The sequence below is a fragment of the Cynocephalus volans genome, chromosome 14 (assembly GCF_027409185.1).
Source record: "Cynocephalus volans isolate mCynVol1 chromosome 14, mCynVol1.pri, whole genome shotgun sequence".
NCBI lineage: Eukaryota > Metazoa > Chordata > Mammalia > Dermoptera > Cynocephalidae > Cynocephalus > Cynocephalus volans.
This window is the reverse complement of record NC_084473.1, coordinates 7,876,251-8,164,608: the sequence shown is the minus strand read 5'-3', so window position 1 is coordinate 8,164,608 and position 288,358 is coordinate 7,876,251.

Below are 288,358 nucleotides of genomic sequence, written 5' to 3'. Positions count from 1 at the left end.
TTGTGTGCCTGGCACCCCAGCAGAGCAAAAACACTTAAAGACAGGAATTGTGTTTTTTCAGCACAGTACACCTGATGTCAGGGGGTGGTGCCCACCTGGTCTGTGTTTCATGCCTGGAGAGTGTGCAGGTGTGAGCTGGGCAGAGCCCCTAGCATGGCAGGGCAGGGGTAGTGGACAGCAGTGGGCAGCCTGTCCTCCCATCTTGCCATGGCAAGGAGGTTTGGGAGTCCTCTGGGATGTGGAGGCTGCAGAAGGAGATCAACTAGAGCCGGCAGGGCCAGGTTGGATTCATGGATCATTCCCCGCTGGAGGGTTGGAGGGCGGCTCCCAGGCTCTATCCAGGGTGCAGGAGGGAGCCACCGAAGCCAGCGGCTAAGCCAGCGTGCACCCCCTTTCCTGTCTGCCCTGCTTCCCGTGCAGATCTCGGAGCATCTAGAGGAGCATGAAGAGGGGGAGAGACAGAAGAGACCACACTCCCCTTCCTCTGAGACTCGGGGAGGGGAGAAGCTCCCTGAACTGGAAGGTTCCATTTAGACAGTACTAGTCTTTTAGAATAGCTGACTGTGACTCTTAATTATCTAAAATAATTATATGTAATTGAGATCTAGCAGAGGCTGGAGAAAGAAATCAAGCTTTTTATATTTGTTTCCTCACTGAGTTTAGCCCACTTAATAAACTGGATGCACATTCATCCTTACGACACTGAGAAACTATTGTACTTAAGATACTGGCCTGAGAAGGTAGGTCCTGTGGATAAAAAGATTAAAATGATCTCTAACCTTCAGGGTCTCAGTCTAACAGTGGGGTGTGGGGATGTGAAAACTAAACACAGCTCAGTGTGACGAGGGCTGAAATAAAGAGACCAGCACATTAAAAATTACTACTGAGAAAGATGCAGGTTCTGCTCCAGGTGGCTCTTAGTTATGATCTGTGCCCTGCGAGCCCATGCTGTGGCTGTCGCCTGGTACCTGTAATGTGAGATGCCTGATTAGAGGATACTGCAGGGTGAGGGGTGGATGCTTTTGAGAACAATGAGGTGGGCGCAGAAGACCACATAGGAGGTCCCTAAATGTGGGCAGGATGATGTGTAGGAACCAAAGGAAAAGACATGAATTCATTCTGGTAGAATTGCTCGCTGAGAGCATCATTCTTATGACTATCAAACTAATTCTCAAAGTCAGCCTGGGTCAGAGAGTGCCCAGTGGGGTGTGTGCAGTTTAAACAGTTTAACTGAGCATGCCCCAAGATATCCTGTAATAGTTCAATGCCTTGGTTTGTGGTCCCTGTTTCCTACTTCACAACCAGGTCCAGCTCAGGGCATGATGCAGAGAACATCTGTAATGTCCAGAGAGCGTCTGCATAGTGATTGATCTCTGTCTTAGTGGCCCCAAGTGGAACACTTTTCAGATGAATGTCCCGACCTCAGGGCAGGTGTATGGAAGGCAGAGGAGGAGTTATCTCTACTGTGGTTCAGGCCCCAGGGAGGGTGAAAACGCGGAGGTGGGTGAGAGTGGGGAAAGAAGGTGACAAACAGCTTCCCAGAGTTGGCAGCACAGACGGCCCCACTCACAACTTGTGAAATGGAAGCTCGGGAATGCTTTCAGCAACCAGGAACATCTTATCTGCAGCAAGGACGAGAAATTCACTTCTAACAAAGCTTGGCATAGAAAGGGCTCTTATCTCAGAGTCCAGAATGAGGATATTTGTAACAGTGCCTGCTTCTTTCTCAAACCCTATTAGCACCAGGTAATAGGTTTCCCCAGCGGTTTTTAGCATTTGCTCAGCTGCAGAGAGCTACTGAAAAAGAAAGTTTCTTTGGAAACAAGGTAGATTTATACTGAGAAACATTATTGATTCAGGTATTTCTGAACAGTTGCCTGAAAAGAGTTTCTGCAGACTGAGTCAGATTCTTCCTGTTACTTTCATTATGAAGATGCTGGCAGTGGTCTTCTGGACAAGGTTTCAGGCAGCCCCACAGAAAAACTGTGTGTGTGTGTGCTTCTTTGCATGTGGATCTCTTTATGATTTGGAGCTTTACTGCAAGAGTTTGAAACCTGGGGGATTCATGAGTAAGCTTGCGGGATCCGTGAGGTCCATAAATTTGTATATAAGACATCTGTGCTTTTTTCTTTTTCCTAGAGAAAAGGGCCATGGATTTAATTAATAACACAGAAAACATACAGAGCACTTCCACCCACATTGTTGGAGGAAAGGTCTGTGAGGTGAGTGACAGCTGTGCTTGCTGTGGGGCTGGAACAAACAGCCAGTGCAAAGGCCCTGGGGTAGGTGTGCTCCTGAGATGCTCGGAAGTAGCCTGCAGGGCAGGAGGGCCGCAGGCCACGAGGGCAGAGAACTTGGGTGTGACTGACTGGGGCAGGTGTTAGAGCACCCAATTGGCCATCCTAAGGATTTCGGCTTCTGCACTTGAGTGAGATGGAAAGCCAAGGGAAGCTTTTGAGCCACAGAGACGTGATTGGCTTTTCATTCCCAAAGAATTCCACTGTCTGCCTGTTGAGGCAATTGTAATAATGGGGATAAGAATCGATGGGATTTAAATCAGAGTAGGAGCGTGGAGGATTCCTGATGCTACGCAGCCATCTTCTATGCATGTTTCCTAGGATTGTTGATGGATTGTTTGTGAGAGTCATAGAAAGAAAGGAATGAAGGATGACACTCAATCCTCTTTTATTTAGAAATCCTGGAGTCCCAGCTGCCTTTGCAGTGGCTGCTGTTGAGCAGTGGTGGACCTGCTGGCTCATGTCCCATAAGGAGCTGTCCCAGGCAGAGGAACGACTCAGGGCCCTGGTGATCACCCCTGGAGAGGCCTAGGGCCCACTTAGGGGAAGTTCCATACCCATCGATCCATCCTGATGCTCTCATCAGGTCATGATGGACTCCATCAGAGAGGTCAGCACCCAGCTCGCCTTTTCACTACGGGCAGGACCAGAGGAGGCACAGCGAAGACCAATGCCCAAGAGCTTGAGGAGCAAGAACAGTGGAACGGTGCCGTGCCGGGCCATGCGGACACCTTCCCTTCACCTTGCAGACCCACTGTGCCTCCTCCTGAGTTCCACATTGTGCCCTGGGACACCACCCATATCGACTACGTTGGGGGTTCAGGCTTCAGATTGAACTTGGGTACTGAGGGGCTCCAGATGAGAGTGGGGCATATTACTTCTGTCTGTGGCCTTCGCCCCTAAGGCAGCTGCTCCTGCCCCTCACCCTTTTGGGCTGGAAATATCAACAATCCTGGGATGTGACCAGACTTGGGAAAGTGAACTCTTCTCATGGTTGCCTTAGACTTTGCCTGCTTCTTTATAAAAGTCCCTTTACTGAATTGTATTCTAAAATGATCTAACTTGGGTATGCCTTCTACTTCTTGCAGGAGCCTTGACTGATAAAACAGCATGCTTTTTGGATCTTCACAGGGAGTTAAGAACTACAGACTTGGGGTTATAATTTTAAAGATTATTTTTAATTAACTTTATTAAAGTATAATTTATATGCAATAAAATTCACTAATTTTAAGTGTACAATTTGAGTAGTTTTGACACATGGAAATAGTCATGTAACCAACAGCACAGTGGAGATACAGAACATTAGTATCAAAATGTTCTACAATTTTCCTCACGCCCAGTCACTGTCAAATCCCTCACTGCACTGCCCGGCCCCTGGCGACCGCTGCTCTGGTTTCTGAGGTTTAGTCACTGTTTCCACTATGGCTAGCATGTCCTCTGCATGATGTCTCAGCCTAATGGAAGTGATTAAGCATAAAATCTTTTAAACAGAAAGACCTTGCGCACTGCAGAAGAGCTTGGAAGACTTTAACTTACTCCGAAGCCAGGCTCTGTGAACAATACGGGTGTTGACAGTCCCTGAAAGGCCAGCAGGTAGGAAGCGAGTAAGGACAAAAGATCAGCATTGCCCAGAAAACAGGCCTTCCCCTGAGATGGAGAGTTGAGACGAGTCATAGAAGGGTTGGTCCCTGACAGCTAAGAATGTTAGAGTGGCTCTGGAGTGAAACAGTTGCCAAGTTCAGATCCTCACTCTCCCCCTGACAAGCCTACTTACTACTTCCTCTATATAGACCACTATCTTTTAACTGTAAAACAGGGAAAATCACACTTAGCTTGTGCATTATTGTGAAAATTAAAGTGAACGAGTGTAGGCGATCAATCCAGACCAGGATAAAAATATATCCATACAGTAGATATAATAGGTAAAGCACATAGACCTACAATAAATTATTATTGTTATTATTATAATACTTATTGCTATATATATTCTTGGAAAATTTTTACCAGTCTATAAGATTTGTAAGACTTTTATGGTGCTTGATATTCATCTTAGTTTTTATTTATCGGCCTAGTGAAGATTTTGCTTGTTTTAGTGTAAAATATCCTGGTTCTCATTTCTAGGAGTTTCAAAAAGATTGACAAAATTTTGAAGTTTGCTATTGAGATTTCTGGCATAAAATGCTGGTTCTGCTCCTCCCTGGCTGTGACTTGGGATGAAGTATCCTCCCTGTTCTCTGCTCCCTGCTCCTCTGTTCCTTTCTCCTTAAAATGATTGGGTTGGGCTGAGTGATTTCTACTGTTGCTGCCAGTTCTAAAGTATTATGACTCTTGTATTTAAAACAGCAATACATGGTATCTAAGCAAAAATGCTCTGGGTGACTCCAAACCTGATTTGGATGGAACACTCAAAGTGCCTTACTGAACCTCCTTTACTGCTGTCAGTTGACTTTTCCTGCTGAATCTAAGCAGAAAGAGTGAAGGAGAAGTTCAGTTGGATAGTAATACGTCACCGTGTAATTTACAAGCTGAGAACACCAGGATCAAATTTGAAGATACTGGAAGGCATTCACTTGTCTTCCCAAATAAAGAGAGAGCAAACCTGGAATTTCTCATCAGCAATTTTCTCCTTTAATAACACTATTAAACAAAGTACTTATTGATGCCAACTATAAACGGTCAGCGCCCCATAGATATTAGCCAGACCCTAACCAAGGAATGCTTTTCTGTAACTTTACACATGGAAAGTTAATGACAATATAGGAGCACTACAGGGCTACTTGAATGCTAAATTAGGACATAAAATATAGGTTTGGGAAGTAATGAGGGGCTCCATTCCCTCGAAAGGTCTCCCAGGTCCCCCAAGAAAAGATGCTTTGATATTTTTTCTATTCGTACTAAGAAGCTTGTTTTAGTGTAGCCAGCTTCTCTTCTAGGTTTTTTTTCTTATTAGCTATTCCAATTATCATAATAACTCTTGAGTTAGGTACTATTATCCTTATTTTACACACGAGGACACTGAGGCTCTGTACCTTGGACAATGTCGCAGTGTAGAAAGTGAGTTGGGATTTGGGCTCAGGTCTCTCAGATGCCCACATCAAGGCATGCTCTTTCTCTTAGACCATAAAAAGCCTCTGTTGATCTTACTTATTCAGCCAGTGAGCCAGAAACATCAGTGCTAGTATCAGAGCAATGTATTTTTGCTCAGCGATTGTTAAAAGGCAAAGAGGTTGGAGAGCCAAGAAAAGAAACAGACGGTTTTAGCTGGGAAGAGCTCCGGAGCCTAACAAGGGCTTTGAGAGGAGCGCAGTGAAGACCGGCCAGGCATTCCTGATGGTTTAATTACATGTCTACGATATGTAGAAGAAGGTGTAGAGACCACACAATAGATGTCACCATTCCTACAGCTCCCTAGCAGCCCAAGCCAGAGCACCTCTGGTCTTTTTTTACCTTCCTCTTTTCAAGGGGGTTTGCATTACGAAGCCCCAAAATATAGTCATAGTTGACAGCAGCCTGCTCCATAGGTGGAATAAGGGAGATTTTAGGGTGTCTAAGACAGAAAGCCAGAACCCTTTTGGGTAGATTGATACACACATATATTAAAGAGTTTTACAGAAATGGTTGTGTTTAATCAATATTGGTGTGCTAGTTAGTGCTTGACAACTGGTTCTCATGGGAGATGATGGGGGGAACCCTGATTTTGTAGCATTTGCTGATTTCTTTGCTATACATATTCTGCCTTGGCTGATTTCAAGCCACCAAGGTGATGTCACTGAACTGACACTTGGGAAGACGTGCTCACACCATTATACAGTATTGACACTGCACAGATAGAATGGAAATAAAGAGCTTCAAAAGTGTAGAGGATAGTCTGCACACAGGGCACCTAAGCAGAAGAGCCTGCAGCTTTCTACGAAGTGGTTCTCAGTGTGGGATTCTGGGGCAGCAGCAGCAGCAGCACCTGGGAGCTTGTGGGACATGCGAATTCTCAGGTGCATCCTGACTACTGAATCCAAAACTTAGGGGGTGGGACCCAAAATAAGCCCTCCATGTATGGTGAGGCACACTAAAGTTGAAGCTCAGATGAGTCTGAGGAACAGTATTTTAAGAAATAGTGTGGTGTAGTAGAAAGCGAAATTAATGCTTGAGGCATTTGGTTCAACAGTATCATGTATGCAAAAAAGGTGGAAAAAAGGCAAAAATACATTGCTTCTCCATGGCTCCCAAATCCCCCTGGAATCAGAGCTGTGGAACAGCATCTTGATTACCAACTATAAGTGGAAAAGATGATTTCCTATTTTTGATTATACATATTAGCAATGGACAGACAGACTCATTTTATCAAAAAACATACAAGCATTACTCGTAAGTCTATATACCTCCGTTTCATCAGAATCTGAATCCAGCACTGTCTTCTGAGATAGCCACTGCTACCTACTACTGCACGTCCTGGCTCACCACGTTCTCTGTGTGTAAGCACCTCCAAATAAATATGATAATATGATGTTGTTTTACAATAAATGGCATTGTCCTCTCCCTATATTTTTGCATTTTTATTTTTGACTTTCAGTAATACATATACATTCATGTCAATCTGTATGTATGGAAATGTCATTAATTAGACATTTCTTCATTGTTGGACATCGTGGCACGGACTGCTGAGAGTTCACCAAAATCCAGCTTCCTTTGGTGCTGGGCATATTTCTCAGCGTGCTCTGCTGTCGGATGGGGATGACTGAGCTCCAGCCAATCCAGTGTAAGGAGAACTTAGGGACGCTGCTTCCAGCCCAGCTTCTGTAAACACCCCTGTGTTTTGTTCCTTGGTCTTTTCTCTAACTCAGCTAGACATAGACTCTGAGAAAATGCCACACATTTGCAGAGCCATAAAGTAAAAGGAGCCAAACAATAAAAGCAGGAGAACCAACCCACTGACCAAACTTCTATCAGGACAGTCACTGAGTAAGAAATGAACTATCTCTTGAAACATTACCAATCTGGTTTTATTTATTGTAGTAGTCAGTCTATTCTAGCAAAGGCTGGTACTTGGATTGTTTATAACTCTTCACCCAACAAATCATGCTGCAAAGACAGCCTCATGCATCTTGCAGGGCCTATGCTGTGAGAAGATACTCAGAATTGTGACTGCTATGCCACAGGATATGAACACTTAAAATGTTAATACAAAAGTTCTCTAAAGACCAGTTTACAGTCCCACCTGTCCTGCCTGAGAGCAACAGCTTTTTCTCATTCTAGTCAACATTCAACATTACCAACCTTTTGAAATTGCCAATCCTGTGGATCTAAAATTTTCTCTGTTGTATAAGATGAATTTTCTCTTTGCTTCTGGGATCGATATTTTTTCCACACTTTTGCTATCCATTTGTCTCCCTCTCTCCCTTCCTTCTTTCCTTTCTTCCTTACTTTATGGACAATTGCCTGTTTATATCTTTTGCCTGTTTTTTAGTTGAGTCTTTTATGTTTTTCTTATCGGTTTTTAGGATCTCTTTTTATTTTCTCTTCTACTTTCTCCCTTGTACTTAAATATTCCATGACATCTTGGGTCATATAAGAATTTTACCTTTTAGTATAGACAATTGATCACCCATCACTCTGTGGACATTGTCTTTTTGTTTTAATTATGAATTCCTTTCCTAGGCTAACATAATAAACACATTTTTATATCTGTGTAATACTTTAATAGTTCTTATTTATTTGTTTAATTTTTTACATAATTTTTTTGTGAATGATATGAGGTAAGAATATGACTCAAATTTTTTTCTGCCTTAATAATGACCCTTTTAAAATATCATTTATAGACTAGCTCCTATTTTCCCCATAGATTATCACATTAAACCTATGGAATGTTCTGGACTCTGTCTTGGCCATTGACCTATTTTTCTATTCCTGTGTTATTGCCATAATCTTTTAAATACTATGGAAAAAATCTTTCAACATGATTTTGTTAAAATATTTTTGAAACTAACAAATTATAACCGACAAACAAAATTATATTCATTTTATTTTCTCTATGCAATGTATAAAAATAAAAACCTTTAACTCTTATTACTTCACTGACAAAAGTAGTTCCAGTAATTCAATCTTTTTTTTAAAAAAAAGAATATTTCAAAGAAATCATTGATGTTTGATCTCCATTTGTTTACTCCCATATGCAACAGCAGGATAATGAAACTGTGTGCAAGGAAATCACTCCCACCCCTCTCAGAACTCAAGGCACCTGAAGTCTTCAGAATGGGTCCTGGGAGCATGAGCAAGACTCAAAATAGAATTCACGCAACTATACATGCTTTCCTGAATGAATAAATCCTGAAATTTTCTTCCTTATTTTTATCTTTAATCGATGATCGGCTTTAATCAGCTGCATTAGTTAATATCACTTTCTTTGAGCTTAAAAAGGATAAGGCAAGTGTGTGTATGTGCACAACACACAAGCATTTTGACTAGATCAATACACATTACTTATGTCCTTAAATCAACACCACCTGAACTTTAGTACATTCTTTTTTAGGTGGAAAAAAGGAAAATACAAGGACCAATTATCAGGACATGCTGATGGTCTACTTCAGGGACCCTAAAGACATGGCATATGCTAAAACGGTATTAAACAGAAGAATTTCAGTGTACATAAGATGACCATATTTTCCAGTCTGCCTGGGAGGGTTCCTGTTTCTATCTGTTGTCCTAGTATTGGGATTTAAAGTGGCTCTACATTCTCCAAAGAGTTCTGTTTTGGGATAATAAATCATGTGGTCACCCCGTACATGAGGTTAGTAAACATGTTTGTGCCCAGCCAGCCATTATGGCTCCTCTGGGGCGAGGGAGTAGAGCCTCTCTCTTATATTCAGAGGTATTTGAGGATTTACTGGTGAGAGCTGGACACGTGCTCAGGGAAAATGTAGATACTGAGAAGGCAAATCAGTCACTCCTGAGATGTGTGAGTCTAAAGGGGATGCCTGGGAGGAATGGAATTATTGGGTTGTAGATATTTGCCTTCGGGGACCCTGCATTTGTGCTGGGTTTGCAGACAGCCACATGGCATGAAGACTTTACAGTAGAGGGGCTGGGGCTTTGACATGACAGGCAGTTGCAGTGAAATGGGAAAAGCAGCAAATTTCAGGCCTAGATCTGTTGCTTGATAGCTATGTGACTTTAGGGACACCACGATATCTTTCTGGGCCTCTTTAAGGTGGGAAGGATAATACCCAGTGCATTCTTTAGGGTTCTCCAGTTTCTCTGATCAAAACCAATAGGATATACATATTCATGAAAAAAAATATAATTAAAAGATAATACGAATCTTTCCATGAGCCTTTTGGAGCACCCTCTTATGTATATGTAATTGGCTCATGCAATTGGAAGCTGGAGACCCAGGAAAGTCAATGGTATAGTTCCCATTTGACTGCAATGGCCTGAGAACCAGAGAGCCTTCTGATGATGGTATGAGTTCTAGTCCCAAGGCTGGCAGGTTTGCTATCCAAGAAGAGCTAATTTTCCAATTAGAGTCTGAAGGCAGGCAAAGACCTATGTCCTAGCTCACGCAGTCAGGCAGAGGGAGTTCCCTCTTTCCCAGCCTTTTTGTTCTATTCAGGTTTTCAATTAATTGGATGAAACTCAGCCACATTAGGGAGGGCAATCTTTTTTATCCAGTCTACCAATTCAAATGTTAACCTTACATAGAAACACCCTCACAGACATACCCAGAATAATATTTGACCACATGTCTGGGCACCCCATGGCCCAGTCAAGTTGTCACATAAAATCAACCATTGCACCCACCTCACAGGATTGCGTGGAAATTAAAAGATAGTAGATACACACAAAATGTATTTACTTAAACTATATATGAAGGAAAGGGATAAAATATCCATACACTAGTGGTAATGCCATGACCTAGAGCTTCAAAGCATGTTGCAGAAGTTGGTGTAAGGCTCTAGCAGTTTCAGCTGCATCTCATTAAGTGTGGTCTCTCTGTATGTGCCTGTGAGGGAGAGAGGGATGTTTGTTACTATGTCTAGTTGCTTTGGAGGAAATGGATTAGAACACTCAGGTTTGACTTTTATTATTTTTATTTCTAAACAACACTTGCTGTCATCTAATTCAATTCCTACTGTCCCAGATTGACAAATTCAACAGGACTTGGACAGAACTTCCCTTTTTGGTGACTGGAGAGAGCTGGAACCTGGATGCACAGAGGGCTCCCCACACAGGGAAGTCTGAGCTGTGTAAGTGCTTGTCCTTGAGGGTGATTCAGAGGCCCTCCTGCCAGATAATAACAGAAGTGCCACTTGTGGCTCAAAGAATACCGCTGTAATTAAAAAGAAACAAAGAATGATAGGTATAATCAGGTCCTGGGACTGTATGCCATTCCATGCCTGCCAGCACGTATCTGCTCATCGGGTACAATGAACGGCAATTATCTTCTCTAAGCAATGAAAGCCCGCGTGACGATTGTCAGTGACAGTGGCATCCCACTGGCCCTCGATTTGAAGGAGCTTTCTATTGGTAATCACGTCAAGTGCCCTCCCTGGTCAAACTCTGGTTACATAGGTGTCAGGGCCCCTTTTGAATCCCCTACCCCAATAGCAGTGAGGGCTCATGAAAGCCACAGCTTGGTGAGAAGATGAGGACGTGGGGTTCCAGCCTCAGCTCTTCCCAAACTACCCAGCTGTGCATTTGATCTTGCACAAAACAATGGCAAATTTAATGACCAGCTAAGGCTTTAACTCCCCAAACCTAATGAAACTGCAATAGCCAAAAAGAGGTTTCTACTTTCTTTTTCAGTAGAGTAAGCTCAAGACAACCTTGCCCCTTTCCCTAAGCTCACTCCTGTCAATGGAATTGGTTTCTCACCTCTCCAATGATGCAGAAAGGCCAATTTAAGGAAGAGCAAGACAGCAAGAAAGATGCAAAAGAGTCTTTATGAATGGCAATTTTAAACCATTGAAGGTACTATTCTTTACCTAAAGATGGGACTCACAGAATGTTCTTAAACTTGATGAGTTTCTATCTTCTCTTCTCTCTGATGATGAGTGAGGGAGCAGGTCCAGAGAGAAGCTTTTTCTCTAGATTACAGCTCTGCAAACTGAGTTCTGGGATGGGCATAGGTCTGCACTTAGGGTAGGAACTCCTGGGCCTGACTCTTGTTTAAACCAGTGTATTTTACAAATATTATGATTTTTTTTGTGTGTGTGGCATAATATGAAAACTATTACAAACATTTTAAAACTATTATAAAACTACTTAAAACTATTATAAAACATTTTTGTTCTTTGCCATCCTCTTTATCTCAGCTGCCAGATCCAGGATCAGTCAAGATGCTTCTATCCTCACTATGTCAGAAGGCCTCTCCTATATGGGCAGTACTGACCAAACCTTTGTGAGTTGATGGCACTTTGATACTGATGCTGTATGTTTGTGAAGTGGGTCAGAATGAGATGCTCCTTAAGTCTACTCATGGAACCCACTCTAAATTTAGCTGACCAGTTCCTCCTGTTTTATTTCCCATCTCAGTTTATGCTCAGCTATTGTCCATCCAAGTTCACAGGTAGGGACATATAAGGTCTACCTGATTTGTTTGACGATGTTGTTCAAAAAGATATGTCGGGCCGAGCCCGTGGCGCACTCGGTAGAGTGCCGCGCTGGGAGCGCAGCGTCGCTCCCGCCGCGGGTTCGGATCCTGTATAGGAATGACCTAGTGCACTCACTGGCTGAGTGCCGGTCACGAAAAAAAAAAAAAAAAACGACAAAAAAAAAAAAAAAAAAAAAAAAGATATGTCAACCCTGAAATTTGCAGCCACACTAGAAATGTGACAAAACAAATACTTTACCAGTAGCACATCTCAAAAATGAAACATTCTCTAGCCTTTTCCACAAGCAAATTAGAGACCAAATGTATCCGTTTCTTTTATCCCATTATCAGAGACATTAGCCTGAGAGATGCACTGAAGCATCTCCTGTTTGCCTTATGTCTTTAGTACCAGTTGGAAGAGCATCTCTGAGTGCCTGGTTTGAAGCTGGTTTACTTCTAGAAATTGCAGTCAGGCTCCTCCTCCTCTGACACTGATGCAGGGCTGCCAGAACATCCCATAGAGTCAATAGGACACAAGTTATTCAGATTCTCTCTTTTGAGAAATTAAAGCATCTACAACTACACAGCTCACTGCCTGCATTAGCATGACTTTATTCTTTGTCTGTCTCTATTTACATAATGTTTCTGTTCCGGTAAATCCTTGCTCATTAGGATGAAATTGCAAAAATCTTTATGGGAACTTCCCTAAAATCTATGTATCTGGGCAATAGACGACCCAACTAGTCTTTATTATCCTCTTCTCGAGCAATAGATTGTTTAACTGGTCTCCACAAACAACTTATTTCTTGACAAACAACTGCATACTCTTTAAGGCTTCCTTCAAATTCTCCGCTTTCTGGGTCCACCAGTGCTAAACTATAAGGCATGAACTTCACCTAATTCCAGTTAAATAACCCCCACAACATAAAAGACCACCTTAAAACAGAAATCCCACACCAGGCAAAACCTTAGCTCTCCTTGTGGATACTGGTAAGACGCCACAATGGTCTAGTAGGTCCCCTTGCTGCAGTAAGTAATAAACTCAGCTATACTTTAGCAAAAGGTTATCTTGGTGGTCTTGTGGGGGAGGTGAGTAGTTAACAGTTATTATCCACAAAACGTGGAAATATAAACAGATGTCATTTTCATATGTTATCTCTATAGTATTTTCCAATCTATATTTTTTAGTGGAAACATAACTGATTATATGTATTTGTGGGGTACACAGTTGGATATCAATACATGTATACAATATGTGATGGTCAAATCAGGATAATTAGTACATGCATCACTACAAAAGGTAATCATTCTTTGTGACCCTTAACCAATTTCTTGCTATGATTCCTCCCCCTCCCCCTGTAACCACAGTTCTGTTCTCTCCTTTTGAAAGTTCAACATATTATTGTTATTGTTGTTTCTTTCTTTTTTACTTATTATTTATTTATTAGCTCCCAATCATGAATGAGGACATGCAGTATTGCAGTATTTCTCTTTCTGTGCTTGGCTTAGTTCATGTAACATAATTTCCCTCAAGCTCATCCATGTTGCTGTGAATTTCATTCTTTCTTATGGCAGAGCAGTATTCCATTATGTATAAACACCACATTTTCCTTATCCAGTCATTCATCAATGGACATTTAGGTTGGTGCTAGCCCTTGGCTACTGTAGATAGAGCTGTGATAAACACGGGAGTGTGGGCATCCCTTTGACATGATGATTTCTTTTCCTTTGGGTATATACCCAGCAGTGGGATTTCTGGATCATATGGCAGTCCTATCTGTAGTTGTTTGAGGAAACTCAACACTGTTTTCCATATGGCTGTACTAATTTACAGTCCCACCAACAAGAGTAGGAGCGTTCCCCTTTCCTCACATCCTCTCCAGAATTTGTTATTCTTGTCTTTTTGATACTGGCCAGTCTAACTGGAGTGAGATAATATCTCAATGGGGTTTTGATTTGCTTTTTCCTGATGCTTAGTGATGTTGAGCAGTTTTTCATTGTCTGTTGGCCATTTGTATATCTTCCTTTGAAAATGCCTATTCCGCTCTTTTGCCATTTTTTAATTGGGTTACTTGTTTTTTTACTGTAAAGTTGTTTGAGTTCCTTGTATATCCTGGATATTAATCTTTTGTTAGATGCATAGTTTGCAAATACTTTCTCCCATTCTGTTGGTTGTCTTTTCACTCTGTTGATTGTTTCCTTTGTTGTGCAGAAGCTTTTTAGTTTGATATAATCCCGTTTTTTTTCTTTTACTGCCTGTGCTTTTGGGGTTTTATTAAGTCTTTGCCCGATCCTACATCCTGAAGTGTTTCCTCTGTGTTTTCTTCTTGGAGTTTTATAGTTTCAGGTCTTATATCTAAGTCTTTAATCCATTTTGAGTTGATTTTAGTATGTGGTGAGAGATATAAGTCTAGTTTCATTCTTCTACACATGGATGTCTAGTTTTCCCAGCACCATTTATTGAAGAGTCCATTCCCCAATGTATGTTCTTGGTGCCTTTGTCAAAGATAAGTTGACTGTAAGTATGTGGACTGATTTCTGGGTTCTCTATTCTATCCATACTTCCTATAGATTCAATGCAATCCCCATCAAAATTCCAATGATATTCATCAAGAAATAGAAAAAACAAACAAAGAAAAAAAAATCCTGCATTCATATGGAACAACAAAAGACCCGAGATAGCCAAAGCAAACCTGAGCAAAAATAAAATAAAATAAAATAAAATAAAATAAAATAAAATAAAATAAAATAAAATAAAATAAAATAGCCAAAGGCATTACATTACCTGATTTCAAATTATACTACAAAGCTATAGTTACCAAAACAGCATGGTACTCACATAAAAATAGACACACACATCAATGGAGCAGTTTATACTCTAAACAACAATTTCCTGATATAATAATATTTCTCAGATAGACATGAAATTCCTACAGCACAATACATAGAATCGTCTTTGGGTTTTTGGTTAACAATTCAGACTTCTGGACCCACCTAAATAGATTCTGACTCATTATGTGTGGGAAGAGAGTCAAGAATTTCCAATTCTAGCTATGCAGGTAACTGCTGCAGATGGTCATCAGACAATAATGAAGAAACAATAACCTAGACCCATGTGGCTCTTCTGGCCACAGACTATAGCAGACATTTAATATTATCTGATGTCTTAGTTTGGGTGACTATAACAAAGTACCATAGACTGGGTGGCTTATAAACAACAGATATTTATTTCCCACAATTCTGGAGGCTACAAAGTGTCAGATCAGAGTGTCATCATGGTTGGGCTCTGGTGAGGACCCTCTTCTGGGTTGCAGATGGCCAACTTACTGTTTCTTCACATGACAGAGGGCAAGGGAGCCCTCTGCAGCCCCTTTTACAAAGGCACTAATTCCATTCAGAAGGGCTCCACCCTAATGACCTAATTATATCCCAAATGCCCCACCTCCTGATACCATCACATTGGAAGTTAGAATTTTAACATATGAATTTGAGGGGGACACAAACATTCAGTCCATTGCATCTGGGGGAGAAAATAATAGAAATATATTGCTCTTGTTTTAGCAAAATAAAATGCCAGTCAATCCCTGATGGACACAAATAGATTAAGACTTATGAACTTCAACTCAACTGAAAAAAATAATTTCCAATCCAATGGTTAATTGGAAAATTATGCATCCCATTTTCTGTGTGTGGGGAGTATGGGTTGGGGGCTGGAAAATTGCCTATAAAAATGATTTCCTCTTTAAGTGACATCTAAACTTTTTTAAAAGCATAATTAACAAGAGTGCTATGATGGCACAAATATGTAGGTATTTCAAAAAGTTTATGGAAAAATGGAATTACTATACTCAAGGGAAATGAAACCAATCCATCAAAGAGACACCTGCACTCCCATGTTCATAGCAGAACTATTCACAATAGCCAAGAGATAGAATCAACCTAAATGCTCATCAAGGGATAAATGGATAAAAAAATATTGTGGTATGTGTGCACAACGGAATACTATTCAGCTATAAAAAAAATGAAATCCTGTTATTTGCAGCAACTTGGATGGAGCTGGAGATAATCATGTTAAATGAAGTAAGCCAGCAGCACAGTGAGACAAACAGCACGTGATTGCACTCATATGTGAAATCTAAATAAAAGGCCAGGAGGGGAGGAGGTGACGGGGAGAGGGGAAGTGGCGGATTAATGGGTACAGAGCTATGCTGTCCACCCTAAGTCAATCAATGTACAGTGTATGTATGTATTGAAACAACATACTGTACCCACAAATACATACAAATAAAAGTTAAAATAAAATTAAGTAGAAGATATAACAAATCCTTCTGTGAACCTTTTGAAGTACCTCATACTTCCCAGGTATTTTCTTCTCCAATTATTTAAAGACTTTACATTTCTTGCTCAGTGTACTCAGTGACCCTAACATTCCCGATACTCCCATGCTGAATTACCTCTAGTCTCTCACAATGGACACTGCTCCCCTTTCTGCTGCACTTTCAGTGAATGACATTTGTGGTTTTGATCCTGCACAGCACAGTCTCCTGATCTTTCTGTTTTCTTCATTCTGCAAAAGAACACAAGTTTCCATGGGTCCCTTCTGTCCTGACTCATGGACAGGCTTTCTCCTGCTGAGCCCCGACTCCCGCCATGGTCTGCCTCCTTTTCCCTGCTTGTCCGCATTGGTTCTGGGTGGAGCATTCCCCACCACATTTTGAGGTCATTATTTTTCTTCTCATCCTCAGGTCTGTGTGATGCACAGACGAGTTTATTATTCAGCCTTGGGCTTTTATCCACACATGCATGAGAGGCATTCATTTGCTCTTCTAACACTCTCCTCTATTTCTGTCATAGAAGACCCTCTGGAGTCACTGTTCTGAGTCTGCCCACAGCACTCTATCCAGACAAAGCTTGCCCCCTGTGCCTCCTTTGGCAGGTGACTGTGCAGGGAGTTTTACTAATGTGTCAGGGAGACATCTCACCAGACTTTGTTCTGAGTCCTGTGTCATGGATCTGTTTGAGCCATCCCGTGTCCCCTCACAGCCCATGTCACCACTGGGAAGCTCCCTGGTGGATGCCTGAAGTGGTCTTTGCTAACCCTGGGGCTTTTCCTCTCAACCCTACCACTGCTTTAAAGGCCATTTCATGTAGTTTTCACCCATAGTAATCAAGTAGAGTAATCCAGAGCCACTTGCCAGTATAGTAGGCAGTTCTCATATCAAAGCCACAAGTCACACACAATGAAGCTCAGCTTGAGCTGAGGTGATATTTTATTTGACATTTGGAGTATGGAACTAGCTATATATTTATTTATTCTTTTGTTATTTTGAACAGTCTGTGTTTCCCACCTGTGCCTTCGCAGTAAGATAAATTTTAACTGTATACCGTAACTGTATGTCAGATGGTTTTCCAGGTCCTTGGGAATTCCATCTTTCACCTCTGTGAATAGGTTCCATTCCTCTACTGGAGGTATATTTCTTTGACTTAAAACACAAATACTAATTGTTAAGATAAAGTCAGCCTTTTAGTTTACTTTTATAGGTCAGCTTCCACAGCAGCCGACCTTGACATGAGGAGCTTGTGCAAGGAATTTAATTAAGAATGCATTCTCAGGGGACATCTGTAACAAATCGGGGAGGAGGGAACCTGGGACCAAAGTCTGGATCCTCTCATCCAGTGACGCTCATTTCTCCTGACAGGGACAGTTTAATCACCCCAACCCAGGGTACATCTTATGTGGTCTGCTTGAACCATGACCTTTAATAATAAAAGCCAATTTTACATTCTGCTGAGGAAAAGCACTTTAGCATATATTGCCTGAAGTTACAGAGGATCCTATAGGAATAGCCTAGTGTGGAGTATTCTTTTTTCATTATTTCACTCTCCTCCCACAAACATGGTCATTATGTGTCCTTGAAAAGGTGCATATGGGTGCTGAAAATATATTTTCCTCTGAAATCCCTGAAATTGTAGAAATTTTATAAAGCCTATAACTACTGATTGGTTGTAAACCACCAACTGCACTTCCTGTAATCTAGTAGAATCTTTCATCTGCAATTTTTCTGTATCCTTACTAGAAAACTTTTGAAGTCTTCTAAAAAATATTTTATTCTTATTTACAATCTATTTTTCTGATTGAAAAAAACTATTAAACAAAGCAATCCAGTTAAGTTTTCCTATATTTTGACACCATTCTTTTTGCTAAGCACAGTATTTATATTTATAATTTGCAGACTGATTTAACAGTTAAATATCTTGTCTTAAAGCCTCTTCCTAATTAGGTTAGCATAACTGCAATAGCTGATATGATTTTGGGTTTGTTTATGTGGATCTTATCATAATTTCCCTTTGATACATTTTGAAATTCTGCCGGCATTTCTTCTGAGGCAGAAGACATCTTAACGCTTGGCCCCTGCCATTCAAAATTTCATCATCTTATTTTATTTATTTTTTCCTCAGATTTCAAAGGATGCTAACACATTTTCTATAAAATTCAGAATTTGAAAATAATGTCTATTCTTATTTTTTCTCTACAAACTATCTTTTATTATTGTCAGATAGAATGAAAACAAAACAAAATTAAACAGAATAATGTATAAAAGATCTTTAAGTGTCAGTTGGTAATTTAAAAAAAAAAACTAGGAAGTACCTGAAGGATCGACTTGTTTCACCGTGAATACTTCAGTGCATCATGTGGTAGATGCCCTTCCAAGTTAAGTTTCTGCGTCAGTGATTTGATGAGTAGTCTAGTGGTCTCTAAATTTCATTCTACCATGTGTTTTTCCAGGACCTATTTTAGATATCACACCAAAATGCCTACCAACTCCCTCCCACCTCCCCCTGCTCCTTGAAATCTTATTTCAAGCATTTTATAACGTGTGTGCAGAGTTGTACTTGATATGGCTCAGTGACACCAAGTTAAAAAAAAAAAAAACCTCTGATATTTCTTTTAAAAATTAGGTGATATGGGAGTATAATTAATTCATTTCATAATGAATTCATTTATTAATATTTATTAAGTTCTTATAATGGTCTAGTCACTGTGTTCGGTTTGAGTTTAATGGGGTCCAAAACCAGATACATTTCCCACCCTCGTGGAACTCCAGCAAAGTGAAAGATATTAATTAATATTCTTATTTACAGATGTGTAATCATACAAATAAAACTATACTAATTCATGATGAGCATATAAAACAGACAATCTTATCAGGGAATGATATTCACAGGAATTTTGCTTAAGCTGATTTTTAGGTGACACCTAAGAAAAGCATAATGGGACCATGTAGGTATCATTCCAAACAGAGAGAGTAGCCTGTCCAATAACCAGGGTAGAAAGAAACACAGCTTTTCAAGGAACTGAGCACAAAGAACAAGGGAAAACGTAAGAGATGAATAGACAGAAGCCAGACAGTGGAAGTTCTCCTAGGGTCATCTTTTAGCAATGTTAGACTTCATTCTAAGAGTGATGCTTTATTATTAAATAAGTGTTTAAAATGCATATTTCACACGAGCTCTAGTTTGGATAATTAAATGGAAAAGTCCAGAATAGATTCAGGGAATCTAGTTATAAGGCTGTTGCAGTGACTGAGATATGATATAGCTTAGACTGGGGTTTTGTAGAGGGCATGGAAGGTTATAGATGGAACTGAGAAATGGTTCAGGGGTAACTTGACAGACCTTTCTGAAGAGTTATGTATGGGGGAGAGAGAAAAATCAAAGGTGCCCTCTAAATGTCTACACTCGCAGCATTTCAAGATTGGGAACATTAAAAATATAAAATTTTGAGGAAAATGATAATTTTGGTTTCCAAGTTGAATTTTTGACTCTTTTGAGACATCCAAGTGAGCATACTAGGAAATAGTTGGATCTAAGGTGTGAAGTTAGAAATTAGATCTTGCCTAGAAATATAAAATCAGAAGTAATTTGCATCCATATGGTGTGACTAGGTGGTAACTGAAATCCTGAGAGTAGATGGGATTATGTAAGAAGAAAGGAGCCTAAGCAGAAAAGAACACCCAAGACTGAGCTTAAAGAAACACTGATATTTAAATGGCAGAGAGGGAAGAATGAACGTGCAAGCTGATAAGGAGAAAAAGACAACTTATATAAAAATGAGCAATAGACACGGATGGCATTTTATAGAAAAGGGAAAATCAATAGCCAATAAAGGAATAAAACTACACCCAATATTATGAGTAATCAAGGAAATACAAAGTAAAGCCACAATGAGATAATTGTAGGAGGTAAATTAAAAAGTAATATGACCAAGTGCTGGCAAGGATGTGGAGCAATGCGGATTCTAAACACTGCTGGTGAAGGTAGAAAACACATACAAGAGCACTGAGAAACAGTTTGGCACTGTCTAGTAAATTTGAAAATGCACATGCCCTACAGCTCAGCAATTCCACTTCCTGGTATCTCCCCAGTGCACATCACTATGCATGGGTGAGAATGTCCAGCATTGTTTCTAATGGCAAAAAATTGGAAGCCACACCAAGGTCAAATGACAGAACAGCAGGGAAATATAATCATTACATATCTATTTAGCATGTGTCCACAGAATGAAAGACTTTGTTGTGAAAATGAATTACATGGCCAAATCACACATATGCAGTGTTGCATGTAAACATAAGACACAGAAGAAGACATACTGTGTGATAACCATTCATGTAGAATTCTAAAACACAGCACTAGGGAAAAAATAAGATTAGATTGAATGCCAGAGAATAATAATTAAAAATTCAGAGTGATAGTTATTTTTAGTTCTGAGCTAGAGGTATTGGACTGGGAATGATCACAGAGGGGCCTTCAAAGCTTGGGTGAAAGTTCCTGTGCTGTGCTGGGTGACAGATTTATTATTTTTTACATCTATGTAAAAATTTTATATTCTTTATATGTGTGGTATGCACATAATAAAATTCTTTAAAAAATGGAATTAAGAAGCAAATCATAAAAAAGTAACAAGGAAATACATTTAGAAGGTTGTATGCTTTGGGATGATGACATGTTCTGAGGAGTGGCTGTGGAAGAGGGTGGCAGGTGAGCATTGCTGGTGCTACAAATATCAAGTGTCCAACAGGTCCACATGTTTGGGTGGCCAACAAGGGGATACAGAAATCAACCAGGACAATCATAGGAGCCTACGTGGAAGGGGAGAATGGGGCAGAGGCCAGAATCTTCTGGGGAGAAGAGGAATTGACCGAAACATCAGCTGAGTATGCATCAGTGACCAGAGGGGTAAGGAATGGTGTAGGTAAATGTCATCTGCCTCCAAGGGGGTCATCTTTTAATTTTTATCTTTTCATTTTCTCAACAGAAGAGTAAGGGAGTTATAATCTGAAAGCAGCAATGGATAGCCAGGGTGGGAAAAGGCTGAAGAAGAAGCAGTTGCCTCTGAGAAAATCCACGAGGTGGACAGAAGTCCTGAGGATGGCCGAGGAGAAAGAGCAGCTGCTCCATAGGACCGGATGGAAGAGCTGGAGCTGCCGGGACAGAGTTGGCCAAGAAAGCACCGCACATTAAGGAACTGATCCCATGTGGTTTCCTCTGCCTGCAGGGCTTACACACTGGACACTGCCGGCCAGAACCCTGGGGAGAGCCTTTTCTCACTGCTGCCACTCCTTCCACTTCTAGCCAAGGGTCCTCAAGCTGTGAGGGAAAGGGACTGGAACAGGGTCCAGTGGCTGGGTAGCACCAACCCTGATCCCCCGCGGCTCCTCCCATAGGTGACATTGCCCCCTGGCCCCTCCCAGGCAAGCCTTGGGACCTCTTATCAAAACCCAGAGTAGTCCTCTTCTACACGTATGTTCTAGTTTGTATAGAGATGACACTAACCATGTTTATACAACCTACTAATTATACCCAGTGGATGGCAAGAGCTTCGTGGTGAGTGGCTCATGCACTTTAATTCTAATTATTCCCCACGATTTTTCTGTACAGTAGTTAGTTCTCAGACTGATGATGAGACGCCTGTTCAGTGCAGATGGGAAATGCTTGATATGCTAATCGAGTTCTGGATTGTTAGTGAAAATTATTAAATGGAGATGTTACTGACGCCTCTGGTGGAATTAAGGAGGTGACAAGGTAAAAGGCCTCAGATGAATGGGACTGTGATGATAGGGTGGCTCCAAGTTCAAAAGAAGGAATAGAGAGCTCATTCATTACACATTCTAATTTAAAGGGTAACAGATTTTATAGTAAATTTTTGTAGGAGAAATGGAGTAAATGATAGGAGAATGGCACTTCTTCTTATTTACTAATTCTAAATTAGTTAATTACATTAAACATAGTATTTTAACAAGAAAAGGTTTAGGAAATGTCGACAAGAATAAAAGTTAGAACAATAAATTCAAGGGAAACTCTAATGAATAATCCATGTATTTAGTCAGCAACCCTGAGCAAGAGAAGAAAAACATGAATCAGACATAAAAGGGACTCTGTAACTACATGCTCAGAGGAAAATAAACTGATTATAAGAAATAACCATAGCTCTTGGCCAATATTTCTGAAAAGTTAGATTATGATTATTTTTCTAGGAAAATATTCCTTACCTTTAAGAAGGTGAACAATCTGAATATGCCAATAAACATGAAAGGAATAAGAAAAAAATTCAAAGAATTAGCTTTAATAAATGTCCTAAAACAAGACAATACTAAAATTATGTTTTTTTAAGCATTCATGTTTTAGATAAATCCCATGTTCTATAACATGCTCTACAGAATATGGGGGGTGGGGGCAGAGATGAAGAAATCTGGTTTTATTTTATTGTAAAGGCAGCATAACGCTAACATTAAAATCTGAAAAATAAATTACAGAAAAATTATAGATCAGTTTAACTTATTGAGATGCTAATAATGTCAATAGGTGCTAAAATACTTGCTACAACCTCACTTCTGTTCAAAAATGTAGTAGTTAAGTGGTAACCCCCCAAAAGATATGTCCACATCCTATTCCTTGAAACTTGTGAATGTGACCTTATTTGGAAAAAAGATCTTTGTAAGATGTAATCAAATTAAGGACCTCAGGATGAGATTATCTGGACTACTTGAGTAGGCCCTAAGTCCAATGACAAGTGTCCTTATAAGAGACCCCCAGGCTCAAGAGCAGGAAGCAACATGACCACAGAGGTGGACACTGGGGTAACACAGCCACAAGCCAAACATGGCTGGAGCCGCAGGATGCTGGAAGAGGCAGAGGAAGAGGGTCTCCCTCACTCGAGAGGATCTAAACTGACACCTTGATTTTGGGCTACTGGCCTCCAGGTTATAAAAGAATACATTTCTGTTGTTTTAAGCCATCTGTTTACAGTAAATTTTTACATCAGCCTCAGGAAACTAATAAAAAAACCCCTCTTACTAAAGTATTAATAGATGTATACTTATTTATTATAATAAAGAGTATTACCTGTCAATATTGAACATTCTAAGTGCTCAGAAAATGACTGCTCATTAACCTGGATAGCACATGGGTCTGATTGTGGAATCTCCTGGGCCACTCATGAGCCTATGCCATTGAACAAGTTCATTATTAAGTAAACATTAATTAAGCACATGATAAATAGTACTATTACATACACACTGACACACACACACAGACAGGGTACCTGGGCCATGCTGCTTGGCATCTGGGAGCTTCTTATTTCTTTAAATTATTCAGTAATACAAACACTATTGTAACAAAATAGTGCTAACTGGCCAACAAGAAAAGTTTAAACCAAAGTTTTTTTTTTTTTTTTTCTTTTATATGATTTAAAGAGAAATACTCGGATACTTCATAAAGTTCATGGAAAAGTAGAATTCAAAGATAATATGAATCTTTTAATGAACTTTTTGAAAACCCTTCATAATATCTATGGAAAAAGAGTTATGATTACAAAACAGCTAAACTCCAAAAAAAAAAAAAAAAAAAAAACTATAATAATAAAAAAGCATAAGGACCTTTTGTACTAACTATGAATGGAAACGTATTTCCCCAAATATTGTATTTAAAAGCTATGAAAACCCAGAGTGAAGGGACAGGGCTCGCCCCCAGATGCTCCCTGTCGATGTGGTCTACATATGACTTGGTGACACACAGGAGAATGAGTTTTAGAATTCTTGGTGGGTGGATCTGAGAGGTGCTGTCCTTAGCTTGTCTGTTTTACATGAAGAGTTGCTGGAAATGGGTCAGAGCATGCATGTCTGAGTTGGTGAAAGTCCTGGGTTCTGGCACCCAGAGTGGAAGCCCCCCTCTATAATGTGGGAACCAGGTGCCCCCAAAAGTGGGGCTGACAGACATCTTTCCCCTGTTCCCAAACAGGTCTCTCACAGACAGTGAAATAGATGTCCCATTGACCTGTGTGAGGGTGCTCTGGAAAATGGCCTTTTTCCATTTCCCTGCCTCTCCCACAGCTATCCCAAGGTCAGAAACAAGTTCAGTGACAGGTGAAAGTACCTCTGACTTTGAGCAGAAGATCTAGTCCATGTGACCTAGTCTGAGAAGCTGGTTCTTTAGGCTGAGGAGAAGGGATGGGGACTGTCTTAGTCCATTGTGTGATGCTAAAACAGAATACCTTAGACTAGATAATTTATAAAGAACAGGAATTTATTTTCTCATAGTTCCAGAGGCTGGGAAGTCCAAGAGTTTTTTTTTTAAGGCTCCGGCAGGTTCAGTTGCCTGGTGAGGTCTGATCTCTGCTTCCAAGATGGCACCTTGTTTCCGTGTCCTCCAGAAGGGACTAAGGCTGTGTCCTCACATGGCAGAAGGTGGAAGGACAAGTGAGCCAGACCCTGGAGCCTCTTTTATAAGGGTCCTAAACCCATTCTCAAGGAAGGAGCTCTTGCAGCCTAACTGCCTCTTAAAAGCACCTCCCAATACCACCACACTGGCCATTAAGTTTCAACACCTGAATTTTGGGGGGGGGGGACACATTCAAACCATGGCAGGGACTGACCCTTTTGTTCTCCTGCCTGTTACTGAAATGATGCCGCTGCCCTGCCTCAAGCCTTTCTGTACTTATTAGATTTAAGGGTGGTTAGCAAGAGATAAATGGCTGTGGAAGTTAAGGAAAAAAAGTAGTCTGATAAAAAGAATCCCCATTGAATTCAATTTGTGCTTTTTAATTGGAGGAAATTCATGGAGTCCCAGTTAGCATGACGTTTTTTTGGTCATGTATAGGTCTGTGTTTTCTAGAAAGTTAACTTAATTTGATTGATAAAATCATGACATGTCCATCTTTGTACTTCCTATTCAGCTATTCATAAGTACAGTCTTTTTTTTTAATGCATTAGGCAATATGCCAGGAACATGAAAATACCAGTACACAGTCCAAGTGAGGAGACAGACACTGGCAACTGACACGTCTTTCTATGTATGAAAAACTATGCTCCTGCATTGCTCTGTTTCCCTGTTAAGATTAGATAAGTGGAGATTGTCACAAAAAATGCAGGGGACACAAAGGTTACTTTCAGCATGTGGCTTGATTGTGAATAGCCTCCCTACAGAGGAATAAGTATGCACAGACAAAGGTGATATTTTAAATCATGTCCACCAGACTTTCCAGTTTGTAAAGCTGTTCGAGGTGTGCCATCTCACATGTTTGAGCTAAGTGCTAGCTGCCTCTGCTTTACTCTGTGGGGTTCTCCTTCCAGATCCTGGTGTCTGGGAGAAGCCCTGTCATGGTCGTTATCACATTCAGAACCTTCCCCATCTACAGGAACAAGTTGAGGGTAAGGAAGGTGCTGTGTTTTACCATCTTTGTACCATCAGGGGCACAGATGGATAAGTGGTATTTTGGCATTAATTTGCAAAGCTAGAGGCCCCAGCTCCTAGCTGCAAAGAACTTTTGCTTCCTTGAGTGGTTTCCATAGCAGTGTATTTCTCCTAGCAGTGTACACTCTGGGAGAGCGAGAACAAGGAATTCGGGAGATGGCACTCTTTGTTTCATCTCATAGAACCTTTCGACAGTAGGTGTGTGCTCTTTGCTACATCTGAGGGTCATGATATTTCTATATCAACTCGAGAGCTTCATTTAAAATGCTGCCAAAAATAACATCTTTTTCAACATTGGACGTCTTGAAAAAGAATAGACAGCTATTATAAAACTTTTAACCCATTGTTTCTAAAATTTCAAATGATAAAATACTCCTTGTGAGTAAATTTATTGATGACTTTTTGCCAAGAATACAAAGACTTGAATTTTCCCCTGGATAAAGGGTTTTGATTACCCAGTGGAAAGACGTGCGTGCTCCTTTTTTCATTCAACAAGCACTTACCAAGCACAAGCTACGTGTCAGTGCTGTGCTCACCACTGGAGATACACAGCCCTAAGACACTGTCCTCAAAGACACTGACCAGCAAGAGGGGTGGCATGAGGTTTTTAAAAAAGGATGAAGGCAACATGGGAGTTCTTTGATTAGGCCTGACTGGTACCTGTGGAATACTGAGAGGGAGCTCAGAGGTCGGGGGGACTCACACCTCGGTCTGAGTGGAGAATCCAATAGAAAAGAGACAAGCATGTATTAGATTTGTAATATAAGCCAGGGACCGCACTGTGCTGGCTGGATAATCTGCATAGCCTAACACCTTGCAAGTATGCTTGTGCGTATAGCCTTTAATAATTCAGCAATTCTGGGAGGTAGTTAGCATTACTTTCATTTTACAATTTTATGTTAGGTATATTTTGCCACAATAAAAAAATTAAAAAAAAAATCTCAGGGCGTGATTACCTTTCCAAATTTTCCCCTTATCCTTCCCATTCCAAAACCAAAGAATTCCAAAGCCAACAAATTCCTCTACCCGCTCTCTCCTAAAAAATATACAGTGTTAAGACTGTGTATTTTAAAAATTTGTATTTAAACATGTAAGTGTTAATATATGACACTGTATTTTTTTAGGTACTTTTTTCAGGTGGAGAACAGGCTGCCTGTAAAGGTTTCTGAAAGGGAAAATCAAATAATTACCATCACGAAAATACATACTCTTTTCCCCCACTGGGACCATCTGACAGATTTGAGAAAGGAATACAGCTGTAATATTTTATTGATTTTTGTCATCCTTCAGTCATTCAATAAATATTTGAAGCATCTACCATGTGCCAAACACTATTCTAGTTTTCATGGAGTTTATATTTTAATTAGAGGAAGCCAATGATTAATGTGCAGAGAAGCAAATAAATAATGCAGTGTTAGCTAGTAATAAGTGCTACGAAGAAACAAGAACAGTGTGATGAGCTATAGAGAGATTGCCCCGTGAGGTAAGATAGGGATAAAGGTTGTCCGACAGTGGCATTTGAGCTGAAATTAGTGGAACCAGCAAGTGCAAAGTCTCTGAGGAAAGAACGAGCCTCCTGCGGTCACCAGACAGAAGGAGGTTCAGAGAGAGAAGGGCACGTGGGAGTTTGCTGTGTGCACTGTTAGGGTTAAGACATTGCAGTTCAGAATCTCCATTCCCAGGCCCCAGAAGAGGTAGTTTTCCGATCTACAAGGTAGAGGCTGACCTTGCATTGGTGCTCTACCATACATAGCAGTTTCTTGTCTCCAGTGGCTTATTCAAGTAGCCTTATCTCCTGCTAATTGCCATTTCACCTTAGAAACTAAATGAGTGGGTGTGCATGGAATTACCATTTAGGAAAGAGAACAATAAATAAATAGAATCAATAAAGACCCATATTCCTGAGCATATGCACAGAATTGAAACTGAACTGAGTTTAAAACTCAGTATAGCTCACTGCTCAAATAAAATTCTGTTACGTAGCCTAACTTATTATTAGAAATTTTAAATATAATTGTTCATGCATGTATACTTCTTAGGGCACATGTGCATTTACAGTACTACTAGAATAGAATTTAGAGAATTTACAAGTATAAATCCCATCCAATAATCTTCCTTACTAATAAGGGAGCTGGGGTTTGGGTTAGATGCCTGTACCTTGCATTCCTGAAGCATCTTACTTCCTTCACTGAAGAATTGCCATAGTGCATTGTAATTTCAGGAGGGAGGGATCATGTCTATTTCACCTATTGCTGTACTATGAGTGCCTGTCACTGTTGTCACTGTTACGATACAAAGTAGGTGTTTATTTTAATTAATGTGATCACTTAGTCTATATTGCCCTTGAGATGACCTGGAGATCATTCCCACTTATGACACGTTAATGTTGCATACATCAAAATGTTTTAATGTATGAATAGATTGAATCAGAGCAGTTAATGTGTAGTTCATTTCTTTAGGATTTGAAACACATAGCCCTATAAAGACAAAGGTGAACTATGCATGTATAATGACTCCAGCAACTGAGTACTTAATTTTAATTGAAATAGACTACTGTGGGGCTGCCTGAGGACCACATTTATAAAAACAGAAAGAGAGAAAAGAACACACTGGGTTTTTGTGGGTATAACCTGTTTCTTAGCATAAAAGAGCGCCAATTCTTTGACCTCCTTGTGTCCCATGTCCCTACCTGGGGTAAGCCTCAGAATCCACTGATCTCTGTGCCATAACAGGAAAGGCTTATGGAAAAGTCATTCAGCGACCTCGTAACATGCTGGTGGAGACGGGGTGGGAAGGATGGAAATAGAGTTGGAGAGAAGAAAGACTGAGCCTCTCCCGTGAGCCTTGGTCCTTGGTTTAGGACAAATTTTTCAAACATAAAGAGTGTTTATAAGTGGATGATCGTTTGGCCAATGTTATGGACTGAATGGTGTCCCCCCGAAATTCATATGTTGAAGCCCTAACCCCTAATGTGGCTCTATTTGGAGACAGGGCCTTTAAGGAGGTAATTAAGGTTAAGTGAGTTCATATGGGTGGGCCCTAATCAGATAGTTCCAGTGTCATTACAAGAACAGTAAGAGACACAGGAGTGCGCTCACATCCTCTCTCTCCTTCTCTGCCTCTCTATTTGTCTCCGTTCATCATGTCAGGACACAGTGAGACGGCAGCTATCTGCAAGCCAGGATCAGATCCTTCACCAGAATAAACCCTGAAAGAACCTTGATCTTGGACTTCTGGCCTCCAGAACTGTGAGAAATAAACGTCTGTTGTTGAAGCCACGCAGGCTGTGGTGCTTTAATATGGCAGCCCTAGCTGACCAATACATCCAGTATCTATTTTCAAGAATAAAAGCATATAACATGAGTTTATATTTGTATAGTACTTTATGATATGCAAGGTATTTTCATTTACCTTATATAATTTTTCCAAAAACCATGCAAAATGGGAATAATTTACAGATGCAACATTGGCATAAATCACTAGAGCTGAGAGAGTTCACTTACCTTATCCAAGCCAAACATAAACCCAGAGTTTTAAAATACTAATTCATTCATTAAAAAAAATTACTACTACCAAAATAGAATGCATTTACTCCCATGTTTCCTTTGTCAAAGTGAGGAAAAATTGTAATTGCTCAGTCTGCCTTTTTACCTTTTTAAAATTTTTATTACTTTTTAAAATTATCATATAACTACATTAACCTGATCCTGCTTCAGATGCTAGAAAGCAATCTCTATCTCTCTGTCTTAGGGGAAGATTACTGCTAAATAAATCATTTACTTAAGCACATTTCTGGGGAGTATTCGCACACATGTCTTCCAGAAAACTTTCTCTTTAATAATTTGCAAGGTGACTTTTCCAAGTTACTCAAAAGAACTCAATTCAGCAAGCATATCCCGAGTCACAGGCAAACCCATGAAATGAGATGTAGTTATGTCCGAGTCAGGGGAATAGGGCCAAAGCCTCCTTCTCTGCTGTATGGCAAAATACTGCCCACTTATGTTCAACTGGGAAACACCCGGTCCTTTTCAGAAGTCCAAGGACACCTCTGTGTGTGTGTCTCTGTGTGTGTGTGTGTGTGTGTGTGTGTGTCTGTGTGTGTGTGTGTGTGTGTGTGTACAATTGAATGCTGACTCATCTGCCGTCTCTCACCAACTCTACGACAGCCTCAGAGTGGTCCCCCTTCCTTCCCTCTTGTCCCTTTACCATTTATGCATCAGTCAGCAGCCAGGGCATTTCTTCAGTCATGTCCCCCTTCTTTGTCCAGTGTCCTCTGATGGCTGTCCTCTGGGATGAGAATAACACTCTGTCTCGTGGTCTGGAGCCTCTTCTAACCCGCTTGTCTTACGCTCTCTTCTCCCCCTGCTCTTTCTGTCGCCCCGGGTACCATCCCACACACCTGGGTCACCTTTGCCTCAGGCTGGGCTGGGGAAGCCTCTTTCCCCACACTCTGTGGGGCTGTGCTGTCCACATCCATGGGGCCTCCACCCACACACCTCGTCCTGGGAGAGGCTGGCCTGCCCAGCTCGGGGTGCTGTCCCCTCTGCACCATCTCGTCCCTCCTCCCGCTCCCCACATCAGTGTCCCTGGCTGCAGCTGCTGTCTCACTCCTTTGCTTGCCTGCCTTTGTTTGCCCTCCTTATGCTGGACTGAGGAGTTTTCTAGACCAAGGACCTGCTCTGTGTTTTCTGTGCTCAATCCGCAGCATCTATTCACAGTCTGCAACCTTGAGCAGGTGCTCAGTAAAAACTGTGAATGATCTCTGTCAATTTTTGCTTAGTGGAAAATCAGATACAATTCAGAATACTTTCACTTAGTTTAGCATTAATTATTAAAAACTTAAAAGTATTTCAATTCATTTTATTAATTTAAGGCGCACACACACACACACACACACACACACACATAGATGAAGGATAAGTAGCTGTTGAGAGAGACTGAATTTGGCAGGTGTGGGTGGGGTGGGTTCATACAGGCAGTGCAGGCTTGTGAGGGAGACAGGGAGGATGTGGGCTCAGTGTGACTTTAGCAAGAGACGTTAGGTCTTTTTGCCCTATCCAAGAAGGGAGGCAGGACCTCAGGCTTCAAGTTTCCTTTTTCAGCTACCTTGAACACAACAGTTCTCTGATGTGCACTGAATTCCCTCTCACCTTCCAGTGAGGAAAGCTGCCCGAGTCCCTCTCAGCAACGTGGCACCGTGGTTGAAGAGCAGGATTATTTGACCATGTGCTCGTGGAGCAGCTGGCTGGTCCCAGGGCTGCCATCCTATGCTCTCAGGGCAATAGCACAGAGTGAGGCAAACCTGCCCAAGAAGGCCGCACCCTGGTTCCTTCTTGGTTCTGAAGCAGGTGGTGGGCGGGGAGTGGGGGGTGAAGCCAGAGACACAGGCTGGGCAGGCTCAGGGACAGCCTGAAAACCTGTCAGAGCCACCAGTTCACTCCCCTGGACATGCGCAGAGCCCTTCAGAGAGCGGAGGATGGAACAAGGTGATTAAAGGAGAGACGGGAGTAGAAAATGCAGCAGGCACCTGCTCCACTCCCAGCTGCTGTGGCCACTGAGGTAGGATGCAATTTACACAAACCACACTCACTGGGCACAAAACCGGACTCCTGTTTGTTTTCCCTCTGGAGGTCCTTGCTAGGCACCCTGGCCTGACAGCCAGAATCCCCTGAGGGATCCTAAGCTTGCCGCCTCTCTTGCCCCTCACAGGTAATTAGTCCATAGGTCCTATAGGAAGAACATGGATTTTGGTCAATCTGTAGCTAAATGTCTGAGAAAACACTGAAGCCCTCTGACCATCAGTCTGAATATCTGTAAAACCTACATAATGCAGGCAGAACTAAGATAGGAGCCAAAGGCATAAAGAGAAAAGATCTGAAAGAATTGAAGGAACTCACTAAACTTGGTGACCAATTAGACGGGGGTGAAAGGCTGAATGAAGGAGGAATTGTTCGAGAATCCTGGTAGTGAGGGACGAGAGAAGACTCAGTGTACCTACGTGAGTTTGAGGAGCCTCTGCACCCTGAGGAGGTGGGACCCAATGGGAAGTTTGGTACATTGATCGAGAGTTCAGAAATGATCTGGACTCTGTGTAGATTTTAGAGACCACAGCAAATCCACTTTACCTGAAAGTATAAAGGGGAAAAGAGAGAGCTATCTCCCACTCACCTAGAGACAGTGTGGGCTGGGGACGAGCACTCACCTCTGTACTCCACAGTTGATGTGACTGCCTCCCACACCAATGTCTTGACAGCTGGGAGTGGATTTATGTTGAATTGCCTACATCCCACATAAAGGTTTTTTCAATAATCTGTTGAGTTCATGCATTCATTTATGGAATAAAATATTTATTGCATGCCTATGATGTGCTAGATGCTGATCCCATCTCTGGAGATATAACAGTGAAATTACATTTTAGAGAGAGAAAAAACTAATATCTGAGTGAATGAATGAATTGAATGAATCCTGCATGGAGTTTGGAATGAGTTGATTAAATAAAGTAATTCCACTTCAATAAGACTGACCCATGCTGCTGCCGAATCACAGGCAAAAAGCTGTTGACCAGTAACTACATGTTAATGTTTCCCTCGAAAGTAATACTGCCATAGGTTAAGAATAAATTCCAGGTCACATGTGCAGCACAGTCAAAAAAGTGAGCAAGTTCATAAACTGCATTTGGATGTATTCTCTTATGGCTACATCTGGACGTTCCTGCTGAAGTCTGTGATGATTGTGCAGGCTTTCTGGAGGAAAACACAACCTGGGTCCAGCCTTTGTTTTCTCTTTCTGCAAGAGCCTTTCAATCTTTGCTCTATTGTTTTCCTTCATAATCTCCTTATTTTCAACCCCTCAGCTCAGTGTGCAGATGTGGTTGGAATCTGCTCTGTCTTGGACTGTCGTTGATAGACCGTGACAGCCAAGGACACCAGCTGGAAGTTTTCAAGGGTGTCTGGTTGGTGGGTGTTAATACTAATGTGAGGCCAAAACAGGATAGAAGCCAAGCTACGGATGGTCAATACACATTGCTGATGTCACCCCATGAGCAGCAGAGTAAATCAGCAGGATCTGAAAGGCCTGAGAAGGGTCATGAAAGCAGTTCAGGCAAATGTCCCTGTCAGGGTGTAGTGCTCCTGAGAGAGGCTTAGCACTCTGATGGAAATTTCCCATTGCCATCTCCCCTTTATTCTTCATGCAGGTATCTGGGCTCTGCTCACTTGGCTCCCATTTATCAAATGTCCTCCCCCATGAAAGACCCTCTGCCCAGATATATGGGTTGTTTGTTGTCTTGGAACAGGTCTGCCTTCATCACAGGGCTTGGGGTCTGCTGGCTGGAGTTGGTCTCCATTAAGATGGAGCTCATCCTGGGATTTACAGTCCCAGAGGATCAAGATTCCAGAAGTAGAGCTCAGGACTGCACCTGCTTGCTGACACCAAACTCCAAGCGTTGGAAACGGTCCCCAATGCCCCTCACCTCCCCCATGCTGCCTTCCATAAATACAGGCCCGTGTGACAAGTCATCCAGGCAGTTCCCTCAACTGGTCCTGAGCACGTTTATTACCAACTGGTAGCAACCCTTGGAGAACACAGTCACGCACAGGGTCTCCATTCTAAAAAGCACCTCTGAGCTGTGTGTGTATGTGCACACGTGTGTATGTGCGTGTGCATGTGTGTGTGTTAGTGTTGTTGTCTTAACCACCCAAACATTTTAAGGTATCCTCCCTAGAATTAATGTTTAAATATTAAGGAAAATTATTTTTATGCAGTGCTGATATTTCATTCTTCCAAATGCATTTTTATGCTGTCTAGATTTAATCTTCTTTAATAGGAAATTATTTGAATTGATTTTATAATTAATGTGAAATAAAGGGCCATGACTAAGTATGAAAGCACAATGATTGTGGTCTGGTCTTTTTTTTTTAATTCAAAATATTTTAGCATTTACTTGTACATATGTGTGGGGTGCCATGTGTTGTTTCAGTACACGCATGTACATACACTGTGCAATGCTTCATTAGGGGAGACAGCCACCGTTTCTCCTCCTTTCCCAGCCCCCTGCCTCTGCTAACCTTTACTCTACTCCCTACTTCTATGAGAGCTTTCTTTTTAGATTCCACATAGGAGTGAGATCGTGCAGTATTCGTCTTTTTGTTCTTGACTTACTTCATTTAACATGATGGTTTTCAGTTCCACTCATGTTGCTGCAAATGATGAGATATTGTTTCTTTTTATAGCTGAGTAGTATTCTGTTGTGTACAGAAAAAAACTGTGGACCACAGTTTTTTTATCCATTCATTCATTGATGGGCATGTATACTGATTCCATCTCTTGGCTATTTTGAATAGTGTTGCAATGAATGTGGGAGTGCAGGTATCTTTCTGATATATTGATTTTATTTCCTTTGGGTATATACTCTGTCGTGGGATAGCTGGGTCATAAGGTAGATCAATTTTTAGTTCTCTGAGGAAGCTCCATACTGTTTCCCACAATGGCTGTGTTAATTTACATCCTCACCAGCAATGCAGGAGGGGTCCCTTTTCTCCACATCCTTGCCAGCATTTATTATTTTTTGTCTTGCTGATAATAGCCATTCTAATTGGAGTGAGATGATATCTCATGGTGGTTTTAATTTGCATTTCCCTGATGATTGGTCTTAACAAATTTTTTAAGGATTGACTGTATGGTCTTGAGAGAGTCACAAAATTGCTGAGCCTTAAAAAAGCACTGCTTAAAAAATAGCAAAATCCCCACTCAAATGGTACAGATGTTTTACAAAGTAAATTAGATAAATAATTATAAAATTATTTAGTAACTCTATTAGACTATCTAAAAGTAAGGAAGTTATGGTGCAGTTAGCATCCTCTTTATGATTGCCTTTAATATACTGGACCATTTAGTTGCCTTCCTGTAAATTTCCATAAGGATAGAGGTCATATTTGAATGCCTGTGTTGTATACAGTTGTATTAAAACATTTAGCACACTGTATGGCCCACTGAAGACAATAAATATTAGATACTGAATAAATAAATCCTGTAGATGAAAGTTTTCCAAGGAAAAGGTAATAAGCCACTAGTGGATCATAAACTGAATTTAATGGGCCATGCAAGCATTAAAGAAAATGAGCAGAACAGAATGAAAAGAGAAACATTAGTGCAGTATACTGGTAAAGTTGAGAATTATTTTGTTGTCATTATTTGTTATAAATGTGTATGTGTATTCTCATATGTATGAATCCTAAGGTATGATGCGTTTATACTTCTTATGTGGAGACATGGTCAAAAAGTTAAAAGAAAATATTTTGCTAGAGAAGAGGGATTCAGATTTTTAAATCTCTGGAGCATTACGCAATAGAAGATATGAGTGAAGAAAATTCTGTGTCAAAGTATGTAAGAAACTTCCTGGATGAACATAGGAACGTATCAGCATTTTTCTTTTATTATCTTGAAAACCATACAAAAGCAGCAGGGAGGATGTTAAAAACGTGCAACCTCCATTTTCGGTGGAACTTGGTAGCACATATAAATCCACAGATCTGTAAATATGTGTTTACAGATAAAGTCTGCCAGCAAACCCCATGATCACACTCAGACTCTGGTGTGAGGAAGGGAAGAGGGGAAGCTCAGAGGCAGAGAGACACAGCAGGTGACCTCAGGACAGCACAGCAAAATGCACATCCTGAAGGCAAGGGGTCACCCCAACAGGAAAGCACTTTGTAGCCTGTGTGGCAATGACAGGTTTGGAAACTGGGAACGGCAGGGACGGTGGAAGAGTTGTTTCCGAACCTTGTTGACACCAGGGAGGAGAGAAGGCAAAGATACAGCATGACTCACATGTGACAGCTTAGGAGTACCTAGCCTTTCTTCTCTAAACCCTGCACAATTACTTTCCTGAAATGAAAGGAGGCTTGAATCTATGAGTTGAAAATCTCCACCCTGCTCTGGGGAAATTAATATGAAATGGTCTACTTTGAGACATACACTTAATGAAGTTAACAGTTTAAGTGATAAAAAAAGACTTTTTCAGGCATCCAGTCAAAACATCTCAACTAGGGTGGGGGAAAAAAAAACTGGTCTCCAGTTTCCACCCCCAACCCCATCAACCTCAGAGGAAAGTGAAGGAAGACCCACAGGATTCCTAAGGAAACTGGGGGTGGGGGGGGTGGGGGGAGTGGCACTGATTTTAAGTCTAGCCAGTCTGTCTTTCAAATATTTAAACTATAGACAAACTTTGTGAAAAAAAAGAACATCAGGAATATTGCTATAATATTGCCAAGAACCCTCATAATAAAATTAATAGAGAGTAAACTTTAACCAAGAGATGAGTAGGGACACTATTGACTGATGGTGAGCATAAAATACATGTCACTGTAGATGTAAATGGAAACTCCTGTGGGTACTACAGGGAGAAGAAAAGTACAGAGGTCGGAGGTCATATGCACTTTAAGTAATAACAAAATTGGGAGAAAAAAAAGGAAAAGAAACTTGAAATAGAGAAAGTTTTTTGATTACCTCAGCTGTAATAGCTGACTACCAAAGCATATCATTTAAAGATGAAAATCAAATAACAAAAGTACTGTATATTTAACTGCAAAAAGATCAACATTCACGATAACCTTATGAACTAAAATTGGGGGATTGAACAGAGGAGGTGACTGGAAAGGCCTAACACAAGTTATTTTCAACTTTGCTTCTGAAAGTTTAACATTAAAGGTAAACATCTGAAGAAAAACATAAATTTTCTAAGTATTAGAAAAACTACAAAAATTAAAAAATGAACCCACAAAGGTGGACCACTCAGACATTTCAAACAAATCAGAATAGACAACGTAAAATCTGAGGGTCAGTCTTATGGGTCCCCATTGTCTGGGCTACAGTCCCCAGTGACTCAATCCCACATTCACCTAGGTGTTGAAGTGAAGGTACTTTGTAGATGTGATTGAAGTCCCTAATCAGTTGATGTAATCATAATCCTCCATCATCTGGGTAGGTCTGATTCAATCTGATGAAAGCACTCTAGACACCAGAGGGTCTTTTGACTTAGATGTGGTGGCCTTATTTTCAGAGCACACTCAAGTTGACTCCAGGACAGTGACCACAGCTTGACTGGCATTTCCTGTAGATCCAGCCTTGGGATGGGGCTAGCAGGTGCCTCTTCTCACCTCCTTTCTTCCCCTGCACCACTTCACAGAGGTGCCCGGGTGCTGAGCACGTGGTCCTGAGGGTCTTCTTCCCCAGGCCTGTGGCTGCAGTCTTGCGGGGGGGGGGGGGGAGAGGCAGAAATGTTGGGCTCCCCGTGCTGGCCACCCCTTGGCCACTGAATTGGGGACATGGAGCTGGTGACCCATGGCCCCCATGGCAGTCCTCTCCTCTCTCGCCTTTTTTGCTGTCCTCTTCTACTCTGATGCTGCCTTTACCTTCTCTTTGAAACTGTTGACCACAGTATCTCTCCCATTGGTCAAAGCCATCGAAATGCATCCTCTGTCCACTGACATCTGGGCTTACAAGTACACAGTCCCTTCTCACCACTTTCAGGAGGCCAGAACAGGTCTTCTGGAGAGAGGGATGGGGTGTTGGGGAGAGAACAGAGAGCAGAATAGGAGCTTACAGATGTGCTGTTCAGTACAGGCTCACAGAGATCCACGCCACACAGGTGTTCCAGCATGCCTGGGGCTAGACAATTCCCCCTCAAACTTTACCGCAAACCCATGGTCAGAGCCTCTGCTGTACCACGCTGCATCACCTCTGCTGTCACGGTACAGCCTGGAGGATCCTCGGCTCCCAGCCCTGCAGACCAACAGCCCTGCCTCCCATGCACACTGCCTGCTCCTGCACACGTGCTGCGCAGGCCCTGGGACCCCATGCTAGATAGGAATCCACACTCATGCCTCGTGGGATGGAAATATGAGGATGTGTGATTTTTATTTCTCTGGTAGGAATAGATCTTGTTTGAATAAAATGAAGGGTTTGAGTTAGATGGATGGTCTCTAAAGTTTTTTTTTTTTTTTTTTCCCCCTGACCGGCAAGGGGATCACAACCCTCGGCACACAGTGTGGTCTGCAGCACGCTCAGCCAGTGAGCGCACTGGCCATCCCTATATAGGATCCAAACCCGTGGCCTTGGCGCTACCAGCGCCACACTCTCCCAAGTGAGCCACGGGGCCGGCCCTCTAAAGTTCTTTTTAGTGTTCACTATTGAGTTCTAAAAATCTGTAACGCTATGATGCCAGTTCTGGACTTTACTTAGTGGTAAGTTGAGGCTGCTGAATTTAGATCATATTTTATTTAATGCATGATTTTGTGAGTCTAACCTGTCATATCTTTACGATGCTTCTAAAAAGATGGAATTACTATAGCCAAACTAGATACGCTTGATTAATAAAGCTTTGAAAATAATGTTAGTACTTTTTTCAGAATGCATTTTGCTTGAAAGAAAACAGAAATATTCGCATGAGAGTAAAATTGAATTGGGAAAAATCAATTTTTCTCTGGGCCATTTTGGAAGCCCATTGGTTAGGGCCTTTCAGTGAGTAAATTAGTTTAATATGTGTATAGACATAATTCTCTGAGTTGGGTGTTTGGTTGTTGTGGTCTAATTATAATAATTCCACAGGTTCAAATTCCCTTTTTTGCAAGTAAAACAATAAAATGGAACATATGTGAGTTTTTAAATAGGAATCTCCTGGACAAAAGAACAAGGCACCAAGTCTAGTTTTTGCTTTTTTTCCTGAGTGTTTTGGACTGTAAAACAAGAGCATCATCCAAAATCACATTAGTTGAAGCCTTGGATGGTTGGGGAGTGAAGGCCAGGAGAAATGTTCCAGTGAATTTTGCTCTCCTGAAGCTGTGGGATGACTCAGCCCTTCTGACTCATGTTCCACATTCTCGACTTACCCGGGGCCTTGGTGCCCTTCATTCTTGTTCCTATGCATCATAGGCTGGAAAGGTCGGGAGTGAACCAGGAAAAAAGAGACCATAGCAGCATTGGTGGTGAAGATTTTCCCAACCTCGAGGACACTCGAGAATAGAGTATTCATGGGTTTTTAAAATTTTTCTTGTGGCCTGCCTTTAGTCTGTTCAGGCAGCTATAACAAAATACTGTAAGCTGGGTGGCTTATGTATGACGGACATTTATTTCTCACAGTTCTGCAGGCTGGGAAGCCCAAGATCGGAGTGCCAGCATGGTTGGATTCTGGTGAGGGTCCTTTTCCAGATTGCAGATGGCCGACCTCTTATTGTGTCTTCACATGGACACAAAAAGGTGAGGGAGTTCTCTGGGGTCTCTGTTATAAGGACACTAATCCCAATCATGAGGACTGCACCCTCATGAACTAATTATTTCCCATAGGCCCCACTTCCTAATACCATCCCATTAGGATTAGGATTTCAACATATGAATTTTAGGTGGACACAAACATTCAGACCATAGGACAGCCCCACAAGAGTTTTGAGAGAAGAGCTGGGGGTGAGAAATGGTCAAGGAAGAGAAAGTGGTACAGAGGGGTGCCCTGAGGGCCTGGGATCCAGTGGTCGGACAGTGAGGGTGGGGAACTCAGGTGCTGTTAGTTCTGACCAGATCTGTCCTTACCAGAGATTCCTATGCTATTCTTCCATCTGCCCCAACACAGAAAGAAGATTGTCGCAAGGTGGGACAAACACTCAGCCGTATGTGCACAGGGCTGCTAACTTACAGTTGGGGAGTGACGCCCAGCTGTGCGATCCCCTCTCAGCTCCTGTCTGCTCACCTGCGCAGCCATCAGGGCCACATCTGATGCAACACTTTGTTCCTGCAATTTTTCATGAATTTCTCCAGGCAATTATATGCATCAAATATTGCCCAGTGGGTTCTACCCACCCCATTCTCCCAACAGGTCCAAGAACAGGTACAATTTACACAACCACAAAAATGTACTGCATATCTACTCGATGCCAGTCATTGTTCCAGGCACCAAGGACACAGTGATAAACAGGAGCAAAGTGCCTGCTTTTTCTAGCATCAGTCCTAGTAACAAAGGAGTTTGAGATAAACAAACAATGTGTATGTGATATCTCAGAGATTGATAAGTGCTGAGGACTAAAATAAGACAGAGGAAGGGTCAGAAAGTGATGGGGATGCTGTGTGATTAGTTGAGGTGATCACACTGTCTCTGATCAGGTGGTCTTTGAGGAGAGACCTTCAGGAAATAGAGAGCTGTGCAGATACATGCAGGGAGTGAATCCCAAGCAGAGCAAGTGGACAGCAACTACACACATGCCAGCTGGAGTTGCTGGGCAGGATAAAGAACCCAAGAGGACAAAGTGACCTAAGCATGGATAAAGGGAGATAGGAGAGCTAGTGGCTCCTGGTGCAAAGGTTGTTTGTGTGTGCAAAAATTAATTGAATTATAAAATGGTATTATGCAAGAATTATTAATAGCTATATTGATAAAATGTAGAAATTGATAATTACATTAATAAAACAATTATTATAAACTAACTTGGAGATAATATGAGATTAATAATTTTCCAAGTTATCACAAAAATGATCGAAGAAGAGAAAGAAAACTTAAACAGTACAATATTTATGGAGAAAATTAGAAATGACTCTACAAAATAGGGCTGCGTCAGTTATCAATTTCTTGTCTCTTGGATGCAAATGCGCCTTTCAGTCCATGCTCTGTGATAAATGATGGAATTTCTTTCAGTGTTTGTCCTTTAAAGTGAGCAGCGTGGGAAGCTTTCTCAGGATAGGATCCTGCAGGGGCAGTGCAGGGCAGAGGGGCTTCCCGTGATTTCCTGCATGGGCAGGGGCCTTGGCCGTGCAGGTGTGAGGATGCCAGGTTGGATCCTGCCCCAGCCTCCAGCCTTGGACATGTCCCTTGGTGCCCTCCCAGCCTTGGCAGCAATGACCGTTCATGGCCCTCTTGACAAGGAGACAAGAGCCCAGCATGACTCACTCACGCCAAAGGCCTCCTGCCTGGCACTGTCCAGACAACCTCTGCATGCAGCTGCCTGGGTCTGGAGGGTCACAGTGGTTCCATCTCAAGCACCTCCTCACTCCATGTTTCTCCCCTCCCCCTCCTGTCCCTGGACCCCTGGATGCCCAGTGCGCACACTTGCCACCTACAGCTGTGACCACCTGCTCCCCTCCTGCCTGCACTCGGAGGGCCGCCTCCAGCTTGCCCAGCAGCAGTACACCCGCTCCTGCTGCTAAACTCGTGAACTTCTCTGCCACACCGGGGGCTGAACTATATCTTCTCCAACAAGGTTTGAACCTTTCTAAAATTGTCATTTCTTGGATACCCTCCCTCAGTCTTAGGACATCAGAGAGATTTTCCTTACATTTTACATCAGTTACTCTTTTATCATAATGAATACTTCTTTATATTAAACTTCCTTGTTTAACCTGTTGTGTGGTTTCTGTCTTCTGATTGGATCCAGACTGCTATCAAGACCAAACCAGGTTTTTAAAATCCTTTAAGTTAGAGATGATTTCATTTTTATGTGAACTCTTTCTTAGACATGATTTCATTTTTATGCAAACTCTTTCCGCTTTTTTAAAAATGAAATCAGAATAAAAATGCAAAAAAAGAAACACCACACACACACACAAAACCAGAATATTTTTACTTCTAAATGTTAAAGCAAAGATATGAAATAAAAATAATAAAAGATGGCAGTATATTAAGAAAATAGCATTGGTAAGTGTGATGATCAGTTTTATACATCATCTTGTCTGAGCTACAGACCCCAGTTACTCAAACATTCATCAGGTATTTCTGTAAACGTATTTTACAGATGTGATGAAAGTCCACAATCAGTTGACATTTAGTAGGAAGATTATCTTCCATAGTCCGGCTGGTTCTGATTCAATCAGTTGAAAGGCCTGAAAAGCATAGCTGAGCCTTGCCTGAAGAAGAAATCTCTCCTCTGTAAGAGCTCCAGCTTTACAGTGAGCACTGGCCTGTAGTTCCTGCAGGTTCCTGCTTTATGGATTTCAGACCTGCCCAGCCAGCCCTCCAAAATCACATCAGCCACTTCCTAGCAATACAGTTCTTAATATCTGTCTGCTAATGGTTCTGCTTTTCTGATAGGAACTCTGACTGATAGGGTGAATGAATGAAACTCAATTCATTCTAGGTATGTAAAAAAGATGTTATGACCATGGGAAAATTGTCACAAAAACTGGATTGTTATCTCAGTTATTAGACCAAAATAAATGATTAATGGATTAAAAACTAAGTAAAAATACAACTGAAAGTAAGCATAGGTAAGTAAGAGTGGTAAAATCTTTCTAAGTGTGGTATAAAACTGAAAAGCCATAACGGAAAAGAATGTGAGACATCTGACCACACACAGATGGAAAAGAAATTCTAAATAGCAAAAAACTCATAAAATGCAGTTGAGCGTTAGAGACAAAAGCAGGATATATTTGCAAGAAGCTGACTTATTTCCCTCCTAGGTAAAGAACTAACACAGATCAAAGAGAAATAATGAAGCAACCCATTGAAAACAAAGAGGTGAAGTGGTAGTGCTCAGAACAGCATGTGCGGATGACCCAAGAGCAAATCATAAAGGAATTTCCTCAGTACTAATTTAAGAAATTAACAAAATTTTAGAAATCCTGACTATAAATGGCTTGCGTAAGATACCAAAGAAATAGAGATCCTCATGCGCTGTTGCTGGAGCATAACTTGTTAAAAACCTTTGAAGTGCAAACAATATCTATTAAAATTAGTTTAGCATGTACCTGCCATTTGAATCTGTAATTCTATTCCAGAAATTTACCCTAAGGAACAGTCATGCTCGTGCACAAAATCTGTGAAATCATATTCATTACGTGTTTATAAGAAGTGGAAAATTTGTAAACCAGTAAAACATATTGTTTTGTTTGCTTCTGATCCATAGAACGCCACAGGTCCATTCACGTAATAACTGCCTGCCGAGCTCACCCTCCTTCTGAGGCATACAGGTCCTCAAAGCCTTGTCCAAAAGCACCAGAAAAGAAGTGTCCAAAATTAAGGGGAATTTAATTTTGCTGGTTAGGTTTCTTTCTTTCTTTTCCGTCCTTTCTTCTCTTTTTCTTTCTTTTTAATTATCACGGGTTCAACAATTTTCTTATCTTGACCAGAGAATCCTACCCATTGAAAGTGAAATCTTCACGGACCTCCTTTCCGACTTCCTTCTCCAATCCTCTCTTTCCAAAATCTCTGTATCAAAGTCTGCCATTCTATTTCAGATCAAAACAAACAGTAAAGTCACCCCCACTTCCCACCCTCTCCCCCACCAGGTACTCCTATGACCCACCTCCCATTTTTCATCCAGCACTTGCTTCTTCCAGAGATTGTTGCTTCTGGGGATTGGTACATGGATGTCTCCCTTTCCAGGAACATGCAAGAGAGCATGGTGTGGTCAAGTATTAAAACCAACCCCCTTTAACAGGGAAGTGTCACACTTTTAACAAGTCAGCCACCTGGCACAATGAGAGCATCCTCCAAGACTGACCTGCGGATGTCATGGGCATTTCTAAGGTCCTGAAGCATCCCTCTCTTGGCTTATGGACCCTTCCACTTGGATAGCCTGGTTGTGCTATCCCTTACTGAGATAACTAGGGCTGAAACTTAACAGACCTTCTCTGGTAAGGACTTCTAGAAAACACTTTGTTCAAATTTTCCCCATGCCATTCCCATACCAGGTCATGGATTTGGGTGGGTGAGAAGGGGGATGGAAGGTCTGAGTGTCCTCACGTCATGTGTGTGTAACAGCAAAGGAGAACTGTGGGCTCCATTGTGAACTGGATTGTGTCCCTTCAAAGGTAAGTTTATTTTATGAATGAAATTGAAACATGGTCACACCCTGTTGTTCACATGCTGCCGGTGGCTGCTTGTTGGTGGCGGAATCGAGTAGTTGAGACAGAGACCACGTGGCCAGCAAAATACTTACTACTTGACTGTACTAGTCCATTTCTGTTGCGTATAACAAAATATCCAGAACTGGGTAATTTGTAAGAAAATTAAATTTACTGCTTACAGTCTCAGAGGCTGGGAAGCCCAAAGTCCAGGGAACACATCTGGTGAACTTCTTTGGTGGTGGCTTTAGAGCAATGCAGGGATCTCACATGGCAGAAAATGGTGGAGCAGAGACAGAGAGAGACTCTCATGTGCTCTTCTTTTAAAGCCCTCAGAACCACGCCCCTGATCACCATTTTTAATCCATTCACTATGACATGGTCATACAATCTAATCGCCTCTTCAAGGCCCCACCTTTCAATTACCATAATAGGATCTCCCATCCTTAACAGCCACAGTGGGAATTAAGCTTTTAATATATGAACTTTGGGGGACACAATCTGATCAATCCATAGAAAAAGTTTACCAACCCCTGTCCTAGGCCATAATAAGTATTCTTTACATTTTTAGACTAATGAAATAAATTGAAATCACTCCATCAGCTATTTCACAATGACTGTGAGGTGTGAGACAGCTTGCCTTCCCACAGCCCAGCGAGAAGAAAATGGCTTGAGCTTTTCATAGAACGTACAAGAGGGAAACTACGCTGTGATTAGGATAGATTTTCCAAGCTTTAGAAAAGCTTAGCTTTGTTTGAAAGAAAGAATTATTTGTGGTGGAAGAGAAGGCAGCCTGCCAAGGAAGAAGAGATTCCTCTTTTTTAAACAAAAGAGCTTCAAAGTGAAACCTGAGTCAGGCAAATGGTGCACATGTGCCCTCTCCAGCCTCGTCTGGAAGGCTCGCCAGTCTCGGGCATGCCAGGGAGGCCACTGCAGCAGAAACGGGAGGCCTGGATCCTAGCAGGCTTCCGCCGCTCCCCAGATGGGCAGACTTGACAAACTTTTGCCAATGTCTCCAGTCTCAGTCTCCTCATTTATAAAATAAGAGACTTAAATAAAGAGTTGCTAAACCATGACATGCACTAGAGTAACTGGGAAGCTCTTTAGAACCAGTGACCACAGGTCTGAGACGGGATCTAGGAGTCCAACTTTGCAGGCAGCAGGCCAGGCCATTGTTCATCTGTGGGCTGGCACCTGGGAGCCTCCAGGTTAGTCTCTAACAGTCCATCCCACTCATCAGCTCTTTAGGTGCAGAGTCCTTTCCTCCCCTCATGCACGCTTGACACCGCCAAACTCCTTTCCTACTGTCTTGCATCTATTTCTGGGAAACACACACACATACCATTAAGCTTCTTCTTTTCTGATGTCCTGGTTTCCATATCTGTGGGAGGAAAGTATGTGTTTTTAATTAAACTGGCCTTTCACGATCGAACTTGGCATTTTAGGAGACTTCTACCCCAAACTCATCTTGGTGGCCATGTTTTGCTCAAATCAGAAGCTTCCACATTTGTTTGTGGGGTGGGCCACTGTCCCTGCTGACACAGAACTTGGGATGGAGCCAAAGGTGGGTGGGAGCCACTAGGTTTCCTGTGCACCTGTGTTCAAACAACTTCCCAAAGCATCGGGTGTTTTCTTAAATCAGTGAGCAACGTGCGGTCTCAACTCAAACGCTTGGCATTTTCCATTAAAAAAAATTCTTGATGATTTAAGAACAAGGTGAATGATTTCTGTTCAAATTTGATATAACAAGGGGTTCAAAACAGTCTAGAAGTTTTCGTCGTTTTCTACCAGGTTGAAACAATTTGGCAATTGCCTGATTTTCAAATGGGATTAACTTGTATTCCTTTGAACAGATTGTCATGCATTTTGGTATGTAAGTAGAGGTTAGAGCCACATGTGATTACATGGGGTGAAGCTAGGAGTTAAGAACCACGTATAAAAAGAGGTTTAAACACCAGACGCGCGCTGCATCTGCTGCATGTAGCAAGAGGAGTCAGGAACGTGGAGAGATGAACTCATCCTGCAACAGCCCCTCACTCTTCCTCCTCCTCCTCTCTCTTGCCCTCCCCAACCCCATGTCTTTGTTTCTCTGAAGTGATTACCTTGAAAACACAAGCTGCAATTGTGTTAAGTTAGTTTGGTTTTCTTAGTAAGACAATTCCATAAATCAATTCTGTGCCAAAATGCTGTCTGAGTGTACACTCAGAAACTGACTCAATCCACTTTTTCTGGTACTTTAATACAGTTTAAAATAACCAATTATACTGAGCCTTCAACTCGAGAGTTACCCCCTGTGGTCTTTTGGGCAAAGGTAATCAGCTCTGTTCTGATGGGTCTCAATCAATATCCGGAGGCTCCCACCTGGCAGTGGAACCTGCTTTTCTGTTTTTCATTTTCACCTGTAACCTGGGGAGTCATGGCACCTGCTCCCAGCGCAGAAGGAAAGAACGTGGGATTATTTGCTTTGTGCAATGACCTACACTAGAGCCTGCAGGGCAGAAAGGAAAGGTGTGTTTTCTGCACTCAACTTTTCATGGGTTCATGGAGACAGAGAAATGCAGAGAAATAAGCAAAACACATAGGTATAAATGCTATGCTGTGTGGGACTTTTTGTAACATTCTTTTTTACCATTATGCAATGGAAGTGCCCTCCCCAAACAAGGAGTTGTGAAGACTGTGATACTGGTCAGCCCATTCCTACAGTCTGATCTTATGAACAAATAGGGAAGACAGTCACAGGACAGGCAGGGAGGGTGGCCCAGGGACACTGTGTTGGCAGACAGAGCACAGGAAGTGTGGGAGAAAGACAACAGGGGGTAAAAGCCTCTGCTCCAACACTGAACTGATCCTTCCTAGTGTCTCAGCCATGGCTCGCTCCACATACCACCTAACTGAAGTGTCGCCATGAGAATGAAATGAAATGACGCCAGTGAAGTGACAGCAAATCCTGGCTGTTCGGTAACCATTCTTCTTACTTTTCAAAATGAGGAGAAGGTTTCTTCATGAGCTGTCTCCATGTTTCTGCCTTTGTCAAAGTACCACGTTTAATGTAATGGTTAGAGTAACTGACAGGGTTCACATCCCAGCTCACCCATTATTAGTTGTGTTTGCAAACCTTCTGCGCCTCAGTTCCTACACACTTGTGCAGAACAGGAAGAATAACTGTGTCCCCCTCCTGGTGCACTTGTGAAGGTGAGTGGGTGCACATGCCTCAGGAGCGTCCCGCAGTGCCCAGCACATGACCTGTGCGAGTGTTTGCCTTTGTTACTACTATCCAGAGACACGTCTGTATGTTGCTGCCTCTTCCCCCAGCAGACGGCTCTCATTAGAGGCTGTGCTGTCTGTCTTGGGGTAGCATAGGGCCCACCCATACCTTAGAGTCTTCCCCCCACCATGGAGCCCAGTGGAATTCCGTGAAGACACTGTTCTGCTTGTCCTCAGTAGACACACGGAGCTCTTTCTGGCAGTGGGAGCAAAGGACACCCACTCCCCACATTTGGTCTCTGGTGTTGTGTGTAAGCCTAAGATGTATATTAAAATTAAAGAGCCCTTGGAGGCAGTTTGTCCACACCCCTCATTTTATAAGTAGAGTCCGAGACACTGAAACAGAGGAGTGATTTGTCTCTGGCCAGCCAATATCAGAACTAGGGCTGGAATCCAGGGCTCTCTTCCCCATCCCACTGCTCTTTCTAGAACATGTTCAGAGGCAGTGTAATGAATTCAAAGGTCATGAACTTAGAGTCAGAGGCTGCGTCCAAATCCTGGCTCTTTTGAAATCTTGTCTTCAAGTTACTTAAGCCTTCGTAACCTCATCATCCTTATCAAAAAAATGAAGATATTAACTCCTTTCTCAGAGAGTTGCTTTGAGGATTAAACAAGGTACTGCATGTAAAAGCACCTGGCTTGGGGCAGGTGCTTACTGAATGCTAGTTTCTTCCCTGTTGCAATGGAACTTGTGTATTTATTGAGGCTTGGAAATAGGAGAGAGACGCAGAATTAACAAAGACGTCTGTGGTGCGGCTGGCCCAGCGCCTGCGCTCCGAGGTGTGCACAGGTGAGTGCCTTTAGGCATCGACCTAGAGCACAAACTGAGCAGCAGAGCAAGAAAGCAATGAGATCTTTCTTTTCTGGGAACACAGACTCGCTGGCTAGGACGCTGTGGGCAAGGAAAGATAGGTTGTGAAACCCACAGGTGGCCTGGAGAATTTCAGTGACCCTAGTCAATGTCAAGGTTGTTTTCCTCTGGGCTGTACCCACTGCCAGCCTTGCAGGACCGCAGCCAAGTCAAACAGGGCTGCAGACACTCAGAGCTGCACTTGCTTCAGGCTCTCCCAGGGATGGCTTCATCTGTGGGTCGGATGTTCACCCATGTCACAGGGAGGGAGGTGGTGCACCTGTATGGCTATTAAGTGCCCACTGAGAAGCCAGCCCCTCTGTTCCCGAAAATGCTTCTGGGTTTGCATTTTCTTTAAAGCTCAGAGCACTCACCGAATGCCACTTGTCAAGCCCTCAGCCAAGCCTAAACATTTGCCTTGGCACCAGGCCATCCTAACACAAGGACTCAGCGCTGTCCCAGGCTGACGTGCTGTAAAAGAGCTACAAAAGTTGAAATTCACTGAGCTCATAAATATGCCAGGTAGACTGTTGAATCTGAAGATTAAATTCAGAGAGCGATTTGTTAGATCCATGCATAAGTCAATAAAAAGCAAACTCACTCCCCAGGCTTCTGGAAGCTCAGTGATACTTTAATAATAGCTTTCCTTTACTGAGTGCCTGTCAGGTGCCAGCTTGCTACTGTGCATGACTGCCAAACCCTAACTATGGCTGGTGGTTGATATGTCCATTTTGTAGGTGCATAAACTGAGGCTCCCAGATGATAGGTGATTTGGCACAAGATCACAGAGCTAACATATGATGGAGCCAGAATTTAAAGCAAGGTTGGTTTAATTAAAATTAAAATAAAAAAAAGCTGAAGTTGTTTTTATTATATCATGGTAGGAAATCAAGGTAAGTAAAAATAAATTAAATATCTCATGAAATAAGATGCTTAACAAAAATCCAGGTAAGTGCGGACTTCCCCTGTAGAATCTGCAGACAGATGACAGCTTTGAGCAGGACAGAAGACATGTTTCAGTGCATTTCCCTTGGCTCTTCCTCATGTTGCCTGTGTCCTAGCCACAGTGGGTAATTTTTCAATGTGCTTCCCAAGATTTTTCTCATTGGCATTGCTTCACAGTTCCTTATGCATGGAATGCTTTCCAGATTTCTTATTTTTAAAATCTTAAGCATCCTTACTTCCATCCACTGCCTTCAAGATAGACCTCTGACTCTTCTGAGTCCTTCAGAGAATAAAACATTTAGTTTTGTGGGTGATGGTTAAAATGCAGATTCCTGAGTCCTGCCTCTAGAGATTCTGATTCCCTAGGTCTGAAGTAGACCCTCAAAACATTTAATTTAATAAACATTTAGATGGTTCTGATGCACAAGACACATGCACCTTGCCTTGGAGAACACAGGACTAAATTTGTGGATTCTCTTCATTAGAACCTTTAATGTTCTTATCTGGACCATGGTTATTTCTGTACATTTGATTTTACCTCTGCAGGCTTCATGCAGGGACTGTGCCTAGTTGATTTTTCTATTCTAGTGTCAGACACTTAGGAGGGAATCCACAAATATTTATTGAACTGAACTTACTACCATGTTTTGAAACAGATAAATACTTGGGGAAAATTACTTTTATACCTTTCCCCCTTTTATCATGTAAAGAGTAAATTTGGTGAAGGATTGGCAGGAAATAAAGCCAGCCAATGTGGAGGGATGAGAATGCAGTCATACTGGAAAGAAGTGTCAGAGGGAGTATGTGGACCCCAGGCTGGACCTGTCTACAGAAAATTCAACTACCTCTCAGGAGCTGGCTAAGGTGATTGCAGCACAACCATGATATTTGGAAAGAAAGTGGAAGAGATTCTAGGACAGAGGTTTTAGTCCTGTCTTTCAATGCCAGCTGACTTTAGAAGATGTTCAGACTTGGATGGTTTGGGAACCACTCTGCATAGAGTTGGGAGACTGAATTGCATGAATTCCAAGAGTCCTTTGGACCCTAACTAGATGAGATAGAACCAGTTAGACCTCTGAATGTTTCTATGTCTACAGTTTGGGATAAATTAATGTATCTGCAGAAGGCTTCAAAAATAACAGCCCATGTTTGGCCCCAGATCAGAGCCTTCAAAAATCTATGTGCATTTAAATTCACTAAATTCAGAGTTCATGTGGGAATCAAAGACTTGGCCAAAGCAGGGCTTAGAAGACTCTAAAACATTGTAGAGTGTGTGGGCTTTAGAAAGGCAGACCTAAATATCAAGGACAGCCTCCTGTACTCTCATCCTCTTCACCTAGAGACTGGATCTATAGACCATGATTTTTTGTACATGCTACATGTATTGGTCCATTTTCTGTTGCTTATATCGGAATACATAAAGTGGGTAATTTATAAAGAAGTAAAATTTATTTCTTATAGTTTTAGAGGCTGGGAGGTCCAAAGTCCAGGGAAGACATCTGGTGAGGGCCTTCTTGGGCGTGGTGACTCTCTACAGTGACACAGGGTATCACATGGCAAATGGCTGAGCAAGAGAGAGCCAACCTGATGACTGGCTGTCCTTTTAAAGCCATCAAGATTATCCCCATTATCACCCATTAAACCATCAACTTATTACTCCATGGATGGATCAACCCATTCATGGGGGTACAGTCCTCACGGTCTAATCACCTCTTCAAGGGCCCACCTTCAATTACCAGAGTGGATTCCCCATTTTTGTAATACTGTTGCAGTGGGGATTAAGTTTCCAATACATGAACCTGCGGGGGACACATTTAACCCAGAGCACAATATCTATCGGTTGCATGATTATTCCTTTGCCATACTTTCTTCAGAACCAGAAAGCCTCTGTCCCTTTCCTGAAACAGCTACTTGGCTCTCTTCCCTCTCCTTCCATTCTCTCTCCTCTTTTAATCCTAGAATGATTGTTAGATTACAATCAGATAGGTAACTTTAAATCCTCTTTGTATTCCATAAAATTATTGCATAAGGAGGTTTGAGTGAGAATGTTTAGAATCAATTTGTAGTTAAGAAACCAAGACATAAAAGTCCGCTGGTGAGTGAACCATGAACATAATGTACAAAGCCAATGTGAAAGGGCTCATAAATGCTGCATTTTCTATTTCTTAAGCATTTAACAAGGTGGCCATTTTTTGTTGGACTACATTTGTTATCTCAGTGGACACCAGAGATCTCTGTAGCAGAACCGGGAAACACTCATTTGGACACTTAGGCATTTACAGCTCTCAAAAGTTAGCCTTTGAGTCTTCCAGAAATACGTGGTGATGCCACAACTCAATGAATCTTCAATCTTTTATTCATTAAACAAAAACAAACAAAACCCAGCACCTATTATGTGCCAGGAACTCTGAAAGGTGTGGAGATATGTGACCTTTATCTTTAAAGAATTCACAGTCTAGTAGGCAAAAACAAAATGAAAATGGACAATTTCAATAAAACCAGGCAATTGCTCCAAAGTGGGTGTAGATAAGGTCCAGGAGGCCTGGGAGAAAGACCCGCTGAGGTCCCATGGCCTGGCTGTGGGGAGCATGGATGCTGAGCACACGCCACCTGGACTGTGTCCCCACTCTTCTTTTCTCTCTTTGACCTTGACCTAGTTACTTAACTCTCTGTATGTGTTTCCTCATCTGAACATTGAGGTTAGCAATAGTGCATACCATATAAGGTTGTATGAGGATTACACGAGTTGACATTTGTGAAGTGCTCAGAGGAGTGCATGGCATATTTTAATTTCTTTCATTAGTGTATAATAATGCTTGGTTTTAGCATCAATGTCTATCAACAGCATCTCACACCTTTGCACTCGCTACTAAATCTTGACATCAAATGATCAAATACAGTCACGATCATTATGAAGATAATGCCTTATCTTTACAATTTCTCTTTTACTAATTCGTCAGTAATTTAATAAGCACCAATGTTTATCGGGTATCAGGCTTTACACTAAGAGAGAGGGGTATTCAGATCACTGGGGAGATTTCCCTTTTCAAAGCAAGCTTCAAGTTTAGTAGGAGGGATCAGCAGAGTACAACTGTATAATTTAATGTACAAGTATAATAGGGGAAGTTAGCATATGGAGTTATAAGAGCAGGGCTGGTCTTCCTGAGCCAGCTGAGGTACTCACAGGAAGTGTCCCAGGACAGGTCACACATGGGTAAAGTCTTAAAGAATCAATCAAAGCAAGTCAGACAAAGACGTGATAAGCAACATCATTTTGGCTAAGAAGACTACAAGAAATCTGGGCATGCCCCCAATTAAGATGTGGGGAAGGGAGTGGCAGGGTCTGAAAGATAAGTGGAATTCATATGGCAAAGGAGCTTCTGGTTGGCTTCTATCCTGTGGGCATGGGACACTGTTAAAACATTTTATTAGGGGTGGTTATTTGAATCTCTGGGAAGTAAAGTGGCTTTCCTAACAAGACAGCACAAGGGAGCCATAGCAGTGAGGACTGACACACCTCCCAGAACCACAAATGGCCTGGCCTGGAGCTCAAAACGGTGATCGACCTGTTTCTCAGTCACCTGCTCAGAGAAACCCCTGTGCTCACTCTCGACCTGCATCAGGCCATGGCTGTCACAGTGGATTGGCAGAGCTGAATGGGTTGACACTACTGCTGGACTTCCCTCTAAGGCCCTGGGGAAACTTACTTCAATCTTTGTATTTCCTAACTTTAGGGAAAAAACAAAAACAAACAAACAAACAAACAAACAAAAAACCCTCAGCTCATCTTGTTATGTTATGCACAGACCCTGTTAAAATGCTTAGAGCAAGTATGAGGACAGTAGATGCACCAGGCCTACTATACGGTGTGCAGGACCTCCCCAGCATAACTGAGCTTGGGTGGTTTCCAGCAATTATTTAAATTCTAGGTTAGAAATTATAAGTATCTTCAACACTGAAGATAACTTTGCAAAAACATTACATGCATGTTGATTAAAAAGAAAAATATTTAAAATATGATCAATCAGTAGTACTTTTGTCACTTTTGGGCAGATAAAAAAGTTCCCTGTATCATGTTCTTATGTTACAGGGGAAGGCTAATTATTTCCTGAAGATATCTGCTTATAGAAGTCAGCAGCAGACCCAGATCTCAAGTGTCAGGGGCTGTTTGTAGACCAGCTGGAACACAGCTCCCAGGATCACACTGTGCTGTTTTTTAGTTTCAGTCTCTGATGCACATGATCACTTAGGTTCTTAAAAGAACTTGGGAAATAGGCTGAGAATGTTATTCTAGTTCCTACTTTACAGATGAAGAAAGGGAAGGGGGACGTATTAATTCCCATACATTTCTATGGTATCAGTGGCAGTTGTATGTTTTAACTCCCAATAATTTCATCGCTGAACAATAAGAAGGCAGGTTCAGTGTCACAATCCTGTTCTGTTAGACATGGCTAAGTCTCACTCTGCACAACCACTGTCTGACATTGGCTGCATTATGATCTCTGGACCTTAGCTTTCTCATCTGTAAGATAGTAATAACTGCTTTGTAGGTCTATAGTAAAGTTAGAGGGGAAGTTGTGTACAATGTGCTTAACTAGCCTCTGAAGCACAAATTGTGAGTTATCCTAGATTTTTTTCAAGACACTAATGTCATTTCTCTTTCCTATCACAACTTCAAAGCATCTTCTATTTCAGGTCCACAAAAGTAACGTTTTTAACTTTTAAAATTTCTAACTTTCCTTGATTCAGTTGCAGAGGGAGCTTGCTAACCTCATTTGCACACACAAAAGTTGAACTGATTGGCCTGGTTCAACTCGACATCAGGACTCTGCGTGAGCGTACCAGCATCACTAATATATATATATTTTTTTTTTCAAGAGAAGGCAAAGGAAACTGACAACTCTGGCTCTTTCTTCACCAGACGAAGGCTTAAATATTCTTTTACTTATTTATTTATTTATTTATTTATTTTGAGAACAAAGTTGAGAGTTTAAGCTTGCTTTGATTTGATTTTGCCCCAAATTTGGGTTGTGCTCTAGTCACTGCCCCTGCCACCAAGATCTCACGTATCCTATACGTCCAAGAAAAACCTGATGAATCAGAAGGATGATCCTCTGCAAATCTGATCGTCATAGTATCTATGAAATATCTTCAATAATTCCCACTTAGAGAACAGAAACTAAAAGTCACTGGCTTAGAATTCATGATCTAACCTCTACTCACTCACCTGCTCATCTCACCTGCTGGCATTACACACAGGTGCTTTGTACTCTTCCAGTCTGGTGGTCTTTGCAACTCACTCACTTAACCTTCTGAAAGGACGGGTCGACACCAGTTGACGATCCACCAGAGAGAGCTCCTTTATTAGGCAGCACACACACATATATATAGGGCTTTAAGGGAAGGCTGATTGGCTTAAAATACAATCCCTACTTAGCATACTGCATGGGGCTTGGGGTGAGCTGATTGGTGTGCGATTTGCGCCAGCAGGAAGGAGAGTACGGAAGAGAAGGGCAACCAGCACCATGATGGGGTGTGGCCGAGAAGGACTTATGTGATCAGGGTGTGATCCCTTGGGGCATTTGGGTTCTTACACCTTCCCCCCACAGACAGGTTGTACATGCCACCTCTCTGCCTCAATGCACAGGTCTTTCTGCTTCCTTTACCTCCTTCTCCAGGAAAACGCCTGCTCATCTTCACATCTCGTGTCTGCGAGTCTCTCCTCGGTTTCTCAGGTGTACTTTTGCTTAACTTACTTCATGTTGTCACCACACCTTCTACGGCCTTGCTGAATGGACTAATTGTCGACACATCTCCCCCCACTCTGGAATAAGCTTGAGCAACTGTTTCATTCCTCGCTGCATTCTGAGGGCCCCGCACAGTGCGTCACACAGTGGGTGCCTGTTAAGCATTTGTTGTGTTACAACTTGGCTTCATTCTTGACCTGTAAGTGTACGAAAACATATTACTCTATATGTGTTTAGTGCCTGATATGTGCCATGTACTGTTCTAGATGCTTGGGATACACAAGTGAGCAAAAACAGGGAAGGAAGCCTGCCCTTGTGGAGCTTACATTCCAGCAGGATTGTAATTTGGCTCCTCCCACATCTCTTTCTGTCACAGCTCGAGCCGTGCTGAGCCATGCTCTTCTCATGCATTCTGTCACTCAAGTCATTTATTCATGTATCAAAAATTAATATGTCCTCACCATGAGTCAGCTTTCGTCATGAACGATTCCCATGCTCAACTTTAATTAAGCTTTCACAATTCTATAAGGCAGCCACAAGATTGTTCCTTTTCTACTTACAGAAAAACTGAAACTCAAAGAAGGTGACTGCTATACTAGGATTTTTTAGCTGTAGGCAATAAAAAACTGACTCAAATAGGATTAAACAACAAGGCAGTTTATGCTCTCACATAACTGCTTTCAGAGTTGAGGCAACTTCAGGGTTGGTTGTTTGTGTTTTCAGTGATTATAAATAAGGCTTGAGTTCTTTTTCCCACTCTCTCCTCTGCCACCATTTTGGCGACTTTGCCCTCCTCTCCTGCTCTTAAAATAGCTGCCAGGAACAGTCGGGGCTCTGATGCCTCGTCCACAGGCAGTGGGAGGGGGAGAGAGAGAGAGAGAGAGAGAGAGAGAGAGAGAGAGAGAGAGAGAGAGAGAGATACTGCAGCCTTTCCTGAGAAGCCTCTAGCAAACTTCTGCTCACAACTCATTACCTGAGTTTCGACATATGCCCATTAAGAACCAGTTCATTGGCAAAGGAGACGGAATGGCTCAGACTAATCGTCCCCACAACTTGATCTTAGCTCAGTGCTCCAACACACATTGCATCAGAGAAATACTAGGAGATGTTGGAGAGTCAACCATAGCCTCCACCACAGATAACAGCCAAGAGCAGTGAGAAAAGAATGCTAATCTATGTCTCAGGAGCACCATGGGTCAAAACTGGGGAAGTGGCTCTTGTCAAATCTAAGGTGAAAAGTAGTAAGACATGCAGAAAAAGAAATTTCAGAATCTGGAAAGAAAGAATGACGTGGAAGAATGTCAAGAGTTAGGACCTGCGGGAAGCTTGAGGGCCCAGAACTGCTGCTGTGAATGCAAAGGGGCATCTCAGACACCCAAGTGGCACAGGTTGGAATCGAGGCGGACTGCTGGCTGCAGTTCAACAAATATCCAGTTTTAATGTCCACGGAATTTTTAGGGGTGGAGCATAGTTTTTGGCTAGACTCACTTCATATATGACTCATAGGTATTTGGATGTAGAGACTAAATATTTTTCACTTTAAATATAGGATATATTAAAAAGTAGAAAGAAATATCATTTTGGATTTACTTTTTCTGATTCACAGGATTTTTTTCATTTTGATTCACAAGTTAGTATTTAAATTTTTCAAACTTTTTCATCCACTCTCTATGAAACAATAGATAAACTGGATACATTGGGAATGTAATAGGTAGAATAATTTTGGAAAACATTTTTGGAATATTGATAATTAGAGATGAACTTATGCAGCCCTATCACCAAACAAGTTCCTCCTTGGTATACACTAGGGTATCCCCAGCAGAAAGGAACGCATCTATTCCTCATAAGGCATGTGCAAAACGGTTCACAGAAGCATTCTAATAGGGCCACACTGGAAATGACACAAATGTCCAACTGGAACAGAAGTGATAGGAGATAGAACTTTCAGAATGATGGGTTAAGGAGCCCTAGAGAATTTCTTCCCAGCAAGGTAACAATTAACTGGTAAAATTATGTTTAAAAAATCACTTAAGGTCTCTGGAAATCTTCCTAAGCACATACAGCAGATGGAAAAAATTCACTCAAGAAAATCTATTAAATCTTTGTAAAATCAGCAAGTCTGTGGCATTTGAGCCACAACCTGTGCCATTAAGCACCCCTCCCCCAGCTCCATGCTGCAGAAGCTTCCCTTCGGTGTCAGCAGCATGAAGATGGGAGCTCCCTGTCCTGTAGTTCCTAGGGGCTGTGGTTTCACACCAGCAGGGGTGTGCAGCAGTGCTTCTCACCATCCCTCCCCAGCCTTGTGTTGCAGAAACACTATTCCAGGCAGGTGGGCCAGAGAGGACCTGTCTCTCTTCTTCCAGCCAGACCCCCTTCCTAGGGCAGAAGCTTTACTTTCTGAGTGAGGTAGATGAGAGTACTGGGGCTTCTACGTCCCCTGCCCTGGCTTGCTTATAGTGCAGAAATTCCACATCTGGAAGGGAAAGCCAAGAAAACCAGGAATGCCCCTTCCCCAGTGCCCATCGTAGAGAAACATGTCACTCCGGGAACCCCCCCGCCCCACCTAAGCTGGTGCAGTGGTGCAGGAGCTTTGTCTAAGGGAAAAGACAGGCCATAAGGATGAACAGCTCTACAGCGCTGGCTATGGGGACTGACCTGACTTGGAACAGGGTGGAAGAAATCCATGCCTAAGGGTGTTGTTGAAAAGAAAGGAGACTTTAGCGGAGAATAGTAAAGAGCAGGCTGGTAGCTGCAAGAAGCATGCAAGATGGCAGAGCAGCCAGACATTTAATAGAGAGAACCAGAGAGGGCGATGGCTAAGAAGAGCCCTCCTGGGATCCCTGGTGATCCAGGGGTCAGGAGAGTCATGAGCACGTGTTACACCGCATCCACTCAGGAGCAGCCAGAGCAGGAGGTGAGGGGATGTGAGTGCACTGAAGGCACATGGACCCATCAACACAGGGCAGATGCTTCACTGGCACAAGGGGCTTAAACACAACCTTGGATCAAACTCTGATGGAATTGTTCCATCCCAGGGGTTACTCCTAGAAAGTCAGGCTTACAAATAAAACCACCCTCAGCCCTGGCAGTGTGGAATTCTGTGTGTATGTCCAAGGCTGTACTCTCTCAGGAGTGTCATGGAGGGAACCTCCAAACTACTGTCCCTGGTTGGACATGAGGAAAAAATGTGTAAACTCCCTAAGCTGTGATAACAGCCTGAAAGCATATACTCATTCAATGATAATGGATAAAAATCTAAGTGGCTAAGGGAGCTTAAGCACAACCTTCTACCAGTAAGTAGTTTATGCTGGGCCAGGGGTGACTCCTAGAGAGCAAGGCTAAAAGATAAAAACATGGGAGAAAAATTCTGATCAGGGACAGGAGAAGCTGCACATTGAAAACGAAATAGATGTAATAGATTTGGTTTTAGCTAAGTCAATAAAGAAATACAAAAATGACCAAGCAAACAACTTACCACCACCACCACCCCTGGGAAGGGGAATTAATATCCAGAGTTGATACAATATATTATGTAAAATACCTGTTTGCCACAAAAATGACAACATGCAAATAAATAGAAATGTGTGACCCATACACAGGAAAACAAACAAATAAACAAAACCTAGCAGGTATTAAAAACTGCCCTTGGAGATGAACTTGGCAGAGAAAGACTTCAAAGCAGATGTTACAGATATGTTCAGAGAATTAAAGGAACTCAAGCTTTAAAAATTAAAGTATAATGACCTGTCTCATCAATAGAGAATATCAATAAAGGAATAGAAATTATAACAAGACCAAGAGTTGGAAAGTATAGTAACCTTAATAAAACAGTCACTAAACGAGGCTCAATGGTAGATTTGACCTGGCAGAAGTGGATCAGTGAACTTGAAGACAGGTTGACAGAGACGATGCAATCTGTAGAGCAGAGAGGAAAAAGAATGAAATGATCAAAGCCTCAGAGAAATGTGGTAAACCATGAAGTGCACCAACATACACATAATCAAAGTACCAAAAGGGAGGAGAGAGAGAAAGGAGTAGGAAAATATTCAAAGAAACTACTGCTGAAAACTTGCCATATTTATTGAAAAACATTCATCGACATACCCAAGAAGCTCAACAAAGTCCGAGTAGGATGGACAGAAACACAGACACATCAGAGTCAAGTGTGGAAAGACAAAGATAAAGTGAATTTTGAAATCAGCAAGATAAAATAACTCATAAAGTACAAGGGAATGTCAACAATATTGACAGCTGGTTTCTGATCAGAAACAATGGTGTCCAAGAGTCAGTGATGTAAAATAGCCAGAGTACTCAAAGCAAAAATCTGTCCTCCACGAATCTTTTATCCAGCCAAACTATCTTTCAAAATCAAAGGCAATATAAAGACATATCCAGACAAACAAAAACTGAGAGAATTTGTTGCTAGCATAACTGTCTTATAAGGAATATTAAAGGAAGCTCTTCATGTTGAAAGCAAATGACACCAGACAGTAATTCAAATTCTCATAAAATAACAAAGACCACCATTGAAGATAATTATGTTGGTAATTACAAAAGAAAGAATAACTGAATATTTCATCTCTTTTTTCTATTAGCTGACTTGAAAAGCAATTGCATAAAACAATATGTATACATTTGTGATATTGGGTCTATATATAAAAAAAAATGTATTTTTCTTGACAATAACAGCACAAATGAGGTGAGTGGGAATGAAGCTGTATTGGAGAAAGAAAGTAACACCTGATAGTCACTCAAAACTTCAGAAGGAGATGAAGAGAACCAGAAAGGGTAAATTAAAAAGTTAATATAACACACAATAAATATACACTTGCTCTGTTTTCTTCTCTCTCCTTCTTTTAAACATATACGATTATATAAGCAAAATATTATAATAATTTATTGTTGGTTCTGTTACATGCATAAACATAATATGTACAAAAATAGTAGCAGAAAGAAGGAAGTAGGGTGTGTGAAATGAAAGTAAGGTGTGTTAAATGAAGCAATATAGAAGTAAAATTTTTATATTTAACTCTGTTGTGAGTTGAATTGTGTTCCCAACAAGCATGTTTAAGTCCTAACAGCTGGTACCTGTGAATGTGACCTTATTTGGAACTAGAATCTTTGCAGATGTAGTCAAGGTAGATGAGGTCATACTGGATTAGGGTGGGCTCTAATGCAATGACTAGTGTCCTTATAAGAAGAAATGTCATTGGCACTATGATATGCAGAAGGAAGACAGCCACGTGAAGATGGGGCAGAGACTGAAGTTTTGCTGCCACAAGCCGAGGAACACTAAGAACTGCTAACAATCACTTAAGCTGGACTAATCAAGAAATAAATAGAGAAGACTTAAATTGCTTAATTAGGAACAAAATAAGTGACCTCCTTACTAACCTTACAAAATGAAAATGGACTGAGAAAATAGTATGAACAATTAATTCTTTCGTGACAAGTTAAGTAGCTTAGACGAAATGGAAAAAAATTTGAGAATGACAAAAAGAACACAAATATGACTCAAGAAGAAATAAAACATTTGAAGAGACTTAAAACAAAGAGATTGAATTAGTAAATTAAAAAAAAAAAATCCGCAAAGAAAAGCCCTGACCCAGATAGCTCCATGGCTGAATTCTACCAAATATTCAAAGGAAATGTAATACCGTTCCTTCACAAACTCTTCCAAAAAACAAAGAGGGAAGACTCAACTCATTCTACGAGGCAAATATTACCCTGTCGCCAAAACCAGACAAAGATATCACAAGGAAAGAAAATTACAGAACAATACCCCTTATGAACACAGATGCAAAAATGCTCAGCAAAATACTGGAAAACTGAATCAAGCAATATATACAAAAATACCCTACAGCACAATGTGGAGTTTATCCCAGGAATGCCAATTTGCTTGAACATCCAAAAATCAGTTAGTCTAAAACGCCATGTTAATAGAATAAAGTACAAAAGTTATACATTCATCTTAACAGATATAGAAAAAGCACTTAGCAATATACAAACATTTTATGATAAAAATGTTCAACAAAATAAAAATTGAAAGAAACATCTTCAACCTGACAAAGGACATCTATGCAAAATCCACAGCTAATGTCACACAAAATGGTAAAAGACTGACTGAATGCTTTCCCCTAAGATTTGGAATGAGACAGGAAAGTTTATTTTTTACCACTATTTCATATTATACTAGAGGTTCTAGACAGGACAATTAAGCAAGAAAAGCAAAAGCAAGAAAAAAAAAAAAAAGAAAAAAGAAAAAAGAAAAAACAATGTCATCCCGATTGGAAAGGAAGGAAGAAGTAAACTATTTCTATTCTCACATGAAATGATCTTATAAATAGAAAATCTTATGAAATCCACTAAAAATCTAATAAATCTAATAAATTTAGAATTTTTGAAGGATACAAGATCAATATATAAATCTCAATTGCATTTCTACACACTAGCAATGAACATTCTGAACATGAAATTAAAATAATACTATTTACAAAAGCGTTAAGAAGCATAGAATATCTAAGTACAAATTTAACAATAGAAGTGCAAATCTTCTGCACTACCACTATAAAACATTGATAAAAGAAATTAAAGATTTAATAAATGGAATATATTCCATATTTATGGGTCAGAAAATCAGAAAAATTAATATGACAAGCCTTCCAAATTGATCTACAGATTTAATTCATTACTGTCAGTACTTTTAATACTTTTCAAAATCCCAGCTGCCTTTTTTTTTTTTTTTTTTTTTTGCAAAAACTGACAAGCTTATCCTCAATTCATATGGAAAGGCACCAGACTCAGATTAACCAAAACAATCTTGAAAAAGAAGAGCAAACTTGGAGAACTCACAGCTACTGATTTCAAGACAAGCATACAATAATCAAGACAGTGTCATACTTCCATAAGGACAGACATATGATCAATAGAATAGAATTGAGAGTCAAGAAATAAACCCATAAATCTATAGTCAATTGATTTTCACAAGAGTTCCAAGACCATTTAGTGGAGAAAGAATATCTCCTCAGTAAATAGTATTTGGAAGACTTGATATCTACGTGCAAGAGAATGAACTTGGACTCTTACCTCACACCAAACCAATAAATAAATAAATAAATAAAAGATTAATGTAGAATTGATAATAAATGTAAGAGCTAAAACTATAAAATCCTTAGGAGAAAAATAGGACTAAAACTTAGTGACATTGCATTAGACAATGGTTTCTCAGATATAACACCAAAAGCATGACTGACCAAAAAGAAAATAGATAATTAGAATTTGTCAAAATTAAAACGTTTTGTTCTACAAATAATACATCAAGAAAGTGAGAAAACAACCTACAGAATGAGAGATAATATTTGAAGATCATATAATGGCTAAGGGACTTGAATCCAGAGTATGAAAAGAACTCTTCCAACTAATATTAAAAAGACAACCCAATTAAAAGTGGACAAAGGATTTTAATAGACATTTCTCCAAAGAGAATATACAAATGGTCAACATCGTTAGTTATTAGTTCTTAATCAAGCCCACAGTGAGACCATTTTACACCTACTAAAATGGCTATGCTTAAAAAGACAGATGAGCATGTGGAGAGATCAAAACTCTTCTGCATTGTTGTTGGGAATGTAAAATGGCTCAGCCACTTTGGAAAACAGTCGGCAATTCCTTAAAAAGTTTATCACAGTGTCCCAGCGATTCTACTTCTAGATGTATCCCTAAGAGAAATACAAACAAATATCCACACAAAAACTTTAAATGGGTTAATCTTATGGTATATGAATTATATCTCAATAATTGCTATATAAAAAGCTAGAACAGATTAATTGTGGTTCATTTGTACATTAAATATTATGCAGAAGTGAAAAGAAACACATTTATACATAAAACATGGATACATTTTACAAAAATAATGTTGAATAAAAGAAGCCCAAAACAAAAGAGTACATACTACATAATTCAACTGACATAAATACACTAATCTGTGCAGATAGAGTGGGGACAGTGGTTACTTTGGGGAGGAAGGGTGGGTGGGCACAGGCCAGGACAGGTCTTCTGACCTGCTGGTAATGTTCGATTTCTTGATCTGGGTGTTGGTTTCAAGTGTGAGTTCAGTTTGTGGAATTCATTAAGTGAGCCCCGCTGATTTTGTACACTTTTCTAAATGCATTTTATACTTCAATAAAATCGATTTTAAAACACTCTACATGTCATCTCATTTTATTGTGCACCCTTGTTCTGAGCTCTGGTGGAGAAGCAGCCAACTGCATAAGATTTTCAGTTTGGCAACATGCTTTCGTTGATTCAGCATTGTATTTAAGAACCACATGCAGAGCCTCTGAAAACGGCCCAGATTTCTGGATCAAGAAAGTGGACTGAACATTGTAACTACTTTTTTTTCCCCAAGTATCCATTGAATTGGCAGAAAATAGATAACTTCGCTTAAACATAAGTAAGGGAGCCAGCAGTGGACCAGATATTTTGAGAGATTTGGGAGATAGAACGCGGATTGGATTCAATTGGATCAATGGAAAAGCAGAAAGAATCAGAGACTTCATCCCACCACTAGAGTCTTTAAGAGTATCTATGCCCAACAGGTCCCCAGAAGGGCCTCAAATTTATAGTCACAGAAGACAGAGAGCAGAGTGATCCATGGGGCAGTCACTGGGGTGATCTAGGAAGGAATGAAGAACTATATTTGGAGCATCTGGGCTGGTCCAGTCCTGACTCTTCACTGCCCTCACATTCAATCACACAAGCTGGCGGCAGAGATTTTTCTCTACAATAGGCTGTCTTTAGGGAAGGAGCTTGTAGGACTGCAGGAAACCCAAGAGAAGTGGGAGCATTATCCAGCAGAGGTTGGGGACCTCGGCCCTCCCCAGCAGGTGCTGAGGGAATGAAAGGCGAGGCAGTTCCCGGAGGCAAAGCATACTACAGACTCTGTCCTTATCTTCACTGTAGGGCCTGCTCCCCAAACTGTGGACTTAGGAGCGGCGGCAGCACCTGGAGCTCTCAGGCCCCACCTGGACCTGCTGAATCAGTCTTCATGTTACCAGGAGCCCCAGGTGACTCATGTGTACATTAAACACGGAGCCACTTATTTACCAGTACTTTCTGATCTATTAAAACAGTGTCAATCACACACATTTCAGCACATTACTGTGTGTTTTTTTAGACTTTCAAGAGAAATGTCCCTCAAACCTGAGTGCTAAAAAATGAGTTAACTTACTGTATTAGTCAGGGTTCTCCAAAGAAACAGAACCAGTAGGAGGTATCTCTCTATTTCTCCAGCTAACTATCTATGTATCTATTGAATGAGACTGATTGACTGATTTTAAGGAGTTGGCTCACATGATTATAAGCATGGCAAGTCCCAAGGTCTCCCGAGTGAGGTGGCAAGCGGGAGACCCGGGAGAGCCAACACTGCAGTTCTAGTCTGACGGCCAGCGGGCTTGAGACCCAGGCAGAGCCAAGGTTCCAGTTTGAATTCGAAGGCACGAAAGCCGCTGACGCCCCAGTCTGACGGCAGGCAGGCAGGATCCCCCCTTACTCGGGAGAGCATCAGCACTTTGTGCTACTCAGGCATTTGGCTGATGGCATGAGGCCCACCCACGTAAGGGAGGGCCATCTGCTTTACTCCGTCTACTGACTTAAACCTTAATTTCATCCCCAAAACCCTCGCAGAAGCACCCAGAATAATGTTTGACCAAATGTCTCATCACACTGTGGCCTAGTCAGGTTGACACGTAAAATTAACCATTGCACTTACCAATTATTTAATTTCTTCAGGTTATATTTACTGAGCACCAACTATAAGTCAGGGACTTTGGAAAGTGTTTGGGAGTCAATGACAAACATAATAAATCCTCTTGGAGCTTACAGTCAATCCTGTTAATGATGTGACTCTCAGAACCGATTATATTTTCCTATTGCTTTGGTTATTAGGGGCTTAGACAGGGCATCAGAGGAAACTGCCAAGAAGTATGTAAAATCCCTCAGCATTAATTTTTCTTTACTATGATCATTTTTTCCACAACCTTACCCAACTGTTCTCCTTTATTTTCACCTCACTCTGATTTTTAATACTTATTTCTGGTAGTTCTATACATGTTTTTTAACTGCTTAAATTATTTTTAGAACAGTGCAGCCCAGTTGACTGCAGTCAGAGTGTTTGCAATACACCTGCTGTGACCGGTGGCATTCGAGGCACACATGCTGGCACACAAGCTGGCCCTGGGGGGAGGAGTATGGGCATGATGGCTGTGCGGGGACAAGAAGGCCTCTCTGCCCAGTCCCTGTCACTCCAAGCTCGTGGAGCTCTGTTATCTAGTTCTATTCCTGGGTGCCTGACAACTCTGCAGCATCCCGTTTTGTGTGGACCTCCAGTGTGACTGTATTTGGAGACAAGGTGTTTAAAGAAGTAATTAAGGTCAAATGAGATCATATGGGTGACCTAATTCAATATGAGGATGTCCTTATAAGAAGAGGGAGAGACACCAGGGGGTTTGCACGCAGAGCAAAGGCCACGTGAAGACAAGAACGTGGCCATTTGCAAACTGAGGAGAGAGGCCTCTGGAGAAACCCACCCTGTTGACACGTTAATCGTGACCTTCAGGCTCCAGAACTGTGAGGAATGAATTACTGTTGTTTAAACCATCAAGCCAATGGCACTTTGTTATTGGCAGCCCTCACAGACAGATAAACATATCTCTGACTTAAGCCAAGTGGACCCCTAACCTATCCCCTCTGCTCCCAGAACTCAGTCACTAATTCCTTGGTGTGGCTGAGTTTATCTGAATCCCCCCACCCCCACCCCTGAGGACTGCAGAGAACACTTCATGCATTTATCCGAGGGCAAGTTAGGAGGCTGCAGACAGAATCTCTCTTTCAGGGATGGCATTCGTTGTCCATTCTGTTTTTTTTCAGTCCCTTAGGACTTTTTATAGCCAGCAGCACACCCTGCCCAAAGACACCATGGCTTTCTGGTTCTCACATGTCTAAGCTTTGTCAGCCTGGGGGTGCACAGGCTTAGGAAGCAAGGGGCTCTGCAAAGCCTGCTCATCCATCCCACCAAGGCGTGTGCTGCCGGTGCGCTGGGCCGGGGGTGGGTCACTGTCCTCTCTCTGTTGGGTTCTGCCTGCTGCGACGTGTAGTGGAGGTGAGAGCTGGGACGGAATTCAACAAGATACTTCTGCCGCTTTCCTCCTGGACAGCCAGAAAGAATCTCTAGTTTGAGCTCTTTTATGCCTGGCTCTTTCTTCTTGTCAGCTTAGCTCGTTCCAAGGACTCTTCAAATCCCTACAGAAGTTGCCTTCAGGTGTCCGCGTCTGCAGCTCACGGGCTTCCTGGAGCAGGTCAGAGCCCACCAGCAAATGTGGCTCAGGCTCAAGTCATCCAGTTGATGCTTCTCCTACGAGCCCAGTCATCAGGGAGAAATAGGACAGCACCAAGAAGCCAGAGGAGGGACGAAAGGGGCCTTTCCCCCCAAAAGTACACTTATGTGAAGGCAGGGTCTCGGTCGAAAACAGGCAAAAGCAAATTTGGAGGGTTATCAATTGCTGTTAGTTGAAAGCTCCTTTTAGAAATTTGGCCATGGATGAAAATAAAACCAAGAGACAAACGTTGTGGCTTTAATAAAGATAAAACCTGTAAAATGTCAGCCTCTTTTTCAGACAGCCACTGACAGAATCAGCAACCACACAGACAGCACCAGTGTCTGTTAAATCTCTCGGCGTCTCACACTCTCACGCAGTACTTAGAGACAGATTCTTGTTTTGCATTAAAATAAATGCACCTACTATTGAGAGTTTTCTCAAAGAGAAAGGCCATGGGAGTGATATGTGGATAGCTGCCCAGACCCTGCAGTGTAAGATTGGTGCTGTGGAGAGAGGGGACAGACGTGGACTCCAGGTAGCTGTGTGACATTCACGAGTGACTTCATCTCACCCTCTGTTTTCCTGTGCGTGGAAGAAGACTGTGGTATTTATCCCCAGGTGTGTCATGAAGCGTAATGAGAATAGTGTGTAAAATGCCTAGCATAGGACTGGGAAATGTGAGGAAATGCCCAACACTCCCTTGTCCAGTTTCATGTCCTTTTCAGAGCCTGAAAGAGTCCTCATGCTGCTACGTGCCCCGCCTCATATTCCTCTTGAACATCCAAGTTTGCCTCAGCTGGACGTGGTGGCTGTAGCCTTCTGGGGAAACTGGAATAAAAGAGAGACTTCTAGCCTTACACAGTATGTAATTATCCCTAAAAATGAACCTTCCTGCCCGAAAAGAAGACATCCAGCCAGAGTCTTGTCCATTCTATGTTGAACACACGGAGACCTGGAGTGAACCACTTGGCTTAAGTCAGTCTCTTTGGAAGCATTATTTAATTTTAGGTTTTACATCACATGTATTTTTTTCTAATTATAAAAATAGGGACATTTTTAAGTTACAAATATACAAGGAACAAATAACCCCAGAGTTGAGGGACCTGAAGAAAACCGTCGGAGTCTTGTCGGTGCTGTTCTTTTTTGGGCCATTTTCACGCTAGCATTTGCGTCACTGAGATGAAATTCACAAGCACACACATACCGTGGACACGGCCCCGTCTTCCTTACCTTTCAAACTTTGCTCAGGGTAAAAGACAGCTCCCATCCCACCTTCCCTCCGAAGCGTTCCCTGAGAATGCTGTTAATTCTTTCTTCTCAACTCCTTCTCTTCTGTTTTTAAACATCTACTGCAGAAAGGCTCCCAGTTTTCTTTACAATTATTTCAATGCTGTCTCCTAAACTAGACTGTACATTCCATGAAAGTAAGGTTATATACTACCTGTCTTTGGACCTTTGTGGGACCTGGCAATGGCATTTCCCTGCAGTGAAAGCATAAAACATGGACGCCTGGCTCGCGCAACATGAAACTGGTAACATTAAGGCTGGGACTGAAAGCCTCGAGTGCGGGAGAGACAGCAGCTGTCCGAGCTTGTAGCTCCCATTATGGAAGTGCACTTGACTGGGTTTCTTCCAGACTTTCTCTCCTACACTTGCCACACTGAAAGCTGAATGTTTATTTTTCTAGTTGTTTGGTATCTGACTCTGCCACTGGATGGAATTTCCAGGAAGAGGTGCCCATGATAGTTCTGCTCACCTGAGCAGTGTGTCCCCAGCCCTTGTGTAAGGCCCGGCCTGGCACACACAAATACGGAACAGGACAGAGAAGCCAAGGCATGCCAGGACCCTAGAGAAGGGACCGGTCTTAAGGCAAGTCACATTGTTGAGAACTATTATGTGCATGAGTTTCCTAACCTTAGGTCACCTCTGTTATATCCCCCATTAGGTAAAACTTGTATGAAGGGTCAGGATCTCTAAATTTTCATCTCCTTTTCTAAGTAGGTGACTTTTCTAAGTAGGTGACTTTAGAATTCTATGACCAGTTTTTACCATCTCTAGAACACCTGCTCTCATATAACTACTGTGTGACTCTGTCCTTGTCTAATTGAGGTTTCAATTTCTCAGTTGGTAAAAGGAGCTGCACATCTTGAGTTGGTCTCTCAAATGCCTTCCGACTCTAACGTGCTCCTTTGCAAAAACACGGGGTGAAGTGTCAGGTTTCTCCCTCCCCCCTCCCCATGAGCATTGCTTATTTTTCTTGTGTGATTCCTCCTGAGGTATGGCCTGAGATTCTTCTCAATACAGCACCAGGACAGCCACTCCCGCAGAGCTGGCTGGGCTCATAAGCAGCCATCAGGGATGTTAGCATGCATGGTGAAGCTCTCTCAGGGTCACCTGCCATATGCCTCTGGTGACAGGGCTCACTCACTAGGATTCTAAATTCATTTTGCTTGGCTCAATCATCTGTATTTCTTTTGCTCTACACCAGTGGTTCTCAAACTTGCAGGTAGGTGTTTCAGAATCACAGGCGGCACTTGTTAAAACACAGCTTGCTGGGCCCCACACCCAGAGTTTCAAACTCAGAAGGGAACTTGCATTTCTAACAGATTCCCAGGTGATGTTGCTGTCGCTGTTCAGGGGACCCCCCTGTGAGAACTGCTGCTAAACTGTGACCCAGAGTGACGAGGAGAAGCACCTGGTGACATGGACCCAGTGCCAGAAGCCCTGCACCTGAAAGGACAGAAGGTGCAGACGCCGGAGGGCGAGACACTCACCAGTGCCAGGTGAAACCTCAGAGCCAGCGCGCCTCTGCCAACAGTTTAGGCTCTGAGTCAAAGTTCAGGCCGACCGTGGGAAACGTGGTTTTCAGCAGCATCTCTGAAACCAAAACTTCGCCCAACTTGAGGTGTCAAAAGCCTGCACCAAGTGCTGGTTCTGCCGACTTTCTTCTGCAGGAGCCTTGCTCCTCCATGTGTGAAAGTTTCAGCTGCTACAGTCCTTGGGGCTTGGCACGGAGGGACATTCCACAGTCATGCGATGACTGTGTTCTAGAGAGCTCCACAATGTGGCCTTTGTGTGCGTGGCTGCTTCCGCCATCAGAAGAATCTCCCTCCTGATGCCGTGGCATTCCTCTCTTCCCAGGCTCGGAGTCAGGGGTCCATCACAGCAGAACCTTAAACAATGCTGTGCCTCATGTACTCCACTTAGCCACATCTTGCTGAATCTATCACAAAATTTAAAAAAAAAAAAAAAGAATTCTGAGAACCATATTGCTGTCACAAAGCTCACAATTTTACTGTGTTGGAGGCTAAGAGAATCTTACAGAGATACATAGCCAGTTAATTATTTATAAAACAAGGACATGAATAATTGATGAAATAGATTGATTGCCATAGGAATGGACAGAAGATAGTAGAAGAAATATACAGAAGAGCTATAAAAATTGGGAAGAACTCAACAAGAACAGCAATCTAGGGCCAGTCGAGGGAGAAATTTATTTTTTGCAATTTAATAACTTTGAGGGCACTACTGGGCATGCTTGAGTGAGTATAATACCCTAACATCATGTAGGTGATCTTGAATTATAAAAGAAGGCTCAACTAGGTTTGCTCTTCTCAATTTAAGAAGGGAAAGATATGCAGACTCCGTGCAAATAAGATTTCTACAGAATTACAGAGGGAATACAGCTCAGTGGTCAAAAGCGCAGACTTGGGAGCCAGAGTGCCTGGATTTGAATACTGGTTCTTCTGTTTACTAGCTGAGCAATCTTAGATAATGTGCTGGAAATCTCTGAGCCTCAGTATCCTCATCAGTAAAATGGGAGCAATGATAGAACCTGCATCGTGCGGTTGCTGAGAAGATAAGGGTTTCAGTGTATGCAAAGTGCTCTGAATGGCACATAACACAGCAAGCATGTTGTTTATTGCACAGATATACACCATAATAGTTAAAGTACTTTATAGTGTTTATTAAATAAATCACCAAAATGGAATTTTAGATGGGTTGTGATTTTAACCATAAAATTCTGTTACAAAGAATAGAATTGTATGGAACCTCCTCATTCTCCCATACTGGTGGGTTATGAGATGTCCCAGCTGTCATCCTGTAAGTGGAGGGACAGTGCTTTGAGGTCGAAAGGGTTTATATCCAAATCCTGGCTGTGGCAGGTGCAGTTAGATGGTCTTGGGCAAGAACATCAAACTCTGTGAACTTCATTTTCTTCCTCTGTGAGATAAATGTTGATGGTTATTTAAAATACCTAATAAAAGTAAAAACATTCACCGGACCCTTGATAAGTGGCACTCATGTAACTGTAGGTGGCAGTGAATTATTATTTCAAACTGAGGAGAGCATGGCACAGTGACCCATGCTGAAAAACTGAGGCACGAACGGGCACAGGTGCAGGCTGGCACTCACCTGGGCTGCCTCTGCTCTCCCTGCCCCCTCCTGTGGCATGTGGATGCTGGCCACCTGGAAGGCAGCCTCTCAGCACCTTCCAGTCTGTTGTATGAAATCAGGTGCCAATAAAACTACCATGAGCAGTCACTGGGAGGCCTGAGCCCCGTTACTGTATTAACTGACCGTGAACTTGGACAAGACACTTTCCCTTTCTAGGTTCAGTGTTTCCGTCTGTAAAATAGTACGCCTGGGCCTGTCTAAGCTCCAAATTCATTAGAATCAATGCTGACATTTTGAAGGGTTTTGATGGCACCTCAGTTACTCCACTGTGAATTGCTTTCTTCGTTCTTACTTTGCTGTTCTGTTTGCTGGCCTGGTGGAACTTCCTCATGTCACCTCCTGTTTTCTAGCCTTTTTACTTATCTCTATAAGCCCTGACCATGGGAGGCGGGCACCTGGCACACCGTCCTCCATCCCTCAGTTTCCTGAATCCTTCCATCAAGGGGCAACTTAAAACCACAAATGACTGTAGACAACAAAGGAAAACTAGGATATGGCAAAAACAAATTTAACAAATATATTTCAAAAGGGAATGTGAAAACCACAGGGTAGATTAGAGAAATTTAGCCTTATTTAGCCTTATTTCCCGATTCTTCATACCTCACCTTCATCATCCATAAGATGCGGACAGGTAAGGGTGATCCAAGAGAAATTGTGTGCTCAGTGACGGTGCTCACTCCTGGATTCTGAGTCCAGTAACTGGCGCAATACACAGTTGACAGTTTTATTCTTTTCCCTGTATGTGTTTTCACTTTCTTAGTCAATGTCAACATAAACTATAAGACAAAGTGACCTTAGGAATACTGGGAAGGTGAATTGTTACTGTCATGTGGAGGGGCTGGGACTAAAGGAGGGGGTGCTTTAGCAAAACTATTAGCAACCTGTTCTCCCCCTTTGTGGGGGATCTGTGGGCACTGGTGTGGGAGAGGTGGGCTTGGATCCTGGCTCTGCCGCCTGTAAACTATGGAGCCTTGTACAGCTTTCCTGACCTTCCAGCTTCAGGCTCCCGTCTGAGGCTGAATGAAAGTACCTACCTGCAGGACTGGAGCGAAGCTCAAATGGGGTGAGGTCTGAGAGAAAGTTCGAGTTCCAGCAGGAGGCTGTTCACCTTCCCTTGCATGGCAAGTGAACAGGCCACCCTGAATGCTCGGGAGTAATGGTCATGTCTTCCACCAGGATATTAATGGAATACAGTGTTTCCCCCTACTTTTCAAAGTTTTTCTTTCCAATATTTTCAATACAGCACTGTGGAGAAAAACCATACATCCTTAGGGCAGTAATCATGGATTTTCACAGAGTTTTCCACAGCTCGTCTTTCTTTTTTTTTTTAACTTTAAAATTTTCTTGAAAATGCAACTGATTTAATTTTTCCTCACAAGTAAAATTCAAATACTTTCTAAATGCAAAAGGTTCACATATACTCCTGTTTATTTGGCAGATTCAGAGCCACTAATATTCAGGAGAAAGTACAATCTGAGGTTTTTATTTTTTGTCATCTAGTTAATTTTTTCTGCACAGCTTCACAATGGAAGTTTGGTCTATTTCTCCACCTTTGAGCAAGTAAAAACAATTGGCAGATGTGAAACTACGCCTCACCAGCATTGCAAAATTAACTTTTAATCTGTTTCTGCCCAAGCATCTTAGCTTTGGCCTTAAATGTTGACAGCACCACTGATGTTTTGCTTTTCAGGAAATTGATTTGAGATCTTGATATCTGTTGCGTAGTATATTTTGTTGGGTTATGTAGCTCTCTGCACGAGCCAACTAAAACAGTGATATGCACAATGGTCAAAACTCAGTCTTCCCCTTAGGTAGCCTTCCATCCGTCACTTGTTCAACCATTCATCCTTCCATGTAAGAAAGACATTGACTGAATACCTGCTGCATCTAGGACACACTGCTCAGCAGTGTGTTGGATGCAGAATTAATAGTAAATGTTGTACGGGGCTTATGCATAAGGTGCTATGAAAAAGCAGAGGAAATAATTCTAGAGACGTCGTGGCATTTCAGCTGGTCCCTGAGAATCTGTCTCTTAGTGATCCCTTCATATGGGCCTACTGTTTCGGAACAAACATTCCCAACCTGTAGAAGGGGCTGACTCTAGGTCCTTAGAATTAACTCTGGTAGGTTTTGCTGCCTTAACTCCCGTTGGTGGTTGAGCCCCGCATGACTGCAATGCAACACGGCCATTTTTTTCTGGCTTTGAGCTCAGCACTTCCTGAGCCCACTGTGATCAGCCCTGGTCCTCCAGGCCTGTGCAGTGTGAGTGGTAGGAGTGGGTGTGGGCATCCACGCCCCTGATCCCCACCTGTGGGCCAAGAAAGAGGTCAGGCAACTTGCCTATCCACACCTCAAGATTGTGCCACAGGTGTTGATGAGCATCTTATTTTCTGTCTGTTTCTCTCCCCCCAGCCCCAGCCAGAAGGGAGAGATTCATCTATCTGTGTCTGTCTATCTCCCATTTATCAACTTTAATCAACAAGGACTTAGGCACACACAGTGGGATGCACCTGTAAGACTGACTTTATACCCAGATGCTTTGTTTCTTCTTCCTGAATGTCCTTTTCTCCCGTCAGGGCAGCACGGCCCCAAAGTCAAGCAAGCCCCTGCAGGGCCCAGCTGGCGTGGAGAGTGGAGAGGGCAGTGACATTCTTCTGGTGGCTGAATCACAGGCTGAAGAGTCAAAGTCGAGAAGGATATTCACCTCCGACTTTCACACGGCTCCAGGAAAAGAACAGGCAGACAGACAGCCTCTCTGGTGGCCGCGTTGTGAGTGGAATCTAGCACAGGCTGCCTTTGACACTGGGGCCTGGGACTTTGAGGGCTGTCTGTTGGAGAGGATTTCTACATCAAGCCACTTGGTGTGTACACAAAATAAACACATGTATGTAAACTGGACGATTTCTGAACAGCATTCTATAAATAATAAAGTCCTTTCAACATTCACAGACTGCTGCGGGTTTATCAGCCATGCTCAGCCTGCCTGCGTCTGGACCTAATGTCTGGTCGCTGCAGGAGCACGTGGCATGGAGGCTGTGCTCAGGGTACTCTCAGCAGTTGACGCTGGTTCTCCAGGGAACCCTCACTCTCTCGTTGGGCACCCTGGTGGGTCTCTGTGCATTTGTGTGCGGTGTAGTATGTGTGTGCATGTGATGTGTATAAGTGCGTGCACGTGTGTAGCATGTAAATGTGTGTGTGGTGTGGGCGTGGTGCCTGTGTGTGGGTGTGTGGTGTGGGGACTGTGTGTACATGGTGTGGTGCATGTGTGTATATATGGTGTGTAGTCTGTGTGTATGTGTGATGTGTGGTGTGTGTGGTATGTGTTTATGTGTAGTGTGATGTGTGTGTTGTGTGTATATATGTGTGGTGTGTATGTATATGTCATGGTGTGTGTGTATGTGTGGTGTGTGTGTATTGTGGTATGGTGTGTGCACATCGTGTGTGTATGTGTGTTTATGTCCATGTGTATGTGGTATGGTGTGTGTGTGGTATGATATCAGGTGAGTGTGTGGTGTGTGTGTGTATGTGTGTAGTGTGTGTGTATATGGTATGGTGTATGTGTGTATTTGTGTGTTGCGTTGTGTAGTGTGTGTGTGTCATGTATATGTGTGTGTGCACGTGTATGTATGTGGTATGTGGTGTGATGTGTGTATATGTGTGGTGTGTGTGTATTTGTGTGTGGTGTGGTGTGTACACGTGTGTGTGTGGTGTGATGTGTGTGCGTATGTGATATGTGAATATGTGGTGTGATATGTGTATATGTGTGATGTGTGTGATATGGGGTGTGATGTGGAGGGGGGATGAGTGTGGCGGGAGAGGTGCTCATGGAAAGGTTTCATCACCTTGTTACAGTGTTTTAACCACTCCGAGTGGAATTCATTCATTCGCAAGTCCTATCAGTCAGGGCAGGGATGAGCTGTTCAGGGGAACCCAGGACACTGGTGGGGGCGGAAGGAGCCACCTGTCCAATCTCACACAGGCCTGAAATGAATCCTGGGAGGCATCGCAGTTCTTAACTGGAGGAAGCTGCCTGGGAGGGTCTGCATCGTCATCTGACATAGAGGTAGGTGGCCCTGTTCATGTCAGAGAGACGATCCTGCAGAGGCCAGATTGCTGGTCCATCCAGGCCCCAGAGCTGTAGTGGGGTGTGCTGCGCCTGGCTGCAAGGCTGTGCCCCAGGGATGAGCCCTCCCCACGTGCCCCCAGATGCCAGCCCTGCTGTGGCTGCCATCCCGAACCCCAGCTGCACACAGGGAGAAGCCTTATTTGGTAGCACCGCCGGGCTCTGCGGGCTTGGCGGTCCTCTTGTGGAGTCAGCCTGGGGGTCTGTGGTTCCTCAGCAGCGCGAGGCCTGTGCTTTTTCAGAGTAAACAAGCCCTCTGGACAACGTATCAGCCTGGCAAGTGACGGCTGCCAGACAGCAGCTGACACTGGCGAGGACTAATTTGGTAATGGGGAGCTCTGTATGGTGACATTTACTGGATCTTCTGGGGCAGCTGACACAGACCACACAGCCCCGGGGACCCGGGGAGGGGGGCTGGGTGTAGTTCACAGGGAGATGCTGCCCTTGGAAGCAGCAGCAGACGCCGAGGCTAAGGCCGAGGCCCTCTCCTGATCTCAGGGTGTCCGGGACATCTCCACCGTCTCTGCTCCCTACATTGTGATGCTCAGCCCTGCCTTCCGCTGGTCCAGGTCAGCACTCAGTGTGCTGCTGCTGCACACTTGCGAGGTTGCGGTATGTGCCTGGTGACACCTTGTCTGGAAAAACCTAATTACCCCTGAAGCCGACCAGGGAATTTCAGAAGCCTTTGGTCAAACAGAAACAGTTTCTGTCACCTTTGGTTAGATCAGGAGCTACTAAACAAATAATTCCACCATATAAAACTAAATTTAATTCCAGTGCCCTGTTATGAAGGAAGACCTTTGTTTCAGATATTTCTCTTTTAATTCAGGGTTATCGGAGTTTCTATAAATTGTGAGACAATAAATGGATTAGGTTTTGCGAGCCATTGGTTTCTGTTGCAATCATTCATCTTTGCTTGGTAGTGCAAAGGTGGCCAGAGCATGTGTGCACACTGGTGGGAGTGGCTCTGTTCCTTTAAGATGTCATTTACAAAATAGAGGCCCAGCTGGATTTGGCCTGCCAGTGTACCTTCCCAGCCCTGCTTTCATGGGTCACCATGTATTTAGTGAATGCCCCCACATTCTAAGCCCTGCAGATAAAATAATGATCTCGAAGACAGAATTGTTGCCACAGTAGAGCTTATATTTTATGGAGAAAAGAGGCCAACGCACGTAAACAGTACATGATGGGTCATGATATGTGCTGCACAAATTGAGCAGGGTAAGGGGCAGGGTTAGCACCTATTCGGGCTCTTTCTCTTTAAGCTCCAATTTTGCATTTAACCCTGTGAGGACAGGGACTCAGGGTATGTAATTTATTTTTGTGTCCCCAGAACCTCACATGGTATCTTTCCATCTTCATTTCTGAAGTTCTGGCTAATGCAATCAGATAAGAGAAAGAAACCAAGACATAAAAGTTAGAAAGCAGGCAATACTACTGATCTTTTGTGGATGGTATGATTATATTCCTGTATAAAAAAATACTATAAACAGTAAGAAAACTTAGTTAATAAAAGAGGGTATATAAAACTAAAATAAAATCTATGGCTTTGTATGTTAAATATATATATGCATATAGTAGAACGAAGAAAACACATTAATAACAACAATAACCAAACAAAATTCTTAGGAAGAAAGTTAAAGTATATGTGACCTATAAGAAAATTAAAAAATGCTCCTGAGATATGGAAAAATACAAATGGAAATGCATATTATATTTTTTGAGTAAGAAGGTTCATCATTATAAAAATGTCAATATTCCAAGGATAAATTATAGGTGTAATATAAATCCCATATATATGTGTGTCTGTGTATGGATATGTATACACACACACACACACACACACGCACGCACACGCACGCACATGCACACACACACGCACACACACACAAAGGGACTTTAAAAAGTTCATGGAAAGACTCGTATTATCTTTTAATTTTACCTTTCCGGGAACTTTTTGAATTACCCTCTTATATATATATATATATAATATATATATATATATATTTGGAAGATAAGTGATTCCACTTTGAAAAGGGCTCCTGTCTTACAATTTGCCTTTTAGAGCCACATGGAGATTCAGAGGTTTCAGAACAATGACTGGCCTTTATGACTCTGGCACACTATTTTTTTTTTTTTAACACAGAGCCTGCTTTCAGTCAGTACTTTTAACTTGACAAGAAATAGAGAAGAACAGAGAAGTTCCTAGCTCTGACTGTGACTAGATCAGGTTAGCTTTTTACTGTTTTTGTGAGAAAAGAATATAACCAATTTATCTATGAAAAGTGGTGTAAAAAATTCTAAATAAAACTTTATTACATTCATTCTGCATTGCATAAAAGTGATCAAATAAAGTGTACCTGAGTAATGCATTGATGGCTCAGTATCAAGATATCCATTAGCATGATACAACATAGTAATAATTTAAAGGAACAATCATTTAAATAGATGCATAAAACATTCAAGAAATTTAGTAAGCATTATTGATTTTTAAAATTCTTAAGAAATTAGAAGTAAAATGCAAATTCATTTACCAGAAAAGGTCACGTATCAAAAATTTACATTATGCTTAATGGTGAATTACGGAGTAATTTACATTAAATTTAGGAAGAGAGAAGATTTTTCATCATCACCAAATCTTATTCTTTAACATTTTCTTCAGGTACCAGAAAATGCATTACAATGACAACCACAAAAAGAAATAAGGAATATATAAATTGGCAAGATGCAACACAATTTTTACTTGTAAATAATAAAGTTGTCTATACAAAATTCACAATGATATATAAACATTTTGTAAGAATTAGTGACAGTTTAGCAAAGTTTCCAGATATATTAGTATATAAAAATTGATTTTTTATGCCAGCTAAAATAAATAATAAGGTGTTAAAAAACCACACTAATCAATATAGTGGTAAAACTATAAGATACACACGTATAATCTAACAAAACATCTTTATGGAAAAGTTTTTAATAAAATTATTAATTTAGAGACTTTCAGTTCTAGAACTGGCAGGCTAGGTGATTAAAACAGCTATCTTATAGAGGATGACAATAGCAAAAATTCTGTATCAAATATGAGAAAATTTTAAAATTAAAGAACTAATGACATACTGAAAAATAATTGAGCTAAAATCCAAGAGAAGGTGATAGCTTGAAAAGTTAAACCACAATTGAGTGTGCTTTTTCTTGAAGACATTTGGTAATCAAGAATAAACAGCAGAAAAACTGAGAATACAGGGTAAAAAAAAAAATGTAAAATCTCAGTGTCTGCCTTGTGCACACCCACTTGTTAAGCTGGTATCCGCAATGGCTACAAACACAAGCTAAACATAAATCTGAAGTTAATCAGTCCTCATATGCAGGTTCCGGCCTGGGTTCGCATCTCCTGGATCTCCCAGAAGATCTCTTGGATCTTCCTTGAATTTGGAATTAAAGTGATCCCAGAATGTTTCAATAATAGCCATAGGAAAGAAAAGGAAAACTTTCTGATAAGAAATATTCCATTTTCATTATGTCAAATTATTCCTAGGAATAATTTTAAATATCATGATTAGCATACAAAAATAAACAAGGTAAACAATATTTATTGTGGCTACACAATAAAACAAGTTATAACGCATGAGACTGAGAGAAAATAATAGACAAAAATACATTTATTCAGATACAGGAAATATACATAAACTCTAGAGTAGTTAAGCATACTACATTTAAAGGTCCTTGTCTAAGAGGGAGCAAACAAAATTATGAACACTGAAGTTTGTTAAGAGAACTTCTTGTAATTTCCAAATGTCCAAATTATTGAAGAGGCAAAAATTGGAATAATAAAAATTTTTCATTAAGCCAAACCTGACAAAATAAAATGGTTAATTTAATCCAAATATAATAGTAATTACATTCAAGCAAAAGGTACTAAATGTTTCAATGGAAAGACAAAGATGGTCTGAATGGATTAAAAAAAGAAAAGGAAAGAGGCATACCTCACACATTTTAGTGATTTATTGCTGAGTAAAATTATCCCAAAAGTGTGCCTTCAAACAACACACACTTATTACCTAATAGTTTCTGTGGACAAGGGATCCAGATGTGGCCTAGCTGGGTCCTTTGCTTCTCACAAGGCCACAATGAAGATAGTGGCAGGGGCCAAGGTCTGTCTCATCTGAAGGCTCGACTGAGGAAGGCTCTGATTCCAAGCTCACTGGTGGTGGTTGGTGGTATTCATTTCCTTCAGAGATGCTAACCTGATGGCCTCTGTTTCTTAATGGCTACCCTCAGCTTCTTGCCTTTCCATAGGAAAACTCAGAACATGGAAAATTGTTTCATCAGAGAAAACATGTGAGAAAAGCCAGGGAGAGAGTTTGAGTGAGGCAGGAGTTACATTCTTTTATAACCTTATATCAGAAGTGATATCCCATCACTTTCACTATATTTTATTTCCAGGAGGGACTTACTAGTCCAAACTCAAGGGTTGGAGATTACACAAGAGTACAAATTCCAGGAGGGGGCAATCTTGAAAAGATATCTAATAAAATAAGTATATTATCTATTGAAATTAAAAGGAACAACAACAACAAAAATTTAAATATCAGACCATATAAATTCTAAGGCAAGAAATATTGCAAAATAGAATGAGTGACTTTATAAAAGGACAAATAATAATGATAAAAGGATCAATTTAATAAGTGTATGTACCTAATAATAGGGTCCCAGATTATACAAAAACAAAATTTAATAAATTTACAAAAATAAGCAAATTTACAAACTCATTAGGTAATTTTAAACACACAATTTTTACAAATTGATTAAGTATGCAAAGAAAGAAGAGTGATAATATAATAGATTTAAATTACAAGATTAACAAATTTTTCTCAGTGTAAATATATAGAACACTACACCCAATAGATGTTGAATACATTTTTAAGTACACATGTCCATTTAGAAAATAAAATGGAACATATACTAGGGTAAATAACTAAAGCCTATTAGATCATGTTCTCTGATTCTCAGGTAATCTTGGTGGAAATTTATAATAAAAAAAGGAAACAGAAAATTACCATATTTTTGGAAATTAAGAAATACTCTTCTAAATTTTGAGTGAATTGAAGAAGAAATCTTAGTGAAAGCTAGAAAGTATTTTGAACTGAATAATGATAAAAATATTATGTACCAAAACTTGTGGATGCCAAGACTATTGAAGTGAAATTTATGTCCTTAAATTCAGGTAGTAGAAAAGAAGGAAGGCTGAATGTAAATCCCCACATACAAAATTAAAGAATTAACAATGAATGACCATAAAATTAATGATTATATAAATACAGACAAATTCCATACTTTATAATATTTCAAGTCAATTCATGATTAACATAAAAAAAAACTAGGAAAAGAGAAAAGAACTTCTTTAATCCAACAGAGGTGGTTTTGAAGACCCCTTTTAATTGATTGCTACATGTGGAAAAATCCAAGCCAATTTTGTTCTTTCTTATCTACATAAAGTCTGTAACAAAACTGAATAATTGGGGAATCTTAAAAGTTTCCTCTTTGAGATTTTGGATAATACAAGATTGGCCACTCTCTCAACTCCACATTGAAGATACTAGCCATCAAAGAAGTAACTTGCAAGACTTATAAAGGAAAAACTGTCATCATTTTCAAATGGTATGCATGTGGCTCTAGGAAAAAATTATAGAAATTATAATTAATAAGAAAGTTAAGCAAATTTGCTGAATATAAAATTAATACATAAAAATTAACTTGTTTTCTCTATAGCAGCAACAACCTGAGAGAATGAGATTTAACCAACAACATTTTCAATATTTACAGATGCAAGTAAGACAAGTATGGGGAAAATTACACGATTTTATTAACAGGTATTAAAGTAGACCTTATTAATGAATAGATGGACTATATTCATGGATGGGAAAACTGAATTTCTGTGTGTATGTGCCTCTGTGCATGTCTGTTCACTTGGCCAGCTGATTCTAAAACGTAGAGGCAAATATGGTTCTGAGCTTATTAGAGCTGTGAACCTATTGATCAACCATCCACACCATGCCAGCAGCCTCATGAAGAACAGAAGAAGCTACAAAGCAACTGAGAGTATTACAAAACTTCTTCAGTAAACATCATCAGGATTTTGAAGACCTTTAATTGTTTGCTATTTGTGGAAAAATCCAGTGTCAATACGGCAATTCTTTTCTTAGTTGGAAGTCATTTGAAATTTGGCAAGTAGAGGGTCTCATGGATGATCATTTCAAGTCCCTGAGTCACGTAAGAATCTGCATCCTGGGTAGACATGGCTGGCCAATGTTGCTCTTTCTGTTTTCTATCATGCATATGCAAAGTGAGAGTCTGAGGAAATATTTGCATTAGGTGCACACTGATTTCAGGACCTTGTTGTTTTTAGGATGGAAGATGATGTTTTTCGCTGATAGCTCAGCAATGGTCCAAAAGCATGGCTTTAATTATTTGCTCATTAAAGATCATTATTCCTTACAAGGTGGCCCGGCAATCAGGGGTGGAGAAAAGGGCACCTTTGTTGCTTTATGACAGCCAACAAGTGTAGGTGGAAGAATTATACACTGGAATCCCTAGCCCAGGCCTAAGTTCTGGAACTGCTTTGTCACCTCCTTCTCACCCCCATGTCTCATCCATCACCGAGCTCTGTTATGTCTAACCCCAATGTATGTCTCAAACCTGCTTCTGTCTCCCCATCCTCACAGCCTCCATGCAAGTCCATCATCATCAAATCCATCTACAGTTGCAAGGACCTCCTAAAACTCTTGTTTCTGCTGCCACTCTCCCATTTACCCATTTTCTAACCAGAATTCAAAGTCGTATTTGGGAAATTTAAATAAAATAATTTCCTGCTTATATCTCCTGAGTAAATCATCTTTCCACTTCCAATGAAACCCAAACTCATCAACAGCTAGGGCTACAAGGCTCCATATGATCTATCTACAGTCTATATCCCAAAAATCTACTCACACCCCTTTCCTTTTGGGTCATTATATTCCAACCATACCTATCTGTTTTTATTTCGTCAAACAATCAAACATCTCATCCCTTCAAAATCCAAATTAGCTTTTCCATTATTCTTTCTTATATGATTCTGTTATCTTTCTTTGCAGCACTTATCTCAACTTGTAGCTTCATATTTGTCTACTGTTATCTGAAATGTTTCTCTTCCCCAGAAGATTTAAAGCTCCTTGAGGGCAGAACCATAAAAATATTAATTTATTTTTGCTTACCACTGTATATCCCATATACCATTAAATAGTATGTAGTAAATAAATATTACTGGATAAATGAACTAATGAGAAAAATTATTTGTGTGATCATAAGCAATTCACTTACCTTCTCTGCTATCTAGCTTATTCAAATTTGTTTGACCATCACCTAGTTACTGAACAGTCATGAGGCACCAATAGATAGTTGAGAGAAAGACAATTGTATGACGGGATTTCATTTCACACCCATGATGTTTGAGGAATAAATTGTAGGGGGGCAGAGGAAGCAAGAACCTCAGGATGAATGTGGTACTAGTGGAAAATAGAGATGTCAATAGATATGGTACCTGCTTTTGTAATAGAATCAATTAAATTTGCTAGTAAATTGGATTAGGAGGTGAAGAAAAAGAAGTAATTAAAGATTCAGAATATTGACTTGAGCAACTGAGTGGTCATTTATTTTGACAAGAGCAACACGGGTGATAAACAGGTCAGAAGGGCATGTGGTATTTGCAATGCTTTTTAGACAATTCCGTGGATATGTCAAGTAAGGACTCTGGTTATCTTTGCATCTTCATTATCCTGGCAGGTGCACTTGGGTCCTGGGCCAGCTCTCCAACTTCATCTTCTAACACTCCGACCATCACGCTGGTCTCTTGTGTTCTTGAAAAAGAAAACAAAAATAAACAAGTTTATTCCCCCCTAAGGTGTCTTCTTATGCTTATCACTGGGCCGGCTCCTTCTTAACATTCAGTTCACAGCTTCACAGTCTTCTCCACAGAGCAGCCTTCCTGGACCACATCATCTCAAGTATTTAAAGCTTGTTGTCATCTCAGTGACAGCTCCCTGCTGTTTTCTTTCACTCTCCACCTGACATTCTCCCCATCAGATGTGTTCCTCATTTGCTCACTTGTTTATTGTCTGTGTTCACCCTTTAAAATATCTCCACGTGAGCACAAACTGTGCCTGTCGTAATGCTAGGTGATCAATAATACTTCAATATGGGAACAAACAAATGTGTGACCTGGGAACACCTGAGAAGGTGGCTGACCTTCCTGTGGGAACGAGGTAGGCTGTTCTCCCTGCAAGGAGACTGCAGAAACCAGTGCTGCCTGCTGACAGATGTAGGCGCAGCGAACCAGAGCGTCTCTGATTTATTTTGCAGCAGATGTTCTTTCTGTTTTCCGACCTCTGTCCTGGGGACAGCAATTTAGAAAATGAAAGGGTGGCAGCACATGATTATGCCACATACACTTATTTAATTGAAATGATCTCATTTTGTAATAGAGATTGCAACCGGGAGAGAGCCTTGAGTGGCAGCTGTTTCTGTCCTCCGAGGGCCCTTCACCTGGACTCTGGGCTCCATGGATAATTCTCTTTGTTAATCTCTCTTCTGGCTTCCTTGGCCTTTTCCCTTCTCAGTTTTTCCCCCTGTGCCTTTAAGACTGCCTGTCTTCCTCCCCCAGCAGTTATATTTTAATTATCCTTTTCTCATGGTATTCCATTTGTTTTACTTAAATAAATTTGTTCAAGGCTCTGATTTCAGGCATCTTGCTGGACAGCTCCAGGCTGTGCTCAGAATCTTCCCCTCCGTTGCTCATCTAAATTCTTTTTTAAATTTTTAAAATTTTTAATGGGCACACAATAGTTGTTTGTATTTATGGGTGTACAATGTGATATTTCAATACATATATACAATGTGTAATGATCAAATCGGGGTAATCAGCAAATCCATCACCTCGATCAGTTTTCATTTCTTCACGTTGAGAACATTCTAAACCCTGTCTTCTAGCTATTTGAAAATATAGGGTGAATTATTAACTATGGTCACCCTACAGTTCTATAGTACACTAAAATTTATTCCTCCTACCCAGCTGTCATTTTACATTTGTCAATCAACCGCTTCCTATTCCTCCTCCCCACTACCCTTTCTAGCCTCTGGTTACCACTAGTCTACTTTCTACTTCTATGAGATCAACTTGTTGGCTTTCACATACAGGTGAGAACATGCAGGATTTATCTTTCTGTGTCTGGCCTATGCCGTTTAACAGAATGTCCTCCAGGCTCGTCCATATTGCCACGAATAACAGGATTTCCTTCTTTTTATGGCTGAGTAGTACTCCATTATGTATATACACCACATTTTGTTTATCCATCCACCTGGTGATAGACACCTAGGTTGATTCCATATCTTGGCTATTGGCTCACCTAAATTCTGTAGCTCTGGAAGGTCACGTACTTGTACCGAAGTGCCTGTGCCCTGAGTGTGTTCTCAGCCTGGATACCACAGTAAATGACTTCATAAAATTAAAGATATTCTACATCCATTCCAGATTTTCCATTTTCTGAACCATTTGCTACTCTCCTATTATTTCTTATCCTTCCAAGCAAAGCATTCCTGGACTATCAGCTATCCAGAAAAATAAAAACTATTAACTTCCATAGTGATTGTGAATTTCAGTCACAAACACAGATGTTCAGATAATAAAAAATTTCAAATGTATTCAAAAATGTTCAAGCACATAGTTTTTAGAGTCAAGTAGCAGAGTCAAGTAATGTTTTTAACAAAAACAGCAGACTGTTCCACCTCTCTCACCTCTATTCCCACCTCAAAGAGGTGACACTTCCAACCCTTCTAGCTAATTTTTCCTGCAGCAATTACCCACATATTCCTATAAGGCATCCTTATGCTCCCATTTCTTGATTTTTTTCCATTTTAGATAGTATCTTATGACATTCTAACATGTAAGATAAAGAGTCAGCTTTCTCACAGCATTACTCCTAATGCAGACATGGGTGTGCACACCCTTGTAGACATGTCCTCTCCCCCTTTCCCCAAACAGTAATGATTTATGTGCATCATGATGACCATTTTCCTTCCCATAAAAAATTTTCCCTGAAATTAATACTTTGTCTCTTTGTATCTGTTTAGATTTTTAAGTAGTTGTAATTAATGCATCCTCTACCTCCCTAAACAGAAGGATAAATCTCCTCTTAACATACTGAATTTTCTTTTCTTGAAGACATCTATTGGGCGTCTTCTGTCTTCCTCCTCTAACGAGGTAGGCATGTGCATAGATGTTCCCATGGGAGTCTTCTTTGTAATCACCCCAGGAATTTGCTTATTCATGTTTTTTTGTCTTCTGGGTTAAATATTTCTTTCCTGGGATCTATTTTTTCCTCTTTCTTGGTTAATTCCTCATTTATTGGAGTTTTCTTCCAGCAAGGATTTCACCAGGAGTAAATTTATGAGAACTTGTTTATCCAAAGGTATTGTTCAACCCTTTCACTTAATTGGTGGTTTGAGTGTAAATAGGATTACAGATGAACAAAAAAACATTTTCCCCATAATAACTTTGAAGATCTTCCTCATTTCTATATAGCTTCTTCTGTTGCTATTTGAAAAGTCATGCTCTAATTAACTCTGAGTAGCAGTGTCTCAGAGCTTAGTGCTTTAAACACCAATTTATCCTCCCTTGTGATTCTCTGGGTTGGTTGAGGGTTGTCTTTCTGGACTCATGTGGGTTGTATCACATCATGTCATCCAGCTGGGGCATAACTGGGAACTGGGCTCAACAGGGCAACTGAGATTGCTGGATCTTTATCTCTCTTGGAGCTTTATTTTTAAGGGAACTTATATGGATTGGGCTTTCTTACATGGGGGCAGCAGTGACCCAGAAAGGCAAGACCCCAAATAAGACAATAACAGCTTATTAATCATTTGCTTACATTACATTTGTTGATGCTCCATTGTCCAGAACAAGTTCCATGGCCAAGCCAAGAGTCAGCTTGAGAGATGATTACACTCATACAAGGACATGGGTCCTGGGAGGTGGAATTGACCCAGCAACTTTAGTATTACAATCTATAACAGCCCATCCTCAGGTCCCAATGATACATACCCCTCCATGTGTAAAACACACTCATACCCTAACAAGACCCCTATAAACTCATCAAGTCACAGCATTGAGCTTGAAGTCTGTGATCTCATTATCTACATCAGGTCCAGATGTGGATCAGGCTCTGTGGATGCTTCTTTCTTTGATCCAAAAATGTGTGAATTAAACAAACAAAAACCAAACAAAAACCAAACAAAAAACAAGCAATAAATAAATAAATAAATAAAACCACACTATCTGCCTTCCAAACATCTACACTCTATGATGAGACAAGGAGGATAACTGCTATAGACACTCCTGTTAAAAAGGGGGAGAAATAAGAAAAACATAGAGGGCACTGATCCATAGCAATTCTGAAATCCCACTGATCACGTGTTGTCTGGGCCTGTGTCTGGGTGCAGGAAATCTTCCTTGATTAGATCCAATTTTGTCATCACAAGTAGTTGTCTATTCATGGTTTTTTATGGTTCTTGGTTCCACTCTCCGGGGTTCTTTCTTTCTAACATCTTTTTCTTCTCATAATAAATAGGCCATGTTTTTACCTGTGCAGCATTCTCAGCCTTTTTCTTGCCTGCAGAAAGTTGAGAATTCCATAGGCATCTTTTCTTCTTGAGTGATTCCTACCCCATTTAGTCCAAACTTGTACAACTACTTTAAACGCATTGGGAGCATTCTACAAATCTGATCACAATTCAGTCCATTTCCCAAAAGCCACACCCATGATTCTGATTGGGAGACCCGTGGGCCACATGTACAGCTACAGTGAGACAACATTTCAAAGATTATTAGAAGCGCTATTTTTATAGCTGAGGGAATCTACTAAGCTGGGGTCTTTGTGGGAGTCTTAATAAAGGGTCTTAGGAACACATACTTGATTTACTCTTTACTCTGAGACCATTTTTTAAATGTTGAGAGTCTTTTGCCAGCTGGAGATTCTGGAAATGTGAAACAGTTTTATTTTCTAACCCAGTAAGTCTGGATTGGAAATTCTTGGATACTGAATAGTTCTCTCTTTAGCTCATCTTTATCTTCCCATATCTTATCATACGGAGCTAACAGAAGCCAATTGGCACTTTCAATATTCTGCCTAAGAAATCTTATGTGCGTACATAGTTTAATTTAGTATGTTTTCTAATTTCCAGGTTAATGCAAATAGCAGTTTTGCCACTTGTTTTATTATTATAAAATGCAGATAATTGTCTTTTAAGCCTCTGGTGTGGGTTTTATCACTGCACTTCAGCCTCCACTGACAAGCTCCTCACTGCGCTGTCAGCCTCCACTGCTGCCCCTCCCAAAGCCAACACTACACATTTTAGGTCTTTGTTACAGCAGTGCCCTGTTTCCAGACCACTTTCTGTTTTAGTTGTCTATTGCAGCAAAACAAATCACCCTAAAATGTATGCAACTATGTAAAGCACTAAACAAATTTGAGAAATAATGTTATCATTATTATTTCAGAGAACATTCAATCTGCAGATACAAAAGCTGCTCTATTTTGTGTGACTGAGAGCCAAGAGAACGAACATCAAACTGTTAACATTGTTCACTGATTCGGGGAAATGTGATCTTGAAAGTGCAATTAGAAGCTTTCAGTGTCTTCTGTCTCAAACAAAAGGCATGCCGTAACAACTGAGAAAATGGTGTTTTATTTTAAGACGTGAGTTTAATTAGAGAGCTGATTGAAAATGCATTTACCTGGATCTTAGGACAGGTGAGTTGGTTTGCTTTTGCTCCTGTGAGTGGATTTTGGTAGCAAATATCAAGCAGGCATTTAGTAGACACGCTGGTTCCCAGTGTCATTTCTGACACCAAATTGTGTGACCTAGGGGGCCACCTCATGGCTTTAGCTCATGTTTTCATTTGTGACGTGGCAAGATGAGGCCATCTGCTCTTCCTCATCTCTCCTAACCTTAACAGTCACTGACAGAATAACTTCAGCCTTTAAACAAATCTCCTCCATCTGGAATTTGGACTTACCATCAAAAGAAGATGCAGCATCAGCATTTGGGAAAACTCCTGAGACAATTTTATAAAATATCTTGAGTTGTTTAGGTAAAACACCCTGACAATCCCAAGCTTTTACTTACTAATAAGTTTGATCCTAAGGTAAACTGATAGGGATAAATCACTTCCTTAAAATATGTTGATCACCCCTCAGAGATTAAAGTGATTCAGGTAATTAATCTAGCCTCAGTTTAATTGCATGAAAGAGTGAACTTTAAATTTGCTGGCTTAGTGCTGAAGAAAATGTTCACCTAATAAGCGTGGGTGCATTTTGCATAGGACAATCTGCATCTATGCCAATATCTATATCTAATTAAAAACTTTATTTTTATTCTGAGAAAATTTGTGCACAGACAATCTAGGAAACATGCATAAGAACATATTCTACAGGGATTAATTGAAAATTTCTCCCAAGACAAAGTAGAAAGCATCCTTTCTGCTTAAAAATGAATTTAATGTGCCAAACTGGCAGTGCAGTTTATTTCTGAATAGATTAGTTATTTACTAGATGATGATAGCTTATCAGACAGAAGACTGAAACTCAAAAATGGGAAGATTCAAACATCTCAAAGGCTTTATCAAATTTAGCATCAGTTTAAACAATAGATATAACAGATATAACAGCTGAGTTCTCTTTTGGGCTATACTTCTTGAAAAATGTATAATCTAGGTCAAGTAACTTATCTTTACAGGATACAAAAGGATAAAAAGAGACAATAAATATGAATATATTTTGCAAACTATAACTGCTATTAAAATTTGTAAGCTAATTTTCATTCATGGTGTTATAATGTATTTATTTTTATTGAAGATGTCTTTAATGGACAGACCAGAATGAATGTCAAGAGATTTTTTTATTCCATATACATGAGTAAGTTATTTTGAAAAATTGTTAGATAATAACATTATTTATTTTTTCACAATGTTAATTCTGGTCCATACTACCCAAAACAATGTACTGATTCCATGCAATCCCCATGAAAATACCATGACATTCTTCATAGAACTAGAAAAAACAATCCTAACATTCAGATGGAACAACAAGAGATCCCAAATAGTCAAAGCAATCCTGAGCAAACAACAACAGCAAAACAATAAAGCTGGAGACATAACACTACCTGACCTCAAATTATACAACAAAACTATAGTAAGCAAAACAGCATGGTACTGGCATAAAAACAGACACTTGGACCAATGGAACAGAATAGGCAACCCAGAAATCAACCCACAAACTTACAGACAATTGATCTTCAACAAAAGCACCAAGAACATGCATTGGGGAAAAAGACTGCCTCTTCAATAAATGGTTCTAGGAAAACTAGACATCCATATATAGAAGAATGAAACTAGTTCCATACCTCTTACCATATATATCAAATCAACTCAAAACAGATTAAAGACTTAAATATAAGACCTGAAATGATAAAACTCCTAAAAGAAAACATAGGGAGGATACTTCAGAAAGTAGCACTGGGTAAACAGTTTGTGAATATGATCCTGAAAGCATAGTCAACAAAAGGAAAAATAAACAAATGTGATTATATCAAACTAAAAAGCTTCTGCACAGCAAAAGAAACAATTAACAGAGCAATAAGACAACCTACAGAGTGGGAGAAAATATTTGCAAACTATGCATCTGATAAAGAGTTAATTTCCAGAATATTGGAGGAACTCAAAAAATTTAACAGTAAAAATAAATAAATAAATAAAATAAAAACAAATAACCCAATTAAAAAGTGGGCAAAGGCACTGAATAGGCATTTCTCAAAGGAAGACATATAAATGGCCAACAGACACAAGAAAAAATGCTCAGTTTCACTCAGCATCAGGGAAATGCAAATCAAAACCACTTTGAGATATCATCTTACCCCAGCTAGACTGGTTACTATCAAAAAGACAGGGAATGACAAATGCTCGTGAGGATGTGGAGAAAGGGGACCCCCCCCCCCCGTTGGTGGGACTGTAAATTGGTGAAACCATTATGGAGAACAGTATGGAGGTTCTTCAAACAACTATAGATAGAACTGCCATAGGATCCAGCAAACCCACTTATTGGTATATACCCAAAGGAATGGAAATCATCACATCAAAGAGATACCTGCACTCCCAAGCTTATTACAGCTCTATCTACAATACCCAAGAGTTGGAACTAATCTAAATGTCTATTATTGGATGACTGGAGAAGGAAGATGTGATATATATACACAATGGAATACTACTAAGCCATAAAAAATAACAAAATACTGCCACTCACAGCAACATGGATAAACTTAGAGAAAATCATATTAAGTGAAATAAGCCAGGCACAGAAAGAGAAATACCACATGTTCCCACTCATAAGTGGGAGCTCAAAAATAAATCAATGAAAGAAAGATACAACAATCACAACAATATGTTGAACTTTCAAAAGGAGAGATCAGAACAGAGGTTACGAGAGGTGGGGAGCAGGGGGAGTAAGGGATGAACTGGTAAAGGGCCACGAAAAATGATGACATTGTGTAATGTTGACTACAGAAATTATCCTGATTTGAACATCACATATTGCACACAGATATTGATATTCAGCTCTGTACCCCACAGATATGTACAATCAACTATGTCACAATAAAAAAAAGAAAAAAAAAGGGAAAACAACTAACATTGTTTGTTTAATTTATTCCTTACATATATAGTATATAATGTTATGTGTATTTCATTATATTATAGTAAAATATATAATAATGTATTCATACAATAGGTTATAGGAGGATACTTCAAAATGTTTGTGGTAAAATGGATTTAAAAGATAATATTATGTTTTCCATGAACCTTTTGAAGACCTCTCATATTAGTTAATGTATGATAAAAAACATTAATATAATATATGGTCCAATAATATAGAGATATATAGTATAAACACATATTGTTAGATTAATATAATATATACTATAGCATGTTATATATTATATATTACATGTGATATTTATGTCTATACAGAGAGATAATTATATCTTTTTAAAAATATGCTATATTTAAATATTCTGCTATTCAGTGAATAATTATCCTAAACTTGACTTTAAATGCAGTCATAGTTAATCTTCTCTAAGTACTCATACTTTCATTATTTTCATTGGTTTTTCACTTAATTGGTAAGCATTTCTATTACCTGCTCAATTAAATGTATTTCAAATTTTAAAAAGAATAAATGATGTATTCATACTTTTTATATGCAAATTATTATCAACATCTTTGACTATTTTTGGTGGGATAGATTTTTAGAAATTTCTGAAATTACTGGGCCAAAGTTATAAGCTTAATACCAATTGACAATTTATTTTAAGGAAAGTTTTTAAATTTGAACCAATTTTTGCTTTTACATGTGAAATAAAAGAATTATCTTCACAGGGCGTGTTCTCCAACATTGAGTAAGATGTTTCCAAAAATTCTTTTAATTTGTAATTCAAAAACAGTCTGTTATAACTTTATTTCACACAGATTTTATCATTATTGAGCTGCACTGTCCAAAGCAGAAGCCACTAGCCACATAATTTAAATTTAAATGAACTAAAGTTAAATACAATTAAAATCTGAGTTCCTCAGCTGACTGGCCACATCTCAAGTGCTCAATAGCCTCATGTGGCCAGTGGCCACGGAAATGAACAGCGCAGAATGGAACATTTCCATCCTTGCACACATTTCTGCTGCTACGAAGACTAGACTTAATTTTTGATGTGTTAATTAGGTAGTTATGATTAACCACTTGCAATTGCAAATGCAGACACACAACTCAAACCTGCTCAAAACATAAAAATAATTCATTGCTTCATTTTGCAGGGAGTTTGGGTGAATATGGCTCTTCAGGCATGTTTTAGTACGTGATTTTAAACAATCCTCTCTCTCTCTGCCCTGCAGACACTAGTAACCTCTTTTATCTGTCATCTTCTCATTGTCTCCCACAGTCTCCATTTGGTGGCAGAGATGACAGCTTGTGGTTTGCCTCATCCTCGTAGTCAATTCTCTCATTGAAGATTTGGTCTGAGTTATTTTATTCATGAAAATTAATCATGGAATAATTTTAAAAGGTTTATTATAAAAATTGTTTATAGCTCTCAATATCCCCACCCAGAATACAGTAACGCTCTGTGTATTCATCTTTACTTTATAGATCATATTTTTGCTTGTTTGTTTTTATGTATTTTCTATGTAAATATTGCAACATTTATACCTAGGGACTTCATATTTCTACTTCTTGATGTGGTTATTTTTCATTTTATTTTCTAAACGCTTATTGCTAATTTCTAAGAAAATAATGGAATTTTCTATATGTATGTTTTATAAGGATATTTTCCTTAACTAAGTTATTGAGTCTAACAGTTGATTCTCTTGGGCTATCTAAGGTATACTCTAAATATAATCTTTGGCTATTATCTAAGTATACTTTGATATATCTACATATTTTTAGAATATCTAAATATATATAAGTAAATATATTTATTTATCCTAAATAAATATATTGAGAATATCTAAATATTTTTAGTGTATCTTTGATAAATCTAAGTATAATCTTTGAATTATAAATGAACTGTTTTTCCTTTTTTATTTCAAATAGTTATAATTGTATTTGTTCTTGTCTCTTTTCTTCTTTCATTCACTAGAACATTCTAAGCCATTCTTAAAATTTTGATTTAAAACTTATTATTAGTACCGGTAGTTTTTTACTTAAAAAATTCACATTAAAACGATTTAATACAAATTTTAAATGAGTTCTCAAAATCTCTACTTGGTCATATATGAAACTATTTAAAACTGTTTAAGGTATTTTGAAAATAAACAGTTTTGTGAAAAATGTTTTAAATTACAAAGTAGAGCTTCTTTAGGAGGGGAAAATCTCCAACTTAAAAACATAAAGCAAAGCTATACTTCATAGAAAATGCAGATAGTGTTGGTTATCTGGTCAAAGACAACCAACCACTAAAAGGCTTTGGTGTCATTTTTTTTTTTTTTTTAATCTTCTTATTGCTAGATTTTCGCTTTTATTCCCTGTTGTTGGATGAGTAGCAGGAAGCAGGTAGAGTTGGCATGCCAGTATTTATTCAGCTGTGTCCTGCCCGGCCCCGGGTTGCTCCCACCTCCCAGCCATCTGGTGGGCGAGGGTTTTCCGGGCTCCTGCATGGGCAGTTGAAGACGTATATTGAGGGTTCTGCTGCCCCTTGGTACCTTCTCTCTGTTTCCCCCATTTCTTTTCATTCTGGTCCCCTAGGCTGTCTGTAGTGAGGAAGGGCCATGCAGATTCCTGGTGGACCTCACTCTGCATCCAGGTGTTGGTATCCGAGGTTCCACATCTTCATTCCTGTACAGAGGGGCTGGGATTCTGGCGTGGGTGTCTATAGTAAGAGCCACCACCCATGGCAGGACAGACGTCTCAGGGCTGGCCTTCAGGAGCTCTGGTTGATCTCTCACTTTTCTTTACACTTTCACACTGCTAGTTGTTTAGAGACACTTTCCTTACCACTGGAGAGCATCTGTAACAGCTAAAATCGCCTGCTTATGTACAGCTCACCCAGGGCCTGCTCCCGAGCCTGTGATACTAATGGCACGGACATGCTCTTCCAGCAAGCCCACAGCGGCTCCAGTGCTGTGTCATGATGCTTCTGGATTGCTTCGCAAACGTCCTCAAGTCAACTTTTCACTTTCAAGAAACCAAAACTTGGAATTCAGATGATATGTTCGTTGTTCAAAAATATAATACAGAATTGTGATTAGTACACACATATCAAAGATAAGACTTTAGACCTATAATGAATTAATGATGAACAAATGTAGTTTTGCATGTTTTAAAGTAACATAAAATGTTTAACTTAATAACATATTTTTAACTCCTAGCGTTAAATTTTTATTTTTATGCATCCTCACATCTTGATAGCAGTATTTTAAAAGTTTTATAAAATAAATTGGGTAGCAGTCCATGTGTCTGTGCTATGCATTTTATTAAATATTTTGGAATGAATCCTTTCTTCAATTTTTAGAAAGAAATAAATTCCATAGTATTATCCTTATTGGCATTGCACTCATTCTTGCTACTATTTTAACAACTTAAAAATATCCAAGAAATTATCCATTCTACAAGATTGTAAAAGTAATTGGCATTTATCCCTGCATCTGACAGAATTTCAGGTTTTATACTCTACTGTTCCTATTATTATAACAACTTTATGATTTCTAACACTTTTATTTTCTATGTCATAAGTTTTCTCTATTATTTTTATTATTTCAAAAGATCGATCCTTAAAATTTCTTATTCATGTAGTTATTGTCTATATTTTTATTATTTTTATTTGCTTTTAGTTCATTCTCACTGTTTTCCTTGGAGTTGCATTTATTTTTTAAATTTCTTCAAATCAATGTCTGGTTTATATCTGTTAGAGTATTTTAAAATATAAATTTAACTCCGAGTATAACTGGCAGTTGTAATAATTGGTGTTTTATTTTTCTTCAGCTTACACATTTGCACGCCTTTTGCTTTTATGATAGCCATGTTTTATAGGCTGCATGATGTGTTTCTCATCCTTGATTAGGTGAGCCACCTCTTTTGGGATTGTAGGTATCCCTGGGTTAATACACTGGGTGCTGTCAGCTTCTGTCTCTCGTATGTGATCTTTAGCTCACAGTGCATAGCGCTCCCTTAATTTATATCAGGTTAAAGGTATGCAACCTGATTTGAATATTATTTTGCGAGCTTGAGTTCAAATCTTTGATTAGTCAGCTTCTCTGAGTGCGGTAGAAAGTTAGAGGCAGTCTGCAATTCTTTTTTGGGTGGAGTTTTACAAGAAAATCAACACAAGGTGCACACCTTGCTCCATGAGCCCCTCCTGCCAATGCCTAATTTCCTAAAAAATAAAAAATCTTCTTAGAGAGCCAATGTCCAAAGACATAAGGCTGCTCTACTCGTGCCCTTTCCTTTTTGTCATTTTTTAGGCTGGGGGTCTCTGCATGTGAATGGAGGCAAGGGGCACGAGCAAGCCCATGACCGCAGGTTGCTCAGATAATACATCCCCTCAGTAAAAGGATCTGAGTCTGCATTCATTATTTGTTTTCATTTTCTTATTTTTGTTTGATTGGTCTTATCTTGGCTCATTTTACTGTCTTAGAAATCCTGAGATGTTTGAGAAGAGGCAGGCAATAGAAGAGTGCTCAAAATTCTTTTCCTACCATTTTTGGAGCCATCTGACTTATTTTGAGGAAATACGTACATGATAGAAAATGAGATCTTTAGTTCAAAAATATATTTCTTCAGTACCTAAATACAATGGAAGGTATATTAAGGGGAAATATTGCCCCTTCTTGAGTCTATTATCTGTCCTCCTCTTTAATGTACTGTGTTGGTAGATATACTTTAATGTATCTTTACGCGTATTTGAATGATATGGGAGGAACACCATTTGCCATGCTAAATAGAAGTCTTCTTTACTTCGTTGAGTAACATGAAAAACTGATAGAGACTTCTATTGATTTAAAGCACCTGTTTTGTCAGTTTGAGATTCATTTCAGTCTTGCAGGTAACTTCTGAGACCCGGATGGGAGAGCAAAGAAGAATAGAAAAGAAATCATAGCTTTTGAAGCACCTAAATTCAATGTATTTCAAAGTCCCAGAGCTACACTGGTAGTTTAATTTGATAGGCACAGATGGTGAAACTGGAGCAACCATGGCCTTAGGCTATGCTCCTAGATTTCATTTATTCAACAAATATTTATTGTGTGCCAGGCTGTGTACTCATCATTGAAGATGTAATGGAGGAAGAGACACGTGGCTCCTGTCCTGGTGGGGACTTTCCATGATGTATGAGACGGGCGTTTGGACAGATCTTCTCTGGATCTTAGGGGCATAGTGACCTCAGCTGGTATCTGGCTTACATTTGTCATATATATACATGAGTGTATCTCCTCCACTCTTCTGCAAGCTCCCTGAGTGCAGGGACCTGCTCTGACTTGCCAACGTCTTTACTTAAGTGCCACTCCAGTGTGGATGTTATACAGTAAGAGGATCAGGTTCCAGGTGATTGTTTTTGTTTACTTATTTTTGTTTGCTCATTTTATAGTCAGCTTAAATCCTGAGATTTCCTAAGAAGAGGCAGACAATAGAAGAGCGTTCTGCCTACCATTGTGGAAAGTGAGATAAATGAATGAACAAATGAATGAACAAAATGCCTTTTCCACTCAACTGGGAGTTTCAGAGAAATTGCATCTCATGTCTCTCAACATTCCTACTAAATAGGGAAAGTGTTGGTGTTTTGAGAGTTTAGGTATTAGACTAAATTGTTCTCTCTTAGTTATTTGTTTATTTTAGTTATCGTTGTTATTGTTTTAATGAACTCCACTTGTCTTTTTTACTTCCTTGTGTCTTCAGAAGTCAACATCTTTGTCTAGAAACGTGGATTGCTGTCTCTGATGCGGAAGGAAAAAACAGTCAACTTGACAATTATGATTTTGGGGGCAGACGAATGTGGGTCCAGCTCTAGCCCAACCCAGTATAATCATGGGCAAGTTCCTCAGCCACTCTGTGCCTCTTTAAAAGAAAGACGGTCATGCCGCACTGCAATTCTGTTGTAACAATTAGATTAGACAATATGTTTAAACCTTCTGCAAAATGTTCAATGCACAGTAGATGCTCAGTTCCTTTTGGTGCTAACGCTGCAGCCAGAAAGAAGAAACCTCCTTCCCGGTTCCACACACGTCTGACACGGCAAGTCCTTCTACTTGCATGGCCTTGTTGAAAATGCATTCTTTTCATTACTATTGCCATTTTGCTTATAGCCTGGTGAAAGCTACTTAAGATTACCCAGTTCTGATAGCATTCTTTACTCTGAGAGTATCATGGTTTCTCAAAACAGACAAAAGGTAAGATCAATGGTATAAAAATAATGGTTTTTTAAAAAAAATCTGGGCTCTTTCCAGATAAAAAAATATGTCTTCTCCACTGGAACTTTTATTTCTTTGTCTGATTTTCAGAATTGGGGAGGACACATGGAGAGAAAATAAAAAATGGAATGACATTATCATTCCATAATGTTTTTTAGAACTCACAGCTGGTTTAAAATATGTATCTTTATGACATTTAGGTTAAAATATAGGTAGGCATTAGATGCAATCCCAAGCATGGGGATTGTTGCCATCCTGGACTAGGGCAGAGCTGAGACATTCAGCCAACAGGTGAGTAACTGTGATTGTTGCAACAATCATCAGTCCCTCAGATGTGCGCACACTGAGAATGCCTGAGGTGCAATGCTATGGAAATACCAGGTCCTAGAGGAAGCCTAGTTGTGGGTCTCATATCACCAACCACAGGATGCAAAGCTGCATCTGTCTCTCAGATCTGGAAACCAAATCAAAGTTAAGGTGACACCACTGAGGTTGTGGGAAATACCATAGAGCCAGGTGATTGGCTGCAACCTGTAACAGAAAAGATGCATCAGAGATGCAGGTGAGAGGCCATTACTCATGACACCTGAGCCACAAGCAGGGCATGGAGAATTCTCAAGAAGAGACACTGTTATTTTCCTTGAGGCTGTCAGCATAGTTCAGAGGTGAGGTTCTATGCCAGTTAAAAAATTTTCTGGGAAACCTGCCCCTCAGTCCCTTGTCAGATCCCCCAACGTTTAGAGAGTAAGGCCTGTGAGCGATGAGCTCTGTTCTTGAGTACTCTTTGCTGTCCCTCTTGGCCTGACTCAGAGGTACTGTAGTGGATGTTAGTTTAAAAAGAGAGAGTTTGGATATACAAGGACACCTTTGGTGTTTCTATGATAGTTCTTGTTCACTCAGTAACCTGATCACAATCCTGCCCCATTAAGACTTTAACTGACTCTCCATTGCCCACGAGTGGTACCAACTTCTTTCCAGCTGATCTGTTCGGGCTCCTCCACAGGCTGGCATCTGGCACTCACAGCCTCCCCGCTCTCTGGGCCTTCTCTCAGTTTCTATTTCAGGATATGTGGAGCTACTTGCATGTCATGGGTCAAGCTGTTTTTCCACAAATCCCTATGCTTTTATTTGCAAAGAGACAAACTCCTGCTCATCATTTAAATCTTGATTCAGGAATCTCCCTCACTGTGCACGTGGAATGGATCCCTCCCTGTTACGTACTAAACGCTTTGCTTCCTGTCATAGTTTATGCATTTGCTTCTTGCATAGCCTGTGATTTATCTGAAAAAAGGGAATCAGCTCAACTGATGACACATCCCAAGGTCAGCACACAGGAGGCACTTATAAAAGTTTGTTGAATGGAGATAGAAATTTCCCCTCCAGTAAAATATGGTTTAGTCATTAACAAAGTTGGAGCTTCACACAAAACAATAATGAAGGAGGAAAATAGCAAAAGGACCAAGAAATACATATTTACAGCTGATTTAACCTGCTTACCATCAGATCCTTTATTCTAGGTTATCCAACACTGTGAACATCTTGTAAAGCAGCATCATTTCAAAAACCATTATTTCTTATATCCTCACATCCAAAATAGAGGCAGTAAAGTCAGCTGATCCAGGAAAGTATGAGACAGGCATCCCAAGGATGGCTGCAGCTGTCTCTGGTGAGGGAGGGTAACCAGGCTCTGGGCAGGGGCAGTGGAGGGTTGGAACCTATACCACAGTGGCTGTGACTCCATGTCCCATGGGCAGGGGACGAAGGAGTCTCTGGCTGCATTCCATCATGATAGATATGTAGGATGTGAGTGGCAGAACAGCCTGACAAAAGGCTGTTTCCTCCCATTCGGGTGCAAAGTTGAAGTCCATGCTCACGGATACATCCATCTGTCAGATATGCACCTTCACAGAAAGCCCAGGAACAGGTTTTACCTGGGCTTTACCAGACTGTTCCTAAACAAACACTGCATTGCTTGTTTTTTCTTCTTCAAATATAATAGTATCATCATTGTGTCCTTTGCATTGTTTCTAGTTCTTTCCCCCTCAGACAGTGACCTGAAAGGAAGTTCTCTACAGCCATAATTGCAGGTGCCATCTCCACCTGCTCCCTGAGGCCAAGGTTGCCAGGGTTGCTCCTTGCCCAGTTCTGGCAAAGTTTCCTTAACATTTATCAGCTATCAGTCATGTGTCAGGCATAAGACATACATGCTGTCTTGGATTTAATGTCCCTCAAAACTCAATCTCACTGTAGCTGTTGAGGGTGGGAAATCCCATTATGGTAATTCAAAGGTGGGGCCTTGAAGAGGTGATTATGTTGATGGTTTAATGGTGGTTGTGGGTGTGATACTGAGGGCTTTAAAAGGAGAGCACATGAAGAGCACTCTCTTTCTCTCTGCTCTGCCACTTTCTCCCATGTGAGACCCCTGCATTGCTGTAAAGCCACCACCAAAGAAGACCCTCACCAGATGTGTTCCCTGGACTTCAGACTTCACAGTCTCCAAAACTATAAGCAATAAATTCTGTTGTCTTACAAATTACCCAGTTCCAAGTATTTTGTTATAAGCAACAGAAATGGACTAATACAGATGCACATGCAACATCTTATTTAGTCCTTATTTAGTCAGAGGAATGGAAACGCAGCCGAGCTCACGAGCTGACTTGCAGGAGAGCGGAGAAGCCCGACCAGGTTCTGGGATCTGAAACCCATTCTCCTTATGCACTGCGCTCCACTGTTCCCTTTCTTCTGCTGCATTGATGCTGTCATGTTTCTTCTGCTCCTCAAGCTCCAATTCCTATATATGAAGGCCACCAAGGCAGGGCAGGTTCATGGTCATCTATAAAATGTCTTAGCAAAGACACAGCCCAAACCTCAAATACAGACAAAAGCCACTCTCAAAAATAGGTAATATCAGACAAACTTACAGACTGACCTCCTTAAAACCACGCTGTTATTTTTAACGCACGCATGTAATCACTTATACTTGCTTTTAACAAAGAAGTCTATTCTGCCTTTGCTTGTATGAAAGGAGTGCTCATTAAAATCAGGGGAAAAAATGACAATGCAGAGAAGTAGAAAAAAAGTCACCTACAGTAACTGAATCCAAAGATTCCTGCTGTTGAGCATGAATTGTCTGCTTGGCAGTCAGAGCAGGCTCAGATCCCTCTGTGTCAAGGTGCACACTACCTTGGTGGCACATGTTACTCCAGGGGCTCCAGTCTCTGAGGGCACTGTGTCTCTATCTCTTGTTGGCTGTTTAGAGGACTCAGTGTATATTATGTTACACATAATCTGAAAGATCACTGGTAGAATGCAGCTGACTCCTATGTCAATGACTAGAGGTGGGACTTCATATGGAAGATCTCTGAGAATAAGCAAAATAAATTTTATTTCTAAATGCCCACTCACTGCCAAGTCCTTTGACAAGGGTTTTTAAGTTCTGTGAGAACAAGTATTGGGTCTGTCCTGTTCACTGTTTCCCCTAGGCCTGGGACTGTTTCAAACACGATGTGGTATTTAAAAAGCATAATAATTTATTATATCTTAACAGCAAAACTGTAAGATAAGCATTTCTAGATGCGTTAAAGGATCTGAAAACTGAGCCTTAGAAAAGTTCAGGTAGCTACCCAAGGTGACAGTCACCCAAGGCACAGCTGTCACCGAAAGACTGATTCCATAGCCCATCTTTTTCGCACAATGCCATTCTGCCGTGTCCCTGACAGTGCATTCCACATGCTGGTGAGCAGCTCTACATACTCTGAATTCAGCCCTGGCAAAGAAAAAAAAAAATTCACAAAGGCCTCATTCTAGTCACATTGATTCATCCCTTTCTCATCTGGTGCCAACCTTCCTACACACTGGATTTCCTGGCCCAAGTGTTGTGTGTAGCCTAATCTCTTTCTTCTGGAATGTTCTAGATAGTATTCATTTTACTAAAAATAAGTAAAATATATAGAAAAATGAGAAAATAAAATAGAATAAGTAAAATATAAGTCATTTCTAATGTATCCATCTTGATCAAGCACTCAGTGCTTGTCTCCTGTCCCTCATAGAGACTCTAAGCCATATGAAGGAGTTTGAACTTGACCCTAAGGATAATGAGGAACCCCTCAGCAAATTTTAATAGGCAAGTGACTTAATTCTGTGGGTTAAATGTGTCCCCCAAAAGTTCATGTATTGGAAACTTGATCCCCACTGTAACAGTGTTAAGAGGGTGAGAAATCCCATTATGGTATATGAAAGGTGGGGCCTTTGAGAGGTGATAAGACTGTGAGGACTGTGCCCTGGTGAATGGATTGACCCATTCATGGAGTAATGGGAGTGATTCTGGTGGCTTCAAAAGGAGGGCAAGTGAGAAGGTTAGGTCTCCCTTGCTCCACCCATTCTCTCACCATGTGACATCCTGAATTCCTGTAGAAAGTCATCACCAAGAGGAAAGCCCTCACCAGATGTGTTTCCTGGACCCAGGACTTAGCAGTTTCTGAAATATAAGAAAAAGTTTCATTTCCTTATATATTACCCAGTTTCAAGTATTCTGTTATAAACAACAGAAATAGATTAAGGTACCCAATCATATTTGCTTTTTAGAATACCTATTTGTCAGAGATATGGAAAATGGATTGGAGAGAGGCAAGCCTGGAGTCATGGAAACTGGATAAAATAATATTTATTGCATAACTAAGTGAAAGGCTAAGCTGTTGTATGGTCAAGACTTTAACCTTCCTCAAAGAAAAGTCTGGCATTTGCCCTGAGCTCCTGGAAAGTAATCTCTAAGCCCTTGAAATGCCATGCTTGATAGGAGTGTTTTTGTTTGCCTGGGGGCCTTGGCTCACGCTTAGAGAGTACAGCAATGTGATTTAGGGTGGCAAATTTGGGTCATGAAGTATCAGCTTGACCGGAGGGTCTGGAGACTGAGATCGGCTACACAGGAGGCCAATCAGATCTACGTAACTGAGCCTGATAAACACTCTGGACACCAAAGCTTGGGTGAGTTTCCCTGATTGGGAAGGCTCTGCTCATATTATCACACATCTTGGCTGAGAAAGCAATGCTGCCCACAACTCCACCTGGAGAGGACGACTGTCAGCTCCATGTTGGGCACCCTGCTGGACTCTGTCCCACACAGTTATTCCCTTGTCTGGTTTTAATCTGCATCCTTTAGGTGGACTAAACAGTAACCATGTCTCTAACCACTTTCAGTGAGTTCTGTGAGTGCTTGTAGTGAATTGTCAAAACTGAGTGACCTTGGGAACCTCCAAACACAGCTGGTATCAGAAGGTAGGACAGACTTTGGGACTGTTCCCTGATTTTTCAGTTGGAGTCAGAAGTGAGGACAGTCGTGGGGCTGTTCCCTTAAACTTCACAGGTATCCAGACCAAGGGGATAGAAGTAGGAATGAAGAGGAGAGGAGGTAGCCAAGAGTTGTGCAGAAGATACTGCTGGCGAGGCTCGTGGACTGATGGGACGTGGTGAGGGGGAGGACGAAGGAATGCATCCAGGACAGCGTTCAGATTTCTTTTTCTTTTTTTTTTTTTTTTGTCTTTTTCGTGACCGGCACTCAGCCAGTGAGTGCACCGGCCATTCCTATATAGGATCCGAACCCTCAGCGGGAGCATCGCCGCGCTCCCCGCACCGCACTCTCCTGAGTGTGCCACAGGCTCGGCCCCAGCATTCAGATTTCTGACTTGGCCACTAGTTGAGTGGTTCGTGATACTCACCCAACTTGATTTTGTCTTCAAAGACATTTTATTCCTAATTCCTAGAACAGCCTGGGACATTTTAGATGCAAAACAAATGGAGAATGAAGAATAGTGTGAGCCAGTGGAGAAGATCTGACTAACTGATCAATCAGAATGGGAAATGATAGTTCACTGACAGGGAACCATTAGTTGGAAGGTTAAAAACCCTGGTTTTAAATCTTTCTAGCAAACCAGATTATAGATGCAATGATGCTTAGAATTAAAGGAATGCTGTTGTTGATTTGCCACATGCCTATACAAAGGGTTTAAGGCGGCTTCTAAATAAAGAAGTTAAACCTTCTGAAAGGTTAATTTTATCAAACTATGCTGGTGAATACTGTCACACTTCAGTTTTAGATTATCACTGTCCAAACAATAGACATCACTCCTCAGCTCTCTGAACATCTGGAGCCCTGCAAGGTGTCCCGAACGAACGTACCACTCATGAGATCTCCTTCCGTTATGCTGCATTCAGACCACTGACCACTTCTCATCCATTCTTTGGTCACCACAAAATAGAATTGATGTAAAACCAAAGTCTCAAGGCCAAGTCTAGATGCTGGTTGTCATAGACTTTCTGATGTATATTTTTCTCATTTTTATACTCTCTTCTTTTTAGTAGATTTGGAATACACAATCAATCTTTTAGAATCACCATTATCTCATTAGTATTCCATGTATACATAATTTTTAAGTTGAAAGCAATCAGAAAGCTGGATAAAATTTCCTTCCACTTGCACCAGGGAGGTCTTGATATTCACTGTGTAATTGAGAACAATAATAACAGAAACAGTGGTACACAGCCTGCCTACTTTCCTGCTTTTTAGGAACATTACATATAATAGCATATGCCAAAGTACCAAGCAAAGTATAAAATTCTGGCAGCCATATTTGCTTTTATTACTTGAATTCTTGGTAAATAAATAAAATCTATGTTTTGGTAATTGTTAAAATCCAATTTTGAGGGCCTTTCAGTTTACAGTATAACTTCTCAACTTTTATCCTACTTATTCATAACACAGTCTTGTGAGGTGGTTGTTTTAAAAATTCCCTGAAGATAAACTGAACTGCAAAGAGACCAAGTGACTTGGGTAAGGTGTCACAGCTACTAGATGACAGAGCTGGGAATTATAGACCCATTTACAATTACAACCTGTGCTACTTCCCTAAGCAACATTGCTTTCAATATGAGAGACATTCATAAAGCAGATAAATAGCATTTAGTTATTCTCTGACACACTAAAAGTAGCATGCTTCCTAGGAGTGGTAACTGTTAATATCATAGTAAGGTGCTAGTACTACAGTCACTGTATCTCATTTAATTCTCACCACAAACTTACAAGGCATGGACTATTACTATTTTTATTACAGAGGAGGGGCCTGGGCTAGTTTTTGCTATTTATTTTTTATCAAAACATAATTGATTGTGCATATCTGTGGGGTACAGTGTTGAATATCAGAGCCAGTTGTCCACGCTGTTCATGCACGTGTGACAAAAGGCTCAGGGATATGTGGGGGTGGGGGTGACGTGGGCATTTTATGCAGACTGCCTTGGTTTGGAATTCTGTCCCTAGTGCTTGTTAAGGCCACTTCCTTCATGCCTCTACACCTCAACTTTCTCGTCTGTAAAACTGGGGATAAATAACAGCTGTGCTACGTGTTGTCCCACGGATACAGCCTGCAGCACGTTTGCCGGCTCCTTTCACACTGAGCCCGCTGCACTGAGAGCTGCTGGAGGAAAAGAGCCTGGGAGCTCTGTCCTCTCTCCTTTCCCAGTGCACGGTGAATGATGGGCATTTAATATAAGCATGGTAGATGGAAATTTTCTATCTTCTTTGTCTTTTGGGGGCAAAAGCTCTAAAGATCAAATTGAATTTAGTGGTTAAAAAAAAGGAAGACAGGAAAACAATGACAAATGTTTGAATCTAAGCAAGAATAGCACACTTATTTCTGGCTTTGATATAAATGCTCCCCAAAGCCATGGTCGTTGTTACATCAAATTTAGAGATACAGAAGAACATTCATTGAACAAATAGTAAAACCCGTCTTCAGTGGGTTCATGACTGTTTATACCAATCTTCTTTAGTTAATGATGCTTTTCCTAAATTTTTATTTTCTATAGAGTCAAAGACAAAAAATATAAGAAATAAAAAGAAGTAAAGTTAATCACTTCTTTAGTAGTAAGTGGTATACTTAAATGGAGACTTAATGGGAGAAGCACTGGCCAAGGCAGCAAGCTTTTAAAGTAGATATTTCTGAGTAAATATAACTTATGATGACTGTTCCTTTCTTAATATAATTCAGTTTGTTGGCTAGACATTAGAAGAAGGTATCTGATGGTATGTATGCACAGTGGGTCTGTATTCTTGGTGGGGCCATGGATTGATATCAGGTGCATTTCCCTAAGACAACATGTCTTCTATTCTTTCTGGATCCTTATCAGCGGAGGCTCAGCTGTGGGGGCTGAGTCTGGGACAGCGACTGTTCCCTTCCTCTGGGCTCACTCACAGGTAAGCTGCTGTCATTAACTTCAATGGGAGCTGCCTGTGGTTCTGGGAGATTTAGCTTTTAAACAATTCCATTCTAGGAACCCAAGGAGATTTTATTTGCACTCCTGATTTGCAGTTTCCTGGATTCAGGCCACTAGGAGGTAAAGAGAGTAAGCCCAGCTAGATCGTCTAAAGGCATAAGGCAATACTGCCATTTCTGTGTGTGCCCTTGGGCAAGTCACACAATCTAAGCCTCAGTATTCTCATCTGAAAAATAGAAATAATATTGTCTACTGCTTAGGTTGTTATCAGGATCGCCACATCTAACATCTTGTCTGGCACATCAAAAGAGCTCAATAAATACTATCATTATCTTCATTGTGCAAATTAAAATGAGTTCAGAAAGGTAAAAAATATTGTGTTCCTTTCCCTTTAGCTTCCATGATCCTCCTAGACAAAGAGTAAAGTTGTGTTACTTTTCTGTCTTGGGAACCCATGGGACCACATTTTAATGGTAGGGAAACGGGAGATAAAGTCACCGTCAGCTTCATCAGAGCAAGCCTCCTCAGAGGCATCTACCGGTGATTACTCTTATTAGTTTTTAAAGTCTGTCTCAGTTATGAGCTTTGTACTTCTTCTATTTGTGCTACCCCACAGAACAGCTTCAAAGTCCTCTCTCAGCCTCATAGCACACGGTGCCTTTTGTTGGAAGATATTCCTCGTGTAGCAATTTCCGCACAGTGCACCAGAGACTTCAGATCTGGCTCTTTCCCTCTGCCAGCTGAGAGCATCAATGCATGCAGAAGACTAAGTTCCAGGTGACCCCCTGCAACAGACTGGGTTCCAGGGAAGCTGACTCTAAGACAAGAGTTTAGAGTGATGGATGTTTACCAAGGAGTGTATTGGGATCAACATGTGGAAGGGGAGGAAGGAAGCAGGAGGAGGCAGAGGGAGACCCAGTTTCAAGGCAGGCTCAAGACAGCCTCGCTTACTCATGAGCAGCTTGAGAGCTCAAACAGCCCTTCAGAAGAGTGTCTGAGCTGTGTTGAGATGGCCAGACTTTTATTCCTCTCCTCTGTCCCCAGCCCCTGCATGGATCCATCATGCATGTGGGTCTCCCCAGAAGAGTCCCAGGCCATCCCTGAAGGGGCTGTCCCCAATGCCCCCAGCCCCAGGGGCAGCTAGTCCTTCACTGAAGGACAACCTGAGCAGCACAAAACAATGTCTGTGTGCACTGCCCCCCCCCCCATTCTACATGAGTTAAACTTACACAGTCGCTTTCCAGCTGTCATGCTCAGCACTGTCAGAAAACATGCAGTGAGGATCATTCCCAGGTCTTTGGCTTTAGATGGCCTTGGGCTATGAGAGAAGAGACAGAGGTGGAGACAGAGGGAGGGAGGAAGATGTTAAAAGGGAACTAACATTTATTGAGCACCAAGTTGTGTAGCACATGGTAGGTGGTTTATATCCTCGATTTAATTTAATCTTCATTACCCCCCTTAGAAAGCAGAGTGTGGCTCATTTCCACTGCACAGGTGAAGAAGCCGGGGTCAGGCTTCATATCAACTCTCTTTTTCCATAAGACCCATGTTATATCTAGAGCTGCGAAACTCCAGTGACACAATAATGCGACCTCTCCCATCTGCTCCCCAGGGTCCTGCCCTCTAAACCACCAGGCTGGCTCCCAAGTGTGGGACATGACTTATTTTTTCTACCTTATTTCTCATTTCTTGCCTACAAACACGCTTCTGACCTGTGAAAAGTGCTCGCTACATATTTGTGCAATAAATATTACTGTGGTAGCTCCAGACTCAAAGCTGTACAGTCTTCACCTGCCATGTTTCCTCCCGGCCACGGTGCTAAACCCACCTGTACTAACCAAACTCCCCTGGTATAACAATGTTAAAAAAGGACTCATGGGGGATTGTGAGGGGACAGCCCAGATGGCTCCAGGATTTGAGACAATGTGTACCTAAAAGCACTTCACAAATACTATGTTTATATTAAATGGTAAATACTTAGATACATGTAATAATGGCTACCATTGTATACATGTTATCACGATCTACACAAATCACTCTAAGATGAAGATTTTCCCTCTTGTTTCAGGGACATAGAAAGATGAAGGAAGGTGTCAAAGGGCAACATGGTTAAGAAGTGGTAGAGCCAGGTTTCAAATCCGGCTCTTTTAGACTCAGCACCTTTGCTTTGATCTCTGCCAAGCCAGAATGCAAACACAAACTCTCACGTCCTGTCCTACCACCTTAGCTCTGAGACCAGCCTATGGGAGGGGATTCATGTGGAGTTAGATGTATATTCTATTTTATTCTTTCTTCTAGGTCAAATAAGAAAATGTGTTTGAAGTCACTTTGTAAGCTACAAGGTAGTCTATACATATGAACACATCCAATGCAATTCAAAAGCAGTGTGTGGTTCATATTAAATAGTTGACACATGTAGGATGGATGGGGGGTGTCTGTCTTGTATACATGCCTACTCATAAGTTATTAGTATACCCTCTCAACATTTCATACAAATAAACACAATTACACCCACTCATGCACACACGCGCACCCATGCTGCTCTCCACCTTGGAAATGCTTGTTCCAGAGGCTGAGGCAGAGGCTGGCGCTAGTCTCCCACTGTGTCTTAGGCCAGCCCTTGAACAGGTGTAAGCATGGGTGGGAATTTATCTTCTCACCAAGGAAGAAAATGACAAAATGAATAGAAAAACCACAAAAGCACCTATATTTGATCTTGGTTCAAAAAAAAAATGCAGATGGAAGAGGCAAAAAGTGAAGCAGTTTAAGGAACATTGGGAGAATGGAAAGGAATAAAGAAGAGAAAAAGTTACACAAATAACTTTGCAGTGCTCACCTCCTTGAACAAATGAGTCCAGCTGGTGCATGCTCATGTCCTCATCTTATGAACTCCCACACATCAGCAGAAATGAGCAGGAAGGTGTCAGAAGTCTGGTTTTGCAGATGATATTGTCAAATTACCTACAGCTTTGCTCAAACCAGGTCCAAAGGCTTTAACCACGTGGTTTGTTTGTTTGCACCTATTCCCTTAGTTGCTCTAAATTGCATGACTTAGTGTGTCATAGAAATTCTTTTGGTTTTTGTAGCTCCATTTCTGTGAGATGCATGATTAAAAATCCTATTTGCTTTTTGCTTGTCAAGCCTTAATAAGCTACCATGCTGGGCTTATGTGAGAGCTTTGGTAATCAGCCTGCTTTATGGGGAAGTCAGGGGTGGAAAGGGGACAGGAGGCTTCTCATGGCATGGATATATGAACACAGCTTTCTTAGGGTTTCCCTTAAATTCTGAAAGTGTCTCCTGTGTGCAAAATTTTGGTCACAATCTCTAATCAATTAGCTCACTAGCTCCCCCTCTTGAAACTTTCCTTCCAGATAAAAACTGCACAATGCTATAAAGTGATGGTTTAAAATCAGACTAATATTTGTCTATGGCAGTCCTTAGGAGTAATAGTGTCAGAAAAAACATGTGAGGCTGGCCATTTAGCTTAGTCATTTAGAGTGTAGTGCTGATAACATCAAGGTCCAGGGTTCAATCCCTGTACTGGCCAGCCACCAAAAAAAAAAAAAAAAAAAGAAAGAAAAAAGAAAAAAGAAAAAACAAGGAAAAGAAAAAAAAAAGTGAACGAGTTAAAATCTGTCTCAATGCAAAATCTGTAACCATGCCATTATTTTAATTAGGTTTATAGCTATCAAGTCTTCTTTTTTGCTTAAAGATATTTTGACATAGCCTAAAAAGGAAAGGAATCACAGACACTTACCCGTGGAATTAGCTGAAAGCTACTACTGGCTTAAAGAGTTAAGGAAGGAAAAATAGCAAAAATTATGTCACCAAAAAATAAGTTTGTGCTACTGTAAGAAACGTAGACTCTTAACAGAATGCTATGCCACCTCTATTATTTATTTTGTATTGTTATTAACTTATTTTTGTCCTGATCCAGCTATTTTCTCCCTTTGTCTTACATCAAAAGCAAGAAAAGTTTTACTCATCTCTAAAATTCAAGCAATGAATCTATGTGGTATACTATTTAAAATTCAGAGTAAGTAATGTTATGAGGTATAAACATTCCAGAGGATAAGAATAATAGCAAAAAGAGAAGTGAAATATAAACCAGGCTGAGACACTACAGCAAGGCCTTGTGATCAATCTCTTTAAGCCAGTTTTTCTCAACCTTGTCTGTGTATTTGAATCGTGCAAAGATCCTAAATCATCAGTGCTGTTTAGTTCTCACCCTGCAGGGATTCTGATTTCACTGGTGTGGGGTGTGACTGGTGTCAGGGGTTTTAAAAGTTCCACAAGTGATTCAAATATGTAGCCGCAGTTGAAAACCCCATTTGAGCTAATTTTACTGTACATGCGCTGCTGACAACAAAGGCTGTCATCAGGCTTCCCTTATTTGTTCTGGTCCTGTTTTGGCTCCAGTGCATCTTTTTGGACTCCAGAGTTTTACCTCCACAGGTAACTCTGATACCGCCTCTGGGACCACTAACCCCACGTCAGCACTTGGTCATGTTGGTGTTTTGACCCTTTGCTGGAGTATTAGCTTGCTAATTATTTTCCATAACAAAGTACCAAGACTGGGTGGCTGAAACTGTAGGAAATTATTTTCTCACAGTTTTGGAGGCTGGAAGTTCAAGATCCAGGTGCTGGCAGGCTGGTTTCTTCTGAAGCTTCTCTCCTTGGTTTGTAGGTGGCTTCTTCTCCCCCTGTTTTCACATGGTTGTCCGTCTGTGCCTGTCTGTGTCCCAGTCTCCTCTTCTTATAAGCAGACCAGTCATATTGAATTAGGGCCTGTGAAGGTTAATTCTAGGCGTCAAGTTGGCTAGATGAAGGGATGCTGAGAAACCTGGTAAAGCTATCTTTGTAGGTGTGTCCATGACGGTGTTTCCAGCAGAGATGAGTATGAGAGTCTGAGTGGACTGGGTGGGAAAGACGCATCCTCAATGAGGGTGGGAACCATCCAATCTGCTCGGGGTCTGGAGAGAATGACAGAGGAAAAAGGTGAATCTCTCACTCCGCTAGAGCTGGGATACACTCTTCTCTCCTGTCCATGGACATCAGAGCTCGAGACTCTTCAGCTTTTGGGCTCCAGGACTTAAACCAAGGACACCATCAGTTTCCCTGGTCTTGAGGCCTTTGGACTTGGACTGAGCCACGCTACTGGCATTCAATTTATAGACGGCCTATCGTGGGACTTTTCTTCATAGTTGTGCGAGCTAATTCCGCTAATAAATCCCTCTCATATAATTATAACAAATCCTATTGATTCTGTCTCTCTGGAGAACCTTGACTAATACAGAGCCCACCCTCATGACCTTAATTACCTCTTTACAGATGTTATCTCCAAACACAGTCATATTCTCAATTACTGGGAGCCAGAGCTTCACCATATGAATTTTGGGGGAACACAATTCAGCTCATAAGGGCTAGCCAAAAGGGTGTTTGCACTAGCAGCAGGCATGCTCACCTAGAACTATGACTGGAAAATAAAAGTCAGAGAAGCCAGAATGCAGAAACTATTTTGAATCATCCTTCTGAGCTTGCTTTATCAGTCAAGTTAGCAGTCAAGTTAGCAGCCACGTGGAAGTCCCTTCCCAGCCAACCGCCTCCCATGTGGCTACATCATGGGGCAGAATTAGCCTGAGGAATGGCCTGGAAAACTCACCTTTCACCTCAAGATTCTTCAAAATGACTGTGTGCCTTTATCCAGGGTTTTGGAAAGTGGGAAGCCCCAGCCCCACAGCCCCTGGCAGGGTGAGTAGGGGGCCCTGTTTCCTCAGCGCCCTAGCCCCTGACCCCCCAGTGGCCACGACAATGTTGTTTGCCATTAGAGGCCATGACACTGTTGTGAGCACGTGTTCGCTCTTCTCATTAATGGGAGAGCCGTTCTTCCTTCCAATCAGGCAATCTTTGGACTTTTAGTTTACTCTTGGTCTTCCTTCAGTTCGACTCTCAAAAACCCCTTTCTTTGGATTTATTCTCCTATTTCTATTCCCTGCACCCGAAGGTTGGATACACTTCCACTGTCATTTCTGTAAGGAAATGTTCAGGTAGATTCAATTCCTGGATTTTCAAACAAAACTTTTCTGTGTTCTCTGATTCTTTGCCCAGTCCCCCTTCGCCCCTTGCCAGGCTGGCTCAGGTACTGTGCCGTGTTCCAGTGTGTACTGAACCCCCTAATTAATCAGGGCTTCAGAATGTCTATGTTATTTCAAGTCCTCTTCTTTGACTTCATCTACACATTTAAAAATTGAACTTAGTATCAAGACGACAACAATAACAACAACAATAATAATAGTAATAATAATGCGTTATTTTGATCTCCTTGAGAACATAGACCATGTGTGTGTCAGGTTCCGACGTTTAGGAGATACACATTCAAAACCCAGTGAATTGAATTGAATCAGACTTAATTGAATTAAACTGATCGTTTGCTGTCGAAGCTGGACGGGACCCAAGCCTATTTATGTTTAGAGGTGAATAAAAGCCAGAGAAGAGAAGTGAGCGGTCTGAGGCTATAGAGTAAGTTAGGGTCAGAGCCAGGATTAGCGCTTCATTAATTAATATGTTACATGCTTCAAATTCATGAGCGCTTTGCTTTAGGAAGGTGGCAAAACTAGACAGTATTTCACTGTCTTGCATTTAGCATAACTCCATACAGTATGTAATTTAAAAAAAAAAAAGATTAGTGGTAAGGACGTTTGTTAGATCTTTTTAAACACTCATTATATTCAAAACACACAGCCCTTCAGAAGAGACCACGTGGCTCACAGGCTATGGGGAGAAGGTTTCCTGCAATGAAAGAGCTGGATTGAATTTGCGGGTGGCTGAACCCTCTCAACTCCTAACAGCCATCTGGATTGTCTGTGTGGAGGCCAGATTGCCTGTTATGTCCACCAAGCAAGTTGCTGTGTCCTGGAAGAACAAAATACAAAACAGCAACCAAAGAAACCTGTCATCTCCCTGCCTTCCTCTGTGCAAATCAGCTTTCTTCCAACTTCACTGGAGGCCCAGTTGCTGAGCTCATCTCTACAGATCTGGAGGGTGACAGCTGTCGGGGTTGGGGGGGCATTTGGACAAGAATCTGATGGGTGGGGAGAGGGTCCCACATGAGAAAGTCGCAAGGAGGCATTTTATCATGTTGTTTCCCTTGCAGTCGCCAGTAGTTTAAGAAAATAATACCTATTTATTAGTTGAATAACAATCCCCTTTTCCTCATTCACTTTGCTAAACAGAAGGTGGAGGTTGGGGTCTTCTGTCTGTAGAGTTCCATGCTCTGTAATTCCCTTTCCTTTGTTTCTAAGAATGAGCAAATCACTGAAAGGCTGAAAATCTCCCCTTAAAAAAATAAATAAATAAAAAGGAGAGCAGGTTTGATTTGGCATTTAATTAGGGCTTTTAGACTCTTTTGGATTAGGGGGTCTTCTGCTTAAAACATGGTTGTTCTGACTTTCCTTCCAAGTACCTTCTAAAGTTGCATTAGTTTTGCTATAAACTATTTTGCAACTCTGGCCTAGAGGAGCTGGAGTGTGCCTTTCTGGAACAGAGTTTTGATATCGGTGGATACAGCAGCACAATATTTTCCTGAGTAAAATGCCCACGATTTATCAAGTCAATTGTAGCAATTTTACATCACAGGCCTGTGAGTTTTATACCTATTCATAAAATATCTGACTCAAAAGCACACAGTGGAATACATTTTGCAAAATGCTGCAGAGGATAAGGATCCATCATATCATTTTATTTGCTGTAAAAACTTATTTGTTAATTTGTAATTGTAATAATGCATATTACGCTGATTACCACTCTGAGGGTGAGGAGACATATAATTAGATAATCAGATAAAATAACAATTGTAACTCCCAACTGCCTTTAGGATTTATCTTGAAATGTACTTGGCATTCCCAATACAGTGAGGGTATGCCGATTCATTGAAACAGGAAAATGTTTGTGGTTATTTCAGATAAAGTTTTCCCATGAGGATCAGAGTCTAACTTACTTATATAAGGAACCCATATTATTCTCCTTTCATAATCAAAGATTTCAAAGGTGTGCATAGGGTCTCTTTATAAAGAGAATTAAAATTAAGGCTTATTCCCAAAATATGTGCTAATTCCAAAACGTTGTGCATAAGAAGCATCATGCTAGATGGAGAGAAATGGAGGAATAAAAGCAGGAAGACACTGACTTTTACTGAGGCAACACTAAGTAGTGGTCACAGCACCAAGACACACACACACACACACACACACACACACACACACACACACACACACGTACACATTTACAAATGTAGATATATACATGGTAACAGTCACAATACCACTATACACTTATGCATTACATATGTAAATACACACATACATTTAACAAATCCAAGTTACACACATTTGCATACGTGTTTGCTTCCACTTTCACACATTAGCTAAAGGTTGTTCTCTCTGCCTGCAGTGGCTTTTCCATACACACAAACCTGCCCCCACCACTATCTTTTTTGGTTAATTTCTTTTCTGTCTTAAAAATATTTTCCGACTGGCACCTCTTCTAGGAAATTTTCCTGGCTGTGCTCTTCCGCCTCCATCTGATTGACAGCTCTTTCCTTGGGCTCAATTAATTCCCTGGGCATTCCTTTCTGACTTGTATTATGACATATCTGTGATCATACTTGGGTTAATGCACAAAGGCACATCTGCTGTGAGCCTCATTCTATTCGATCTGGTCTGAGCCTTCATCTGAACCTACCAGGAGGAAAGGGATTGGTCTCCATCATCAGGGCCCATCTTGGATCTCAGGGCTGCCCCAGAGTCTGAGATGTATGATGCTTGCAGAACTGAAATGGAGGAGGGGCCTCCAGCCTGCTGCTGCCTGTGGCCATTGCTTGTGTGCTCGGTGCCAAGGTCAAAGTAGTCCCTCAAAACCTGAAAGCTCTGTTTCCAGGTGGCATTTGGCATAGGGAGCATTTGGTAGGGCTCAGAAAGATGGTGCCTGGGGTCCAGGTGTTCTAGGTGCTGAATAGAGACCTAAAGACTGGGGTATCATGGGAAGCAAAAGCCAGATGGACAAGTTCAATGATCTGGAAAAGAAAAGGTATGTCTAGAGAGTGGGGATTTTCATTTGGCCAGAGATGCACAGTTGTGGGGGTTGAGGTTGGGGAAGTTGTGTAGGGCCAAATGGAAGCTGTGTCTTGAATAGGAAGCTCAGAGTCTTTTTTTTCTTTTTTGATGCCATATAGGATAGTTTTTTGAGAGTGTAATTTCTAGAACTATCTAGTGATGGGGAATTAAAACTTGCTTATTTACTAGCTGTGTGAACCTGGGACAAATTACTTAACCCTCACTTTCCTCATCTATAAAATGGGGCTAAATTATTACCTAGTAATGGGGCTGTTGTAAGGTTAAAATGGGTTAAACCATGCAAAGCATTTAGAACAGTGTCTGGGATTAGGAAATGCTACATAGGTATTTACCATTATCACTGTGCTTAATATCATTCATTATTGTTACATGCTTTTTAGTTCTGAAGGAAATTGGTAGCAAAGGAAGGTTAGGGAATATTGTGATGAAAATGTACAGTGCATATCTTAATGTATCTATGTATTTACTGTCTTATTAGATCCTCAGGATATGGATAATTTACATAAAAAAAACGGGGCAAGGTGCTAGATCTCCTTTATCCCAGATCCACACTTATTCTAGCAGAAGCACACAGTACACACTATGTCAAATCTTGGGTCTGGCCATGATAGAAGCAGACAGTTATTATGAAAAACAAATTGACACATTACTAGCATTCATTTGGATTAGTAATATGTATGCAAAATGTTGTAGTAGAATATTAAGGAGTAAATGTTATTATATAGTCTTAAGAAGCAAAAACAAAAAGATTACTTAGTATGTGGAAAGTCCAGTGATATTGTTGACTGTAGATTTTTACTGCTGAAATAATGCTAAGATACATATTTAATAAATACATAAAAAGAAAAAGTTGTGGTTTACTCTGATAAAATACAAACACATGACATAATTTCATTACTAGTTAAAAAGAGAGGAAGTGTACATTCATGACTGCTAACACCACAAAACACACAGCTAACAAATAACTAGGACGGCTATTGTAACAAGAGTCTTCCTGAGGATAAGCCTGTGGCTTCATTTTCATGAGCAGCAGGTTTTTGAGACAGTATTTGAAATCTAAAATGATGATGTATCAGGTATTTCAACACAGTTTTCTGTCGTTATCTGAAATGTCCTGGCAAAGAAGATATGCTTAAAGAGTCATGTTGATGAAATGGGTTAGCTTTTGAGAGAATTCTTACAACATTTTTCACATCCTATTTTAATATTTAGGAAGAAATTGTTCAAATCAGTCTCTTTTTAAGGAAAATATGTTGTTAAACTATGTTTTCTTTTAAATATTATATTACATTGAAATAATATTTAAAAACTATGGAAAAAAGTATAAAATTCAAGTGTATTTTTAAAAGGGGAGAACACAATCCCAGCATTCAACAAAACCACGTTCATTCTGGCATATTTTTTCCAGTCTTTTATATGAAGAAATAAATTTAGATTGCGATATTTATAGCTTGCATTCTATTTTTTAGCTTTTAATTTTGAAATAATTATGACACAATTTAAAATAATTTGAGATATCTGTAAAAATAGTACAGAGATCTCTTACACCCTTCTCCCAGCTCCTCTCCATGGAAGCATCTTACATGAACTGAGCACAATATCAAAATCAGGAAATTGGCATTTTTTGATGCCATCTAGGATAGTTTTTTGAAAGTGTAAGTTCTAGAGCTATCTAGTGATGGGGAATTAAAACTTGCTTATCTACTAGTTGTGTGAACCTGGGACAAATTACTTAACCCTCACTTTCCTCATCTATAAAATGGGGCTAAATTATTACCTAGTAATGGGGCTGTTGTAAGGTTAAAATGAGTTAAACCATGCAAAGCATTTAGAGCAGTGTCTGGGATTAGTAAATACTACATAGGTCTTTACTATTATCACTGTGCTTGAAATCATTCATTATTGCTACATGCTCATACCAGAATTTACAGGCACTTGTGTGTGTGCCTGTGTGTATCAGACGTGTTACTCTGCATTTTCTTTCTATGTGACTGTCTTTGGTGTTGCATGGGTCTACATACTATTCATAATTATCAAGGTTTTCAGTGTAAAAACTATATGATTACCTTACAGAAGAAAATAGGTCACATAAAAATAAAACAAACAAAAAACCCTTCAGCTATAATTTCAGTTTTCAGCAAATATTGTCATTAATATGATGAGTTTCCATCTGACTAAAGACAGAATTTTATTTATTATCATTATTAAAGTTGGGTCATTGACCTATACTTACTCGTTAACGATTGCTGCCCCAGTGGACAGTACACTCTATGGGAAGAGAGAATGTCTCTCTTTATTTGTCTCTTTGTCTTCATTCTATCTAATTATAATATTTTTTAGCTGGCACTTCATCTTGTATCCTTATTTTATTTATCCAATATTGAGTAGGTACTTGCTGAATTAAGTAATTATCAAGTAAACATCAAACATAGACCATAAAAATTTTAGCATGGCAAAAATTCCAGATTTATTATTTACTATGTGCAGGGTCAACAAGAAATAGCTTATTATCCTTGCAGGCAAACCTGAGGACTGAGGAAGAATACATTGTTTTGTCTGGTTACGAACATCCTATGCTCTGTTTGGATCACATCGGCATCTCAGCGGTGCCCAGTTTAAAGTCTGCTTACATTGAGATGAGACATTATCCTGGTACTTTTCAGAAGGACCTAGAAATGAATTCTTGCTTTTTGGCAGAGCATAGATTGGCCATTCATTGATACATTGATTCAGCATTTATGGAAGGCCTCGACAGGCTAAAAGACATGGATTTTACAACTGACTAGGAAAGAGAAGGGAAAATCCGTAATTAGAGTAAGAAGGATTCTTGCCAGGTAGAAGTAAATAGAAAACATCTCCAGAAGACTTCTGAAATTCTTCTCGGTACATTCATTTTGAAACGTGCCTTTATTAATTGACATGTAGGTGCCTGGTGCTTTGCTGAGGTCTGGAGAGATAACAGGCAGGAGGACAGGCACATGGAGGTTATGTATGGTGGGCGGGGTGTGTGTGTGAAGGGACAGAGAACTTGGCAATATCTTTCACAATTTTTCAGCAATGCCAGGGTGGAATTAGTGCAGGATGCCGTGGAGGGATCGTAGTGGATGACATCCTGCTTAGCAGAAGAACTTGAGGCTAAGGGTTGTTTTTAGGAAATTTTGATGGGGGAGTGTGTTGGATGATGATGTTGTAACCTGGATCTTCCAGGGAAAAGTGGCTTATTTTAACAGCAATTAGTGGACCATGAGGTCATGATGAAAGGGGCTACCAGAGGGTCGAGGGGAGGATACTCCATGCTCAGAAATATTTGAGGAAACTTGTTCTCACCTTCTGTCCCTTTCTTCTCCTAGGACCCAGATATCATACTGGTACAAGTTCAAGTCCATCGTAGGGTCAATAGTGTTTAGTAGATTGGCCTGAGAACCTAAGCATCATGTAGGATGTAGACTAGCCCCCGCTTCAAAGAAAATGTGTCCTAGATTTCAGTAGCCAAATTTCAATTTAAGTTTTGGAACACAGTTTGGAAAGAGACTCCTTACTGCTCTTGCAGATATGTGAGGCCATGCGTTGTTAGAACAGTCTGGGATGTCAGAACCATGAGTAACCCTGTGGTCACCTAGTCCCAAACCCTTAACTAAGAAGGAAAGGAACTAATGGGGTGGGTAAGTGACTTCCTGTAAGTTACACTGCTGGCTAATGAGCAGGGAACCTGGAGTTCCCTCAATGTCCTTCTCTTGTCTGTGGCACCTACTTAATTCACCTCGCTTCCTTTCTCTGCCTCTCCTACCGCCCCCGCCAACCTTACCTCCAGATCCCCCTGCACACTTGTTCCTGATTCAATAGAAGCAGCTCTCAGCTTTTCCTAGTTCTACTCATTTCTTATTTGAGATATTTTGACTTTAATGAGGATAAAGAGCCTGCAGGTTGGCTAAAGTGGAACTAAAATGCCAATAGGAGGCTTAGAGCTCATTCATTCCTAAGTCCGTCTCGGATCAGAGAGATTTTGAGGAGGAGAGTGAAGGGGCTTGTAGACGCATTACTTAGAAAAGCATTATGGTGCAGGATCTGTATCTGTGATAGATCCACAGTGCCTATAGGAATTACAGCAATTGGCATTACGATTTAGAAAAAGCAGCTTTGTACTTGACTGGAAATCTAAATGGTAATAGTAAGAAACAATTCTCCATTCAGCTATAAATAGAAATCCCAAATTTAACAAAATAAAAAATTTGCTTTTAGGAATTTTTGAAAAGTATGTTTTTCTAAGTAGTGAGTGATGTGTCTACTCAATTAGAACCTTGAAGTCACTGTACCTTGCCATTCTCATGGTGTTTGACACGTTGATGTTAGGGGTGGACAATGGGAGACCAGAACCAAAGCTGAAGTGGTAAAGGCACATGAACGTTCAGACTCGAATCAGCAATCCGAGGTCTGAGACCTTTAAGCTACCAGAGGATACGGGAGATGGATGTGAGAAATCCAGGCAGGCAAAGTGCAAAAAGTTAGGAGCAGCCATAGTGTAGTAGAGACAGTGTGGAATTAGAGTCAAGCTGTCATGGGGCTGAGTGTTGGCTTTACACCATACAAGTTGTGTGACCTTGACAAGGACTTGTCTTTATTTCTAAAAAGTTGCAACTTTGTCCACAAGATTGTATTTGGTTTTAAAAGACTAACTTATGGAGAAATTCTTAGCACAATGCCTGGCATGGAGTAGGTGATTAATAAATGCTAAAGAGATCTTAATATTAAATAAGTAGCAAGTAACAGAGGTCAGCAAGCAAGCAAGAGGTGAAGATGCCCAGACTGGTTGTGAGTTTTGCTGATGTGGTTTAAACTATGAAAGGATCAAGACTCTGAGGAAAGGAAATGAAAGAAAAAGCCTTGTCAAGCAACTGTGTACATGTGCTCTATGTTATCTTATATAAATTGTAATGGAGGCACCAGAAATAAGAACTTTTGTCTCATTTTAAAACAACTATAATTGAGAAACTGAGGCTCCAAAGAGCTTTTCTAAAGACACACAGTTTTTTGAGCAGAGAGTGAATGAAATGCAAACCAATTTAATCCCAAACCTAGGCTTGTACACTTACCTCTTCACTTAAACCTAAAGTCTAGGCTTCCAGTTCTGGGTAAGATGGAGTAGGTTCACACTGTCCTCTCTCTCTCCCACTGAGTGCAACTTAGAGGGAAATTTCAGCACTAAATGCTTGCATTAGAAGAAAGCAAGCCCTCAATTCAATCTAAGCTTCCACCTTAAGAAATTAAAAATAAAAGAGTAAAATAAACGTGATGCAGGAAGAGGAAGGAAATAATAAAGAGCAGAGTCAATAAAATTAAAAACAGAAAACCAGTAGAGAAAATCAATAAGAACAAATCTTGTCCTTTGAAAAGGCCGATGAAATGGATAAACCTCTAGGAAGAATGACAAAGAAAAAAGAAGACGTAAATTTGCCAACCTCAGGGACAATAGAGGAGATGTCAACAGACTCTGCAGATTCAATGGAAAATAAGGAAATTCCATGAGCAATCATTGAGATCTTGGGAAACTTTCTTAGCCTTGATTCTTACATCTGTATAATGGAAATAATATTCCCCTAAATAATCATGAGAATATTGTTGTAACATGAACGTGGATAGATAAAAATGAGGTGCCTGACATTTAAGTTTTACATAAATATTTCTAGCAACTGCAAAACGTGCTGTGCTGGCCATGCCGTGTGGGTCAGAGGCGGTCAGGGACTCGGTGTTCCCGTGAGGAAGGAAAATTTACAGAAGAATTCTTCATAGAAGTGAAGCCTAAAATGAGGCTTAAAAGACCATGACTGTGTAGATAAGAGGTGAAAGAGAGAACAGAGGATGTCCTGACAGAGATGCTGAGACTTCACACACGGGGCCACCTGGTGTCCTTCCCTTTCAGTGAGGCTGAGGGCTCGTAAGGTAAGATGATTAAACATGCAGGGCCCTGCCTGCTTGAATAGAAGGTTCAGGTAAAATGGTAGTCACTGGGGGCCATGCTTACAGTGACCTGGATGCTTGGATAAGAAAGAAGTCTGGATTTGACCTTCTAGGCAGTAGGAGAACAGTGACACTTTTGAAAGTTGAATTGTTATTTGAAATTTATTTTAAAAAAAGATTACTCAGTGATATTGATCGAACAATGGAGAGGAGACCTGGACACGAAATGGCAAATACAAAGACTGGGGTATTAGCGGGCATTTTTGTTTTGGTATTTACGTTGCAGTGTTACCCTGGGGCAGAGCACTGAGTTCCTGGAAAGAAATTTCTGCACATGCAGAGAGCCGTGACGTTACCCAGCACTGGTGGTAATGATGCAGTTAATACATATATCAATGCTCCCAGAGCACTGTATTTTTGTAATAATTATTCTGATGGAGTTATTTTTCTTACCACACCAGTTACAAATTTAAAGTCTACACATCTGATCTTGTAAAGACAGCAGGCATGTTCCATTCAAATGTCCGATACCCTGACTAGTTCATGTTTGCTTTGTGAATGTCATCTGGGGTCTAGGCTGTGATATCACAGTTAGATTCAGACTTCATTCCTTATTAATAACAGGAGTTAACATCCATAGAGGTAGCAGTTTATGAGTCAGGGAGGCACTGGTAAGCACTTTACTTGTTACTGCACCCAAGCCCTGTGGGGCAGGCTCCCTGTTCCCATGTCTTCCACCCCCATGTGTCGGGGGCTGCTCTATACCTGACACGGTGCCAGGTATTTGGGGCTACAAATTAAAGCAAAGTCCGCTCATCCGTGTCTCAACTATCTCAGACACCTACCACGCCATCAGTGATCTTCTTTGTCCTTGATACCTTCTCATTCCTAAAAAGCCATGGGGCCTTAATCTTTATTTATGGCACCTATGTCACATAATACAGTCTCGAAAGAGGTGGCTGTCGCTTGAACCTGAAGTTTCAAAGAGAACAAGTCACACAGCCAGGGGTGAGACTGCACTTCCATGCTCACTTGGAATCTCTTTGTGCTCTGAGTTTAGAATCAAACACTGACGCATGACAGTTTCAAGATTATATTCATGTTTACTTCTTCCTCCACATTTCGCAGATATCCTTTATTTTTTGTTGGTGGATAAATACCTGCAGGTTTTCACACCTGTTTTTCTTTCAGGAGAATGTGAATCTAAAAAAAAAATCGGCTCCTTTACTGACAGGTGGATGTTTAGTAAAGTTTTATGGTAATTAAAACCATATTCTAAATATTTAAATAAGCAGCATAAAATATGAAAATAAGTTTATATTCATTAATTTGCTGCACATTATTCAAAAATATCAAATGTTTCTTTAAAGCCTTTTGTTTGATTATGGAATTTGTGAGCCTTCAAAATGCTGGCTTAGAAATTGATGAGTTTATAGGATATGGGTTTTCTATCAAATTCCAAAAATCATACCTAAAAAAAATATAAATGTTAGAATAATGTCAACTACTTGTTATGGGTGAGGGAATGTGGTTTTTAAAAATGTCTATAAGTCTAATAGTTCATTATTTTTCACTTTTATTTTAAACCAAGCAATTTTTTAAACGTTGCTTACGTGGCCATTCTATTCCAGAGCAAATTGAGAAACTGGAGATGAATATGTAGAGTTAAAATAAAATGAAAGCGTTAATGAGGAGGTTACCATCGCACGTGGATGCGGCACCCCATCTAGTTATATAAATCGCAGTGTTTGCTGCACAGGTTCCCACGTGGCAGGTGTGAGAGATCTGCCCGTCCCCACTGAGGACACAGGGCAAAGCGTTTCGGTACCTGTTATTTTCTCTTTTTCTCTCTCCTCTTTTTCCTATAGATGTAATTTGAACAGTCAGAAGTCCAGATTTGAGACACAAGAGGTAAGATAGGCTGTCTTCTGCAGGAACTCACCTGGACCAACCATAGCACAGAACAATGTCTTTTTTGCTGTCCCCCATTAGTAGTGGATACCACAAGCCAGTTAAAACTGTCTTTTCTCTTTCTCTCTCTCTCTCTCTCTGATTATTTCACTAAACACGAAATCTCTTCTAAAGTATTATTACCAAAAGTTCCATGAATATGCACGAAGTGAAACAGAAGGATGTATCCAGAAGAGGTACCCTGGAGAGACCTGTGGCGAACCACACGGTGCAGACGTCCGGAGTGAGGGCGTCACTCTTGGAGCACAGTTCTCCTGGACAGCCTTGGCCACACCAGTCTTGACACTGGGTAGATTAGCCAGGCCGGGAGCACACACAAAGGAGAAACAGGTGTGAAATCACCTTCCTGCCTCCCTCCCGGGATGTATGTGCTATGCGCTGAAGGGCCGTGCACCTGCACTATTGTTTCTGAGGAAAAAATAGCTTTTAAGAGCAAGTACTCTTGAGCCTTGATAAAGACAAGTGACTTCTCTGTAATTTGAGTATAAATGGGTCCTTTTTTTTTTTTTTTCTTTTATGATGGTTTATATTATGTTAACTCTTTCAGGAAGTGGGTTTAAGGCTTAATTTAAACATTTAACTGCTACTTGCTTTAAATAGAGAGGGAAAAGGAGGCAGAAGAGGGATGCAGTTTCTGGAAAGGCTGCTATTCATTACTTTGTGTCAGGGGATCCCACACAGGCACTGCAGGACACATCCCTGCAGCCAGGACTCGGTCCCGACTTCCTTGTGACATGAGATAGAGGTAGTCGTCTTGGGTTCTTGCTCCATGGCTGCTCTGACATGACCTCCGTCCACCCAAAGCCAGATCACGCTGCAGAGGGCTGTGTACAGACAATACAATTTTAAAGTGACCATCCTCAAAAGAGGAGTGTTAATATCATTGACAGGAAATCCCACGAATCCCTGCATTTCTTTTTAATGCTAACTACTTTAGTGCCTTTTTAAAATATAAATTTGTACTTTTTTTTTTTTTCTGGTGTTCTTATTTGCATGTCAGAAACATACAAGTTAGTGCCCATTGGGTAAAATTTGGGCTGTCCCCAAACCTAAATCCACCCCCCTGTACTTCCCTGAGTACCCCACGCAGTGAGTCCCCCCTGACCCCCCACCTCCCCTCCTTCTGTTAGTCCTGCATTTTCTCCAACCTCCCCTTTGCTCCGCTCTGCCCTGAGCCTAGGCGGTGGGGGGAGGGGGGTGAGGCAGCTACCCATTTGTATTATTAAGTCAAGCTAGTTCTGTAAGACTAATAATCATCTAATAAATTAATTGTGAAAATGGTCTCGGTCCTGCCTCTCGTGCTGGATCGTAGTTTCTGCCTGAGACAACCGGCTTTGTTCTCTGCTTTCTTCTGGGATTAGGGTCCTGCCTTCCTCTGGCAACTTCCTGATCTATAGACTGGGGTTTTGCTCCTGAAAACTTTCAGCTTTCTGAGAGCAACGAGAAGAGCTTCTGCTGATGTGAACTGGTAATTGTGACTTTCCCATATGGCTTGCATTTTGGTAGAATCCCTGGGATCCCACTGCCAACTCCTTGCCTAGACTCCCCTGCTCCTGCTGAGTCCTTTGAACGTGTGACTTGTCTGTCAGAATGAACTCTTATGTGGCTGAGAGAGGCACCCCCAACATCTGCCCAGGTGACGTCTCTGGTACCCGTTCACGTCTGCTCATACCTGCTCTGGAGACCAGGTCTAGCGGTGTGGTGACTTAACAAGTGACTCTCTAGACACTCTTTGCCAATGCTTACTTTGATGGGGTCTTGTTTTCTCTAAACCCTATTACTATACAAATGGGTTAGAAATCATGTCACAATACTCTCTTAATGACATTTCCAAATCAATCAACAAACATTTGCTGGATCTCTATTCTGTGGTAGGTAGGGACTTAGACCTTTGGGAGACACAAACAAATAACAGCTGCCTTTGTCCTTGAAGACCTTACACACTTACAGGATGCAGAGTTGGGGATGAAGTACACTTATGACAGGATGGTCTTCCTACAGCATCTTTCTGTGGAGGCCTTGCTTACTGCCAATGTCACTCTATTTCTCTAATATAAATGAAGCATTGGGCTCCATGCTTTCCAAAGACTTTTACATTTAAAAACTTTATGATTCTAAGTGTCTTACAGTGATTTTTTTAAGTATCCTAAGAATTTGGAACATCACTGTTCAATAGAAATGTCTACAATAACAAAAATGCTCTATATCTGTGCTATGTAGTATGGTAGCCACTAGCTGCACGTGGCTGTTGAGCATTTGCAATATGACTAGTGAAACTGACCCTAACCCTAACCGTAACTGAGGAAATCCAATTTTAATTCTGTTGATGTTATTTAATTCACATTTAGGTATAACAAGTACATATGGCTGGCGAGTACCCTACTGCATAGCATAACTTTAGAAGGAAGAGGATTGTTGAAGGAAGACGTCATGGAGATGATCTACAATATGCATTATTAAGAATGGGTAGGCTTTCAACATGGAGAGGAGGGAAAGGACTTTTAGATAGTGCGTATTTATGTTTTATTGTCCTGACTCAGATGAACAACTAACAGTGGGATTTTTGTTGCCCCGAAAGGAAAGATTGTGAGAGGACTGGATACTTTGAGTCATTCCCTCTGGACAAGATGAAAACTGCAGAGGGAACTCTCTTTAAAGCAGCAGCAGGCACCAGTGTCTAACCTAAGCTGTTGCTGCCTATCATCTGCTGGAGCTGTCTAAAGACACGGAGTACAGTGCGGGTAGGTAGGACGAGAAGCCTGGCAGGGCTGAGTTTTTGGGTTTCTGCTGGCAGAATTTAGTTCATGTTACCTGTAACTCATTTCATGGGGGATGGAAAAGCACTTGCTTGGGAGTCAGGGACAGTCAACCTCGATCTGAGCGCACCACTAATTGGGTGTGTGGCTTTAGCAGATGTCTGGCTTTTTCAACTTCTGATTTACTCATTTGGAAAATAAGGATCTCTAAGATCTTTCATTCCACTCCAACATTATGAGAATCTTTCTTCAGGTCATTGCTAAACCATCAGTAACTTTGACATACGTGCTGTGGAGTTCACGACTGAGGGTCTTCTTCGATCTCTGCTTCTGTCGTTGCCGATACTCCAGAGACATGGGAATCGAGAGGCTTGGATTTTTTTTTTTTTTTTGAGTCGTAATTTTGCTGTATTTTTTTTAAAAATTTTATTTTGTCCATATACATTTTGGCTGATTATTGCTCCCCATCACCAAAACCTCCCTCCCTTCTCCTTCCCCCCCCCCCCAATAATGTCCTTTCTGTTTGCTTGTCGTATCAACTTCAAGTAATTGTGGTTGTTATATCTTCTTCGCCCCCCCCCCGGTTTTGTGTGTGTGTGTGTGTGTGTGTGTGTGTGTGTGTGTGTGAATTTATATATTAATTTTTAGCTCCCACCAATAAGTGAGAACATGTGGTATTTCTCTTTCTGTGCCTGACTTGTTTCACTTAATATAATTCTCTCGAGGTCCATCCATGTTGTTGCAAATGGCTCCTCAAACAATTGCAGATAGATCTACCATACGACCCAGCTATCCCACTGTTGGGAATATACCCAGAGGAATGGAAATCATCAAGTCGAAGGTATACCTGTTCCCCAATGTTCATCGCAGCACTCTATACAATAGCCAAGAGTTGGAACCAGCCCAAATGTCCATCATCGGATGAGTGGATACGGAAAATGTGGTACATCTACACAATGGAGAGGCTTGGATTTTAATGCCAGTTTAGATCTGATGTGGTCTTCAGTAAGTTATGTAAGGGCCCTACTCTGCTATTGTGTCTGCAACCCAAGGGAATATAATGATTTTCCAGAGTCACTGGGAAATTGAACAGTGCAGCCCCTGTACAACACCTGACCAGCATTAAGCACTGGTGTGAAATTGCTCGTTAAATAATTCCTCTATCCCTCCCCTACCTGGGCAAGGAGGATCACCATTAAATTCTCTATGTAAACAATAAAGAGCCTTGTATTTTAATGTTAGGGACTGAAAGATATCTTTCCAAGAATCTGATATGGTCTACTTGAGCAGTGTTTGTGTATATCAGTATTTCCTATTTAATAAGACAGAAGAAAAAACACTGCAAAATACCTTCCAATTTTTAATGCATTTACAGTTAGGTATCTGAGACTCGAAGACACATGTTTGTACCATTTTACCTTTAATTGTCCTGCTGGTGTGGCAATACAATATTACCAAAGCAACGTGGTACCAGAGAATGACCATTTGAAATCAGGCAATTATCCCAACTCTTGTCTCCTAGGGGGCACCACAGCCTCCCGTATGCCTGGTCTGCATGTGTGTGCTCAGAACTGGCCAAGGGGCAGGATCACTTTATTCCCCTGCATGAGCCCAAGTGGAGCAGAGGGTCTCAGCGTAATTCACTTCGGATGTCCTCTCCTTCAGAAGTCAAAATGGCACCCCCAGCTGAAAATATGCACCAGTCTTTTTATTCATGCTGCCAGGGAAATGAGAGAAAATTGAATAAAGATACACAGGGCAGTTTCCATACTTCTGTAATTTCCCCTGAATTGCTCACAAAGTGACTATTATCCTCCTTCCATTAAACACGGGGCCATCTGGGGCATAGACATGCAAGGAAAATTAAAATGTGACTGTGCAGAGCCTGCTCTTTCACAGGGTTTGTGTTTCTGTGTTGTGTGGAGGACAGAAAGATGCTCTGAACTTCTATGGGTGCATCCAGCATCTTTATCTCTTTCACATCTGCCGCTGTGTGGAATTGATGGTAATCGTGGTTATTATTTTGGTGTCTTCCTCCACTTAAAACAAGGCCATCTGGGGTTTGTTGTGGTAGGGGATGGATTAGCATTTTTTTTTTCAAGTGCTCCTCTCCTTTAGTAAATATATTTTCGGAAATTATTTCAGAGAAAGAATTATGATAATAATGGTGATAATACTAATAATAGGGTTATTATGTGAGATCTCCTTTAAGAAAAGCCTCTGCTAAGCATAATCTGGAGCTGCATGGCCAGGAGTTGAACACCTGGGCTGGCCTCGGGAGCAGCCTGGAGCAGTGTCCTTGGCTTTGCAAGCTGTCTCAGCAAACCAGCCAAAGGGGCACTGAGTCAGAAACGTAGCAGCACAGCATGGTGGAAAGAAAGACCATTGGATGTGGATTCAAATGGCTGGTCCACATTGTAGCTCTGTCAGCTCCCGAAAGTGGGTCTCTGGTAAAGCTTGAAATAAGTTTTCTTATTTGCAAAAAAAACAGAGATAATGGTACTTAATTTTGGGAGTTGTGGGAGAACTAAATCAAATAATGTATGTGAGAGCACTTAGCATGGTGCTTGGTATTTAGTCTCAATAAATGTGTAAGTGAAAAACACAGGCATATTAGATACGATGTTTTCTAATTCCCAATTTAAGTGGCTTTCTGGTTTTCTTAGTTCTTGACAGAATAGCACAATAGCAACTCATGTTAAAATGGATGTCATAGCATGTCTACTTTATGGTACATAATTAGCTAAAGTTATTGTGAAATGCCAAGAGGTTGAATGCATCTAAAATCTTATTTAAATTAATACTAATATACGCCTATAGCAATGGTGATCTATAGTGATAAGAACAGAATTTGGAGTCACATAAAAATGGCTTTGAATTATGGTTAGCTTACCCTTGAATGAGCCATTCGTGTCTCTCAGCTAAGTGTCCTTATTTACAATATCTCCAGGAGGAAGGCATGTCACCTGTCTGTGAAGGAATTAAGTTACATCGTTCGTCTCATGTAGAATCTGTTACACAGTAGCACTAAACAATGCCGGTTATCACATATGTTCATATATAATAAAATACATGTGTATAAAGTGTGAGAACACACGTGTGTCTGTATGTACGAGTGTGCATGTTTCTCTATCCCACTTCTATTTCATTCTTTTTCCTAACACTCCATTATAGCATTTTTTCCCTTCTGTCCCATGGAAATTATGAGAGGCCAACCGGAGTGACTACCTACCTCTCTGAGGTTCGACTCTGTAATGAGGTGTAACCTTCCAAGTCATCTCAACTCCACTGCTTTGCAGTCCTGACATAGCACTTCCTTCACCACCTACTCCGTTGCTTTGAATGGCTGTCTGAAATGTCTTCTTCTGTCTGAGATTCTGCTCCACTTTGTCATGCCATCTTGAAAGGTAGACTTAGAATGGTTGTATACATGAGAAACCAGACTTTGTTTGGAGGACACTGAACTAAATAAAGGTACATTGTTTCCTAATAACATATGTTAGCCTATATATTTACTTGAGAAATGTTTTTTTTTAAGATTATAAACCCAGACTGTCTCTGTACACAAATATTTATTTCCCTTCATTGTGTAGGCACGTGCCTCAGATATCATAGCATGGTCTAGAATAGCATATTCACATCTGTTGAGCAAACTTCAAAAAAAGAGCCTGGGATCATATAGTCACTCTTGTCATCTCTTTCAAGACCAAAGGCACTTCTCTTACTGAAGCCTGATTAGAGGCTTGCGGCATGTGAGACCTGGGAGGGACCATGAGCTTCCTGTGGGTCTCGGGACTATTTGCTGCAGATCCATTCCCTGCTCTTCCCCAGCTCTGCTCTGAATCCCAGTGGGGCTCGCCCTGGTGGGCTGCCTTTCCCAGGCTCCCGGGTCAGCTGGCTGTCAGTCAGCTTAGACAGTGGGAAGCTGTAGTGGGAAACTGGAAGACGGGAGGAGGAGAGAAGCCAGGCTCTTTCTTTTCCTCCTAAGGTGGTGGCACCTGTGGTGGCTGCATCTCCTACCAGAACGGTCCTCCACAAGTTGAGTTTTAACTGGGTGACATTGACCTCTGTGTTCCTGCAACATCACCTCTGGTCTAGGCAAGGTAGTGGCTTCCTGTTCTTGATCGCTTGGTTTCTTCATCATGCCCTGTTTGGATTTTCAGTTCTCTCATTACCTAAGTAATCAATTTCCTTATTGACCTTCTCTGTTTGAAACATGTAGAGTGGCTGTGTTTCCTTATTTGAACCTCGACTGATACAAGCACCTAGGGGTTTGCAAGCTCTTCTCAGTGACGCAGGGTTTGCAGAGCTCCTCAGAGCCTGCTGGTGGCTTGGGAGGAGGACGAACAAGAGGGCAGCGGTGGGGCCACAGCAGCTGTGGAGAGGAAGCAGCCACTGAGAAATGGGTCCTGCATGCAAGCAGCTCACCATTTCGTGGGAATAACACTAATGTGTTTGTGTGTCTGTGACTTTTATGTTGGACTGAAATGTGACCTCTGGTCTCATTGTCCGGTGAGGCTTTTTTTTCTCACAAAAGATATAAATGAATAAATTAATCAGTCAACCAACCAACCAATGGTGAAAGAGCATTGCATGAATAAATGAATGAATGAAAGAATGAATGAATGAATGAGGAAAGAAAGCAATATCAGCAGCCATGAGTTCTTGTCTGAACTCTGCTATTGATCTGCAAGTTCACTCTGGGGAAGCCCTTCCTCCTTCCTGGACCTGTCTTCTCACCTGTATAATGAAGACTTTGGTGGCATATAGGTTTTATTGTGAACGTAGAAGCCTTGCTGCAGTGAAGGGTTGCTGAATGAGGCCCTAGAGCTTCAGTGGACAAGAGCTCCTGGTCTAGCAGTGGTGCCTGCCACGGGCATGCCAGGGGTGCACTAACTTCACGTCCTCCTCGACAGGTACCACCTAAGAGCAGAGCCAGCTGTGAGGTTCCATGTCTCCATTTCACCTGACTAGTTTATAGTTGGCCTCGTGTAGATCTTTCTCTGTACACAGAGGTGGCTGGAAGTTACTGTTGCCCAGGATGACAGAACATGATCTTCCTTGAACTGCAAAATGAAGGATTCGTTCCTATTGTAATTGTCCATTCATCTTTCTGTCTTCCACACTGAAGTGACAGCTTCTTGGGGGTGAGGATGCTTCAGTGGCACTTTTGGACCTCAGTGAGTGATGCAGGTGTAACACAGGCTAACACTGGACTTGTTGGTTATATTTAATGTATGTGGCCTGTGGGGTTCATCGTCAGGCAAGCCAGGACCAAGGCTAAATATAAGACGTGAATGGCTGGGGACCCTGCATAGTGCAAGGGGTGGATAAGGGCATATTTGTGAACTATTTTCCATCCCCCTGTGTTTCAGGGTTGCTTCATAGGGTATAAACTTCTTTGACTTCTAGGTTAGCCCAGGCATCAGGAAGGCTGAGCAGTTGCCTTAGAAATCCCACTTGGCAGGGACAGAGAAGCCCCAGGGTAGAAAGCCCCAGGGTAGTAGCAAAATGTGCACCTATGTGCAATCGGTTTCAGCAGCCACATGTGAAGTAGCAACATGGGCAGAGAGGGCTAGAGGAGCCACAGGACAGGTCTGATGCAAAAGCTTAAGGTGACCTCTTTGTTCAGTTCCTTGGAGGTGACCCTGGGGAACTGGGAACACCTGTGTCCATGTCTTTCCTGCATTTCATATCAGCAGAGCAGCCACAGCTCAGTGACAGAGCAGGTGCACAGCCCTGCAGGGCCCTCTCTGGGAAGCTATTGTCCAGTGTCCTTGGCCTTAGGCCAGTAGCTCACCTGGTGCTTGAACTGTCCCAGCCTAGGGCAGGTTGCTACAGAGCTCAGAGCAGTGTCCGTGGGAACAGGCTCATACCAGCCCTGTCTCTACAAGTCACACGAACTCAGCTCTCTCAGAGTTTGAGGCCACCGCATTTGCACTTGGGTCACCTCCTTGCACATGCCAATTATCACAGCCAGCCACTTGACATCCTGCAAAGCCACTGTGAAACTAGTAAGGTGGTGCTGGCACAGGGACAGAGGGACAGGCCAAAGGAATCAAAGCTGTAAAGGGTGCGAGGGCACCAGGACTGCCACTTTCAGCTGTGCAGTCTCAACCTATGTGCTGCTGATAAAACCCTAGTGTTCATTTAAAAATGGAGGGACACACTTTTGTGAATAAGAGAAGCTAAAGACATTCAACAACTTCCAGAGCATGAAATATAAGAAAAAAATTGATTAATTTGATTTTCTCAAAATTAAGGTTTTCTGTTCAAAAAAAGGAATGGGGGAAAATAATTACAATGTCTAAAATTGGCAAGAAATTAATATCTGAATTATAAAGGAATTCCTAACAAGCACATGAAGAGCTTTTCCAGTCATTAATAATCAGAGAAATAAGAAATACAAAGTTACTTCTTCAAGCCTTTTAGGCTGGCAAAGAAACAAAAAGGCTATATGGAAAGGATAGTACTGAAAGTTGACAGAGGTGTGGAATATGGGCATATGTTCTCTAGTGGAGATGCAGACAGGTGCAGCCATTCTGTAAACCAACCTGACGCTGATCGGTCAACTCCAGCGGAAACTCCCGTACACATCTCCTACATACACATCCTCTATGTACACATCCCTCAGAAACTCACAAAGCCATAAGAAGGCGTGCAAAGGATGCTTATCGGACACTGTTCCTGATGGCAGAGACAACCCCCCCGTGTCCTCCGGGGAGAGGCTGGTTTAGTTGAGGTAGGTGGTTACGATGGAGCAATGGGCAATGGTTAGGGGCAGGATTTGGGTGCCGTGATATACAGTGGCCTCATGATGGGTCTTAAAAACATGGTGCTTAACGAAAGTGTGAGAAAAAGGGTAAGAAGTGTGACATGATGACACTCATGTAAATAATACCCTTCTTTTATTTATTTTTTTCTAAAAAAGATGCCCATCATAAATATTAAAGTGGTTGCTAAGGGGGCTAAGGGTGTATTATGAAGATAAAAGTGAATAAATAATAAAACAAGAGAAGCTTGCAAAGACCAATGATGATAGTGTACAGAGAGCTAAATAGTATGTTTACATCCTTTGCATTTCTGTGTTTGAAGTAAAAATCAATATATAACTATAGATGACTTTATATTTCTGCTAACTATAAATATTAAGGAGAAATAAAAGGAAAACAGCATATAATAAGTGTACCCAGATATATAATGCTGTCACCGAAGTTTATGCAACAAAGTAGGTACTTAGTGGTAACTATCTACAGAGCTACTGTGGGGTGTCAGCTACAATTACAGATGACATTAGTGTGTAGTGGGCCCTCACGTACCACCAGCAGTGTTGCAGTGGCAGAGGGATTTTTCAGACGTGAGACTAACCATTGACAAATGTCCCAATAACACAGAATGTTTCTTCCCTTGAATTACAAAGTACTTGTATTCTTGGAAAATTCAGTAGGTATTATAGCTGCACAAAGAGAACTGTAAAGTCATATTCGTAAAAAGAATTTGATTCTAGTGTTGCTGTATTCTGTTTGCTAGTATGGGCAAAAGAGCTAAGTAGGCATTTCTCTAAGGAAGATATACAAATGGCCAACAGACATATGAAAAAATGCTCAACATCACTCAGCATCCGGGAAATGCAAATCAAAACTACACTGTGATACCATCTCACCCCAGTTAGGATGGCTAAAATCCAAAAGACTCTGAACGATAAATGCTGGCGAGGTTGCGGAGAAAAAGGAACTCTCATACATTGTTGGTGGGACTGCAAAATGGTGCAACCTCTATGGAAAATGGTATGGAGATTTCTCAAACAATTGCAGATAGATCTACCATATGACCCAGCTATCCCACTGTTGGGAATATACCCAGAGGAATGGAAATCATCAAGTCGAAGGTATACCTGTTCCCCAATGTTCATCGCAGCACTCTTTACAATAGCCAAGAGTTGGAACCAGCCCAAATGTCCATCATCGGATGAGTGGATACGGAAAATGTGGTATTTCTACACAATGGAATACTACTCAGCTATAAAAACGAATGAAATACTGCCATTTGCAACAACATGGATGGACCTCGAGAGAATTATATTAAGTGAAACAAGTCAGGCACAGAAAGAGAAATACCACATGTTCTCGCTTATTGGTGGGGGCTAAAAATAAATAAATTCACACACACACACACACACACACACACACACACAAAAAAAAAAAAAAAAAAAAAAAAAAAAAACAACCGGGGTGGGGGAGAAGAAGATATAACAACTACAATTACTTGAAGTTGATACGACAAGCAAACAGAGGGGACATTGTTGGGTGGGAGGGAGGAGAGGGAAGAGGGAGGGAGGTTTCGGTAATGGGCCACAATAATCAACCGCATTGTATATCGACAAAATAAAAAAAAAAAAAAAGAATTTGATTCTAGAATCAAATAATTTTTAAAAGTTTTTTCACCTACATGAACATCTGGTGAGATAAGTTTTTATGGTGCAGAATTGTCCTGTGAGTCAGAGGGCATCCAGTGTCCTGGCCCTTGCCCCCCAGATGGCAGTAAACCCCACTCCTAAGCATTGTGATAAGAGGGGACACCCAAATTTCTAAGATCCCCGTAGTGGGAAATTTATTTGGAATACGGAATTCAGAATGTAATAGAAAACCAACTGCTTTTTCTCTATATTGTTAAGAATATATAAACTTCAGATCTGAGAATTTGACTTTACACGATATCCTGAAAGTGAAGGTTAAAAAAAAAAAGTAGCAAAATCCCCTATAAGCTGATTTGCAGAAGGTGAGAAATTCATTTAAATTTTCCTCAGTCAGGTAGGCCTTGGTGGTCTCTGTCATTCCATGATCATTAATATGTTGAATGACAACAGAAGGAATGAGTAAATGGTTATTTCCCAGGGAAAATGTAAAATCCTGGTTCAGTCTGAAGTAACTCACACAGCATGGAAAAGATTGAAAATAATCAGTGATTAACCAGAATATGAATTCTGAGAAACCGTGACAACAGTGTTACAATACCAGCAGTTTCTGTTTCTAGTATTGAAAAGTCCCATGGATTGTGATAACTACCCTTGCTTTGGTATCAATCTACTTTAAAAATTTTCAGACGTTTAAAAATGAGGATCCTATTTTCAAACGAGCTAATAGGTAGATCTATAAAATGGAAAGCAGATGAAAGAGAAAGTGACTACATTCTTAATGCGAATGTATTTTATAAGCTCAAATGTATAACATTTTCTTATCATAATATCAAGCAATTTTAAAATGAAGTCTTTTAGCATTATTGAAATCAGAGTTATGAATGGTAGCTCTGTCTGATTTTTAGTTTCTAATTTATTCTGATATTTTGTTATGATTGTGCAAGATTAAAATATCTTGATTCATACTGATAGGTGGTTGCCAATTTTTAAAAAAAATTTGTCTTGCATTCTCAGGTCTTAATTTATGAATCTGTTGCAAAGCTTAACATATAAATGAACAGTTTTATTTAAAAATTAAACCAATAGTTAGCAACATCTAACTTTTCTTATATCCAAACCATAATATCAACCTGTTCTCATAGCCGAACCATAAATTTAAAAGCTAGACAAATAGCAAGACCAACCAAGCCAAACTAAACTGAAACAAAGCAAAGAAAATCACTTAAGCACCCGAACTATCTGTAATAAAACATAATCACACAGGCGTGTCATGTGTTCACTTACTGCACAGATGATAATAAAGCTGGGATGGAGCATGGGTCCCTCAGCAGTGACTGAGCCTCACCTGCAGTGATTGGAGAAAACCCACAAGAAGCTCTAATAGTGCTCGGTTCACACTTGGACTTCAGGTGAGCATGGATCTTTGCAGAGCCCTGAATCTTCTGAAGGCCAGTGCAGAGTTAGAGTCTTTATCTTCAGCAATATATCCGACATGAATTTATATGTATTCGTGGAATACACACAAAAACTGGTCAGATCTGCTCCAAACTAGGCTAGCCTGGTAGTATGAACTAATACATTGGTTACCTCCAGTATGTTAAAATTTGGTACAGAACTGCACGATTTAAAAATTATTAAGTATGTATATTAAAAATGAAATTCTGAACTACTATTCACACAACTGGAAGCAATCATTTATAGAATATGTCCTACTTGAAATTAACCCTGCATTTTAAAGAGATACTCAGATGTTTCTAGTTGGAAACAAGCTCTTAACACCAAAGCACAGGAGGAGGTAGAAGTCAACAGACATCATGGCTCACAGTGGCTTGTCATCCCTGAAGACCAGCCCCTGATCCTTCTGGGTCTTGATATTCTTATGCCCTATTCTGATTTTAATCGTTTTTTCTTTTGCTCAATCAGGTAGTTTTGAGAATCAAATAACTGAGTTTTGTGAGAATGCACTGACAAGAAATTTCATGCTCTCTATGAATATAAAGATGTTTAATTTGCCTCATAAACAGGATCCAAGGCTTTGCATGCTTGTTGCAAGATGGCAGGTGTCATGCTGAGCTAGACTCTTCCGACCACAAAGAAGAGTTTAATTATAAGACAATTACTCCTAAGAAACCTTAGGTTATCTTATTACTTATTTAGCTATAAAGTATTAAGTACTTATAAAATGCATTTTTAAGAAGAAGAAAAGAAAAATTATTTCCACTACCATGTCTCACAGACACCTATGTAAACAATTTGATCGACTTCCTGCCTGCCCATGTTTTGTTTTCTTATTTATAGTCTATTTTTAAGCATGGTGATGTTTATATATAATTTTTATTTCACTATTTTGTCTTAGTTATAACAAATATTTTCTTATATGAAACTGTAGATTTTTATAACTTCAACTTCAGAGTCAACAAGCTGTCTTATTTTACCCAGAGGCAATGGACCTGACTTCCACTTCTACCCTTCCCCAGCTGTCTCAGTCTGTTAACATAGTTTTTTTTAAGTTCATAAATAAGGAACAGTGACTTCTGGGAAAAGAAAACTTTTAAGATTAGTGATTGGTGCTTTATAATATCTAAAGCATGGAATGAGGATTTCTGAGGCACATTAAGCCTCGTTGTCTGATATATTCAACAACTGTAGATCAAGGTAGAATATACAAAGCCATAAAAATGGGCCATTACAACTATAGGGGCAAGAACTTGCTAGAAGAAAAACATAAAAGCAGAGTAACAACTGTGACTGGAGACAATACAATTGGAGAGAAAAGCTGTCTGGTACAGTGGTTGTTAAATGCTGAATTGTTTCCCCCCCAAATCCATATGTTCAAACCCCAACCCCCAGTACCACAGAAAGCCACTGTATTTGGAGATAAAGTCTTTAAAGGGGTAATTAAGGTTAAGTGAGGTGAGTGAGGTGGAACCTGATCCAATATGAGTGGTGTCCTTACAAGAGGAGGAGATTCGGACAGAGACATGCTCAGAGGGAAGGCCATGCAAGGACGCCGAGGGGGCTGCTGTCTGTAAGCCAAGGAGAGAGGTTTCAGAATGAAACCAACCCTGCCAACACCTTGACCTTGGACTTTGAACCTCCAGAGCCATGAGACATTAAATATCTGTTGTTTAAGCCATCCAGTTTGTGGTACTTTGTTATTGTAGTCTTAGCAAACTAATACAGTGGTTCAGTATTGGGGGGCAGACTGCCCAAGAGGCTCCCGTCTCCATACCTGCTAACTCCATACTAGACTCGGTCCGTCACTCCTCTGGTTCCTCACCTGTAGGCTGGTGATAAGAGTGCCTACCCCTGCCCACCATGCGGGGCTCCATGAACACAGAGCGAAGGTATCTAAAGGTCTTAGAACCATACCTGACATGCAGTCAATGCTAGGTAAGTGTTAGTTTTCCTTATTTTATTAATATGAGTGTAATTTAAAGAACATGGACTTTGTCTTTAGACAGACCGAAGACAAAATCCTACCTCTGCTACTAACTAGCAGCTACATCTCTATAGGCAAGTCACTTTTTGAGACTCCTCTCATTTGAAAAACGGGAGGATGATCCCTCACTCGTGTGGCTGCTGGGAGAATGCAGTGGACAGTGGACACAGAGAGCCAGGTGCCACAGCTGAATAGAATCCCTCCCCTGACCCAGCTCTGCATCCTGACCCCAACCCTGCCAACAGTGCATACAGCTGGAGAGAGGCACAGATGAAAGACAAGGGTTTTGCAGTTATCAGAGTCATTTTGAATGACATGCGACAGAAAAAAAAATATTAAAGGAGGAACAGCCCCAGCCAAAGTCATCCCAGAAGCTTTACACCCCGAATAGCCCATTTTAGAGGTGAATAAAAGTCACACCCACCACACTTCTCATCCTATTTTTCTCATTGTTGGTCTCAGAGATCCACTGTTTGTTTTTTCCTGCAGAAGCTCACAATTGCCCCCCAGGCTATGTGGAAATTCTACGTCATAGCTGATTGTCCATGTCAACTACTAGTCCCACCGGATCCCTTGCCTTCAAAATTTTGCCCTACAATGTTATCATTTGGGGGTTGCTTCTCTCTCTCATGACACAGCCCCTTCTTTAAATATCTTCCATAAAATGTACATAATTCTATCTTTGCGGCCTAGAAGACGGAGGATTGGATACACACAGATGCCCTGCTCCCCAGTGGTCACTGCCTTACTGTGCAATTATTTCTTATTATTCTAAAACCTCTGTGAATCAGTTCCTAAGTGCAAAGCTCACCTAGGCACCTCCACAAATGTTACCTCAGTGACTGATCACAGTTCACTAGGACACCAACGTGGTCCACACGTAACAGATACAGAGACTGACACTCAGAGGGTTCATTTGCTTTCCAGGGCTCAGAACCAGAAGATTGAACCAGAATGTGAACCTAGCCCTGCCTAAACTATGCTCACCATGTCACACTCCAGAGACATACCTTGGCTTATCTCTCTGCTTTACCTGGCCTTAAATCACCAGTGGAATTCATATGCGAATATTCACAAGGAAGTTAAGTTTCACCCAAGACTAACTGCACTGAAATCTTTGGGAAAGGATATTATAACCAGACACATCTTATTTTAATCGCTCTGATTGAATTTTCAGTTTTTGTTTTCTTTCTAGCCAGTGACTGTGGTTTTTGTCTTTCTTTGGTTTTATTACTTTCAAGTGTTCTGGCCCCGGGTCTCTCTGGGCTGGCTCCTGCTCCTGCCTCCTCCAGCCTGTCTCTTCCTCTTTGAGGGACTTGCCCTGTCAGTTGCACTCCCTCGCTGGGGGATCGGTGCCTGCTTGCAGTCATCAGTTCCCCGCAGTTGAGGATGGAATCATCTCCTGGCTTCTTAACAGGCTGTGCCCATCTTTTTGTTCTGACGCTGATAAGGATGGATAATGGCTGAGACCAGCACATCAGTCCACTCGTGGGACCATGAGAAGCAGGGGCGCGGCTCTGGAGACAGGACAGAAGTGCAGACCAGGCTCCTGCAGGGCCCAGGCCATTGTGGGGGAGACTTTGAAAAGCTGCTTTCTGTTTTTTTCAGGGAAAAGCGATTCCTAATGGAGTCATTAGCAGAGAATGTTTTCCAGGAACTGTTAAGAGATTGGGACCTTTTCTACCAGCCTGACCTGGGCCTCCTACAGAAGCAAACATAATATTTTTCTTTTTTTTTTTTGTCGTTTTTTCGTGACTGGCACTCAGCCAGTGAGTGCACCAGTCATTCCTATATAGGATCCGAACCCGCGGCGGGAGCGTCGCCGCGCTCCCAGCACAGCACTCTACCGAGTGCGCCACGGGCTCGGCCCCAAACATAATATTTTTAAGAGAAAAAGCAAAGGCTTTTCATTTGGTCCTTGGCTTCATGCAGGTTCTGCTTACTACTGGCTTTGTGACTATGAGCATTTTAGTCACCTTCTCTGAGCCTCAGTTAAGTCATCTCCAGGACATGAATCATAACAACAGTAACACCAGCCTGCGATGGCATGGGGGGCACCCTTCAAGTGTACCCCACAAAATTCACATATTGGAATCCTAACCCTCAGCACCTAGAATGTGACCTTATTTGGAGATAAGGCCTTTTACAGGTAATCACGTCAAAATGAGGTCATTAGGGTGAGACTAAACCCATAGGACCAGTGTCTATAAAAAGGGGAAACTTGGATGACGTGAAGACACTGGGAGAATGCACAGCTCTCTACACACCAAGGAGAGAGGCTGGGGCAGACCCTTCCCACATCGCTCAGAAGGACCAGCCCTGCGGACACTTGATCTTGGGCTTCCACCCTCCAGACTGTGAGACAATGCATTTCTGTTGTTAAAGCCACTCAGCATGTGGTACCCTGTTATGGCAGCTCTAGCAAACTAATATGAACTGCCTCAGAAGTTTTTGTAGGATTAAATGAAACAACACACATAAAATGCACAGCAGTTGCACAGTAAGCTCTCAAAAAATGTGCTGTCATAATTGTCTCACCCATCCTATCATCATGACATCATTGCCATTGACATTGAAAAGGAGAGTTTGCCCCATGTGGAAGCCCATGCCAAGACCTTCATCTGTCCCCATTCAAGAGCAGGATGTCTGCATGCATGTGCATGTGTGTTGCATGTTTCTATTTCATGGCTTTGTGCTGGAGTAAATAGTGACCCCTTACTGTTTACTTTGCCTGTAAAATGAGGAGTTGGTGTCTGTGCTTGGAAACTTGTGAAGGTCTCTTTCTGCTCTGGCTGCAACGTGTCTAAGATCGTGTAATGAATGGTAGTATTTTCCTATAAATGTAGAACTCAAATCTCCACTAAAAGGAAGTGTAAGGGCACTGAATCTAGAGTGGGGAAACCAGCATTTTGGTTCTGGATCTCTCTGGACCATCTGCAAAGAAAGGAATGGCAGAACAGAGCCTGAGTGATCAATAAAACTTTTAAGAACCTGCGACAAACTAAGATGGTCACCTAGTTTAGGTAATAACATTCCTTCCATTTGCGTGGAGCCCAATCTTGCTTAACAATGCAGTACATCTCTTACTGAAAAAGTTTTTTTTTTTTTTAATGTAGTTTAATCATCCTACTGCCATACGATTAGCATTTTCAAGTGGATCTGAGTTAGTTGAAGCAGATGGTTTATCTTCTCTTATAGTGTTTCGACTTGGACATTATATCATTTCTACATCTTACTCCGTCCTTGCAGTGCTCAAGGAATCATTCCAAATTTTGCGCACTGTGTTTTGACTTATTTAATGCAGACGTACTTTACCCGCAGTAAACATGATTACCAAAATACTTTAACTTGAGAGCTTCTGCTTTCCTCTCTGGTGTAATTAGTCACACTGCACTCTCTCTGCATTTAGGGGAAAAGGGAAGGAAAAAACACCACACACAGCATCTTGCAAATGTGTCTTCACTTCTCTCCAGCTGCTGGCTTCTCTCTTTTGAGTTTGCAGAGTGTCAAACCCTTGAAACAAGGGCAGACAAGTAGAGAGTTCTGAGTTGTCACCTGATCACACACCTTCAGGCACAAGGAATGGAAGTCACATCTGGGCCAGACCTCACCAAAGGTGAAGCTTTGGAAACTGAAAAGTGGCGGCCAAGACAACTGGCCTTTGCCACTGCTCCAAGTGTCTCAACATCAGGATGAAGCTCTTTGTCTTCATGGTCAAGGATAAGAAAAGTCCCTTTGAGTAGTAACAGTAACACCTTACCAGTTCACAACACACTTTTTAATTAGATCTTTCCGACACTTTTAGACAGAAAGAGGTAATCACTACAGTGACAACTATGTGATCTGTGGCATCAGACCAAACCGGGATCCAATTCCTGATCTTGTGCAACACAAATAATGAAAGTTTCCTCTGGGTATTCTTGTGAAGTTTAGAGTTGATGTTTATAAAGCTGCTAAGAGATGGTCTAGCACAAGGCAGGTTTTCAGTAAGAAGAGTCCATTATGTCTTTCAGATGAGGAAACTAAAGCTCAGAGAGATTATCTGAGTTTTGTACATCATATAATATCTAATAGATCCAGCTTTAAATCTTGTTTTGTTTTAATCTAGGTGAAATTTACATACAGTGAAATGCACAGATTTACAGTATACGTGTGATTCTAACCTCTCTGGCAGCACCAGACTCAAGCCACAAAAACTGCAACTTTCTGCCTGAGTCCTAGCTCCTGTGCTGCACAAACTGTGAATATCCCCAGGGGGACACAGCATCCTCAGGGACACTCTGCACCTTCTGCACGCAATTCTCACCCAGTGAGCGCTTCCCTTCTGTCAAGCAGGGAGATCCTCCCTTTTCTGCCTGCTGTCGCTCACTCTCCGGTGCCTTCAAATAACATGTACACATCACACACATGCACACACACAAAGTCCGTTAGTCTTATAATGAGCTATTCCACAATGACCACATTATCGAAACCTAATCTATTATTTTTCATTTTTTAATGTTCTTTTTAAATGTTCTTTTCACTAACACCACATCAGTTTCCCAGTGGGTTAGGAATTTATAAGAAATACGCACACACACACACCTGTTATCTGCCTATAAGTACATAGATAGATACACGTACACTGCCTGGGGTTTTATGAAAAAATGTTAACCATCCCCAACCATAACCATACAATTTCTCATCTCTTAATTTTCCACTATTTCAATTGAGAAATATAATGTTCAGAAGGGAAGAAGGAACCTTGTGAGGCTGCACAGATCCCAAGGTAAGTGAGGAGACAAGAGGAAAGCATGAGGCTGTTTTGTGTGAGTCTAAGACTCCTGGATCAAAAACGTTCACCAGCGTGAATAGAAGACATCAAAGAGGGGGTACAGAGGAGCAGAGCTGGATGAAGAGTTTTCTTTTTTTCCATGCATTTTTTAAAAAAATGGGCAAAAGTAGACTTTTGAGTATATAGATCAGGAAATTTATCAATGAGCTCTGGCCAAAGTAAGAAATGAATGATAAAACTGATTTCTAAGAAGCATTGAGAAAAACACATGGTAACCCACAGCAAGGAGAACTCAGCTTTGCTTGGTCTCCTGGGACCTGCCTCCTCCCCAAGCTGGGCCCACAGCACCCACCTGCAGGCTCAGCCTTAAACCTGCACACCTTGAGAGATTTTAGCCACTGTGTCCAGTGTCCAGGAGTCTACACCAAGGCCAGCTGCTCTCCAGCAGGGATGGGGCTGGGGTGAAGACAGTGTCAGGGACAGTGCTGGGCAGGGTCCTCTTGGGGCCTGAGACGACAGGGAAAGTCAGTAATACCAAAATGGTCTTTATTCAACATTTGGATATTTTGTTTACCACAGATTTTTTGGCTTTAGTTTTGATTTTTATGGCTAGTATGTTAAAATAGCATTTATCTAAATTATTGGTGCCCCTTAAGTCTGCACCCATGCAAGTGACCTTCCCCCCCCCCCCCCCGCTAACCCCTGCCTTCCAGGTCACATCACATCAGTGACCTAGTTGGAGCAAATGCCTCAGCACTGTTCCATGAACCAGCCTCGGCTATTTTGCAGTGCTGGTTGTTGAGTCCTTGCCCCAGGATTATGTTTGGCCCGTTCTCTCTGAGACCAGAGTCCCGATGCTCTTGGCAGGGCCCATTCCAGGTATGAGTTTCTCCTGCTGAATTTCAACCCAGCCTGGCCACCTTCTGACAAAATATGCCAATACCAGTGTATTCTTAAATTCCTGAATATACCCAACTCCCCCCACCTGGTTGATACACCTGTTGGTGCCTTGTCTAGGTAACTGCCAGCACTGACCTATGGGCACCACATGCTAGTGGCTTTGCTGGGATTCCTCCCAACTCTGACACCCCATTGTGTATCTCGGGGGCTGCTCCAGCCTTTCAGGCCAGACATAGTTATGTAGAAACTCATGACTATGTCTCAAATGTGACACATGGGTTCATTAAGACGAAGGCCACCTAAACCAGCCCAATTTCCTTTTGTGATAGTTGTGACGGGGAAGTGAATTGTTAACAAAACTTTGATCTGGATCTCCTCTGAATACTCGTGGGTAAGACGCCTAATTTGATCTGAGAAAAATACTACTCCCCTACTCAAAACACATCAGTAGGTTCTCCTGCCCTGACGGTGAGGAGTGGAAACTGAAGAGAGTTCAATCGGTCTCCCATGGTCAAAATCTAATAAATGTCTACACCTTAGACCAAGCCCGTCTGACTCTAAAGCACACACTCTCACCACCTGACATGGCGTTTCTTCCCAGGAACCCAGCAACAATGTTTTAGACCCAGTGCTCCCCTTTGCTTGTATCTGACACCTTTTAACCCAGAGTGTGAAGGCTTCGGCTGTAGGACAGTTGTTTATGTAGAGCCCTTTTGGTACAGTTTTAGCATTCGCTGCATGATCTCTCAAGACACCTTTTCATAAGGCTGGGTGTTCTGTATTTTATAAAAGTGACAATTTGGGAATTTAGGGAAGGGGAAGAGAGAAAATGTCAGTGACAGAACAGACTGAGGGCTCCGCTGTGGGAAGTGGAGTTAGTTGTCCTGGACGCCGTTTCCGGCTCTGTCTTTGCTGCAGGTCATCGCTTCCTCTCCCTCTGGACACTGGCTTAAGGTGCTCCTGCCTTCTGAAAGCTGCTGTGGGGTGAGATCACCCCCTTGAGAGTGGGTCGTCCTCTTCCCTGAGAAAATTCAGGTATTGGGCTTGCAGGCAAGAGACTGGATGAGATGACTTCTTTGAAACGTGTGTTCAGTAGAGAAGAAAATGTGCTGTGTTCCTAAGCATTTTCAGAATACTAAATAGATTTCTAAAGGCCCCTGATGATTCTTGACACTGTCTATACTATGAGCATTTTGACTTAGAAGCACATGACTTTTCTAACAGGCATAATTACAAGAAAGCCAACACAGCCTTGGATATAAGGATGAAACTCAGGAGATTTCCCACTAACTAAACACTCAAAGAAATGGTAGGTATAATTTCACATCACAGAAGGTAAAGACTTAAAGGTAACATGTAGACCTTTCGGTACTTTCTGTCATGGTGTGTTCTCAATGAGTGTTACTGCTTGATTGAGTGTGAGCTAGTTAATATATAATATGATCCTATAAAAAGGCAAAGAAAAAATTCACTGTTAATCTTTGGAAAGATGTCTGCTACCCAATGTGATATAAAAAATAACTAATTTTGGACATAATTTTTATAACTATAAAGTTGCATTTATCCTCCACAACCCCACCATCCCTAATTACGAAAATATACACATGCACACACATGAGCAGGCACTTCCAAAAGTTTGAGGAAAAATAGAATTGAAAGTTAATATGGATCTTCCCATGAACTTTTTGAAGTGCCTGCTTGTGTGTGTATAATTTCTTAATTAGGGGTGACGTAACATAAATGAAACTTTATAGTCATAAAAATTATGTCCAAAAATAGTTTAAAATAGGTCTAAATCAAGAAAGTGAGTCAATTTAAAGGGACACATAAAATGAATAGTATATAAATATGGCAAAAACGTGACATTTGGAACACACTGCTGTGGTGAAAAGAACACGGAATGTATTGAGAGAAATCCCCTTAGGTCTTGGTTCTGCTGTATGAAAGCTCTGGGCAGGTCACCTTGCTTCTCTGAGCCTTAGGCTTGCCATTAATGAGATGGGAAAATAATGTCACAAGTGAGAATTAGTACATTTATTATTCCTTTATGACAGTTGTGAATTTTTCTCCTTTTTTTTTTTTCTTCCCTGCACTGTAATGTGTCTTGAACCTGTTTTCACCTGGGTGGTGAGAAGTTCAACCTCCTGCATGGTATGAGTACGTGCCCTCCCCTATGGTCAGAGGAGAGCTAAGGATCTAGGACTTCCAAGGTGTTCAGAAAATGAGGGGCAGTCCCAGCTTGACATTGCAGAGATTGTTGTAACTTATCCTACAAGATAACTGCTGTGGAGTTATCCTTTCCCAGGATGCTTCAGTCTTTCATTTTCTGCCTTGAAACACACCTGTGAACAGTTAGGCCAGATACAGAATGTGAAGGTCTGGCAATTTTCTTGGAAGGAGAAAAAAAACTTTTCATTTTTTCTCCCATAGTACTGAGAACAAAATACAACTGGATCTCAATAGTTTCCACAAAATAGAGAACAGTACCCTGGAAGAGCATGCTGGATAAATATCAGCTGTTACAAATGTTAGTAACAGTGTTAATACCCAGAAGTGTTACCATTTAACTCCCTCCTCTAAGTCCCTGATGGCCCCTCTAACTCTCGTGGACTAAGTCTAACCTTCTGGTCCTGGCATTGAGTCCACTCTGCTTTGAGCCCACACAGCTACTTGAACATGTCTCACAAAGTGCACTAAAAATGAACTACCTGACCATGATCAGACCACAAATTATGTTGTCTAAATTAATACATGTCCATAGCAAAGCTGGTGACATTTGAGAAATTACTGATATTTTAGATTCTATCCCCTCTTGCCTTCTCAAATCATCGTTAGGTCATTCTCCTGGTTTTTGCACGTTACCATTTGTTCCCTTCCTATGGATTTTTCTCATGAGTATACAGTCTGTAATATTGTGGATAGTTAAAAAATCACCGATTCCTCAACTACAGCTCATGTCTCTACTGTCCTTGAATGCCAACCTCCTTGCAAGTCCCGGGCTCACCCACTATCTCCAGACTTTCCCCTGCAGTTTTCTCTTGAACCCGCTCTCATCAAGACATATTCCACACTGCTCCAGAGCAACTCTTACCAAGGTTGTCAGTCATTGTTAAATCCAACGTTCAAGTCTCAGTCCTCATCCTATGTGAACCGCCTACAATACTTCACTTATGTCATAACTCTCTCCCTCTTAAATACTTTTTCTACCTGTTTCGAGATGGTGCACACCCTTTGCCATCTGCCTTCTCTCTGGCCACTCTTTCTCAGTGTCCTTTGCTGCTTCCACCTCCTTCCTCTACCCCCAAACATGGGAGTGTCTCTGGTCTTCGCCCCCAGACACCTCTGTCCTCCAGACTCACTCCTTAGGTGACATCATTAACTATATATCCAAAATCTGATCACTTGTTGCTGCTTCCCGCCTGCCACTCCTCTGGTTCAGGTCACCATCACCACTCACCTGATTATTGCAATGGCATTTTAGTCTCCCTACTTACATGCCTGGTCCCCTACCATCTGTTCTCACCAGCAGCCAGAGTCATCCTCTTTGCATATAGTAATTCAGGGGAGGTCACTTGCTACTTGATTCCCTCCAACAGCTTCCCACCTTGTTCAGAGTAAAAGCCAAAATCCTTCTGTGGACCACAGCTCTACCTGGTTGACCGCCTCTCTCACAAACCTCCCTCTTCTCACTCAACTCTGGTCACACCTGTCTCACCACCAACCCTTAGTCACACTGAGAACGCTCCCACCTCACAGCTCACTGGTATTCACTCTACCTAGAACTTCACCCCAAGTGTCCCATTTGTTCCGTTCTTTTAGGCCTTTGATAAAACGTCATCTTTGTCTTTTGTTACCTTCTTTTGCTTTATGTCAAGTAATGCCATTTGGATTACTTTTTATTGTGTTTATTGTTTGTCTTCCCTGGTCTGAAAAGTCAGCTCTGTAAAGGCAGGGTCTTTCTCTTGTTCATTGCTCTGTTCCCAGCCTTCAAAACAGTTCCTGGCACTTGGCTGACATCCAATAAAGAGTTGTTGAATGAATGAGTGAGTGAATGAATTAGTACATGGATGAGACTGATGATTTGAGAATAAAAGTAGACCAATATTCCCAACTGAAGACATATCGAAAATGAAACTAAAAACTCTTTAAAGTTTTTAAATTGAATTTAGAAACTTAGCAAGAAAAATGATAACTAGAGATAACGAGGAGTTTCTTCCTTTATTTTTCCTTCCTTCTCTCCTTTCTGTCTCTTGGCGGTGGATCCTAAAACTTCTCTACAAAATTAGAAAGTCTGACATCAGAGTGTTTTGTGAAGGCAGACGTGCTGGACTAAAGGGACAGGACCATGAGGGGTGCTACAGAAAACGATGACAGGCTATGCGGAGGGTCAGAAAAAAAGATTCTGGAGGCTCTGGGGCACATTTTCAGTAGTTTCACAATTTTGTTCAAGTTTTTGTCCAACTTACTGAGGTGTATTTCACATCTGCTGCTCTTCGTTCAGGTTTTGATACTAAGTAAGCTTAGAAGCATACGTGCAAGTAGTTGTTGACTAAGTTGGAACAGTTCTAAGACTGAAAGTGTCAGCTCACATTCCATATTTAATCTTTGGAAGATGTCTCCATGTTCAGGCTGCAAACCTGCTTTTGCTTTTTCTCCATCTCACTAAACGTTAGGGCAGGGGTAGTGAACTCCTGTGGATCTGCCCCATTCGATATCAACCCTTCTAACTCTTGCGTTAATGAGTAATCGTCTGCGTCCTTGGCCTCAGAGACAGAGATGTATATGTGTGTGTGTGTGTGTTTATATATGTAATTACATACTCAATACTTGATATATGTATATTTGTGTATATATGTGATTTCACTGAACTCTTACAAATGCTGTAAGATTGATATTTTACCAATTACAAAACCGAGGCCCAGAGAGATGAAATACTTTGCCCAAAGTCACATGGCTAGTTGGTGCCAGAGCCAGGATTGAAAGGTGAGTATCTCTATCTCCAAAGTCTGGGCTCTTTCTCTTCTGCTCCTTTGAAATGTCACCAGTTCACATTAAACTTGGGCAATTGCATCTCTTGCTTGCAAAAAACCATCTATGGGTTCTCAGACCACACCAGACAGTTCAGACAATTTGCATCTTCAAAGCATCTCTCCAGCTGGACACTTCTGCTCCCCATGTGGTGACTAGATAGGTAGGAATTCTGAAGGGAGCGTTTCATAGATTAACGCACTTACAGAGATTGCAATGACATGGGTCTGGAAAGGGGGCCAGAAGTATGCACTTTTAGAAAGAACCTAAAGTGATGATCATGGGGGTGATTCAAATAACTCAATTTAAGAAATGCTGTCTTAATAAACCCATCAAAAGCAAGGAATCCAAAATTCTTCTCTGTCACTAAACTACCTAAATCAGATATTTTCTCTTGTAATAAAACTTTCCCTGTTTTGAAGACATTCCTCTTCAAGTCTGGAAGCTGATATATCAAATAAAAAAGTCAGCCTCTGACCTCTCAGGGGAGATAGAGAAGGTGAGGCGGTGACAAGGTAGTCATCAGCTGTAGGACAAGACTAAGGAGGGCGACCGTAAAACCATGGGTCAGGCTCACAGCGGTATTTCACATTCATTTATTTCAACATCAACACTGTTGAGTATTCAACACTGCAATAGAAAATAAGTCTGTGGAGATGGACAAGATGAAACCTCTGCCCCCTGAGAGTTTGCAGCCTGGTGAGATAGGTGTGTGAACAGACGATTACTGCCCAGCACGTGCTGCAATAGAAGGAAAGGCAGAGGCTCTAGGAGACCAGAGTTGGAGGGGTGGTGACGTGTCAGTGAAGGGGAAAGCCAAGGTGAATCCCACGGGAACAGCGTGGGCTAAGCTGTCCTCTGAGCCAGGAAGCCAGGAGGAACTCAGTCACGGGCCTTGCCGTCAGGCCAAGGCCGTTAGGTTTATCCTGTGTCAGGAAGTGAAACCAAGAGAACCATGTAAGTGGATGACCAGGCACACCTGTCATTCAGGAAAGTCGAGGAAGACTTCTGAGAGGATACTGTGTTTAAGACATGAAAAGTGTTTGAGGGCCCTATGGTAGGATGGAGACCTAAGAATATGTCAGACAAAGATTACAGTGAGTGTGGGTACCCTGGCGTTAAAAGAATTATGACACATTGGGAAAAAGAAAAGCGACACAGTTGCAGCAAGAGAGGGAGAGAAGGACTCCTGAGAGGTAAGCTCTCCACGTGCCCGTCACCGCACTGGACCCTCATGAAAATCCTATGAGGTAGGTGTTTCCATTCCCATTGGACTAACAGAATTGTCATCATTCCATCAAAAGAGAGTAGACAACTGGGGAGAGGAAGAGATGGGATATGAACACAAGTCCCTCTGATCCCAGAGTCTGGACTCCTTCCTTTATGCCATGAGTGTTTACAGCGTCTGGCAGCATCTAAACATCTTTGTTCCTACTGTAGACATCAGGTCTCTGCCATGTGCAAAACCCGACAGAGCTTTCCTTTCTTTTTGGGCGTGGTGGTTTGGATAGTGTTGAAAGAACATATTTGGTCTATGTGTGTAAAAGGGAAACAGTCAAATAACTTCGGCACTGTCCCAAGAAAGGAAAAAGAGAGAAGAGAAACGCATGTGCAATTCCAGTTTCCACTGTGAGTTCTATGTTAGATCCAGACACCCCCTCCCCCAGCAAAGCGCTGATGTGTGTCAAAGCTTCATGGGAAAGTGGGTGCCGGGTGGCCTGGCGGGGGCACAAGAGCTCACATTTCCCACGTTGCTCTCCAAGCCCAAGGCAGGAGACCAAGTAAAGCCAGCAGGACTGGCAGCAAAAGGCCTCTCATAGCTGAAGACACACTTTAGGATTTATAGGGAACCACAGAAGAGCTCGGCCCATTTCCAGGACCCAAACAGAGGTGACAGCATAGGTTCATTAGCCAGAAACGGTCATCTCCGTGCACAGAAGGGTGGGTGGGAGCTGCTTGGTTCCAGGGAGGGACACGCGGCAAAGCTGACGTTTGGTTCCCTGGACCCTGTTGGAAAGTCGGACGCCTGCTTATGTCTGTCGGTCTGGTGAAGTCTGGGTTTTTGTTTAAAGAGTCTCTTTTCCAGGAGAATCAACTTAAGAAAATCCTCTTCAGCATTAGGATTTTTTAGGTGGAACAGAAGAAGAAAAAGGAAAAGAAGGAAAGAACCGAGGGAGGAAGGGAGACCGTGTGCGGGGCTACTAAGTCGGAGGCAAGAAAAGTTCACAGGGTCGGAATCGGGGCCACGGCACAGTCAAACTTGGTAGGAGAAGTGGCCTTTCTACATGGAGTTTCAGAGTTAGATTCAGGTCACGTTCATCGAGCGATCACCGTGAGCCTGCCACGCTCACACATGACCTTAACCCTCTTCCCAGCGTCCTGTGAGGTGACAGAGGTTCAGAGACGTGATGACTCATCTGAGGACACACAGACGGCAAGTATCTCACTCAGGCCCGAAACCTGTTTCTGCTGATTCCCAACTGGTGCTTTCCATGGTCTCCCTGCTCCCTTCCCAGGACCCTTAAAGGGAAGAACTGCCCCTGACTGCAGAGGTCGCGGGGATGACCCATTCCTCTGCACACAACCCGCTCGCCTGGAACCCCAGAGAAACGCTTGCAACCCCTCCCCACGGGGGAAGGAATTCTTGTGGAAGAATATCCCCCAATGTCAAGAGGGTCACCTTTTCTGCAGCTGGGAAGTTCTTCCCCTTTCTCTCTTATTTTTAGGAGGCAATGAGTTTGTGGGGTAGGGGGACAGAGATAGGATGCAATGACAAGTAGGGTGACCAGTGGAAGGCTGTATGTGCCACATGGTGACCTTGTGCATTCGATTCGTCTGTCACTCACTGAAGAGCTTTCGGCAAGAGTGGGACAAACCCTGACAATTTTTTTTTTTTTTTTTTTTTTTTTTTGAGGAAAAGGCACCTGTGGGCCTGAGAAGGATGGACTCGAATAGGACCACTGGCAGGAAACCAGGTCGGGGCCACCAGTCACTGTCCCTCCACCATCCTGTCAGTGCACTGAGCACTCTCTCTCCTTAACAGATGGGAGATGTCAGGTCACTAAGGGGAGAGACTTCCCCAGCCATCACCCCTTGACTGGTTTGTAAAGTGGGACAGTTGCTACATCTAGTTGGGCTGGAAAGCAAAGGCCTCCACACTCCTCAAAGAACAAAGTTCTTCACACGTTCCTCCAGGGGTATAAGCCAGAAACTCTAGTCACTTCACGAAAAAGTGTTTCCTTGGGATTTTCCAGCGTGTTTTGGCTGACACCTAGGCTTCTGCGTAGGTAAGATAATTTACTGGAAAGTAGCTGAAAGATTCAGCACATCTCTTGCACCATTTGGGAGATTTTAGTCAGAAGTCAATCGATGTCTGTCCCAGGTGCCTGAGCTTCTGGCTGGCATTTCCTCCTTTTCTTGGTCTGCACCAGCATCCCCCTGGCTGACTTTGAAAATGCCAGTTCAAATGTCCCTCTCTGAAATGTTCTTTTCAAGGGTCTGATTCTAAACAAGTCTCTCTTTAAAAAACAGAGGGGAGTCTAGAGGCAGAGAGGCTGGAATTGAGAAAAGGAAGGAGGGAAAGAACAGAAGGGCAAGGGGACTACGGGCGCCGAGGAGGGGTGCGAGCCAGCCCCTGGTCCCAGCCCCGCACGCCCGGGTGCCCACAACACAGCCCTGGGAGGCTCCAGAGGCACAGATCTGAAGTGACCATGCCCCAGAGGACGTGCTTCCTGTATTTTCAACTTGACAATGCTCACATGGACACATGGTAGCCTGAAGCCCGGAGTCCATCTAGACCTTTCCACCTCACCTGCGCATTCCCTGGAGACCCCTCCCACGGGCTGCATGTTTAGGAAGAGCGCCAAGGTCCACCAGTGCTGCCTGCTGGACAGCTCTGAATCCGCCTTCATCCAGACTGGTCTTCAGTGGCTTCTCTCTTTCAAAAGGCCTCCTTGCCTGTGAAGGAAGCCACAGCCTCCAGCATTGTTCCATTTCTACTGCAGCACGAGTGAGCTTTCCAGAATGTTTATCTCTACCTGTCAGGCGGCCGCTCCCCCCTGCTTAAAATTCTCCAGCAGGACTGCAGAGTTGTCAGGGTGAAATCCTGCACAGTCTGATCCTTTGTGCGCCTTCTAAACTGATCTCTGGCCCCCTTGCCACGTGAAATACTCATGCTAGCATTTCTACTGATATGTCTTTTTTTGTTAACCCCCTTTTACCGCTATTCCCTCTATTGAAATGTCTTCCACACCACTTCCCCCATTAAGATCTTTTATTTTTTTTTTTTCTGTCTTGTTAACTCCTATATATCCTTGGATATTGCCCGGACATAGCCTGCACCTAGAAGCTTCTCCTGGTGTCACTCCTTCTGGAGGGGGTGGCTCTCCAGAATTTAATTGCTGATCTTCCTCCCTTTGTCGTCTCTGAATTCCATGTGCTGTCTGTGTATCCTGAACACGTAACACATCAGCTGGCTCATAGAAGGGAGCCAGTGCTTGTCAAATAAAGAAAGGGGCAGGAAAGGAAGAAAACAAAAGTGGGAGAAAGAAAAAAAAAAAAAAAAAAAAAACTAGGCATGCTGATGTTCCAAACTACCGCAGGCTGTTGTGCAAACCTGGGATGGTTTTTACACACTTAAACATGGCTTTTATTTTATTTATTTGTTTATTTATTTTTAGACTGTCAGAAAGGGAGAGGCCCAGAAGGCTGGCAGACCCCTCTCCCCTTGGGCTGCTGCAGCAGTGCTAGCCTCAGCTACCGTGCTGGGCCAGGCCTTCCTGGAACAACCTGCTGCTGGTTGGTGGCTGCATGGTGGCTGCTCACACCCATGGCCGTGCCTCCTCTGCTACCTGTGCACACACTGACACTCCACTCGGCCTCTTCCTCACTGGGGAAGCTGTTTTCTCTCACAACACATGCTTCTATTTTATTCTACCCATCCTTCTGAAAAACTCTCATTTCTGTTTGACATTTGGCAAAAATGGCTTCACCTCCTGACTTTATTTTGCAAATTCACTTTGCTTACTGTGATCAAAGACCTGCCCTTGCAATTTAGGGATTCAGTCACCAGGTGGCAGGACAGTGCTCAAACTGCAAGGTGCCAGCTTTTCCTGAATTCCACTGGATGCAGATCTCTGTTCCATGCAAGAACCCCTTATACCATGCCTTCAGGATCAGCCTGCAGCCTCTGTAGGGCACTTCTAGGGACAGAGGCTCATGCAGGCAGCCCACTGCATATACAGGTAAATCTCAGAAGTAGACACTCTGGAACAAGTCAATGATATTTTCTGTGCAAATTCCAAGGGTCCAGCAATGTGATGAGAGCTAGTGATATAAACGTGTGCGCTCTTCTTAAGAGCTCTTATCACCTGAGAAGTTATTCTTCAAGTAGCGGGGAGTGCTGCCTTGATAAAGTACCGGTCTCCTTGCTGGCTCTGAAATATGAGCTCAGCCCTGGCTCATCCATCCTCAACACTCAGGTGTCACTGCTCTAATCCCTCCAGCTCCTAAAACTTCTCCCTGTCACTCCTCTGCTTTTTCCCTGTACCCTGAAGAAGCCTGCCAGAAGAAACTAAACTAAAATTAAAAGGCGATGGTGGCTCTGTTCCCAACGATGTTTTGTTCTTTTTCTATCCATAAGGGAAAGATTCAAAATGTCCCTCCACCTGGGTCCACTTGGTTTGCCTGAAGTTAATTCACTCACCAGCTGTTAAGGCTGCTTCTGTCCTTGGGTGAAATTTGGCTTGCTCACCCTCTCTTCTGAGCGACAACTGGGCCTGGCCTCATTAGAAGCCATGTGGCCTCCATAGCTGGCACCATCGTTGTCCCCGCAGTCAGCCTGGATTACATCAGCTTCCTCTGATGGCCAGGAGCACATTTCATACTTTTTCCTCTTTCAAGTTTGTGCTGTCTTCCTGCTGCTTCTGATTTTGCTTCTTGTCGCCAAGACACATCTTTAGTGCCTATCTGGTTTGCAGACAGTGATGCTGCCATGCTTTTGAATGATGTGGCCTTACTTTTCCAGCTGAGCTCCAGGTCTCCAAAACAACACCCTCCCGGGCTACAGTTGCGGGGTTCGGGTCTTCCCAGATGTTATCTTTATATTTCAGGTTTTGCCTAAACATCTCAAGCAGACACTATTAACAGTATAATTTTTGGCAAACTTACGAGCATGATCCTTCATAACAGAAGCTTAGGAGGGCACTGAGAGCTCACACAGGATGGTTTCTGTGTTCCAACGGCTGGTTAGCATGGCACTGGCCGGACCCTCACTAGGTCGAGAGCACATGCAGGATGCTTTCTGATAGAATTAACAAGACCGAAAAAGATCTTATTTTGATCTTTCGATTTCATTAGTTGATACCCTTCAGAGTGTGTTGAACTGGGGAGGAAAACTGGTATGTACTGAGTAAATGCCATATGTCACCCACTCTGTAAGTTGGGCTCAGCTGTAAGTATCATGTTATTATCCCTTTCAAGAGACAGGAAACGGAGACCTAAGACTGAGACATGTTTAACCAATGCCGCACAAATCATAGAGATTCAAAGTAAAATATAATTCTAGGTCCTTCTAGAACCAAAGCCTGCTCTTCTCTAAAGCAGTATATTTCTCTTCTAAATGAACGTGGACTTCTTTTTCTGATTACAAAGGCAAAACTTGCTTAATGTAGAAAATTTGAAAAATACAGAAAAAAATGTAAACAGAGACCCCAAATCACCTTTGATCCATTTCTTAGTCATAGCCACCATTAACATTTGATATTTTTCCTTCCTGTGCTGATTTTCCTAGATAATCAGTTAAATAGATAAATAGATAAATGGACCATACTATATCTAAACCTTTTTCTACAATTAGAAATTTAAGTGTTTTTTTTTTATTATTATTCTTTCATAAATAATAATTCTTAGATTATACCTTTGATTCTTTCTTTAGGACCTGGAAGTGCTAGCTCAGAGTAGTGCATGTGTTTATGGGTCTAGATCCTGTATATATGTCAAACTGGTTTCTAGAAACAGATTCATAGCAATTCATAGGAGTGTATGAGCATATCTCATTACATCTGAAGAGTCAATAATAACTTTCATGGCCTTTGATTGCTTTAAGAGAAAATGACATCTTATTGCTTTAATTGAATTACGAACAAGTTTGAACATTTTTCAATTTGGTCATTTTTGGTGATTTTCTTGTATTTACTTTTCAGTGAATTATTTGTTATTTTTTAAAAATTTCTCCTATTAAAGGTTTAGATATCTCTATATTCAGAATTATAGACCTCCCTTTTCATTTTATGACCCCCCAATAAATGTTTTCTTATACAAGTCTGTAAATTCTTTTTTCCAATTCTCAGAAATGACAGAGCTAACTTTCCCTTTCACAGTCACCCCCCCCAAGCAGTGCTTAAACCCTTCATTCTGAGTAGGCTTTGATCAAGCAGGAAATTCCTACAAGGACATTCTGCAAATGAAAACGAGTTGTAGCCAAGCTGTGGCCATCCTGACCTCTAGCTGCACGCCTCCTTCTCCTTCCTCCTTTAAGACCAAATTTAGAAAAAATACCTGGTTTTCCAATACCTCCAAAATCCTGCAAGCAATGTTTGGCTTACTTATGACTTTTTATTTCTGTTATTTCCTTTGGAATCTTCAAAGACAAATAGTGTATAAGGAAAACTCCTTTTGTTTTCTTTTAGATACAGCGGTTAATTTTTATTATCTGTTTTTATTTATTTTTTTATTGGCTATGAATATTCATGGAATACAAAGCTGACCATCACCACTCATGCCCGAGATGTGATGGCCAGATCAATACTGACGGCATGTTTTAGCACTTAGTGATTTAAAAATTCTTAAATAAGAATTTTTTGAGTTTTATTTGGATCCTTCCAGTTGCTTAGAAAATGAAATATATTCTTTAGAATAATTGTGTACCTTTTAAAAGAGTACAGTATAAAATTCAATGTTTATGGTGACTACTAATCAATCAATAAGTAGTCCTTGATTTAATTACTGAAATATCCTTCTTCTCTTCATCTATCCAAATCTTAACAATTTTTGTAAAGCTCAGACCAAGCCCTTGGCTGCCCTGACCAGGCTGTACAGAAAGTTCCTGCCCTTAACAAGATAAGCCAAGTTATCCTGTTAAATCTTTCTTGGCACAAAGCAAAAACCAGCCCAAATGTCATTAAACTTTCCATGTGTTTGCATTTCATTTTTGCAACTAATTTCATTAAGTGTGCATCCATTCAATTCAATTTATCTGATATTTTACTGAGCTCCTTTAAGGAAGACGTTGTAAATTTTTGCAACTTTGCATATTTGTAAATGCACATATAATATAGTAAATTTGTTGTGAAAGAGATAAGAGGGTAGAGAAAGAACAGAGGTTGAGCTACAGAGTGGTTTGCATAAGTTGACTTATACCAGCCTATTGTTAAATTTTCAGGAATCTGGCTTATTTCACTGAATGCAATTTTCTCCAAGCTCATCCATATTGTTGTGAATGGCAGAATATTGTTCTTTTTTATGGTGGAGTAGTATTCCATTGCGCATATATATATCCACATTTTCCTTATCCAGTTGTCCATCGATGGACATTTAGGTTGGTTCAATAGTTTGGCTATTGCAAATAGAGCTGCAATGAACACGGGAGTGCAGGTATCTTTTCAACAAGATGACTTCCATTCCTTTGGATACATACCCAGCAGAGGCATTGCTGGATTGTATGGCAGTTCTATCTGTAGTTGTTTCAGGAATCTCCATACTGTTTTCCATAATGGCTGTACTAATTTACAGTCCCTCCAGCAGTGTAGAAGAGTTCCCTTTCCCCTACATCCTTGCCAGCATTTGCTAGTCTCAGTCTTTTTAATAATGGCCAGTCTAAATGGGGTGAGATGACATTTCAATGTGGTTTTGATTTGCATTTCTCTAATGACTAGTGGTGCTGAGCAGTTTTTCATGTACCTGTTGGTCATTTGTATGTCTTCCTTTGAAAAATGTCTATTCATCTCCTTCGCCCATTTTTTAAATTGGAGTATTCATTTATTTATTGTGTAGTTTTTTAAGTTCCTTGTATATTCTGGATATTAATCCTTTGTCAGATGTATAGTTTGAAAATATTTTTTCCCATTCTGTAGGCTGTCTTTCTGTTCTGTTGATTGTTTCCTTTGCTGTGCAAAAGCTTTTTAGTTTGATACAATCCCATTCGTTTATTTTATCTTTTGTTGCTTGTGCTTTGGGGGTCTTATTCACAAAGTCCTTGCCCAGCCCTACTTCCTGGAGTGTTTCCCCTATGTCTTCTTTTAGTAGTTGAATATAAGTCAGACACAGAAAGAGAAATACCACATGTGCTCACTTGTAAGTGGGTGCTAAGAAAGAAAGAAAGAAATTTAGAAAGAAAAGACCACAATAATATGTTGAACTTTTGAAAGGAGAGAACAAACCTAAGAATACTAGAGATGAGGGGGAGAGGGGTTGGGGAGTGATTGGTTGGGTAAGGGGCAAAAAGAATATTTTCAACTTGTAGTAATGAATATGCGAATAAAAATAAATTTAAAAAAATTCAGGTATTCGGTAAGTTGGTCGTTACGCGTGGTCATTATTAAAAATCAAGTGTGCTATTATACATCTCTTCCCAATTTTGCATTCAGTGACATCATGTCAGTAACTTGAAACTGGACATGGTCAGAATATCTATACCACATAAATTGACAAATGCTGTAAAACAACTCTAGATTTATTGCTTTATAGATCGACTGGACTTAAGAAAGTGATGGAGAAAATGTCTCTAATGCAGATTAAACCTAAAAGTGTGTTGTATGTGTAGACACTACATTGTGAATAGCAAAACATATTGAATATTCTTCCTGTGTTTGAATAGTATTATCTAACTAGGCAAAAAAGTCACTCACATTATTGAACAATGAGTAAAATTCTGATATACACAGTGATGAACTTGAGTTTTCTTTCAGTTTTAATGATTATAATTTGTATGAGAATTAGAAATAGTTTAACAATAGATCACATATAAGAAAAGAGTTAGCAGAAAGGAATGCAATTCAATTTTCAAATCCTAGTTGAATTGCAACCTTAAGTTGGCTACAGATACAAGAGTTTGGCAAAAATGAATGAAAGAATCAATTGTTTGCATAGAATCTACAATATAGAATATTATATATTTTACTATTTGTAAATTATGTGCTACATATCCGTTATATAAGTAATATTTATAATGAACTTACATACATATCTATATATACCAGCACTTTTTTTTTTGTGAGTTTGTTGTTAAACAGTTACCTGCATGCCAGTTTATGTATTCTCCATTGCAAGACACAATCATTGTAAATTTTGAAGAAGGAAACAAAGAGCTCTGACTACACTCCTGAAATCATCTCCCCATGTAGTATATCCTTTCCTAGCACTTTTGAAATGTAGGTAGCATAGTTTGGGGGGTGGAGGGGCATTCATAATGACCTCAACTCTGTTCTGTCTGTACAATACCTTTCTTGTAAAATGCTTTCTATTTCTTATAAACATGAAATGTATACAAATAATATCTGCTTCTTAAAAAGGAACCAGTAAAAAGACTTAAGCTGCATGACTATCACTGGAAGCCCCAAATAGCAATTTCTAATTTGCCCTACCTCAGTTCTTTAGCTTAGAAACTCTTACATCTCCAATACTGACTGGTAAATCTGCTCCCCACTGAAAACCCCACAGTCTGGAGTTTCATTCCAAATCAAGATACTTAAGGAAAAACATAAATTTATATTTTGTAAACAAATAAATTCTTTGGGATGTATGAAATCTACTCTTCAATTTCACACACCCATAACCTGGCTCACGTTGTCATCCCAGGCTGCTGAGGGTTTCGTGTTCGGGAAGATGACTCTCCACAATGCGAAGCTCTTTCGCCTATGTTTGGGGTATTTAAGGGTGGCCCCACAGCTGCCCACCATCTCTGGATTAAATCACGGAGAAAGGAAGCCCTATTGGGTAGAGAGGGCTGAGCTTCCGTGACATCCTCCATCACCATGTGTGACCTCATCTGTGAGCACAGCATCCCTGAGAATACGAACAATTTAGACAAACTTACTGAAATTACCTTCCATGAAATGCTTGGTCAAGGACACCCCTCCCTTTCCCTATTCTCAAAATTTTCTCCTCTAAACCTGAAAAGATACCCATGTTTGATTGCTACAGGGTTTTCCACAGACAGTAAAATAATTTGACTTGATGAGCAAAGAATGACTCTACTGCAATTCATTTATCTCCATTTAGTATGTTTAAATATCAAAAAAGATCAAAAATTCATATGGGTTATGTATGTGCTAATGAGATAATCAGGATTTAATGAAAACCAACAGTTATTAGCTCATCAGTTCAGCTTGGTGACTATTGGTCTGTCCTGGCAGGACAAGAATAATTAAGTGACACTTAAAGGTGTGGGAAGAACGTTAGTCAGAAATTGATGTGCCTACAGAAGGCTCCAAATGGCCGGCGTTTAATGGTCCTCTCCACGTTGCCATGGCAACTCACTTTGGTAGCTCGCATATCCTCAGTGCAGGAAAACAAGGGGCAGAGTGTTCTAAGGAAGGTACAATCCCTTTAAGCAGCTCTATAAGCATCGCAGATGAACAGAACTTTAAACAGTCCTCCATGAATATTCATGAAGTAAGTTGTTTTTTGTTGCCTGCCTAGTCAGCAGTCACAAAACACATGGTGTGTGTTGGCAGCATCTTGCCTAGGTAGAGGGCTATGGACTGAGGCGGTGGCAGGAACCAGGACCTGTGAGGCTGACTGACATTTCCATCTGTAGCGAAGGCTGGTAATTAACAGGAAGGAGCATGCCTGCAGCACTGCACCATCTGCTAGGGAAACGGCTCAACGAGAAAGGAGCTGGATAGCATCTCAGCAGTGGCGCGGTCTGGTTCCGACATGAGGCCGGGCATCTGTTAGCTGAGGAGATAGACTATTAGGAAATTCGACTGGGAATGAACAACGTGGAAAGAGCACTCTGACCTAGCCCATAAAAGCAGCTCTTTAGAAATGGTGTCTTTTTATCTTACTTACCCAAGTCTTCTGAAAATGGTTTGCAGAGGGACCATTACAGATCTGTTTGAAGTAACACAATGCTTTCAGAAATGCTGTTTTATTCCAACATGAAATTCTCGAAATCAGGATACAGCTGTCATCTTTTGACAATAGAGCTAATTTCAGAGCGAGGATATGAGGTTAAATTCCTTCCTTTGTTGTTTAGATTGGGGAGCAGGAGGAAGAAACAAAATGATCATTTAAATGCTATGCTGTTCACAACTGAGAAGAGAAAAAATACCCTGGATGCCCTGACAGAAAGTGAGCAGGTCAGAAATCACCCCAAAACTTTTGTAAAGACTTCATATTTCTGTTTTGCTTTTTCTGTATATGTGTTCCCCAGTGCACATGTTCCTGATGGTGAAAAACCACGGGCTGTGGGCATGGAGGTGCTTTACTAGGCTCAGAACCTCGGCTGAAGTTAATGTTCATATTTCAGGTACCAAATCTGGACATGGGAGCAAGTTCATGGTAGAGGCAGTGTCTATTACTGACCCTATTTGGGGGTCGCACAAGCAAGAAGCACATTTTTAATGCTTTTGTGTATCCCCTGCTCTCCCTCCCATCGCCATACTCTTGGCATGTACATAAACCTCTTTTGCAATGAAACACATCTTTGAGAGGGGCCAGCAAACAGAAAGCTTGACCTTCCCATCAGCTTATAGGTTGATACCACTTATAAGAATATAAATGTGTTATCTGTCTTTCAATCACCAAGGAAAAACTATTGCCTCAAACTATCTCAGTCAGGTTAGAGGTTCATGTCTATGAACAGTTCCATAGACTGCACTACCCACTCGTATTCAAAGTCCAGCAGATGGCAGAGGACTCGTGTGTGTGTGTGTGTGTGTGTGTGTGTGTGTTACTAAGTCAGAGCCATTGAGTGATATTTACTGAGACCTCACGGTACCATAAGGAACTGAAGAATATATAGACCTTGAATTTAAGTTCATCTGAGAAAGATGGAGCATTTTTTCACTCTCTCTCCTCTTGTGAATACTGATTATTTTGCTTATACATGGGAATGCTGGTTTCTGAAAGGGCCAGTGTGAAACAAATAGAAAAACCTCATTCTTACTAGATATAAGAAAGATAAACTTAATACTAATTGTGAAAAAAAAATACATTTTATCCAGTCATGTGATGGTAAAGATTTAACAACCCCACTCAGAGGGGAATACAGAGGCCCTGATTAGTAGCATTTGCCAAATTCCATCGTGTAAATACTCTCATTATGGCCAATTTCAAACTACCCTCATATAGTCATTGATGACATACTTGGGAGTACGTGCCCACTACCATCTCTCTGAAGCCAGTGGGTCCGCTCGAACACACCACTGATTTTATCCTTACATGCTTTATCTGTAACGAATTGGTAACACTAGTTTGGGTTATGTTGGTGAAAGTGGTCCTCTTCCCACACAGTGAGAGCATTTTAGATTTGAATAGTGTTCTATAGCTTACAAAATCCATTCACATGCATTAATTCATCTGACCTTCATAACTCTGAAGACAGTCAAAAGTGAAGGCTCAGTGACATGCCATACGCCACATCATTTACTGAGTGGGAGATGTGAATTACGTTTCCAAGGTCGGTCTTTCTTCATTTCAAGAGTTTGTTTCTACGTGGACACCTGTTTGTCCCTGGGCTTGGAACTGAGTGGCCAACTGGGTCAATGCATTTCTTAGTTTCTTCACCTCTGTTCTGTGAACAGTTTCTTTGCTGCAGTTTGGCTTCAACCTTCACCCTTTAGCTCATCTCAGCTGCAGTGCTTGAAGCTGTCTCAGGATATGTATGGCAGCGGTGTGGCGGTGCACATCAGTGTCTCTCCTGACCGGACCGGAAGGTGCCGCCCTCTTCCCTTCCTTTCGTCCTGCCCATGGAGCCTGGGTTGCATTAAGCATCATCACATCAGGAACCTGGGTACCATCCTGTATTCCAAGAGCTCAGTTAATGTTACTCATGGTTTGTAGGTTACGCCAATAAAGAATTTACAGAGTCAGTAAAATATGGAATAGTGGAAAGTGTCCTGGCCATGTAGGAAGTTGAGTGGCACTCCAGCACTGCAGATGAAAAAGTCAAAATTCATGGTTAGACCCCCCAATCAGCTACTCAGTCACTTAACAGATGAGCCAATGTTACCGAGTGGAATCCTGTGTGGCAAGTATTCCACCACCTACAGGAGACACAGAGATTAATGAAACAGTCTCTGATCTCCAGGGTCTCACTCTAACTATTATTCTTCCAAAGGAAATAATTCTGTCTGTAAATTTTGTGAATCTTTAAGCAGCTGTACCGCTTAGGGTCACATCATAAATCAATGAGACCCCTGCTTCTTTGGGGAGTTGCTTAAGTGTTACTGTTGGAAAGTGAGTGGCTCAAGTTCAGCATGGAGAAGATCCCCATAATTTGGAATGTCTGCACCATGATAGGGTACATTTGAAGATGGCAGACTCAAGGTTAGAAAGAGCTTCATCAAATCTAGGGTTGCTGGAGAGCTGAAACCAATTACTTTATATGGGCTTGCTTTCCCAAAGTATTATGATGAGAACTCTGATCCAAAAAAAAAAAAAAAAAAATTAAATTATTTTGATGGTTGTATTGATGATTTTGTTGACAACTCAAACTCTCCCACGTTTACAGTAAGCACTTGGGCCTGCTGATAAACATCCCAAGTGTCGACCTCAAGGGTAGGTGGGCATGGCTCCTCCTGGACTTCCACATACCAGAAGTAGAGACCCTGGGTCTGCAGAGTGCAGCATCCATCTAAACCAGCCTGACATTGAATGCAGTTATCCCAAATGAGAATTATAGTTAGTGACGCTAGCGCGGTAAACATAGTGCTCCAAGCTACCTAGTGAACTGCACTATTGAACTCAAAATAGATTATCAGGAACAGCATTAGGATTCTTCATGGTCTATACTCTTCTTAACACTCCAGATATGAACCTAAAAATAATCTTGGTGTTAAGATCTATATTGTATTTAACTTTAGCTTTGGCACATCAGAATTATTCACTAATATGCCAAAAATTGAAGTGCCTACCATATGCCAGATGCCTGACATATAGCAATAAACAAAAGAAAGCCTTAACACGCGCACACGCACACGCACACACACGCACACGCACACACACGCACACACACACATACCAACCAGATGATGATCAATGTTACGACGAAAAATAAAGTGGATATAAAGATTATGGTGTGGCTGGGTTGGGTTGCAGCTATTTTAGACAGTGTGGTCAGAGGGAGCCTCTCTGATCACTGATATTTCATTACAGACCTTTATGAAAGTAATGAGAGTAACATATGGAATATTTGGAGAAGGAAGGGAAGCCCAGGCAGAAGGACTCAAATATTCTTAGGCTCTGAAATAGTTGCCTAGAAGGACCTCAGTTGGTCCCAGAGGCACTAGCAGACCTAAAGCTGTCTTTTTCAGCATATAGGTGGCAGCTGGTGAATCTCTGCCTAGATATGTTCTGAAACTATTCAACACAGGAGAAACAGAACTAGGACTCAGATGCCCCACAATATCTACTTTACGAAAACAGATCCTCTCAACACATTTGGTATCTCACGCTTTGCATCTTTAGTCTCTATTCTGCTTCTCAGAGTTATAAGACCTTGGAGGGCAGAACTGATCCATTTCTTTTTGAGTCTTTCACTTTACATACCATGCAGTGCCTGGCAGTCAGTAGTTACTTTATTAAATTACGTTTATTTGATGCAGGCCTTTTTTCTTGATTATAATTTCTTTCATTACTTTCTTATCACATGAGTAATCTGTGTTCATTTTAAAATCAGTGCAAAATCTAAATGAAAAAAAATAAGAAAATAAAAGCACCTCTAGCCTTACTCAGAAAGCTAGAGTTAATATTTTTTAAATAGTGTCTATACTTCTAGAATATTTGTGTCAGCATGATTTAACTACCAAAAAATGGATCACACCAAACACGCAGTTTAGAAAATCATCTTTACTGTTTTTGCCAAACATTTCAAAAAGTATTTATAAAGTTTCTTCTACCACATCAGTTTTTAATGTCTGCATAGTGTTGTACTCTATGGTTAATCATAATGTATTTAACTAGGCCTTTATTAACAAATATTCTGTGTGGCTTAAAAATATTCTCTTATTATACAAAAGCATTTGTTAAACGTAATTTTAGTTAAATCTCATAGCCAAACACATTTTCTTTATGATGTATTCCCAAAAGTAGAATGGATGGATCATAAGCCTTTGGCTTACTGATATCCTCCCAGAAAAGATGCATCCTTCTGTAAAGTCATTGATCCAACACTTATTTATTAGTGTTATTACTTGGTCCTGTGTTCCTACAGTGGACAATGAGTGAGCTCTATTATCAAGGATTATTTATATAATTAACCGGCTTTGCCAAAAAAAAAAAAAAAAAGGCAAAAATGGGCTGCACAATTTCATTACCCTGCACATTTCTAATTAACAGCAATTAATTAGAAATCTCTGCTGCACAGCAAGTCTACCACACATCGGAAGGGTGAAGAATTATATCTAATGCTTTTTAATATCAACTGTATTGATTACTGTCGTATTGAAGTGATGACGACTCTCAATAAACTCACTCTTGACGAGGAGAGCATTGTGTCTGGCCCTCTTACCCTTCATCAACCACATGGGGGATAAAATGTTTTGTAGGATGACTTTCAAAAATCTAGTCTTCAATCAAGCAATAGGATACATATAAGCTGACACTTTGTGTTCATGTCTCCAAAGCTGGAAATTTCTCCCCACTCCGCCTTGGGCTCCAACAGTTTCTTAGGATCCATGATATTTGCCTCGCCTGCCCCACAGTGCCTGTTTGGGGTCAGAGGGTGAACAGTGTTTTGATTTGGGGTGTGGCTAGGTGCCCTGGGTGGGTCTTGTCTCTGTGTTCTGTGATTCTATGGAAGTAAAGTCAGTGATCAGGTGTGTACTAATTCTGGTGATAGGATGTGATTGTGCTGGATGATGACTGTGAATTGTCTTAGGGCAAGCACTATTTCTGACTCAGATCACAGTATAGCCTCCTACAATCAAGAAATTCAGCATAGTTCTCAGAAATATGTCCTCCTTAGGTAGTGATAATTGGTGAGTGACTGAACTCTGCAGAGGGGAATCCTCAGAACAGTCACATTTGAGTCCATTGGCCGCATAAGCATGAGAGGTAAGAGAAGCTCTGCTGTTGGCTGGTAGTAAGCCAAATCTCCCACAGGGATAAATAATGAAATAGCTGCTAGCATCTCTGAGAATATAACCTAATTACATCTTTGGAGGTCACTGGGTTATAAAACCCCAAAGCCTGGATTCAAAGGCTATAAACACACACCCCCTTCCTGCCCCACCCTTCTGAGGTCTTTACACAAAGTTGTCGGGGGGATGGGATGTAAAGGAAACCACTATCAAAGCAGTTTTAGCAAATTTCTGAATAGTTCTTATACTGGACAGTCCTAAAGCAGAATATGGCAAGATCCCTGTGGATTTCTAGGGTTGTGTTTCTAGTAGACAACACAACATCTCACTCCAAATGATGTGTGCTGTGAATGGACACATGCAGCTTTCTCCACAGCTGGTGAAATGGGCAGACCTATTTTTCCCTTCTCGCTTCCCTTATCCCTTTTTCATATCTATTTTCCTGCCAGCAGGTTTCTTTCAGCATTCAATCAAGGGCAATATGTCCTCAATCAACATTTTTCATTTTTTATGCAACACTGTCCTTTAAAGCTTTTTGCAGCTGGTTGGCAACTGAATCACTGCCAATATCCTCTGAGAGCTTCCCCGTTGTGTGAGCATTGGCCCTTCCCAGAGCTCTCCAAGAACCCTGGAGGCAAGTCGACTCGGAGCACGCGCCTGCGCCTACTCGCAGGCTGTGCCACCTCAGGGTGGATGGCTTCCTGGGGCCCTCTCCCATGGCAAGGAAGAACCAGGGAGATCAGCATGCAAGAGAAATCTCATGTTTAATTTGGGGAATGGTAAGGCTTTATTAAAATGACAGTGAAGCTGTCTGAGGGCAGGAAAGAGTAGGATGTGTGGTCTGGAGACCAGTTGTGGTGTTCCTGGCACTCACACACTGGCTGTGTGACCTTGCTTGACGCAACCTCCTCCGTCTCAGGTCCTAAACAGTTAGCTCATTTTTATAATGAAATATTTTTTTTTTAAAGAGAAGAATATCTCACGAATTCTCTCCACTTTCATTTTCTAAGCTAGTATTCCAGAAGTTTCTTCCTCCTGCCTGGGCCTTATGGTAAGAGCATAGAGATTCTGTGAAGCAGCTGCTGTCCAAGGTAATACTGTGTGAACCTCTGAGGTGCTTTGAGTGAACAGAGCCCTAACTAGTAGTGAGCTGTTTAACTTAGGTGCTTTGGAAGTGCTTCTTTGGGTACTCTAAATTTAAAGCACTCTTAAAATCCTCTTTTTCTACTCAAATTTTAAGCATGAGACCCTCTGGGAAGTCAACGCAAACCTGAGCCTGCACCAGTGCACCTGTGTTTTATCTGTGAGCCAATTAGTCTGCAGGAGGACCCATCAGTCTCCCCACTGTGCATTTCATAATTGGAAAGCTCCATGTCCAGAGATGACCACTGAACTCCAGTGCATCACTCTGCACCATTATCTGTGTGTGTTTCATCACAGCCTGGACATCAGGAGAGGCCTAGGCTACATCAAGATGGGAGGACTTACAGCAACCATGGGCCCGGCAGCCCCGGGTTAGACTCTCAGCTGTACATTTCCTGATTTCCTGACCTCAGGAAAGTTACATATCCTCTCCAGTCTCAGTGAACATCCACTAAAATAGAGATAAAAGTGCTTCTATCTCAAATACTTCCTACAGAGGTTTAGTAAAATAATTTCCATTTTTACTAAGATGTTTTGTGGGGGTGGAAAAAAACCCTGAAAAGCAAAAAACAAAAAAACACTTAATTCTATTCCTACACTAATCCATCTCTCTCCCTGTCCTGATATTTCATCATCTCAGTACATGTGTGAAGACAAAGGCTTAAGAATCTGCTGGTTTTAGGTTTGAATCCACCCCTCTTACTGCTGACTGCATAACCTTGGAGAAATTACTTAATCTCTAAAACCAGTTTTCTCATTTGCAAAATGAAAATAAAATCAGTGCCTGCTTCGTAAGTTTATGTAGGAATCAATGATAAGTATGCATACAATTTCTAGTAAAATTCCTGATACATTACGAGTAGTTAAATTTCAGCTACTTCTGCTTTTTCATCTTCTTACTCAACTAGCTTATTGCTGAATTCATTTGCTGGTGGTTAAAGTGCAGAATTTGGTGGAAGTTTCTGATATTTTTGTTATTTATTAAATATTTTAAAAATTCTCTGGTATGCAAATTTGAGAAAAATAATCCGCATATGGTATCAGAGTGCTTAGGTATTGCATCATGGATCTACTACTTATGAAGAATTTGATCTCATCTGTAAAATGAAGAAAATGCGAACTACTGTGCAGGGCCAGCTGGATAAAATGAGTTTGAGTTGAATGTCTATGAAGCTCTTGGCCGCTCATGTCTGCTAATATTCTTCCCTCCCACCATTTGTCCTTAATCTACTCTCACATATTTAAAATTTTTCTTAAGGAAGGGACCAATGACTTAAATGTGCTGCAAACTACTGATTGCATCTGAAGTCGCTGAGACTTTACTAAGACAGATAATGTTTAGAGAATTTTCTAAGTCTTTCTTTCTGATGGAGTACGTAGATTACCAGCTAATACAAGACATGAAAGCCTCAGTCCAAGCCCAGTTATGTCCAAGGAATTTAAAGATACATATAGCTTTTAATCTAGAAATAAGTTTTGGAAAACTTGAAGTTTAATGTCAGCTTCTTATCTTCCTGTTGACCTTGTACTGTATGCTCTGTAGAATAGACTGAAATAATCTAAACTTAGTGTTGATGGAAATAATACTGAATTAGGGCCCCAAAAATTTAGCTTACCAATTGTGAGAATTGGAATGTTTTTTTTAACTCTCTGATTTCCAGATTCTCCATCCATAAATGGGACAAAAAATACCAATTCGACTTTATGTCCAGAGTTTTTAATAAAGATTAATTGTACAGTAGTTTAAAGGTTGTAAAAGTGATTTGCATAGGAACTTATTATATAGGAACTAATTAATAATGTTAGAGATTAAATTGTGATTTGCATAGGAACTTATTATATAGGAACTAATTAATAATGTTAGAGATTAAATTTTCCTGTTTAAAGTCGGAATAACATTAGAAGACTTAGTAGAGTTGTATGAAGGAGAATTTTGGTTCATCATAAGAAACAATTTCATAACCAGATTAACTGCTTGACAATAAAATTAGCTGTAGTAATTTCTCTGTCAATGACAGTATTAAATAGAATTTAGATAAATATTTTGAGATATTTGAGTTGCTCTTTATAGCATGTGAGGGTCTACTGTGTTTATAGCATGTAATTGTACATGTTTATAGCATGTAAAGGTCTACTCTGTGCCTTAATAGCAATGCAAACACATTACAATGTTTAAGAATGATATATAAAAAGACAAGAACTACTAATAGAACTATAAATAAATGGAAAGATATACCAAACTTAATATTGTGAAAATACCATTATCTCTACATTGCTTGATAGATTCAACACAATTTCAATTAATATTCCAAAAATGTTTTCATAGCACTCACTAATGTAATTGCAAATTTCATATAGGAGAAGGAAGGTCCAGGACTAACAGAATGTTCCAAGATGATTTAACTAGTACTGCACTTATCTTCTTTTTGTAAACAACCAAAACATTAGAAAAAAACATATGAAACAAACTACATGGCATTATTTCCAAGCACGATACAATAGGAGGATCAGAGTAATGAGCTCCATATCCATTTGGGCTCTCTTGTTGGGCTGTATTAGTCCATTTCTGTTGCTTATAAGAAAATACCTGGAACTGAGTAATTTGTAAGGAAACAAAATTTATTGCTGACAGTTTCTGAAGCTGAGAAGTCCAAAATCCAGGGAACACATCTGGTGAGAGCCTTTGTGGTGGTGGCAGTTACCTAGGTGTCTCGCATTGCAAGATGGTGGAAGCAGAGAGAGCCAAAACACTCATGTGTTCTTCTTTTAAAGCCCTCAGAACCATGCCCTGACCACCATTATTAAACCATTCACTATGGCATGGTCCTGAAGTCTAATCACCTCTTCAAGGTCTCATCTTTCAATTACCATAATAGAGTTTCCCACCCTCAACTGTTACAGTGGGGATTAAGTTTTGGGGGGACATTCAACCCAACACTGGGGCCTACAAGGTAGGTAGGTACATATTTTTTTGGCCAAAGTGCAGGCAGGTGGAGCCCACAGCAAACAGTGATCTCACTGAGCTGAAGAGGCAGAGATTGGAGTTCCAGGCTGCTGAAATGGCTGCAACTCGTGAGCTAAGATATGGAAAGAAAAAGGGAGTTCTATACGGTGTTGGGAGTGGAAATGAGGCCTATATTAAGGAGGAAAAGCAATCAATAGAAACTGACCCTAAGATTAAGCTTTAAGCTGTTACTAGAAGAATCTAGAACAAGAATAATGTAAACCCAAAAGAGCAAATGAAGAAAATAATAAAATAGAAAAAAAATCAATGAAATAGAAAATCGACAATCTTAAAAAAATCAATAAAACCTAAAGTTGTTTCTTTGGAAAATCAAAACAATAAAATCAAGAAATCTCAGACTAGACTGACCAAGAAAGAAGATAGAATACACAAACAATAAAATGATGGGAAGAGGGAATATCACTATAAACCCTACAGACATTTAAAAATAAGATACTGTTAGTTATACTTTCTTCCAATAAAAAAAAATTGATGAAATAGATAAATTCTTTGAAAAATCCAAATTATCAAAACAAAAAATGTAAGTTAGAGAAAATCTGAATAACCCTATTTCTCTTAAATTGAATTTACAAACAAAACCTTCTCATAAAAAAACTCCATGTGCTCCATGTGCAGATGGCTTTGCTGATGAATTCTGTCATATATTTAGGGAAACAGTACAAATTCCACACATACCTTTGTAGTAAATAGAGGAGAATGGAACATTTTCCATCATATTGCCAAAACCAGACAAAGACTGTAATGATTCTTACTGCATTTTTTTCACGTTTGACTGTTGACGGCTTCTAAACGTCACTCTTCTTTTTTCCCCTTCTGTCCCACATCTTAACAAGCTGATAAGAAAACCTGGGTATTTCTCCCTTTGGTACCAGTGTGAAATTCAAACCACTAAACCACCTTTCCTCATGCAGCAACTCCTAGCCTTATCCAGCTCCTAACCACTATAAAAACCCAGGCCAGACTCCTTCCTGTGATGTCTCTCGAGCCATTGCAGACCTGCATTAGAGGTCTTCCCTCCTCTCCTCAGAGATATCAATTATGTGCACAATAAGCCTTTTTATACCCTCTTGATGTGTGTGTGTGGCATCATCAGTCTTAGTATCCAAGCAAACCTTGGATGAGGAGTGCATCTGCTTCTGTAGATCACCATGAGAATTACATTACAAAACAAAATACCCATCATAAATACCCTTTTTATAAAGTTTAAAACAGCTGTAATTTTAAAAGCCATACATTGTAGCAGTACTTAGCGATGCAATAGAATTACATAAAAAAGGAAGACATGAGAAAGAAAGAGAGAAAGAGAGGAAACGAAGGGAGTAGGAAGGAGAGAGAGAGAGAAAGTAAGAACCAAAGAAAGAAAGAAGAAAGGTCAACCTCGGATCCAGGAAGATCATCACCTCAAGTGATGAAGACAGGGGGATGGGAAGTGGCCGTATACTAGTAATTAAATGTAGGTTATTGGTTAGGTTCTAACGTTTTGTATTAGATGAATTTTAGATTATTCAAGCAAACTAAATAAATAAGTAAAGGGGAGTCTTGTATGAACCAAAGAGAATGCCATAAACCAATGATTTTAATGAATGTAATTCTTTGCCTTTGAGAGGTAGAACATTTTTTGAATAAAAAGAAGAGGAAAAGACCATTTAAGAAAATTTCTCACTTCTCTAACAATACCACAGTGCCACTATATGCTTATTGTTTTATCTCTTTCCAAAATTTGTATGTTAACACCTTCATTTAATTATGTCAGAAGATTATAGATTTTTGTTTTTTTGTTTTCTTAGGGTTTTTGTTATTATTATTATTAGTAGTAGTATTTTGCTATTTTTAATGCTTCTTTAGCAGAAAGTGGATTAAGAAGGTTTCAATTCATATGTGCCTGCAAAGCTCTTGTTAACCATTAGGGAGCTCTAGGAATGTCCAGACTGAGCCTGCACTTGAGCCATGGCAGGGTACCTTGCTGATTCTCTCTCACTCTTCTTACACTTATTGTATTTTGTATATCCTCAAACATACCAAAATCTAGGAGAATTTGCACATGAATCTTCACCTGCGGGAAATACTCATCTCTGTTATCATCATTACCCCTCTGTGTGGCTGTCTCTGTCTCCAACTTTCCTCTCCACCGAGATGACCTACTCAGAGAGGTTAGCCCTACCCACCCTCTCTCAACCTGTTTCATTTCTCATTTCTGGCTTTAGCATCACCTGTTTCATTCCTGTAAAATATTTTTAATATATAATCCTATGAATTGTTTGCATAACTTCTCTGCCTCCCTGACTCTAAGCTCCATGAAGGCAGAAGCCATAGGTAGCCATTCTCTCTAGTACTCCCATGCTAGCAGATTCCACCCCACCTGCACATGGTAGGCTCTCAGTCAATAATTATAGAATTACTATTGAGGGAATACTTCAGAGACCATGTCAGATGCTTTGAAAACTTGTCTGCCACCAGTTTGATAACTGGTCATCTTTAGCTTGAGTAGAAAAGCTCTCCTCTAACTCTTGTTGGTGAGAAGAGTAAATCTGGGGTGACCATGGTTTCCTCGCTTACCTTCGCTACCAGAGATTTTGACGACAGCAATGAACTTGAAATCCATAAGAAAGACCACATATTTAATCTGATCCCACAGCATATTTTGGTTTCAGTTTTTATTTAATTAGTGATTTTTTAAACAACATTTAAAACACAGTTCTTCTGTATATAGCTGGCAGGTTTTTAAATGGGGTTAATTTTCCACACCACAAAAGGAGAAAGCATTTGGAAATTATTGAAGTTTTGCCCGCATGTATTTTAGCAGAGCAGAGAACATATTTCCCGTTGTCTATAAATAGGTGAAGGGCCATCTTCATCCTCCAGGGGGTCTAGGCAACTATAGTTTCATTGACTAATTATGTCTTCTAATCATCCACATGGCTCTGATCTTTGTCACATTTTTCCTCCTTGTCGGCCACACATATTCCTTATCTTGCCTGCATCCTAGCAGTGTCCTTTTAGCAGAGATTTTATAAATTCTGCTGTTCTAACTGCGTTCTATCTGGGTATAAGTATTTTATTGATTTCTCAGAGATCCTATGTATTTGCTTAGCTCTTAGATAGAAGGTGTTTGATTCTAATCTGCATTTGATTCCAAGACTGTATTTATTCTACAAAAATCTCCATGAAGGTTATAATCAAATTTGCGGCTGTACCACCCACTTGCAGAGTGCCTGGCTTAACGTGGGAGATATAAATAATGTTTTGATCGAGAAGTAAGAAAATCTTTCCTGCCTGTCCTTGAGAGAAAGTAGGTCATTCTTCAGGGTGGGCTACACACCATAAAGAGGGTCATGGGTGATTGGTCTGATCAGGAGCTCAATCAGGTACAGCTTTCAGATTTGAGCTCAGGACACTGCACCATGAAATAATGGAATTCCATCTGTGACCTACATTTCGATGTTCTGGTTTTCTTGGCAATCGCATCTGACTAGCAATGGTAACATGCCTGTTTTCTTCCTTGGTAGATGTCTCTGAGAGCTGCCATCTGAGGACTGCTATTGAGTTCTGCACTTAAGATTTCAAGTCTAAAAGTCACAAGCTTGTAATAGACATCTTTATTCCTTAGAAGTGTTTTTTGGACCTAAACAAATGGTTTGGACACCACCCAGGCTAGTTTAGCCAGATCTTTTTTATATCCAAACAATATTTTATTATCAGGATGAAATCGTAGAACACAACAAATAACGTAAATGCTCTTTATTGGCACTTGCAAAATTTCCATTTTAAAAAGTCACCAGAATTAAACTCTTCCAAGCATGTGAATATCAACTGCTTTTTTATTTGTCTTGGTAAATATAAAAATTAATAACTTGCTGAGATATATAAAAGTTAGTGTATTCTATCTTTCTATTCACTGATGACTTCATTGATATTGTTCATTTATTTGTCCAGTCTGTAAATAATTCTTGAGTACTCATTATACAAAAGGCAGTGTGCGAGACACGCTGGAAAGGACACACAATTTACATACAGTTCTTCTATCAAAGATTATTAAATAGATTAGGAAATAGAAGATATAGTCACACGTGGCTGTGATACCAAGCAGAAAGTACATAGAGACCACCAGAGGGGAATGGAGAAACTGGCCTCCTAGTGCAGACAGAAAGTGATAAAACCATCACCAAGGTCTAGACCTCTATTAAGCATAATCAGAAGAGCTCTTAATCCCTACAAGCAGATGAAGAGCCTTTAGATCTCACTTTGAATAAGCCATATTATCAAAGGTTAGTATTAATGAAAAGAAGTAAATAAGGAAGTATAGACAATACAAAGCATCCATTCATACCCTTAATATTAGTTCTCTTAAATATTACAGCTCAACTCAATGCCAAGTCATAGCATAACACCAATTCTAAGGTCTATTTGATGCAATTTATGACTAGAGCTGAAGAATATTTTAATTCAAAACTGCTATATTTCATTTTCCCTTCTTAGTTAGACTCAGTACAAGGTTTTCAAGTATGTAATGATGTTTTATTTATTTATGTTTTAGAGAAAAAAAGAACCTTGGAGGTAACCGTGGTAATGTGAGTCTTCCACTGTTATCCTTCCTGGGATATCTGCTGCTGCATCAAGAAGACACAACACCTTGAGGAATGAGAGAGAAATCAGCACATGCCCTATTTAAAGTAGACACAGTTCTGACATTTTTCCTACTCTTTAAAATGCTAAGAAGGAATTAAGTGAGCAATTTCCAGAAAGTTGCTCTGGAGAATGTCAAGTCACCCTCTCCCATGGGGGTCTTGATAAGGCTGCCACCCTGTGGTGCACGTGCTGGGGACGCTTTTCAGTGCACCTCCACTACACGCCACCCCCCAACCCTGATCAGCACAGCACTCTCCTGATTCAAACTGGGATCTTGATTTGTTTGAAAATACACAGTTGCAGCTTCTGCCCAGTTCACTTTCATTAGATCTTCCAGACCTTATTCGAAGTATTGTTTATTTCCAGTGTATCTCTAGATGTATGTATTACTGGCAAAATCTCTCTTTTTAATTTTTTTTTTTTTATCTTTGCTCTTTGAAGGAAGATCTCTCTGAAAACCAATTTAAACCAAAAGTGAGCAAAAGCATGATTTCTGTGTAGGCACACTCCCTAATTTCCTATCTGCTTTATTTTTATATAGTGTTTGTGAACCTGGGGCAATGTTTATTTTCATGGCAAATACAGCTTTAGGGTAAAAACAAAGGAGATGGCGTGCAAGTTCTGTGATATTTCTTGACCAGCATACTTCTTTCATTTGGGGAATAAAGCAATTTAAAAATTACTTCTTTTAAAAAACTCATCTTTATGATTGTTAGTTCAGCCATTTGATGCCTCCTTTCTGAAGTTACACATCTCATTTACTTTTAAAGATTATTGTAAAATAGATTGTAAAAATTTATTCTGAAATGTAAACTTCTGCAGTGCAAACTTTAAAAAGCTAGAATGGGTACATCACCAACCCATGGAGTGTACTGTTTCATGAATAGGTAAAGAAATATGTTTTCATGATATGTTTTCTTCCTTTAAACAAAGTACAGACTGATTAGCAGGAAAGGTTTGATTTTCCAATGATGTTACAATCTACCATGCCTAAGAAAAACTTCTTATTTCTATGAAATTGGCAGCTTTTTGTGGTTATGAAAAAAATTTTAAGAATATGTCAGGAGCCCAATTTATCTTCCAAGCATGCACACATTAGTCTATTCCTGAGCAAATGCCCTTGGAAAGATTGTACTATTTCAAGGGCATTAGTGGTAAAAGAAAAATGACTCAACTCCTATGTTTCTCAGTATTTCTTTGAAATTCTACGGCAATGATAGGTACTACTACACACTTAAGCACTTGACTATACATTGACTTAGCATATTCTTTTAGTTTTTCTATAGAACACCCCCACACCACCATCTTTCCTTTGAGGAATATAATTATAAAGTCCCTTATAGGAGCAGTTGCAGATATTTGAACCTGCTCTTAGCGTGGAAGGCAGTGATAGACACATATAAATGCTGTCTTTCTCAATACGTACGTCTCCAAATAGCACTGTGTATTGGATATCCCTAGAGCACCCACAGGCTCAATGATTTTTCTAGAAAGATTAACAAAATTCAGAAAAGCTGTTATTCTCATGTACAGTTTATTATAGTGAAATAATACAGATTAGAATCGACAGAGGAAAAAGGTGCATAGGGTGGGTTACAGGAGAGACCGGGCACAAGCATCCAGTTGTCCTCTCCTAGTGGAGTGGTATAGACAGCACTCAGTTTTCCCAGCTCTTCTGTCTGACAGCACATGCAAAGTGTTGTCAACCAGGGAAGCTCACCTGAGTGTTGATGGCCAGGGTGTTTTGGGGAGGTCATTCATATGGGCATGCAGTGCCTGAGAGACTGACCTCAGCTACTGGACCCCAGCTCCTCCAGAGGTCAAATGGATTTAGGATGATCCAAAGCCCCAGGAACATGAAAATATGGATTCACCACAAATCCCATTGTTAGCATTAACCATCTGGTAGGGCCCACAACTTCAGGTATACAAAGACACTCTTACCAGGCAGGATATTCCAAGGGCTCAGGGGTGTTTGCCAGGGACCACTCAAGGGTCAGTCCTGAAGACCTTTGGATTGTGTAGGGATTGGGCAACCTAAGCCTGTCAAATTAACCCTTACTGCCCACATTAGATATCTGAATCTTAATGTTCTCTCTTCTAGATGCTAATTTTGGTTTTCAAGGGAAGAGTATAGACTGAATAATCAATCCCAAGTCCAGAGAAGCTACATTTCTTTCAAATCAAAGTTACTGTGCAGCTTTAATGTTGGTTTTGACCATGAAGATGGCATCAGGGCAAATTTAGAAGTGATTCGGTAGTCAGAAAACAAACAAACAAAACCAGACAGCTTTAAATATCACTTCTATCTTACTAATTATGTGATTTAGGGAAAATTTTCAAGTTCTTGAAACTTCCCTTCTCTGATTTATAAAATAAATCCAACAGGGCTACTTTAAGAATTAAATTAAGTAAAATAATGAAAGCAAAAATGCTGTTTTCAATTCTTAGAACGCTTGGTTCTTCAAAAACTGTTAACATTATGAGGGCAATAACACTGGTAGGAAGAGAAAGACATTGACAAAGAGAAAAAATTAATAGCATTTGTGGTGTATTGCAAAATTTTTCACATCACGGTACATGTAGAAAATGATCATTTTTTTATAGCACCCTGGAATAGGGGTCTTGCGGATAGAATTAGACAAAGCACCCTGAGTCATGGATGTATTATGTCCCTGCCCTTCACGTCCTATGCAGCCTACTACAGAACTAAGGGGACCAATATCTTAGTACATGCATTACCAGTCTTGGCTAACAGAATAAGAAGCTCTGTATTACACTACTGAGGGATTTTTTTGGACCTAGACTCTGATCATATTCTATGATAATAGATAGGGTCAGTTTGGGCGGTAGAAAGAGGCTATACCATAGCATAAACAACCTTCTTGACTTAGCAATTCCAATCATGTTGACCAGGACAAGCCAACTCTGTTCCCATGGCTACTTCCTAGTTCTGGGAGAAGATAAACAAGAGGGTTCAGAAAGGGGAAACTAAGGTCCAGTCTGGACATGAATTGAAATGGACAAGTGAATGAATAAACACATCTAAAAAGTGTGATGAAAAAATAGGGGATCCAACAGTTTATTTCTTGATTTTCTTCTTTTCTAAAAATTGTTGCTGGCAATCTGTAGAAATCTGACATGAGAGAGATAACTTCTGTCACTCAAAGTTTGGTGTTGTTGTTGTTGTAGTTTTTAGTTAGGAAGTTAAACCATATTAGTTCTCAACTGTACAGAATCACCTACAGAGCTTCAAAAACAAAGCACAATAAAAACAAATAGCAACAAAACAATAATATCAGGACCCCCATCTTCATCCCCAGAGATTCTGACTTAATTAATCAGAGATGGGCTCAGGGATTAGGCTTTTTAAAGTTCACTAGGCCATTCTAATGTCCAGCTGCTGAGCTAATAAATCAGGATCTTTATATGCTTTTGTCACCAAGGGAATTTCTAACAATAATGATAAGTAATACAAAAGAAAGTAAAATAGAATAGAACCTTTGAATGAGTGATGATGTTCTGGGCACTTTTCAAGATTCTGAGGATAAATTTATTACAATTTTGGAACATGGTGTAAAGAAGAAAATCTTTCTAGAAGAGGAGTCATTTGAACTTTATAGTAGATGTAAAGATTCAGCAATATGACTAAGGAAAATATATCAGTATAAAGACATGCATCCCATACCTGAGTAGGTCAACCATCCCGGTTCATCTGTGACTGTCCTGATTTAATCAGAGAAAGTCTCACATTCCAGGAAACTCCTCTGTGCCAGGTAAACTGACATGGTTTATCACCCAGAATACAGCATTTTACCTTTTTTAAAACTGGATATAATTTTGACTGAACTGATGCATGGATGGAAGCAATAAAGAACACGCACAAAACCAGTGGTTCTTTTCCTGACGACTGTTTACAGATATCTTAAAACTAACCGATTGATTTCTTAAACATAGTCAATACATAGATACATAAATACAGAGAGAAAGAACAAAAACTCTGTCTGTGTACTTGGTTTTTAAAGTCTGAAACGAAGACTGTCTCTAAGCTGCGGGCAAATCAGTACATTTCAGGGAAGTTACCTATGTGAGAAGCGATCACGTCTGTGTTGTCTTGAGGTCATGGCTGTGCCTCTGCTGCACACTGAGGTTAAGAGAAATCTACCTTCTTGGTGAATAATCTTTTCACTCCTAGTATATAAACCAAGGATTTATCTACTATGTGATTCAACAACACTAATACCTTATTTTGCACTCCCATTTTTATGGATGACCAGGGGTAGCTCTATTTTTTAATGAGACCACAGGTCTGTCAGAACTTGAGGTGTACTTTGAACAACATCAGTGCAGAAGCAGCCACTAGCTTTAAGACTTTGGGCAAGTGTGTCAGCCAGCTTTCACCACTGGTTTTGTTGTGGTAACAACAACAACAAAATGCATCAGAGGCTTACAAAAAAACCCCAAAGCTGCATTGTGTGCTGTCATTGACCAGCGGCCACTGTGGCTTGCTTGCATCTCTGCTCGGCTGCTTAGTACGTCTTCTCATCAGGGTAACTGGGCTCAAGGAGCAGTCACCTGGGGAACACGGGCTTCTCTTGGCAGAGACAAAGCTCAAGAGAACTGGCAGACACACAAAATGGGCTTGTACTGCCACATGGTGAGGCCCATGCCATGTTGGCTCACTTTCCATTGGCCAAGGGAAGCCACACAGCCACGTGCACCATCAGTGGGAGCTGCAGGTCACATGACAATGAGCTGGGACCTAAAACTTTTCACAGGAAGAGCAAGTGAACAGTCAGAAACGGCAGCACCATCTATCACAGAGAGCTGTTCGACCTACCGCAGCCTGTGTCTTCTTCACAATGCAAGGCTTACAAAACCCACTTCGTATGGGTGTTGTGAGAATTCAATTACATAAGCAGAGGTAGCATCTAGGAGCAAGCTGACTCCCAGAATGGTATTGAAAATATATAGTCTCTTTCTGTTCCAGCAGGTGTTCGGATGTCTGCAGGGGCCTATAAGTTTTCACAAATGTTGGGAAGCACCTAGTTGGCAGGACAATTCAGCCTTAATGGGCTAAATACCAATTACCTGGAAGAGGTACCAGTGAATGTGGGGTGCAGGGTAAGAGTGAGAGGGAGGTGCCTTGTTCCAGACCAAACTGACACTATTCTAGAAATTCAACCAGAGAGACTCCCCCAAAGCTTCGGAAGCCATTGCTCGGTAGAACTGAAGGAAGCTGTTTAAGTTCTAACTCTACCAACTTGGGCACTTTACGGAAACCGGCTGAGCCTTTCTTCAACTGTAAAAAGGGCGTAATTATGCCCACCTTGAAGAACGTACATGTAATGTACATATACCACCTAGCAAGTTATATGAGGATGCTTCAATAAGTTTGTGAATGAATGAAAAGATAAGACAAAACTTTCCATGAACTTGTTGAAGTACCCTCATAGTACTCAACCAATAATTATTGTTAAAAATAAGTATCAGGTCTGAAAGCAATTTAACACTGTATTCCCTCTGTCTCTGGGGTCTGGGACCAAGGAACTCCTCCTAGAATTGTATCCACAAAATTTTTGATGATTTTCAAATGGTCCTCAGGATCTTAGCTCTCTAAAAGATTCCAGAAGCTGTGTCTTTTAACCCATTCATTTTGCAGAATAAGAAAATTGAGTCTCCAACAAGAGAAGTTGTTTTCTGAATTCCATGTGGTGAAAGAGTGAAAAAAGTTGGAGAAACTGAGACACCTCTGTCCTTAGTTGGTGCTTGCTCACCTCATAGGGGTTCTCCGGAGGATTTACGTTCCTCATCACACAGGTCTAAAGGGACTTGAAGTCTCAGAAGGCGTGGACAAATCTGCAGGACGACTTTATACAAGGCAGTCTTGATTCAGGACATGCACGGCCATTACAGCAAAACAGTTGGGAAAAAAAAAAAAATTTTTACCTCTGATTAATGGACAGTATCTGCAGCAGCAGAACATAGATGTATGGGGAGGGCTGAAGATGCCCGTGTGGTTAAAAGAAGCCAAGCCAAGCCCACAATTCGGCTTAAAAAGGGCGCCACGAGGGTGACTTCCAACATTTAGGACACACTGAAGTCAGTGTAATTTCCGATTTTCTTCTGTAGAACGAAAAAAAGGGATTTCTTTCCTTTTTTTTTTTTTTTTTTTTTTTGCTTGCCTCAGTCATACCACTAATTATTTAGTGGTCTTTCAAACCTTTTGTAATCTCTACTCGAGAAAGCCCTGAAAGATATTAATTCTTAGCCATGTGCCTCATAAATGAAGGCCATTCTGCTATACTTAATGACAAGGCTGAGGCAGCAAGATGTCATTTGCTTTTTTCTCGGTTTTTAAATTGCTTTCTAAATGAACTACAGCTGTGAGGGCCAGGTGCTGTGATCCCTTTAGAAAGATCAGGAAATGATGAAATCCAAAATTTCAAAGTGTGATGGATGTCAGCTCCCGATTTGGTGTGTGTGAGGTCACCCCGTGCACCTGGTGCCCTCTCTCCACAACAGAATTACTTTTCTGTGGAGAGAAAAAAAAAAAAGAGAGAGAGAGAGCGGGCGAGGGAGAGGGAGAGAGGGAGACGCACATGTCTAACGCGGGTGCGACAATACGAGGAACAGTTTATAATTATCTCTTTGTTTGCTCCTCATCTAGAGGGAGATGGTGAAACGGGCGGGCTCCCCACCCCCACCCTGCCCACTGTAGGTATCGCTGCTGCCTTAAGGGTTTTGTGGATCATGGTGTTGGTGTGGTGGCAACCCAGAAGCCACTATGAAGCACATGACATGTTATACTGGGGGGAGGGGTAATTGAGAGAGGGAGAGAGTTCACTGAGATACTTTTTTGCACTTAATCAATCCAAGTCAGTATCCTTCATATCAGGAGTACTGTTTGCTCCAAGGAGCTTTTGGCTGAATCTGGGACTCAGTGGCTGCTCCCTTTGAAGGCTATCAGCTAAGGGTAAATGCCATCCACCCTGCCCCTGGGAGAGTGAAGACTGTCACACACACACCCTCTTGCAGCCAGAATTGCTAGTCACTCACTCTTCTTGCCCAGCTTGAGGCTCTAGGTGAAATCTATTTATGAGGCCTCGTTCTTGCAGTCATCCAACAGAGGAAATAAGGAATGATTGTGCTTATTATCTCTAAGCACTGACCCCCCAGGATACGTATTTGTCAGAGCTGGATGGCTGCCAGTGTCAACCCCATTTTTTCTGGGACGTCTGCCCAGTCTGCCCCCGGGAGCAGTGGGGACTCCTCAGACTCCCACAGCACTCCTGCTCAGAACCACTTGCTGCGGCATTGAACTTGATGGCTTCTTGGGCAGGTGGTAAAGGACCAAGCTTGAGGCAGGGCTGGGGTTGGATCTTGACCCAAACCTTACAATGTGCCTTTGAGAGAGTTGTTTAGTCTCTTTGAGTCTTAATTCTGTCATCTCTAAAATGGAGATGGAAACAGCCCTTTGTTTTGGTTAGGGTTGACTGATCTTGCGTATGTGATGCACCCAGCATCATGCTTTGCACAAAGTTGGTGATGTGGTAATGCTAATCTCCCCACTATCATTGTCTCTTATTCTCAGCATGTTAGCGGCAAAGCAGAACAAAGGGCAGGAGAGCTAAGATTCAGGAGATGACATGCCACTCCCAGTTCCAGAATGTTCTAGATATCTATTTCACTTAACTATGTTAGCCTCTGTGGCCTTAGTTTTCTCATCTGTACAACGGAGCCAAGAGTTTATTTCATTTGTTTTTACAAGGACAAAATGAGATGATAAATGACAAAGTGCTTTACATTCTGTGAACAGAGGAATAATGGACGGAAAAGAGTTGACAGGAATATTGGGGTCATTCCCCAGCTAAAGGGTGGCTATTTCTTTTTCTTTCACAGTGCCTAGCTGATGTCTGGATCTGTTTCCTCCATCACTACTCAGGGTCACCGTACTTGTAATTACAAAAATCTAAGTGAGTCCTGGGGAGGCCTAGGTAATGATGGAAAGAATAAAAGAGAGGATACAGATGTAATACATACCAGAGACCTGGAATACAGCGTGATCCCAACCAAAAGGTAAAGGTCTCAAAACCTAAATGGAGGAGTCTAATAAGCAGTTCCCAGTTTGAATAGTTTTAGAGGAAATAAAATCAAATAAAACGTTATCATATAGCTGTAGCCCAAATGAGAAACAATCGAGGTTTATTTGAATAACAGAAGGTCAAAACATCTTAACGACCAGTTCTGCTTTGGGATGGCTTTGTGTTCAACAGTCATAAATGTGGAATGATCTCCTGTGCCATAACCAGGGCTATATAGCCCTCTCATACTCCAGAAGGAGGTCTAGAGATACCAGGCTCCCTTCCACCCCCTGAATAATGAATGACATTATGTGGTTGTTGTCATTATGTCACCTGGGAAATGGACTACAATGGGGCATCCCTGCTTTGGGAGCAGGCTCATGCTGTGGTGGCCATCTGAAGTGCCCCGCACTCATTTCAGTTTGAACCTGGATGCCTGGAAGTAGCAAGAGCAAAGAATCAACCAAAAGGACGTGGGACCTGTCCCCTGAGCTCCATCCCCATGCATCCTCTTGATGTTTTACCCCAAGCCTCAGAGTTTCCAAAACTCATGTCATCATCTCTCCTAGGCCATCCTCTCCAGATCTGTTAGGTCATTTTCAGCTCCAGACATTTTCTACTTGAACAGGAACCTCCCTGTCTCTATCAGACATCAGGCCCCCATACAGAATGCAGTTTGGGGGGTGATCTTCACATTCCTCCATGTCTGAATCTATCTGTTCATCTTCTTCTCTCCCATTGACCACGCAGTCAGAACAAGACCACAAAGGGGTGCAGGTCACCTCTGTACCACACAAAGGCATGGCCAGTGGGGCGCTGGCTGCAGGAGCACTGATCTGCCTCCTGTGTGGCCACTCACCCTTTCTTCCACACTGATTACAGTTGACAAGGTGACTGACCCTGGCTGAGAATGAACCTCATGATTTTTGAACCCTAGATGAAAAGGCAGATGGAAATTGTCTTTAAAATTTGCAAATAATTTTATGCTTCCTACCAGGTGGAGGCTTGTATTTATCTTTGATGCTGACTGTTCCTTTGTTCTGGGAAAACCACCCCAAAGAACTTTAGATATGCAAATGGGCATGAAAGACCCTCTTCTGGAACTGATTTAACCTGCTGTGAATAACAACTAACAATGTGGAAGGGTCTCTCCCTGGGGATGGAGCTTTGTTTCTTCTAGTTACCTTCTATTTAAAAGAACATCTCTTTCCAAATCCAGGTTAAAATGGACCTTTGATTGAAAATCATTGCTAATTTCAGAGAAGGTGGTGTATTTGTGTGTGTGTGTGTGTGTGTGTGTGTGTGTGTGTTCATGTTAAAATACTTGCTCTTGGAAAATCAGGACTAGTAAACCCCAAATCTGGCTTGAAAGAGCAGAGCAACTTGGGGAAAAGGCTGGGCATGGATGGGCACGGCTTGACCTAGATCCAGTGACGATGTTGCAGAGCTCACACAACTTTCCAAGTCTGTGGGGTCTTCCTTGGGGGTGAATGGCTTCCCCACCCCATCCTTCCTGAAAGAGGTTTCAGGTTAACATTGCACTGCTCTCCTCAGTGTGTGCTCATCTTGCTCGTATTTGGCAAAGTTCATTTTAAATTGCGATGACCAGACATGAACAGGCAGCTGAGCCAGTACAAAGTGCAACTACGGCCTTTTAATTTTTTTAGAAACTCTGTGTCTAGTAAGGTAGCCTAAGAATGCCTGCTTCTTCTTGAGCATCATGTCAGTGTTGACCCACACACAACTGATTAAATGTATGTAGACCAAACTCTTAAATTAATGCTCACATTTCAGAGCTTAAGTTGCTTTCTTAGAATCAAATGTAAGAACTGATCACCCCCCCCCATATTAAAGTTAATTTTGTTAGATTTACTTCCATCTGTTTTGATCTTGTTATGACCCAGAGGAAGGCTTGAGGACACAGCTCTGTCATTAAACAACTTTATCTAGGTTAGCATTGATCTATTAACCTGCATCTTTTGGGGCAGAACCCTTCATCTAGTGATAAATCGTTTTGTGTTTACCATCACCCAGATGAACCACCTAAATTTAGACCAAAATATCACTAGAGATTCTGCAAAATTTCATGTTGAAGTTTAGGTCTATCCTTTCTGAAATACCTGTCTAAAACGCTAACAAAACTAGAAATATAGTAAACATTACATACACATGTGCAACATAGTCTCTGTGTATTATGCTTACTCTATTAAGGCAAATACACACAAATGGTCTTACTTGGAATTCATAGCAACTCCATGAAAATAGGTAGGACATCCTCCCCCCTTCCCATTTTACAAGTGAGGGAGCTGAGATTCATGTTGATCTGTCTTGACCAGAGTCAGTCATTGAACTCATATGCAGCCCACCTCTGACCCCATTGTCACACAGAATTTCCCTTTTGTTGTACCCAGCTGGTGTTAGACCCTTTGCCTACAGCTGCACATCCAAACTCTCATAAGACATGAGCCAATCATTAGTTTGGCTTGTTCTAAACAGTCCCGCTAAAATACGTAGAATCATAGGATATCAGTGTTGGGAGGGGCCCGAGGGTTCACCTCACCTAGGATCCCCTATACTCCAGAAACTTTCACTACAACTCACCATGAAGGTCCCAGACCCTCTGAATTTATACTGAGTGTGGGAGGGGCTCATGCTCTCATGAGACTGCCCACTTCATATGTCAGGCAGATTGCCAGTGCCCCCTGATGACAAAGGACAGGACAGCTGCCTCTCAGACCTCCTTTCACACGGCTCTACATCTTCCCCTTGTAGCTGCCAAGATTACATCTTCTCGTTCTTCAGGTATTTGCAGAACTGCCTTTATCTCTTTCCTCCAGACAGTATTTCCCCAAATTACTTAACCAATCCACCCATGGCCTAGTGCCCAAACCAACTCACAGTTCTCACCCCTCCTCTCAGTGTGTTCTAGCTTCTCAGCATCTTAAAATGCAACACTCATAATTAAACAGAATGCTCCAGATGTGGTTTGATTGGCACAAAACTATTTTGTCTTTTGTTCTGGACTATGCTGTTTCCTAATGTTGTTTATTGCTTTTTCTGTAATAGTTATTTCATACTGGAGATACTTCTGATCTTGAAATCCCTAAAGCCAGGGACTTTTTTTTTCCTACATGGAGTTAACAACCCTGGCTTCCCCTGATATCGATTGCTTGGGCTTCAGTGCTGGATTTCATAATAGTCCTTCTTAGATTTCATCTTTAGTTTGCCCCATAATTCAATCTATTGAACACCCTGAACTTCAGCACATTTGCTGTTTAATACTGATGTGTCTGATTAACATGCCTTTTATATTTCAACAAAATTCTGGATGAAAATACAGGAATGAGTCCCCGAGGCTGTATTAACTTTCTTGTTATTTCTTGCTTCCTTTCACTATTCTTACCTGTCACTATACCTTTAGATGCCAAATATAAAAGAGATTTGTACCAGTCAGCACTACTTAAGACAACTTGCCAGATACAGAAACACACAAAGAGGCTAGTTTCTAATTGATGAAACCAGTTTAGCCCAACTGGAAGAAGTCAGTAGAGAAAAATTAGGCAAGACCTTGCTTTAAATAGGCTTCAAACATTTCAAAGATTTAGAGGAGGGGGTTGGAAGAGCCCAGGGGGATTTTTGAAAAAATTTTTTGAAAAGTAGATAGAATTTGAACCTGGAGGTGAATATAATTACAATACGATGTGTTATGTATTAGGAAAAAAATATACACCAAATACCAAGTACTGTGGATTTGGAAGTATAACTGTGGTAGAATAAATGAAAGTTAAAAGAGGAGGCCACTAGCAAAGGGTACCTGGGAGAGTGAAGAATCCAGAGCTAGGCAGAAGAGGAGATACATCTGAGTCCCGATGATCCCTGGTCTTGTTGGTTGACCCATTTATTCACTCAACAAATATTCATAGAGTTCCTGCTATAGGCCAGGCACTATTTCAGGATGCAGCAAGGAATGAAACAGACAAAAGTTCCTGCCTCAGCAGAGTTTACAAAATTTACTGAGAGTGATAAAAAGAAAAATGCATGTTTGGCAGGAGAGTAGAGGTGCTAAAGGGAAATACAAGGCAGGGAAGGAAGACAGAAGATGTCGGAGTGGGAAAGGGTGCCTGCCGTTTTAGATGGGTGCCTGGGAAGGCCTCACTAGGACACTGAAGAAATGGGGGCTGAGCCATCATACGCCAGGGGAAGCACATTTTCGGCAGAGGGAATGGCAATCACTAAGACCCTAAGGAGGTCGAAGGCCTGTAGCATCTGAGGGGTAGTGAAAGGGCCAGTGTGGCTAGCACTCAGGTGTAAAGGGGGAAAGCAGCAGACAACACTGGAGGAGCAGCGGGCTGGGGGTGCAGACCAAGCTAGCCTCGTGGGCCATGTTAAAAACTTTGTCTTTCACTCTGAATGAGAAGAGAGGCATTGAAGGGCTTTGAAGAGAAGAGCAGAATGTTGTAATGTATACTTAAATAAAATTATTCCAGTTGTTGGGCAAGCAAGAGCAGAAGCAGAAAGACCCCTTATGGCAGAGTGTGTATTAGCTGGTTACTACTGCATAAAAAACCACCCCAAAATTCAGTGTCATGAAACAATAAGCCTTCATTATTTCTCTACAAGTCAAAAGCATAGTAATCCTGGCTTGTCTGGGTACATGCAGGGGTCTACTCTTAGCTGTAGGTCAGGTGGGCACCTCTACTGATCTTGATGGGGGAGCTCTCACATGTTTGCTGGTTTGCTAGCTCTAGAATGTGGCCTGCTCTAGAATGGCCTCCACTGGACAACTGGGTTCTCCTCTCACAGGTTAGCCTGGGCTTATTCATATGCAATGGTAAGTTTCCAAAACAAATGTGGAATAAAGCTTAGATTCAGAATTGGCTCTTAAGCCACATTTTGAGCAAGTTACAGGACTGGTTCAAGTGTGTGTGTGTGTGTGTGTGTGTGTGTGTGTGTGTATGGTCGATTATACCTCTTAACTGTAGCAAATTCAAAGACACCTTGCAAAGTTCATGGGTACAAGAAGAGTTCAAGATTGTGGCTGTTTTTGTAATCATTCAGAGGCTATAGCAGTATCCAGATGATAGATGAGGGTGGTTTTGATAAGAGGAATATCAGTAAATATGATGAAAGTTATTGGATTCTAGATGTAATCTGAAGGTAATGGGTTCAGAGGTGAGAACCACTGTGATGGAGTAAAGACTCCTCCAGGATGACTCAAGTTTTGGGCCTACACAGCTGGAAACATAGAGTTGCCATTTACTGACATGAAGGAAGACAGAGAATAGAAACAATTTGGAAAGACAATTACGAACTCAGCTTTGGACACGGTAAGTTTGAGGGATTTTCTAGATATTCAAGAGGAATTTTTTGGTAAGAAATAAACTACATGAGCATGGAATTCAGTGAGGGTTCTGGTCTGTTGTCACAAATTTGAGAGTCATTGCATACAGATAGTGTTTAATGCTGTGGTACTTCAGGAGATCATCAAGGCAGGGGATGTTAATAAAAATGAGAAGAGATCCAAGCGTGGAGTTCTGGGACCTCTACCAGGAAATGAGGAGGTATGGTGACAGAAGACCGAGCATCAGAGACCAGAGAGAGGAGCAGCTGGAGACGGAGTAAAGAGATCGTGTTCAATGAGGCTGGAATGCAGAGTGTGGAGAGAGGTAGAAAAGAAAGCTGATGGAAGAGACTGAAACCATCGTCGGAAGAGGCTCGTGTTCCTATGCATCTCTAAGGAGGTAGATTTGACTGCAGGAAAAATTGTTACTATAGTGTTTAAATTACAACAGACTTTATTTCCTGTCCTCATGGACTGAAGAAAGAGGCACAGTCTTAAAACCCTAATCCTTCTCCGGCAGAACTGTCCTGAGTAGACTTGTTGAGGGCTGAGGGACTTTCACATGCATCTTGGACCCTGATTGTGAGAACTCCAAAGATCTTACGGTACCTAGACCTAAAATGATCTCTGATCATCAGGGTATAACGAACTGGCCAAGGCAATGGACCTAAGCCTCACTTTGCCCAGCTTGAACTCCTGCGGGTCTCCCAGCAGCACCACAGCTGAATGGCACATTATTGCATATGGTGATAGGGCAGGGTGGGCGTCCAGGGACAAGTCTTCTGCAGGCATCCAGCTGTCTAGTCTCTCTTCAGGAGCACTGGCAACTGGTACCATGAGCTCCCAAGCTGAACAGCTAAGTACTGAAGAAACAAATTTGCTGAAAAGGACCAGCTATTTAATTTTATTCATCCTGTATCGAATTTCTGCTTCTCACAGTTTGGGCACAACAGGAGGTGACACTGTTAACTGTTGCGCTTTTCACTTCCTTTTTTTCCCCCTCAGTGAACATAAACATATCATTACACAGTTACACTCCACTATATTTAGAGTTGATTTTTAACTATCTATTAAATCAAACACGGAAGCTCAGTTGCTCTACCTGGAGCCAGTGGAGCTGGCTGGGGAGATGGACTCATTCACTTGCAGGATGAGTGTGAAATCTGCTCTGCCAACCACCACGTGCCCCCTGGAGCTCCATCCTCTCTTCTTTGGAGACACAAGCAGACCACTCCAACTGGGAGAAGGCCAGACTCCTGCCCACAGCACCCTGAAAACCTCTCATTCACCCATGACCCAGGCTTCAGCTTCATCTCATGTTAATGGAAGGGACTATACAGTTGTCCATAGTACCTACTCCAAGCAGTGCACTCATCAAAAACATGATTTAAAGTAGCTCAAGATGCCAGAGACATGACAGGCTATACAAAATTCCAGATTTTGTTTGTTAAACAAGTTTGGACAGTGTTGCCAACCACACCTTCTTCTCAGCGTCTTGCAGGGCATATCAGCACTGAAGGCAGCAAGGAGATCTGCAACACAACCTTCCAGACATCGTTCATCCCAATATTCCTCATCCCGTGTTACTATGGAATCTTCTGTTTTTGATAATGCCTGTTAACATCGATAGAACTACCAATTATAGAACATGCTTTAGAAGAGACTACTATAATTCATACCAGCCCCATAGTTTATCACATACCAATCCCAAGCCGGCATTATTTGTGGTCCTTATCGCAACACTGTGTGTGAAGAGCTGGGGATATTTCTTCCACGTTACGTTTTGAGAAACTGAGAAAGAAAGAGGTTGAGTGGCCTCGAGGTCAATAATGGGCATGGAACCGCTAACTAAGAATGCAGCTCTATGACTCCCAGCCCGGCCTTGTTTTCTTTAGACAGGGCTGAGCATGGAAGAAACAGTGGAGGCCTTTATATGACGATGAGGATCAGGAACTGGAAGTTGCTGACTAGGTCGTGCTGGTGAGGGCTGGCTGTAGTTGGGGAGACGATAAAGACTGGGAGGGCTCATGCTACCGTGTCAAATTCTTCATTATGCCCTTTAATCAAGTTGAATCACAACATGATGAAGAGGACTACGGCCCTGTGGTCATACTCGGTTCCCACTCTCCCAGTTATCCGCACCCTTAATCGTCTGTTAGCTTTCAACCTCATCATGGGGTATTTACCAGCTGGACATTTATTTTCTGATTTGGAATCTAATATTCTTTGCATCCTCTCACCTTGCCATATAGTTGCCTCTTCTAGCCTCAAAATGACGTGTTAGAAATTTTAGAAAATAAGAAAGATCTAAAAATATTTCAGAAATGAAGGACATTATTACTTGCCTGGAAAGATATGTCTAAGTTTGTACACCAAGATTTTTATGAAAATTTCTAGTCTAGAATGGGATTCTGTCAAATGGGTGAACTAGACAGTCCTAGGGTTCCAAATCTTTCAAGTGTTCTTAATGAGGAGAAAACCCAGCATCTGGAATGCATGAAGAGAAACAGGATAATAAGGAGGTTTTTAAAAATATGTCCTGGTTGTAGGTGGAGCCATGATTAAGTACCAAATGAAGCCACCTGTCCATTTTAATTTGGTGATTCGTGTGCCAAAATTTGCATCTGGTTTTCATAATACATTTTAAAGACGTAATGACTTTGTTATATCACTCCACATACATTACTGAATATCTATTTTGTACAGGTGCTGAGGATTCAAAAATGAATCGTGATTCCTCTCTTCTTGTGGCTCACAGTTTACCAGTGGAGCTCAGTCTTGCCCACTTTTAAGAATATTCAAAATAAATGTGTGCTTCAGTCAATAAAACAAAACAAAATGATGGTCAGTATAAAAATATATATGTTTTAACTTTAACAGATTACAGTTTATCAATACAACTTACCCAGTGCCTGTTATGCAACATGACCCTATGAGATACTTTGTTGAATCCACTAAAAGCACGGGTTTCAGTCTCAAGATGCTTAAATTTGCAATCCGTAATTTATAAAGCCAACACAAACACAGACAAAAAACCTAAATTAGGTAAAATAACGACAGATATGAAAAGTCACAACAAATTAAAATTGGCTGAATAGTGACCCAGCAAATAAGACATAAGTTTGGTACAAAGGAGTTTTTTTGCAGTAGTTTTGGATAAAATGTTTTCATGCAAGAAGACCGTCCTGAATGATAAGTACTTTGTTAATGGGATGAAAGAAAAGAATAGGAAGAAAACATTGTTGGCAAAGGCTGAGAGTCAAGAACTGTCAAAGGTATTTGAAGACTAGTCAGTAGACTGAGGTGTGCATATTCCTTACCATGGCATACAGAGCCCCCAAATTTTAGACCTCACTGAGTGCCTCCCTTGCTTGCTCACTGTGCTAAGCAACACTGTCATCCTCTCTCTTCCTCTAATACACCAAACCCGTTTCTAATTTTGCACTAGCTATTCCCTCTGGAATAATCTCCTATGATGTTTTCATGACAAGCTTTTCTTATCAATCATATATGGGCCCATCAGAGGGGCCTTCTCTGACCCAACAATTCAAAATAGCTATTTCTTCAGTGGCTTTCACCTTCCAATTTATCCTATGTTACTACCTGAATTTTGTTAATAGTACTTCTCACTATCTGATATTTTACCTTCTTTAATTTTTTATTCTGAATATTTGTTTCCTACCTTATAACTGGACTGCCCAATCCACTAGTCAAAAGTGGCTATTTAAAGTTATATTTAAAATATTTAGAATTGAATAAAATTTAAAATTTAAATCCTGTTACAACAGCCACATTTCATATACACAAGAATCACATGTAGTTAATGGTTATATCAGATGATAAAGATATAAAACACTCTCATCATCATAGAAAGTTCTATTAAACACTACTGCTTTTGAATGTGAGCTCCATGAAATCCACAAGCCTGGTTAGTTCTGTTTAATGCTGTGTCTCTGACACCTTAATAGAATACCGGAAAACATATTTTTGAATGAATGAATGAACTAATTTCTTAGAGCAGATGGATAATGAGTGAAAGAAAAGAATGAGACTGAATTTATAATTTGAACCAAATATTGAAAAACTCACATGACTAAAGGAAGTTTATATGGATAGCTTGCCAGTCAAATGGAAGTCACTAAAAAGTTTTGAAATGGAGAATAACATTATTAAGTCTCCCAATTAAAATGATTCTTTCAGCTGCATGCACATAATAAATTAGAACAGGCAAGGCTGGTGGCAAGAAGATCATCTAGGAGGTCATGGTTGCTGTAAAGATATACTCAGTTTGAGGCAAAAGAATCAATCAAGTTTGGCATCCATATTAGTAAGAAGAGCCTATTTTATATTGAGGTAACATACAACCTCAACATCTCAGTGGTTGTATACAGCAATAATAGTAACAACAAGAACAAGTTTATTTTTTGGTTTACATTATATGTTTCATGTTGAATGAAAGATAGTTCTGCTCCACACAGTCACTCAGGAACTAGGCTGACGGTGGGTTCACTACCCTGAGGCTACAATATTTGGAACACATGACTTCCTTTGTCACACGAAACAAAAAGAGAGGCTGGCAATTACAGGTTGCTTTTTACCCCCTCACTGCAGAAGAAACTTGTTATTTCTATGAAATATCATCAGCCTGTCACATGGGTCTGCCTAACTGCAAGGATTCAGAAGATGTCAAAGAGCAAAGATATTTATTTATGTGCTTATTTTGAAACTCATTCTCTGCACCACCTTGAAAATGGAATATGAGGAAATATTGGGAGAGATGAGCCACACATATCTCTGAACTTTCCTATATACATACAATTTAAGTCTGCATATAAGTAGAATTCACAGAGATATTTGACTGCCCAGAGAGAGGTCTATCCATGATAATAGTAAGTGGCACCAGGTTATAGCAACATTCCAGCGGATGACAGATAATGAAATAATGAGCAAGCCATGTGTGAGCACTGATCATTGTCACACACTAAGGAAACTGGAGTGAACAGTGGACATCAGCCCTGCTCTGATAGACCTTAGATTCTAGTGTATGTGACATAAAATAAACAACTAACCCTATAATTTGATAATCATAATTTTTCATGCTACAAAGAGAATGTACAGGGTTTTACAATAAGTATATTTTGTTATTTGTAAAGCTAAATAATCATCGTTTTTGTAATTTCTGCCTTTGTTCCTTTCGTATTTTCTTTAACTAACAGTTTCTCTGAGAATTTACACCATCCATCAATTGAAAATAATAAGAAAAAAGGTGTTCATGATATGGTAGGAAATTTAAATACATCTCAAATAATCTGTTTACTTATTGAAAGCGATTTACTAATATCCTTCATTCAAACATATTACCTTAGTGTAGGAATCACTACCTCACATGTGTTTTACAAAATGCTTAGTGTTAATGTTAATATTCCAAAATAGGTTAAAAATCGAGGCATACAACACTGTAAGAAATATGCTAAGAAAAAAATGTATCTTATCAGATCAAGCTTTACATGCTTCTGACCTTGTCACTTTGTGGTACTTTATAAATACCCTATGTTTGATCACTGAATATATGTTGTTGTGTAGAAATAATTATCAAATACATATTTATCTCTACGAATTAGGCCATGGTGCTCCTTGATGACTATGAAATGAGTTATTCTTCAAAGGCCAGAGTCATCACGATAAAGGTTCCTTTGGAGGTGGTTAACATGAGAATGATAACATTTTGATGATATTCGTGTTGTCATGTTATTTGGAACTAGTGATACTGGGCAGTTCTCAAAATGTTCCCTTCTCCTGTGATTTAGCACGATTTCTGTTTTCTTCTTTCCCTTTCAAGTGAAGATATTTTCTGGTCAACTCATTTCTGGCAAGTGTCCGTGGAATTCCAAGAAGGATTTTACATTATTTATTAGGCAGGTGATTAAGATAACTTACCTCCAAAGGGATATAAACCCAAACGATGTTCCCAACACGTACAAATGCTTCCCAAAGTAAGAGGCAATAACCTCAATGACCCTGGTGCCTTTCATCAAGCCCAGTGCCCTCTGCATTCCCTCCTGTTCTAGGCTAGAAAATCCCCCAGGCTTGTGTGACCCACAGCGATTGGAAGGGCATAATGTGCACATTTCTCTTCTGTAACTGTGGAGGAGAAACAGCCCCTCACAGCATCATTGGCATTTCCGTTTCCCATTCAGCAGTTTCCCTTCCAGAACAGGCACATTCAAACTTCACACTGGATTCGGCTTCCAAACGTTCAGGGAAGGGCGCAGCGTGGCCAGCACGGCTGAAGTGACACAGCGATTTGATGATGCATAATGTATTACGCAGCAGTGGGGCCACACTTTGCTTCGATGGGAGTGCCAATGACTCAGAGATGAGTGTTATTTCTTTTATTCTCCCCTATGTTAAAGGCATAAAGTATCGTGAGTATAACATTGCCTGGCCATGCTATAGCTGTGCCTTCCACACCAGTGACCGCCCACATGGTCATGGAACTCAGCAATAACATTAGGGGTGTGTAGAAAAATCTACAGCCAATTTGGTCACTCAAGCAGTGCTCAAAATCTCTGGGTTAGGGCTGCAATGGAAGACAGCTTTCCACAAGATGAGCTGCCTGGAACTCTGCAAAATGCATGCTTCAGTGCCCCTGGAATGGCCCGGAACTGTGAGTGCACTCACAGGGGAGAAGGAGATAGGCAACACAGATGCCAGCAGCCACAGATTTTTGGTTTTCAGTATAATGACTTATTTGATGGCTGTTTTACTTATTTTTCAAAGGTAATTTGGATCCTGTGCTTTTAAAAAGTCACCACCAAATACCACTTTCACATGGTAGAAAGCCATTTCTGGCTCATTTGTGTAGAGGAACCCTTGTCTATTTTGCCATAGAGAAGTTAAAAAGTAGAATACACACACACACACACACACACACACATACACAGATTAGCATTTTAACGGGGGTGGAAACCCTCATCAGGCACACGATTTGGATAACTGAACTTGACTTTCAGCAGTGATATGAGATTGCCAATGTGAAGGTTATCTATTGAAACTACGTAATCCATACTTTCTGGGATTATCTTTGAATACAAAAACACTTGGAGTTTGTATAAATTAGCCAGGGTTGCCTGGTCAGAAGGAAAAATCACCATCTAGTCCTCAAGTTAAATCAGTTCAATATAGCTGCTAACTAACAAGAGAAAAAACAATTACAGATTTTCAAGTCTTCAAAATCAGGCGTCTGAATTATTTAAAATTCTTACACAGCATTGATTATACTGTTTTCTTTACATGACAGAGAGTCACAGAGCTTTAGAGCTGGAAGGAGCTTCTGAATGATTCACAGGAGCAACTCATGCTGGCACGCGCCGAGCCCACAGCAGCTCTGTACCGTTCCCTCCCACCTTCCTTCCTTCACTAACACGTACATGCCAGTGCTGTGTCCTCCCAATAGCAAATAGGACAGGCATGCCCTCTCTCAGGCGCACATGGCTTAAGGGGAAAGCAGAGCAAGCAAATGACAATAAAGTGTGACAAATGCATGTCTGGGGAAGTAGAAGTAGACACAACTACGGGAGCACACGAGGGGCTCCCTTCACGTAGTCAGGGGGTCAGACCTGAAGCACTGCAAGGCCACAGGTTAGAGCAGCCTTGGCAAGGGACGGCCGAGTTGGAGCTTCTGCTCTCCGTCCAGCGTGTAACTCCTCAGTGTCAAGTCGAGGTGCTGCTGGGACAATGGCAGAGGCTGTGCCTTCTCTCAGGAGCTGCTTGTTACCCCTCCCTCCTCCTTCCGCCCTCCTATGCCCAGGGGCAGAAGGCAAGACGGAAGTGGCCGCAGCGCTGGCCTTGCTCACTCCCCTGTGGCTTTCGGCTGGCTCCCAGCAGCAGAAGGACAGGCCCTCCTCGGGTAGCCAGCCCGCCCGAAGCTGCTCCGTGCTGGGGGTCGGCATCTTACGGTAGGTGAGCCTGTCCCGGATTCCATGGCAGAGAGGTCCTATTAAGTTCCTCCATCTCCCCTTGATGTTTTTTTTTTCTTATCCGTTTAGTTGTGTCACCCCAGTAGGGACAGGCTGGGTGGAAGCCTGAACCACTGAGCCTGGTGACCGAACTGCCACCCTTGTGGGGTTTCGTTGTAGCTTTCCATATCTGCCTATGAGGGAAGACACTCAACTCATTTTTTGGGGGGTAGGGTGAGACCCCAATCTTGACAGATGATTCATCTGCAATATTAGAGGGACTTTTTCTCCAAACACCATGTCCACATCTAATTTCACAGTGTTAGCCAACACTTTACCCTGATGCGAGGTATTTTGTTGAGGTGAATTTATCCTGCTTATGTATTCTAATTCTCCATAAAACATGCTGCTTCAAAATCTTTGAAGACTCCTTGCTCATAGGCAAGATTCCACAGCACTCTTGTGCAGAGCGGGGTCCCCTGCCTGGAGTGGGGGGAGGTGACAGGTCTGGGGAGGAAGTCCCTGTGAAGGAATCCTGTCCTCTAACCCCTTCCTACAACAAACGGCACATGCACAATCGCTGGAGAGGGATCGTGATCACTTCTGGAAATAAAATATACTTTAGTGTAGGTGTCCCTCACTGCAGGGAAAGGGGAGTGGCAAAAGATGATGTCAGGGATGTGGGCAGGACCTGCGGGGGGTGGGGCGGGGAGGGAGGTCATTTACTGCAAGGGCAACGGGAAGGCAACCGGCCCACTCGAAGAGGGGTAAAACTGGATATGTTTGGGGAGATCTGTTCTCAACTGATATTCATACTGAGGATAGTCATGTAAGGGGTATTGCTGTTCCCATTTTACAGATGAAAAGCTGAGGGTCCTGCACTGGATCACAGATCTACGGAGTAACGGACGCAGGACAAAACTGGGTCTTCTCTGCCCAGGCCACTCCCAACGTTCCAGCACTTCACACACCTAGAGCAGCCCAACTACCTCACTTCCAGTGCGTGAACCTTTCCCAGCCTGTGCGTGTGAACGGCGCCTCTCTTCAGTTGCTAGTGATGGTAAGTGGATGACATCTCAGTCTGTGCTGCTATAACAAATCACCCGAGACGAGGTAATAAACAGCAGAAGTTTATCTCTCGTGGTTCTGGATGCCGGGAGTCCAGGTCAAGGTGCCAGCAGGTCCTCTGTCTGGTGAGGGCCTGGTCTCTGGGAGGAGAGGAACACTGCGTCCTCACAAGGCATAATGTGGAAGAGCCACAGGGCCCCGACCCCACGTGAAGCCTCCGTTGGGAGGTCCTTAATCCCATCACTAGGAAGGAGCCCTTACAACCTGGCCATCTCCTGAACGTCCCTCCTTTCAAGACTATTACATCGGGTGTTAAGTCTCAGCATGTGAATTTTGGAGGAGATGCATTCAAACCACAGCAGACGACAACGTGGTATCGTTTCCCCCCCTTTGGTGACATCGTACCATTTGTTAATTTAGAGAAAAAAGAACTCAGCCACTTTTCAACTTTTTTCCTCTATATTAGGTAATTTTTTAATATTTTAAGGTAGTTACAATAGACTAGACTACAAGGTATTAGATATAAGCTAAAAGTAAAATTTGATCTTTTTCTCTTTTTGAAGTTTGATCATAAAAGTAACTTATGGTAAGGAGTTAATAGACATTCCTTTTTGGAGTAACTTTATTTTGCTGAGGAAAAAAATCAGTTAAATTTAAATATTCTGTGGAGAAAATTCACTTATTATGGAAAGAAGAAATCTGCTGAACTGCCCAAAAATAACTCAGGCGGTTAACGTTCCCCAGCTTGCCTACACTATTGATACAGTTAGTTTACTATGCTGATTCCATCTGTCAGATATACCTGGTTTCAGATGGGGTGGTATTTGCTTGCTGAATTAATGAAGAATATAGGATCTTTAGAGAAAAAATTATACTTCGTTTGATGCATTATTGAACTGAAGTTGTTATGTGTATTAGTGTGTGTCTTAAATGTTGCTTTTAATCCCAAAATACAGAATTGAACACATCGATTAATACAAAACTCTTAGATGAGATAGATCAATCCCATATTGCCTAACATGATCTGATGAGACAAAATAGGAATTTTTAAGGATCATTTTCTTTGTAAGCTAAATAAGACTCAAGGGCAAAGAGTTTGAATTTGATGAAGACAAAATAATTTGCTAGTATAGTTTAGACTAGTCATTTATTATTTATTTACAACACAACTATAAGAAATAGCTAATAAATTTGGACACTTTTATGATTTTAAAGAGCTTTTCCCATGCAAAATCTCTTTTAAGCCTTTGGGTTTATCTTAAGCCTTTCAGGAGGACATACTGAACACAGCTGAATCAGACAATGTCTTTGCAGGATGGTGGTAAAGACTGGGTTTTGACATTAAATATTCTAGAGCTCAAATTTGAGCTGCAGAGTTGTCAGATGTGGGACCTTGGGTGAGTGAATGAACCATGTGTCAGTATTCTCATCTGTAAACTGGAGATGACCGTATCTACCTCATAGAATCACTGTGAAGATTAATTTTGTTATGTGCATACAACGTTTTTGACACATCTTACTCAGAGAGTGGCCCACAAAAATGCACATAGCCTCAGAAGCTACAGTCAATTGGAAGGCAGGGATTATATTAAATCTGTGCAAATGCAAATATTCTATTTTTATGCAATTGTATGTGTGTGGTAAACAGGGGGAGGGCTGGGACAAGGCACCACTCCAGGCTTTCTTAGCCTCTTCCAGCCTGTGTGAGTTATTATGTCTCCTGAACCCAGAGTTACAATGCAGTACCATGATTGTCTTTATACAAATTTAAATATCTTTTGGATAGGCCGGCAGCTGCAGATAAGATGAATTATTTTAGCCTAGCCATTTTGGACTGATTGAAAAGGACGAAGTTTTTAGGTAAGCAGCCCTGAGCCATGAAGTTCACATGGAATAAATAAGGGTGGAAGCAGCCTCTATTTGATGGGAGACAGCATGTCGATGCAGAGCAGAGCAAGGAGCAAGATTGGGAAGCAGCTGTTGACCTTAAATGTATGTAGGATCTGATATGACATGGTTTATGCCAAGGCTGAACCTGAATGCCTCAAGAGAGAGATCACCTCCCAATCCTTGCCCACAGTACATAGGAATCAGTAATTACAGCAGGAAAAAAAAATGGAGGTAAAATCGTATTTATATTCACTTCCAACAAATAATAAGATGAATATTGTTATTATAATGTGTTAGACTTGGGGGGGGGGTGTTGACACAGACAAAGGAAAGCCGAATCTGGGAGGTCATCGTTAGAGAGAGGAGGAAGGGGGGCTAAGCCACTTGTAAACTAAGCACAGAAGCATTTCCTTCCATGCCACATGGTTCTAAAACCTTGGTGTACTTAAGCAACACCTGGGTCCCAGCCCAGATCCTGAGCATTAGAACCTGCCTCCCTTGCCAACGTGACAGGGTTAATAAAGCTACTGAAGAAATCCATGGCAGTGAGCAGATGTAAAGCACCTTGCTAACTGTACTCCTACACACATATAAGGGGTTAGTACTTTGCCTCTTCAGGACCACTCAAACTAAATCCGCAGGAATAAAGTGGGCATGGAAATTGGAGACTGCTCCAGGATTGATTCATTCATCCCTTCACTTATTCATGCACTTTTCCCTCAATAAATATTTAGTGAGTCTATCCCGACACACTTCCAGGTGCTGGGAGCAGACAAGTGAAAAAAAGAGACGATGTTGCTGCCCTCACGTGGCTTCCCTTTCAGCAGAGGGGACAGCCCACAGGCCACACATCAGCGGGTAAGTGAGCAATGCCGGCTGGGATGAGCCCTGGGAGATGGTGCTGAGAAAGGACTACTGCAGCACAGACCTGAACAAATGAAGGGAGGAGCCGTGCAAATATCCAGGCAGCGGCAGAGCAAGGCAAGGTCGCTGGGACAGGGATTTGCTGGGTTTGTTTGAGGATCAGCAACAAAGTCCCCAGAATAGCAGGAGAATTACAGGTCCTAGTTCAGGGCGAGGCTAAGGGGGTGAGGGCTGAGGGTACAGGCAAGGCTCTGGATTTTTAGCAAGAGAGGAAGCCATTGGAGGGTGGTCTTCAGTAGAAGAACTTTGTGATCTAATTTAATTATAAAAGCTCATTCTGTCTGCTGGCTGGAGGACAAGGAGAGCTGAGGCAGGGTGGTCCCTGCAGAACCCGCTATAACGGTTTGGGTGGCAGTGCTGGGGGCAGGAGGATGGATTTGCTGGGTCTAGGGTGTCTTCTGAAAGAGCTGTTGACCCATCTCCTCAGGTCTGCTTTGAAGGACTTCACTCCTACTCAAATCGATATTGCTGCTTCGTGTGTGCAAGGCCCTAGGTGCCACAGCTCTTGGGACACTCTAGGTGGCCCTGAGGTTTACACATCAGGTGGAATCGAGGGATTATGCAAATCCCAGGCACAGCACACGGTCCTCACAGGTTGACTTCGATGACCGGGACACTGAGTTTTGCTCAGACATTACTGATTTTCCCTGTGTGTGTTCACGTGCTTGTGTGATACTGATACCTCCTATCCATGGACAAAATGTAACTCAGAGTTACTCATTTTTTATAAATTTATGATAAGTTCAAGAATTATCCTCAATTATTACCTGTCATCTCATTTAATTATTGCAAGAACCAAAGACTGGTATTACTATCTCTTTCCAGAAATGAGGAAACTTGAAGCCCAAAGGCTCTAAGACCTTGTGCCAGGTTTGGAGGCTAATAACTAAAATGACAGGCATTGTCTTAACAGGTCTGTCTGACGGCGGACCACACGGTCTTTGGACAATACTGTACTGCCTTGTTGAACAATTTCAGATGGAAACTTCAGACAGGTGTCTGTAGCAGATACTGTGGGAGACTCACTCAAGCGCCCATTCTCTCTCCTCTTCACCCTCTTTCATAGAGGCAGGGAAGCCACACGTCTGATTTCTATTTGTAGTTTTGATCTGGCCGCGGCCACGTGAGATAATTCTGTCCCATGGGAAACGCTTCCTTTCTAAATAAAATTCAAAGTCTTGCCAAAAGAAGGATTTTTTAATTCTCCCACCTCTGATGACAGAGGCACAGCAGCCGTCTTGTGACTATGAGGATGACAGCCACACAGTAATGAGAGCAAAGCATGAAAACCTAAACAACTTTAGCTTTGTGATTTGTTCATTGTGAATATAAATACACCTTTTTTTTTTTATCATGAATCTTACCTACTTCCAGATTTAATGTTAAAGGAGGAAAATTATTCCTTTATGCGTTAGTCTCTCAGTGGTGATCACATTTTTAACTTATTCACCCTAAAACTTGAAGGGCTAATATGTTTCCTCCATTTTTCTAAGTGTTACAGTCTTGGAAAGAACCTGAGTGCTCCAAGGGATCTTTCAGTCATATAACTTGACAGTGGAGGAAACTCAGAGGGGAGAGGCTGGAATTGGCAAACACAGAAGTAATCGTGGCAGGTCGCCCAGCTCCCAGCCCACCGCTCTCCACTAAACCCAGCTGTGTGTCAAGCCGGCAATCCATGAGCTGAGTGTTTAACTGGCTCTTTCTATTCCGAGGGCAGCAGCCTGCCTATGGGAATGGCCAGCAACACTTGTTTGCTGGTGGTGACCACTACAGAGCTGGGCTGGGTTGGAGGCGGGGTGGGGGAGCTGCTAACCGACAGAGCGTTAGCCCTGAGGCAGGAGGCACGGACACTGGGCGGCCGGTGAGGGCAGCTCAGCATGGAGAGCAGATAAGCAGAGTGCGTTTCTGGTGCTTTTAATTTCATATGATTAGAAAAAGGATATTGCAATTTTTAAAAAGTGCGGTGGTTTACTTTCACAGGAACAATACAGGAAACTGTAAATTATGAATCTACAAAGACTGCAAAGAGCAAGTCAAAGCACTGGGTTCAGGAGAATGATGCCCAGTGTGAGTGAGTGAGTGTGTGTTTGTATGTGCCTGTGCATGTGTGTGCATGTGCGTGAGAGAGAGCACAGATGGGGCTGAGGGGTGGTATACAAACAGGAGTCAAGGTGAGGAAGGGAAGAAAGACAGAACTGCAACAGCCTGGAAACAGTGCAAAGCAGCTGAGAGAGCAGCGTGGGGTGGATGGTCATTACCACTTCCTATTATGCGGTGTCCTCCCAGCTAAAGAAAAATGCATTCCTGTCCTTGGCTGTGTGGTCCCCAGGGCCTCCCTGGGATTAGAATCCACATCCCCACCCCACAGACTGAAGTATGTGCTCCGCTCCTCGGCACGTGGTTTAGCCTGGCTCTGTTCCCTCTGCCAGGTCAGCAGAGCGGACAGGGCTGCCCCTTCATCTGGACGTGGGAGGGGAAAGTGACCTGGAGCCAGGTTGCAAAGCTACAGCTGATCTGGAGCCAACAGGTGACTTGAGCAGGAAAGAAGCCTTGGTGGTTCTAAGTCGCAGAGGCTTAGGGAAGTTGTTCGCTATTAAGACATGATTTAGCAAAAATGGGCCAAACCACAACCTATTAAGAGCTTTCAGATCCTTCTGTTCATATTGTCCAATAACAAAATCAAGTAGGTGCAGAGGCTCAAGGAGACATCCCACCTTTAAAAAATGAGTTTAGTACAAATAAGAGTGCCTGGAAATCACAAGTGACATCTATGTGTGCCACCATCGCCAGGAATCAGCAGTCCAAGACACAGAAGCTGCCTGGTCTCATGGCCCACAGGGCTGCTCTGCGGTGGATATCTGCCCCTATTACTTCTGTCTCTGGCAGGTTTCTCTTCCCTTTCCTTTCTTCTCCCAATCTGTCCCCAAATCTAAAATGGAATAATATCCCTGAACCAGCAATGCAGAAAGATAAAGTAAATCACTCCCGCAAAGTATGAGGAGCTGCTCAAAACAAAGTCTGTATAAATACTGGCTCTAATTATAACATTAATATGGCTGGGATCATCAAGGCAGAGACAACCGACATATGGCAAAAGTTACAGGCCCCAGAACTGCAAATGAGAGATGCTTTCTCAAAGAGAAAGCAGGTTGCCCAGGGAAACAAGCTGCCCTGCGTCACTGCACACACAGCAGCACCCCCCAGCCGCAGGGCATCCCGCACTGGAGACGGAGAGCTACCAAGAGCACTTAGGGAGGGACCCCCTGGGCAGGCCTCTCCGAAAATTCTAGCTCTGTTCATGGATTCCTCATGTACTATGTACCAGGCACTGTGCTCAGTGATGGGGAAAATAAAGAAACGGTCCCCCCTCCAGGCATTTGGGGACATTTGAAAGAGAAGCAATAAGCAAGCCCCAATCCATGCCTGGTGTGATGGGTCAAAGTCAGAAGGCTGTGCTTTGGGAGCAGCCAGAAGAGGCAGCTGCCCAGAAATGAGAGTCCGAGAAGATGTCGCAATGAGGCAGGCTCCAGCCTGATGGACACTATGGGGACTGCAGAAAGGGGAGGGGAAGCTCTGAACCAAGTCTCCTTTTCTCTGAGGGAGGTAGGGCCACTCGGGGGTGGGGACAGCAAACAACACAAGGACAGAGTGCCTGGCTAGACAAGTGTGGGACTTTCCTCCCAGGCTTCCAGGCCCATGCAGCTTTTCCAGATCCTATGCTAGGTACTAGCAGGAGAGGCCTCTGCAAAGCCACATGGCTCACCTCACCTTGGGTTCTGGAAAGCCTTAGGAAGGTTCTTTTCTCTGCTGCCTCCTGGACAGGTTGCTCTTGTCCCCACAGCAGCCGGGCCTTGGGGGGTGTGCAGGAGGCGCAGAGGCTTCAAGCGCCTGCAGGGGTTCCCTCCTTGGAGACTCCTCTTCACCATTTGGTCTTGGTTCATCATCCAGGCCAAAGGCCTCTCCATAGTAAAGTTTCTCATTTAAGCAATTAAATACCATTTTGTGCTATTCAAGATAGAAAAATCATGTGTAAATTATAATGCTTTGGATTGGTAAAGTGGGATGAAAAAGTAGTGCTTTCATATACTCAGGAGGGAATACAAATGGCACAACTTTTCTGGAAAGCAGGTTATGTGTGTGTGTGTGTGTGTGTGTGTGTGCATATTTTGAGAAAGAGTATACTTTAACGAAGTAATTCCACTTCTAATAATAGATGACAAGGAAATGGTGATATTCACAAAGATGTGTGTTCTAGGATATAAAATACTCACTAAGTGGTGCATACGATAAAATAACGGTGACACCTATGTCCAACAACAGAGGAATGATTAAACTTGCTATGGTGCGTTCATAGCAGAACAGATTATTTAAACATTATTTTAAATAAATTGGTGGAAGTTTATCACTAAAATGCCGTGTGGAGGGGAATACAAACTGCAAAATCCTTGAGATCATATATCTTAGATAATAAACATATCATGATTTCAATAATGTCGTTTCAGGATTGTAAGACCATGTGATTTTTATTCTTTGTTTTTTTTTTCTCAATTTTCAAATTTCCTACAATGAGGCTATTCTATTAACAAGTCCTTTAAAAAGTATTAGGAAGAAACTGGAATAGAAATTCTCAGAAGGTTGCAGGTTTGGTCTGGGATGGGGATGGATGGAAGATCCCTGGGGCAGGATTGGGGGGGCCAGTGATGAAGATCAGGCTCTGTGGCTTAGGATCCCTTCTGGTTCTGAAGTCCCCATAGATGGTCACTGAGACGGCTCATTTATTCTTTCCATAGGCATTTACTACAGACCTACTATGTGTCAAGTAAATTATTCTCACCTTCAAACTAAATAAACCAGGACATCGTAACTGGTCAATATCATATCTAAAAATAAGACCCATGAACGGGAAATATGCCACGGTTTTCTTGATTACTTTGGCCATGAAATAACCTCACACCTTCTCTTGAGCTAGTCTCCTGGTTTACTTTCTCAAAAGCCAGAGCCCCTTGCAGAGAGCTTCTCCAGGCCCGTCTGTCCATCCTGCTCTAAATCCCCCAGCCCTGCATGCGTGGACACACAGGCACACACACTCGCACACGCGGGGACAGACGTCCTGAGCTGACGGGCTCTCTGGCTAAGCTCCCGCAGCCATCAGCTGCTGTTTATCTCTTCGCCTGCTCATTTGGCTCCTGGGAGGATGTTTCAGCAGACTTTTTAGAGAGAAAGAGAAAAAATACAATAGCTCATTAAGCTAATGACCCTGAGCCAGGCTGGCTGCAAGCGAACAGAGGCAGGGACAATTGTGGAGCTTTCTGCTGGGCGATTCCTACACAGGGCGCTCTCTTTTCTCCCCCTGCTTTTAACTCTCTGACTAAGGAGCAGGGAGAAGTCTGCTTATCTGCATTTTGGGCAGAAGTTTCAGGCTCAGCTTGTCTTCAGCGGAGAGACCAGCCCGTGGAAAACAACTGTAACACAGAAATTGGTCACAGCAACAAGAGTGACGGTGACGATCACACCCCCATGCGTGAATGCCTTTGAGTTTAGAAATCACGTCTACACCCTCAACTCACATAATTCTCTCTCACCCTTTGAAAGGCTCACCCTAGTGTTAGTATCTCCAGAAACGAGGTTGGAAAAGTTAAGGAGTTGGATGAAGGTCTGAATTCAAGAAATGATTTAAGTTAATCCCAAGCTTGAAGTTTTGACCAAAGGTACTTCCTTCCCTGTGAAGCCATCGCAGACAAACGCTGTGACTTTTCCATGAGGAGTTTACTGGAGTCTATTTTTATGTAATTTTCAGAGACATGTGCTTCTTCTTATCTCCCTCAGTTTTTCACCCGTGCCATGACTGTCTTGCCCAGTCTGTGATTTTTAAGCTCTTAACACCCTTTTCCCACCCAAAACAAGGTGGCCGCATCACTGCTTCTGAGCACAGATCAGGGGTCCTTCATTCCTCCTGTAGTTCCCGTTAGGATTTCCTAGCACGATTTGGGGACGTGAGGGGGCAGTGGCGGTGTCGCTTACCAGATTTTCTTACCAGGCCCTTCCAGCACATAGAAAAACAAACACACACCGCGTTGTAATCTTTCTTCGGAAAATTTGAAGGAACCCATCAGAACTGTTTTTAAAAAATGGGGCAAAAAAGTAAGAGGCTATAAGCAAAGCCTTGGAAAATACAAAGGGGAGGCTGACACAGACGTTTTTAGACCCTGAGGCCCATTTGACCATTTCTGTTGAGCTGCAAATTTACTTCTGAGCGTGCTCTTAGCCAAAACCAAATAGAAATATTTGTGCATCCTGTGAATCACTTTCTCTCTAATAATGACGCCTAGTTATTTGACGTGAGCTGCAAGTTAGATTCTGTTCTAAGCACTTCACATGGCCTAACTCATTTGATCCTTCACAATGCCTCATACAAAAAAACAAGCAAATGAAAAACGTGACTCTGTTAGCAATGCTATTTTACAAACAAGGAAACTGAGTCAGAATCAGTTAAGTAACTTGTTCAAGGAGATGCAACACATAAGAGCCAATGCTGGCATTCAGCGTATGCACCCTAACTCCAGAGATGAATCCAATTGTTATTTCTGTGCAAAACAGTCTAAAGAGAACCCCCCCAAAATAAATAAATAAAAAAGAAAAAAACTACTTCTTCAAGAAAGACAGCACATTGTCTGGCAGATGAATTTTTAAAACATTTCAAATATATGTGTATATAGCAAAAAAGAAATTTCACAGTGAACCTCATCAGCATATCTGTGGTACTGCAGGTGCTAATGCCCTCCATTAAAAGCCGAGGACATATCAGTGTTATTTTATATTGAGGGTACAATTTGATACACCTGGATATTTCAAATAAGCTTAGTCATGAAGGGCTAATGAATAAATTCTCTGGGAACAAACAGACTTTTTAAAAATTTCTACAAAGTTCAAAACTATCCCATTTACTAACTTGGAATGTGTTGTTCAAAATCTTTGGAAAATTAGACAAAGCAAAGGGATTTGGGAGAAAGGATAACCTGGTTTCTCACCGTGCATTATACATAAATGACTTTGCTGCCCGAGGGTCCTGCATCTTAGTGACAAGCTCTCTACCAAAACTGAACCTTACACTTGACCTGTCAAAGCCATAAAATAGAATCTATCACCCTACCCTAAAAGGAAGTATTAGAGAAAAAGTAGATTTCTAAACTACTCACCATCTGCTTTGGCTGAGAGCTAATCGATAATACTTATTTCTTGGTAGATGGGGCACTGACCCAAGGATCAATAAACTCTAAGAACTGGATGATCAACTCTGGACTCTTAAAGTTTCACAGGCAACTTCCTGATGGCCCCTCTCAAATAGTTTTTGTAGACATTTTCAAAACATATGTCATTTTTTTCTGTTTAGGAGTATTTGGGATGAAACTTTAATAGTCATTCTTAGAAATAGAGATGCTGCTTATATTGTTATAAGATAGAATAACTAAAGTCCTCTCCTCTCCTCAACTCTGGAATCAGCCAGTCTTAACCAAATGAAAGCCAGGCATTAGTGTCTGTGGCATGACCAGCACTGGCCACTCTCAGAATGGGCCTTTTCTGGAGGACATGCAGAAGGACAGCCGGCCTGCCTGCAGGCACAGCTCACTGGGCGGCTGCCCTGCTTTCCTGATTAAGTGCATCATGTCTCAGCTGGGACTAAGCTCTGTCCTCAGTCCCTATTTGCATTGAGCCCTGCCATGCTAAAGATGCCAACCCCACCTCTGATTCCTTCTCTGTGTTTAAAAAAATTTACAGAATATACTCAAACAAAATCCCACTTACTCAAAACTGAAATAATAAATGCTAAGTTTTAGCTCAGATTATTTTAATTAAAAATGAAATCTTACAGGTAAAATCGGATAACTTTTGTACTCCCCAGAAGCAACTTCTACTGCAAGCTTGATGTACTCCTCTGTCTCTCCAGCTCATGTTTCCAGATTGCCCCACATCTCTTTTGTAATTCTTCGCATGTTTTGACATTTTGCATGCAGAGAATCACACTACATGCATCACTCTGCTACCTGCTTTTTCCATATACAATGTTTTCAAGATCTGTCAATGTCACTTTATTTCATTCCTTGTTATTGCTGTCGAGTAATATGACAAAAATACAGGACAATGTATATACCCATTACATTATGGAGGGACATTTGGGTTGTCTTTAATTAACAACGCTTCACTGTGAACATTCTTGTATGTGATTCCTGGTACACATATACAAGAGTTTCCCTAAGGTGTACATTTAAAATTGAATTTACTGGGCCAAACCCATGGCTCACTCAGGAGAGTGCGGCGCTGGGAGCTCCGAGGCCCCGGGTTCGGATCCTATGTGGGGATGGCTGGTGCGCTCGCTGGCTGAGCGTGGTGCGGACGACACCAAGCCAAGGGTTCCGATCCCCTTACAGGTCACAAAAGAAAAAAAAAAAATTAAAATTGAATTTACTGAATCATAGGGTGTGAGCTTTTAAACTTCATTAATTACAAAATGACGATGTCTGCAAGGTTTCTTGCCCCTCACATCTTTGACAATATTTGATATTTTAAGATTTTTAGATAATGGCTGAGTTAATGATTCTAAAATGCTATCTTCTTATTGCTTTAATTTGCATTTCTCTGATTACAGGTAAGACTAAGCATTATTTTATATCTTCATTGAAAATCTAATTTCCTCTACTTGTTTGTATCTTTTTTTGCCATTTGTATTAGTCTTTTTCTTATTGATTTACAGACATTTGTACAAGTATTGTATGTTTATCAGTCCTTTGGCTGTTATGTGTTTTGAAGATAACTTCTCCCAGGCTTTGGCTTGATGTCTATTTTTGTGTTTTCTTTTATTATACAGAAAAATTTATCTTTTAGTAGTCTCATTTATTAATCGTTTCCTTAATGAGTTGTGCATTTTGTATCTTGTTTAAAACTTTATTCTACCTCAGGGTCTTAAAGGTAGTCTCCTATGTTTTCTTCTAAAAGAATAAAAATTTTGTTTTCATGTTTACATATTTAATCCATTTGGAATATATGTGTGTGTGTACATGAAGTTGGTAGTATAATTTTAATATCTGTAACCAAAGGGAAAGCCAATTTTTCAGAACTCACTTATTGCATATCTTGTCACTCTGCTGGGTCTCTGTAACACCCAGGTTGTCACACATGCTCTTGGTTGGTTTTCACGATCAGTTTGCTGATCTGTTTGTCTGTCTCTTCATCCCTACAACACTATAATTTACTTTAGTTTTATAAACAGTTTCTGAGTAATATTTGATCAGACGTGTCTGGCCTTGCTTGTCACATTCCAAATTTTTTCACTAATCTGTACCTTCAATTTCTTCTATAAATTTTAGAATCAGTTACATATTACTTTTTTATTGGATAAAAACTCTTGTGATTTTGATTGAAATGTCCTTGGGTTTATAGCCAATTTTGAGAAGAATTGACATCTATATGGCTCATTCTTTCCACGAGTTCAGTATATCACTCTGAGCATTCAGATCTTTTCTCTTCCTCAATAGTATTTTGTATTTTTTTCATAAAGTTGATACACATTTTTCTTACACTTATTTCTTATAAATAGTTTAATTGTTATTATAAAAGTTACTTTTGCTCCATTACAAATTTTAACTAGCTCTGCATTATGAATTGAAGTATTACTGGTTTTTATATATTGATTACTATCCAGCAAACTTACTAAGCTCTCTTTTTTCGTTCTAATGGTTGGTTATTTTAGATTTGTCATATGGAAAAAAAAATTATCTGCAAATTATTACAATTTTAATTAACTGTAATTAATTGTAATTTTATTACAATTGTAATTTGGCTCTTCTACTTTTTTTTGTTTTATTGCATTGGATAAGATTATTGAATTGTAGTGATGATACCAGGGACCTTTCTCTGGCTCTTGATTTAAATGTACAGCCTTCTAGAATTTTGAACCAACATGAATACAGAGATGAATGAGATATGCTTGCCACTGAGTTATATTCTAGCACAGACACAGATACATAAAGCAAAAAGTACAAAATGGAAAACATGCAAGGTGGTATGTATATCTCCAGTTAATAACTTCTGCCTTTACAGTCATAAAGCCAACCTCCTCCTTAATATTTCAGCCTGGATGTCTTACAGAAATCTCAAATATTAAGTGTCTGGAGTGGAACCCATGACACTCACTCCTTTCCCCATTCCTGCCTGTTCACTGACCTGCCCAAGTGGCTTCACCATTCAGCCAGCTGCTCGAGATAGAAATCTAGTGGTGATGTTTGCTTCCTGCTTTTTTCTCATCTCTAAGCTATCCACTCTATTAACAAAACACAATAAATAGAAGTAATACATATAACGTTTTACAATCCAGAAAAGCAAAATTACTTCTTGCAAAGGACTTTACCCCATAAATAAACCTAAGGGAAGAAACTTAAAAATAACTGTTTTAACTACTGCAAACCTATTAAAGTCAATGAAAAATACATACAGAAATCCAGTGGCTTTCCTTAAATTCACTAGGAAAATACGATGAAAAAATATAAAAGATACCATCATAACAGCAGCAACATTTTATCATATTTAAGAACATGCCATCTAGATTACGGATGATATCTTGATGCTTTGGACTTGGTGAATTTCAATAAATATGTGTTTCATTAAGTAAGTAAACAAACAGATAAATAACTTTATTATTACAAAATCAATTTAACTTGCATGCTAGCCTGGTGGGAAATTTTAAAAATATTTTTAATAGCGACACACATAATATTTTGTCAGGCAGAGTTGGATATTTTGGTTATTTAAATTTTAGTTGTTACTGGTAATATTGCAATGAATATTTATGTGCATCCGTATTTCATTTCGTGTTTCATATTTGTTATTAGAATTGATTCTTGGGATCAAAACTACGGGCTCAAAAAGAACACCCTTCTGAGGACTCTCAATGCAGAGTGCCACTCTGCTCCTGTTCCATCAACCTTGAGGAGCACACCAAGCCTTTCTTGCATGAATGTTCATGTCAGGCTGTTATAACCAGGGTCCTTAGCAAAGATCTGGAAACACAGAGAAGATAAGAAGCAACAGCTTTGTCTGTAACAATCCCAGTCTCTTTTGCTGGACATTTCACACATGGGCTTGCCTTGCAATTGGTAGAAGCTCCCCAGCCATAGGTTGTTAGCTGAGCACCAAAAGTGCATGCTCGTTAGAATGCCAGTGTCCCTAACTGGCTGAGGCTCTGAGGAAGGCTTCATGGTGGTGGCATCACTTGACATGGATCCTGAAGGATATTTAAGTTGGACTGGATGCAGGAGCGAAGTTATACTTAACAGGCAAAAAGAATGGCAGGAAACAAAAGTAGGTCAGAGAGATAAGAGCAGATGTTGCTCTAGGCAGGAGGGCTGGAAGAGGGATGACTTCAGACCAAGCAAGCTGAGAAAAAAATGAGGAAAGAGTGTGGGGCGCAACTTCACTGGAAACGGTGGGCTTTTCAAACTGGTGGCCCACGGCCCCCATCAGACCTATAAACATGTTTGTTTATCCCACACAACCATTTTTCATTGGAGGCAACCTTTAAAAATCAGGCATTTTCACAGATAAGAAAAGTAGGAGCTCCCAGCACTGGGCCTGTGTCTTCGCCTGGCTGTGGCTAGCTGGAGCTACATCTGTGGGGGGACACACCCTGAGGTCCGCTGCCCACTCCTGCTGTGCTCTAGCACTTGGGACACCTACTCCCTGCTGGAAACCACAGCCTTTCTCACTCTTTGCTGCTCAGCACAGTCTGTTTTGGGGAGGTAGCAGGATGAAGAGAAAGAGTCACTGTACTCTTTGCAGTTTCCCATCCAAAAGACCTTGGACAACTTCGCTCACCTTCTAGACTTCAGTTTAGCAACACAAACAACGACGAGGTGGAGGTGCACACTCTCCAAAAGCACTTGAACATTCAAATTCACTGACTCTAACTGGAGGTGGTTCAATCCCACCAGCAACTTGCATTTATGTAGTAGATAGTACGAGCCCCAAACGGGAGGGGACCAGAGGGTCAGAAGGAAGAGCCATGGCAGGCCATTCAACTCTAGCTGCTCAGTGTAAAAACAAAAAACAAAAAACAAAAAACAAAAAAACCAACAAAAAACTTTGGGTCAATGTTCAGCCACGCACATTTCTCCTTTAGTCTCCTGAGGATCCTGTAGTTGACCTAAAGGGATTAGGCTTCGAAGAATTTAAGCACTCCACATACTCTGAAGTGACCCTGCATGTCCCATCTTCCTGGACACCACCCCTTCCTTGACATTGGAGTTTGGGTCTGTCTTGAGCTTGGCAGAGCAACAGCGTGATTGTGGGCTTTATGGGACAAGCCCATTGAATAGTTTGTCATTTTGTAAATCAAAGCAGCAGACACATAATCAGTAAAATTAACTCCTGAAATTCCCCTAAAAATACTGTTAGTGATAAGCACCTGTCAGAGTTCTCTGAAGGCACAAGGAAAGCTGGATAACCCAGCCCTGGCTCTGTACAGAGGAAAGGTAAGGATTGATAAGTTTTGCCCACTGAAGGAAATTTCATTATGACTGATTCATGCGATTCTCAAAGTTTAGAGAAACACCTGGGGGATCTGCTAAAACCCAGATGTCTGGGACCCATCCCTCGAATTTCTGTTTCCTTTTGGGTAGGATTCAAGAATTTGCATTTCTAAAAATTCCTAGGTGATGCTGATGCTTCTTGTCTAAGATATACACTTTGAGAAACACTGCTTTATCTAATGTTTAATTCAAAACAAAACAAAAAACTGCACGGCAGGGAGTCTGGTGGATCTCAGCCCACAGTGAACTTGTCACTGAGCTGTCTCCCCAGGGTCCTTGGTGTTTTCAGCCATCAGCAGGTAGGAAATACTAATATGGCTATCATATGGAATCTTGAAATTTAGGCAAGAAGATTCAGCAGTTATCACCTTTTGCCTATATCGTTGCTGCAAGTCTGAATCTATTTATTTTGTATGTCTCTGATAGAATACCACTTTTTCAAGAGATTTCCCAAAATGGCATCTCTCTCATGGGAAGATTTTCCAAATTTTCCAGTTGGAGAGAATCTTCCCCTCCATGAACAACCATAGAAGGCACCTGAATTTCTTCTAGTGTCCATCCTGTCTAACTTGGATTATTGGTATCTGTGTGTATACATTATAGGTATTGTATATCCACCTTCCACACCCTAGAAGATACTGACTAATCAAGTCTGGGTTGGTAACTAGGCATAAATCTTTTACAAAAGCACCAAACAACCTTTGATTTACATGCCTGAAAATCCAACACCACGTTAAATGGTGACTGAATACTGACATCACATGTTCAGAAACACATACACATCTACCTAAACGAAAATATATACTTTTCCAAAGGACCACATCCCAATAGACAATGTGAGAAAATAGTAATTGGATGCTTGAAGTACAAAAACTTGTGTTTGGAGGAATGTTGATCTCAAAATGGACACAGCCTTTTCTTTATTTTCCAACCTTCTGCCTAGTGCTGCTTAACTTTGTCTGTGGTTCCTACATATCTTTTTTATTAATACAAGCTTTGGGGCATGTGGGGTGTGTGTGTGTGTGTGTGTGTGTGTGTGTGTGTGTGTGAACTTGTTTCCCTCCTCTTTGGCAGTAACTTCTGTTTTGTATTATGTTCATCTGCATTAAGTCTGTTTGGTGTGATTCTTACAGATGGCATAAAAGGGTATTATAGAAATGACGTTTCTAATAGTCTGGACACCGTCCAGCACACTAGAATCATAGGACCAAATTCTTTCATCTAATTAAGTTTGAAGATAATTTAGCTGATTGGTAGTTTGGGTAGAAAGAACTTCTCTAGACCAGGGAGCCAAAAATGGCACATGCTTTAAGTAAACCCACCTCCTGCCATTTTCAGAACTTACTATAAATTACTTCAGCTGAAATATTTCCTGAAATGTATTTGAATCATCTACAGCAGAAATGTCATTGGAAAATGTGACCCATCACCCACTATTGTGCTTCTTACGAACTCAAATCTGTGTAAGTGCCATATTTCTTTTTCTCTTTTCATGATTTGTGAGTACATGATTTGCAAACTTCAGGGGCAGAAATTAACAATGAAACATTTTTATTAGCAGCACTATTTTCACATTCTATTAGTGGTTCAATTAACTCATGCAAAGTCCTACAACTCACTTAATAAATAATAATGGATTATTAGGATCACCTGCATACTATTACAGGCAATTCACTACATACTCTCTTTTGCAAATCAACAGAGCTCATCACAGGGGAGTAAAAGGGCGATCAGGTGGATTGCTGCAATCACTATGCAAAGTTTACGCCAAATCGAAGTACGTCAATACTAGCACCTTGAGAACACAGAAGAAACCACTCCAGTTATAGGACACTCGTTCCCCTCCAGTACCTGAGGCAGAACTCCTGCACAGGACTGCTGCCCACTCTCTTTGTGACCCCAGCACTTCACACACACACATAACAGGCACTTCCCACCTGTTTGTAGTGTTTAATATAAAACCTCTATTTCTCCTCAACTGCTGCTTTAGTATTCTATGAAAATAAAAATTATGTAGCCCAAAGAGTTGTATAATCTCATAGAATTTGAATTCTGCCATTTATTTGCTGAATTCAAAAATAATTCTCAAGCAAGACTAGGAATTTCTCCATTCAAAATGTGGTATCAAGACTCAGTTAAATTACAGAATGCATTCCATCCCAAAAATATGGCTGACAGCATTTTTCAGGTTAATCCCTTATCTCTGCACCAAAGTCACTAGTGTATATTATCTAGTATTTTAAGAGCAATTATGTTTTAATGTGATTCTGAAATTACTCTCAAAGTTAAACTAAATGTTGGCTGCTTTATCCATTTGATTTCTTCACGGAGTTATTTAACTAATAGCTGTGAAGCCACAAAAAATGACTGGAAAAAGTGGGGAAAAAAAGAGTTGTTACCAAAAGCTATGCTTTTCTTTAGTTTTAATTGCCCATACACAACCAGATTAATTTACAATTATGAGCTACAGATAGAAACACAAAAACATATTTCACTGAGTCTTTTTCTTATAACTTCGACTTCAGTGTTTATTTTTTTAAGCAATTAATTCTACAACTAACACTCTATGGCTGATGTCATTCAAACTGCTGAAGCTTATGGGGTAGTTAGAAGGATAAAATCAAGTAGTCATTCTACTAATCCCTTTACAAGGAAACAGCTTTCTGCATAAAAAGTGGAACTTATGTGGCCATTAGCAGATGCTACATCAAGCGACCAAAAATATACACATTTAAATTCTTAAGCACAATCTATGAACACTACACAGATGGTTTCCAAGAAACTGTACCTAAATTGATTACGATAAAAATGATCTGCTGCAATTGTTTCTGTCAAAAGGGAGAACAGAATTTGTCCCAATGTGTCGCTCTGCCCACTCATGCAGAGAACCCAGCTGCTGGGACAGATGTTGCTCTAAGCACTTTATTTTAGGGTCATTAAAATGGTTACAGGGGTTAGTCATTCACTGTTTTATAAATTGTGCTTACTAGCTGAGCTCAACAGATGCTAGAAAACTTCTTTGTAGTTGATCAGAAACAAAGTTTCATGTCAGATCCCATCCACCTAGTGCTTAGATGCAGAAATTAGGAAGAAATGGGAGCGAGCAGTCAAACAAAGAAATGGATGAAAATCCAGCTCATTTGATCCAGGAAGGCGTCTTTGCACAGCTCTGCTAATAATGCTAATGCTGCCTTGCATCCTCCTCCACCTGGCAATGCAAAGCTGTATGAAGGTTTGTGTGTGCTACTATTATTTAAGTAGTTTGGGTCTTATACTAATATTGCATAATTGCATTTTTAAAATTGACCCAAGTCTGTGCCATTATCCTTGCCAAGGTTTCCCGAATTTGTTAGACAATAATACAGATTATTCTACTGCCCCTAGACCCCTCTTTAGAAGATTAAGCTGTTCCAAGAATGTTCTGGCTCTTTTCATCACAGACCACGGTATTTTCACTGAGCTCTGATTTTGTATCATGGTATATTCAGAAGACACCTAATATATCATCAAAAAACCAGGAATATCAACAAAATCAACCTACACGAAATGATGGGCATACATACGATTCTGGGAAGGTACCTGTTTATGCTTAAATATACACGACCCATGTTGATGGTCATTTAAACTATTACTAATACTCTTTAAGAAGCTCGAATGAAGAACTGATAAACAATGCTGGCAGAAATTAACAGAGTCAGAAGACATAGCACACTTCTGTTATGTAGGAAAATCAGACATTCACAGGAGACAACATGCTGAAGACCAAAGGCCATAAGAGAGATGAGCAAAGAGCAAGAGAGAGACAGTGGGAGCCAAGCTGTGAGCTGTTCTAAGGGAAGCTGTTCCAACGTGGATGGGGGCTCAAGGTATTGTGAAATTAATCTGATTTTCAAGGAAGAACAGGCAGGCAGGGATTTTGGCTACTTAAAAAGACTCAAGGCTTTGCAGAGAGTTAAAATCAAGAAATAAAATGTCTAGCTCTGGAGAAAAGGCAGGTCTGCAGTTTGTGGAGCCTGAAGCTGGTACATGGAACTCAGGATTTCCTCTGTAAAGAAAAACTACACTTTATAATTCAAAATTAGGTACAGAGTCTTGGCAGTGGCCCATGCAATGAGGGCCGTGAAACTTAAACTTATTTTCTTGAGAAATCATCTGCTTCTGAGCCATCAGTAGAATTCCACATACTTTTTTCCCAATTACATATTTGCTGACTTACTATTAATTTGTATTATAGCACAGTTGTTCTCAAAGGGATCCCCAGGCTAGCAGTGTTAGGATCATCAGGGAATCAGTCAGAAATGCCAATTCCAGGCCCTGACCAGGAACCACTGAGTCAGAAGCTCCAGGAGTGGGGCCAGCAATCTGTGTCTCCCCAAGCCCCCCAGGGGATTCTGTGCACCCTAAGGTCAGAGAACCACTGCTGTAGGGGAGATATCAATGCTAAAGTCTCTGATTAAAAGCCAAATTAAGTAAATTAAGCAATCAGCTGAAACCAGTAATGGAATATAAAGAGCACAGATAGAAAAAGGAAATAAAAAATAAACATTTTAGTCAACATACAAAAAAATGAAAACCACTTTGATTCAGAGATGGAGACTAGTTTGCCTTCTGTGCCTCCGCATTGACTCCACTGATGGCTGCCCTCCCGTCCTGTTCTTGCTTTGGAACTGCTTAATTCTACCTCTGTCTCCCCTTCTCTGGTGCCAACTCAGTGCAATAGCTGGGTGTGTCCCTGCTTTGCACTGCCCCAGTATCTATTCCTTTAGCCCCGACCCTATCCCACCCCATCCCTTGCCTCCTCTTCTCTTCACTGGCCCATTTGCCGATACCTGCTCACTCACCTGCTCACTCACTAGTGCAGGAACTCTGCTACGCGTGGCAGAAAGAGCAGATTCTGAAAGTAAGGGAATCACAGGCTTCATAGAGCTAGACTCGCAAGCAAAACCTGATCTCAAGGCTGCATGATAAGAACTCTGAGAGGGTACATCAGGTGGACGCAGAAGTGTCCTTATCCAGGAAGATGCTCTGAGGAGAATCCCAGGAACTGGACCCTAAAATAAGGCTTTAAGCCAAGTGACAACCACCCGACGTCTTCAAGTCCTTTCTCATTTGTACTGTTTTGGTTTTGATTTTCTTCTGTGGCAGGGAATGGGATGATGGGGTCATGTTCCATGAAAAGTAACACCTGAAGGCCCAGGTGGAGAGTTCACAGCTGCATTAAGTCAGTAAATGGAGGTGACTGTGGCTGGTGGTGAGGAGTGGGAAATGCAGTGGGAGAGGCGGGCTGGGAGCTGATGCTGTTAAAGAGTTTGGACTTATGCTCAGGGTAATAGAGAGCCATTGATGAAGGGTTTTAATCAAGCAGAAGGATAAGATTTTCACTCTGGAAATATCCCTGGCTGCACTGGGGACACAGATGGGTTTCAGGGAGGGTTCTGTAAGGCAGCAAGACAATGGTGAGTGATTGAATCTCACCGGGAAGGTGGTGAGCAAAGCAGAGATAGGGGATGAACAACTGAACGGAGACAGGAAGGATAGAGGGAAGCAGATGGGGTCTGGACGCCAGGAGGTATTGCCTTTGTGTGATAAGACTGTCCTGTACCATTGGACTAATATTTTATGGCAACACTCTTCAACTTTAATTTGCATAAGAACCAACTGGAAAGCTCATTAAAAATGTGGGCTCTTAGGCTCAAAATTGCAAGATTCTGATTCAGCTGATCTCGTTGAGTGTCCAAGAATGTTCATTTTTAATTGATCGTTCCAGGTGATTCTGATACAGTGGCCACTAGACTACGTTTTGAGAAAACTCTGCCTAACAGTTCACACAGCATGTAACACTATAACTATTTTCTGAAGCCAAGTAGAGTGAGATGAAGTAAAAACACCGTGGTGAAGAGTACGTTTGCCTACATCCTCGCCTGGTTCTCTAGCAGCGTGCTATACCACCTGCAGACTGCTGATCTCCAATTTTCTGATAGCAAAGCAGAAACCGCCTAAGACCTTGTACGTAATGGTAGACTCAGAGGTAAAATATTGAAATGTAAATTTAATGAACTTACTGACTGTGCTCTTTACACATTGCTACCTCAGTCTCTTGAGTTCAAATTCTTTTCCAAGCTTAACTAATAATATGCTAGTTAGAGCAAGCGAGGACTCGAAGTTAATGCAGCTTTTCACCTGAGACTTTCTAGAAACAAGGTCACAAATTCCAATGCCTAGAGCCCAGACCTTTAATGTAAATGAGTAAGAGGCCCTAGAACAGGAACATTAAACTTGGTGGGAAATGTGGGGGAAATGGAGAATTGAAGAATGATTGTTACTTAGCTCCTAAAATAAAATAAATCCAAATTTGACAAACTTTTATTTTTCAAGAGAAGACAAAAATCCAAGTTGAAATGCAGTTTATCAATCTGCAAATGATGTTATTTAATGTGAATAAAAACAAATATGTGTAAGCAAAATATCAGATCTGTAAATATCAGTGGCTTTCAACCTCCCTTCGTGAAAAATCCCCTCTGGCATTGCTGCAGAGGGGTTCATGGATAAATTGATGCGGAAATTTGTGTCACATCAGGCTGCTGCAGTGGACAGTTTGAGGGGAACCAGGGTCTTCTGGTGCTCTCAGACTCACGTGGCAGGCTTCTGGTGCCCTCAGGACTCACGTGTAGTTTTGAAACTGTCCTGGCTACGAGCAAGACAGGTCTGGCACGTCTTTCAGACTGTGATGACAAAACAACTAACAGGAGTAGGAATAACTCGGTCAAGCCAGCAGAGGTTTGCACAGAACACCATAGGTCCTTGCACTGACATCCTGCTGATCCTGCCCAACTGTCCCAAGGTGCGACCACGTGAGTGAATGTGGACCCAACTTCCACACCTACCAGGCTTTATGAGAAAGTAATTTAGCAACTCCAAGTTAAAGTCACCTCCTGTTTACCATGGAGGTAATTATAATATCTCTTTTCCAAGGTCAGGAGGATTACAAACTTATTTAGACAAGAAATATTCACTGGCCTCAAGGCGGGAGTTGGGTATAAGCTGGTGAGCAAAACAGACGTAGTTAGTCCACTCATGGAGTTTGTAATCAAATGAATGAGATCATAAACCAAAAAACTGTCAAAAACCCAGTGAAACCCTACACTAGCACTCATTTTTTTTTACCACTGTTATCTTTGTTTGACAAAATTTTAGTGACTTAGTGCATTTTTATTTATATTGACATATAAGTTAGAAGCGCCTGACTTATACGTCAGATATTCCTGCAAAGTGACTGAGATTGGAGTGAAAATAAAAGTAGTATGTTACTGCACCACGAAATTTAAAAAAGGCCTGATGGCCTTCTTAACAATTTGGAATAAAAGTTTCTGTGGTCTGATTTAAAATATATGTTATATGCCCATCATATGTGAACTTCAGTTTGGGAACTCCTGGGTGGCACCTTATAGGCATCACTCTCCAGGACCACAGCAAGTGGGAGCCAGAGGTGGTGGGACTTGATTACTTATCAGAAGTGCCAAGCCCGATTTGCAGATGCAGAGGGTGGTAGCAGGGACTTAGCTATTAAGCTACAGTTAATGATCCTACAACAGAATTCAGGTGGTGGTCATTATTAAGAGACATTTCTCTGAAAAAAATTAGCTTTTTACCAAGGAGATTCCTTTAGTTTACCTGAAGTTTGCACTGTATAAATATCCTGTTTGAGTATCTGTTTGTATACCCGGAGATGTTTGCCATCCACTGAAGCTGTGTTTAAGGACATCAAGGTACGAAAGGAGAGAATGACTTGAACTGCAGGTACTGCTCAGAATCAGCATCTCATGATCACACACTTTATTAGGTACCTAGTCCAACCTTCTGCTTTTATAAAGAAATCCAAGTACAGAGAGGATAAATCCAATTGTTTCCAGCCTCTTGAGTCTTGAATATATATGAATTTAGAATATAGGAATGATATTGCCACTGTTAGGAACAATATCTTAATTTATGTCTTAACCTTGCACTTGATCTCAACCAGGCATGATTATTTTCTTGCCCACATTTCTCAGAAACAAATTTAGATTCTATGGGCACTTTATTACAAATGGTTCATGCTGGAATTCTAAAACACATCGTCGAGGTCCTACTATGCACCTACTTTGTACCGCCAAATAAAGATTCCCATTTTCTCCTTTCATGAATTCTGGTAGTGCTGACATGGTATTAAATAAACCTTATTTTATAAGAAGAAAATATTAGCCAAAAAAATGCCATAATACATTATCAACAATATTATTATGACAGTGAGGATGTAATTTCCTTATCTGTTTATTTTTGGTTCTACTAGCTATAATGAATTGCTTCTGTGCAGCACAATCCTGTTAGATCATGGATTTCACGCGGTTGATTTGGTTCTTCACAGTTTACACTACGCTTTCATATATATTAAGTCACTGTACTTGCACAATATTGTAAGAAGAAATTTGGAGATGGGAAGATGTAAAAACCCTTGGTAAAAGTTAATATTTTAAAAGAAATATTCCTTCATTATTTTCTCCTCCCTGGTATTACTTGGGCACGCAGGACTGAATTCGAACCCTTTCACCTTGAGTTTCTTTATAAAATAAGGAAACTGGATTCATTAAAGAGTATTTTTAACTTGGATTGAGCAGTTATTATTATGATTTATTTTAAAAGATGAAACTTTTATAAGATTAAATATCTTAGGTAAAGTTTTGGGCAGGGGAAATATGCTGAGCTATTTCCTAAACATTTGTAAAGCAACTTAAAATATATATGGAAACAAGCCATTGGTGATATTAGAATCTGTAATCAATATCGTGTAAGAGTTCCCAGCTCCCATTCCTAACACCCTTGGTGCATTCCTTCCTCTGGACTACAGTTCAACTCTGCAGACACCAGCCTTTGCATCTGGCACTTTCCACCTCCCCACTGAGTTCCAAATTCCTTAAAGGCAGTGACCAAACTTTCCTCATCTCTGCGTCTCCTGTACACACAAGGGCACAGTTTGTCGTACTCAGTAGGTGCTCAATCAACAATGAATGAATGGTAATTAAAGGAGATAACTGCAGCCTTTACTTTGGAGGAAACTACAGGACCATGATGAAGCTCATGATAATAAACTGACATACAGAAATAACGTACGGCAATGAGGCTGAGCTTCGATGTATGACCCATATTCCAGGAAATATGGTGGTATAAGGGCACCCATTCAGACTGCTCACTCTCTGGACCTGGGTGAAACAAACATACAAAGTATGCTGATTGATGTTTCAGGCAATGCACTACACAAGGCATTTCTAAAAGGCAAGTTCTCAAAACAGTGGCCTGGGTATCCACAGGGGCTGAGCTAAGCACTAGCTGAGGTGTGGACCCCCCATCACCACACCCCTCGTCTCTCACAACAGGAAGGGTACATGTGCTCAGCTTGGTAATATGGGAACTTAATGAAGTCATTATTTAAAATAAATTATTTTTTAAAATCCTAATTTACATTTTTTAATTGATCTGGCTTCCATGTGGAAAATTGGTTGGAAGAGGTCAATGGTGGATGTCACAAGATCATGTCAGAAGCTGTTGTTTTAAGCAAAAGATGTTGATGATTGGAACTGGGCGTGTGGTAGTGGATATCGGGGAGGTTTGGAGGGTGAGCTCACAGAAGTTGTAGATGGGTCGGATATGGGGATGAGGGAGAAGATGTCACTGACATCCTGGCCTGAGAAACTGGACACAGGGAAGTAATGTTTCCTCAGATTGAGAAGACCAGAGAGGACGATGGGAGGAGCAAGGTCAGGAATTCAATTCTGTGCATGTTAACTTTGCAATGCATGAGATCAGTCCAAGTGTACTTATCAATGGAGAAGTGGTGGCTCTGGGGTTGGTTCAGAAAAATATTTCTGGGCTGGAAATACACACTTAGAAGTCATCAGCATATAAATAGCATTTTTAAGACAAAATATATCCCTCTGAATTTGCCAGATGGTGAGAATTTAAAAACTGCAAATACGTAACGAAAGATAAATAAAAAAGGACACAGCTAATAACATAGCAAAATAAGAACAAAAGAAAATGAAACCATGGAAGACAGAGCACATCCCTTGTGAGAATAAATATAAATGGACAGAAATAAACTATTGCAAGGAAAGAGACTTTACAAGGGGTCAAAAAACTAAAAGCCTGACTGCAAAAGATAAACGCACAGCAAAATTACTCAGAAAATAAGAAGGTAAAGGATGAGCCCAGCCCAGCCAGGCAGATTCAAACATACAGGAAAGGAGCACTGAGTAGGAGACCTGCTGAGGTCTGGCTTCAAATGAGGCTGCAAATCTCGTACACCCAGAGGAGAAGGCAGAGTTGGGTTGCATGGGGACACTGCAGCCCGAGAGGGCGTGAAAATAGTAGATCCATTGGTCATGCATTATTTGTGAATCACACCAACGTTTGCAAGTGAGGAAGCAGTGAGTTGACTGGGCTGTGGTTGCCCAGTGCTCAGCTGAGGGGTCAAGCGATAGGGCTCAGACCTTCACGTTATACCTGCTCCAACCTTGCGGTCGAAGCTGGGACTAATCCTCTCCCATTATTCTGCACCCAGCATTTAGTGCAACCTGTTTAAAAGATCGGATCTGATTATTTCATTGTCCTGGCTAAAATCCCTTTGTGTTCAGGATTCTAAACCTACCTGTCAGCGCAGCCTCCGTCTCCTGGCCGCTACTGACTTCTCCAGCCTCACTTCAAGCGGTTGCTCCATCTTCTCTCTACTCCAGCGAAAGTGGTCTTTCACTTTCTTAAAGGATTTTGTTGTTGTTGCTGCAGGGCTGTTACAGGTCCTGCCACTCTTTCTGGAAGGTTCTACCCCTTTTCCGGTTCAACTACTGCTTACCACCCTTCAGATCTCAGGTAACAGAGTACATTAGAGGAGTCTGCTGATGCCCAGCAAGGATCTCTCATCATTACTTGCTCTTTCATTAAGGACAACAATTTAAATTACATGTTTAAAATATTGAAATATGCTGGAATAGTTACTCAATTATCCAACCTTCTCTAAGCAGCATGCCTCAGGAGGGCAGGGCCTTGTCCGTTCTATGCACATATTCATCCCCTCTCTGTCTTTGCCTCTGGGTGTGTGAGATTTGCTGCCTCACCTGGATCCATGCCTCAGTGGGTCTCCTCTTCAGTCCTTGTTTTCTAATGATCGAACCTGCCTGGCTGGGCTCATTCCTCAACTTCACATTTTCGGAGTAATTTTGTTGTGGGCTTATAGCTTGTATTTAGTACAAGGTCAAGTACGGAAGCACACTTGCTTTCTCTGTGCTTTTACCCCGATTGTGATGATAGGCGCACGATGCTGCCTGAGAGACTGGCAGGTACAGAAAGCTGATGGATGAGCGCTTGTTGGATGGATAAACTCATCGTAGGACATTCTCGCCTGTCCAATAGTTGGTAAAAATAGGCAAAAGACAGAAATGAAGGAAAAAGTCATTTGACTAATTCTCCCTTTGACTTATTTTTATGGGGTTGTTGCTGTGGGTCTGTCTCTCCACTTAGAAACGTGGTAAGAGGTAAGAGCAGACTCTCATTTGCTCCAAAGCAAGTGCTGACTTGTTTTTCTCATCCAAAGAAGTAGGAACAGGATCTGAAGTTCTGATACCTCGGTAGCAAAATAGGTTTAGCCTCTTCCCTCTTGACCTCTTTAAAGTATAATCCACATAAAAAAAAATGCAGATGCGTTTCAAATGAAGTTTCAGCCACACGTTGTGGCCAGGTCACCAGGGTCAGGACCACTGTCGTCCCAGGCCCTCCCACGTGCGACTTCTCTTTTGTCTTCCATCTTTGGAAGCGCGACCCTCTGTCCTGTGCTGATTCTGTTGGCAGTAAACTTGCCGTCCTGCAGCTTATTAGGATGGTGGGAAGTGGGTTCCCTGGTCTTGCTGAGTGGCTGGGATGACGATCTTTTGGTGCTGGGAAGATTCTTACCCTCACGGAGAGTTCACTAGTGCAGTGATTTGGGGGATCAGGCAGTTCTGGAAACAGTAATTATAGAGAAGATTTAATAGATTGGAGAACATTGAAGAGATTTGCTTTTATTCCTAGGATAGTATATAGATTACTCACTTACTATTCGCCTTATTACATTTCAGGCTAGAGACAAAAGCCAGGAAACAAATATGTTGTGAATTAGTGAATCCCTTGAAACTGCTTCGTCACTGGTTCCCCCACGACCGTTCCCCCTTCTCTTTCCATTTCTTATTCCCTTCCTTCCCCCTCCCCCCTCCGTTTTTGGAAATCTGTTTAGGAGTATATGCACCAGGAACAGAGGAGAAGTCAATTTAAATATTTAGCTTTACTAAGCTATAAAAATCCTACGGAATAGTAGTTGCCGTATGATGAGGTAGGTTCTTTTCTGGAAATCAAACCTGTCACTGTAAATTGCTTAAAGCTGAATTTCTTTATTTGTAAAACAAACAAAAATAATAACTTTAAAGGTTAAAGTAATGTATTTGCTAAAATAGGTACAAACACATAAATGATTGGATTTGCCTCACAGTCCAGTTTGGGTCACATATCATTCTGTATAAACTGCTTTAGGAAGGCTGCCTATCATGTTATTTATAAAATTAATTATGAATTTCTTGAAGATAGCAAATGTATTCTTTTTTTTATCTTTTAGCATATGACTGTTCATAGAATTGCTACCAGAATTATTTTAAAATTGAATATTATAATAAAATACATGTTCATATTGACTAAAATCATGATTTCTTTGTATCAGTCTTGCTCTATAGTTAGTTCAGTGACACGTTGTACTTTGGCATTACCTTCCTTGTGTAGCAGGAGGACAAAGTGGTCCTCTTAATAATACCATTTCTTTGTTCATGGAAATAGAGTAATTGTGGGACACTGGTTAGTTAACATGCTCCTTCATAGATTATCTGTTTAGAACATGTTTTAATGCAACAAAACACTACAGAAATATGAAAATGTCTCCGCCAAGGAGATCACAGGTTTTAAAAGAAGTTCGGATGGTATTGAATTCTCCAGCATCGAGTTGCATAATTTTCTTCTGAAATTTTGAAACAAAGTCATGGACAAAATGATAACGAAAAATTTTTAGTATAATAATAAATAATGTAATAAATAAATATATATATATAAGCCACAAATCAATAAATAATAAATAAAAAGGGAGAACAGTGTTGGTACTATATTTACAGTTTAAAACATCTTTAACATTTTTTTTCTAATTATAAATAATACTCATAAAAATGTAGAAGATACAGAAAGTAATTTATAAAATAAAAATTACTGAACCCCATCACTAGGGGCTATCCATTGTGAATATTTTACTGTATTTTCTTCAAGTTTTATGAGCAGTTTGTCAGGAGGCACATTGGCAAACGTATCAGAATGAAACCAGCCCATTTCTCTGATCCCTGAAGATCTTGGGATTGACAACTTGAGACAGATGGTCTGTTGTAATGGCTCCAACGTGAGGCCAGAACCTCTACATAGGTGAGAATTCTCTTTGCCAGGACCTTATCTGGGCTTTCCTACAATGCACCTCAAGAGCCTCTCTTTTGGAGGAATTTTGATAGCAGGTACTTGGGGTTATGGATGGAAGAGAGATCTGGGCCTGGCATAATGACCTTGAGGTAGGACCTGGGGACAGACTTGGATGGAATGGTCGTATGCCAGTAGGCTGTGCATTGGCTGAGTCTGGTAGGCATGGCTGGGGGCAGGACAGCTTCTGTTTCTTTGGCACAAACACATGCTCGACTTGCTTTCTGCTTTAGCATTTCATTTCCCATTAATCACATTAAGATCTGAGAGACCTCATTTGCTTTTTTTTTTTTTAATTTGATTGCTAATAATACAAGGAGGGGTCACTTTGCAAGATATTAAAAATGACTAGCTGAGTGAGGTCAGAAATATGATCAAAGTCCTAGGGCTTTCAATTACTGATGTAATCACCTCTTCACAGTATAAAATAAGAATCTAGAAACATTCTATGTATCAATATATAATAATATAAAAATGCTTATGATATCTTTCAGAGAAAATGTGGCCAAAATTTTGGAGGAATTATTATGAGTCCCCAAACATTCTTACAGGATGCTTGAGATGGGCAGATATTGAAGTAGTAACCAAGAAATTAATGTGGTTTCTGCATTTAGAAGAGGCAATATATGCAATGACTTCCCACAGTGCTCAGCCATATTAAGCTTCCAAAAATTAGCAGAATAAGCACAAAGTAAACTTCAGAACAAAAAAACGGTTGGGAAATATTATATCTCCATTCACTCACCTGTGGTGTTTGCTATGCTTAAAATGCCCTTCACTTTCACTATCCATGTGGCTAATTCCTACACATATTCAGAATCCACTCTAGGAAGCCAACCTGACTTCTCCAGGCCCGGTCTTCAAAACTGCACAGACAAACCTCTCTAACTTACATGCCTTCTTTCAACTCCAGTGATCAAAACATTGCATTTTATTTGACTCTTTTTATCTATCACCCCAGCGTACTATAATAAATCCATTTATTTCCAAATGAAGATTTAAATAATTTAATAAAATTCACCCAGAACTTGATATCAGAAGAAGTGAGATCTGATGCAGCCCTTGAATACATTACCCAACTTAAATTAATTCTTACACATGGTGCAAAGTAAGATAATGTTTCTTTTTTTCCTGTCCAAGTATTTGGAGGTTCCAGCACCATTTTTTTTAAAGGCATTTATATTATACAATTAATATAGTCATTCAAGAAAAACTTGAAAGGAAAGAAAAATTATGTGGAAACCTCACTCTATCATACTTATCATTTTGCTTGGGCTTATTTTATGTTTATGAATATAACTAAATCTTGTTTTCATGGTCTTCTCTCTTCTTTTCTCTTATAATAATCTGATTCCTTCAGTTATAAAATGCAAAAATTTACTTGTTAATATTTTTGAAATGAGAATGGACCTTACAATTGTTTTCTGAAGAATTAATAAATCTCTCTGAAGGCCACATACAAACATGGGCTGTGACATGTCCTTGCCAGAGCACTGTGAACTCAGCCATGTGTAAATGTCTCTGTTTACTTTGCTGCCATCAGCTTAATTATTCTCATAGGAAGTGCCAAATACGGTAAAAATTTAAGTTGAACCTGAATCTCTACTTGTCTAAAGCAATTTTAAAAGGCATTACAAAAAAATCTGAGAAACTCCCATTTTCAACAATGAAGTGCTTAGTATTAGTTGTATCCTTATACCAAAAAACAAGCAGAAAAATAGACAAAATAAATGGAATAGCGCTTTCAGATACTGAAAACTATATTTTCAATGGAAAATTATAACTGTAATTCTTAAGATGAGCGAAACAAATGAGTTGAGCCCTATGGTTGCTCTGGTTTTCTCTCTAGGGACATTTTATGGATCTTGTTGCAGGGAGGGAGAACTAAGGCAGAGTGTGGCAAAGCTGTTGAATTGAGGATGCAGAAATGGTAGTTTGTGGTAGGGTAAGCGAATGAAATGTGAAAAACAGAGTATTAGAGAGAAAGAAATTAATCAGACAAAGGGGTTTTATATATATATATATATTTTTTACGTAGGTCTTTTTGAGTCTGTTGCTAGAGTCTAAGTTTTGCATGCATAAAGTGAAATTTTACAAAGTTGGACAAAGAAAAACAGAGGAGCTATAAGCTAATCAATTACCAGAGCACATACATGGTTGAAGTGCCAACCAACCAGAGTAAAAAGACTTTTATTTAATACCCAGAAACTTCAGTAGAGACTCCAGAAGAATCACAACTTATAGGTAGGGTTAAATTAGATACTGAGTGGAGGTTTTTCTGGACCTTCTCTAACAAAACTTAAAGTCAAGCTCAAAATAACCAAATAACTCCCTTCTAAAACAAAGTTAATTGGTATTTAAAGAAAACAAAAAAGCATAACATTCAATACTCAATAACATAATGTCACAATGTCCAACCTTCAATCAAAAATCACTAGTTTACAAAGAGGCAGGAAACTGTGGCACCTACAAGACCCCCGCTCCCCAAAAAGACCCAATACAAATAAAACCGTATATAACAGAGATTATGGAATGAACTAAGAAAGACTGTAAAGCTGCTAGTATAAATATGCTTAAAAATTTAAAGGATAATACTAACATAAAGATGTAACTGAAGATTTATAAAAGATGCACATGGAATTTCTAAACCTGAAAATGATATGAAATGAAAAATTTACTAAATGATCTTAACTGAAGATTAAATACTGTTGAAGATAAGATCAAATAACTTGAAGTCAGGTAATTGAAATTATACAAATCAAAGCACAGACACACACACATACACGAAATGCATAAAAATATTTAAAAGAAGCTCAGTGCCCTGTGGGAAAATATCACATATTGTCATAAACTGGCATTTTGTGTACAGAAGTGGGACAGAAATCTATTTCAAGAAATAATGAATACAAATTTTCAAAACTTGATGAAAATTATAAACCTGTATTATAATCACCTAAAGATATAGGATGGATCTCATCTCAAACTTTTGTTAAAATGTCAAGACTGATGGTACTGCACACATATTATGAGGGTATGAGAAAGTTTATTACTCACATAACAAGGCTTCTGGAGAGAGTAAGTCAGGCTTATTAAGCTGCTCCAAAAATGGCTTGAGAGAACAGGAAGGAAAGGAGACTGCCTTGGGATTGTACTGTGGTTAAGGAGTGGGGTGGGGTGAGGTCTCACAAGGAGGAAGAACATGGACCTTTTTAAAATCAGTTTTCCCAGATGCAAGTGGAAGGGAAAGAGGGAAAGGTGGGGCTCAAAAGTTGTCAGCACTCAAACATCAAAAAATGAAGTCAGATTCTTCATTACAACCCACAAAGCCACAAAACTTAAGAGAACTCAAGTGGGATAAAAGCATAGAAAACCAGCCAAAAACACATCACAATCAAATTGTTGCAGAAAAATTTGAGAAACAACATTTTTTAAAAGAGCAAGAGAAGAAGACATTATATGCAGGGAGACAAAGGTAAGAATGACTACAGACTTCTTATCAGAAGCAATGCAAAATAGTATATAGTGGAAAAATGTCTTTAAAGAGCCATGAAAGAAAACACAAAAACAAAAACAAAAACAATATAGAATTCTCCTTTCAGCAACAACTTCTTCAAAAAATGAGGGCAGATAAAGATGTAGATCTGCTTTTGGCCATGGCCAATAGCATCATAAGTGATCAGCCTTCCTCCAAATAACGAGTATAAACTCTGAAAATAATGCAAAAAACAGCTGTCTGAAGGCATTGGAGGGTTAACAGAGGTGCTCTGATTGGGAAGGGCAGTGCCCAGCCAGTGGAGAGGATCGTACAGTAGAGTTGCCATTATCACATCTTTTACCATAAACCCAGTTAAAATGAGATGCAGATGGAGAATGAGAGAAAAAAAAAAAAAAAAAAAAACTAGAAGGAAAAAGAAGAAAAGCCTAGAGAAAAGAAACCTAGAAGAAAAGGAGTCAGTTAGGAAATCCCTAAATTGTGTCTGCCCACATCTCTGGCTGGAACATTCAAAGCAGCTCAGCTAAAGAAAAATGTATCTCAACTGGGATCAGAGCTAAAGAAAATAAACACAATTTTCAACTTGAGTCCAGCCAAGATAATTTCCTGTCAAAACAAAACAAATGACATCCTTAGGGGGGGAAAACTATCAGAAACCAGAATTTCTGCAACTCCTCACTCATAATATCTAGAATAGGCCTCCTAGCTAAAGTGATCAATAAATTAAATACAACATATAAATTACTAATATCTGGAGTGAAAGAAAGTCCATCACCAAAGATTCTACAGGAATTAAAAGAATAGTAGGGAAATATTGGGAGCAAATTTATGCCAATAAATTTTTTAAAATTAGATAAAATGGAAAAATCCTTAAAACTTAAAAAACAAACCTAGCAGAAATATGATAAAAAAGAGAGAGAGAGAGAGAATACATTTCTATCAACTAAAAAAAAAGTGTTCATAATTAAAAACTTCTGAACAAGGAAACTCCTGGCTCAGGTGGCATCACTGGTGAATTCTGTCCAATGTTTAAGGAAGAAATAATTGCTAGGCTACAAAATTTATTTCAGGAAATAAAGGAAGAAGGAATACTTACTTTCCAACTAATTTTACAATGCCAGAATTACTCTATATCAAAACTAGACCAAAGCATTACAAAAACTGAAAAATGTGGGCCGATATGCTTCGTGGACAGATACCACACACTTAAAAAAATATTAGCAAATCACATGTGTGTTTGTGTGTGTGTGCATGCAGACCATATCAAGGCTAAGTGAGCTTTATCAAGAAAATGCCAAGTTGGTTTAACATCCCCAAATCAGTCAGTACAATTCACTATTTTAGCAGAAAAAAGAGAAGAAGCATATGGTCATCTCAGCAGATGCAAAAAGGTACTTGATACAATCCAACACCAATGGAAGGTAGCAAACGAATCCACAGAGAAATTGCCACATACGGTGGATGCTGCAGTAACAAAAGAAGAGATGAAAATGAAGACCACGACAGGATAATAAGCTGAGACAAGGATGGTGAGAGGGTTGGGACAACAAAAGGGACACAGAGAAGGGGAGAAAGAGAAACAAGAGTTGAGCAAGTGGTGAGGAAAAAGGAGAGGGAAATGTGAGAGTCTGAGAGGGGAGTGAGGCAGGGAGAAGCGGAGAGCTTGGAGAGGAAGGGTGTGAGAGAGACAGTGACAGATTCCAAGGCTCTGATGTGAACACGGTATCTACAAGGGTGTTTATTATTTCACATTATGGTATCTATTGGCCACTGTAATCAAAAGCACAATGCTGACTGCTTACACTTCTAATATACAACTTCCTAGATGTCAGTATCTTGATAAAATCTGTCAGTGGCTCATGTGTCCTAGAGCAGTTCCTCAAAGGATGCTCTTCAGACACTGCACCAGAACCACTTTGGTTGCTATTCTTAAAGAGGCAAATCCCCATGTTCCACTCATCTATCCTGACTCAGAATTCCTGGGGTAGAACCTAGTAACTTAAATGTTAACATGCACCCTCACGTAATCCCCATGCACACTAATGTCCAGAAAAGCACTTTAAATATACAAACACACACACATCACCTAAAACAACAAATCACTTAATATGGCCTCCTTTAGGGAGTTTTGCAATCTAAGTTGAATTTACTATTTGATCTTCATGTTGCACAATGATTCTATAGGGCAGTTGGACTCCAGTCCTTATTGCATTACTGAGATGGCTGCAGGGATATCCCCATGCATGCTCTAATGTCCTCTCATCTTCTAAGCTCACGGCCCTTCTCCCACCATCTGCTGCACAAATCAACACACGGTGGGCATTTCTCTTCTAATCTCCTAGGGTACTCATTGCCCGTACTCCACTTCAATCCCACAACAGAGCAGGAGGCAGGTCTGGTTGTAATGTTGTTTTGTTCGTTTACTCTCTCTCAACCTCTGTGGTGGCTCCTGCAACACAGGAAGTCAGCGTTGTTGTTCTGTGTACAATGTGACTATTTCCCTGCACAGTGTCAGTACTCAGGAACAGCTTATTGACACTGACAGACAGCGGATCATCAGTGGGGTTGTTAGCTGTTCTGTTTAGAGAGTCTCGGTTATGGGTAATCCAGTTCAGCAAGGCTCTCAACCCAGACACTTGAGACCTCTCACCTCTGCCCGGGTCATGTAGATCTTTAATTCTCCAATATCTTGCACATCCATCTTCAGCACACAATCTTCATGCAGTCATCTCTGTTTCAGCCCTCATTCCATCTCATCGGGTTTGTAAATTTTCACTTCTCCAACCTTTATACCTTCCAAGACCCTCCTCACCAATCTTGTCTGCACAACTGCTGCAATAAGTATCTTTTGAAAATATTCATGTGGTCAACTCATTCCCCTGTTTAGGTGCTGCATGCTCTCCTGTTGGTCAGTGTATTATAGCTGAATGGCCGCTGCCTGATGTTAAGCCTCTTTGTCCTGACTCCACACCTCCAGGTCCTGGAAATACAGCATCAGGAGCTTAGATTTTTTTTTGGTGTTGTTGTTGTTTTTGTCTTTTTGTGACTGGTAAGGGATCGCAACCCTTGGCTTGGTGTCGCCCGCATTGTGCTCAGCCAGTGAGCACACCGGCCATTCCTATATAGGATCCAAACTCGTGGCGGGAGCGCTGCTGCGCTCCCAGCGCTGCACTCTCCTGAGTGCGCCACGGGGCCGGCCCAGGAGCTTAGTTTTTGAAGTCAAAAACAAACCTGAGTTTGAATCACACTCACGTTACTTATTAGTTGCTTAACTTGAACAAGTTATTTAATTCTCGAAGCTACACTTTTATCATACATAAAATAGAGATAATAATGTTGTAAGGTTGTGTCATAAGGTTTTTACAATAGGAATTGAAATAGTGCATTCTCCAAAATCTAAACCTTTTTGATCACCTACAGGGCACAGTGACATATTTGCTTTTGATTGTTCAATGTGCACAAACTTTGTTTCATGAACAAACTTATTTAGAATATTGTATAAAATTACCTTCACGTTATATGTATAAGGTATATATAAAACATAAATAAACTTTCTGTTTAGTTTATCGGAACATTCTTCCGGTCCTTGTCTATTGAGCAAACCCTACTCTTTTGTTTTTATTCTCTACTGTCTATCCAACTCCTACCTCTTAGAGAAACCTATTGATCATTCATGCCACTTGGTCACCCAATTGCCACGAGGAAATACATCTTCAGTCTTCTCACTCATCTAACTCACTCCAGTATGAGTGTTAAAATATATGCCTTCCCTGACAAACAGCAAGGGAAGAGCCCCACTGTGTTTATTTCTGTGTCTCCAGAAGCTTGAACAGTAATGCTATGATTTTTAATCATCAATCCATTGATTGAACGAATAAATGAATGGCCATACAATTTCATTGTGTATCTACTAAGGGTCCTTCCCATCTCTTTAAGTGTATCTGATGTAACATTAAAACACATGGGATTTTCAGAGTAGAAGAAAGTTAATCACATTTTTCCTTCAAAATACAACTTAACTGGAAGGATGGGTGAGTAGAGAAACAATAATCGAAGTGAAATTTCTTGTTCCCTAGGAAACGTTTCCTAGTCCATACAGATCTCAACCATCTCCCCCAGTGTGCTGTCAATTGTTAAACGATATATTCCTACTTGTGTTGTGGTAAGGACGCTGCTACCTGAACACAAATGTGGAAGTGAGACATACTCCAGAGGGGAGGAAGGAAGCTATTCTACAAGACTCTTCCTTCCTTCTGTAATTGGTGCACAGAAAACTATGCTAAGCCTTTCTCATTGTAGTTTCCTGATACGTTTGACCATGACAATTTTGGGACTGTGTTTACCACCCAGTTTGGGGCAACGTGTTAAATTAAAAGACCTATTGTCTGTGACTTGTAAGCATGGATTTCCCAGGCCTCTGCAAGCAGGCAATCCTCTGAAAACAGTTTTTGTCTATTGCCACACTGCAATCACTTGCTTTATTGTTGAAATTCAGTTTGAAGGGAAAAAAATAAAAAAGAAAGAAAAGAAAAGGAATTGTCATCTGCAGCTGCAAACTCCAAAACCTTCTGGGGCTCAAGACACATTAGAATTTCTGAAGCTGATAGAAGAATCTTTTCTCATTGTAACTGGACTTTTTCACCTTCAGTTCACTTCTCAAGTCTTCTCAAATCCATGAAGATAAGGATTTCTGTTATCCTATCCATATCATAAGATCTATGACTTTTATCCTTGAAGCAGATTTTGTTTTGATACGTCCAACACACGTTTATCACTTTACTGATTGCTCTTTTATAAACAGTTTTACATTTTAGCAAATAACTGGATTTCATATACAATTTTGAAGGCTATTAACTGGTATCTCAGCAAAATAGGCACTAGCCAAAATATTTTAATTGCACACCAGACTCTTCTCTTCACTGTCATGTTAATTGTAGATTTCCCTAATTGAGAATCTGTGGGTGGGTATCTGCCCCGGAAGCCTCCTCTGTGTCAAGACATCTGGTTTGCTACCCATCACGCTGCCTTTCAGAGGCGAACAACAGCAAACACTACTTCTCCCTGGGACCTACGACTGAAATGGAGGGTTCCTTAGCTCTGAAGCTGGCTGACTCTGGTGTTGGGGAAATGCAAAAAGAAGGGTGCTGGGCTGCTGGCTCTTAGGTATGCAGCACAGTTTGTGGCAGGGTAATCCTTTTAATCACACAACCTGCAAGCTATGCCAATGCACTGGTATTTTTTATTAATAATTTTAAAGAACAAAATGCTTTGTTGCATGGAAGATGACTGTCAAGTTCAAGAAACACTGAGTGTGTTTGGATAAGTGTGTTCAAAGGCACACACAATCACTTACCTATTCTCCCTACCATGCAGTTTGCCAGGATGAACCCCAGACCACAGAACACTCTAGCATAGCATTCAGTGAAAAGACATTCATTTTTATTTAATGAAAATTGTCTTTCTTGAGCTAAAACATAATTTTAGACTCAGATGCGACTGTACTTATTTTGCATTGCTCAGTGTGACATTGGACAAAATATTTAATCTCATTTCCCTCCACTTTACCACCTGCAAATAGGAATAATTTGTCCACCTCAAAGCCATCAGATGGAGGGCTAGCCAGTTAGCTCACTTGGTGAGAGAGTGGTGCTGATAACACCAAGGTCAAGGGTTCAAATCTCCTTTGCAGCCAGCCGCCAGCCAAACAAACAAACAAACAAGAATATTAGATGGGGAGAGGATTAAGGTAAGAATCTTCTACCTAGTGTCTGATGACAAGCACTATTTCCCAGAGAATGGTGCTTTCCCTTGTATTGTACAGAAGTTCTACCTTGGTAAAGATATCCTTGTCACTTAAAAGTAAAATAATAAACTGTGTAGGTTAGGTTCCTTTGAAATGGGTTAAAGCAAACCAGCGCAGAGATGATAGGAAAGTTGAAAATATGAATTCAATACGAGAGGATACAATCAATGCTTTCCACCCTCAGCCATTAAATGCAGAAATGAACACTTGTCTTTGAGGATAATCCTGAAAAATAATTTAGACAGAAACAGCTGTGAGATGATAGTCAAGTCATAAATACTCACCGAAGGAATAGTTATGCCCCCGTGTAAGCCTAATACCCTAGTAGAATTTAGAGCCCTAATAGAAACATTGCAAAATTCGACAGTGAAAACACTGTCTTCCTGATCTCTGTGGGTATTTAAGGAAACCACTTGGTACAGCTTTATAGAGAGATATTTAAACAATAAATCACAGGATGGGAGAGACGAGCTGTAGAAGTTGGCACTGAAGTCAGCTAGCACCCTACTTTCGTGCACACTTTCATACAGCTTTTATTTCCTGGTTCACTGATTTTGAAATCAAGTTTCACGTAGTTGCATCTTTCTTTGCTAAACCCCCACTTTCCACAAAATAAACAATATCCCTCAAGAGATGAATAAAAAAATGTAAATGAATACTAGTCAACAGCGAAAGTTAACAAAGTAGCACTGTACGACTCAATGGCAAAAATCTCTAAAACATGCTGCTTTAGCAAAAAAAAAAAAAATAGTGGAAGAAACATATATGCAGTGTGATATCATTTATAAAAAGTTTTCAAACATAAAAAAATGTTTAAAATGTTCTCATGTTAAGTAGCAACCATTTTAAACACTTGCCTAGTAAAACACCAAATGCCTGATGGGGATTTTCTCTATGAGAGGATCAGGAGAGAGGGATCTTGGTGCAGCACACAGGACCCCACCAGTTGTATAACATTTGTAAGTTCACACACAAAGGGCCCTACCAGTTGTGTAACGTTTGTATGCTCACACACAAAAATTCTGTAGCAAATATGTCACGGGCTGCAATTTGATAAAGTTGGCAGTGGTGCATAGGTGTTTGCTATTTCAATCTCTATTCTCATCAACATGTTTATACTATTTCATAAAACAAAACAAAAAACAGATAGCTATTTTTAAGAAATGAAAAGTGAGATTTTACTTCTGGCTATTACAAGAAATAGGGAAACTCTCTTCTAGTCCAACCTACTTACCGGTATCTACATCACATCATGATTACAAAACACTGATCTAGGCATTGCACTTCTCTGCCGAATTGATTTGGAGACTTCCCCTTGCCTCTAGTGAGCATATTATCCACCCAGAAGAACCTAGGCCAGTGTCTTTGTTGGATTCAAAGCTGTATTTCAGCGTGGCATTCAGGCTCCTTCATGATCCAGCTCAAACCTCCTCTTTGAACATTCAAGTCCTGTCCGTTGTCAGCATGTCTCATGGGACTCCTCCCCAGCATCACAAAGCTCTGTGAGACATCTGTGCCTTAGTTTCCTTGATTTCTCTGCCTGTCTATCAGTGGCAGGGCAATATTATGTATTATCCCTACGAAGGGGCAAGCCCAGTGAGTCCTTCCATCTCAGTGTCCCCTGTTGAACAACATCTGTAGGGCATTTGGCACAGCCGATGCCAGTCACCTGCTTTCTCACCAGTCTGCTCTTCTGCCCTCTGAGCTGTGAGGTCCTGTTCAGCAGGACCTTCTTTATACGTTCAGTCAGACGCTGGTCATGTAATAGATGATTATAAATGCTGAACAAGGTATGTTGACATGTGATATCAGTCATGTCTTGATAACTATTCAAAAGGCGATAAACCTAGAGATCCACCAACAGGTTTCAATTAAAAAAAATAAAATAAAACACGTGTGCTTGAATGAGCTAACATGCTAGGAATGACACCTGTTCTATGATGGCTGTCATAGGCCTGTGGGTGTTATCAGTCCATCACAGTACATGGCTATTTGCACAAATCTGACTTCTGAGTGCCTATCCAGGGCCTGGGAAGGCTTCAGAAGTCCCTGCTCTTTGGTGCTGCACCTGAGTACCCTCCAGAGGAGCACAGCGATTCAGAGAGCAGGTTTGGAGGCAAAGCTGGGTGATGCTCGGAAATGACCAATTCTCCCGACAAGTCAGCTTCACTTGTCCAGCCATGAAGATACCTGGAGGAGTCATTTTGAAGAATGAGACAGTGCAGTTAAAGCCGCTAGCACACCCACATCACTCACTGGTAGGCGACAAAGTGGCCAGGCCCAGCTCAGTGGAATCCCGTGAGGCGTGTTGGTGGAGGGCGAAGAGAACAGCCTAGCCCGAGTGGTTCACTTCCTGTGGCCAAGTTCATGTTTCTCACTGTGTGAAGAGAGCTACGGCCTGGTGGTATAGCACTGAGCTGAGATTTAAGGGTCTGGGTTCAAATTCTGTCTGAAGCACAAATGTTGAGCTTTTTGTAGAGTCACTTAAACTCTCGTAGCCCCGGTTTCTTTAACTGTTAAATGAATGTAATGAGACCTACTTCTCAGAGTGGCTGAGGCTTTACAGGAGGGAATGCATGTGACATTACCCAGAGTGTGCCAATACAGTGGTGAGAGCTGACACTTGACGTTACTGCAGGATTCTAACATCTGCTTCCCTTTCTATCACTATTACTACAGACTAGTGAGCAGATACTTATTAACTACATCTTATGTGCACAGCACTGAGCTAGGAGCTGCTGAGCAGGGGCCAAGAATACAAACGTGCTGTGTCCCCTACCTAGTTGACTTTTAATCTAAATACTAAGTGCTTAATATTTAATTCACCCTGCTTTCAATGACTCCTTAAAATAAACTGAAAAAGTAGACGCTACCTTAACTCTTACATGGTAAGGAAACTGAGGCCTAACAATGTTAAGCAAGAGACAAACAGTAATGCAACACAGTACGAAGCCTATCATAGTCCCTTGAGCATAACAGGTACAGGATAAAAGAGGTGTCAAATATGCATGGAGAATTCAGCAACAGGTAAGCAAAGTTGCTAGCGATGGGGGTTTTCTAAAGGGAAACTCACAGCCGTCACACCCTTTCTTTCCTGTCCATCTTTTACTTCTCAAACACAGGACTCTCCAGGCAGGAAGATGTGTGTCTTCCCTTAACCTAAATAAAAGAATGCCAGAAATAGCCCAAGCAAAGGGGTCCTGTGCATTTAGGGAAAGAGTAGCATGTTCTTCTGCTCCACCACCCCGAGCGGATTCCCCATTCCCCAACCAGGCTCCTCTCTGTTCTGCTGCAGCACACAAGTGCTTGGCTGGCTAAGGAGGGAGGGTGGGCATTGGCAGGTCAAGTCAGGGCTACTCAGTACAATTAGAATTTGGCCAATGTTTTGGGATTGGGGTGGGGGGTAGGAAAGTTCTAGCTGGGAAGAAAGCTGCAATGCTAAGTTGGGAGAGCAGAGAGAGGTGATCTCTTTGTGTCCCCTGAGCTTGCAGCTGAAGGAGGCTGGGTACTGCGGGTCCAAGTGAACCTCTGACGAGCTGGCAGGAGCAGAGGCAGACACCCTGCACCCTGTCAGAGTTCTCTGCAGTTCAGCTGCACCTGGGACTGTGTAGGTGTATTTTTCTCCTCTTGTTGATCTGGTTACCGAAAAGAGCTTTTGATGGAGACCACATCCTTTTACTGAGTATCAGGAAAGTTTATTAAAAGTGGCTCTGAGAACACAGTAAACCCCCAACTATCTGATTCAACTGTGTCTGCCTGATTTTCCTTTCTCTGTCCCCAAGTTATAAACACAACTTCAGCAATCAGCTGTACTTTCCAGCTTGAAAGAATATTTCAGAAGTGAGATAAGAGAAACAGGCAATGGTAAGATGATAAATCAGAACATACACAGGATTCTTTTTAAAAGATATGCTAAATTTTCATTCAAAGTACATAAAAGTACACACTGCTGAATTACAATTCCTGATATGCTTTAACCCATTCTGTTTGATAACTACCAGGAATGTGTCTATCTAAGGTGGCAAACAGCTTTCAAGGAATCCCTTTTTCTTTAGCTCAGATTCTATTAGTAAAGAATATGCAGACTTGGTGAGCTAGGGACTGAAAAAGTCGCTTTCTCCATTTCCCTTCATTGATTAACCTCATCTCTTCCCTGGATGTCATTTCCCTTCGGATATTTTCCCCACTACCCCAACCTAGGGGAGGTGCCCCCTCTGATCCTCAGAGACCCTCGTGCATTCCACTCTTTGCAATGAACCCTGTCATAAGTGCCCCACCCTTGTCTCTACTGGCTGTGGTATGAGTTTTGTGAGGCCAGAGACCATCTCTCTTATATATCAGTGTGTCCCCAAGACACATCACGGCAGGCCCTCAAGCAGTGTTCGTTAATGAACAATGTACAAATAAATCCATACAAATGTTCTCTGTTCATAAGACTTAGTCTCATGGGGTGAAAATGGAAATGGAAGAGATTGATATAGGAATAATAATTTTATTTTTTATTTTTTTATTTTTTGGATGGGTAAGGGGATCGCGACCCTCCGCATGGTGTTGTCTGCACCACTCCCAGGCAGCGAGCACACCGGCCATCCCTATATAGGATCCGAACCCGTGGTCTCCGTGCTCCCAGCGCTGCACTCTCCCGAGTGAGCCACGGGGCCGGCATAGGAATAATAATTTTAATATAATGCAAGTCAGTGCCACAGCGGAGCATAGGGACAAGAGGATACAGCAATGACTGTGGGAGCAGCTGGAGGAACGTGCACCACTGGCCTTTGCCAAGTGGACAAGGCCACACTTGAGAAGGGCTGGGAGGATGTTGGAGACGAGGCTGGGAGTGGGTGGCCAGGCCCCTGCAGCAGGAGGGAAGAGTACGCTGGCAGATGAAGTGTGTGTGAGGGCACGAAGGAGTAGAGGTGGGGGAATTCGGCAGCTGAGGCGTTGCACTCATTTCTTTCCCATTTAGCCTTGCAACGGCCATATGAGCTTGTAAGGAATACTTATGCAATAGGGTGTAAGAGGTTAAGGGCAGAAACATGGTATGCTGCCAAAGCCATCGGCTGAGTGGCAGAGGCAGAACAGGAGCTTATAGCTTTGGCTCTTGCGTCAGTTTTCTTATCTGCCTCCTTCAGCATACATGCTTTAAAGATGAAATTAGGAAATAAATGTAAGTCCTAATGTCATGTAGTAGGTGTTCAATAAACGTTCTTTTTTGTCTTTTTCCTGCTTTCTCTTTACTTCCTCTTCTGTGTTCGAGTGACACCACCTTCATCCACCATTCTCGGTGCTGTTGCTTCCCCCTTTGCTTTGCTGCAGGGCACAAACTGAGCCTGTTTGGGGAACGAGTCTGATTTCTCCTTGCCCTGGAGCCTTGTCACCTCCCTCGCAGTCCGGGCCTTCTCAAAGCCCATAGTGCTGTCTCCCTCCAGTGGCAGTTTCCCCAGCAGCTCTGCCTCCAGGACTGCAGCACACGCTCCGTGTACAGTCTCTGAGTTGTGTATCTTTCTTTATTCTCCTGAACCTAGCACTTGATAGAGGTCTAACAAATGTTTACTGCTGATGAAGTAGTCTTTTTCAACCCGGAGTTACAGAACGATTACAGTGTCCAAGGGCAGGTTGGCTGCCCTTTATGTTGTGGTTAATTGTAAATAGAGCCACCAGAAGACATGGCATTTTGACGCTCTAAGGTCAGCAGGGAAGAAAAGTCTCAGGGTCATAAACATTTTTACTTTGTAAAGAATCATCTTTGAGGAAAGACTTTTGGAATATGTCATTCTTTTAAATGAGCTAAGACATCAAATACACACAGCTGAGCCATTTTGAATTAATAAAGAGCAGATCTGGGCAGAGATAGCAGCATTTGTAAATTGTCCACTTTATGTCCAGAACATTGCCTTCCATATATCATCTCATTTGATCAACATTCTTCAGATATTCTACAGAAGAGACATGGACTAAACATCTGTGTCCCCCTGAAATTCATCTAATCCCTAATATGATGTATTAGGAGGTGGAGGTCTTTGGGAGGTAATCAGGTCAGGAGGGTGAATGGGATGAATGCCCTTATAAGAAGAGACAAGGCAGGTAAGTGTTCTCTCTGCCATGTGAGAACCCAGCAAGAAGGTGGCCTTTTGTAAACCAGGAAGAAAGCCCTTACCAGAACCTGATCATGCTGGTACCCTAATCTCAGACTTCAAGCCTTCAAAACCATGAGAAAAGAAGTGTTATTTTGTAAGTTACTCAGTCCCTGGTATTTGTTATCATAGCCCAAGATGAGTAAGATAAGACCTTATTTCATAAACCCAATGAAGGTTTATGCCAAGGTAATATCAGTTGCTACAACATTCTGATTTATAAGGAATCGGATAGATTACAGAATGAGAGGTTCATTGCATTAATGAGGTTCTATTTTTGTTTTTGTTTTTGTTTTCCTACAATGTTGGAGTAAGAAATAATCCCTAAATCTCAGAGGCTTAATCAAACGTTTATGTTTTGCCCACGCTATATATTTGCTGAGGTCAGCTGCTGCTCTGCCTACCATTTCTTCCTTCCCAGACCCAGGCTGAAGGGGCAGTTCTTATCTAGGCTATGCTGATCCCCTGGCAGAGGGGAAGTGACACGGCCAAAGCACTTGATGTCTCTCACAGCTTCTGCTTGGACATAGCTCGTGTCACTTTTGCATGTTTCCCTAGCAAAAGCAAGTCATGTGGCTGAGCCCGAGGGAATGGGACAGGGAAGAATAGCTTCTCCTGGGAGAGAGTGACAGGGTCACTGTAAGCCATAGAGCAGCAGATGCGTATTATTCCTTGACAGGGATGGTGAGTAAAACATTTGGGATTATGTCAGATCTTATGACCAATGTTAAGTGACGATGTCTTCTTTCAGCTGATGAGAATCACACGCCGTTAGGTTATATGCACTACAACTGCTTCTCCTCCTCACCACTTTGAATACCAGAACAAGCCCAGTGAAGAGGCTCTAAACATTTCTTGGGAAAATGTTGTGGAAAGATTAAATTAAAGCAATGACACAGGGAAGAAGATAAAAGGATGGATTTGCAAAATACTTGAGTTGTACTGATCAAAAATAATTCACAGTGATGCAATTGGTCGGAGTCCAAGAAAGGAGCAGGTGATGTCTTTAGGGCTTTGCAGTTGTTTGCTAGCCATGTGGCCACAGGAGGTTTTGCAGGAGTGGGAAGTAACAGAGTTTGCACTTTAGAGCCATTAGCTCATCAATAATTCTTCACTGGTTAATTTGACCTGAGTACTATCTCTATTTACCTGTCTTCCCACAGAATGGCAGGCTTCAATAAAGATACATATGGTGGTCACTTTGCATTTCACATTCCCATATTCTCATGAAGAAGAGAGTGGCCAGGAATGGTCACATGAGGCAGGGAGGCTCCTGGGTCTTACCACCACACAGGGGGACCTGACAGTGAACTCCAACAAGTCTAATGCAGCTTCACAGTCATCCAATAGCTGCATAAAAAGTGGCAAATCTTTCCTTACAGGATGATGTTTTAACCTCAGTAGAGACAGTAATATCTCAAAGTTAAAACAATGGGCAGGAATTTGGAGTTTTAAATTATGTGGAAACTAATTATCAAATTTTACTTCCTACAGAAATTTAACTTGGATAAAAAAGCAATAATGCCACAGCATAGGTTAGAATTGCAGCCAAGGCTTAACATGGTAATTCTTTCCCATTTTTGTCCCTAATTTTCCCTTCTAGTTATAATTTGCTAACATTTCTTATAAGAATGAAATCTATTGGGATCTAAGCATTTGCATGAGTGAAAGCCGAGTTTTAAATTAATTTCCCTAGAGGAAAGAAGGTCTCTGCATGGGTCACATTAGCCATAGAGGTTAAGATGTTTGATGGTATTTTAAAACCCCGGAGCTGAAACTATCCTAGAAAAAAATAGGGGCAATGATTTCAACTCCTCTCAGAATAGCAGGAGAGCAAAAACCTACCTAATGGGATTAGATATTGTTTTACCAAACTAAGCAGGTTGACTGAAGTCCATTCCAAAATCTATCAGAAATGGATAATTTCCTTAAAAAAAATCTTCAAGGTTTCCTTCGATTTGAAGATAGGGCTGTCTGTGTTAGGGGCTCTGGGGGTTTACCAAGAAGATTAAGGTACACACTGTGCCTTCAACAGGCAGATAATTTAGTTTAGAAGGCAAAGCATATCTAAAAAAAGATCTTCATATATGGTAGAACTAGCTAAGCCCAAAAGTTGTTATTATGAGCTTATGTATTAATTTGTTTCTTCATTTCTTAAATATTTTAAGACACTTACTAGGTCCATGCACTACACTGTCCCTCTACACTTGGGATACAGCCTAAATAGGAGAGCTCTGCCCTCACGAGGAAGCACGTGGCTGTGGTGTGGGGTAACCGTTAACTCAGAGGCAGACGTGAAATTAGTAATAAGCAGACTGTATGTTTTTATGTCAGCATGAGCAGGAGGATATCTTTTCTCTCTCATGTGTTTTTGTTGTGATAGCCACTAACTTAAATTTCCTGGGACTTACTTTCCTTGTTTACAAAATTAAGATTTTCTTTCAAAGAGCTAGTCTAATGATGCAATAAAATTGCATATGGGAAATTCAGGCCCAGTCCCAAGCACCTGAGAGATGGCAAATGGCCGCAGTCATAGGATTAGCCCAGAGGGGCCAGGAGCCCTCCCTCCCTGCCAGGTTCATGGAAAGCACCAGGTAAAGAAAAACAGCACCACAAAAAAAGGCAGAATGGGAAGGCATTTCTCCCCTTCAGCTCCCTTGTGAGGTCCACGTTCCTCTTTGAAAGCCCCCCTTAGGTGTTTTCTTCCCTGGGAAAACTTGTCTTCCATAAGTGGCCGGTCCCTGCTTTTTCCTGCCACTGCACGTAAGTCCATTGTAGCCTTTACCATACACAGTGGCTAGGCAGTCAGACTCTTTCCTGTCCTATCAGCCTATCCTGTTTCTGAGAAGGAGCCGTGCCTTTACCATCTTTGTGTCTCCTGCTTCTAGCTCAGTGCAGCATAGTATGTTTGTTGAATGAGCAATGAATTTAGCAACGGCCATTGCTAAACTACCGGGTGCCTGAGGAGAGAATGGCTCACAGGGGAGTAAACACATTTCTCTCCTGCTTTAGGAAGTGTGCTGCACTGGCGCTGAATAACACAGGCACACTCTCCACCCATGATAAGTGCTCCCCCCAAACTATATGTGCACTTATTAGTTACTTGATTCTTATCATTGCCAGCATGCTAGTCTGACAAACACAGATTTGATCAGACCGCCATTTTTCTTGACATTGTTCATATAGGATCAAGCATAAACTACTTATTATCTTTTTCAAAGTCTTTCCCAAACTTACCTTGACCTATCTTCACCCCTATCACTTGAAGCTCTCCCCACATTTCTCCCGTCCTTGTTGTCTCCAAACCCCCTATGTCCTTTCAAAAACAAAAATTATGCCACCAGTGAGAACAGGCCTTCTCTGTCTGGTATGTTACTATTTGGTCTTCAAAACCCACTTCAAATGAAAAGTCTTAAAGAAATTCCTCCATGTAGAAGTATCCTTCACCCCCTTCTGATGCCGGATCTTCTGCTTGTCATGGATGGTGTCGCCTCCTTCCAAGCTAGTTGGGTTGGCTATGTCACCAGTTCTTTAAGGTAGAACAAGGTGTTTGTTTTTTTATTTTCCCCAGAGCCTGGTGAGATGCATGGCTCATATTATGCACCCAAAAATGATGGAAAAAAGGAAGAAAAGAAAGAGGGATGAAAGAAAGAAGGGAGGAATGCAGTCAAATGAGAGAAAAAGGGAGAGGAAAGGATGAAGCATTTATAAAAAAAATAAACCTACCATGAATCTCTGATAACACCCCCACTGATGTAACTTTATTACACTAACTACTGTGCACTGTGCTCCTACCGCCTACCAGTCACTGCGCTGGGGACTTTGCGTGTATCATCTCACTTATTTCACATAGCTCCCTTAATTTAAAAGTTTTGCAGATGTGGAATTTACATCTTCACACACTTTCATAAAACTTAGGGAAACTAATTCCACATTTGTAACTAGCAGAGGAACTTTGAAGATTGAGTAATAAGTAAGTTGGTCACTCTATGTCTTAGAATTTCTATCAGCTCCTTTATAGGTCTTTTATATTTAAATTACATAATTGCTACTAAACACCCAGCATAAGGACCACTATGTTGAGTCACTTAGTGATATACAGTTAGTACTCAAAGCTAATTATTCAGCTAATTATTCCTGTGGGGTACATTTCCGGAAGTGAAACTGCTGTATAAAAGGTGTGAATATTTTAAAGCTTTTATATATAAATTTAAATTGTCTTCCATAAAAGTTCGGTCCACAGAAAGTGTGTAGAGAGTTTCTGCATACTCACAAAAGCTTAGTATTTCAAAGTTTAGTGATAATGATTTATTTACAATTAGTTTAAAATTATTATTTTCTAAACAATAGGTAACAATTACACCTCATTGTATTTTTTATGCTTATAACTTAAAAGATTTTTTCATATCGTTGAGCATATGTATTTCTCATTGTGTATTATCTTTTTATATACTTTGTCTGTATTTATACTATTATATTTCTGTTTTCCATCATATATTCTGAACTTTTTAAGTGTGCACTTTTCAATTTTCTTCCCAACTTGCGATTTAACTTTATTTATGATATTTTTGACATAGAGATGGATTTTCAAAAATATAATCAATTCTGTTATTCTGCATTTGGTATTATGCTTGTAAATGGTAAACCAATCTTATTTCTGATTCAATGATATGAAAAGCTACACCAGGAAAGAATTATGAAATGTGTTATTCTGAGATGAAATCTTTAGCTATTTACACATGTCTGATGTGACAAATATATGGATTTGAAGGTGCTCCTGAGAAGGTGAAATGGTGATGGGAACAGTACCAAATGACAGAGTTTGCTCAAGGTTATACCCTAAACACCAGACTAAACAGAAAGGAAGCCAGTTACTCCAAATTTTGCTGACCCTTAAATATACTTGGGTGCTTTGCCCTTGGTCTGGGAAAACACAGATCTGAGCATATTAAATTCGACATTTCCAAAGAATGCAATTTATTTGGATGAGATGTTTTTTGCCTGAAACTTCAAGAACAGAGAGCATGCAACTAGAAGTTTGGAAACCCAGCAGTAGCTCTGATTTTGCTTGCCTTTGGGCCCCAGATGATTTTGTTTCTCAACAGAGAGGAAAAACCCAACTGTACCTGGGATGTGAATCCATGAACTACCCAAGTTTTACATTTTAAATAATTTTAAGTGCATGTGTGGTACAATTCCACCTTTTTGCCACCTCAGAGCATGAATAAGACAAACTTGCGTCATCCCTCGGCATCCCTCTGTCCCTGCTAGAGGACATGCTCTGTGTGGAGTGCGTGGGAACGGAACGGCAGAAGACATGGGTTTGGAGCCAGAATCATTTGAAACTTAACTTCTGCCTCTTGTGACATTAGGAAGTTGCCTCAACTTTTCTTTGGACCTCTCTTTTATCTGAGGCTAATAGTGCCGTGGTAAAGGTAAAGGAGACCCATCAGGTGCTGGGCACGCAGTAAATCCTAAATAATGCATGTTGATGGGCAGCCTTGCCCAAATGGACAGACCTTGGCCACTTCCTCCCTGCCCTTCACAGCCCAGGTATTGTGCCTGTACATTCAGATAAAACAATGCCTATGTTGTAGAGATGCTATGAAGAGAAAATGAGATTATGTAAATTTCTCACAAATCCCAAATGGATTCTAAGTCCTGATGTACCACCCCTGCTGTATTCCCCTGATCAGTTTGCTTCCTCACTCAACAAGATAACATGTTCATACATCTACTCTCTGCTCTTTCAGCAATAACCTGTGTCCCTCTTCACCTTGCTTCTTATGTCGCTGTTGAACCATCTTCTGACATCCAGACTACCAATCTATGGGCAGTGCCCCCACACTTTTTCTCCCTCATTTTTTCCCATGGAATTTATCATGAATGACCTTTTGTTGTGCCTATGGCAGAGCCTCTCCTCCAAATATTTACTAAAACTGAGTGGAAGATGCTTTCTTTATTCATCTCCCTATATTTTTCAGTCAATAGTTCCTCCTATTTCTCATCAATATCTCTGTCTAATTGATATTTCTCAGTGATAAGGAATCACACACACACGCACGCACCCCTTCCTTTGCTCTACACTCTCTCCAGCTAAAATGCTGCTGCAATTTCCTGCTCCCCTTTTCCATAAAGCTCCTAGAATGGGTTGTCTGTAACCTCTCTGTGCAGTTGCCATCTACACTGAAACCATTCTAGTCAGTGCTGCTAGTGACATACCCGTCCAAGCAGCCATGACATCTAGACTGGAACATGTAAGAGCTTCCTAACAGGTCTGTGTTTTTCTACTGACTCTCTTGAAATCTATGCTCTAAAGAGCAGCAGATGATCTTCCTTTTTAAAAATAAAAAAATTTAATTGCAGTAAAATCCACTTAACATAAAATTTACCACCGTAGCCATTATAAGTGTGCAGGTCAGGGGCGTTAGTGCGCTCACACCGCTGTGCAGCCGTCACCACCACCCACCTCCAGGACATTTTTACATTCTCCAGCTGAAACTCTGTACCCATGAAACAACTTCCCATTTCCCCTTCCCCAACCCCTGTCGACTTTCTGAATCTATAACATTTACTGCTCTCGGTACTTCATATAAGTGGAAACATGGAGTTTGCCTTTTTTGCCTTTTTTCCACTAAGCATAGCATCTTCAAGGTTCATTCCTGTTGCGGCATGTCGACACCTCCCTCCTCTGTGAGGATAATTATATCCTGTCGTCTGTCTATGCCACATTCTGTTTATTCATTTATTCATCAATGGACACTGGGGTTTCTTTTGCCTTTTGGCTATTGTGAATCATGCTGCTATGACAACGGGTATACATATATTTCTTTGAGACCCTGCTTATAATTTTTTGTGTACATACCCAGAGGTGGACTTGCTGGATCATGTGGTAATTCTGTTTTTAAATGTTTGAGAAACGACCCTCTGTTTTCCTTGGCAGCTGCACCATGTTGTATTCCCACAAAGCATGAGCAAGAGGTCCAATTTCCTCACATCCTCACCGAGAGCAAATGATCTTTTTTAAAAGATGTATTAGATCAAATCACAAAAAAATTATCACATATATCAATACAAAATTGTATATACATATGCGTCTCACTATGTCCCACCAGGACCTGAATGATCCGACCTTGCTTACGTCTCTGCCCCCAATCCCTTGTGCTCTGTCCCTTCTCTTTTTACCATACTAGAGCCACGCTGGCTGACTTGTAAGTTTCATGTACCTCTACCACCTGACCCGCTCAGCCCTTTACCCTTGCTGTGTTCTCTGGCTGGATGCACTTCCTAAAAATCCTCAGTTAATCAGGTTTCAGCTCAAATGTTTTACTTCTTCCAAAAACATCAGTTCTTACCCTTCCTGTGCTTAATTTTTTTTCCTTAGTAACTTCCTAATATCAAAAAATGTGTATTCAATGGCAGATTCTGTGTTGTCTGTCTTCCTCATGAGACTAAAAGTTTCAGAATAGCTGGGACATTTCTATCTTATACACCACTATATTTTCTACTCTTAGAACAGTTCCCAGTCTAGAATAGACACTAATAAAGACATGTTGTATGTTGAAAAATATGTGTAAGAGACTTATCTCCACCATATCTTTCACAAGGTAAATAACACGATATTCATTTTAAATAAGAAAATAATGATATGACCATGATGGTTTGAGTTAGTCACATCTTACCATTTCTTTGGACAACCAAGAGAAGCACAATCATAATGAAAAGATGGCCATCTCTCTACCACCATTTTTAATTGATAGGGAAATAAAGCCAAGATAACACAAAATGGGAATAAATGTCCCTGGAACTATGTAACTCCTATTAATGTAAAAATTGAGGTAAACACGGGATCTGAAATAGATGAGAATTCACATTCTTAATGCTGAAGGAATCATAGTAGCTTCTGAATGGTTGTAACTGAGGACGATGACTTGCATCTCAGCCGTGGGCTGAAGCGGGTCCAGGCGTGGCACAGCAGCTCCCAGCAGCACGGATCCAGGGCACAGGCTGGCCACCCAATGAAGCCCAGCCGAGGTAGGATTGCCAAAGCACAGGGCACGTCCAGAGGTACAGCCTGATGGCAGTGATGCCATAAGTCACTTCCAGACCTATGCAGGTGCGAGTTAGGCAATTTGATTTTAATTGCTTTTCTCACTCTAATAGTCAGTAAATAAAGTCATAAAATTAAGGAGCTGGAATAACCTGAAATACTAATGCAAAATTAAGCACTGACATACATCTGTCCTCTCCCTTTCCCCTTTTATTTTCAAAATCAGCTTGATCATACCCTGACCAGACAAAGAAACACAAAGGTGTTCCAAGAACACATCACACTGATTAAAGAGAGTGCCAAAGGAAGAGGAAAAAAAAAATCAACCCACCATAGCGCGTTAACAACACAACGAGTTATGTGTACTTGACAGAAGTCATTACAACCATGTCTGTCCTACACTCATTTTTGTCAAATTTTTAATTTCTGATTTATATGGAAAAATTAAAATGGCTCAATGAAATAACAAAATTACATATCTTCATGGAGAGCATGATTTTTAAAGCATATCTGCTTCTCGTTCAGCTTTTGATATCATGTCACATGTAATTCAGCTGTTGGCATAAGGTCCTGATGACCCTTCTAGCAGCTTCTCTCCTGGCTGCATGTTGTCCAACAATTCCAGCAGGAATTCAGCTGAACAAGCTTTCCTTGAGCTCCTACTAACATGTAAGTCAGGTTCCTGGGGCGCGTGGATATGTAAAGACCTCTAGAGCCCTTCGCTGGCTTCACACAGTAAAATTCTGGAGCTAAACATAGGATCTATGTCAGAAAGAGTCAGAAAAAATCTAATGAATTATTCTTGTATTTCCTTCTCCTCTTCCCTGAATCTCCTACTGAGGCTTCTGTTGTAATGATGAGAAGTTTCTTTATGAGAGAGAGAGAGAGAGAGAGAGAAGGAAGGAAAGGAGGAAAGAAAGAAAGAAAGAAAGAAAGAAAGAAAGAAAGAAAGAAAGAAAGAAAGAAAGAAAGAAAGAAAGAAAGAAAGAAAGAAAGAAAGAAAGAAAGAAAAAGAAAAGCTGATAAGGCCAGGTTGATTTAAAATAAAATGAGAAGAATCAGGGAAATGCAAATCAAAACCACATTGAGTCAGACTGGCTATTAACAAAAAGACAGAGAATAACAAATGCTGGCGAGGATGCAGAGAAAGTGGAACTCTCCTACATTGTTGGTGGGACTGTAAACTAGTGTAGCCATTATGGAAAACAATGTGGAGATTTCTCAGAAAACTAAAGTTAGAACTGCCATATGATCCAGCAATCCCACTGCTGGGTATATACCCAAAGAAGGGGAAATCATCATGTCAAAGGGACACCTGCACTCCCATGTTTATTGGCTATTTATAATAGCAAAGAGTTGGAACCAACCTAAATGTCCATTGGCTGACAAAATGTCCATTGGCTGACAACTGGAGAAGGAAAATGTGGTACACATGCACAATGGAATACTACTCAGCCATAAAAAAAAGAATGAAATTCTGCCATTGGCAGCAACATGGGTGAGCTTGGAGAAAATTATGTTAAGTGAAATAAGCCAGGCACAGAAAGAGAAATACTGCATGTCCTCTGTCATAAGTGGGAGCTAAGATAGAAAAAATATAGAAGGGGAGGGGGAGAGAAAGAGGGGGGGAGAGAGAGAGAGGGGGAGGGAGGGAGAGAGAGAAAAGAAGGAAGGAAGGAAGGAAGGAAGGAAGGAAGGAGGGAGGGAGGGAGGGAGGGAGGGAGGGAGGGAGGAAGGAAGGAAGGAAGGAAGGAAGGAAGGAAGGAAGGAAGGAAGGAAGGAAGACAGAACTGTACTACATTCCGTGCTACCTTTCAGCTAATATTGCTGGAGTTGGAGTTTTTTTAAAAAAATAAAACTACTTAAAGGCATCAGAGAACTGACAAATATCAGTTCATCAGTTGAAGAACTTCAGAGAAACAAAAAGACAGGGGATGAAGATTTCCAGAGTATATAAATCCAAAGAAGTCAACAGACACTCTAAAGCCACTTTCTTTCTGGGAACATTTATTTGCTGATTCTGGACACAGTGTAAGAGCTGAAAATATTTTGTGGTGGAAAGTTACATTATCTGGAGCCTCTACCATTTTTTAAAATACACAACATCTGACATTCAATGAAAGTCCCCTAGGCATTCCAAAGCATAGAAACCAATGATTAAGAAATAGAGGAAACAGACAGCAGAAATAAATCCGTGTTTACTCCTGATGTTAGAAAAATTGTAGACGACCACTGCTGCTCCGTGACATCGCATTAAGAGTCTTGGTGGTCTTGTGGGTCTCAGGAATATAAGATTAAGATGTGGTGGTCTCATGAGGCTGCGGAGCAAAATTAAAGGCTGAAATGGAAAGATCCCAATGAGAAGAAAGTGACTGAGAGATGAGAAGGACATGCAGCCATTTTTCCCATGAAGATAGTCACTGAACTGTGGAACTTCTTGGGGGTAGAAAGCTAAAAGACTAAGCTGAAAGACCTCACAAGTTCTCCAAGTGCTAAAAAGTCTAGGATTAGAGTTCAAGATTCACTAGTGGTCAAGGCCCTTATGAAAACATCAAAGATCTTTTTTTTTTTTTTTTTTTTTTTTCTGACCTGCAAGGGGATCGCCACCCTTGGCTTGGTGTTGACCGCACTGTGCTCAGCCAGTGAGCGCACCGGCCATCCCTGTATAGGATCCGAACCCGTGGTGGGAGTGCTGCTGCGCTCCCAGCACCGCACTCTCCTGAGTGCGCCACAGGGCCGGCCCAAACATCAAAGTTCTGAATTGAAAATTCTGGAGAACTTTGAATGAAGAGCAGGTGCAAACTGGAGATAAACAGATCCTTACCAAAATGAAAAGCAAATCTAGGTCCAGATTAGATAAAGATGATCAGCCTCCACTTTATTTGTCAAATAAAAAAATGGTGAATTTTTGTGGTGGAAAGTTATGTTATCTGGAGCCTCTACTATTTTTTAACATACACAATGTCTAGCATTCAATAAAAATGCACTAGGCATTCCAAAGCATAGAAACCAATAATTAAAAAAAAAAAATAGAAGAAATAAACAGTAGAAACAAATCCATATGTATTCTTGATGTTAGAGAAATTGTAGAATCGTAGATACACATACAGAAGAAGCAAAATAAAACTTGATTCGTACCTCCCAACATGTAAAAACTTAACTCCAAATGAATGATACTCTTAATGTGAAACTTAAAATTGTAAAACATCCAAAAAAAAAGAGGAAAATTTTTTGTGAGCTTGAGTTAGGCGAAGTTTCTTTTACATATGACACCAAAAGCATGATGTATAAAAGAAAAAAATTGATAAATAAGGCCTTACTAAAAGTAAGAATTGCACTGACTGAGAGAAAATACTTGTAAATTGCACATTAGATCCAGGAAACGTATCCAGAATATATAAAGAATGTTAATTGTTTAACAATGAAAAACAATGCAATACAAAAATAATTGGGCAAAAGATTTGAATAGCTATTTCATCAAAGAAGATATAAAGATGGCAAATAAGTACATTAAAGGGTGATAAATGTAATTACTCATGAGGCAGTACAAATTAAAATAACAGTCATATGCCCATACATACCATGAATGTGCCCATATATACCATGAATGTGTCTATAACAGCACAATGTCTATCAACAAGTGACTGGCTAAACAAACTGTGGTCTATTCACACAATGTAACAATACCACAAAATAAAAAGGAAAGATGCAGCAGAATGGATGGATCTCAAAAGAAGTTTGCTGACTGAAAGAAGTCAGACAGGAGTGCATATTTTATGTTTCCACTGTGTACACTTCTAAAACATGCAAACAAATCCATAATGAAAGAAATCAGATTTGTAATTCTCTAGGGAGGGGGAGTGTGACGGGGAGCGGCGTGGGGGAGAAATTAGAAAGAAGCAGGAGGAAGCTGCTTGTTGAGATGCTGGAGCTGCTCATTATCTTGATTTTGGTGGTCATTTCACATATGTGAAATTGTATGACATATGATTAACATATATGAAAATATATCAAATTGCATACTTAAAAGATTTTTGTGGATTATATACTGATAAAGTCATCAAAATAAGTAAACTTTTTGTAAGTGCAAGAAAATAGAATACATAGACAACGTAATTTAGAAACAATCTGATGGGCACATATAAAACATGACATGAAATATTTTTCTCCCAGTTTGGAATTAATTATACATTAATTATGCTATCTTTAAGCATGAATTTAATATTACTAGTTTATCTATCTGGTTTACATTTGAAAATTAAGCTTCCAAAAATCTTTCCTGTGAAAAATCTCCCTTCTTCCCTTCTCTGATTCCCTCATCGTTACTGTGTCTGCTTTTTATATCATCGTAACCCTAGGCCCTTTCGCTTTTGCCACATTATCCTCCTTAACTGAAATGCTCTTTCCCCGCCAATCCATCTGGAACTGGGACCAGCCATTTCCAGGATTTGCTAAACATGCTTCCCTACTTAACACCATGTCCCCCTGGGATTTTCTGTTCTTGTGTTTCCATCATTGGTGGCTCATTCTGCTCATGTCAGGGATATCCCTCTTTCTTACAGTGCTCCAGCTCCTTGGATAATTGGCTGTGAAAATTTTCTCATCTCTTTTTGAATGTGCCATGGTGCCTTCCTCACGGACTCCTCTTCTGGTCACCCTTACGTCTCAGTGTTTTCCCTATTTCAGTGTTTCTGCCCTTTTCCTTCAACACCCTTTCTTGATATCCTATCTAGCCTCACACTCTTAAGAGTCACGATAATACTTGCAATCCCCAAATACTGGTAATCCCCATATCCATCACAGATCTCAGTCCTATATTTTAGATTAATACATTCATTTCTGTTAGAAATTTTCACCAGGATATATCAAAGGCACATAAAATTCAACATGTCTAATAGAAAACATATGATTTATTATCTGACATGCTCCTCTCCTGGTCTTTCTTTCATTTAACATCTGATCTGCCTGGTGCCTACGAGAGAAAGTAGAGTCACTCTTGACGCCTCTGAACTTTCAGTTTCTACACCAAATCAAGTATCAAGTCCTACTAACCTGTCTGCTTACATATTTGCAAATTTGAGCTTATTTTACTCTCCACCTTTTCCTCTTCTTTCTCCAGAACTTGTCTTTTCTCCTAGCGTGGCCAGCACTCGCCAGCTCCCCTCTTTCTTGCACCCTTTGCTCTTCCTCCAGGAGAGCCCCTTGCTTATCTGCACCCTCATTCTATCGCCATCATCTCCTGCCTTCTCAGTGCCTTCCCGTCTTTCTCCAGCATGTTCCGGTCAATTATTTGAGAACCTTTATTCAAGTTGGTCATTCTTTTCTTTCAACGTCTCCACGTCCTCACCTTCTGTATATTCCCTGATGTGAAGCACTAAGAGTGATTTCTCAAAAGTCATCGGGGATTAGATAATCACAATTTTCAAGAACCTATCTCACATCTCAGTTTTCTCCTTAATTATGTTTTATTTTACTGTTTTCCTAGTGGTCATTGCTCTTCAGATCCATGAAGCCTCACTTCTGCATGTTTACTTTTATTTCTAAAGTGCTGCTATTTCTTATCTACAGACTCTTCTTCTATTTTCATGTCCTAAATGATGACATTTTTCCAAAGTTTGATTTCTCACCCCTCAGCCCTTTTCTCTCTTTTTTCCATCAGTGACACTCATTACTGTGACATCAGATATCAATGTGGCCATTTCTTCATTGTAATATCCCCCCTACACCTGCCCAACCTTGGGCTGTTCTCTTGTTGTCAGTGAGACTGTCAATTTTTTATATTTTTGCATATCTGTAGAAGAAATTAATGCTCAATTTGATCTAGTAATAAATGAAGTAAAGATGAATTTAAAGAACTATTTAAAAGTTTAAAACAATCTAAATTTTACTTTAAAATTTATAACAGCAAAACATGTTCATTGTTAAACATTTTTTAAATAATCTAAAGTAACAAGAAAAACATTCATCATCCTACCACCAGCAAATAACCACAGGGGAAATATACCCCATATTTTTTGCAGAGAGAATATAGCTAACATTTATTGTATATTATTTACTAATCAGATACTATTCTAAAAGCTTTACATGTGTTTATATGTATATATATGCACACACATATTTTGCAAATTATATTTGTGTAACCTGTCTGTAACATGTGTTTTTCTTAATTATGTATCATGAATATCTACGTTTATGAGTACAGAATCATCTATAGCACAATTTTTAATATTACATAGTATTTAATCCCACAGATACAACTTACGATATAATTACATTGTACTATTTTCAATTTAGTTACTTATTTAGCAATGTTGTAATAAACATATCTGTTTATCACAAGTTTAAAATAAGCATAGTGCCATTAGATTATATTTATGACAAATTCCTGGATGTAAACCGTGCACAATTTTATACGTATTTGCATGTTTTTGATGTTATGTGTAGGAGTGGTCAATTACTCTCTAGAGAAGTTACACTAACGTACATTTCTGCTGTAGTCTAAGAGAATGTCTATTTTTTTGCTCAATTTTGTGAATTTTTATAGTGTGTCACATTTAATATCAAGGGGGAATATGAACATTGCCTAGTTTGCATTTTGTTCAATGACTAAAAAATTAATAGAACATTTCAGGTCCAAGAAGGAGATTGGGAATTCTACCACATGATCATTTCTTATGTATTTCATTATCATTTCTGACTCCAAAATACTGAGCATCCTTTTTAGCATGTTCTACCAACATTTGTGTCTTTGGACATGATATAATGTATCAAAAATTAAACTACATTTATCATTCTCATTTTTACCATATCCAGTGATATGAATAAAACACCATCTGGGAGCAAGGTCTGTGTATGATATCATCAGGTTTGCGTATACAAAAAATTGTGTTTCTGGGCCATTTAATCACCATTCAGTAGTCAGTACTCCCCAGTGTAGCACACCCATCCCAGGGCACATTAATCCCCAAAGGTCAGTCCTCCTAGGCCATTTATCCATGAGCCAGTTGTGTAGGGCACGCCTTTCTCAGGTAGAGAACTCAGTTTAACTCTGATTCTCTCTAGCATTACTTGGGTAGGAAATAACCATCTAACAAAGGGCAAGACAGGACTGGCCACATAATTTTCAGAATGCAGTGCAAAATACTAATGCAGACCTGTTTGTTCCAAAAGAGTTAAGAATTTCAAGGTGGCAGCATCAGAGCAAGAGAGTAAGACTGAGGTGCTGTGCAATTGCACACGTTTCATCCCCATGAGGCTGTCCCTGGAAACAGCAGTGACTCCATGACATTTACTTTTTCTATCAATACAGTAGAAATTATGCATTTATTTATTTATATTTTATAAAATATTTAATTTATATTATAGATTTAATTTATATACATTTAATTATATATTTAATTACAAGTATAAATTAGACAATTTGTAAATAAGTTTGAGTTCTTGAAACATAAAAATGAATAGTAAGTTGTTATCGGGAATCATTAGACAATTTCGTCAAGTCAAATACATGAATAGATTCTCCTATTCCAAAAATTACACCCCAAGTTTAAAGACAGACTTATATCACAATCACTTTTCAGAATTCATATCTCAAATTTCCATGCTTGGGAGCAGACATTCCATATACAACTGATTTATTTTCAAATATTAAACCAGTTTTATATCACTGTTATAAACCCAAGGATATTTTGCAATCTAAGGGAGCATTTTGCACTTATTTTATTAGAGACACCTGGCCTATAATTTTTCATTCTTAAAATATCTTTGCCAGATTTTGTGAAGCATTGGGAAGTGTCCTCTGGAATAGCTTGGAAAAGATGGATATGATTTACCGATGAAGCTCAGTGGCCTGAAGTTTCTTTGTGAAAGTATTTTTAATTCATAATCAAATTATTTAATAAGTATAGAACTATACAGATCATCTAGTGTCTGTGTTGGGAAGGTGTATATGTATGTGTGTATGCTTGTGTGTGTGTGTTTCAAAAATTTGCCTATTTTATCTAATATTCAAATTTATAGGCAAAATTTTTGTTCATAATATACTGTAATTTTCTTTTTAATGTCTGTAACATCTTTAGTAATATGACATTTTTATTCTTGATATTGATAATTTATTCTTCTTCCTCCCGACTTATTTTTATCAGTCTATCAATAAACATATAAAATATGTTGGTCCTTCTCAAAGATATTGACTTACTTCCTTTTCTCAAGTGATCACTCACTTTCTGCTCCATTAATTCCTACAGATAGAAGCAAATGCTTTGAGGGAGAAAGTGTAACAGAATATCAGGCTCACTAAAAAGTGCTTCATTCTCCTATAAACTGTAGTTTCTGAAGTTCTCGTTAACATGGTACTACTGACTATAAGATTTTTTGTTCTCGGTCTGAGAGGCAGCAAAAGACTCATCTTAAGTTCCCAAACTCTTGAATGGTACTTTCTTCTCAGTTTATTGGCCTTTCAACCCCAGATGTATCATGCAATAGCCAATGTCTCATCTCAAGGGGAAAAATGTTGCAGAATGTTCATGCTCACGTATGTTAGTTCTATGATAATAGTTGGTGACTTCAATTCACCACTTTGAATAATGAACAAAATATCTAGACAGAGCAATAAGGAAATAAACTGAACAATACTATAAACCAACCAGAAGTAACAAAACTATATAGAACACTGTATCTAATGTCAGCAGAATACACATTTTTCTCAAGTGTGCATGAAACATTCTCCAGGATAGGCCATATGTTAGACCAAAAACAAATCTCAATAAAATTAAAAATATTAAAATGATACAGAGTGTTTTCTCTGACCACAACTAGATAAAGCTAGAAATCAATCGTAAGGAACACTGGAAAATTTACAAATATGTGGAAATTAAGTGCACACTCTTAACTAACCAGTAGGTCAAAGAAGAAATTAGAAAAGTAATTGGAAAATATTTAGAGACAAATGAAAACTAAAACACAACCTACTAAAATTTACGGGATGTTGTGAAGGATGTGCTCAGAGGAAAATTTATAAAACTAGATACCTGCACTATTAAAAAAAAAAAGTCTCAGATAAGCCACCTAACTTTACACCTAAAGTACCTTGAAGGAAAAGCATAATACATCCTCAGTTAGCAGAAGAAAGAAAATAATAAGGATAGTGAAAATAAATGAAATAGAGAATAGAATAAGAATAGAAAAAAATCAACAAAACCAAAAGATGGATTATTTAAAAGACAACATAATAAACAAACTCTACATACACTGACAAGGAAAAAAAAAGAGAAGACACAAATAACTAAAACTGAAAAAAGAAATGAGGACATTACTACTGACCTTACAGAAATAAAAGTTACTGTAAAAGAATACTGTAAACAAGGGTGCACCAATAAATTGAATAATTTGGGGGTGAAATGGACAACTTTTAAGACACACATATTACCTAAACTGATTCGAGAGGAAATAAAAATTCGCACAGGCTTATAGCAAGTAACGAGATTGGTCGAATAACTAAAAACATTTCAACAAAGAAAAGTCCAGAACTGGATGGCTTCACAGATCAGTTCTATCAAACATTTAAAGAAAAATTAACATAAATTCTCCCGAAACTCTTCCAAAATATAGAAGAAGAATAAATGCTTCCAAACCTGTTCTATGAAAATAACATTACCCCGTGATAGAGTCTGGATGTGTTGTCCCCCTAAAGCTTATGTGGAAATCTCATCCCCAATGTGACAGTTGTGGAAGCTGTTTGAGTGATGGAGGCAGGAAACTGGTACTGAGGAGTGGGCTGTTGCTTATAACAGATACTTGAAAATGTGGAAAGGACTTTGGAACTGGGTGTTAGGTATAGGTTGGAGGAGTTTGGAGGATTCAGAAGAAGACAAAAAGATGAGGGAAATTTTGGAATGTCTTTGAGACTGGTTATGTGGTGGCGAGCAGAATGCTGATAGAAATATGGATTGTAAAGACCATTCTAAGGAGGTCTCAGATAGAAATAAGAAGGAATTTGTTGAAAACTGGGGCAAGGATCATCCTTGCTATGAACTGGCAAGGAAACTGGCTACATTCTGTCCATGCTCTAGGACTCTGTGGAAGTTGGAACTTAAGAGTTGTGAAACAGAATGTTTGGAAGAAGAAATTTCTAAGCAGCAAAGCATTAAGGAATCTGCATGGCTGCTTGTAACATCCTATGCTGAGTTATGGTGGCAAAGGCATGACATAAAGCCAAAACTTAAAAGGGAAGCAGAGTGTAAAGATTTGAAAATTTTGCAGTCTGGCCATGTGGTAGAGAAGCAGAGAGCATTTTCAGAAAAAAAAAAAATCCAATGGTGCTAAGATTAGTACAAAGGAAGCGGATTATCAAGAGAAGTGGGTAAAGGCCCTGAAGGCATTGCGGAAGCCTCTGGGGCCAAGTCTTCCATTTCAGGCCCAAAGGCCTAGGGAGACAGAAGGGTCCTAGGGAACAGGCCTGAGGCACCCTCCCCAGGCTGACTGCCCAGAGCCACCTCAGGAAGCTGCTTGCAGCACCAGCACCCTGGCTGCTTTGGTTGCTCCAGCCATGGCTAAATTGTCCCCAGGTGTGGCTGGACCCACAGCTTTGGAAAATACAAGCTGGAAGCCTTGATAGCATCCACATGGTGTTAGGTCTGCACACTTGCAGAATGCTAGAGCTGTGGAGGCTTGGGAGCTTCCACTCCAATTTCAGAGGATGTATGTAAAAGTCTGGCGGCAGAGTCACCACAGACAACCTTCGCTAGAGCAATGCTGAGTGGAAATGTGGGGTCAGAGTTTCAGCAGAGAAACCCCCTCAACGTCATGTCTAGTGGAGCTGTGAGAGTGGGACTGCCATGGAGACCCCAGACCTGTGGAGCTACCGGTGTGCAATGCCAGCCTGTGAGAGCTAAATAATCACCTAGGACCAGGAAAACCATAGGAGTGGTGCTGCCCAAGGACCTGGGGACCCAACCCCCATACCAGCATGCAGAGGACATTGAACAAGGAGTCAAGGTACATGATTTGTGATCTTTGAAATTTAATGCTGGTCCTGCTGGGTTTCGGACTTGTTTGAGACCTGTTTTTCCTTTTCATTGGCCTATTCTTCCCATTGGAATGTGAATGCATACCCAATGTCTGTTCCACCATTGTATCTTGGCAGTAGATAAATTTGGTCTTGATTTTTACAGGTTCGCAGAGGGAGTTTTGCCTTTGGTCTCAGATGAGACTTTGGACTTTGGAATTTTAAGTTGGTGCTGGAACAAGCTGAGATTTTTGGGACTGTTGGGACGGAATGATTGTATTTTGTATGTAAGAAGGACTTGAGTTTGGGAGGCCAGGGGCAGAATGATGGAGTTTGGATGTATTGTCCTCCCAGAACTCATGGAAATCTGATCCACAGTGTGGCAGTTTAAGTCATGGGGGCGGATCCTTCATGAATGGATTAATGCTCTCCCTAGGTGGGGGAGTAATGAGTGAGTTCTCGCTCTATTAGTTCCCATGAGAGCTGGTTGTTTAAAAGACCCTGGCACCTCCTCTCTCTCTCTCTCTCTCTCTCTCTCTCTTGCTTCCTCTTGCCATGTGATCTGCTTTTACCCACCAGCTATCTGCCACTTTCCACCATGAGTAGAAGCAGCCTGAGGCCCATGCCAGATGCAGCTGTCCCAGAATCATAAGCCAAATAAATCTCTTTTCCTTATAAATTACCCAGTTTCAGGTATTCTGTTATAGCAACACAAAACGGATTAATACACCCTGATACCAAAGCCAGGCAAAGGTATCACATGCAAAAACAAACAAACAAAAACAGACCAATATCTCTTATGAATATAAATGTAAAAATTTTCAACAAAATACAAGCAAATTGAATTCAAAAGCATACTAAAAAGATTATATATCATGACCAGGTGTTTTTTATCCCAGGAGTGCAAGGGTGGATCAAAATAAGAAAATTATATTATTAAAACAGGGAGACAAAAAAAGAAACGTGATATCTCAATTGACACAGAGAAGTCACTTGACAAAGTCTAATACCTGTTCATGATAAAAACACTCAGAAAACTAGAAATAGAGGGAATCTTCCTCAATATGATAAAGAACATTTATGAAAAATAAATTTATAGCAGTATATCCATTATTGAAAAACTGAAAGCTTCCTCTTAACAGGAACAGGACAAGGATAAAGCCTTTTGCAACTGCTATTCAGCATAGCACTGGAAGTTCTAGCCAGAGCAATTAGACAAGAAACATAAATACAAGGCATTCCAATTAGAAAAGATGAAATAAAACTATCTCTATTTGTAGAGGACATTGACCTGTATTTAGAAAACCCTAAGGAATCTATAACAAACCAAAGTTGCAGGGTACAAAATAAACAGGCAAAAATCAGCTGTATTTGTATACAAAGCAATTTAAAAAAGAAAATTAAATTTCATTTAGAATAACATCTAAAGGAATAAAATACCTAGAAATAACTTTAACTAAGGAGGCGACAGATTTGTGCATTGAAAGCTACAAAACATTGTTGAAAGAAATTAAAGATAGTCTAAATAAATTGAACTATATCCATGTTCATGGATTGGGGGACTTAATTTTTTTTGAAGTGTTCTTAATAGACATGTAATAATTGTATGTATTTATGGGGTTCAGAGTAATATCTCTATACATGTATACATCATGTGGTGATAAAATCAGCTAATTAGCATACCAATCACTGCAAATCTTTATCATTTCTTGGTGATCCAAGCATTTGAACTCCTTTCTTCTAGCCTTGAAAACATACACTAAATTATTATTGATTATAGACACATAGCACTACTATAAAATACCAGAACTTTATTCCTCCTATCTACCTGTAATTCTTTCATCTATTAGTCAGCCTCTCTCTATCCTCTTTTCTCCTTCCCCTTTCCACCCTCTGGTAACTTCAATTTTACTACTCTGTATTTCTATGAGATCACTTTTTTTTTTTTAGCTCCCACATATGAGTGAGAACATGCATTATTTATCTTTCTGTGCCTGTCTTATTTCATTTAGCATGTCTTCCAGGTGTATCCATGTTTCCACAAATGACATGATTTTATTCTTTTCTATGGCTAAGTAATATTCTATTATGTATACATATCACATTTTCTATATCCATTCATCTCTGGATGGACACTTAAGTTGATTCCATATCTTGGCCACTGTGAAGAGTGCTGCAATAAATAAGGGGGTGCAGATATCTCTTCGTTACTTGATTTTCTTTCCTTTGGATAAATATGCAGTAGTAGAAGTCCTGGATCTATGGTTGTTCTACTTTTAGTTTTTTGGAGCAATCTCCATATTTTTTTCCACAATTGCTGTACTAATTTACATTCCCACCAACAATATATGAGTTCCCTTTTCTTCACATCTGTTGTTTTTCATCTTTTTGATGATAGCCATTCCAACCGAAGTAAGAAATCTCATTGTGGTTTTGATTTACATTTCCCTAATGATTAGTAATATTGAGCCTTTTTTATATATCTGTTGGCCATTTGCATGACTATTTTTGAGAAATGTCTATTTAGGCCATTTTCCCATTTTTAAAATTAGATTCTTTGATTTTTGCTATTTAGTTGTTTTAGTTCCTTGTATCTTCTGGATAGTAATTCCTTGTCAGATAAATAATGTGCAAATATTTCCTCCCATTTGGCAGATCGCATCTTCTTTCTGTTGATTGTTTCCTTTGCTGTACAGAAACCTTTTAATCTGATGTAGTACCATTTGTCTATCATTGCTTTTGTTCTCCATAAAATTTTTGCCCAGGCCAACATCTTACACCATTTTTCCTGTTTTCTTCTAGTAGTTTTTACAGTTTCAAGTCTTACATATAAGCCTTTAATTTCGTTTCAGTTGATTTTTGCATATAGTGAGAGATGGGAGTCTAGTTTCATTCTTCTTCATATAGATAACCAATTTATCTGGCACAATTTATTGAAGAGGCTATCATTTCCCCACTGTATGTTTTTGTCCAAAATCAGTTTGCTATAGACACATGCATTTATTTCTGGGTTCTCTATTCTGTTTTATTGGTCCATGTGTTTGTTTTTATGTCAGGACCATGCTGTTTTTGTTACTACAGCTTTGTAGTATATTTTGAAGTTAGAAAGTATGATGCTTCCCACATTTTTTTGTGTTGTTGTTGCACAGGATTGTAGAGTTTTTGTTATGAAGGAATGTTGAATTTTATCAAATGCTTTTTTTCTGCATCTATTAGGATGATAATATAGTTTATTATCTTCTTGCTGTTGGTATGATGTATCACATTTATTGATTTGTTTATGTTGAACCATCTTTGCATTCCACTTGATCAGGGTACCTAATTTTTTTGATGTGCTGTTGAATTCAGTTTGCTACCATTTGGGGGGAATTTTTGTGTCTATGTGCATCAGGAATATTGGCCTTTACTTTTCTTTTTTTGTTGTGTCCTTGTTTGATGTGGGCATCAGGGTGGTACTGGCATCATAGAACAAGTTTTGAAGAATTCCCTCCTCTCTTTTTGGAATAGTTTGATAAAAATTGGTGTTAGTTCTTCTTTAAAAATGTGGTTAAAATCACCAGTGAAGCCATCCAGTCCTGGGCTTTTTTTATTTGGGAGAATTTTTGTTACTGATTCAATCTCATTACATGTTATTGGTCTGTTCAGGTTTGCCATTTCATCTTGGTTCAGTCTTGGAAGTTATATGTATCCAGAAATTTATCCACTTCCTCTGGGTTTTCCAGTTTGTTGGCATAAAGTTGTTCATAAGTCTCTAATGATCTTTTGTATTTCTCCAGTATCAATTATAATGTCTCCTATAAATTTCTAATTTTGTTTATTTGGGTCTTCTTCTTTTTTCTTAGTCTAGCTAATGGTATGTCAATTTTGTTTATCTTTTCATGAAAACAACTTTTTGTTTTGTCAATCTCTTCTATCTTTCTTTTGGTTTCTACTTTGTTAGCTTCTGGTCTGATCTTTTCATCTACTAATTTTGGAATTTGTTTGTTCTGGTTTTCCTAGTTCCTTTAGGTGCAACCATAAATTGTTTGGAATAAACCTATTTTTTTGATGTAAGCATTTATTGCTACAGACTTTTCTCTTAGCACTGCATTTTCAGTATCCCATATGTTTTAGTATGTTGTGTTTCTATTCTCATTTGTTTAAAAAAACTTTTTATTTCCTTCTTGGTTTCTTCAATGATCCATTATTCATTTATGAGCATGTTGTTTAATTTCTATATATTTATACAAGGATCTTCCTATTATTGATTTCTAGTTTTATTCTATTGTAGTCTGAAAAGATACTTGATATAATTTTAACTTGTTAAAAATTCTTGAGACCTAATTCGTGGTCTAACATGTGGTCTATCTTGGACAATGTTCCGTGTGCTTATGAGAAAAATGTGTACTTTGCAGCTGTTGGATGGAATGTGTGGTAGATTGCAAAGTCTGTTTGGTCTATAGTGCAGTTTAAATCAAATTTATCTTTGTCTATTTTCTGTCTAGATGATCTGAAAAATGTTGAGAGCAGGGTGTTGAAGTCCCCAAATCTTTTTGTATTGGGGTCTATCTCTTTCTTTAATTCTAATAATATTTGGTTTATATATTGGGGTGATCTAGTGTTGGGTGCATTTATTTTTGTAATTATTTATCCAGTATAAGTATAGCTATTCCTGCTCATTATTGGTTTCCATTTGCATGAAACCTCTTTTTCCTTCACTTTTAGTCTGTGTGTATCTTTACAGGTGAAGTAAATTTCTAATAGGCAAAATATAGTTAGATATTGGTTTTTTAATCCGTTTAGCCAATGTAAATCTTTTCAATGGAAAATTTAATCCTTTAACATTCTAGGATGTTATTGAAAAGTGTAAGCTTATTCTTATCATTTTGTTGATTGTTTCATGGTTGATTTGTATTTTCTTTTCTTCCTCTTTCATTATTGTCTTTCTTTTTTTTTTTTTTAATTTGGTAGTTTTCTATAGTGATAAAATATGTTATTTCTCTTTCTCATTTGTGCATCTGCTCTACCAGTGAGTTTCATCAGTTTTTCATGCATTCATTATGGTAGTTATTTATCCTTTCACTTTCAGATGTAGTATTCCTTTAAGGATTTCTTGTAGGGTGGGTCTTGTGTTGATGAATTCTCTTAGTTTTTGCCTATCTTGGTAAGACTTTATTTCTCCTTCATTTCTGAAGTATAACATTGCTGGATATAGTAGTCTGGGCAGGCAGTTTTTTTTTTTCTTGTAACACTTCGAATATATCATCCCATTGTCTTCTGACCTGTATGGTTTCTGCCAAGAAATTTGCTGTTGGTCTAATGGGGATTCCCTCATATGTGACTTGACACTTTTGTCTTGCTGTTTTTAGAGTTGTCTCTTTGTCTTTGAGTTTTTTTATAATTATTGGTTATGAATATTCATGAGATGCAAAACTGATTGTCACCCCTCATGCCCATGATGTGGGGGTCAGATTCATACTGGCTGTATACCCATTACCACAAATTGCATTTGTACCCCATGTCCCCCACCCAATTATTCCCAACCTCTCTCCTCCTCTTCTTCCCCCCCACTCCACTTCATAGCCCAAGGATTGTTCTCTCCCTCTGCAAGTTCAAATGCACTACTGTAGTCTTTCTTTCCTTCCTTCTTTCTCTCTTAGCTCCCACATATGAGTGAATACATGTGGTGTTTATCCCTCTGTGCTTTGCTTATTTCACTCAACATAACTTTCTCCAGGCTCATCCATGTTGTTGCAAATGGGAGTATTTCATTCTTTTTTATGGCACAGTAGTATTCAATGATGTATATAAACCACAGTTTCCTTATCCAATCATCCATCTATGGACATTTAGGTTGGTTCCATGTCTTGGTTATTGTGAACAGAGCTGTGATGAACATGGGAGTGCAGGTATCCCTTTGACATGAGATTTCCAATCCTTTGAGTATATACCCAGAAGTGGGGTTGCTGGATCATATGGAAGATCTATCTGTAGTTGTTTGAGAAAACTCCATACTGTTTTCCATAGTGGTTGTACTAATTTACAGTCCCACCAACAGTGTAGGAATGTTCCCTTCTCTCCACACCCTCACCAGCATTTGTTATTCACCATCTTTTTGATTATAGCCAGTCTAACTGGGATTAGGTGGTATTTCAATGTAGTTTTAATTTGCATTTTCCTGATGACTAGTGATGCTAAGCATTTTTTAATATACCTGTTGGCCGTTTGTATGTCTTCCTTTGAAAAATATCTATCCAGCTCCTTTGCCCTTTTTTGACAGTTTGACTATAATGTGCCTTGGAGCAATCTTTTTGGATTGGATCTCTTTGGGAATCTTGGAACTTCTTGGATCTAAATGTCTATATCTCTCCCAAGACTTGGGAATATTTCAGCTATTGTTTCATTAAATAGGTTTTTGATAACATTTCATTTAGTTATACCTTTGTAATGGCAATAATGTGAATACTTGTTCACTTAAAGTTGTCCCATACAACTTACAGGCTTTCTTCATTTATTTTTATTCTTTTTTTTTTTTTTCTGAGTGAGTTACTTCAAAATACCTATCTTTGAATTCATAAATTTTTGGTTCTGCTTGGTCTAATCTGTTGTTGAAGCTCTAAGTCGTATTTTTTATTTCATTCAATGCATTCTTCAATTCTCATATTTCTATTGGAGTCTTTTTTATAATATCTATATTTTTGTTGTATTTCTTATTCAGATCATAAATTATTTTCCAAATTTTATTGAATTGTTTATCTGTATTCTCTTGCATCTCACTGAGTTTCCTTAAGATTATTATTTGGGATTTTTCTTTCAGGCATTTTGTAGATTTCCTTTTCTTTGGGATCTGTCAGTCACAAAGTACTCTGTTCCTTTGGGACTGCCATGTTTTCTTGCTTTTTAAAAAATTTTTTATGTTGATGTCTATGCATCTGATAGAAAAGTTGCTTCTTCTAATCTAATGGAGTAGTCTTTTGTAGGGAAAGACTTTTACCTATACATACATTCTGTACTGTCAGTTGGGTAGGGTGTTTTGCCTTTGGTTCTGGATGAACACTGGGGTGTCACTGATATTTGATTTTTTTGGCTGTATTCAATGTCAGAGGTGTCTGTAAGTGCTTCAGTAGCCTAGGCTGCAAGTGTTTGTGAAGGCTGTGGCACAGCATTACTGAGAGCAATGGTCCTATTTTGGAGTTCTGGAGGGGCACTTGCAGGTGTGTAGCATTTCTTCTGGCCAGGAGGGTTGGGGTGCTGTGTGGGGAGGTCTGAACCCCAAATTCTCAGGAGGAGCAATTGGGCATTCAGGGGCTCTTCTGCTAATGTGGGCATGGTCAGTGGGGCCACAGGTGGGTCCTCTCCCCTCTGAGAGAAGTGCTAGCATACTCAGTGTCTCCTTTTCATGATTAGTTGACCTGGGTGGGGTTTCTGGGGCTACAGGTAGAACCTTAAGCCACCAGGAGAGCCACTGGTGTGCTTAGCAGCTTTTCAGCTGAAGTGGGCCACCCTGGGTGAAGTTGCTGGGATTATGTGTAGAAACTTGAACCCTTAGAAGAATTACTGGCACAATTGGTCACTCCTTTGCTGGAGCAGGTGGGGTTGCTTGGGAGGTGAGCAAGGCTTCAGGCCTCAGGAGCAGTTCTGAAGTGCTCAATGGCACCTTGCTTGATTGGGCTACCCTTGGAGGGATTGCTGGGGCTCTAGGCAAGGCCTTGCACCCTGAGAGAAATGCCGAGGTTCTCTGAGCAGCTCCTCAGGTGATGTGGGTGACCCTGGGTGAGGTTGTCAAGGATGCAGGTGGCACTTCAGGTCCTGGGTAGAGATGCTGGTCTGCTCTGTAGCTCCTCAGCTACAGTGGAAAAATATTGGTAGGGCTGTGGGCAGAAAGTTGGAACTTGAGGAAGGGTGCTGGACCACTCTACAGCTCCACAGCTGGCGTGGACCAACTTGGAGGGTGCTGCTGGACCCCAGGCCAGAACTCAGGCTTAATATTGTTAAGATGTTAATACTACCCAAAGTAATCTAAGATTCAGCACAATTTCCATCAAAATTCCAATAGTCTGTTTTTAAGAAAAAGGAAAGCCAGGTCTCAAGTTCATATGGCATCCCTAGAGACCCCCAGTAGCCAAACAATCTTCAAAAAGAACAGGGTCAAGTATTCACACTTCCCAATTTCAAGACTTACTACAGAGTTACAGTAATCAATACAATGTGGTACTGGCATAAGGATAGACTTTTAGACCAATGGAATAGAATTGAGAGTCCATAAATAAATCCATACATCTGTGGCCAATTGATTTTTGACAAGGGTGCAAAGTCTATTCAAGAGGGAAGGAATAGTGTTTTCAGCAAATCATGGAATTCCAAATGCAAAGAATGAAGTTGGACCTTTCCCTCATATTCGTGTACAGAATCAACTTGAAATGGATCAGTGACCTAAATATAAAAGCTAAAGGTATAAAACTCTTAGAAGAAAATGTGCAGGTAAATTTTCAGAACCTTGGATTTGGCAGTGGATTCTTAGATACAACATCAAAAGCATGAGCAATAAAAGAAAAAAAAATAGGTAACTTAGACTTCATAAAAACTAAAAAGTTTTGTGCACCAAATAGCATTATTAAGAAAGTTAGAAGGTTATCATGGTAATCAAGCCATGAAAAGACATCTAGGAACCTTAAATATATATCACTAAGTGAAAAAAGTCAGTCTGAAAATGCTACCTTACTGTGTGATTCCAATTATAAGACATTCTGGAAAAGGCAAAACTATAGCCAGCAAAAGAATCAGCTGTCATTAGTAGTTGAGAGATAGAAGAGGAGGGGGATAAATAGGTGGGATGCAAGACATGTTTAGTGCAGTGAAACTATACTGTTTAATACTGTATCATGCTGTTATGGAATGTGACATATACCTAAAATATGCAATACAAAGAGGGAACTCTAATGTATAAAATATAGGCTTTAGTTAATTGGTTCATCAAGTATAATAAATATAACACACCAATACAAGATGTTAATAACAGGAGAAATTGTGTGTCTGGGGGGGGGGGAGACAGAGTAAACTCTGCTTTTTTTTAAAATTTAATTTTTCTCTAAACCTAGAACTACTATGAGAAATAATGTCTATTAATAAAAAAATCAAAAACCAAGAAACAAAAAAACAGTGTGTGACCTGAAGAACTATTATCCTGATAATAATAATTCTTTCTTTAAGGTTTTTGAAGTGAGCTTCTGCAGTTTGGGGACTGGGAAGAGGCACCTCTGTTATCTTCTTTACTGTTTAGAAAAATGTAATCATTTGGGTCTTATCTTTCTTAAAATGTTTGGTATTAAATATAACTATGATCTCTCTGTGATTTTTACTGTGCCTTTTTGTTTCTTCAAAGTGCAACTCTTCTATAGCTGCAGAGAATATCAAAATGAGATGGAAAACAAATTAAATACAGAGCCAGCCAAATAAGAATGGTCTTCATACCAACTCTATCTACATTTGTGTCTTTTGGTTTTAATCATACCATTGACCGTTATGTTGCATTTGCCTTTCTAAAAACTGATTTTGATCAAATATTTTTTTTTTTTGATGTGGTGCCTTGATTCCTGATTCTATCCGCTCTTTCCATGAAAAAGATCCAAAACTCTGCTTCTGATTACACTATGTAATTGTAGTCCAGCAAGTATTTTGTCAATTAGGGATTTTTACTTCAATAAAATTTATATGCTTTTCCAGTAAAAGTCAAAATAATGAAAAAGTTATATTGTTCTTGAATATCCATGTGGATTTGTACAATTTGGGATAAAGTAATAGAATAATGTTTTTTTGTGAACAAATTGCTTGCAATTATTTAAACATTTCTTGGTATAAAAATGTTTCATATTTCAGCTAAACCTTCTTTATAAAACCATAATCTTCTGTAGCAAGTTAAATGTTACTGACTGCAACTATGCAGATATCTGCAGCAAAGGATGTTCATCTCTCTGATATGTTTTGTGTATGGTTCAGCCATACAAATAAGGAAGAGCATAAGTAATCTTTGTATAATAAATCCCTATGATTCTCTAAGGAAAACCCAATAATTCAATAAATATTTACTAAATGCCTACTTAATGCCAGGTTCTATGTTAGGCATGTGAAATAGAATGGACATAGAGTGTATAGTCACTGCCCTCTCAGAGCATAAGTTCAATTGGAGGGAGATAGACTGTATATATATATATATATATATATATATATATATATATATATATATATATATATATATATATATATATATAAACACAACAAAGGCTACAAAGAAAAGAGATAACATTTATAAAATAAAGGGTAACTGAGAGTGAGGTGCCATTACCTCTCCCAGGAGGCAATATTTACATAGAGACCTGAATGATGAGCTGCTGAAAGTCTGGAGACAACCTTGCTTACAAACCAGTGTGTTAGCCCTGCACAATTTCATGGATACCAAAAGAAAGCACAGGATTCCAAGGTCAGAAATGGAGGACAGTTTGTCATTCACAACAGTAGTAATATCAAAGGATCAACTTTTTTGAGGCAGTTTCCCAAGCCACAATTTTCACAGAAAGATGTAAAGAAGGCCAGATAATGTCTGAATAAGCAGTGGGGTGCAGAAACTCTGAGTTTAGAAAACCTGCATCTTTCATAATAAGCACTCAACATGCCTGACCTTATTACCTCTATCTTCAGAGTATTAACTATGCAGACCTTTGAAAAGATATTCTGGAACAAAGTGCAATCAGTTCCTTGCTCACAAGATGTGTAGAAACAGAAGAAACCCATGGAGAATTGACTCCCAACAGTATCCCATCTCACTTCTACAGAGTCTTGAATTCTGTCCAGTTTTCCCATGAGTATAGCACTCTGCCAGCCACCTGGTTAATCTGATTGGTGTCCATTCCATTTGTCTTTTATATAATTTATTCAAGGGTACTATCAGCAGAACTTCAAGTAGCAGAATGATGCCAACCTAGAGTAAGTATTAAGCTCAAACATGCCTCCTGGAGCCTCAAATCCAACCAGCAAAACAAATTCTGCAACTGTCAAGGTTTATATTAAAAATGCATGTGGATTTCTTAAATTTCTGAATTAACCTCTCTACTTGACTTGAGGCATTAATATAAGTATAGCAGAATGTATTAGTAATTGCAGAGTCTCTGCCTTGGTCTGCAAGAAGGCTATGGAAATTCTATCATCCATAAAAACCCTGGTCAGCCAGTTGAGGCTGACTTGAAAGTCTTTCAGAACTGAAGCAATCTCATTTGTCACTTCAACCAAAGTGAGGGCACACTTTGTACTGTCCTTTCTGATTGAATAATTCCCATCCTAGAGTGATTCTCTGCAGGGTGCATATGAATAATAAGTGTCCCACCTGCAGTCATCTGAGGGGTACAAATCTATGAGAGTGTTTTCTTAAACATTTGAATGTCTCTTATGAGTCCTAAGTCAGCATGTTTCCATGATGGAGGCAAGTTAATACCTGGGTCCTGCACATAGCTCAGCAGTGCATATGGTATCCATGAAAAGAAAGTATTATTTAAAATTGTTGGGAACCCTTCATCAGTTAAAGAACATAGGATAAAAATGACTCTAAAATGGCCTCCCCATCAGATCATAAGTCTTAGACTGCCTGGTTCCATTTAAATAATTGATTTTAATGATTGTTTTTGGAGCAACTAAATGATGGGAGTCAGTCTAACCTGTTCTGTTGACCCACGCTACCAGAAGGCTGGCATTTGTTTGCCCTTAGATGGAGTGATGGCCAAGGGAATGAGGGCAGGGAAACATTTAGAGGTGTTTGCAGATGCTTTACCCGGGAGGTGCAGGAGCTGGAGCCACCTTTGTTGTTTCCGATAAATATCTTGGTTAAGGTTGAGGGGAATGGCAATCAAAGTTGCAGTCAGAATTGCCTGGCGGAGGGTGGCAGATCCAGTAGTCATTTAAATTAAGACACAGGCAGCAGTTGGGAGAACTGTATCAAGGCATTTAACTTTAGGAGTAAGACTCCAAGGACAACTATGAAAGACGCAGGTCATTAATGGTCTTCCAATTCTCATGGGGTTTGAGATGTTTCTTCCTTGAGTGCTAGGGTAATTGTTCTCACCCCACCACTCAGACTCTGCATGTTCTATTCTAGTATCTAAAACAGTCCAGCCAGCCTCAACAGAGAACAGGCCCTTATTACACCCATCCATGTGATTAGTGAGGAATTGGGCTTCCACAAATGGATAGCTGCTACTTTCACATTAACAGCTGGGGCCAGGCCAGCTGTGTTCTTTAATACAATATTTCCATGTGACAAGCAAAGCCTGTTGGGTGGTCATCCTTCTTCTCACAGAAAGTTGTATTTCTGTCAATATCCCATTCTTACAACCAGTACTGTCAAGATCTGTGAAGGATTTGGTTTTACTCTTTGTGCAAACTAACCTGTTGGCCTGCCACAGTTTCACTGATGCTATAAGAAAACACAATGCTCCTAGGTCAGAGAAAATGAATAACTTTTACCTAAAAGCAGTACCAGATTATAAGCATTTTGTGCCTGTTGCTAAAGCCCCAGTGTGCAAAGGGCAGTGCAGACAGGGCAGAGTGTGCCTGTAGACACAGTGGCTTGCATTACAGAAGAGCAGCTCTGAGCTCAGGGAGCCTGAATCGTTTATAGTGGGAAGTAACCATGCCTGCCCATTTCTCCAGAGAGAGAAACTACGCCATCTTCCAAGGTTGTTTGCTCTACAAGAATCTTTGAAATGACTGTCTCAAACAGGACAGCCAGAGCTTTGCTCATCAAAATATGCACAAAGAAAAAAGACCCATGGAGAATTTTCTCCTACCAAACCTTTCTGTCAGAAGGCACAGCAAGTACAAACATCTGGAAGCTAAAAGATGTGTAAAACTTGGCAGTTTCTGAGGACAGAAAGAAGCCAATTTTTCTACAGCAAAAGGGTGAGGGGGAGAAGATGAGGTAGAGGCCCCCCCACTGACTATCTTCCAAGGCTTTGCAGGGAATCATGAGGAGAAACGGGAATTTAATTTTCTGCTGTACATTTCATAAGGTGTAGGAACTGCAAAAAAGATTTACTCATCGTGCAAAATGCCATTATTTTAACAGTAGATTGAACTAATATTTCACCTATTGTACTCAAATCCAAGCTGAGGTATTCTTCCACCTGTATGTGATGGGAAACATGGTAGAGCAAAAATTGCAATCAACATGGACATTCCTGAATTTGAGTTCTATGACATGGTGATGGAATCACCTGTCTTTTTACGTCAGAAGGTGTAGAATTCCAGTATCTCAAGGAAAGGGGCTGGGAGGGAGGACCTGTGCCTCACAGCATTGATTGTAAATGTCACTTGTGATGAAGAAGTTAAATTGTCTGCCTTCCCTACTTAATTATGAAAGAAATCTAAATAAAAGCTTAAGAATTATTTCTATTGGCACTTTAAAAAATAATAGTTATCAAAGTAAACATTTGGGGCAATAATTTATGGTGTAATTTAACCCTGCATAAGTTACATTGTAATTGAATCAATTTCATCCACATTTTTCAACTTTCTACTTGTGTTCTGTTTCTCTCTCTTTTGTTAAATTATGCACATACATATTTGAGATTAAATGCACAAACTCTTATATGTATGAATATTTCCAGATAGAAAAATTGGTCTTATTTAAATGTGGCTGCATGCCTAAGCTGCCAGTGTAGTTCCAGCCTTAACAAAGATTTAGAAGGGCAACCAACCTTTAGAGCAGAAGTGAGAACTATTTTTGTACTGCAAAAGCCTTGGTTTTATGTTTATTTGTAAAATCCTGGCAGCTATTTTGAGATGTTTCTGAGTTGCAATAAGAAACATTATGTCCATGAATTTGAAAAAAGAGGGAAAATTAAAAATAAAAGTGATTTTAGCGTATGGATTTTTTATTTAAATTCATTATCAAACAGATTTTGATATTCTTGTGTGGGTTTTGTGTAGGGGGATGTGTCTCTTCTAGCTGGCTGTTTCAGGAAGATGCTTGAGGGGGAAAATAGAGATCTTTTTAAAAGATTCTATGTTCCAGTTTTCCAAAGTACATTTTTAAACTTGTAAAAAGTTTATGTCTGCAAAGATGATGGTTTCACACTGACTGAAGAGATGTGAGCCACAGGCCAGTGGGATTCCTGGGCTGACTGGGGATTAAAGAGGACAGCGAGGAGGTCCCACAGGCTTTGAGGCCATCGTCCTCTGGATCTGAGTCCAGATGGGCCACTGATTTGTGGCTCTGAGCAGGTCACTTCATCTTTCAAGGCCTTTGTTAGACTTTTGGTTGTGAAATCAGAGATAGTTAATAGACTTGCATTAAAACACGAGTGTTGTTTTTTATTCTATGAAACATTAAAATATACCAGATTGAAACATACCTAGACTTTACCTCTATTAAAAACACTATTACTCAGGGAAATGCAAATCAAAATCACAGTGAGATATGTTCTCACCCCAATGGGGATGACTATTATCAAAAAGACAAAAATAACAAATGCTGGTGAGGATAAAGAGAAAAGGAAACTCATACACTGTTGGGGGGATCTAAATAGATACAGCTATTATGGAAACCAGTATAGAGGTTCCTCAAAAAGCTGAAAATGGAACTACCATATGATCCAGCAATCCTACTAGGGCGCATATATATATATATATATATATATATATATATATATATATATATTATATATATATATATATATATATATATATATCCAAAGGAAAAGTATATCAGTACTTGGAAGAGATACCTGCACTCCCATGTGTACTGCAGCACTATTCACAATAGCTATGATAAAGAATTAACCTAAGTGTTCATTAACAGATGAATGAATAAAGAAAACATGGTATATATTCACAATGAGATACTATTCAGCCATAATAAGGAATGAAATTTTGTCATCATGGCAACACCAATAAGCCTGGAGGGCATTGTGTTAAGTGTAATAAGCAGGAAAAGAAAGATAAATACCACATGTTCTCACTCATATAAGAGCTAAAAAAGTCAATCTAATGGAAGTTGAGAGTAGAATAGTGATACAGAGGCCAAGAAGTGCAGAGGGGATGAGTGGACTGAAAGAGGTTGGTTAATAAATTCAAAATCATAGAGAGATAGAAGGAATAAGTACTAGTGTTCTATAGCACTGTGGGGTGACCATAGTTAAAAACAGTTTATTTTATGTTTTCAAATAGCTAGAGGAGAGAATTTTGAATGTTACCAACACGAAGCAATGACAAATGTTTGAGGTGATGGATATGCTAATAATTCTGATTTGATCATTGCACATTGTATACATGTATCGAAACATCAATTGTACTCCATGAATACTTATAATGTGTCAAAAAATTTTTTAAAAAGCTGTTATTTGATAGTGTTTATAATAATATCAGCCATTTTTTCCTGACAATTTGCTATTTAACCTGAATACCCCTAAGCTCATAAACTTTGCATATACTCCTCACAGTAGCACTGTGGATGGAAATAAGTAGTCATGGTTTTCACGTGAAGAAAAATAGACTAAGAAATGTCCCTGCCAGGTAAAAGAGAAAGAATTTGAAATCAGTTCTGTCTGGATCCAAAACCCATGCATGTTTTGTTATATTTTGTTGTGTATCTTTGTTGAGTTTTTGATTTATCTTTGTCCTAAATTCTTGAAAGATAAAAAGGATGAATTGAAGAAAAAATGAGAGTACAGTCTGTTGCCATAATTTTTTAAAAATTTCTAGTTTTCTAAATGCTTTAAGAGACATATTTGATATCATCAATGCATGAGATACTGTAATAAATAAGGAAGTAGGAAAGCAGGATTTTTAATGTAAATTTATTACTAATATAGAATATTGAACTTGCCTCATACGTGTTGACTGGTTAATTGCAAGGTAAATGACACCTGATAGGATCTTTACCAAAGCACCTAGCTAGCTTGAAGGGACCAAATGACAAAAATGTGGGTGGTGTCTGAGAGCTGAGAACGACCCCCAGTAGACAACCAGCAAGAAAGCAGGGACCCCTATTCAACATCTGTAGGAAGCTGAATTTCGCCCACAAGAATAAGCTTGGAAGCGGATTTTCCTCAGACAGGCTGTCAGACAGGAACGTTGCCCGGCTGACACCGTGCTTTGCACCTCATGGTAGCCTGAGAGCCCAGCCTCACCTTGCCGAACCTCTGGCCTGCAGCACTGGTGAGCTCATACGTGGTTGTTGTTTTAAGCCGCCCATTTCGTGTGAGGTCAGCACTACATCTTCATCCCACAGGCGGGAGAGCTGAGAATTACGCATGGGTGGATTGGAGTTTAAGCCAGTCTGCTTGGATCTCTATCCCTGTCTCTTCAGTTTTCTACTTTGTCATCCAAACTATGTGATCAGTGCTGTCTCCACCGCAACATGCTGAGCATTTGCTGTGTAATAATCAAATCTTATGCAGGTGGGAATATGTGTATGTGAATGTCCACACACACCTGCAAGAATGACACAGCTAAAATAAGTATTAGTTTTAAATACAGAAATGCATCCTGCAGATACCTGTTCTTTTCTTTCTTTCCATTATCATTTATATTTAATTGACTTCTTTACCTGGGGTAAATATGTAGCTGGTGTCTGAATTAAGATCATTTTACAGATGAGAAAACTGAGGTTCAAGAACCTAACTGTACACAAATCTGATAAGTGATCTCTTGGCTCTTAAAAGGATATTTTAGCTTATCAGAAACCACCTTCTCTGAACAAGCCACACAGGGGAGTCTTCTGTTTTTCCATCTCTTGTAGTTAGTACCTATTTTGAAAAATGTCAAATTTTCTCCATGGCACAATACTACAATGGCATCTTGGCCAAAGATGAAAGTCATATGAAAACTCTTTATGTGAAGATCAGCAGGCATGAGAAAAAGAGTCTTTCTAACACATAGCTGCACTAGCTTCTATTTATGACTAAAAATACCATTTTCACTCAGTTTTAGTGCTGTGAAGAGAGAGGGCAGCCAAGGTGGGAAAGATTTTGGTTACACATAAGCCAGGCATCCTTGATTAAATTAGAATCAGGTTACTTTCCTCCGGCTTTAATGGAGTGCTTAGCATTGCAGTATTATCATCATTGTTTTTGAGAATATTTCTAAAAGGACTGGAAGGAGTGAAAAAATAGGTGACATCATGTTAGGCTTTTAAGGAAAAACCATGAAGACATTTGTGAAGTTCGGAAGTGGATCTCCAAGCGTGTGCCTCCCTTGCTGCAGGGTTGCAGACATTCAGCAAGTACTAGGGTTTGTTGACAGGGAAACTGGGTCTCTCTCAATAGTGGCAACAAGCAGACTCAGGCAGGTGTGGGACGTGCATGGCAGGAAAGCGTTAATGCAGACCACCAAGCTGAGGAGAAAGCAGAGGAAGCAGCATGCTAAGGAGAAACGTGGAGCAGGTGAAGGGAGAAAGTGGAGCTAGAGAGGCGTCAGCTCCCTGGAGCAGGGCACAAGGGATCCAGGACAGCCCCCAAAAGCCCACTGTCACAAGGACCTTATTTGGGACTTTTGGTGGCCTCTGATGTAAAACTGAGTAACGTCCATGCCCAAAGATGTTCACATCCTAATCCCCAGAATCTCCAAACGTTAGTGTATATAGCAGAAGGAACTTGGAAGACGAGATTGAGTTGATAATTTTGTGATGGGAAGATTATTCTGGATCTTCTTGGAGGCCTCATTATAATCACAAGGGTCCTTCTAAGAGGAATGCAGGAAGGTCAGAGAGAGAAAGCAGCGTGACCAAAAAAACAGAGATTGGAGTGATGTGGCCACAAGCCAAGGAATGCTGAGATCCTTCAGAAGCTAGGGACACAGAGAGAGTTCTCCTCCAGAGCCTCCAGAAGAAACCAGCCCTGCCAAGATCTTGATTTTAGTCCATATGATTCATTTCAGATTTCCAGCTACCATAACTGTATGAGGATAAATGCGTGCTGTTTGAAGCCACAGCGTCTGCGGTAATTGGTACTGTGGTCACAGGAAACTAATGCACTTTATTTTATCTCCAAAAGACCCCCCCACCCAATGTTGTTTGTTTAATTTCTTGACTGGTTTTAAACTAAAAGAAACAGCAAGAGTGTGTGAGAGACAGAGCAATTGGGGGAGGGGAAAGGGAGTAGGAAGGAAAGGAGGGAAAAATGAAGGGAGGGGGAAAAAGAAATAACATTTAAAAAAACTTATAGCCAAAAAATAATCTTGTCTAGAACATTCATCTCCACAAAGGATGAATGAGCTTCATCTGAATGGGCTTTTTTTCAAAGATGAAGAATACCTATTTTTCTGCACTGATCCTCTGACTACTTTGTGGCAATTATTGATGCAGTGGATAGAAATCAGAAAATGCAGCCCAACGTTGTACGGACATGGGCCTTTTTGCTTTTCCGTAATAACTGATATTAGCTTTGCTCTCTGAGAACCCCTTCCCCCGGGTTTTCTTGTCAGTTTACAATTCACTTCTTTGAGTGTGGGAAGAGCTTCTACCCAGTTACCGTGGGCCCTGGGAAGGGACAGGGCCCTGGGCTCACCGCTCTCTCCCACCTCCCCCGCCATGATTGCGACTGCTCATTGTGGTTACCACTGGTCGAGGTGAGTTTCTGGCCCCACCCTCAACTGACCACCATTGTCTCTTCTAAGAGTGGCTTGCAGTTGGCAGCTTCTGTTCTGCTAGCATCAGTATGACATTCTCTCAACTTGGCTCTTCATGATAGTGGGAGTCTGCAAGGAATTCTCGCTGCTGTCTTCTCTCTCCCCCTGCACCACAGCAAGGTCTCTACCCCACAGCTCCAGCTATGGGGACACCCTCCATCGTGGTGGGCAGGCCCCTTGGTGGTAATGGCTACTTTCTTTGTCTTCTTCTCGAACCGCAGCAAATCAACTAATCCTTCTGGGCAAGCATGAGAATGCAGGCTTCCCTTGATACTCTCTTTCAGGGCACCCTTGCCCCTAATTCATTCCCCAATCCTCCTCAGGTGTTAGAGGGCAGGGACACCAGACGTGGGAGAGGGTGCTAGCTCTGACTCTGTGTTGTGATGCAATGGTGGGGGATTGAGTCTTACATTCCCACCTACCCAGTCCCTTCCAAGGGAAGACCAGGAAAGGGATAGTTGATGCCTTGTGAATTCTGATCTTCCGAGAAAATGATACCTTGTCTTCCTATCTCACTCTGTGTTCCTCTGCTTAGGCAAAGGGAGAAAGGTCTCAATGACAAATACTTTTTCTATTCTTTACTTATTTGTGTTAGTTTCACAATGGTGAGGTCACCACTGTGATATTGGTAATCCTGGGGAGGGTCACAGAGGAAATAAAAGAGTTCACATCTCAATTGCCATAAGTGACTAATAACCTCACGTTATCACGGGAGTCTTTTATGAATCTTAATCTCAGAAAAGTTGACATGGAAAGCAATTTAGATGATGAACATCAATTAGGGTTGCCAGATTTAGCAAACAAAAATACAGGGCAACCAATTAAATTTGGATTTCAGATATATAAAAACAATTTTTTTTTAGTAAATGTATGTCTCATGTAATATTTTGGACACAATTATACCAAAATAAATTATTCTTTATCTGAAATTCAAATTGAACTAGGCATCCTGCTCTTTATCTGGCAATTTTAACACCAACTTTATAACTACCCCCATGTCAGGCGGATGGTGAGAAAGAGATGGAAAGATAACTAAGGTGCATTTCCTCTCTTAGAAAACACACAGAGAAATAGAGAAAGAGACGTGTTAAACAGACATAATAATATAGCATAAACTACAATAATAGAAATAGGTCATATTAATGAGTTCTATTTGTTGGACTCAACCCGTGCAAGGCACTGAGCAAGTATTTTGCATGTATTATCAGTTGTATAAGAAATGCTTATTATTATGATCTCTTCTTTGTAGGTAAGGAAACTGAGGCCAGGAGAGGGTAAATAAGCTGCTGTGGTCATCTGACTGGTGCAGCTCTGAGACGGGACTCAGACACAGGTCTCTGGCAGCCCTTGGCCTTTCAACCACCGCACGCTACTACTCTTATAAAGGCTGCAGGAAGACAGTAGACAAAGCTCATGGTTTGTCGTAGAAAGACAGAAGGGATGTTTACATGTTGATGACTGGGTCCTGAAAGACAAATAACTATTTACTACATGGATAAGAGAGGAGTAGCTGGGTTTATGTGGAGAGAAAAGAGCAGGCAGGAAAGATAGTAAAAGAAGAGACATAAAGGTGTGAAATATGTTACGAGTTTAGGAAACCATGAAGGACTCTTTGGAAGAGAATGGATGCAGAGAAAGTTAGTGACTGAAGGTCCAGCTAAGTCTAGAAGAGACTTGTGAGCCATAAAGAGTTGGGATTTAATCCTGTGGATGACAAGAGAAAGGGGTAAACAATCATATCTTTATTTTATTTGGTTTTTGGGTTTTTTGGCAGCTGGCTGGTATGGGGATCTGAAGCTGTGACCTTGGTGTTATAAAGCTGGGCTCTAACTAACTGAGCTAACTAGCGAACCCTCAAATCTTTATTTTATAAAATCACTTTGGCTGTCAGAGAGGAGGATGAGGTGGAAAAAGAAGAACCAGGCAGGAGACTTGGCCAGAGGTAGACAAGGTGGGAATGAAGGCAGAGAGGAAGAAAACGCAGAGACTTGTCTCCAGCATGAAAAAGAAGCCGTCTCCCAACAGACAGAGAAGGGCAGAAGGTGACAGTGGACGCCGGCGAGCTCAGCATGGAGGATGACAGTGGAGTGTGTGTGCCCAGCCGAAGCCCACCTGACCCACTCCCAGTTCTTTCTCTACAAAGAAAGGCATTTGGACTAATACAGTATATATGTCCCTTGACTTGCTGTAGCTTTTGAGAATGCAATTTGGGTAGCTTTTAGAAACTCTACAAAAATTCATCCTTGACCTTCCATATTTTCAAGGAAATCTAAGGCAGAAGGAAGCTCACTGCAATGAGGGCACAGATGACTAAATCTCAATTCTGGAGAAAGCCGACTCTCTGTACGCCTTTTTGTTTGCAATGACTAAAAGCAAAAATATGACAGCTCATATTGTCATTATAATAAATCACAAATTTGTGAAATAAAAACACTATGGAAAGAATCCAAAGGAATATGGCTCAAATTAAAACATCCACAAAGCCTATGTGTGCCTCAGTCCTCATTAGCTCAGAGCAAGGGCTGACAAAACGTAGCTTCTGTGCAGGCCCCTGTCTCCAGCCCCCTCCCAGCAAGGTCACTGCATGTTACAGGAAAGTGCCAAGGACTGGACTGAGGTTCTTCTCAGCATTTGCAGTTACTTCCTCAAACTCTGGAGGAAAATTTATGCTGCAAACCAGTTGAGTGCTTTTTAATAACTACTATACGGAGTTAAATACACAAAGCCATTGCCCGCTATCCACTTCTCAGACCAGTCCTGGCAGCAGGATGTTGCTTTTGAACAATGTTTTTCTTTTTCTTTATTTTTTTCGGTGAGGGGATTTAAAATAACTTATTCCTAATATGATGCCTGCCTAGTATCTAAGAGTAAGATAAGGTAGAGTGCAGTCCTCCAAATAAACTGCTCTGGCAGTGAGCAGCGGCTGGTGGGTATTTGGGCTTCCAACGCCTCCTTACATTTCGCTTTGTCTTTCCAACCCTGAATTAGGCTGAATCCCCACATTCACCTCGGGTACAAAGTGAACTTTTAAAACTTAATGTCAGATGCACTGGAGAAAGGAAGACAGTGATGGTGACATGCTTCACTGTCAACCCCAGTAAGCAAGGTGCACAGTTCTCAAAACCAAACACATGGATTCAAGATCCAGCTGAGCAGGGGTTTAGGCTCAGAGATTGAAGCATCTTGTGTTCTGCCTCTAACAGTCTTTCAAGTGATTGGAGACTCTTCACTTGGACTCTTCCTGGCTTTCCAGGAACAGAGACTTGGGAAGTGAAGTGAAAAAGCAAACGGGGAATTTAGGAGGTGTGGGGTCAGGATCTAAGATTACAACCTGGACACTGGTAGATCTCTTTAAAAGAACCTGCTCCTTCTTTGCTTCTCTTGTCTACCTGATTAAATATTTGCAGCTGAGACCTGATTTATATTTCATGTTCAGTGCACTAATTTTGAGAACCATCATGTTTGGTGTTTCGTGATGTTTGTTTCTCACCCAAACATAAATTTCCCCTTTACCTCTAGGATATCAGAAGTTTGTGCAGGTGTTTTTTTTTTTTTTTTTTTTTTTTTTTTTTTTTTTTTTTTTTTTTGTGGGTGGGGGGTGGGGGTGGGTGGGGGGAGGGAGATATGGCAAGTATTTATAAATTTTAACACAGAAAATTATATGTTTTAAACACACTGTGTTCTCAAGTCTGTACCACACTATGCCTTTCCTGATTTTTAGAGATAGATAATATACTAAAACAAAGGGCAAATAAAATTTTGAAGTCAGCCCACTGATCACATGCAATTCCTTAAATATTTAATCTTCTACAAGTTTAAGCAAGCTATAAAACATTACATATGCCATATAACCCCAGAAGATGAAAGGCAATTAGCAATTTAGTGGATCCTTTAAACCCACACAAGATGTGCAATAGATCCATGGTTCCACCAAAGCAGAGTCAAGACATTAAGTTTCCCAAGAAAAAGAATGGAAGAGCAGCTTCCCATGGGTGCAGTGTGGACAGAGCTGAGGAGCAGCTGGCCGGAGGGCGTGGGCATTCTTCTCTGAGTGGAGTGTGCTGTGCATGGAAAACACTTTCCTTTTGCAGGTATAGAAAGAAATACAGTTAAAGGTTACTTCGCTTATGTGTGTCTCCGTTTTCTTATCATTAATGTGAGAGGTTTGGCTTAATCATATTCGAAGTACCTTCGTATCAACACATGTAAAGCTGTAGTCTTTGGAGCATATGAAACTGATCGTTGGAAGGCACAGTGAGAGTAGAATTGCACTAGCTCTGCCGTCAGTGACAAGATTAGGTACTAGGTCCAACTACGAAAGGGACTATGGATTTCTTATTGTGGTACTTTCTATATCCCACAGCTCAGAGTCTTGTTCTTAGTAGCTGTTAATCCACATTTATTGATGAAAATAAATATGTGGTAACAGATTTGATGAGTTTCTGTGAGCACAGTAGTCATATGATGGAAGGCTACATGGCACAGTGGAAAGAGGCCCAGCTCCATCACTCCACTTCTGTCTTACATTGACTTTGTCTGCACATGATTTTCTTCTGGCGCCTGGACAGTGGACTCTATAAAGAATGGCTATGGGTCTTCTCATCTTTGTATCCCCAGAACCTCGTCCAGGACATAGGGCATGGATAGTATTCAAATGTCTGTGGTGCCAACTTATCACTTACTGGCATTTTTACCAGGGGAAAAAAACCTCAGTTTTCTGAACCTCAGTTTCTTCCTGGTAAGATAAAGCTCTTTGATTGCATGAGTTATTTTAAAATTGTTTCCAAATTTTAATTTTGTAGACTTTTTTCCCCTGTGCATGTAACTACTAGATGTTCAACAATAATCATTTATTAAATTTTGTTATCAGGTGGCTTGATGTGCTTTTTGTTTAGTTTCGTTTTGTTTTTGCTTTGTTCAATGAAACCCTCAAGTGCAAGCGTGTTTAAAAGGGTGTTATGTTATTACATATAGTACTGGGGAAAACAAAGTTACAAGGCAGGAGAACACCGTAGGTGTTCACAATAGTGCATCCCTCACACCTGTGCACCAAGCACTTCCTATTACCGGTCTCAGTCGCAGTGACCAATTGTGCGCCAGTGGGTTGACCAGGATAAATATGAGCACTTGAGGCCCAGCTTTGTGATTTGAAACTCAGCAACCAAAACCCTCTCCAGAAAATTAGCAGCCATTGTGCTTTCGAAAAGTAAAACCCCATAATTCTTGGTAGAGGTATCTTTGACCTGTCAGACTGAACATTCTTCCTCTGATGGTGATTAGGTGGAAAAATGCATTGTCCAGGTACCGGTTTCTGGGCACTGCTTTAAAAATTTAGAAAGGCAAATCACTAAGCTGTGGCTGCTATTGTCATCTAATCACTAGTTTTCTACAGTAAATGACAAGCCAGCATCCTCATAAGTGGCAGCGGCACTGGTCCTCTTGCTTCCTTTGCACTTGCACAAAGCTAATTGTCTTCTATTCATCCAACAACGGTGGCAGCCTTGTAGAGCCCAGTTCTGGACTTGGAAAGGTTCAGGCAGCCTTTTTGCCATTACATTTCTGCTTTAATGCTCTTTGCCAAAATCATCAAGGAATGTGATGGTCTCCAGGTAGCTCAGAATTAAGATCTATTCTCTCAGTCACATAAAGGGAAGTATTTGTCTGTGTTAAAGAATCTCGAGAGTGGATGAAGAGATTTTGCAGGAGTCTAGGAAAACTGACTTAAGGAGGTTGCTGAAAAGTACTCGATGTGGTGCAGCACCCAGACTTGGGATGAAGGAAGGGCTGATTCATCACAATTGTTCCCACACAATTTTTTTTTTTTTTTTGACAATGCCTTCCTACTGGCCCTGCTGTATTGAATGCAATATCAGTTGCATTTGAAGCCTCTTCCCTATTATAATGAAATGGCAGAACAGAATAAAAAACAAACAAAAAGATAGAAACTGTCTCCCCATGAGTGATATTTAATCCCCCCCCATTCTAAGTGAAAAGTCACACTTTTCCATGAAGTTCTTCATAATTGCTTTTAGGGGACTAAAATTTTAAACATTATATCATGTACAATGTTATATGAGTACAATAATTCTTTTGGGGCACCTGGTGAGAAATTTTTTTAAAAAATTAACACTTTGTAAAAAACCCACAAACATTTAGATTACTAATATGTCACTGTAAATTATGCTAAAATATCAATTTCAAATTCAATTTTAAAATAATGGTTTATGAGTTTAGAATCTTCTTCGCTCACCCCCCCAAGTTTCTCCTTCTGAACATGCATTCTTTTGTTAAAAATATAATTATTTCCCAATGATCCTAGCTCGAAACCTTGTGACCTTGACTCCTATGTCTGTTAGGTTGATCATCTTTTCATGTCTCCATTCTTTATTCTTTATTACCTTTTTAAAAAAACTCTGGATCCAACCTACTACCTATCATTATTCCACATTATGCCCCGATATGAACTCCCACCCAACTCCTGGATAGCGGGGTGCCAGCTGGAAGGAACCACCAAGAGCTTGTGGCCCCCACTCCTTTACTCTCCCTCCCTAACGAGCTCCCGAGGGACGTCAGTGCTTCTTTTCCATGAGCTACACTCAGAGTAACACGCGAGGTTTTAAGACTCAGCACTCTGTGTCTCAGCACCAGTTGTCCCGGCTTCTCACTACGATAAATGGATCTTTTCTGCCTGATCCTAAAATCTAAGCCCTAATACATGCCCAGGTTTGGTTCCTGGCTGTACTGCTCCTTGTACCTGAAGATTGAATGTCACTTATTAATGGAGCTCAGTCCTTTTTCAGGCCTAATATCCCACTTCACTGCTGCAAAATTTGTCTCAAAATCTGGAGTAATGGTCTCAATTCCCAAAGGCAGCGTCTGGCGATTTGACGCCACCTGACACCACCCTGAGGCTGAGTGACTGCTGGATTGCTCCGACTCCCAACCACACGTGCTCCTGGACTTATCATCTTCCCAGGCTCTACCTCCCTCCAAGCTCCTGAGTCTGAAGGCTTTTCTAAGCCGCAAGTATGGCTCATCACGCTTTCTACCACTGAATCTTCCTCCTTACAAAGGCTCCCTGGGGAACAGGCTTTAAAAATGTACAGTAGCTCAGTCATGTTCTAGAATTATGAAAAGTCCCCCTCCCAAAGAAGTATTATTCCATCAAGAAAAGGTTTAGAATTAGTTATTCCAAGCAGAGTTAAACTAGAAAGCACTTCCCTAAAACAGACAACATTAAGAAGGATGTTGTGGTCTGTACTGGAGCTCCCTAATGATGACCAGAAGACTCCATTCAATTTTTTTTTCTTCTGTTTTAAGATCTATATTGACAAATCTCCAAACTCTCTCCATCCCCGGCCTGTCTCCCAAGTCCTACTCCTATGATGTCCAAAGATGCTCGCATGAACATCCAGATGGATCCTGGCATGTCACTTATCGTACTCAAGCATCTTAGGGGCCTCTTTTTGGTTAACAACACTCATCCTTCTAGTCACCAGGGCTAAAAATATGGTCATCTTTGACTCCTCTCTCAATCTTGACAACCACATTAAATCAGTTGCTAAGTTTTATTGCTTCAGTTTCCTTAATTTATCTTAGATTTGCCTCTCCTTTTTATTGTTTCTGTTGCTACTGAAGTTTAGGCAATTATGAGCTCTAATCTGCACTCTCAGGATAGTCTTCAGTTGGTTTCTGGACCTTTATTCTCACCTTACTATACTCTCTTTTACACATTACTTCCAGATTCATCATCCATCTCAAAAAAGACCTACAAAGTATAGGCCACCTTATAAGACAAAGCACACACTTCTTATGCGGGTGTTAAAGTCCTCTAAATCTGTCTTCAACGTGTCCTTCCGATCTAATCTTTTGTGACTATATCATTATAGAGCTCATAATCACTTTCTCAAATGTTATTTTCTTTTAATAATTACTTTTAATAATAAACTTACAAGCAATTACTTTTAAAGTGAATTTGGAATCAGTACTTCACCATAATTTATCATGACATATTACTGGTAACCTAAGTTTATATGTATATATGTTTATATATATATATTTTTTTTTAATTAAGAATTTTTAAATGAATTCCTCTCCAGACCTATTAGTTAAACTGGCATTTGTGACCTGTGCTTTATTATTCCATTTTACAAATGAGGAAAGAAATGTACACAAAATTGTGTGAAAATCCAAGAGTTTACCTTAGGCACTCAAAGTCACATTGAGAGTCAGAGGGAGAAGCAAATCTGTAGCTCACACCTTGACTGTTCTTCTATCTCCCCATGAAAGGTTGCTGAAAAGTCTGCCCTGAAAATGCCTTGCTCTCTCTCTAAGCAGAGCTAGCCTCCCCACCCCCCCGCCCTGGGTTCCCAAACGATCTGCCAGGAAACTTATCACATGCAAAGTGAGTATTTTCGTGTTAGTCGACAGTGAGATCCTCGTGGGAAGGAGCTATTCTTTTGTTTTCGCTTGGTGTTTTGTCACTTAGCAGCACATAGCAACAGGAAGTGCTGTATAATGAATAATTACATCTTGTTATTAAGTAGTTTGGGATGTGCTGACTCCTAGTGAAGACCTGCATTTCCATGCATATGTAAATGTGACTCTTGCTACACCTGAGACCAAATTTTACTTCGAAAAATTGACTGCCCATTCTAGTTGTATAATAGAAAATAAATATTATGGGACTAACCTTAACTCTTAGCATGTGTCACAGGGTGTTAAGACCTAAAGTCAAGTCTGATTTAGAAAGAACATTTATATTCTTCCTCAAATGCTTTTATTAAGAATTTAGCTGTTATAGAGCATGAGATCTTCACATATTTAACAGAAATTGAACCAATAAACTTACCCAGCCTCTGGATGGTCCCATAAAGTGACTAATCTTGAACATATTAATGAGTGACTAAGTAACATCTTGAATATGTTTGCTGGGGGAAGATATGTTTAACTAGGAATCACAATACAGAATCTGAAGCTTTGCTTTTTGTCTATGGCTTAATATGTTGTATCTCCTAAATTTTAAGAAAATGAACAAATGTCAAACATATGAGTAAGGGCTTATGTTGTAAACTGTATGTATTGAAGGGGCTCAGGACTAGTGGCGAGATGATCAATTAAACAAAATATATGCTTAGCATTTGTTAATCCTGAGTCCTTGCTGTTCACTGGGTTGAGCAAAATATGGGAGAGATTATAATTGAAATGCTGGTTTCCGATTCTTATTAGGTATTGTCTGTTGGTTATTTAGAAACCTCAGCAAGTAGGAGTAATCTTAAAGTCTCATATGTTTTTATGAAGGGTGAATATCATGGCAGTAGTTACTCAACCTTAATAACGTTAATTTAGCCTCTTCCTCACTGCCTGTCTACATATAATTAGTTTATTTGAGATAGAACCAAGTGCTAAGGTAGCCCCTGTCACAGGTTCAAACTGGATATTCCACTTGCATGGGGTGGTAAATTTGGAAAACACTTTTAATTCTAAGCTTCAGGTTGACACACTTTCATAAGCAAAGGCCAGCACCTAAGGTGTGTCCCTAGCCTTACTGAACAGTTACTCTGGGAAGATGCCACATTATAAAAACAAAATATGTGCAAGGGAAGTAAATGCCCTATTGGACACCTAGGTCTCAATGTCAATATTTGGATCACAACCTCACAACTTCAAATCATTGGCACAAACGCCTTTTTTTTTTTCTCTTCTTCATATTTATTTTTTCTTCTCTTATTTTTCAAATTCTTAGGGTCATTGCTGATTTTTAATTGTTAAACAACTGAAAAGTATTTCTGGAAAAAAAATGGTAATATATATCAGATTCAATAGACTAATTAAGTTTGAAAAAACCTAAAGACCATGGCAAGAAAGTTGATATTTAAAAACTATTTTTCTCCTATTATTTCTCCAAACTTCCTTTTTTTTTTCACCTTACACCACTATATGCTAGCTCAGTCTCTGTCCTAAAATTATATCATATCTACTCTCATTGTCTTAAATTCCTTTCTTACTGTCTGCTTGTAACTGAAGTTCCTCAGTGCTTTTCATGAGGTGCTTTACCAAGAGCCAGTTCTAACCCAGAAAGCTGAGGTAACCTAGAAATAGAACTCAACAATATGTGGTATTTTTTGTTTTGTTTTTTTTTTTACCCTTGAGGCACTCAGAGCCCAATGATGGAGACAAACAAAAACACAGTGAGGAATGTTTCCACAGAGGTTTCCAATGTACAATGAGAACAGCAAGCAACAGGGAATTATCTGAGCCCTTGGAATGAGGGAAACGAGGGCAGCTTCATGGAGAAGAGCAGGTGTCAGAAAGGGCTAATGGTTTCCCTTCTTATGGTCTTCCCTAAAGTACAACATTTTATAAACCAAGAAATCTCCAGCTGCCATTGAGAATATCGGTTTTCATAAAATCCTTTTTTACATGTATCGTCTGAGCAAACTACACTGAGGCACTGATTTAATTGCCAAGTAATAATTTTAATATTTGGTCATAGACAAAATTAGAGTTTCAATGTCATGGAGATATTTATAACAAACAATGGTGCTTGATGTAATAGACTCCCAATTATTCTCAATTGTGCTATTGTGTGAATTATTTATGAACTTTTACACATCTGTAAATTCTTAGAATAAACTACTTTTAACCATTCCATACATAGGCAGAAAAAAAAGTCCTCAAACATCCCTCCACACAATTTACTTACAATTCATTGACTCACTTCAACATAATATTTCATAACTACGAATTGCAACATTTCAGTTGTCCAGATGCTCACATTGTGGATATTTCAATTGTGGATATTTATTGGTGCCCACAAACACTCTGGGAATCACTACATGGAAATTAAGTA